General features: G+C 44.8%; 2 protein-coding genes across 3 annotated transcripts; one reads left to right on the top strand and one right to left on the bottom strand.

Annotated features, from left to right (window-relative positions):
- Window positions 1-22,173: 22,173 nt before the first annotated feature.
- LOC146810892 (uncharacterized) lies at window positions 22,174-44,903 on the bottom strand. Of its 2 annotated transcripts, XM_085614459.1 has the most exons (6): window positions 44,770-44,903; window positions 44,012-44,070; window positions 33,171-33,211; window positions 24,755-25,192; window positions 23,584-23,799; window positions 22,174-22,533 (listed from the first exon to the last, which is right to left on the bottom strand). In XM_085614459.1, exons 4-6 carry the CDS (start codon window positions 25,190-25,192, stop codon window positions 22,270-22,272), a joined length of 918 nt encoding a protein of 305 aa, XP_085470585.1. In that variant the 5' UTR covers window positions 33,171-33,211; window positions 44,012-44,070; window positions 44,770-44,903; the 3' UTR covers window positions 22,174-22,269. The 2 variants fall into 2 exon arrangements, with proteins under 2 accessions (XP_085470585.1, XP_085470586.1); XM_085614460.1 differs by lacking the exons at window positions 33,171-33,211; window positions 44,012-44,070; window positions 44,770-44,903 and having other exon boundaries at window positions 24,755-26,352.
- A 21,520-nt stretch (window positions 44,904-66,423) lies between these two features.
- On the top strand, window positions 66,424-287,213 carry LOC146810891 (rho GTPase-activating protein 24-like). The gene is made up of 8 exons (XM_085614458.1): window positions 66,424-66,741; window positions 81,799-81,918; window positions 129,696-129,903; window positions 140,561-140,693; window positions 203,848-203,921; window positions 226,705-226,826; window positions 228,173-229,079; window positions 286,788-287,213. Exons 1-8 carry the CDS (start codon window positions 66,690-66,692, stop codon window positions 287,023-287,025), a joined length of 1,854 nt encoding a protein of 617 aa, XP_085470584.1. The 5' UTR covers window positions 66,424-66,689; the 3' UTR covers window positions 287,026-287,213.
- The last annotated feature ends 1,145 nt before the right edge of the window (window positions 287,214-288,358 follow it).

Genomic DNA, 288,358 nt, shown 5'->3' with positions numbered 1-288,358 from the left:
CATCCGTATGACGTTTTCACGTTCTTGCGTCTCCGATCTGAGAATTCATAAAAACTGAAAAAGGACAATTTTCTCCTTTGTAACCTTTGTCAAACCGTGTGAACATTTTTTTTTATTACATATACTTTATTACTCATTTTAAAATAAATGTATGCCACGGGAGTGAAACACGGTAGCGGATACTTGGCACATGGTGCAATTTTGACATTGCCATGAGTCTATCACAAATAATAACATGAGCTTTAAAAGATTGCTTTTAAATTGTCAGTCTGTCACTGTGCAAATGTCCCATCACTGTTTTAACATTAATAGTAACAGGGTGTCTCTCCTAATCAATAATTACTCTGTTACTCATAACATTTCTCTTTTATTACTCTGGTAGCATTTTTGTTCTTTTTTTTTAGTTCTCTTTTTTCCTCGACGCTTCTTCTATATACCACCCTACTATATTCTTTTTACAATGTATTCTCTTCTTACCTGTGCACTCTTCTTCCATGCTTCTTCTCCCTTTCTCCCTTTCTCCCCGATCTTCTGTATGACTTTTTACATTCTTCTGTCTTTGTTCTATTTTTTTCCTTCCACTTTCACTCTGCACTTTAAATCATACTCTCTAATTCCTTTCAAAACTTGAATGCTGGTTAGGTTTTACAAACGCTTTTCAAGAGTCATTCCCATAAGGTGAGTAGAACGTTTGCCTGAAACACCCTTATCCTTCAGCATGGGAACAGTGCTTAGAGTTCTTTGCGATGTCCGCCTCGGGTGGGAGATACATTTGAGCTCTTGCGCTGACTGCTTTGCTTTGACTGCCTCATGGCCTCTGCTCCTTCTTGCTATATCCTTTATATGATTTATTCTACTCTTACCGGTGCACTGGTCTTACCTACGATTTTTTCGTTCTTCTATCTATGTTTTTTTTCCATTCCGCTTTCATTCTGCACTCTAAATCAGACTCTCCTACTAAATTAATACTCTCATAATACTCTATTAATACTCTTTTTTTAACATTATTTTTACGATGCATTTCTTACCTGCATTGCCGCTATAACGGTATTTGCGTTGTAACGGTATTTGCGTTGTAGAAGCATGCGATGTAAAAGCATGCGTAATAAAGAGATCTGCGAAGTAAAAGATGCGTGATAAAAGTAAGTCGTAGTAATAGACGCGTTGTAATGGTAGTTTACCGATCTGGCTAGAGATGGATATAATGATCCAAATCAGCACAAAGTGATATTTTAAAATATCACAAACACCATCACACCTTACCCATCACATCGACAGAAACAAAAGAACTCTGGCAAAGTGCCCCCCTGCGGGGCCCCTTAGGCATTGCAGCGCCGGCCCAATGAGGAGCTGCCAGATGATGATACATGGCACTCCTTGGGGTGTGTGACGGCCCTTGCTCCGAAGAGAGTAGATCCCCCAATCTGCCTCCTCGACAGCCTTCGACCTTCTCTCTTGATAGTAACTGCATACCCTCTTTTCGTACAGTCTTTGTGAGGCCTGGATGCTGGACCTTTATCTGCCCATGGTCCCTACTCTTTTGGTTTAACCATAACCTGTCTGCAAAGGAATTCATAGACAAAGTTCATGGGAAGGAAGAAAACTTGGAGTACAACTTAATTAATTTGATGACGTGCCAACGTGGCACCGACGAGTATTGGTGTCACCGTCATGGAGAACTGAAATGTATGTTGAGAAATCTAGGTGCACCCATTTGGTTTCTGACACTAAGTTGTGCTGAGTACTCCCGGGATGACCTGCTTGAATTTTTTCCAGAAGCAAACTCAAACATAAAGGACATCAAAGTGAAGACAGCCGGAGAACTTTGCTTCTTGGATCCTGCAAATATTTGCAGATATTTTAACCACAAGTTTCAAACAATGATGTCTTTAATTTGCAAAAAAGTAATCCTCCTCTTTTTGAAGATACTGATTTCTTTTGGTGCAAAGAGTACCAAGCAAGAGGTGCTACTCATATTCACATGCTTTTATGGATAAAAGATGCACCAAAGTTTGGAACAGACAGTGAAGAGTCTGTCTTGTCTTACATACAACAGTACATGACATGCGCCATTCTAAGAGATGGTGGTGAAAAGGGCTTGAGACAACTAGTTTGACAGTTTCAAACTCATAGATGTGGGAAGCACTTGTCGAAAATACAGATGCAAAGGAAAATTTTACACGAGATATCAATTTGGATTCCCATGACCTGTGATTTCACAAGGAAGAGTATACAGCTTTATGTCTGCAGTCAGACATACATTGACATGGAATCACCGAAAAAACACATACAAATTTAAACGAATGAGGCCTCCAAATATATAAATGACTTTAACCCTGTGATTCTGAAGATGTGGAATACAAATATCGATCTACAATTTGGTGCAGAAAACTCCATTGCTGTTGCTCGGTACATCACTTGATACATTTCAAAATCAGAGAAGACATAGATGGAGAATATGTGGGAGGAGAGTTCTGCAGAAAAGAGTCTATCTAAGAAATTGCACAGCTTTAGCTTGAAAATGCTTTTCCATAGAGAGATGGACTCCTATGAGTGCTGTGACTGGCCGAGTTGGCCAGTTTGTTCTCAAAGTCAAGGGGAACTGTTTGGCTAAGTGTAGGCCTTGCAAGTACACAGATTAGAGTGTTAAAGACATCCCCAGAAAGTCAGTATCTAGCAGAGTTTGACCCAGAATGTAAAGATATTATGAAGACAAATATGCTGAATATGTACTATCCAAGAAGGAGTCCACATCTTGAAGACCTGTTCCTTTATGAAGTACTTCAACACTACAGATACAAAAGGAATGTAACAGAAAACAGAGAGGAAGGAAAATATGCTGTAGTTGGATATCACAGTTGTTTGGTGAGACAAGCAAAGAAAATCTAATTAACCACAGAAAACTAAGTTGCCAAACTGCAGACAGAGAGAGTTTTTCCATTTGGCACTTCTGCCACTGTTCAAGCTTTGGCGTTCTGAATCAGAACTACTTGGAGACTATGACAGCTACAAAGATTCTTTCAACATTCAATGTCCAGTCTTTTAAAACTACTTACAAATATTGAAAGATGAGATTGAACAGGAAGAAACCATTGCTTCTAAAGTAGCTAAGGAGAATTCACAAAGCAGCCAAAGTTCTGCACTACTGAGTTAAGATCCACTTGAACAACCAAATATACAAATGCAGCATCTAGAGCCATGCGTGAGGTAGAGACTGCAATGCAACAAACAGGAGAGGAAACTGTGGATTTCGAACACTTACTAGCACAACTGAACGACAAACAGAAATACATTTATATTGAAGCGAACTATGTAATAGAGCGTGGATTTCTGCATTAGAAGAAAGCATGTGAATGTTCTTCATTTAAGCCAATTCTACTATATATCAGTGGTTAAGCTGGACGTGGGAAAAGCATGTTACTTAAAGTTCTCACCGCTTATCTGCAGAGGACTACAGAATCAACTTTATCACTTGTAGTAACTGCAACAACTGGATTAGCTGCACAGAACATTAAAGGAATTACTTTACACCAACTACTTATGCTACCTGTTGAAAATGACAATAAGATTGAATATCAGAAGTTATCTGGTGAAGCTTGTCATGAGGTGTCAAGAGTATTGAAGAAACTGAAGCTTTTGATCATCGATGAGGTGAGCATGGTTTCGAACTTAAAGCTTGCCTTTGTACACTTAAGAATGCCGCAGATTTTTAAAACAGAGGGCCCGATTCACAAAAGTAATCTGAGACAAAATCCTAACTTTATTACTTTCGGTATTCACGAAAGGCATTGTAGCGCGGTGGAGAAGCAAGGAGTAGGAGAGCAGTATATCTTGGTTTACTTCGTTTATTGTAGAGTCATAAACGGGCAAGTGGAACAAATCTCTTCTCACAAATTAAGCATAAATTTAAAGTCTCGGCAAGTCTCTCTCGGGTTCCTTCCCAGGAGGGATCTACGTCAGGCTTCCTTCTTCAGCCTTGTCACACCAAAGGGAAAAGAGGCGTCTTGTAGACTTGGCAGTCCGCCGGTGGTTTCCCAAAAAAAGAAAAGAAAACAAGAGAACTATGTAAAGGCCGTCGTTTAGCGGCGCATTGTTCCTTAGGAAGGGGAAGTGAGGGAACACCAAATACCTAGCCCTGCACCGAGTGTGGGCGAAAGGGTTGGGGTAGGGGTAGTGACGTGCTCGGGGATCCTAGGTTACGGGGTACTAGGGCTCTCCCGTTTGGCTCCCCGCCTCACCCCTTGGCTCCCGCCCCGTACTGGCGTGTTCCAGAGAGCCCCTAGGGTCCCCCGTACCTTGTCAAGCCATGCCCCTCCAGGGACATGGCTCGCGTGCTGGCGGTACCGGATGAGGTCCGGCTCCCTTCTTTCGGCTGGTCCCTCGGTCCCCAGCGGAATCGTCCGGTCGTCGTCGCGGCCCTCCTGAACCTCGGGGTCAGCTTCCTCGTCCCAGGCGCGCGGCGGTATCCACCAGGTCTGGATGGCTTCGGTTGCGGCTCTTCTCTCTGTCGCTCCCCGCGTTGTTCCCCTTTCTCCTTCGTCTTCCGGGTTTTGACGATCCGCCTCTGTGTCACGTGATCGGGTCAGCTGGTGTGCTTCCTCCTGACGTCGTACCCTTGAGTTAAAGGGGAAGAGATCTGACGAGTCCGTTCCCGGCTGTAAAAGGAGACAAGGAGAGAGGTAAGCGGCAAATGGATCCTCCTGCGGTTCGTCTGGGGACGGTCCGTCACACATCCCTTCCCCAGCATGTTCCCGATCGGGGAACAGAGGGACGCGGGAGAGGAAGTCTGCGTTCCCGTTGTCCACCCCCTTCCGATGCCTGACCTCGAAGGAGAAGGGTTGCAGGGAAAGGAACCAGCGCAGGATACGAGGATTTTGCCCCTTGTTGCGGCTCATCCACAGTAAGGGGGCATGGTCCGTATAAAGTATGAAGTGGGAGCCTTCCAAGTAATAACGCAGTTTATCAATAGCCCATTTCAGAGCCAGGCATTCTTTCTCGATGACAGGGTATCGCTGTTCCCTCGGGAACAACTTGCGACTGAGAAATATGACAGGATGCTCCACATTGGTGGCGGACAGTTGGGACAAGACAGCCCCCAACCCATGCTCTGAAGCATCAGTGTGTAGGATGAACGGTTTGGTGAAGTCTGGTGAGTGGAGCACCGGGCTGGAGGTTATGGCTTGTTTCAGGAGGTGGAAGGCGTTCAGGACAGCTGGAGAGGGGTGGTTGAGTGCGGAGGGCGGTGTCCCTTTCTGGAGGAGGTTTGTGAGGGGAGAGGCGATCTCCGAATACTGGGGTATAAACCTCCTGTAATAACCAAGGAGACCTAAAAACGCCCTCACTTCTTTCCGTGTCTGGGGAAAGGGTGTCTGGGGAAAGGGTGTCTCAGTGATGGCCCTGACCTTTTCCACCTGGGGTTCTATAAGGCCTTCTCCCAACAGATATCCCAAATACCTGACCTTCTGGAACCCTACAGTTGATTTTTTTGCGTTGACATGCAACCCTGCGTGCTCTAAGGCCTGTAGGACGCTTTCTAGGTGTAGGAGATGTTCCTCCCAGGAGGGACTGAAGACGACAATGTCGTCTAGGTATGCTGAGCAGTAGTGTTGATGCCCTGCTAGGACCTTATTCATAAGCCGCTGGAAGGTGGCAGGTGCCCCATGCAGACCAAAGGGTAAGACGGTGAACTCGTAGAGGCCCATGGGTGTAGAAAAGGCGGTTTTCTCCCGATCCTCCGGTCTGAGGGGGACCTGCCAATATCCTTTGGTTAGGTCGATGGTGGTGATGTACTGTGCGGTTCCAAGCCTCTCTATCAGTTCGTCTATGCGTGGAAGGGGGTAGGCGTCACACTTGGAGATCGCATTGACCGCCCGGAAGTCCATGCAAAACCTGACCGAGCCGTCCGGTTTAGGGACCAACACAATCGGGGAGGACCAGTCGCTTTGTGAGGGTTGGATGACCTTTAACTCGAGCATGTTCTCTACCTCCTTCCGTATGGCTTCCCGTCTGGCTGCAGGTATGCGATAAGGTTTGAGCCGTACTCGTTTCCCGGGGACAGTGTCTATACGGTGCTCAGCCAGACTAGTTTTCCCAGGACGATCAGAAAAGAGGTGTGAATATTTGTGTAGGACCCTGTGTAGGGAGGTCTTTTGTTCTGTCAAGAGGTCGGGGTTCACCACTAGTTGACATAGGGTGGAGGCATCGCCCGTAAGGGGTTCGATAGAATGGATCTCCTTGGGGAGAGGTCCTAGCCACTTCTTCAGGAGATTAATGTGGTACAACTGGGTACGACGGGGTGTGATTTGTATTCGGTAGGTGGTAAGCCCAACCTTCTCCAGAATCTTAAAAGGGCCTTGCCATTCGGACCGAACCTTAGACAGGGAAGAAGGCAACAGGACCAGGACCCAGTCCCCTTTCTCAAGGACCCTCCATTTTTTCCCTTTATCATAGACAGTTTGTTGTTTTCGCTGAGCCTTTTCAAGGTTGGAGTCAGCAAATTCCCTGAGATTTCCTAGCTTAGAGCGCAGCCTCTGGGTATAGTCAAGAAAGGTCCGGGTCTCCTCTTCCGTCTCGTGCTCCCAGCTTTCCTTGGTTATCTCCAAGAGACTGCGAGGTTCTCTCCCATATAAGAGTTGCAATGGGGAACACCCTAGGCTGTCTTGGGGTTGGCTCCGGATGGCATACAGGGCCAGGGGGAGAAGGAGGTCCCATTCTCTGCCTTCTACTGTCAAGAGTTTTTTTAAGGTCAACTTTAACGTGGCATTGTAGCGCTCGCACAACCCGTCTGTTTGGGGGTGATAGACCGACGTTTTTAAGTGGGCGATGTCTAAGGTCTTGCAGATTTGCTTCATTAGCCTAGACACAAAAGGTGTTCCTTGGTCCGTTAATATTTCCCTGGGGATCCCTACGCGAGAAAACAACTCTATCAGCTTTGTGCTGATATTCTGGGTAGTAGGGGTCCTTAGGGGAAAAGCCTCGGGGTATCTGGTAGCGTAGTCGACCACTACTAAGGCGTACAAGCAACCGTTCTTGGTGCGTGGCAGAGGCCCTATGAGATCCATCGCTACCCTCTCAAAGGGTCGGCCTATGATTGGTAGCGGTTGTAAGGGAACACCCGGGGGCCGGTAAGGGTTTTTCCTTTGACATACCTCGCATTCGCGACTATATTTTGTAACCTGAGAAAATATTCCTGGCCAATAGAAATGTTGCAAAATCATCTGCGTGGTTTTCTGTGCTCCCCTATGTCCGGCTAGTAAGTGAGTGTGAGCGTAAAACAGTACTTGCTCTCGGAAGCTTTGGGGAACTAGTAGCTGCAGCATCCCGCCCTTTTCTCCCTGCCTATACAAGAGGTCCTTTTCTATGATGAACCTGGGGTACACGACAGGAGGGTTGGTTTTTATTTCTTTGGCCTGAGTCCAAGCATTCTGAAGGGTGGGATCATTCAGCTGACAGAACCGAAAACTACCATCCTGAAGCCACGGCCTCTGGGTTAGCAATGATGAGGGAACTGGACTCCGAAGACTAGGGTCTTGTACACGGCACCTTAAGAGAGAAAGAAAGTCCGGGTTGTCTTGGCCTACTATCATCTCCTCAGGGAGGGAAGGGACTATACCCAACTTAGCGTTCAACACCCTCCCACTGGGTAGTCTGACGGGAACTGTAGAGAGGGGATAGACCTTGACATCTCCGTGTACACACCTGATGGGGACAGTGTCCATATGAGAGGGATCTAACGGAGGCAAGATGGAGGTGCGAATGACAGACTGGCGGCAGCCTGAGTCTAACAGCGCTTTTACGGGGGTTTTATTCACAGTCACACTTACATAAAAGGCTGGACCCAGTTCGTCTGTGTACAGGATGGGACGGGGAAGGTAGCTCACATCCATTGGCTCATCTGTTACCTTCCTCCGTGGGCAAAGCCGGGCGATGTGGCCCAACTCTCCACAATCGAAACACTGTGGACCCTTTGATGAGAGAGGTTCGGGACGGTACTGTCGAGGTCTGGGTGGGGGTTCGGGTCCGAGTCGAGGTGTTTTTTTCTCAGGTTTCGGGTGAGGAGTAGGGGCACGAGAGGATTTCTCGATTTCCCAGGGGTAGGAGCGGGGCTGCGCCCGGTAATAGGACGTGGCCATATTAACTGCTTCTTCTGGGGACAATCCTGAATGTTGTTTTAGCCACCTTTGTATGGGATAAGGAAGGGCTTCAAGGAACTGTTCTAAATAGATCTGCTCCATGATCTCCTCTTTACTGTGTAGGTCCGGTCTGAGCCATTTGTCCGCGGCTGACTTTAGCTTGAAGTAAAAAGTTTTGGGATTATCGGCTCCGGACCAACGCTCCTTCCTAAAGCGGACCCGATACGCCTCAGGGTCTAAGCCCAAGTGGTCCAACACGACCCGTTTTATCTCAAGATATGGTGCGTTACTATGGGGGTTGGCCACCTGGTAGGCGGCTTGGGTCTCTCCCGTAAGTAACGGGGCCAAAAAGAAGGGCCACTTAACTTCGGGCCACCCTGACGCGCGTGCGGCCCTCTCGAAATTCAACAAGAAGGAATCAGGATCCTCCCCAGGCTGATACTTCTGTAGGGACACGTGTGGCCCAGTGCCTGCCTTGTTTTGCAATTGCACAACCAACTCTTGTCGGTCGTCAGCCACCTTCTGAAGCCGCTCCACTTGTCCTGCCATACTGTCCTTGAACATGGTCCTATCAGCTTGGGCGGACGTCATCTGTTTTTCAACGGCCCACTCCAGCTTCTCCTGGCCGCGGATCAATTGTTGGATTAAGTTCTCCATGATGGGGCGTTATAAGATCCCACTTCTGACACCACGTGTAGCGCGGTGGAGAAGCAAGGAGTAGGAGAGCAGTATATCTTGGTTTACTTCGTTTATTACCGGATGAGGTCCGGCTCCCTTCTTTCGGCTGGTCCCTCGGTCCCCAGCGGAATCGTCCGGTCGTCGTCGCGGCCCTCCTGAACCTCGGGCTCAGCTTCCTCGTCCCAGGCACGCGGCGGTATCCACCAGGTCTGGATGGCTTCGGTTGCGGCTCTTCTCTCTGTCGCTCCCCGCGTTGTTCCCCTTTCTCCTTCGTCTTCCGGGTTTTGACGATCCGCCTCTGTGTCACGTGATCGGGTCAGCTGGTGTGCTTCCTCCTGACGTCGTACCCTTGAGTTAAAGGGGAAGAGATCTGACGAGTCCGTTCCCGGCTGTAAAAGGAGACAAGGAGAGAGGTAAGCGGGAAATGGATCCTCCTGCGGTTCGTCTGGGGACGGTCCGTCACAGGCATGTAGGAGTAATAAAGGTAGGATTCCTAACTTTACTACTCCTAAACTGAGAAAAATCCTAACTTTGCAACTTTCAGTATTCACAAAAGACATTTAGGAGTAGTAAAGTTAGGATTCCTAACTTTGCTACTCCTAAATGCCTTTTGTGAATACCAAAAGTCGTAAAGTTAGGAGTTTTCTCAGTTTAGGAATTGTAAGGTTAGGAATCCTAAATTTACTACTCCTAAATGCCTTTTGTGAATACCAAAAGTCGTAAAGTTAGGATTTTCTCTCAGATTACTTTTGTGAATCAGGCCCAATGTATGATGTGCTGTTTGGAGCAAAGCATTTAACTGTCTTCAGTGACCTACTGCAACTCACCCCCATCAAAGGACAGCCTGTTTTCAAGACAATTCTCCATAATGAAACAAGGAATTATTTGGGCAGTATTGGCGATGTAACTATTTGGTTAAACTTTGAATACAAGGAACCAGTGAAGAATATGGGTCAAGCATCTGACGTGGAAAACAGAAATATCCTGAAGGACATTAGAGTAGGAGTTCTGACAAAGGAGGGAAAATGTGCTTTAAGTCGACTTACCAAGAAACAATTTTCATCTGAGTACACAGCAGCACAACTAATGTAAAATGTAATTGAAAAAGACATATCCATAGTCTGTTTAATGCCTACACTTCAAGATTGCTCCAACTTTGACAATTAGTGAAGCTGAAGAAATAAGATATTTTGGAAATTACAGCTATCAATAAAATGGAACACCAGGGAGTAACAATATGACTAACTGAGAAACTACAAGCAAAATTCTGTTCTTTGGAGAAGTCTGTGTGGAGAACTGCAGGATCACAAAAGTGTTTATTGGTATGCAAAAAAATCTCGAATCATTTTGAGGCGTAATTTAAAGGTGGCGGAAGGGTTAGTAAACGGTGCTATGGGCAAAGTTATTGATTGCATCAATTTGCCAAATAGGAATGAGTTTGAGTACTTAGCCATAAAATCTGATCTGATTGATGGTGTGAAGCAGATTGGCTGATGTATTGTATGTTTTGTGCTTGTGAAGGACTTACATGTGCGGCAGCAACAGTTTCCAGTGTCTCTAGCATATGTTGTAACTCTCCATAAATCTAAAGGTTTAAGTGTAGACACAGATTTTATTAATATTGTAAGTACAGTATTTAACAAAGGTATGTTGTATGTAGCATTATCCCGAGTTAGAACATTGTCCTGCTTCTTTTGAGTTGATTTGATGATAAGAAAGTTAGTGCTGATGCAAGCTGTGTAAGAGAGTACGATCGTTTAAGAAGTCTATACGCTCCTCATTTAGGTTAGTACCCAGTTTTTGAGAACCGGGTAATCTGTACAGAGTGGAAGCTTACAAAAGAGTTGACTGATGTTCAAGAAAAGAAAGCAAACCTGTACAAGCTAGAAGGTGTTAAGAAGAAAAAACAGGAAAATGAGGGAGATATTGTAGTATACCAATTGGAAACAGTTCAGGTGTTAACTGCTATGCTAATGTTGTTCTCCATGTACTGTTTCATTTACAACATCTTGTAACTCAAATTGAAGAAAAACCAGATAGGAGATTGTGTTCTGCGCTGATTCATTTGCTCTAATGTTTACTCAGTACCAGATCTTTAATACATTCTGCTTCAGGCATTTGAGACCTTTTAGCTGTATGTAGCATATCACTAATATTTACTCTCAACAGTCAACAAGACACACAAGAATGTATAATAGTCATGCTTGGAGTTTTAGATGAAGAAGGAATACATATTAATGACTTTTTTGGACTGAATTACAAATGCAACCATTACTGTGAAGATTGCTCATTTACACCCACCACTCAAATACATTTTGAGCGATTTGTGTACTTAACACCACCAGATTGCAAAACTGTACCTTTTGACAGATTTATTAAAAACACAAACCAAACTATGTACTGCCCAAATTGTGGATAAGATGTTATGTCTACATTGCATCTACAAAGAACTGGGAAATACCATATATTAATGTTACAACTATGCAGATCAGATGGATCTAAACTGGAAACCGAAATAAACTTCAAAGCTAGACAAATATCAATTTCTGAAAAAAATCAGAGGACCCTAGCTGTTATCTTTCATGAAGGAGTTAACATAACTTCTGGACATTACACTGTATATTCAAAGATTGAAAGTGGATGGATGGAATACAATGACAGCAAACTTAAATTCAAACCAAACCTGACATTCAAACTTGTGAAATTCTTATCTCTTGTTTCTTCAACCAAAGTTCTAAGGAGTATTTTTGTTTCTTGTGCGTGGCTTGCCAATGTTTTAGACATCATTCTGCCTATCAGGGGTGATGTCTTCAAAAAGTTCCCCAAAATTCAAAAGTCCTTTTACCTTCCACAAATGAATTAATATAGCATATGGATAATACACTCTCAAATTAAAGGCAGCAATGGAACATAATGACATAATGGAATCACAACAACCTTCAATTGACACCAAAACTACCTTGCAAACTTCAAATTCGTCACCTCTTGTTTCTTCAACCCAACTTTTATGTACTATTTCTGGATAAAATCTAATATATTTTGTATCTACATGGCTGATCGTCATAATAGATATTGTTCGGACTACTAGGGGTGATATTTTGAAAAGGATCTCCAAACTTCAACTTTGGAGTACATTTATTAGTAGCTGTGTAACAGGTATAATAAAGGGAACAATTTTAAGATATATTTGTTTACCTTAGTGATGTGTAAGTAAAACAACAGCTAAACCAATTGTAGTGAGTGCAATGCATAGTGTCACTTATTTACAATGGTGTACTGTGCAGTTATGTTTTTTTTCCCTACAATCCATACAATTGTTTTTTCCCCACTGTTCTAGGTTGAAGCTTCATATAGCACCTAATTAAGCTGTAAGCTGTGAACATTGAAAAGGGAAAATAAAATGTTTTACTATATTGGAATACACTATTACAGCATGAAAATTGTATACTGTTTTGTTTCTTGAAATTTGTAAATCAAATGGTAACTGATATTTGTATTCTTGTTCGTTTACAGCAGGTTTTGGAGTGATAAGTGTTTAGATGTATCAAGCTACATCTAGTGCTGCAGACATATTTCTTTGATATACTCATGCAGAGGGTCTTCATGTATAAAACACAGTTGATATCCCTTCCCACCAGTTTCTTTTACCATACATACTCAGCAAAGCTGTCATTATGTACATCACCAATGAATTGGAGCAAATGCTTCAAATCCCACAGGACGCAGTCAAACCAAACCAGCGCACGTTCAGGTTTTACGTTCCCTACGTCTGCTTGCATCAGGAAGTTAACAAAATACTGTTGGATTTTCTGATGGTATATCCCAGAGTGCATTGTCCAGAGTTTTTTCCAAACTTGTTGGATGTGATGCTCTCCAAAATCAATGTGCATATATTTTTCTAAATAGCCATGCTGATTTGCTGTGAACTAAATTGAATTTTCTCTACATTGAACAATTTTCTAACGTTATAGGATCCGTGGATGGTACACATATTCTTATAATTCCACTCTCAGCAACCAAATTCCTCTAAAGAAACAGAAAGCATCCACACTCCCTTGACGTTCAAGTGGTTTGCAATGCAGATTATATTATAATGGACATTGTTGCCCGCTATCCTGGGAGCACTCATGACTCTTTCATCTTTCGCACTTGTGCACTCTATAGTTGACTAGCCCGAGGGAAATGGATATGTAACCTGTAATAGGGGGTACACACTGTACTTACGATTTACTACTTTTTATTGTTTTGTTACAGGTGACAGTGCTTATGCCATTCCTTCTTGGATCTTGCCTCCTTGCCATTTATCAGTGGATCTTGAGTCCTTATTTGCAGCCGAGGTCCTTCAGGGAAATGCGTTATAATGCTGCGCACAAACAAACCAGGAATGTGATTGAAAGAATCTTTGGGATTTTGAAGGGCAGATTTCAATGCCATCATAGAGATGAGGGTGCTTTAAAGTATACAGCTGAGACTGCATGTAAAACAGTAGCGGTGTATGCAATATTGCATAACATGGCAATGTGGAGAGTATAAACACAAGAAATAATTGATGATGAAGCTGATGGTGATGAGGATTCCCCTCCCAACTAACAAAGAATGATGGACAACAATTTAAGTGCAGATGAAGGAAGAGCCCGGAGTCAAGAAAATACAGATGCTTATGCTTAATTCGAAGTAATATGTCAACAAAAAAGAGATTAATAGAATTGTGTTGCACATTGTATCATAATATTAACGTTTTTCGGTTGCATTACAGATGTGTGTTTATTGCTTTGTTGGTCAATAAGTTCGACAATAAGAAAATCTAATTTTACATTACTATATTCCAACATTCATGTATGTCTCCGTAATATTCTACATTAATTTGTTCTTTGGTCTAGTACCTGTTTGTCGGCTGATTACCTGGAGGTTTTACTTCACCACTTTTATTCATACGACATTTCTGTAACATTGAGTCATGCACAGATATAATGGTGCCACTTGTCACTCTCTGGAGTTGAAATGGCAGACCTTTGATGGAAGTAGGGCTCAGTTTAACCTCCAATACATTACTAATTTTCATAAGTTCTTGTTCATCAAACCATTCTGTCTAGTCATTGGACCTGAAAAATGTAGTGATCTGCAAGTGGTTAATTTTCCATCAGTCTCAGCCAATTTTTAATTGAAATATCAGACGAGCTGCTTATGTCTCTGTTCGTTCCCCTCTTCCAGAAAGGCTTGACATAGTGCTTGTACAACATTTGTCATGTCTGAAATACTCTTGGACAATAATAGAAAACCTATATGAATGTTTTGTTGTAAATCAGTTACCCTATGTGACAAATCACATGTCGCTCTATGCTGTTGTTCTTTTTTTACAATGAACATAGCACTCTCCAGTTTGCGAAAATGTTGTGTTAAGGGCCGTGCATCCCCCCTGCATTTTGTTCATGTCTCTGAGACCTCGACCTATTTGTCACTGAATCTACTTCAGACTGACCCTGTGTGACAGAAACAGTAGCAGAAGTGGTAGTGGATGTGTTTTGAATTATTGTGTCCTCAGAAGTGGTGGGTGGTAAGAAGTCTTCTGGTCCGATATATTCTAGGTTCAGTACTGTTTAGGTCTTGTCACCTGGGGTATTTGTGGGAGTAAGCTGTGGTTCTTAAGCCTGGAAAGTTGCAGCTGCCTCTTCTTGACGTTCCACAGTGATAGTGTTGCTTGTTTCTTTGCATGACAAAAACATTTTTAAAAAACATTCATAATTATTTATATTTTATATTTCTGTTCCATTTGAATACTCTCATATTTGTTATATGTTGAGGACTGTTACTCAACTAAGTATGGTATTTAGTTATAGTTTTATTGCAAAAAATAACATCCCCAACTACAAGTCCTATAATGCTTTGCAATATTACTAAATGTATTTATATAAATAGCTAGATAGTGATATTGATGGTTTGATATTTATATTTTTTAACATTTTTATCATGTACAACGAATTGACTTCCAGACAAAAATGCAGTAGATATTGTACAACATTGCACTTACCACTTCCAGTGACTCCTGTGCTCAAAGTGTCAATTAAAGATACACCACTGATCGCTTCTGGGTGAAATGTTGTTGCAATTAATTCTTCCATCACAGTAGGTAGAGTTCCGGTACTCAGTCTTCCTCCAGCCGCAGTTGTTTCCCTTTGATGCTAACCTCCCCTTCGTTCGTAATCAGAGGTCATACAACCACTTTCTCACTTCTTTTGAGGTATGTTTTTTTTCTCTTACTGCGTTTATACGATGCCTGCTTTTTGCCCAAATACTTTTGTGGGTGTACTCTAGGATCCTGAAGGGGGCATTTCCCCCCAAAAGATTTTCCTTTTCACTAACCCACTCCTCAACTAGTATTTCACGTTTAGCATCACTGAACTTGTGATTCCTTTTTCTGCTGGCATCTTGTGCACCTTCTTGGCATGCCAATATCCACTCAGATTTGACAGTGTTAGTACCTACTTCACAAAGCTCCTTGCTCATCTTCTGCAAACACAGGCACTCTACCTTTTTACTTCCTGGTTTGCTGATGTCATCATGAATGGACATGGTAACATTTGCAATTTTCGACTGCTGTTCACAGTTTGCAACTACTATTCGTAATTTGCATTTCGGTTTTAAAGATTCCTTATTTAGAAATAACGAATCACTATGATTCGTTAACACTGGAGGGTACCTTTTCATAAATTCTAAATAAGAAATCACAAATTACTAATTGGTATAATTTGCATTGTGCGATTTCCTATTTGTGTTTTTCTGTCAAGAGGTAGAGAGTTTATTTTCCACCCAGGAAATATCTGGGAACTAGGCAATAAATAGTGCTTTTAAGTGTACTGTGGGCCAATAACATCTATTAAAAGCTGTTAGAATTCAAAGGTACATATACATGACTGATGCATGAAAACCAGAGGGGTGGGCAGTGCTCACATAAAGGAATTTCTGGAAACATAAGTGCAAATAGTGCATTTTTTAAAGATACCTGGCCCATAACATTGGTTAAAACTTGAGAGAAGAGTTTGGGGAATTTAGTGACAAAAGCCAATTCTAAAGCACATTTGTCCAAATGTGCCACTAACACCACAATGTTGTTTTAAGACATGCCTGTAATGGAGTGTGGCCATACTTTATAGCTATCAGAATAGTAAGAAATGGGGTTCCGTAGAGTCTGATACCTCTGGAGGGCAGTCTGAATATGGCAAAATAAAACACATTTGAGAAAAACCTGACATATGACGCATTCAGCCTTAGATTTACCTGTTTTTCAGATACCTAGCTTTATCACAACATCTCTGTAGTTAAGGAACCTTTCTGTATAGTCGCAGTCAAAAATAAACATAATTAGCATTATAGTTTCATCTCACCATTATGGAACATCATTGTACACATACGTGTTTCACAGCGGTTGTTTCCTGGCTGGAGTCTGGAAATTTGGCACTCTGGGGCATATTTACAAGGGAATGGCGGAGTTTGGTGTTAAGCACAAAATGCTAACACCACTCTTCGCCATTCCGAAAATGGAGGGATGAGCCTTATTTACAAAGATGCAGCCCATCCCTGCTTTTATCCCAGGCGATGGCGCTAAATTATGCCGCCTAGCGCCAACGCAGGCACCCTTGCACCATACTGCAAGGGTGCCTGTATTGAAGAAATTCTTGTTTATGTCAGGAAAGTGTCCCTTACTGCACATAAACATCAAAAATGCCAATTCAAATCTTCTATGTGTGCTGCATTGTGCAGCACACATAGAAGTTGCAAATTGTCATTTATGTGCAGGACATAAACAAAGTTCCTGCACATAAACAATCATTCATGGCGTTTTGCTATTTCTGTGTGTGCTGCACAATGCAGCACACAGAAAGAGCAAAAACGAGGAGAAATAAGGCATTTCTCCTCGTTTCGCCATGTTAAGCCAGGGTTTCCCTCGTCTTTGGCGCTTCCTCCTATTTGCACTAGTCTTGTAAATAGGGGGCAGCTTAAAAATCAATGGGTGTTGTGGCGAAACGCCCACCGCAACACCCATTGCCCACCCCTTCCATGTTAAATATAGCGTGAAAGGGTGCCTTAATGCCGCCTTGTAAATAAGGCAAAGCCCCTATCACCACAGGAACTTTCTTAAAAGTGAAGTTCCTATGGCAATTGTAAATATGCGCCAGTGTTCTTTAGGGACATGTTTATTTTGTAGTGCTAATTTAGATTGCCCTAGGAGAAAGCATAAAAACAGAGCAGGGGAAGTGAAAAAGAGAGTGCAGACTATTGAAGGTACTATGCAACCCCCAGGAGGGACTGTGAAGAGCCTGGAAGCTCTGATGAAAGCAACACAAAGTAAAGATAAGGATTTCAAATTAAGATCATGAAGAACTAAAGTAGATTTTCTGAGGCCAGGGTGAGCGAAGCAAATAGCTAGAAGAACTAGGAGGCTCACGCCTCTGAGGACACTTGAATTTGGTACAAGCTTACAGATCACATGCCCTCATACCGATACCAGGTTTGCTATAGAGGCCTGTTGGTACTTATATACTGCTGGGCAGAAATTCAACTCTATAGCGAGCCAGAGAAAAGGGAGAACTAAGATTCAGAGGTGCACACATTTAAATATACATCAGCTTCACCATCAGAGTGCAATTAGAGAGGACAGTGTGTTTTGCGATGGGAATATCCCCTGCATGGTGTGCATTCATGTTTCCTGCCCTGAGTTCCTGACAGCGAGTATCTGGTATCCTGGTTTTAGACTTTTTGGCCCCTGCCTCATTCTAATCTAGGTTGTACATAGGCCTAGGCTGGTCGTTAGTGAGGTTCTTGACCTGTCTTGTGACCAAGTGGGGTGCACCAAGCATGCCCTCATTTGACAGTAAACTACTGTCCCTATCATGGTTTAGCATCTAAAGCGATGGTGGCAGTGTAAAGTGTTTTGTGAATCAGTAATTGTACCCAGACCTTTTTATAAGCATCACTGGAGTGGAGGTCTTCTGGCCCACTCATATAAAGTTCTGCCTCTATGCACCAAGCCAGGTCCTGCCGTTAACATCCCAGTGAATGTTATATGTTTGACTGCGTGTGTAGCGTTTGTGGTACATGCATTACGTGTAGAATGAACCAGAATAATGTAGGCCTGCTGGACCAATTTTGGAAGCCCCCGGCCTGACCAAGTGCACAAGATGGAGATGAGGTTGCTTTTCCAGAGAGTGGTAGTTAATGCTGATGTTCCTGAAGCTTGGAGGCAGAAGGCCTAGACACTGAAGTGGTAAAAGAGGCGACAGGACCCCCTTTAAAAATTTAATTGGGTCCTTTGGCTGAGATGAGATGCTAATTATTCATCCTGAGCATGGCCAATTAGTAGACGGTGGGGGTGAAAGATTTGACTTTGCTGACAAGAGTGTGATGGATCCTTTAAGTGAGGCCAGCTTTTTGTCCCATTCTAGATCACTTTTCAATGTGGCAGTTGATAGCTGGTGCAGAAAGTGTACACATCTTTGTGCCTCTACCATGGGGGCTCAAAATCTGAGATAACCCTGCTCAAAGGCTATGTCTGGAGAACAGCCAGAAGAGGACACATTAAAGAAGAGCCACTCCAAACCGATTATGAAAGTACTAAAAGAGAATCCACAGCTGCTGACCCACTGGTTGTTCCAGTTCCAAATTCTTTTTGACCATAAAGGGAGTGTTGCGCACAGTACTCTGTGGACCTCTGTGTAACCAGAGCTGGGATCTACCTGGCAATCAACTTTCCCGAGGCAAGGGGACATGACCCGGAAGGAAAAATTATCTCCCTATCCTGAAGCACCTTGAAACTAACTTGCCTTTGTAGAGAGGGAAAGAGTGAGCCAACTCTGCAGGAGGTATAATTGAATAGATGATTGAGCCAGAAGCAAATGATCCTGGAACTGAGTGACCATCTAACCAGAGAGACTCACAAAAGCAATCAAGATGCACCCTCATTTGCGAGCAGTCTCTCCTGTCAAACGACTTGTACTGTGGCACTATCCTGAAGTTGTGCCAGAGCGGACTGTGCCACTTTGAAATTGTAACAGAGCGGGCAGAGCTGCTATGACTGTAGTCCAGAATATTGAGGATGGAATATCAAGTGGTTGTCATATCATGAACAAAATATCGAAATCCAAAGTATGTATATATAAGGAAGTATGGATTTACTATTCTTAATTCCACACCTACGTACCTTGAAGATCTATAAATCATGACGGTAAATATATGTGAAGTTAAGGATAGCAAGTCTACACATACTTAACTGTGAATATTTCAGTCACAATATTGTGGCCACTCAATATTTCATTCTCAATATACCATATGTACACCCCGCTGTGAAATTCTGAAGTGTTTAAGTGGACTGTGCTACTACAACAGCCCGGAAGGTGCCCAAGCAGACTGAGCCGCCCTGACGACTGACTGAACCTGATCGAACTGTTCCACTATCCTAGCACCATCACCTGAGTTGGAGTTGTATCTGAGGCAGTCCTGTGACCTCTGATCCTGCAGCTCACCCCTCAACTTGCCCAAAGCCAAGAAGTAGTCTTGCAATCAGGTAGAAACCTGTGACAATGATGGAGTATGTACGCCTGCTCAGACTCCAGGAAGAAGCCTCCACTGCTGCTCTTAGTGACCTTGATCTGAGTGCCGAAGCGCTCTTGACCAACATGTCTTCTTCTGGAAGAGGGAAGGACAGCCAGATGTGTGCTGCAAGTCCCTGCCATGGATGTTACTTAGACGAAGCTCCACGGTGGTGAAATAAACAAACTATTGAGACTATTAAAATGCACCGAGCACACAAATTTTAGTGTGGGGGATACCACTGCATCTGTGCTTGACAATACATCTGCCCACAGATCAACTCAAACCTGGTAATAGGGTTGAGAGTGAGGGGAGGAGGGAATTAATAATCCCTGGGTACAGTGGCACCACGCCAGTGAAATACCCATATCTGTACTCAGTAGTGTGGAGTATTACATTTTCTGCGTATATTAAAGTACTTTCTTTTTTTTAAAAGGCAAGCACTCAGTTGAATATTCTGATTACTGTGCTGCTGGGGTATTGTTCAGTCTTGAGTTTGAAGAACCACCAAACTACCTCTCTGATAAGCCTGTAACTGTTCGCCTTCACTACCACTGAGAGTGAAGCGCTGAAGCCAAGTTTGCAGAGCCAAAATAGGACAGATCCTGGGATATTAATGGCAAATGACCCCAGCCAATATGACGGAGGCCCAGTTTCTCCTGCTTGCACTGTGGCCACTCGAACAGGGTCTGATAGTGTGCGAGTGAGGGTCAAGAAAATACTTCGGGCCATATGTAGGAAGGCAAATTGCGATCGCAAATGCTGAAATTCGCCGAATTTCGGCATTTGCAATCGCAATTTGGGCAGTGTGCTATGTAGCACACAAAAACCCACACGCAAAATAAGGAATCGCAAAATTTGCGATTCCTTATTTTGCTAATGCATTTAAGGAATCCCAAATTGCGATTCCTTAAATGCAATGTAGGAAGCACCCAAGTTGTGCAATTTTGGCTTAAGGAATCGCATATTACCACCAACCTCAGGTTGGTGGTAATTTGCGATTTCCTTCAAAAATGCACTTTTTTGCATTTTTCAAAGTGCCATGTGGCGCACATACATGCCCTTAGCGCATGTATGTGCGCCACATGTGCACACATGTTAATTTCAGGGGTGCAAAAGGGTGTCCTATTGACACCCTTGCAACCTTGAAATTGCATTCTCAATTTGCGATTCTCTAATTGAGAATCGCAAATTGAGAATGTCTTCCTATTCATTCCTATGGGCCTTCTAGCCCATAGGAATGAATGGCAAGGTATTCCTTATTTGCGAATCTCAATTTGAGATTCGCAAATAAGGAATAGGTGGGAATCACAAAATATTTTGCTAATCCTACCTACATTCCGTTTTGCAATTCTCTAATTGCGAATCCCTAAAAATTGCAATTAGAGAATCGCAAAACACGTTTTACCTACATATGGCCCTTTGTATTTTGTACCACTCAACAAGGCACTCACTGTCTTCATTCCATAAGTGTTGAATTTATTCTTTAGAGCAGAGGTCTTCAAACGTTTTTGCTCTGAGCCCCCCCTAAGCAAAATGTTTTGAGGTCGGGCCCCACTCCAAAACTTTATGGCAAGAATTGGGAGAGCAGGACGGACATGGCTGCGTGCAGGAGGTGGGGCTTATGAGATGATTTCACAAGTACTTTTCTATAGTTCATAAACCACACTAAATATGAGACTTATAAAACAGAAAATGCATCAAACAAAAACATGTATTATCCCAAAAATACTGCTCCCCAGAATTGAGTTTGTTTGTGAGCCCCTCACACCTTTGCACCCAAATGCAACTACTACTACTACTGTACTAATGATAACTGCAGTCCTGAGTAGCAAGCTATCTCCTCTGCCTCTTTCACCTCTTCCCCATCATGCCTTACCATCACTCAAATCTTGAAACAGGCTCTCTGTCACATTCGAAAAAAAGAGCTCCCATGTTGTATCTCTTTTTTCTGCAAGGGTGACCTCGGTCGTAATGCTAGAAAGGAAAATCATCTCCCATGCCCCTTTTTTTAAAGGTAGACAGTCATATTTGTGAAGCAGTGGGCGACTCAAACCCCTGGGCCTCAGCACTGCTGCATCTGCTTCATTAATGATAACCAACAGTGGCCACTTACACACCTGGCAACAGTACCTGCTGCACTGATGAATGGCCCCTTAAAAAACAAGCATTTACAATGCAATGGTCTCGGCATTAGTAAAGTTAGAGCTATTGGCATTGTTTATGACATTGTTTTTGGGTAAGTTTTTGTTGTTAAAACATTTAAACAAAAGGTATTGTTATTTCCAATGTTAATACCTTAATAAGTCTTAAATGCAACATTTATTGCCTTTGTACTTACAGACAGAGTTACCTACACATATATTGAGTTAGCTATTGATACAGTAAATACTAATGTTTTTTTTGTACTGTTTTCTAAAGATAAGCAAACCATAATGTCATTAGCAATTCGAATAGCTGTAACTTTAACAATAGTAGTATTGTTGGGTGACCTACTGTTTAGATAGTGTACTATTACATGAGTAATAGTTGTGAAGAGAAAGAGAAAGGTTTGAATAGGACGTTCTATATTCTAAATGGAGGAGTAATTATCCTTATCCAAGTGCATTAAGTAATATTTAGAAATTATATATATTTTTTTTTTAGTAATACTAGTACCCAATTCTTGCAAAATGTATACATAAGTCATTGTGTAATTATTTATCCGAATGGCGCATATAAATACATGCAAGTACATATCAAACATTATTTCGTAGAAAAAATAAACAGTAAGTCAAATGTGATTTAAGATTTTTATTAACTAAAATATTTATTTTGTATGTATCCATTTTATTCAAAGTTACAAAAGTAGTTATCTTTTTGCATATTGCATAATTTAATCTTCGTCGAGAATTTCGACAATGTGTTCATTTTGAAATATTATATTTAGTGTTTTCGGTAGGTGTGGCATAAGAGCCTCTGAAAAGTCCTCAATATCTGCTGGAATTTGTAGGTGGTCCATTAAAAGCGTATTGCTTATTTGTACCGATTTTAAATGTTCATTATCTTGAATTTGTATGGTAATGGTGCTTTTTTCCTGAGTTGTATTTTCGAGTCCATATATAGTTATCTGCAGTTGTTCTTGGGGTGGCTCAATTTTCTGCAAATAGAAAAAAACATCAGTTATAAAACCCATTTTTTACTGTCTATTTTTTTTTTTCTATATTTTAACGTGCTTTTCAGAGAAATAAAAAATTTCTATAGATGCTGAAGGAATTTCTTCAAGATTTTTCTGTGAATTGCATTTGTTCTGCGCGGTTCAGAGAATGTGAAAAATGTAGTTGAAGGCAAAGACCCAAAGTGCGTACTTATGTGTTCTTACCTATGGAATTTATGAAGGCGGTGTTGTATTTTTTTTGATGCAGAGTGTTTCTAAATGTAATGCAAGATGATGTAAAGGTGTCAGATATTTATAGAAATGTATGTTTATATGGCACATTTTGTGAAAAATTTGCAATAGAATTCGAATATGCACAGGAAAGTAGTGAGAGAGTGCAAATAAACTCTAAGTTAAGTAATAGGTAATGTAAAATCGAAAAGTGCATTTAAGGCAGTTTTTGATTAGTATGTATTCCAAAAAGGTAAATATAGACATAGATAGAGAGTTGGATGTTGCTTTGCTTGAGATGTAGTAATGTATGATTCTGGTGCTATTCTAATAGTAAGTTAGTGCTATATATAAAGTAAGATATTTTATGTTTCCATGTGTTTGTAGGTAAGGTGTAGATATGGACAAAAATAGTTAATATGGCATGGTTATGGACTAGCATTTTAAAATGTGTGCAAAATTATTATAATGAAAGGTGTAGTATGATTTGCAATGTATTGACCTACATGTTTTGAAGTTTGTCGTTAGGTGTTGAGCTGTAGGAAAGGTAAACAGAAAAGTTGTTTGTGATATTTCGAGAGTGTTTTGTATGAATGTATATGCATGTATTTAAAGGCGATATAGTATTTTGGTGTTTCATCTATGTGTATGAGATTTATGTGTAGAATTCCAAATTGTATGCTGAAAAAAGAGCAACTGATGTTACTACGTGTGATATAAAAATGGTGAATTTAATGAGTCTTCTGTTATAGATGTGTAAGTAATTTCTTTGCAAAGAATACATTTTTTGTTTTTCGCATTGTCTTTTTACTTTGTACTTACTTGCAATTGTGTATTCCGAGTAGAATTTAATATTTTTTCGTTGTTAAATTCATGCACTGTCAGATGGGTTATTTTTATGTAGCTCCCAAGTTCGATGGGAAAGTCCGCTGCGTCCCTCCACATTGTTATTTTCACTGAGTCTGTTGCATCGTTTACTGTTATTGATTTTAGTTTTGTTTCTTGTCCTCCAATGAATACAGTTTTGGTTTCTTCCTCCTGTTAAATTTGATAAACAATCATTGTTATTGGTTCTTGCATAGATAGTATACACTTGTGCTGTATCTTTGTTTATTGGAGAGAACATGCGAGTGAAAAGTTTGTTGATTGTTGTGGTGTATTAGTTGTGTAATAGTGTGTGCTACAGTGTGTATGTTAGAGAGTGTGCGTTAGAGACTTTTGTATGGAAGTATATATATGATATAATTTGTAGGAGAGTGCACATAAAAGAGTAGATGATGATATTTTGTATAGCTATCATTTTTACAAGTGTTTGAAATAAATAGTAAAAATACTTTACATGTTTGAAACTTGTGGGACTGTTCCATGTAATCAACACTTTACAGTGCATTTAGTGTCCGATGTGTATTTTTACAGATGTTAATGTTTTTTTTCGTAAATTATATTAGTTAAATATAATTTAGATTGTAAAATGAGCGAGTAGAGTTGCTAGGATATTGTATGTGTTGTGCAGTAAGTATAGTGCTATTAGCAGCAATGTTGTGTATTCTATTTGAGTTTCTACATCGATTAGTCCTAAATATAGCCTTTAGATGTTATTTCTCTATAAAAAATTGTTGTATGCTTGTAGTAGATTGTACTACAGAGTATTGGCAAAGTTTAAGTAGCAATGAATGAGATAGAGAGTGTCCGTTTTTAACTATATGTAACCTTGTGGTGTGTGTAAAAGGAGTAAGCAACAGCTATTACTTGAAATGTTTGTAGATAGTATGTGTGTTGGAGTGAGTGTTGTATATAGTTTATAGTAAAGTGTGCTGCTAATAGTGTGTGTTTTAAAGAGTTGCAGTTACTAAATGGGTTTTGAATGTATGGTATAGTGGTTTGAAGAGTGTGATTACAAAGTGTGTGTGGCAGATAGTGTTGCTGATAGTATGTAAGTTTACAGACTACTACATGCAATAGTTAAGCACCTTAATTTTTTTATGATACGTACCTCTGATATTGTCCCTAATATGCTCATCAATGTCCGTAAATTAGCTTTTCTTATAGTTTTTATTGGAGAAACTGGGGGTGCAGGCGGCTGTAGCAAATATACTGCTTCTTGGGTTATTGTTTCCGGGAGCGTTAATGGTGGCATTCTCGAAATCTTTGTTTGTTTCGTTAAGATGATGACATTGTTCTTGTTTATAAAATTCCGAATTATAATTCCATTCCCTTCTTTTGTTAGCTTGAAAAAATCATCATTGTAGCAAGTTCCTTTAATGGACCCACTTTCATCAGCAAGAGCAATGTGGAATAAAATCTTATTTTCTTGCTTAGCGTTTTTGTAGTGTGTTTTTGCAGAGCATTTGACTATGTTTGCTCGTATTGCTTTTTGATACGGTTTGCTTTCCTCGTGTTTGGTTTCCTTAATTTCTTGTATAGAAATCATCTGCAACGAGACAAATAATGTAAGTAGACCTTCTGAATCTAGCATGTAAAGAAAGGAAATTCCTAAAGCAAAATAACATACCAATTGATAATTTCAGCTTATTAAATAGCTACCCATAATGCTTTGTGATCGCTATAGTAGGACTCTAGTATACCAAAGTGAGTTATCTCTTCATTAACATATATATGGTCTAAGGTTGAATTGTAGTCTGTTGTGTAGTTTTGTATTTTTTGGTGACATTGAAATTGGTTTTGCATGTATTCTAAAAGTAGTGTTGCATTATGTGATACTTGTGCTAAATCTATGTTGAAGTCGCCCATTATTATATATTTGTAGTTTGGGTAAAAGCTCAATACGCTAGTTAACACTTGAAAAAGTTTTTGTAGTTGTACATGTGGTGGTTTGTATATTATCACAAATAAGTAATCACAATTCTTTATAAATAAAGTAAAATGTAAAATTTCAATTTCGTGCTGTGTTTCATAAATTGGCAAAAGGCAAATATTTTTCTTGTAATAAATAGCAATCCCATGCTTGGTATTTTGATTATGGAATTTATCAAATAGCATCAGATGATAGTGGTCAATATATAATGAATGACTGTTCCCTTCCCTAGTTGTGTTTATTTCATTGAGACATATAATATCTGCCTTCATGATATTTGTGTCGGCTTGTATAGCTTTGTGATTTTTTTGTAGTGAACGTATGTTGTGTACAATAACATTAAAGTTTAGCAGATAATTACATAATTGTGGTACTGATATTTCTAATAGCATATCTGTCCTTAAGCGGGCCATTTCTTCATGAACCTTTGGGTGGACAACTATTTTGTCCTGCTGAAAGTTTTTAATATATATGTTTTCTAATGATTTTGCTCTGCTTAAAGCAACATAATGCAAATGATGTATTTTACTATTGTTAAAATGGATGTAAAGTGGTTCAATAGTTTCTCCTTGTGTTCTATGTATAGTACGTGCAGATGATTGGCGTAGTGGGAATTGCTTGCGTATTATTGTTATAAATTTTTGTGTAAATTGAAAATGTCTAGAGATAACATGAATTGGTGTCCAATGAGGTGAAATGTTACTGTGATATATGTGCCTATTTTCCTGTCTTGTTAATTTGCCAACATTTTCTTTATCAAAAAGAATCCATATCACATTTGGAATGCTATTGATAGTTTCTACTAATTCAACTATACCTGTTGCACCATTTGTTAAGCCATCGTTAACATTGATATTGCATGTTAGATCGTATCGTAATTTTAATGCAATATGCAATATAAATGGCAGGCCCATGGTCTTAGTTGCATCTGCAGGTAATTGCATTAGTATTTTTTTTTTTACAATTTCGCTTAGGTCAGATGCAACTGTATCTATTGCGGTTGATGTGTATACAGGGTATTTTGTTATATGTTGTAACAAAACTTCATTATTAATATTATTAACCTCTTTGTTTGTTGTCATTATATAAGGGATGGTTTTGGTAATGTTTTGGGGTGGGTCTTGCTCGCGTGTTTGTATTTGTATAATATCGTCATTAGTTTGTTTTCCTTCTCTTAATCTATTTAGTAATTGAGCAAATGGTAAGTCGTTTAGCTGTCTCATAATTTTTGTTAATTCAAACAACTTAAAGTGTGTTTGCCATAAATTTGTACTTACTGGTCTGTATGAATGCCTAGAATTTTCAAATATGTATGTGTCAAATACTGGTTTTAACTGATAAAAATCTCCAATAGCTAATATGGATATCCCACCAAAAGGGAGTTTGGACATTTTAATTTCTTGTAACCTGTTATGTATAAAATTGAAAAGATTTGCCCCTACCATTGATATTTCATCAATTATTAGCAATTTAAGATGCAATAATTCATTTTGAAGTGCACTCCTGTTCTCATGAGTGAGTGGTTTATGAGATAGCGATTGCGAAACTGGTATTTTGAATGTACTATGTAGCGTTTTACCATGGATGTTATGTGCTGCTTTGCCTGTTGGAGCTGTAAGCAATACATAAATGTTATCAGGATTTTCCCCTGCTTTGGTATTGTAATAGCGTAGTAATGTTTGGTAAAGGGCTGTTATAAGGAAGCTTTTCCCTACTCCTGCACCACCTGTGCAAAACGTATAGCAAGGTGTTTCTTTGGTTTTTATCCAATGCAAGTGATGGTATATAAAGTTAAGTTGCTCATCTGTAAGATTTTGCATCAAACTGTGATATTGGTCATCTGGCATTATATTATTGGTTAAAAGTTCATCATTACTTGTACTTCTAATGCCTAAATCAAATGATAAGTCATATAATAGTGGTTCATTTGTTTGAACTTCAGGACAAATGTTTTCGTCAGTTTCTATATCCATTGGAGGTATAAGTAATGCGTCCAATGTACAGTCTCCATTGGCATTAGGTGTTAAAGGGGTATTATGCCTATTATACTTAGTATGATTAGCGTCAACTATATTTTGAAGTTCTAGGTATTTTTCATAATATGTTTCCTTATTACCAATAATTTGATTTTCTACTCTCCAGGGATAATAAAGCATTAGCAATTCTCTGTAATAATTTTCAGGGTCATTTTTTTTATTAAACCTGCAATACCGAATTATTTTTTGTTTTTGCCGCTTTGTATAATCTGTTTCTGCAGTTTTATTTGGTATATTAATTTCAAGTTCTTCCTCATCCGAGCTATAAAAGTTGTTTTCGGTGAGGAAATTATCATGGTCTGTTGCATTTTTCTGCTTTCTATTTTTATGATTTCCATGATACATAGATGCATAGTCAGCTAATGTACACGTTTCCAAATCTGTAGGACGTTCGCTGTACTTTACTATTACATTATCATATTGTATTTGATTGGATGTATCAGGTAACAAATTTATAGTCTCAATGTCTTTTAATAAGTAGGTACGCTTTTCTGGAGGGCTTGTATTAATGAAAACATACGATCTAGAACTTTTGCGTAAAGGAATTTGAAGTATAAGATAGGCTGCTTCTTGCGCGCTTATTTCTGTACAGTTTAGGAATTTGTTACCTATATGCTTAAGCTGCTCTTTTATGCTTGGATTGTGATAAACTTCTTTTGCTGCTTGTGCAATCAACTTGCTCATTCCACGCTGTGATTTACTAATATATGATATTATATATACGGCACATGCATATGCGTCTAAGATGTATTGTATATCAATGTTTGCTTGCCATGCTTGTAAAATTGTCGTATTGTAGTTATTAATAAAGCATTCAGCTGGTGTTCTTTTTAGGAAAATTGTATTTTTTTCTATAATGCAGCGTATACATCTAACATATTGACTTAGATCTAGTTTCATTGTATCTAAAAACTGTTCAAAGGAATAATGTGAGAACTCTTGCGTGTTCATAGTTAGGTGGATTAGTTCGATTTTCTGTAAGAGCTCTTGATCAGTTTTGTCTAGTGGTAATGGTTCCAGTATAAAAGTTTCTGGCATTGGATATTTTGGGTACTGGTATTTGCATGTTCTTTTATGTTTAATACGACAATTTTTGGTATGTCCATGCTTTTGTAGTGGCAATAAAGGCTCGATATTTGTATCTTGTTGTTTTGCACAGGTTATATATTTATCTATAAAAGCTGTAACAGTAGTAACTTCTGAAGTTTCATACTGTGGAGCTCTTTCAATCCATATTATAGCATGTATATGTGGTGATCCTCTTTGTTGAAATTCTACTCTATAAAAGTAATCTATCACCTTGCCAATTGGGTTACTTTTATGCAGTAATATACAATTAAAGAATTTTCTAACTTGAAAGTCAAAATGTCGGGCACAAGTAATGGGATTTCTCTGTATTAATTTGCATTTTTCCTCCCATGACATTTTTTTGAATTCTTCTTCTGTACATTCTTTTTTTTTCTCAGTGCGTAATAGTATGTTGATTAAATGATACCATTTAGTTTCTGCTGCTGATAATGTTAAAAAAAATGTTGGTATCCCTAATTGTCTTATCATAGCAAATAAGTCTTTTTTGCATTGCTCCCAATATGGTGGTGAGCCACGTATTGTTTTTAGTATTTTATATCCCTCATTAAATTGGAAAATGCTATCTAATTTTTGTTTGATGTCTTTTGCTGTAATAATGTTACCATTGGTAAAATATTTTCTAAGTGAGATGTATATTTTGCTCTGTATTTGCTTAATATGCAACTTTTTCAATTTGAAGAAAACATTTGTCATGGACTTTGCTACTCTTAAATCATAACTTCTTAATTCCCATTGACATATTGTACTGTAATGTATTGGTACATGCCTTTCTTTGTTTGTTGGCCTTCGCTTCCCACAAAAAATAGTGGGGAAAGCTAAATATTCAGAATCTTTGTCTTCATATAGACCCCTTGGTGTGTTATATTCTGCAGGTGCCAAGTTAATAATGTTAATGCTTTCTGTAGTTATAGTTTCATTAGTTAGCATAGTATCTAAATTCCCAGCTGCAATGTTGTCTGATGAATCTGATGTATTGTTTGCATCAGAAGGGTCATTACAAGGTGGCATATTCTCTGGTGTATATTCCCAATCTTTATTAACAGTGACTCCATATTCTTGGAACATACTGCTAGTAGTTGCTAAATATAGAGCTGCACGCTTTACTTTGTTTGGCCTTACATTTTCGAAATGGGTATAGGATTTATAGCTTAATTTGCGTTTTAATTTTATTGGAATCGTCATGTTATCATTAATTTGTCTTGGTAAAACAGTTACAGTTGTCATAACATCGGCAGGAACGTTAACTACTGCACCTGAGAGAGATTTTTGGAAGCCTCGCGGCAGCGTTCTGATTTGTAAAAAAGGTATTCTTGGCGATACTAATCTCTCTTCTAAATTATGCAAGTGTAATTCAGGTGGGATATCAGGAAATGTCATCCCATTATAGAAAGAACATGGTGGTATTTTGTCCTTGGCAATATAGTTGTAACATGTCCGGCATATATCTTCTGTTTGATATTGACTAATGTTACATTCTATGAATTTAGCCCTTTTTTTTAACTTGTGCGTTGTTTGCAAACTTTGTTTATGCCATAACTGATTGCAAATAGTGCAAGCATACTCTGGGCCATATTTAATTTGTGCATGGAAAGTACTAATTGTGGCATTTGTCAAAGATGTTATATTTGTGGCATTAAGTGTATTTTCTGTTTCTTGTTCATGCAATCTTTTTCTGTTACAGTTATTTGGTTGTACTTCTATTGCATTTGGTTCATTGTGAATCCCAGCATTATGTGTAAATGTGTTTGTTATTGGATTGGGATTGTTAATAGCTATGATAGATTCAATATGACTTGTGGTTGTGGAATTCTCTGTATGCATTTGCCTATCGCTGTTGAGTGTTTCTGTAATTGTATTTTCTAGTTGTAACTCTATAGGTGTGATATGTATAGAGGCATGTAGAGTTAACTTAGTAGTATGGATATACAGGTCTCTTATAGGTGTAACTTTTTTCTCTCTATGTTTTCTTTGTGTTGTCTCAAGTGACAATTTGCTAATTTTGCGTACTGTAACTGGAGTGAAGTATAAAGTAAAACTTAACGAATGTGGTACTTTGTTCTGGAGAGCCAACGTTCTGATGTAATCAATAACCTGCTCAGGTGATTTGATTTGTAAAGCAATAGAGGTCCCCTTAGCAGGAGGTATTAATTCCTCATTTTGGCTATTTGAATTAAATACAAAGTATGCATGAATCGTTTTGAATATTGAAATAGTGTATGCATTAAAACAAATCAATATACCACTGTTCAAATGCATTGAAGTAAGGGTTCTCAAAAGCCTTGCATTTTGCATTTCTGTTTGCTTTTCCTCCAACGTTATGCTCTTTTTTTGCTTAATTGCATATATAACGCTATTGTGCTCTATGTAATTGGGTAAATATTGTGGTTGCATACAATTTTCTTTATTAATTGACTGCATTTCAATATATAGTGCATTTCCAAGTCCCATAATAGATTGCAAGTCTTGACTATCCCAACTATGTGCGGGTTTACAGTAGTTATGTAGAATAGCAAATAGACTATTTTGTATAGATTGTGTACACCTTGATGGTAGTGTAAGATTTGTTTGTGTTTGCTGTTTGTCTGTACTATTTACGACATTTATATGTTGTTGTGTTTGTGGCCAAAAAGTTTGTTCTATGTTGTTCTTGATGTTAATATGCATTTTGGACAATATAGTCTTGGGGTTATTTTTTGGGCTAAGTATTTTGTTACCCTGAGTGTTAGGTTTGTTTGTAGGATGGGAGCTTTGTATATATGCGTTATTATGCAAATCACTTGTTGAGCCTGTGATGTTTTGTGTCTGTATGTTTTTTGTATCACAACTCGTGACTCTTGTGTTGTGTCTAAGTGTATTTCTAAGTATATTTGCGTATGTCGGAGTATTATGTGAGTTACTTGCATATTCTGTTGTATCTATGCTAGTGCAGGTAGGTAGCGTCAGTTGTGCAGTTGTTATAGGCACAATGCAATTTTGTGAGGGGGGAATATGCTGATCACTAGCTAATGATGCTGATGGCTGAAGAGTACCTGCCTTTGATCTTTGGAGGCAATCTCTTTCATTTTGTATGCGAGTTCTTAATGTGTGTGTGAATAAATCTGTACATGCTTTAGTAGAATGCACATAAATATGCTTGTGTAATATGGCACTTGCATTTTTTTCTGCTATGAGCATTGCCTTATGTAGTGAATCTTTTTTAATTGGAATTATATCTATTGGAGTTAATTCATATGGTAAGTAATTACTATTGGGTCGCTTTAGACTATATGCCAGATTTGTTATGTACTGTATAAGCCCTTCAAATGATATTTGTATGGTAATACATGTCCCATTTGGGTGAGGCATTCCTGTGGTGTCGCGGCTATGCGAGTCAAATACAAAGTATGAATTTTCACTGTGCATAATAGCTATAACATACATATCCATGCAAAGTAAAACACCGCAATGCAAATTGAGTGCAGCTCTCAATACTGTTTGCATATTTGGCGAAGATGGGTCAAACTGTTTCAGTATATCCCCATAAGAAGGTTGTTTAAGCTTAAGCGAATAGATAGTGTCATTGTGTTGGATATAATTTGGTAAATCATCAGGATGCATAAGCTGTTCTTGATTTATGGAATGCATATCTATATATAAAGCATCCCCTAAGTCCATAATGGCATGTAAATCTTCTACAGTCCATGTATTAGCAGGTTTGTAGCTATTGTGTATGATTGCGAATGTGCTGTTTGGCAAACATTGTTTGCCCCGCGAAGTAGGAGAAAATTTGTTATGCCCTTGATGATAAGCTGCCTGCAGTATTTCCATGATATTAATAGCGACACCAAAATATTGTTCAAATAAACTGCCGGTATTAAACTACCTATTATAGGTTTGTATTGTAGCGTTCTTTGGATGCTGTATTTTAGTGTTGTAAGTTTCTTGTATGGACTATATATCTGTATGCTTCTATACAAGTATAATGCTAATTAGCATATATTAAAATTTATATACACTTTCTAACTTTTCTGAGTAGTTACTATTTATTTGTATAGCTATACAAGGTTCATGCAACTTCCCTTGTGCTGCTAATAACAGTAAGTAATAAATAGATGCTGTTCAGCAAACTAATTTCTGTGAGATAGGTTAGATGTATACTTTATTAAATTTATGCTATATGCATAGGATTCTAAAATGAATAGAAGTGTTTTCTAAGCATGCATTTGTTGTGTGTTTCTATACGCTTGTAGTGTTTCCACGAATGTTGTGCTTTAAGCAAAGGTCAGTGTTTCTTAAATAGTCTGTGAATGATGTTTACGGATTTGTAAGCACTAGACTTTCTCAACAGCCTATAGCTATCGTTAACAGAGGTTATGCATGCTGAAAACAATGAGTATGTTTCAAAAAATATATATATATATTCTAATGATCCCAACTGATTTGTTTTCACCATAGGCTGGTGTATCAACAATAAATTAAGATACTTTCACCTTGATGCCTTGAAAAAGAATGCGCAACTTCTCACAGTTATCTATGGAAGAATAAAAACAAGTATTAATGTTGATTTAGCATAGTAATATACAGTAAGTTGTCAATAGTAACGAAATTAAGTAATTTTTGCATGGCTCATAAAGTTGGTAGATGTAATAGAGGGAAAACACAAGTAGAAATTGTATCCCAAAGAGCAATACAGATGTAATAATATGGAGATGGTTTGTAGTGTAAGGTTTCTGTCGAGTATGGTAGAAAAAGTGTTGTAAAATGTAGCATAGTGTAGACAATGTGTAGCCAAAAAAGTGTACATCGAGAATGTGTAGCAGAATGTGAAGAAAAGAGTAGTAGAGTGTTTTTCTTAGAGTATAATATTTAAATAGTTTCATTAAAAAAGACAAACAGTACGGTACAAAAACAAAGGCAATAAAACTTGTCAGTGCTTCACATAATTCATCCCATGGTAGTCTGCAGCACGGAATTATGCAACATATTGGCGCATGCGCTAAGGTACAGGGGCTAAGGCAGAGGCGCAAAGTAACACGTGTCATGCCACATGTGTGAAGTCACAGAATGTGTGTGCTGTAAAGAGTAGATGGAAGAAATTGTGAATGAGAATGTATGCTAAAGAGTGTGTGGTACAGAATGTGTAATAGAGAATGCATGGTGTAAAAAGCATTGTGGCCAGTGTGTGCTATTACAGTTGAAAACAGGGACAGCAAACTGAAAAACTTTGAGAAAAAGTTGACAGAGCCTCACGTAAGTAACCCCATTGGAGTTTGCAGATTGGTTCTCACCTGCATGCTCACTTTCTCATCATCAGCTATTGTCAACTTAAAGGTTTAAAGTTTGAAAAAAGCTAGGTAAACAAAGAGGAGAGTAAAGAAGAGGCAGTGTGTCATACGTCAAGGAGTAGCGAGAGGAGTAAGAGTAATGTATGTACAGTACAATTTTAAAGGATAGTAGTGAGGATAAAGACAGTAGAGATGTAACCATTAGCTCTGGTGCATGTTGTGAAGATGTACACAAAAATGCGTGCAACAGGTAGTATGGTAAAGATTATGTATAATCATAGTGCATGAGAGTGTGCAACAGAGCGCGTGCAATAGAGCGCATGCAACAGCATGCATGCAACAGAGCGCATGGAAAGGAAAGAGGGCGTGTGGAAAGAGGGCGCGTGGAAAGAGGGCGCGGGGAAAGAGGGCGCGGGGAAAGAGGGCGCGGGGAAAGAGGGCGCAGGGAAAGAGGGTGCGGGGAAAGAGGGCGCGGGGAAAGAGGGCGCGGGGAAAGAGGGCGCGGGGAAAGAGGGCGCGGGGAAAGAGGGTGCATAAAGAAATAGTCTATTAATGGTGCAAACACTGAGCTATCTAAAGGATAAACTTTCTTAAAAATTTGACAGTGCCTTACATAAGTAACATCATTGCATTGTGCAGATTGGTTGTCATGTGCATGCTGACTTTCTCATCATTAGTTATTGCCAACAAATAGGCTGGAAGTGTGAAAAATTTGGCGGAAAATAAAGTGAGAATAAAGAAGAGCCAGTATGTAGTATACATGGAGTAGAAAGAGCAGTAAGAGTAGTGTGTGTAGTGTTTGCTTGATAGTAAAGGCTAGGAGGATAATAAAGGTAGTAGAGTTGTAAGCATTAGCTAGGGTGCATGTAGAGGAGATGTGTATTATAATTTGCACAGTAGCTAGTATGTTAAAGTGCATACCAAAAGACAGCGTGTAGTATTGCATAGAGCGTGTGGCAGAGAGGCTGTGGTAAAGAGCTGGTAGTACAGAGAGTGCCATAGAGGCTGTAAATATAGTGCGTGCTATAGAGTATATGCACCATGTTGTTATATGCGCTAAGTTACACGCGCTAAGTTACCTGCGCTAAGTCACAGTTGCTAAGCCACATGTGTCAAGTTACACAATGAGAGTACTGTAGAGAGTGGCTAAAAGAGTGTGAATGAGAATGTGTGCTAAAGAATGTGTGGTACAGAATGTATAATAGAGAATGCATGGTGTAAAAAGCAGTGTGTGCTATTACAATTAAAAACAGGGATAGAAAACTGAAAAACTTTGAGAAAAAGTTGACAGAGCCTCAGGTAAGTAACCCCATTGGAGTTTGCAGATTGGTGCTCACCTGCATGCTCACTTTCTCATCATCAGCTATTGTCAACTTAAATGTTCAAAGTTTGAAAAAGCCAGGAAAACAAAGAGGAGAGTAAAGAAGAGGCAGTGTGTCATACGTCAAGGAGTAGCAAGAGGAGTAAGAGTAATGTATGTACAGTACAATTTTAAAGGATAGTAGTGAGGATAAAGAGAGTGGAGATGTAAGCATTAGCTGTGGTGCATGTTGAGAAGATGTACCTAAAAATGTGTGCAACAGGTAGTATGCTAAAGATTATGTAAAATCATAGTGCATGAGAGTGTGTGTGGCAGAGAGCATTTAAGAAGTGCATGCAACAGAGTGTGTGCAAAAGAGTGTGTGCAAAAGAGTGTGTGCAAAAGAGTGTGTGCAACAGAGTGTGTGCAACAGAGTGTGTGCAACAGAGCGCGTGCAACAGAGCGCGTGCAACAGAGCGCGTGCAACAGAGCGCGTGCAACAGAGCGCATGCAACAGCATGCATGCAACAGAGTGCATGGCAAAGGAAAGAGGGCGCGTGGAAAGAGTGTGCGTGGAAAGAGGGCGCGTGGAAAGAGGGCGCGTGGAAAGAGGGCGCGTGGAAAGAGGGCGCGTGGAAAGAGGGCGCGTGGAAAGAGGGGGCGGGGAACGAGGGGGCGGGGAAAGAGGGGGCGGGGAAAGAGGGAAAGGGAAAGAGGGGGCGGGGAAAGAGGGCGCGGGGAAAGAGGAGGCGGGGAAGAGGGGGCGGGGAAGAGATTGCGGGAAAGAGGACGCGGGAAAGAGGGCGCGGGAAAAAGGGCGCGAGAAGAGGGCGCGAGAAGAGGGCGCGGGGAAAGAGGGGGCGGGGAAGAGGGGGCGGGGAAGAGGGGGCAGGGAAGAGGGTGCATAAAGAAATAGTCTATTAATGGTGAAAACACTGAGCTACGTAAAGGAAAAACTTTCCCAAAAAGTTGACAGTGCCTTACATAAGTAACATCATTGCATTGTGCAGATTGGTTGTCATGTGCATGCTCACTTTCTCAAAATTAGTTATTGCCAACAAATAGGCTGAAAGTGTCAAAAATGTAGGGGAAAATAAAGTGAGAATAAAGAAGAGACAGTATGTAGTATACATGGAGTAGAAAGAGCAGTAAGAGTAGTGTGTGTAGTGTTTGCCTGATAGTAAAGGATAGGAGGATAATAAAGGTAGTAGAGTTATAAGCATTAGCTAGGGTGCATGTAGAGGAGATGTGTATTACAATTTGCACAATAGGTAGTATGTTAAAGTGTATGCCAAAAGACAGCGTGTAGGAAAGTGGGTTGCATAGAGCGTGTGGCAGAGAGGCTGTGGTGAAGAGCTGGTAGTACAGATAGTGCCATAGAGGCTGTAAATATAGTGCGTGCTACAGAGTATATGCACCATGTTGTCATATGCGCTAAGTTACACGCGCTAAGTTACCTGCGCTAAGTCACAGTTGCTAAGCCACATGTGTCAAGTTACACAATGAGAGTACTGTAGAGAGTGGCTAAAAGAGTGTGAATGAGAATGTGTGCTAAAGAGTGTGTGTTGTGGAGTGTGTTTTGGAGAATGCATGGTGTAAAATGCATGCTGTGGTGTGTGCGCAATTTCTGTTGAAAACAGGGTTAGTAAAAGGAAATAATTGTATAAAAAGTTGACAGAGCATCGCGTAAGTAACACCATTGTAGTTTGCACATTGGTTCTCACCTGCATGCTCACTTTCTCATCATCAGCTATTGTCAACGTTTAGGTTTAAAATATGAAAAAGAAACGAAAACAAAGAGGAGAATAAAGAAGAGGCAGTGTGTCTTTTACGTTAAGGAGTAGCGAGAGGAGTAAGAGTAATGTATGTAGTGTTAAATTGTAAAGGATAGTGTTGAGGATAAAGGTCAGTAGTGATGTAAGCATTAGATGTGGTGTATGTTGAGGAGATGTACTTAAAAAGGTGTGCAACAGGTAGTATGGTAAAGAGTATGTAAAAGCATAGTGAATGATAGAGCGTATGGCAGAGAGCATTTAAGAAATGCATGCAACAGAGTGCGTGCAACAGAGCGCGTGCAATAGAGCGCGTGCAACAGTGTGCGTGCAAAAGAGTGTTTGTAGAGGATTAAAGTATATTATTGCTGGAAAAATTGACATAGGCAAAGTCCAAATCCCCTGGTAGTGTTGAGTGTTTAATGTCAGTAACACTATTGAGGTTTGCCAAATACTTTACTTGTATGTTCACTTCTTCATTGTTAAAATTCGGCAGCATATAGCTTGAAAGTTCCCCAAAAAAAGGATTAAAAAGAGGCGCGTCTAACGACCAACAGTAGTCTAAATGTAGGCATTAAGTATGATATATGTAGAGGAGGTGTCTCTAAAAAAGCGCGCTTTAAATTGTATTCTGTAAAATATAGCATGTTAAAGAGTGCATGTTAAAGATTGTATGGTAAACAGTGCAAACGCAAGACTGTTTGTAGAAAACTAAACTATATTGCTATCTAATAAATTCAACTGCTCTAACGTAAAAGTTGCCAGCGCCTCATGTTATTAACACCATTCGAGTTTTCCGATTGTTTTGCATGTGCATGCTTACTTCCCCATCAACAGCTAATGCCAAATGTGGTTTATATTCACATTTTCACGATGTCACACAGGCATTTACATAAACCTACACATACACACTGCTTCATTCAATCGTGAATTTAAGTACTCCATGCAAACTTCCCATTTTGCTAATTTCTTTAAAAGCAATAATACATTATTTGATTGTGCACAGCCATCTATGTATTGTTTTTTTTGGCCCAACTCTTTTCTCTCCCCTTTCCCATAGCAAGCATTTGTTGAGGAAGTTTCCCTCAGCCTGCCCCACGCTCTTCAGAATCATGAGTGTCTTTTTTTGCAACTTTTCTCTTTTGCCCAGCCGGACCCATATTTGATGGTGGGCATGTTTCTTCTATTTTATCTTTGGCCTTTTCCGGCTTATGTTTATGGCTGTGAGGCAAATTCTTCCTGAAGCAGTATGGCAAGCAATGTGCTATGTTTTTTGGCTGTTTTGTTGTTTGCTTGCTTTTTATCTAACTTTTTGTTTCTCGACCTTAAGCGGTGTGGGTCATTCCGGTGCAGCGGCGTGCAGGGAGTGCTTTCCTCGGTAAGTATGGTGCTGTTTGTGGGACTTAGGTAAGGCATATTGTAAGTAACTCATTTTTTTTTTCTGTTTCGTTACAGGTCTTCAGCAGTGAGGGTCGTTCCAGTGCGGCGGCATGCAGGGAGGCTTTTCCTTTGTAAGTATGGTGTTGTTTGCGGGACTTAGGTAAGGCATATTGTATGTTTTGTAACTAACTGTGTATCTTTGTTTGTTTACAGGGCTTCATCGTTCTGGGGTGCTACGGTGGAGATGCCTACATGGAGCACTTTCCCCAAATGTATGGTGCTGTTTGGGCTATGCATCTATTAAAAAAAGCTAGCATTAGCTACGATGTTTAAGAGGTGTGCTACAAATGGTGTGCAGTAAAGTATGTGTATTGAGAGTACGTGTGGAAGAGGGCGCGGGGAAGAGGGCGCGGGGAGGAGGGCGCGGGAAAGAGGGCGCGGGAAAGAGGGCGCGGGAAAGAGGGCGCGGGAAAGAGGGCGCGGGAAAGAGGGCGCGGGAAAGAGGGCGCGGGAAAGAGGGCGCGGGAAAGAGGGCGCGGGAAAGAGGGCGCGGGAAAGAGGGCACGGGAAAGAGGGCGTGAGAAAGAGGGCGCGGGAAAGAGTGCGCATAAATAAATAAATAGTGTATTAATGGTGAAAACACTGAGCTAGCTAAAGAAAATAGTTGCCCACAAAGTTGACAGTGCGTTACATAAGTAACACCATTGCATTGTGCAGATTGGTTGTCACGTGCATGCTCACTTTCTGTTTATTGGTTTTTTTTGACAAATAGGCTGAAAGTGTCCAAAAAGAAGTGGAAAAAAAGGTGAGAATAAAGAAGAGACAATATGTAGTATACATGAAAAAGTAGTTTTGAGCAGTAAAAGTATTGTGTGTAGTGTTTGACTGATAGTAAAGGATAGGAGGATAATAAAGGTAGTAGTTGGAAGCATTAGCTATGCAGCATGTAGAGGAGATGTGTATTACAATGTGTACAGTAGGTAGTATGTGAAAGCGCCTGCCAAAAGATAGCATGTAGAAAAGTGTGTGGCATACAGTGTGTGGCAGAGAGCCTGTGGTAAAGAGCTGGTAGTACAGAGAGTGCCATAGAGGCTGTAACTAAACTGCGTGCTACAGAGTATATGCACCATGCTGTCATATGCACTAAGTTACATGCGCTAATTTACCTGCGCTAAGTTACCTGCGCTAAGCCACATGTGGTAAGTTACACAATGAGAGTACTGTAGAGAGTGGATAAAAGAGTGTAAATGAGAGTGTGTGCTAAAGAGTGTGTGGTGTGAAGTGTGTTTTTGAGAATGCATGGTGCAAAATGCATGGTGTGGAGTGTGAGCAATTACTGTTGAAAACAGGGATAGGAAAAAGAAAAAATTTCAGAAAAAGTTGACAGAGCCTCACGTAAGTAACACCATTGGAGTTTGCAGATTGGTTCTCACCTGCATGCTCACTTTTTCATCATCAGCTATTGTCAACTTATAGTTTGAAAGTATGAGAAAAGCAAGGGAAACAAAGAGGAGTATAAAGAAGAGGCAGAGTGTAGTATACATAAAGGAGTAGCGACAGGAGCAAGAGTAATGTATGCAGTGCACAAATAATAAAGGATAGTAGTGAAGATAAAGGCATTAGAGATGTATGGTGCTGTTTGGGCTATGCATGTAGTAGAAAAAGCTAGCATTAGCTACGATGTTTAAGAGGTGTGCTAAAAATGGTGTGCAGTAAAGTATGTGTATTGAGACTACGTGTGGAAGAGGGCGCGGGGAAGAGGGCGCGAGGAAGACGGCGCGGGGAGGAGGGCGCGGGAAAGAGGGTGCGGGAAAGAGGGTGCGGGAAAGAGGGCGCGGGAAAGAGGGCGCGGGAAAGTGCGCGGAAAAGAGGGCTTGGGAAAGAGTGCGCATCAAAAAATAGTCTATTAATGGTGAAAACACAGCTAGCTAAAGAAAATAGTTGCCCACAAAGTTGACAGTGCGTGACATAAGTAACACCATTGCATTGTGCAGATTGGTTGTCACGTGCATGCTCACTTTCTGTTTATTATTTTTTTTTGACAAATAGGCTGAAAGTGTCCAAAAAGAAGGGAATAAAAAGTGTGAATAAAGAAGAGACAGTATGTACTATACATGAAGAAGTAGTTTTGAGCAGTAAAAGTAGTGTGTGTAGTGTTTGACTGATAGTAAAGGATAGGAGGATAATAATGGTAGTAGTTGGAAGCATTAGCTATGCTGCATGTAGAGGAGATGTGTATTACAATGTGTACAGTAGGTAGTATGTGAAAGCGCCTGCCAAAAGATAGCATGTAGAAAAGTGTGTGGCATACAGTGTGTGGCAGAGAGCCTGTGGTAAAGAGCTGGTAGTACAGAGAGTGCCATAGAGGCTGTAACTAAACTGCGTGCTACAGAGTATATGCACCATGCTGTCATATGCGCTAAGTTACATGCGCTAAGTTACCTGCGCTAAGCCACATGTGGTAAGTTACACAATGAGAGTACTGTAGAGAGTGGATAAAAGAGTGTAAATGAGAATGTGTGCTAAAGAGTGTGTGGTGTGAAGTGTGTTTTTGAGAATGCATGGTGCAAAATGCATGGTGTGGAGTGTGAGCAATTACTGTTGAAAACAGGGATAGGAAAATGAAAACAATTCAGAAAAAGTTGTCAGAGCCTCACGTAAGTAACACCATTGGAGTTTGCAGATTGGTTCTCACCTGCATGCTCACTTTCTCATCATCAGCTATTGTCAACTTATAGTTTGAAAGTATGAGAAAAGCAAGGGAAACAAAGAGGAGTATAAAGAAGAGGCATAGTGTAGCATACATAAAGGAGTAGCGACAGGAGCAAGAGTAATGTATGCAGTGTACAAATAATAAAGGATAGTAGTGAAGATAAAGGCATTAGAGATGTAAATTTGCTGTGGTGCATGTTGAGGGGATGTATATAAAAATGTGTACAAAAAGTAGTATGCTAAAGAGTATGTGAAATGATAGTGCATGAGAGCGTGTGACACAGTGCGTGCAACAAAGCGCACGCAACAGACCGTGCGCAACAGAGCGCGCGCAACAGAGCGCGCGCAACAGAGCGCGTGCAACAGAGCGCGTGCAACAGAGCGCGTGCAACAGAGCGCGTGCAACAGAGCGTCACACGCGCTAAGTTACACGCGCTAAGTTACACGCGCTAAGTTACACGCGCTAAGTTACCCGCGCTAAGTTACCCGCGCTAAGTTACCTGCGCTAAGTTACACGCACTAAGTTACACGCGCTAAGTTACACGCACTAAGTCACACAATGAGTGTGCTGTAGAGAGTGGATAGAAGAGAGTGAATTTCAATGTGCGCTAAAGAGTGTGTGGTGTAGCGTGTGTTTTGGAGAATGCATGATGTGAAATGCATGGTGGCGAGTGTGCGCTATTACTGCTGAAAATAGGAATAGCAAAAGGTAAAACTTGTACAAAACGTTTGCAGAGCCTCACGTCAGTCACACCATTTGAGTTAGCAGATTGGTTCTCACCTGCATGCTCACTTTCTCATCATTAGCTATTGTCAACTTTTAGTTGTAAATTATGAAAAATCATGGAAAACAAAGAGAAGATTAAAGAAGATAAAGTGTGTAATAAACATAAAGGAGTAGCGAGAGGAGTAATTTATGTAGTATACAAATATTAAAGGTTAGTATTGAAGATAAAGGCAGCAGAGATGTATGCCAAACAGTGCATGACATTTTTAAGCTATGAACCATATGTTCTGAATGAAAAAATGCATTTTTTTCCAACGCGTGATTCCCCAAAAACAATTGCACAGTAGTATCTGCATTACTGCGGGTAATACATACATGAACGCCAATGTTTGTACAGCAAACACTAAAATTAAGTAACCTTCGAGGAGCGATGAAATAATTTAGAAAAGGATACCTCGTCCCGCTAGCGTACTTTGTGAAACCCCTCCCACCCCCTCCAAAAGTCTAACAAACATCACATGACAAAATGTCACTGCTAGTATAAGCTTAACCCCCCTCCCCCCCTTTTCGCCCCCCTCATCACACACTTGTTTCAGTTGGTCCATTAGCATAGAAGCCTTAGAGATTTAAGTAAGGTAAAGACGCGTTTTAGACGGTACCTATACGTAAACAATGCACCTTGAAAGCATATGCAAAGAATTCCAACCGGAAGATGGTAAATGTATTCAAATGTCAAGAAAAACGAATAGAAATAAAGCCAAATCTATAGAATGCGCGCACCATAACTGCAATCATAGGCCAAAAGTCAGATCCAAAAGGAGGCATGCACATGAAAGCATTTCACATAAATGTTTCGCATCACAAAACACATTTTGCCAACAAAAGTAAAACAGTCGTAAGACATGTAAAAAGTATCAAGCGCATTAATATTCCACTGGTGCGAAATTTGTATAATAGCATATAATTGCAGATGACTTGCAACAGTCGCAAATTTGCAATGCAATCGATGTTAAAGTATCTTATGCATAGAGTGTTTCAGTGAGGATGAAATAAGTGGCAAACTAAAGCCAAACGTTACCGTAATAAGGCTAGCATTAGTGCACATGACAAAATGTCACTGCTAGTATAAGGTTAACCCCTTCCCCCCCTTTTCGCCCCCCTCATCACACACTTGTTTCAGTTGGTTACATTAGCATAGAAGCGTTAGAGATTTAAGTAAGGTAAAGACGCGTTTTAGACGGTACCTATACGTAAACAATGTACCTTAAAAGCATATGCAAAGAATCCCAACCGGAACATGGTAAATGTATTCAAATGTCAAGCCAAACGAATAGAAATAAACCCAAATCTATAGAATGCGCGCACCATAACTGCAATCATAGGCCAAAAGTCAGTTCCAAAAGGAGGCATGCATATGAAAACATTTCACATAAATGTTTCGCATCACAAAACACATTTTGCCAACAAAAGTAAAACAGTCGTAAGACATGTAAAAAGTATCAAGCGCATTAATATTCCTCGGGTGCGAAAATTGTATACTAGCATATAATTGCAGATGACTGGCAACAGTCGCAAATTTGCAATGCAATCGATGTTAAAGTATCTTATGCATAGAGTGTTTCAGTGAGGATGAAATAAGTGGCAAACTAAAGCAAAACGTTACCGTAATAAGGCTAGCATTAGTGGTGCAAGCAAAAAGAGCAAGTCAATGTACTGCGTGTGCATTCGTTAAAGTTGGCCTAATATGTTTCGAAAGCTGTTCGGTTTTAAGCTAAAAACAAAATGATGGCATCTAAACGTAACGCTTACAAATCAAAATAAGCAGGATACCCAACGATGGCGAAGCGGTACCGTAATGTATACCGAAATACTGGCGAAAGCCAAAAGCATCCAGGTTATGTGCTGTCTATGTGTGTCCCTTCTAAATTCTGCCCAATCTACGCTCACCAAATATTTTATTGCAAACTTGACAAAAAAGCGCGGGTCGGAAGTTTAAATGCATTCAGATACGAAGCGCACTGTGGTAACTACAAAGCGCCTAACATGTTGCCAAAGGTTGAGATCGCAAAACCACTGCACTTGTCATTAGCCAAACACGACAGAAAACGTTCAGTGAGTTCATTGTGTAAACGGAAATACAATAGAAGCTGCTTACCTTATAGCAATAGAGATCGTTTTGGTCGTACTGGATGACCCACGAAATGTCTTGAATGTCTGCTCTCCCAGTTTAGGTCAAGGAAAAGAGAAATAAAAGGGAGTTAGTTCAAATGTCTTCTGAAATCTAGCCATCTATTCGAAAGGCAAATGCATTGTAAGTTGTATTTTAAGTAATAATTGTACGATTTCGGACAACAGAGCAATTGTGCAATGCAATCCAGGGAAACGTTTGTAATGCAGTGTGCGCCTCACAAAGTATGCAATACACGCGTACCGTAATGTGTATAGTAAGAGTGGCAAACACCCAAAAACTGCAAAATAACGTGGTGTGCGTGCGTGCTCCTTATAAATCGTGTTAAATCTTTCCTAGCAAGTGATTTATTTTCAACGATTGTAATCGCGGCTTCGAAACTTAAAGTCAGCAAGATACCAAACGATGGCGAGCCGGTACCGTAATGTATATATAAATCGCGGCGAAAGGTAAAACATTAATGTAATGTGGTGTGTGTGCGTGTCCCTTGTAAATTCTGCCTAACATATGCTAGTAAATCTTTTCGTTGCAGCTTTTAAATAAAAGTGCGGCTTTGAAAATTTAAAGCCATAAAGACACTCAGCGAACTTTGCTAATAAATAAAGCACATAACATGTTTGCAAAGGTCAACATTGGAAATTTACTGTACTTGTCATTAGCAATCCACGATAGAAAACGTTCGTTGAGTTTATTTTAAAAAGGGCAATACAATTGAATTTGCTTACCTTTTTGCAATAGAGATAGTATACTTCGTACCGGATGACCCACGTAATGTCTAGAATGGCTGCTGTTCCAGTTCAGGTCGAGGAAAAGAGAAATGAAGCGTATTTAATATAAATGATCTCAAAAATGTAACCATCGATTCGAAAGCAAAAGGCATTCTAAGTTGTATTTTAACTAATAAATGTACGATCCCTGACAACAATAGCAAGTCTGAAATGTAAAGCATGGGAAAGTGTATTATGCAGAGAGCGCTTCACTAAGTATGCAATACACGGGAAACGCTAGCAAATCGGTACCGTAATGTATTTATTAATAGCGGCGAACACAAAAAGCATGCAAGGTAATGTGGTGTGTGTGCGTGGTCCTCACAAATTCCGTCAAATATTTATTAGCAAGTGTTTTTCTTTTTAAAATGCAAGTAATCGCGGCATTGACAATTAAAGGGAGCAAGATACCAAACGATGGCGAAGCGGTCCCGTAATGTATATAATAATCCCGGAAAAAGCATAAACATTAAGGTTATATGGGGTGCGTGCCCCTTCTAAATGCTGCCCAATATAAGTTAGTCAATTTTCCCGTTGCCGATAGTAAATAAAAGCGCGGTTTTGAAAATTTAAAGGCATCAAGATACTGAGCGGACTTTGCTAACAATAAAAGCGCCCAACATGTTGGCTAAGGTTAACATAGTAAAACACCAGCACTTTACATTAGCAAAACACGATACAAAACGTTCAATGCGTATATTTACAAAACGGCAATACAAATAAAGTGGCTTACCTTTTCGGAATAGAGATAGTTTAGCTCGTACTGGATGACCTGGAACCAAGCAATGTTTTCGAATGGCTGCTCTTCGAGTTTAAGTACAGTCAAACCGGAGGAAAGGGGAGTTACTTTAAATGAATAACAATAGAGAAGTAACACTTGTTTACGAACAGCACGCGTGTGAAATCTTCTTGTTGTCTAGCCGTATGCTAATGTTTGGGTGGTGGTCTTCCTTGGATGAAAGGAATGTCTGCCTGAGAGTGTGTGCTATCGTTAGCGAGGAGGTGTGAATTCCTGGTGAATTGAATGTGAAAGCATGCATGAGACAGATAGCGATCCAGCAAAAGGAAACGCGGCTCCAACCTGTCTGACCGCGTTCAAAGTTTTTATCAAAGAGAATTCACCGCAAATGCGCTGTAAAGCTAAAACCTCCTTTACGAACACAAAACATTCTAAATACAGGCAAAATACAAAAATAAGTAAACAGACTTACCTTTAGATGCCTTACCTTAGACCCGCCAAAAGATTAATACCTACAGAGTAAAGCTCCTAAAGCACGATGCTGCCCGGGATAGTCAGGCCCGCGGAAGTCCCTGTAAAACCCCCCCAAAAAATGTCTAAGTGAAATACGAATCAGACAAGATGTCTTATGAAAGATCCGCAAACACCAGCATACATACCGGCTGAAGTAATCTTTGCATGACGCTTCCCAAGGACGGATCGGCCCGGTGAATCCCTGTGAAAAAAAAAGTAAAAATACAAGCGTTAGATAAGGGACAGACAAGATGCTTTACTACAGAGGCGGCAAACGCATTATACATACCCATGGAAAGCAGTGCAAGCACGTTGGTTCCCGGGAACGGGCCAGAGAGAGGCATACCTGGAAAACAAACCGAAAGTAATTTATTCCAATAACAACCTGAGGTAATGCCTACAATTGGTGAACAAACTTCAAGTGACCCGTTTATAACTGCGTAGCACCTACCATGCGATCTGCAAAAGACTGTCACTCTCCCCCAATAGCAGATTCTGTTAAAAAACGTGCCCTTATGATAACTCCCAAGCATTACAATCAAAGTAAACGCAATTTTACATTGAACATATTACGTTTCAAATAATTCAATTTAGCTGTCTGTAGCTGCGTCCGCCTACCGTGAGATCTAGAAAAGAGTGCCACTCCCACCACATTAGATCCAACCCAAAAACGTACCCCACCCTCACCGTACGCAAATATTGAATTGCACACAATACACGTGACTGTACTTCCGTTAAAAATCCTGTATTCCAAAGAAATAAACCGCCTAACATACAACCTTAAAAAAGTGAACACATCCCCAAAAATTACAGCATCGATAACTCTCCAACATTCTAATTATCGTCAAAGTAATTTTAGAATGAACCTAAAAAGGAATAAAAGATTCGCACTTACCTGTCTGTAGCTGCGTCACTCCTACCGTCCGATCAGAAAAAGGATGACACTCCAAATACAGCAGATTCATCACAAAAACGTGCCCCACCCTGACGTAATCACATATTGAATCAAACACAATACACGTGACAGTACTTTTGTCACAAAACCTGTATCACAATCAAATAAACGTTCTAACATCCAGCAATAATTAATTCCCAAGAGAACATAACAGGTATAAAAGATTCGCACTTACCTGTCTGTAGCTGCGTCACTCCTACCGTCCGATCTTGAAAAAGATGACACACTCCCAAAACAGCAGATTCATCACAAAAACGTGCCCCACCCTCACGTACTCACATATTGAATAACACACAATACACGTGACAGTACTTCCGTTACAAAACCTGTATCACAAGCAACTAAACAGTGTAACACCGAGCAATAAATAAGATAACCTTTCGTTACAAATACATCATCAATAACTCAAACATTATAATCACATTAAAAATTCTTGCAAATTAAACATAACAAATATAAAAGATTCGCACTTACCTGTCTGTAGCTGCGTCACGCCTACCGTCCGATCTAAAAAAGGATGAGACACTCCCAAAGCAGCAGATTCATCACAAAATCGTGCCCCACCCTGACGTACTCACATATTGAATCAAACACAATACACGTGACAGTACTTTCGTCACAAAACCTGTCTCACAATCAAATAAACGTTCTAACATTCAGCAAGAAATACGAATAAACTTAGAATAAAAATACATCAGCAATAACTCACAAACATTCTAATCACAGTAAAAGTAATTTCCAAAAGAACATAACAGGCATAAAAGATTCGCACTTACCTGTCTGTAGCTGCGTCACGCCTACCGTCCGATCTAGAAAAGGATGAGACACTCCCAAAACAGCAGATTCATCACAAAAACGTGCCCCACCCTGACGTACTCACATATTGAATAACACACAATACACGTGACAGTACTTTCGTCACTAAACCTGTATGACAATTAAATAAACAGTCTAACACCCAGCAATAAATACGACAAAGCTTTGAACCAAAATACATAATCAATCACACAAACACTATAATCACATTATAAATAATTCAAAATAGAACATAACAGGTATAAAAGATTCGCACTTACCTGTCTGTAGCTACGTCACGCCTACCGTCCGATCGGAAAAAGGATGAGACACTCCCAAAACAGCAGATTCGTCACAAAAACGTGCCCCACCCTGACGTACTCACATATTGAATCAAACACAATACACGTGACAGTACTTTCGTCACAAAACCTGTTTCACAATCAACTTTACAGTCTAACACCCAGCAATAAATAAGATAACCTTGTATTACAAATACATCACCAATAACGCAAACATTATAACCACATTAAAAATACTTTCAAATCAAACATAATAGGTATAAAAGATTCGCACTTACCTGTCTGTAGCTGCGTCACTCCTACCGTCCGATCTAAAAAAGGATGAGACACTCCCAAAGCAGCAGATTCATCACCAAAACGTGCCCCACCCTGACGTACTCACATATTGAATAACACACAATACACGTGACAGTACTTCCGTTACAAAACCTGTATCACAAGCAACTAAACAGTGTAACACCGAGCAATAAATAAGATAACCTTGTATTGCAAATACATCATCAATAACTCAAACATTATAATCACATTAAAAATACTTTGAAATAAAACATACCAAATATAAAAGATTCGCACTTACCTGTCTGTAGCAGCGTCACGCCTACCGTCCGATCTAAAAAAGGATGAGACACTCCCAATACAGCAGATTCATCACAAAAACGTGCCCCACCCTGACGTACTCACATATTGAATCAAACACAATACACGTGACAGTACTTTCGTCACAAAACCTGTCTCACAATCAAATAAACGTTCTAACATTCAGCAAGAAATACGAATAAACTTAGAATAAAAATACATCAGCAATAACTCACAAACATTCTAATCACAGTAAAAGTAATTTCCAAAAGAACATAACAGGCATAAAAGATTCGCACTTACCTGTCTGTAGCTGCGTCACTCCTACCGTCCGATCGGAAAAAGGATGACACACTCCCAAAACAGCAGATTCATCACAAAAACGTGCCCCACCCTGACGTACTCACATATTGAATCAAACACAATACACGTGACAGTACTTTCGTCACAAAACCTGTTTCACAATCAACTTTGCAGTCTAACACCCAGCAATAAATAAGATAACCTTGTATTACAAATACATCACCAATACCGCAAACATTATAATTACATTTAAAATACTTTCAAATAAAACATAACCGGTATAAAAGATTCACACTTACCTGTCTGTAGCTGCGTCACGCCTACCGTCCGATCTAAAAAAGGATGAGACACTCCCAAAGCAGCAGATTCATCACAAAAACGTGCCCCACCCTCACGTACTCACATATTGAATAACACACAATACACGTGACAGTACTTTCGTCACAAAACTTGTTTCACAATCAACTTTGCAGTCTAACACCCAGCAATAAATAAGATAACCTTGTATTACAAATACATCACCAATACCGCAAACATTATAATTACATTTAAAATACTTTCAAATAAAACATAACAGGTATAAAAGATTCGCACTTACCTGTCTGTAGCTGCGTCACTCCTACCGTCCGATCTAGAAAAGGATGAGACACTCCCAAAGCAGCAGATTCATTACAAAAACGTGCCCCACCCTCACGTACTCACATATTGAATAACACACAATACACGTGACAGTACTTCCGTTACAAAACCTGTATCACAAGCAACTAAACAGTGTAACACCCAGCAATAAATAAGATAACCTTGTATTACAAATACATCCAATAACGCAAACATTATAATCACATTAAAAATACTTTCAAATCAAACATAATAGGTATAAAAGTTTCGCGCTTACCTGTCTGTAGCTGCGTCACGCCTACCGTCCGATCTAAAAAAGGATGACACACTCCCAAAACAGCAGATTCATCACAAAAACGTGCCCCACCCTGACGTACTCACATATTTTATAACACACAATACACATGACAGTACTGTCGTCACAAAACACCAGTATTACTATAAAATAAACAGACTAAAAATTAATCCTTGCTAATAAGACCTGTAACTTACCTTGATACGAGACTAAAAAACAGTAAACGTATACAAACCATTCACTTACCTGTTTGTAGCTTTCTTCCGCCCAATGTAGCATCTAAAACTCAAATTACAGCCAACAATCGCAGATTCACAAGAAACCGTGTGACGAAAAGAGACATAACAGACAAGTCGAAAACAATCCTCAACATATTATTTTTACCTCCTAATTACTCGCCAAGTTCTACTTTAAACGTATAAAATATATACACTTACCTGTTTGTCGCTTTTTTCCACCTGCCGTCGCGCCGTGAAAACAATGAACAGTCAACATCTGCAGATTCGCAACAAACCCGGGCACAACGTCCCTAAAAATACACAACCCTTTCGACACCCAAAAACCCTATTGCTATACTACAACAATCCATAACAAACAAAACTACTTAAAAACAAATCGTCTAACACTACACCCAAAAGCAATTAAATGAAAAGATGTAAATTTGCGTACTGTTACCTAATAGCCGAAGTGACGCCGCTGCACCGGACCGACCGTACAAAAATGGGCACCTAACAAAGAATTAGATATTACGCATAGACATATTATATTTACCTACAAACAACTCTGAAAGTCCAACTTTAAACGTAGATACAAAATGCACTTACCTGTTTCTAGCTGCCTTCCGCCTTCCGTAGCATCTGAAAAACAATGAACAGTAAACATCAGCAGATTCACAACAAACAGCGGTCCAACCCCACCAAAAAGTTCCCCACACTTCCGACGCCAAAAACCCCTATTGCTATCCTACTAAATCCATAACAAAGAAAACGACATAAAGATAAAACGTCTAACACTACACCAAAAAGTTAATGCAGTGATGTAAAATGGCATACTTTAGCTATTCGTTGAAGTTACGCCGCAGCACCGGCACGACCCTACAAAAACAGACACATAACAAAGAATGAGATATAAATCATACCATATTCTATTTACCTCCCACTAACTCTCAAAGTCTATCTCTAAACGTATATTAAAAATTCACTTACCTGTTTGTAGCTCTGTTCGCCTACCGTTGCATCGTGAAAACAATGAACAGTCAACATCCGCAGATTCAGAACAAACCCTGGCCCAACCCCACGAAAAAGAGCCCACACTTGCGACGCCAAAAACCCCTATTGCTATACTACTAAATCCAAAATAAAGAAAACGACATAAAGACAAATAATCTAACAGTACCCCAAAAACTATTTAAATAAAACGATGTAAAATTGCGTTCCCTTACCTAATAGCCGAAGTTACGCCGCTGCACCGGGAAGACCCTACCAAAACAGACACATAACCAAGAATTAGATATCAGACATAACATAATCTATGTACCTCCCACTAACTCTCAAAGTGCAACTTTAAACGTAAAATACAAATGCACTAACCTGTTTCTAGCTCTCTTCCGCCGACCGTTGCATCGTGAAAACAATGAAAATTCAACATCCGCAGATTCACAACAAACCCTGGGCCAACCCCAGTCAAAATACACAACACTTCCTACGCCCCAAAAACCTCTTGCTATACAACAAATCCATTACAAACAAAACTACCTAAAGTTAAAACGTCTAACAGTACCCCCCAAAAATCGAGAAATGAAATGAAAAAAAAATGGCGTACTCTTACCTAATCGCCGAAGATACACCGCTGCGACGCCACGAGCCAGACCGCTGAAGCCCTGTAAATAAACAGAAAACAAAACAGAATTACTTCAAAAACATACAATATGCCTTACCTAACTCCCGCAACCCCCACCATACTTACCGACTAAAGCGCTCCCTGCAGCCGCTGCACCGGTACGAACCTCCTAAAACAGAGACATAACAAACACTTTAAAAAAATCACAAACATATTTTATTTGCCTCATAATTACTCTCCAACTGCAACTTGTAACGTATAAAATATATACACTTACCTGTTTGTCGCTTCCTTCCACCGGCCGTCGCGCCGTGAAAACAATGAACAGTCAACATCTGCAGATTCGCAACAAAGCCTGCCCCAACCCCACTCAAAACACACACTTTGGAGCACCCAAAAGCCTTTTGTTCTACTACAAACCCCATAACAACCAAAAAAACCTAAAAATAAAAAGTCTAACAGTACAATCAAAAATAATTGAATTAAATGCTGAAAAATGGTGTACTCTTACCTAATAGCCGAAGTGACGCCGCTGCACCGGACCGATCTTTCAAAACTGGACACATAACAAAGAATGAAATATTACGCATAGACATATAAAATTTACCTACCAACAACTCACCAAGTCTAACTTTAAACGTATAAGAAAAATGCACTTACCTGTTTCTAGCTGTCTTCCGCCTACCGTAGCATCGGGAAAACAATGAACAGTAAACATCCGCAGATTCACAACAAACCCTGGCCCAACCCCACGAAAACGACCCCACACTTGCGACGCCAAAAACCCTATTGCTATACTACGAAATCCATAACAAAGAAAACAACAAAAAGATAAAGTGTCTAACACTACACCAATAAGTTAATGAAGTCATGTAAAATGGCATACTTTTACCTATTCGTTGAAGTTACGCCGCAGCACCGGCACGACCCTACAAAAACAGACACATAACAAAGAATGAGATATAAATCATACCATATTCTATTTACCTCCCACTAACTCTCAAAGTCTATCTCTAAACGTATATTAAAAATTCACTTACCTGTTTGTAGCTCTGTTCGCCTACCGTTGCATCGTGAAAACAATGAACAGTCAACATCCGCAGATTCAGAACAAACCCTGGCCCAACCCCACGAAAAAGAGCCCACACTTGCGACGCCAAAAACCCCTATTGCTATAGTACTAAATCCATAACAAAGAAAACGACATAAAGACAAATAATCTAACAGTACCCCAAAAACTATTTAAATAAAACGATGTAAAATTGCGTTCCCTTACCTAATAGCCGAAGTTACGCCGCTGCACCGGGAAGACCCTACCAAAACAGACACATAACCAAGAATTAGATATCAGACATAACATAATCTATGTACCTCCCACTAACTCTCAAAGTGCAACTTTAAACGTAAAATACAAATGCACTAACCTGTTTCTAGCTCTCTTCCGCCGACCGTTGCATCGTGAAAACAATGAAAATTCAACATCCGCAGATTCACAACAAACCCTGGGCCAACCCCAGTCAAAATACACAACACTTCCTACGCCCCAAAAACCTCTTGCTATACAACAAATCCATTACAAACAAAACTACCTAAAGTTAAAACGTCTAACAGGAGCCCCCAAAAATCGAGAAATGAAATGAAAAAAAAATGGCGTACTCTTACCTAATCGCCGAAGATACACCGCTGCGACGCCACGAGCCAGACCGCTGAAGCCCTGTAAATAAACAGAAAACAAAACAGAATTACTTCAAAAACATACAATATGCCTTACCTAACTCCCGCAACCCCCACCATACTTACCGACTAAAGCGCTCCCTGCAGCCGCTGCACCGGTACGAACCTCCTAAAACAGAGACATAACAAACACTTTAAAAAAATCACAAACATATTTTATTTGCCTCATAATTACTCTCCAACTGCAACTTGTAACGTATAAAATATATACACTTACCTGTTTGTCGCTTCCTTCCACCGGCCGTCGCGCCGTGAAAACAATGAACAGTCAACATCTGCAGATTCGCAACAAAGCCTGCCCCAACCCCACTCAAAACACACACTTTCGAGCACCCAAAAGCCTTTTGTTCTACTACAAACCCCATAACAACCAAAAAAAACTAAAAATAAAAAGTCTAACAGTACAATCAAAAATAATTGAATTAAATGCTGAAAAATGGTGTACTCTTACCTAATAGCCGAAGTGACGCCGCTGCACCGGACCGATCTTTCAAAACTGGACACATAACAAAGAATGAAATATTACGCATAGACATATAAAATTTACCTACCAACAACTCACCAAGTCTAACTTTAAACGTATAAGAAAAATGCACTTACCTGTTTCTAGCTGTCTTCCGCCTACCGTAGCATCGGGAAAACAATGAACAGTAAACATCCGCAGATTCACAACAAACCCTGGCCCAACCCCACGAAAACGACCCCACACTTGCGACGCCAAAAACCCTATTGCTATACTACGAAATCCATAACAAAGAAAACAACAAAAAGATAAAGTGTCTAACACTACACCAATAAGTTAATGAAGTCATGTAAAATGGCATACTTTTACCTATTCGTTGAAGTTACGCCGCTGCACCGGAACGACCCTACAAAAACAGACACATAACAAAGATTGAGATATAAATCATAACATTTCCTATTTACCTCCCACTAACTCTCAAAGGCTATCTCTAAACGTATATTAAAACTTTCTCTTACCTGTTTCTAGCTGTCTTCCGCCTACCGTAGCATCGGGAAAACAATGAACAGTCAACATCCGCAGATTCACAACAAACCCTGGGCCAACCCCAGTCAAAATACACAACTCTCCCGACGACAAAAAAAGCCTATTGCTATACAACAAATCCATAACAAACAAAACTACCTAAAGTTAAAACGTCTAACAGTACCCCCCAAAAATCGAGAAATGCAATGAAAAACAATGGCGTACTCTTACCTAATCGCCGAAGATACACCGCTGCGACGCCACGACCCACACCGCTGAAGCCCTGTAAATAAACAGAAAACAAAACAGAATTACTTCAAAAACATACAATATGCCTTACCTAACTCCCACAACCCCCACCATACTTACCGACTAAAGCGCTCCCTGCAGCCGCTGCACCGGTACGAACCTCCTAAAACAGAGACATAACAAACACTTTAAAAAAATCACAAACATATTTTATTCCCCTCCGAATTACTCTCCAAGTGCAACTTTTAACGTATAAACTATATACACTTACCTGTTTGTCGCTTCCTTCCACCGGCCGTCGCGCAGTGAAAACAATGAACAGTCAACATCTGCAGATTCGCAACAAAGCCTGCCCCAACCCCACTCAAAACACACACTTTTGAGCACCCAAAAGCCTTTTGTTCTACTACAAACCCCATAACAACCCAAGCAACCTAAAAATAAAAAGTCTAACAGTACAATCAAAAATAATTGCATTAAATGCTGAAAAATGGTGTACTCTTACCTAATAGCCGAAGTGACGCCGCTGCACCGGACCGACCTTTCAAAACTGGACACATAACAAAGAATGAAATATTACGCATAGACATATAAAATCTACCTACCAACAACTCACCAAGTCTAACTTTAAACGTATAAGAAAAAATGCACTTACCTGTTTCTAGCTGTCTTCCGCCTACCGTAGCATCGGGAAAACAATGAACAGTAAACATCCGCAGATTCACAACAAACCCTGGCCCAACCCCACGAAAACGACCCCACACTTGCGACGCCAAAAACCCTATTGCTATACTACGAAATCCATAACAAAGAAAACAACAAAAAGATAAAGTGTCTAACACTACACCAATAAGTTAATGAAGTCATGTAAAATGGCATACTTTTACCTATTCGTTGAAGTTACGCCGCTGCACCGGAACGACCCTACAAAAACAGACACATAACAAAGATTGAGATATAAATCATAACATTTCCTATTTACCTCCCACTAACTCTCAAAGGCTATCTCTAAACGTATATTAAAACTTTCTCTTACCTGTTTCTAGCTGTCTTCCGCCTACCGTAGCATCGGGAAAACAATGAATAGTCAACATCCGCAGATTCACAACAAACCCTGGCCCAACCCCACGAAAACGACCCCACACTTGCCACGCCAAAAACCCCTATTGCTATACTACTTTATCCATAACAAAGAAAACGACATGAAGATAAATCATCTAACAGTACCCCAAAAACTAATTTAATAAAACGATGTAAAATTGCCTACTCTTACCTAATAGCCGAAGTTACGCCGCTGCACCGGGAAGACTCTACCAAAACAGACACATAACCGAGAATTATATACCAAACATAACATAATCTATGTACCTCCCACTAACTCTCAAAGTCCAACTTTAAACGTAAAATACAAATGCACTTACCTGTTTCTAGCTCTCTTCCGCCGACCGTTGCATCGTGAAAACAATGAACATTCAACATCCGCAGATTCACAACAAACCCTGGGCCAACCCCAGTCAAAATACACAACTCTCCCGACGACAAAAAAAGCCTATTGCTATACAACAAATCCATAACAAACAAAACTACCTAAAGTTAAAACGTCTAACAGTACCCCCCAAAAAGCGAGAAATGCAATGAAAAAAAATGGCGTACTCTTACCTAATCGCCGAAGATACACCGCTGCGACGCCACGACCCACACCGCTGAAGCCCTGTAAATAAACAGAAAACAAAACAGAATTACTTCAAAAACATACAATATGCCTTACCTAACTCCCGCAACCCCCACCATACTTACCGACTAAAGCGCTCCCTGCAGCCGCTGCACCGGTACGAACCTCCTAAAACAGAGACATAACAAACACTTTAAAAAAATCACAAACATATTTTATTCCCCTCCGAATTGCTCTCCAAGTGCAACTTTTAACGTATAAACTATATACACTTACCTGTTTGTCGCTTCCTTCCACCGGCCGTCGCGCAGTGAAAACAATGAACAGTCAACATCTGCAGATTCGCAACAAAGCCTGCCCCAACCCCACTCAAAACACACACTTTTGAGCACCCAAAAGCCTTTTGTTCTACTACAAACCCCATAACAACCCAAGCAACCTAAAAATAAAAAGTCTAACAGTACAATCAAAAATAATTGCATTAAATGCTGAAAAATGGTGTACTCTTACCTAATAGCCGAAGTGACGCCGCTGCACCGGACCGACCTTTCAAAACTGGACACATAACAAAGAATGAAATATTACGCATAGACATAAAATTTACCTACCAACAACTCACCTAGTCTAACTTTAAACGTATAAGAAAAAATGCACTTACCTGTTTCTAGCTGTCTTCCGCCTACCGTAGCATCGGGAAAACAATGAACAGTAAACATCCGCAGATTCACAACAAACCCTGGCCCAACCCCACGAAAACGACCCCAGACTTGCGACGCCAAAAACCCTATTGCTATACTACGAAATCCATAAGAAAGAAAACGACATAAAGATAAAACGTCTAACACTACACCAATAAGTTAATGAAGTGATGTAAAATGGCATACTTTTACCTATTCGTTGAAGTTACGCCGCAGCACCGGCACGACCCTACAAAAACAGACACATAACAAAGAATTAGATATCAAACATAACATAATCTATGTACCTCCCACTAACTCTCAAAGTCCAACTTTAAACGTAAAATACAAATGCACTTACCTGTTTCTAGCTCTCTTCCGCCGACCGTTGCATCGTGAAAACAATGAAAATTCAACATCCGCAGATTCACAACAAACCCTGGGCCAACCCCAGTCAAAATACACAACACTTCCTACGCCCAAAAACCCTCTTGCTAGACAACAAATCCATAACAAACAAAACTACCTAAAGTTAAAACGTCTAACAGTACCCCCCAAAAATCGAGAAATGAAATGAAAAAAAATGGCGTACTCTTACCTAATCGCCGAAGATACACCGCTGCGACGCCACGACCCACACCGCTGAAGCCCTGTAAATAAACAGAAAACAAAACAGAATTACTTCAAAAACTATAATATGCCTTACCTAAGTCCCGCAACCCCCACCATACTTACCAACTAAAGCGCTCCCTGCAGCCGCTGCACCGGTACAACACACACTGCTGAAGACCTGTAAGAAAACAGAAAAAAAAAAAGTTACTTACCACACATACAATATACATCACCTAAGTCCCGCTAACCCCACCATACTTACCGAGGAAAGCGCTCCCTGCAGCCGCTGCACCGGAACGACCCACACATTTACCTCCCACTAATTCTCAAAGTCCAACTTTAAACGTAAAATACAAATTCACTTACCTGTTTCTAGCTGTCTTCCGCCGAGCGTTGCATCGTGAAAACAAGAAAAATTCAACATCCGCAGATTCACAACAAACCCTGGCCCAACCCCAGTAAAAATACACAACACTTCCGACGACAAAAAAGCCTATTGCTATACAACAAATCCATAACAAACAAAGCTAACTAAACTTAAAACGTCTAACAGTACCCCCCAAAAATTTAGAAATAAAATAAATAAATAAAAAATGGCGTACTCTTACCTAATCGCCCAAGATACACCACTGCAACGCCACGACCCACACCGCTGAAGCCCTGTAAATACACACATAAAAAAATTATTACTTAAAATACATACAATATGCCTTAGCTAACTCCCGCAACCCCCACTATACTTACCACTTAAAGCGCTCCCTGCAGCCGCTGCACCGGTACGCCCCACACTGCTGAAGACCTGTAAGGAAACATAAAAAAAAACACAGTTACTTCCTCACATACAATATACATTAACGAAGCCCCGCAAACCCCACCATACTTACCGAGGAAAGCGCTCCCTGCAGCCGCTGCACAGGTACGCCCCACACTGCTGAAGACCTGTAAGGAAACATAAAAAAAAACACAGTTACTTCCTCACATACAATATACATTAACGAAGCCCCGCAAACCCCACCATACTTACCGAGGAAAGCGCTCCCTGCAGCCGCTGCACCGGAACGACCCACACTGCTGAAGACCTGTAAGGAAACATAAAAAAAAAAACAGTTACTTCCTCACATACAATATACATTAACGAAGCCCCGCAAACCCCACCATACTTACCGAGGAAAGCGCTCCCTGCAGCCGCTGCACCGGAACGACCCACACTGCTGAAGACCTGTAAGGAAACATAAAAAAAACACAGTTACTTCATCATATACAATATACATTACCGAAGCCCCGCAAACCCCACCATACTTACCGACTAAAGCGCTCCCTGCAGCCGCTGCACCGGTACGCCCCACACTGCTGAAGACCTGTAAGGAAACATAAAAAATACACAGTTACTAACAAAAGCTACAATATAAATTATCGAAGCCCCGCAAACCCCACCATACTTCCCGAGGAAAGCGCTCCCTGCAGCCGCTGCACCGGTACGCCCCACACTGCTGAAGACCTGTAAGGAAACATAAAAAAAAACACAGTTACTTCCTCACATACAATATACATTAACGAAGCCCCGCAAACCCCACCATACTTACCGAGGAAAGCGCTCCCTGCAGCCGCTGCACCGGAACGACCCACACTGCTGAAGACCTGTAAGGAAACATAAAAAAAAAACCAGTTACTTCCTCACATACAATATACATTAACGAAGCCCCGCAAACCCCACCATACTTACCGAGGAAAGCGCTCCCTGCAGCCGCTGCACCGGAACGACCCACACTGCTGAAGACCTGTAAGGAAACATTAAAAAAAAACAGTTACTTCCTCACATACAATATACATTACCGAAGCCCCGCAAACCCCACCATACTTACCGAGGAAAGCGCTCCCTGCAGCCGCTGCACCGGAACGACCCACACTGCTGAAGACCTGTAAGGAAACATAAAAAATACACAGTTACTAACAAAAGCTACAATATACATTATCGAAGCCCCGCAAACCCCGCCATACTTACCGACTAAAGCGCTCCCTGCAGCCGCTGCACCGGAACGACCCACACTACTGAAGACCTGTAAGGAAACAAAAAAAAAAACCAGTTACTTACAACACATACGCAAACACCACCATACTTACCGAGGAAAGCGCTCCCTGCAGCCGCTGCACCGGAACGACCCACACTGCTGAAGACCTGTAAGGAAACATAAAAAATACACAGTTACTAACAAAAGCTACAATATACATTATCGAAGGCCCGCAAACCCCGCCATACTTACCGACTAAAGCGCTCCCTGCAGCCGCTGCACCGGAACGACCCACACTGCTGAAGACCTGTAAGGAAACATAAAAAATACACAGTTACTAACAAAAGCTACAATATACATTATCGAAGGCCCGCAAACCCCGCCATACTTACCGACTAAAGCGCTCCCTGCAGCCGCTGCACCGGAACGACCCACACTACTGAAGACCTGTAAGGAAACATAAAAAAAAAACAGTTACTTACAACACATACGCAAACACCACCATACTTACCGAGGAAAGCGCTCCCTGCAGCCGCTGCACCGGAACGACCCACACTGCTGGAAACCTGTAACAAAACAAAGGTCAAACAGTTAGTTCCCAAACATAAAGGATGCCTTTACCAACCAACCCACCCAAAAAAAGATCACTTACCACACAGCTCCAGGAATGCTTCGCCTCACAGCAACCAACACAAAATGACCTTCCAAACAGGGAAAACCAAAAAAAAAAAACACGCCCATCAGCTGCAAAAGGGGTGAAAAAGGGGACGGCCGGCACGATTGAGACTTCTCGGTAAAACCACGCCCCCCGATCCGAAAAGGACGGGGCATAATCGGAGTGACTGGACCTCTTCTCCAGTGGCTGGCCAGCATTTAAGAGGCCAGCCAATGGAGAACAGGAGAGAAGAGGGGCGGGTGCAAGCCCCTCTTCTCAAACTCATTAAATCTCGCGAGCGAGACTGCGCAAGCGCAGCCTTCGCTAGCCGAGACCTAAAAAGGAAAGGCCACTTATATTGTCCCCTTCTTTGGGGTATTTCTCCGAAGAAGCTGTCTCTGGCCATTTGTAAACATAAACATTAGTCCCCATACAGTGCTCCCTATTCTGGGCCATCTATTTGACAACATCCATGAATATCGCTCCTTTGCTCTTTCTCCTGGACCATTACTCTGAGGCCCCATCCTCGAGAGGATTAGGGCTCTGCATCTGAATTCAACCCAACTGGCCTTCTACCTTCCTCCCCGTGGATTTAGCTATCACAATAAAAACTGTCCCTTAACAGTTAATGCTGACTTTAAGGTGCCTCTGCAGGAAAGTGAAGGGTGTGGTGGTAGTGCAGAAGGTTAAAGAAGAAAGCAGCCTTCTTACCAGCCTTAACTGATTGAGTCACTTAAAGCCAGTGTCACATGAATTTTAAGTTTCTGCAGCAGCAGTGTTTTCCACATAATTATGAGTTTACCGCATTTGCTACATAATCCATCATCTGCTGCATAATCTGAAGAATTTAGCCCCCAAAAATGTATTCCAGCTCAAATGGAACAAAAGTTACTTAAAACGTGACAAAGTGTTCAACAGCAGTGGAAGGCCTTTTGCAAAGATTGACTGGTAATCTTGTAGCTGCTTATTGCTGTATTTTGGTTTTAAACTGGTACTAATGAGGTGAAATATTGCCCCTAACAGCATAACCATGAGTTAAAATGTCAAAATAATGAAGTAATGCTAACCACAAAATGTGCTTCCTTGTGCGCATAATTTATCTTTTCTTGCTGCATAATTTATTCAACCCTGCCGCAGAATGTGGTCCTCTCCTTCTGAATATTTCCAGTAGTTCTGCTTAAAGCTTCATGGTGGCAAATATTTATTCTGTTTGAGGTGTAATGTTGGGGGGTTATCAGCTGAGTTCTGGAATAATGGAGACATAAAAATGTCTGCATTAGATACAGTCAGTTTACGTTTTACAAACAACTATATTTTGTAAAAACTTGTTTTATCTCAAACACTGCATCAATTTGCAGCAGCCTAGCTTAGACTATGTGAAATACTATTTTAAAATAAGGACTTACATATTTACAGTGCTTTCTGCCACAGGCTGGGACTTCCCAGCACTGTAAACAGGGCCACTGGAATTATGTGGCAGGAGAAGGCCAAATTATGCAGCAGGGTTAACAACATTTTGCAACAAGCAAAGGCAAATCATGCTAAATAATGCTGAACATTTTGTGATAGCATTAATTGATTATTTTGCCATTTTTACACTTTTTAACACTGTCCTGGCATTTTTCCCTTCATAAGTACCAGTTTAATACCCACATAAAGCAATAATGCACTTAACTTACTGTGAATACACAAAACAACGATTTTGTTTTTAGCAACCTCTTTAACCCTGCCAGCACACTCAGTGACCTCTGACCCCAAGGCACTTCAATCACAGTTTTGACTTCAAGGGCACTGAGTACATGAAAACAGCCTGGAAATGCTGCAAATACATGCCACACTTCCAGGCCATCTTCATTTACATGTGTTTGCAGAGGCATTTGCGCCTCCCTGGGAACCCATCCCACCCCCCCCCCCATCCCCGGGGGGGCGCCCCGCAGTTTGAAGACCTCTGCTTCCGAGTAACACAACTTAAAAAAAAGTTGCTCTAGTAACAGATTTCCAAAATGCAATGCACTGGATGTGAAAGTGTCAGGGGACCACATGCACTAACCTGTATTCTGCCCTTGTTGGGCTTGCAGAAGTTATGTGGATCTAGCACTCCCACACTTACTTTCTCAACAACTAATCCAAGAAACGTCAAGGTCCAGGGGACACCAATGAATAGGAGAAAGAGGAATGGTAGAGATAAAGAACATGACTCTTGGTCTGTTTGGTCCACATCCATCACATTGGTAAGTGTCAATCACTAACCAAGTTATCGTATACAGGACATTCTGGCTTTCACTTGGAACATGAGAGAAGATAGCATCCACCTCATGGTGTCTTTGTTCCACCTCTTCACTGTATAATCTTTTGGGATAGAAGATAGGCCAAATGCATGGACCTAGAATCTCACACTAACCACTACACATTCACTCAGATCATTATACAATAAACAGCATTGACACAAATTGCTTAAGTATCTGCACCACAGTGCAGATACACTGTTGTTACTCTTCTTGGCCACATAGTATGTACATAGCATCATCTCTGCATTCATTACTTCATAACTATTTTTCAAGTATCTTTGCTTCTGTCCCCTGGATGTTTTTCTCAATTCTCTTTGGAGGATTAATGTTTGTATTGTGTGTCCTCAGATTACCTTTTATCCTGTTAAATTCCGATTCCAAACTGTGTCTTGACTGCTGTGACCTTCTGTCCAATAAGCTCAAACTAAGGTCTACTTCAAGAATCAAAGCAAACAAAAGGAGATGATGGACGGAGCGCTGAAACTTTTTAGACACTCACCCCCATTCACAGATCTGGATTGAATCCATCACCGTTCTTTAGCTCACTTCGCCACCTCCGTTCGGACCCAGCTATATGCAAATCGGTCTTGACCCTGTGCCTCATGGGAACAGTCCAGCCCAAACTGCCATGCCAGGTCTTTCCTGAACTAGAAACAAGCATCCTGGGACCGGTTTCTGGGCAACACCCCTCATCAGCCAGGCTAGCTTGAATCCAGAGGCAAAGTGAGCAAGGGACCCCCGTCTGGGTATACCCTGCCAACTTAAAGCGAACAAAGCAAACACAAGGAGGTGATGGACGGAGCACTGAAACTTTTCAGACACTCACCCCAGTCACAGATCTGGGTTAAATCCATCATCGTGCTTTAGCTCAGTTCGCCACTCCAGTTCAGACCGAACCATATGCAAATCAGTCTTGACCCTGTTCCTCATGGGAACAGTCCAGCCCGAAACTTTATGATATAAACCTTTATATTTATTGTTGCTGTACAGATACAATTTATCATACTGGTAATAGTGGCAAATGCTGTCCATGTTTTAAACATAACTACAAATATTAAACATTTAGCTCCTTGTATGTTCTCGATAGCTCTGGTCTGTCGTCTTTGTGTCTTAAAGTACCAAGTTGTTGGACCTGGCCCTTTCAGTAGGGTCACCCTAGATTTTTGCCCCCCTCTGCCTTCCTTTGCTGAACTGGTTTTGTTGGGTTTTAGGACTTTGTGTCCTTTTCCCCAGCTAATCAGTGACAAAGTGATTGTGTTCTCTCCCTAAAACATGGTAAAATTGGCCTGATTGGTAGATCTAGTTAAATTGTGGGTCCCTAGTACATGGTAATACATGTACCCAGGCCCTGAAAATTAAATGCTACTAGTGGGAAGCAGCACTCATTGTACCACGCACTAAAGAAGCCTTTTTTAAAACATGTCTCAGGCCTGCCAATACAACCTTTAGTGCAGTTTAAAACTGCCTTTGACCTAGCAGAATAAACATTTTCCCAGGCCAAAACCTCCCTTTATAATACTTAGAAGCTACCCCTAAGGTAGGCCCTAAAGGTTCATAGGACTGGGTCCCTTTCTAGCTTGGCATCGATGGCACGGTGTTAATCCTATGCTTAGAAACCTTGCTAGAAAAACAGACATTTGAGGTGAGCAGATTCAGAGTGTCGCTGGTGTTGTAGGTGCTCTATACAGGAGCTGCTGTCCACCTAAACTTGGGAACTACCCAGAGTTCTCTGCTTCTTTTTTCCATAATGTATGTACCACTCTAGACCTGAAAGGGTATTGTTCTACTCCACATATGTACCTTGACGATACATATATCTGCAAGATACGTAGATGTGGGGTTAAGAAAATTAAATCTATACTTACCTCATTGCACTTACCTTCTTGATATTTTTTCTCTCAATATATTTACCAAGATATTCTGTCCACACTATATTTGTTTCCTTGGTATTCTGTCTGACAGCTGATATTGGAGTGCTTTACATGAGCACCAGTTACATAGGGACGCATTTATTGTTGTTAGGCACGGGGAGATTAAGTGATTTGCCAAGAATCACAGGATATTGAGCAAACGCCGAAACTCGGACCTGGTTCCCAAGCTCCAAAGTCAGCAACTCTGACCATTATGCCACATCCTCTCACTGTTAAATACAGGTTTAACCCCTTCAGCGCGGCGCGGATTACCGCGCCGTGCTGAAGGTTCGTTGCGCGGGCGGGGCCGTGACGGAGCAGTTCCGTCATCCGCACAGCGCGACCGAACCGCTCCGTCATGCGCATCGAAAGGGTTAATAGAGGTTAATTTAGTGACTATTGTGGTTCACCCTGACAAGGATTGTGGTTGTTGCCTGAGTGGGGCTTCCACTCCTCTCAACCAATAACCCAATTTTACACATGATAATTCATAAGATTTCTTATTAATAATCTTCATCTAATCAGGGGCGCATTTTGTCAGTTTTGGAATGTAATGCCAGTAATATAATAGTAACATAAAACTTTTAAGGCAGCTTTTGATGCAAGGCGGTCTAAAAACAGCTCACAGCTCTCTGAGATGGCGTTTGCAGCTTTTGAACACAATTTTGGAATGTCTCAAGTCCCGTAGCGAAGATTTAAATAATGAGTAAATACTAACAAACACTAACCTTGGAAACAATATGTCCATATTGATCTCATTATATAAAGGCTGTGTTCAAATAATACCATCTAAAATGTTGGTCACGTGCCCAATTCCAAGGTAGTCCATCTAACCACATCTACTCTTTTTGAGGCAGGTAGTGTGTCACTTTCGCATCAGTAATGTGTTTTGACTGATACTAATAAAATGTGTGCCACAAGTACTTCTGAAAAGCCCTGCTAGTTTGGCTTGTGCTGTGACAGCCCCCAGAGCATTATCACCACCCTTGGCTTCTTCCTCATTCAAGCCCTTGTGCAGGAGAGAAGTCCTCACCCCATACACAAAGACTGTAACGAGGAAGACGGACACTTGGAGTAATGGAGATCACCGGAAAGTAATCAGGACGTCACCTCAGACACTTGTGGAAATATTTCAGCATCTGCTTCAGTCAAACAAATCTCAGGCCAGGCTGCAGTTGCTATTGACTAATGTCAAATTTATGTATTTCATCAACTCGAATAACATCACGAGGCAGGCTCAGAATAATAAGGATATCTTGGAATGAATTAGGTTGTTTTTGAATTTTCCTTGCCCAGAAGTTGCATTTTAAAATGCGAATTAAATTAACTTGTTTCGCTATAAATTATTGCAGTATGAAGTTTCATTTATGAGAGGGTCTCCCCTTTGTCTACAAGCATCACCACAGGTTGTGCTCTGTATGTTGTGTTAGACATGTGTATAGGGCCCAGGATGTCATCAGCAAAGGCATCAACTTAAAATATAGAAATTCGGCCCCCTTTGAAACCACAGCCAATTAAAAGTAAGCTCAGGAGGCAGGGGTTTGTTTCATTTGAAAAGCGCTCTATTGCCATTTTAGCGCTGATGAATTTAATCAATACCGCGCGAACGCCCCGGCCATTTCTCCACAGCGCGTCCAGCTACCGCCGAGACTGAAAACTGAAAGTCAACATAATTCACAGTAATGGCATTAACCCTTTTTCGCGGCAGAAGTTTGGCTTCCTTTTTGCATTTGCTAATGAAAAAGTCACATTAGGTAAATTGCTTTTAATGAAATATTGGCATGCAGCAGAGACTGCTGCAGAAGAGGGGAAGCCTGTCCTTGGACGCAGACAGAGTCCCTCGTCCTCTCGGCGGTCAGCGCCCACCCAACCCAGAATGTTGACTTGTTGGAAGGCAACAGAGACCGCAGCGAATGAGGTGGTTTGCTAAAGACTGCTGCTCAAATCTGGCAGGCGTTTGAATATGAGTTTCTGTTGCGTCGGGGGCACGGCTGACTTTTTTCAACAAACCTTGGGTGTATCTCCATGAAAGCTCAGATGCTTCCAGATGTGTATTAGAAAAGACCGGAGAGAACCAGGGACATGGAAATAACAGTTTGTCGTCACCACAGTGACTTCTCTTCACGGTCTCCTGAAGTCTCTCCCGATAATGGGGCTCAGCTGCATCAAACCGTGGACCGGAATCACTCAGTCCAAGAAAGGTAAGTTGCTTGCCGTGGTGTACAGTAACAGTAAACCTGGGCATTACTCAAGAATACGTGAAGAACAAACACCTTTCCATGGCGGGGAGAGGTTGTGGACTACATGAAGTAAGACTTCACGTGCACGCAGTGCATTGTGGGGCCTAGTTGTTGAGTGATGTTGCTTTCCCTGGTGGCCGTGGTGATGTCGGGCTTTGCTAGTCTGCTCCAGGTTTTATATGTGTATCAACAGCACCTCTTTAGACCCTACCCAGTGCTACAGCGATTACTGTGGAAATGGAACAAACAACCTATATTTGAAGGAGGCATCATTTTAAAGATGTTAATATCGTAAACATTTATCGCGGACAGCGCTGTCCTGACAGCCTCCACTGACATGGCCCATGTTATCCATGCAAGGTGCCCTCCATTCCATTGTAGAGCGGTTCACGTCACGCGCATTAGCTGATTGGCTGTACAATGAAGAACGCATTTTGAAGCTGGAAATTATTTTACTAGGAACGCAAAGTTGCTTCACTGTTAAAAGTTGGAGCAGCCTGATACACTGAGGTATATTTGCTTGCAACTTGCTTCCGGGTAGATTTATGAACAGTGCCGACATGCACCTTTTTTTTCAAACAGATTTTATTGGGGTTTTTACATATTTGATGCAACACAGTGGTACATTACTGCAGTCAGTTAAGACATTGTTATCTTAATTACCTTTCCTCATTTCTTTCATCATTACAAACACAGTGTCGGCATGCACCCATGCTCATTTGTAAACTATAGGACTTTTTCTCATCTGGACCATGAAATATGTGCAACACACAAAATATTAGTAGGCGTAGTTTTACAGCTGAGGAAATTCAGAGGTGCACTGTAAAAAGCACGTTTAAGCATGCACACGGTTCAACATGTTAGTAACTGCTCAAACCTGGATAAGAGTGAGACCGGATCTACATTTGTGCAAATGCAAGTTAGGTAATTTCGAACCTCTGCAAAAGACCTTTAAAAGGCCCCATTTCTGGTCAATACCTCAGCGTGACGTCTGACAAATATGTAAGAGGTCTCTGTAGGCAAAGCTCTGAGTAACATGGATAAGCCATCCTTTACGTATTGTAATAGTGGGTAAAATTCACAGGCAACAGTTATTCCATGCGCCACATGTGGAATGCCAATGGTGATGGTGTGTTGTAGGTCAACAAATCGGTGTTTTAGGAAACAAAAATTGTAGTCGACATTGAAACTCAGTGATACGTTCTTTGCATCACACATATGTTCACAGAATTTTTTTTGGGATTCATATTAAGATCGACTGCAGTAGCAAAACGAAGACAAGGCGTTGAGGGTGGCAGGGCATAGACTTTATATAACCAACAATGCTGCCATGCTTACCCAGTCTTGGCTCAGTACATTCCCTGCTGGGGATCTTTTGATAAAGGTAGTGTTATGTACACTGCTCAGTGGCAATAGCCCCCGCAGCCCCCGCAGAGCGGAGGTGCCCATAGTTCCAGGGGTCCCCTCCAGCACTGTGATCAGGTGGACCTGAGAGCTCCTGACTCGGTACAGAGCGTGGGGGACCCCTCCATGTACTTTGCAGGGGCCCCCCTCAAGTTTTGTCATGCCACTGACACCGCTTAGAAAAGGCTGAAGTTAAATGTGAGGGGAGAGAGGAATATAATGGGCGCCATATTTCATTTTGACCAGGGCGCCATTTGAGCAAATGACAACCCTGCATCCATATATAGAGCTCAGCAACTGACGTACACCTGAAACCAGCCAGGACTATTGGCTTTGTGAATGACTTTGTTGCACATAATTAATATTAAAAAGTTTTAATTATGAGGCTGTGAATAAAAACATTACTGAGGCCTGTGGGAGGTTTCTTCAGGGTGTCTCAATCACACACATTATATTCACTCAATGTTAGATATCTGCTTCCCTTTATTCCTCAACATTTCCTCCATCCATATGTTACACCTCATGTCTTTCTTCTTCAGCACCCTTAAATTTTCTCTCTTTCCTTAATCTACTTCCACGCATTTCCTAATTCACCACCCCAAACACGCAAAACACTCCCTCACCTGTAACCACTGCATTTTCTTTTACTTTTGCTTGTCAATATTTTGACAGTTGTGTTCCTTCTTCACACACATTTGTAAAAATTGCAACTAGAATACGTGATTATTGAGCAGTCCTATTGCATTGCAAATGCTTTTTTTTTGTAAAATTGCCCCATGCCATTCTTTCACTTTAATGGCAGCTGCGATCCTTTCTTTAGATGTGGCTCATCTTAAGGAAGGGGCATGGCCGCCATTAAAGCAAAAAAGTGGTATGGGGCGCTTTTACAAAAAAAGCATCTATTTGTCAAGTTGACAAACAAATCCTTTTTTTTTGCAAAAGTGCCCCATGCCGCGGTTTCACTTTAATAGCGGCTGCACACCTTTCTTTAGATGCGGCTCGTCTATAGAAAGGTGCGCGGCAGCCATTAACCAGAAAACACAGCATGGGGCGCTAGTAAACAAAAAAAAGTGAAGAAATAGAGAAAACAAAAGTGTGCAGCCGCGTTCGGCGCTGCAAATCTGTATCAGCGGGGAGGGCCGTGCTATGGAGAAAAAAAAAAGCGTAGCAGGAGAGCGTATCCTGCCTGCAACAGCATTGTATATGAACAACAATATCTCAACTGGTATTATTTTCAAGACTAGTAAGTAAGCATGTATAAAACATTGCAAGAAAAGAAGGTAGGGAGACTCATAATTTAGTTAAATGTGCCAAAGGCATCATATATTGAACAATTATAGTAGAGAACATGAACTTAAGGGGGTACGAACAAAAGGGGGAACAGTTATTAAAGCACTGTAAGCAATAAATACATACATAAGTAACCCGGCGAACTATGTGCACACAAGTGCTTGTGACACTCTAGGTGGACGGCGCAGGTGACACGTGAAACAACTGTGGGTGCCACAAGTTGCGCTGGGATGTCGACGACGTTTCGATCCATGCAGATTAAGATCATCGTCAGGACTAGGTTACCGGATAAAGGGTGCCGACCACGGTAGGATGATGTGAAAAAGTGGGGGAGGGCTGAAAGCCAGTGGGTCAGCGAGGCTTAAAACCACCGGGGATGCCGCCAACGGAGCATTATTGACATCATATTCACCCATTCCAACAGACTCATGTGATAAATGATGGCAAGCACCTCAACTCTCCACATAAGAGCAGTAAATGCTATATAAATGATGCAACGCAGTAAATGTGTATCTAAGCTGTTTGTGAACTCCAAAGTACAGTGCAATTCCTTCTGCGTGTAATAGTGCTTGTTCAAGATTTTCAACTTAAAAATATACAAAATATCTTTGTGGATGTAAAAGTTATAGTCCACACAGAAAACAGCGCTATGGAATGGAGCATTAGCATGCCCTCTGGAATGGAAAAATTATACTTTAGATATAAGAATTGCAAATGGTAGAAAGATCACAGCATGAAAGTGTGGGCGTGGGCATGTGCAACAGTTTTTAGGCCGAGCCTAGAGGCATGCTGTAAACCATCTGTGGGGTTTTAACACATCCACCATGCGACTACCACTTTTCATTGGTTGCGTGGTCTGCCTTTACAAATTCCATAATTTTCATTTGTGAATAGAGTACATTTGTCCCACCTTGTGGCTGTTTTATTCCCGCCCTGCGGACTGCCACTGCTACATGGATCCTTTCTACATGGGCCAAATGTTTTGTTTGTGTGGCCATATATAGTGCCTGCGCATTACTTTTTCTTTTGCCTTGGCTTGCTTGGTAACTTTCCTGTTCGTCTTCTGAGCTCTGCTGCTATATCCGAGCACTGTCTGTCTGTGCTGCCTTTGTTCTCGCCCCCTCCCCCCAGTTTGTGTTGCTTTCTTCCCGCACTCCTCCCACCGTACTTTGTGTTGACTTTGCTCACACCCCTCTCCCACAGTCGATTGTGATGCCTTTGTACCACCCCCCTCCTGGTGTAGTTCATGTTGCCTTTTTTCCCGCCCCCCTCCCGTCGTAGTTTTTGTTGCCTTTCTTCCCACCACCTGCCACCGTGGTTAGTGTTGACTTTGCTCCTGCCCACCTCCTGCCGTAGTTTGTGTTGACTTTACTGCCACCTCCCCCTCCCGCCATAGTTTGTGTTGCCTTTGCTCCTGCCCCCGTCCTGCTGTAGTTTGTGTTGCCTTTGTAACCACCCCCTCCTGCCCTAGTTTGTGTTGCCTTCGTTACTGCCCCTATTACGCCGCAGTTTGTGTTGCCTTTGTTCCTGCTGTGAGAAGTTGGCCTGATGTATGATGTCACTAGTTCTAGTGTACACCTTATATCAGTCCAAACAACCCTTATGGTGATTGGTTGCAAAGTCAACCTTATAGACCAGCTATCCTAGTGGTAGCATGGACAAGAGCAGTCTTAGGCTAAACTCTGTATGGCATGTGAAGCCAGCTGTTATACCATTTGTAACCCCTTGAATACCAAATGAAAGGACACCACAACAGATATATATATAAAATAAAGTGTATTTATTCTAGTCAAACCCTCAGCACTCTTTATGAGATTCGAGGTAAGTACAACACAGTCTTATTTAAGCATACATTAAGTCACACAGGTAAGTAATACAGTTAGGCCCTAGGGGCCACGCAAACCATATACTACGTAAGTGGTATAAGGACCAATGTCACGGAAATAGGATAGGGCTAGGCCTAGGGAATCGCTGGGGCTACACTATACTACCCAAGGTTAGGAAGTGGGAGGCCCACGGGATTCAGGTGCAGAGTGGAAACACTAACGCGTAATGCGTATAATCGATAGAAATAGTACAGTTTGGAAATAATAAGATTGAGGACACTACGGAAGTAGCTAGGAAGTTGAGACTTGAAACTTAGACACTAGGATAGTCAATACCCTAATGAGCACTGGAGTACCCAAGTTACCTAGCCCACGGGCTGCGGGTGCATAGGTGTGAACTTGCGTCGGGTTTCGTCGTCGACTCCTATGGATGCCTGATGGAAAGATGCTGACAGGCGGTCAGTGAAGAGTGTCCGGTGGATCCCAAGGCTGGGATCAAGAAGGAAGGATACCTGCAAGCAGAAGGGACAAAGTCTGGGTCACTAGCCAGTGACCACATGGAACCAGGAAGGAACCAGGCGATGTCGTGAAGATGCAGGTGAAGGGGTGAAGCTTGTCGCAGCAGCCACGGGTACAAGGAGACGTCGAGGACAACCAGGACCAGGAGGCGAGCTGTCCCACGAAGGCTCTTGCTGTCGGCGGCATCGAAGTTGAAGTAGGACTCACCAAGCCTTGGCAAGCGGAACCCACGCAGAATGGAGGACTTGCTTCTGGTGCAGACCAGGAAGGTCTGGGGTGCTTCTCTTTTACAGAGGAACAGGGGCCAGTCTGGAGGAGCCAAACCAGCGGTGGAAAGTTAAAAGGTGTGTCGTCACAAAGGTTACTAGCCAACGGGCAAGTAACCGGACAGACGTGGCAAGCAGGAAAATGCAGAAGGGCCCCACGCAGGACTCGTGGAGTGTGGGGGGCTGATCTTCGGTGCAGATGGTGCTTGGGGTTGGGGCTTCTCAATCCCCGGTGCACAACCTCGAGGGTGCCTCAGAAGCTGCGCTGGAAGATACTCACCACTTTTCCCAGGTAGCCGGTCCCACGTCTCTTGTCGCCTCCAAGGATCTCAGCTCGGCTGTGGATGTGGATCAGGGTCGGAGAAGTCTGGAAGTCAAGGCTCTGGTCAGGCTCTGCAGTTGGTCCCTCGTAGAACTTCAGCAAAGCAAAGGGTAAGTCTCTTGATGGTGCCTGTTTGCACAGGGTAGCCACTCCTTGGCCACAAGGGAGATTCTTCAGTCTTCTTCTTTCGTCGAATGTCGAAGGTCCAGAGTTTCTGTTCAAGTTGCAGGTTCAGGATAATCTAATTTAGCAGGGCCCAACTAGCTACTAATATACTGGTCTAGTGGGCTGGGCTACCTGCAAGGTCCCTCCTATGGGTGGGACCAGGAAGGGAAGTGGCTACACCCCCTTTCCTTTGTCCAGTTTCGCGCCAGAGCTGGGGCTGGAGTGCCCCAGCACCGGTTTGAACTGGACTATGCATGGAGCACCTTGTGTGCCCCAGGCATGTGTCATTCCTTTCAGCCCTCCCTGCCCCAATACACTAAAGTCTGTCTGGGGAGGTGCTAGCACCTCCCCAAGCAGGAAACCTATTGTCCAGGCCTCCCTGGCTGGGAGGGCTCCCAGCAGCAGGAGGTCAGACTCGTGTCTGTGGCAGCAGCATCCATTTTGTGATGCTGAGGCTTTGGTGAGAGTTAAACAGCAAAGTAGGATTTTAACATGTCTCTCCCTCTAGAAGGGAGGAATAATATCCTCACTACCAGAAATGGTATGGGGTTATTATTCCAAAGTGTTAGACACCTTACACAACATGTTTTGATAAAGCCAAACCATAGTTACCATAACCGTTTAAGATTATAAGGTACTTTAAGAGTATATGGTAGGCTATATCATAGAACAGCTATAAGGACATGGTTCCGAAAGCTGCAGACAGGCTCAGCTCATGCTAGAGCACCATCTCACATGTTACCAAGCACTCTGCCTCCAGGATTGTTAAGGCCTGCCATAGGAGTGGCTGATAGGTACACATGTGTCTATATTGAGGATAGATATAGGTATACTATATCTAAGCAAGGGGTGATTACATGACCTTGCCCCAGCTGAGTGATCAGCCAGTTGTGTCTGATTGGAAGACCAGACCAGGGGTGGCATAATACATGCTGCAGCCCCTGGGAGGCCTAGGGTACACCTATGCCCTGGGTACCTAGGGTACACTGTACAGGGTCCAATAAGGTGATCCTTACCAATTGGGTATGTACCTAGGGTACATGGAGTCCATTTTAAAGGGAGAGCAGACAGCCTGAGACCCTGAACGGCAGGATCGCAGGCCAACTAAGTCGAAAAACCAGCTAGACACCAGGCGAAAAGTTGGGGGTAAACATAGTCAGATATCCACCTTCCTACACAACCCCCCCCCCCAAACGAAGGGAGATAAGGCTGTCCTTAACCAGGTAAGCCTATATTGCCTAAGTGGCCATATAAGGAAGAACCAGCACTGGCACGGTTACCCCCTGTCTCATGGTCCACTAAGCAATCCCTCACCCTAAAGGTATCATAGGGTCTCCACCATAGGGAATCTCTACCTTTGGTGTGTCTTTGCAAAGTAAAAGGCTGGTGTTGAGATGGAGTACTGAAGTGAGTGTCCTCAAAGTGAGTCCTCAGCTTCCTCCAATCATCCTCCACCATGGATGCCTTTCTTTCTTTAACTGAGTTGCACTGTGCTCTCAGGGTCAGCCTCTGGCTACCTAAAGCTGGAGGCTGGGTCCCTTTTGTGGGCTTACTGGAGGGACAGGTCAGGTTTGGGGCCCCAAGGTCCCATGTTTGCCTGTGCCCAACAGAATTCCTCCGGGGGAGGTCCCTAACTACCTGTAAAGGAGATCCCTCAGGAATGTGTTTAACCATCACCTGGCTAGGGCTGCTAGCCAGGCAATCCTCATTCTTTTGATGGGGGCGTTCTTGTGGACAGGGGCCCTCTTGGGGTCCACTGGCCTCCCTGACCTCTGCAGCCCTGGGCTGTCTGAGGCAGGGTAGAGAGAGGCAGGCTACCTGCACCAGACTGGGTCCCACCTTGGAAGGGTCCACTGACATCAGAGGCTCTGCCAGGCTAGGCCTGGCTACCTCTGGGGCAGTTCTTTCACAAGGGGTGAGGTCAGATCCCTGAGGACGCTGACCTTTTCCTAATGTCTGGGGAGAGGGAGACTTTTCTTCCTCCCCACTACTCTCTGTCTGTGTAGAGTGATCCATAGTTTCAGGCTTCACTACACCTATGTCAGTCTGAGTATGGACTGAGACCATTACAGTCCTGCCAACCTTTTCAGGGAGGCACTCAGTTTGGGATTGAGCTGTGACTGTCACAGCTCTGCCAATCTCTACAGGGAAGTCTGTCTTTGCCTGGGCTGTGGCTACCACTGCCCTTCCAACCTTTTCAGGGAGGAAATCTACTTGGACAGGGGTTGTGGCTGGCACAACCCCACTACCCTTTTGTGAAAGGCCTACCATTTTAGAATGGGTGTCTTGTTCAACTCCAGCCCAAGCTGAGAGTTCTAAGTCATTCCCCAGTAAGCACTCTACAGGCAAGGTTGGGGACACTGCCACCCTCTTAGGGCCAGTGACACCTCCCCAGCTGAGACATACCTCTGCCATGGGATGACTGTTCTGTTTGCCATCAATGTTAGTTACCTGGTATGAGAAACCAGGCAAAAGCTGCTCAGAGGGAACTAGCCTATGGGCCACCATAGTGATGCTAGCTCCAGTGTCTCTGTAGGCCTCAGCTTTTCTACCATTGATGTAGGGCTCCTGTCTGTACCTACCCAAAGTGTTGGGACAGGCAGTGAAGTTGGCAAACCCCATGCCACCATCACAGACAAGAGTAGCTGCTGTAGGGGAATTGGCTAAGCCAGGGTCCCCCTTTGTTCCCCAAGAAAACCCAACCAAATTTTTGGGGGCACTCCCACCACCTGGGGGATTACTGCTGACAGTAATAGGTGGTGTGACAGGAGTAATTGGAGGAACAGTTTTGTTTTTAGCCTTTGGGCAACTGCTGTCAGTTTTCCAAGGCCCAGGAATTTTACATTCATGGCAGTAAGGCTTTTTAACTGTGGTAGAGGAGGGAGCTTGGGACCCACCACCCTGTGTGGAGTTTTGGGGCCCTGAGGAAGATTTCTCTTTTGTTGTATCCCCACCCTTCTCTTGAGGCTTGGTGGTATCTTTCTTTTGGTCACCACCCTGATTTTTAGGCCTAATCCTGGTCCTGACCCATTTATCTGCCCTCTTTCCCAATTCTTGGGGAGAGGTAAAATCTGAGTCTACCAGGTGTTGATGGAGAAGCTGGTTCTGACAATTACTAAGGATCTGCTCCCTCATAATCAAGTTGTACAATCCTTTATAGTCCTGCACCTTGCTGCCAGTTAACCAACCCTCCAAAGCCTTAGTGGCACAATCCACAAAATCAGACCAGTACCGTGTCTGTGTCTTCTGGGTGTCTCTGAACAACAACCTATATTGCTCAGTGGTTAAGCCAAACCCATCTATCAGAGCACTCTTCAGGACTTTCTAATTGTTAGCATCCTCATCACTGACTGTGAGGAGCTTGTCTCTACCTTTGTCAGAAAAGGAGAGCCACAAGATAGCTGCCCACTGACTCTGGGGTACCTGCTGTACTTTGCAGGCCCTCTCCAAAGCAGTCGTCCACTTGTGGATGTCATCCCCATTCTGATATGGGGGGGCTATCTTGCTTAGGTTTATATGGTCATAAGACCTATCCCTATCTCTAGGAATGTTGCTGCCACCAGTGGGTTCTGACCCACACAATTTTTGCTCTCTGGCCAGAGCAAGCTTCTCTTTGGCAAGGGCAATTTCTTCCCTTTCAATCCTCAGTTTAGCTTCCTTCATTCTGGCCTCATGCTCTCTCCTCTGGGGGGAAGTCATCCCCCTGTGGGATGAAGCATTGGAGCTTCTTGAGTGATAGGAGTGGAGAGAGTCCCCTGAGGGAGATCTACCCCTCCTATCTCTCTTTTTAAGATTACTTGGGGGCCTGTAAGGGAAGCTCCCATGCAAGCTCCCATGCAAGCTTAAGTTAGCCTGACTAAGTCTTCTGACTGGGGTCTTGCTACCTCCCTCTTCCTCTGAGGTCTCTTCTAACTCATCTGTATCAGTTAAGTCAGGGGTCTCTTCTGTGGAGGGGAGGCCCTTATCTACAGCTATGGCACCATACTTGGCAGCTCTTTCAGCATCATAGGCTTCCAGAAGCTCCACTAGCTGTCTAAGGGTAGGGTTGGAACCCTGTTTTAATCTCCTGGAGGTACACAGTTGTCTCATCTCCTGGAAAGTGAATGCATCATATCTAGAGGGAATCTGTCTAGGATTCTCCTCTCCAGAGGGAGTATCAGTGTGATCTCCATTCAGGGACATGATTCTAGTGAGGGTGTGGTGTGTGCACCTAACTACACTAGTTGTATCTACTAAACCTCTCTAGTAGTTGTAGTCAGGGTGTGCTAGGCCCTTCAACCTACAACAACTAAGTCCAGTAGGACTTAAGTATTTATAATCTATGTTATATGTACCTAAACAATATCTGTGTGATCTTTCAATTTAGTATCTCAAGATTACAATGGTATTACAACAGCAAGCTCAGATCCCACCGCTGCTCACCAATGTGAGAAGTTGGTCTGATGTATGATGTCACTAGTTCTAGTGTACACCTTATATCAGTCCAAACAACCCTTATGGTGATTGGTTGTAAAGTCAACCTTATAGACCAGCTATCCTAGTGGTAGCCTGGACAAGAGCAGTCTTAGGCTAAACTCTGTATGGCATGTGAAGCCAGCTGTTATACCATTTGTAACCCCTTGAATACCAAATGAAAGGACACCACAACAGATATATATATAAAATAAAGTGTATTTATTCTAGTCAAACCCTCAGCACTCTTTAGGAGATTCGAGGTAAGTACAACACAGTCTTATTTAAGCATACATTAAGTCACACAGGTAAGTAATACAGTTAGGCCCTAGGGGCCACGCAAACCATATACTAAGTAAGTGGTATAAGGACCACTGTCACGGAAATAGGATAGGCCTAGGCCTAGGGAATCGCTGGGGCTACACTATACTACCCAAGGTTAGGAAGTGGGAGGCCCACGGGATTCAGGTGCAGAGTGGAAACACTCACGCGTAATGCGTATAATCGATAGAAATAGTACAGTTTGGAAATAATAAGATTGAGGACACTTCTGAAGTAGCTAGGAAGTTGAGACTTGAAACTTAGACACTAGGATAGTCAATAACCTACTGAGCACCGGAGTACCAAAGTTACCTAGCCCACGGGCTGCGGGTGCTTAGGTGTGAACTTGCGTCGGGTTTCGTCGTCGACTCCTATGGATGCCTGAAGGAAAGATGCTGACAGGCGGTCAGTGAAGAGTGTTCGGTGGATCCCAAGGCTGGGATCAAGAAGGAAGGATACCTGCAAGCAGAAGGGACAAAGTCTGGGTCACTAGCCAGTGACCACGTGGAACCAGGAAGGAACCAGGCGATGTCGTGAAGATGCAGGTGAAGGGGTGAAGCTTGTCGCAGCAGCCACGGGTACAAGGAGACGTCGAGGAGAACCAGGACCAGGAGGCGAGCTGTCCCACGAAGACTCTTGCTGTCGGCGGCGTCGAAGTCGACGTAGGACTCACCAAGCCTTGGCAAGCGGAACCTACGCAGAATGGAGGACTTGCTTCTGGTGCCGACCAGGAAGGTCTGGGGTGCTTCTCTTTTACAGAGGAGCAGGGGCCAGTCTGGAGGAGCCAAACCTGCGGTGGAAAGTTAAAAGGTGTGTCGTCACAAAGGTTACTAGCCAACGGGCAAGTAACCGGACAGACGTGGCAAGCAGGAAAATGCAGAAGGGCCCCACGCAGGACTCGTGGAGTGTGGGGGGCTGATCTTCGGTTCAGATGGGGCTTGGGGTTGGGGCTTCTCAATCCCCGCGGCACAACCTCGAGGGTGCCTCAGAAGCTGCGCAGGAAGATACTCGCCACTTTTCCCAGGTAGCCGGTCCCACGTCTCTCGTCGCCTCCACGGATCTCAGCTCGGCTGTGGATGTGGATCAGGGTCGGAGAAGTCTGGAAGTCAAGGCTCTGGTCAGGCTCTGCAGTCGGTCCCTCGTAGAACTTCAGCAAAGCAAAGGGTAAGTCTCTTGATGGTGCCTGTTTGCACAGGGTAGCCACTCCTTGGCCACAAGGGAGATTCTTCAGTCTTCTTCTTTCGTCGAATGTCGAAGGTCCAGAGTTTCTGTTCAAGTTGCAGGTTCAGGATAATCTAATTTAGCAGGGCCCAACTAGCTACTAATATACTGGTCTAGTGGGCTGGGCTACCTGCAAGGTCCCTCCTATGGGTGGGACCAGGAAGGGGAGTGGCTACACCCCCTTTCCTTTGTCCAGTTTCGCGCCAGAGCTGGGGCTGGAGTGCCCCAGCACCGGTTTGAACTGGACTATGCATGGAGCACCTTGTGTGCCCCAGGCATGTCTCATTCCTTTCAGCCCTCCCTGCCCCAATACACTAAAGTCTGTCTGGGGAGGTGCTAGCACCTCCCCAAGCAGGAAACCTATTGTCCAGGCCTCCCTGGCTGGGAGGGCTCGCAGCAGCAGGAGGTCAGACTCGTGTCTGTGGCAGCAGCATCCATTTTGTGATGCTGAGGCTTTGGTGAGAGTTAAACAACAAAGTAGGATTTTAACATGTCTCTCCCTCTAGAAGGGAGGAATAATATCCTCACTACCATAAATGGTATGGGGTTATTATTCCAAAGTGTTAGACACCTTACACAACATGTTTTGATAAAGCCAAACCATAGTTACCATAACCGTTTAAGATTATAAGGTACTTTAAGAGTACATGGTAGGCTATATCATGGAACAGCTATAAGGACATGGTTCCGAAAGCTGCAGACAGGCTCAGCTCATGCTAGAGCACCATCTCACATGTTACCAAGCACTCTGCCTCCAGGATTGTTAAGGCCTGCCATAGGAGTGGCTGATAGGTACACATGTGTCTATATTAAGGGTAGATATAGGTATACTATATCTAAGCAAGGGGTGATTACACGACATTGCCCCAGCTGAGTGATCAGCCAGTTGTGTCTGATTGGAAGGCCAGACCAGGGGTGGCATAATACATGCTGCAGCCCCTGGGAGGCCTAGGGTACACCTATGCCCTGGGTACCTAGGGTATACTGTACAGGGTCCAATAAGGCGATCCTTACCAATTGGGTATGTACCTAGGGTACATGAAGTCCATTTTAAAGGGAGAGCAGACAGCCTGAGACCATGAATGGCAGGATCTCAGGCCAACTAAGTCGAAAAACCAGCTAGACACCAGGCAAAAAGTTGGGGGTAACCATAGTCAGATATCCACCTTCCTACACCCGCCCTCCTCCCGTCCGTATTTTGTGTTGCCTTTGTTAGCGCCCCCTCCGGCCGTAGCTTGTGTTGCCTTTCTTCCTGCCCCCCCTCCCATTGTCTGTGTTCACTTTGTTCCCGCACCCTCCACCTTAGTTTGTGTTGCCTTTCTTCCCTTCCCACCCTGAGCAACGAGAACCTCTAAAAAGATATTGCAACCACTGCAAAACACCTTAAATCTAGGACACTAACCTACTGATCTGTCACATCCTATATTGTTATGTGCACTCCAGTGCACCTGCTTGCAGTACCAGAGACAGGCCACACTGCTGTCTCGGGTGTAACATTTCCAGACCATATTTGGCTACATGCACCTTACCAGAACTAGACTTATCATTAAATTCAAACCCCTATGTGAAACCTTTCATGCGTATTCCACATTACACCGCTCCAAACAGGCTTCACTCTCTGGCAGTGTTTGACCGTTCTTGACTGGGCACTTTTTTTTGCACTTTTAAATAGTGTGAAGCTGAACCAAAGGTATTGGAGAGCTTTACATGAGCACCAGTTATACTAGACAAGTATGCATTCATTTTTTTATTTTAGGCACAGGGAGATTAAGTGATTTTCCCAGAGTCACAGGATGCTGAGCGTTGACGCAGAGACTCAAGCCTGGTTCTCTAGTTCTAAAGTCGGTAGCTATGACCGCTAGGTATATCCTCACTTACCAACTGGAAAATGCTTAAGGTCGGGTGTAGTGGTCTATAGCAGTACCTTGTTAAATTGCTTGTTTCAGTGCTGATGCACTGAAATTGGTGTCACGCTGATAGGCAGGAGCTGAACCCATTTGTTTACAGATTCATGGGGCTCAGTGCAGTTCATGGTCTGAACTGAGTGTCACCGCCGCAGCCGCCAGTCAAGGACAGCCAAAGGCAGGTCCGAACCTTTAAAGACAGTGACGCAGCGCTCACCTACACATCTGTTCATCTATCACCCCCAACACACATGGCAGTAGGGCAGGTAAAATGTTGCATACTTCCCAAGCCATATGGCACTTGCGATGCATTGCCTGGGCGGGGGGCGGGGGCAAGGCTGCTGAAGTGTTGGGGCAGGAGATAGGCAGAACTTTCAAAACACTGTGGGGTTGCATGTGGACCGGATGAGGTACCACTCTCATTTTGGTAGTCGCGGCAAGGAAAAACAAAAGCTGCCATCTGCCGCCTCAGAGCCAATCAGACGCACTGCTTGCACAGATGGCAGAGGTCACAACAGTTAAAGTATGGACCCCGGGATCAATATCAGAGCGCGGTATTTGTTTGTGCCACAGGCAGTGAAAGACCACCTGGTACGCAGCTCCTTATAGGTACAGAGTTGTCTATGAGCTGTATTTTGAGAGTCAGCACAGCGCACTTACGGACAGCATGCTTGCTGATTAAATGGAAGTCCAGTTAAGCACGCCTTGTGGGGTGGACCTGGGGTGCTATAATGCGTGTCTAACACATTTTAGTGCTGTGCTGTGGACACCACACTAAAATGCGTTAGTCTAACACCCGATGTGTGGTACTTGGCAGGACTGTGTACTAAAGCTTCATTTACAATTCCAGCATTCATCAGATGAGCTAGACATTTTGTTCCGTGTCTACATGATACAATGATAATATAAAGCTGAGGTACTCAAAAAGTGCGTCCCCCCTGAACTTCACATGCAGCCCAGCTTGGTTATGTATAAGGTAAGAAACATACTTCTAACACTTTTTTACTATAACTTTTCACCATCTGCAGCACTTTCAGCCCCTCCCCCCCATGGGCTTCGCAAATCTGCACTTCTGCTGCACCCCCCGCCCCCGGCTTCTTAACACTGGCGTCTTTGAAAGGGGTGCACTGGTGCCGGACCCTCAGTTGTGTGCAGAAGCAAGGCCCTGGGCAGCTGCCCACACTGTCCATGTCTAGCGCCGGCCCTGTTGCAGACTTTGTATTTTAAACACTTTTAGAACCCTGCTCGCACGTTCAATTCAGCAATTTTCTTTTATTGTATTTTTGTGGAGCTGTCTAGAATTAAAGTGACTTCTGTTTATCACACAGGTGGCGATGGCACGCAGGTTTCCCTGAGCCACGACGCTTACCTGTTCATGGCTGGCAGACACAGTGAAGTGGAGAAGTGGATGAAAGCCTTCAGTCACATGACATGGGTGCCATTCACAGGTCAGGCATTGGACCGAAGCATGTGGAGCCACGTTCTTCATATACGTTTATGTAGCGCTGAGAATTACTGTACTACTTCTACCTTTTAGGTTATATTCATGTGTTTTTTAAATATGATGGTATTCGGTAAATAATATGTGCAGTCGACTCAATAAAGGAAAAGCTGCCGCCACATCACAGTAGAGAGCAGAGTGGAGATACAAAGGTATCACCCGGTGGATCAGGTACACCGCTGCACATGAGGATAATGGCTGTTGTATCTGAACACATAGGGGCATATTTACAATAGAAGTGGCGGAGCGTGGCGTTAGCCTTCTTGGCTTAACGCCACACTCTGACGGCTAACGCCTCACTCCGCCACTTCTGAAACGCAGGGCTGCACCATATTTACAAGAATATGGTGCAGCCCCGCGTTTCCTCCTTTGCTGACACTGAATTTAGCTGCCAAGCGCCAATGCAGGCACCCTTGCACGATAGAGCAATGGTGTCTGCGTTGATGGGGAAGATTGTTCATGTGCAGGAAGGTGTCCATAGCTGCACATAAACAATCTTTAAAATGGTGTTTTGTGACTTCTATGTGTGCTGCTTAATGCAGCACAAATAGAAGTTGCAAAACGTTTTTTTTTTTTCAATTATTGTTTATGTGCAGGAAGGGACACCTTCCTGCACATAAACAATCAATGGCATTTTACTGTTTCCATGTGTGCTGCACAACGCAGCACACATAGAAACAGCCAGGGTACCACCAGGTTTTCTCTGATCTTAATTTTGGTGCAGCTTCCTATTCAAGCCACCCTTGTAAATAGGGGGCATCGCCAAAATCAATGGGTGTTGCGGTGGAACGCTTTCATGGTAATTATAGCGTGAAAGGGTGCCTTATTTACAAGGCAGTGTTAAACCACGTTAAGTGGCTTAATGCTGCCTTGTAAATAAGGTGAAGCTCGTATCGCCATCACAACGTAAACAAAAAGTGACTTTCTGGTGGTGGTAGGGGCTTGTAAAGATGCCCCATAATATCATTAAATGGTGATGAGTATATGCATGACTAACTTGTGTAAGTATTATGGACAGGTAGGCCGTGTCAGACTGTGGATGTAAGTGTAGGCTGCTGAAACACTGTTGTGCTCTAAGTCTGAGCCATAAATAGAGACTTAGAACAGCCACGTCATTAGTCCTAACTGAAGCGCCTCTAAGATGTATGTCCAACATATACCACATAATTTGTGCAACTACAACTGAACATCGATATAATCTTGGTCTAGATCGATCGCTACAAACTATAAGGAACACAGGCACATTGTTGTGAGGCCTTTTCTTAGGCTCGGCTTCGTGGTTGCTGCATTCATATGCCAACTCCTTTAATAGATATAATACAGATAAATGGATTCTGGAATGCTCGGCTTTGTGATTGGCTGGATGAGAAATGAATGCATTGTTTTAGGTATGGAGTTTAGCCTAAACAGATTCTAATTAATTGAGATTAGGGTAGAAATGGAAATTGGATAAGAAAGCTTTGCAGTAGGCAAGATGCCACACAACCCATGGGCGTTTGAGTTTAGGGATAGTACAGGGACTGACCTTACAAGAAATCTCTCAATGTTCAGTTGCTCTTATTTGCCCACTAGGCAGCTTTATTGCTTTATCTAGTCTCTGCTGAAATGTTAACATAAAATAGCAAAGGCAAGAAGATACAAATACAAATACAATAGTTGTAAAGAAAGATAAAAACTACATGCAAATGTCAAGCAAATGAACACAGTGCAGTCTGGGAGTTATTGGTTGATTGCTTCATTTGAGCTATTTTAAGTAACATACTTTTTAACAATGTAACGCACAACGAAAGCCCAGGACAAAACACAGGATGGGTAGTATAGATAGAGTGACCTGGTAACCTAACACGTGACAAATGTCAGTTTGACAGAAACAGAGGTACTGAATGGCAGTACTATATACGTAAGAGCTTACCAAAGAGGTGCCTGCTTACCTCGACATAAGAACAGTAACTTAACAAATGGGCTCTTCTTCTGCCAGATTCTTCTTCTTCTTCAAAGCCTGTCAGCATCCAAAGCTATACATTAAAATTGGTCCACCATACTAGGCTAACCTTCTCACCTTTTCAGGCAGTCCGAGCCTATTGAGAAGTAAGACTTCATGGACCTTGAAATTCCTAAATTCATGCTGTCCACCAACAGCAAACAATACTGTCGGGGGTCACCGGCATCAGCATGGAACTCTTTCCCAGGAAACTTGCAGATATACTGATGTCTTTCAGAAAATAACTTAAGGCACATCTTTTGAGGCAGGTCCCGAACCAGTACATACCCAGCACAGATCCTGGTATTCTGTGGTTGTGTCACAGACTTCTATTTAGTGTTGTGAATGTTTTACATTGTTACCATTCCCTATATTGATGTAACCCGTTGTGCACTCTCTTGTTTTGTAAAATATTAATCACAATTTCTATATGACTAGAAGTCTTAATGTTGAACATTTTCATATATGATCATCGGTACATATATAGGCAACACTGCTACAAACGCGAGATACTGTTGGTACAGTTAATGCATGCTAAGAGCCAAGCGCAACTAAGATTGCCAGATCGTTATAGATACACTAACTACGAATTGTCATATCCTAGGTTTTCATTTAACAAATCAGTGCATTCTGGGAGTTGTAGTCTGTTTGCTCCATGAGACCTTCCACACTCCGAGAGAGACGATGGTACTGAATGCCAGTACTGAATATGCATGATTATCCCAAAAAGGTGAAAGATTAAATGGACATGTAGATTATTCTGTGTTGTTACATGTATGTGTTCACTGTCAGAAGGCATGGCTTGAATAAACCTTCGTAATTGAAGACTCATCTCACCATGTAGAAATGGAAGTCTGTAGGATAGACCAAGGATTAAACGGCATTAACATGCCACCCTTTCATCCACCTCAAATATTACTTTCTCTACAGAAGTGCTAAATATGGCCCCAGAATCTGCTCTTCAGCACTAAATGACCCATCCGTCTTTTCATCTCTGTCTGTCCATCCGGCCGGTCTGTCTATACATGTTCATCTTGTTCTGTCTGAATCTGTTTGCTGCGTTTGATTCTATGTCAGCGTATGTGTGTTGTCTGTGTGTGGGCACTTCTGCGTGTTGGTATGTGTACTTGAGTACCTGTATATCTGTTAGTCTGCATGTTGTAGCAATGTTTCTGTTGATCTGGGTGCAGAGGTGCATGCAATCCAAAGCTGGGTTAGTGTCAGTAGACATGTTCTTTGTGTGTGCACATGTCAGTAGATATTTTGCTCTCTCTCTATATGTGCATCTAAGTGTGCTCTATCTTAGTGGGCGCATGAATATTATGTGTGTCTATGTAAATGCACCATAGAAAATCCAGCCCCATTGTCTTTGTCAGTGCGTGTTCATATATAAATTTGCATTATAAAATAAATAAATATGTTTTATTATTTCCACATTGTAGTTCTCTGTTAAGGTAACATCTCAGTCCTGATTACAGAGTGGCATTGAGTTTAATGTAACTTATATTCTGCTCAGTAAACCTACAGCCATATTACATGTCTTGATGCTGAGCATTTTATTATTTGTTCATCAATACTTCCAGTTCTAACTACCATTCCTAATCATCTAGAAACAAGGGGCGGGGTCTTGGGGAAACCATGCTTCCTAAAGCCAACAGTTCCATGACTCCATGGACTTTATGCCCAAGAACACCACAATCCTGGTCACATTTTGTGGTACCCTTCTTGCAGGTGAAACAATGGAGTTACAGGCGTTAGAGTTAGTCCGGGATTGTTAGGTTGCAGGGAGGAACATGGCGGCCGTAAGCTAGCTGTCGCGGCTGATGCTCCCTCGGGACGTGTGCTGATTCTCTCTAGGGGACCCCTGGATGAATTAACCTTAGGTCTAATCCCTTTATGCCCCTCACCTCATCCTTACCTTTGATTTAATCTCTTCCTGCCTCTGCCTTGAGATTAACTTGTTTTCGGTGCGGTGAATGGTTCCTGACTCCAGCGGCGGATCGCCGGCACTCCGAGCCTCACGGTGGGTGGGAGCAGCTCGCGAGTGCCGGTGTAGCAGCGTTGCCTGCTTTTGGATCTGGGACACAGGCGGAAGAGTCAGCACCTGTGAATACGCGAGCCTGAAGTCCGCCGAGAGTGCGAGGCAGAGTTCTGCATTTGGAGAAGGCCTGAAGACCGCCGTGTGGAGAGGGCAGAGCGCGGTAGGGTGCTTGTGCAAGGTAGGGCGCCTGGACCCTGACGTGCCCAATAATCCTGAAGTTGAGGTATTTCTTTTGGAAGAAGGTAAGAGCCTCTATAGCCTTTCTCGAGACTCGCTGGATCTCCTTGATTGTCGTGTGATCCTATGCCGGCAGGGAAAGCAGGGAAAGCCGTCTGAGATTGGTAGAGTGCAAGGAGGGTGTCTCTATTGTATGGAGGTATGTTCTGCCCAAGTTCAGCAAGTCGGTGCTTCATTACCCAATGTGTGTAGGTATACCCTGCGTTCTAGGGCTATCAAGTCTTCTGCTATAATTGAGACCACGGTGTTAACCCGGCCCCCCCCCCCCCTGTTGCTGATGTTCGAGTGTTTGCCAGGCACAGTAAGGGTGTTACTGCCACGGAGACTATAACTGGAGCTAAGGGAAGAGGGAGAGGCAGGGGGAAGACAGTTCCATCTTCCAAAGTGAAAATCACTCCATCATCAAAAACGTTTTATAAGGTTCTGTCTACTCCCACGAATCGGTGCCCCGATAAGGGGAGCTCTTCGGTGTCCAACAGCTTGCGATCAGACTCCCCATTGAGCTCCGCTTCTTCCAAGCTCCCTGGTCTGCCAGACTCATCTCTGACTATCATGCAGTCCCCTGTTCTTCCCGGTCTTATGAGTGATTTAGGGGAGGTGGTGGCTGAGATGTCTGGGGATCCTCTCTCTGCCATCCACCCCATGGTAGGCATCTCCAATAGGTTTTTGGTATTGGAGGTTCAGGACACCCAACCGAGTTCTCACCCTGATCCAGTAACCTCAGCAATCTCTTCAGGGCCCGGTCCCGGGTCACTGGCGGAAATCCTACTGGTACTAAAAGAGGATATGGGGAAAAGATTTACGATTTCGAAGTCAAACCAGGCAGCGATTCAAGCATCTTGTGAGGAGCTAGCTCACAAGTTGGAGGAGGTTTCCCTAAGAACGGACACATTTGAGTTGGAAATACCAAAAATTAAGGAGGCCCTCCATATCTCCACAACGGAAATTACCAAATTAGCAAACCAAAACAGGGAACTGAAAGATGATTTAGAGCGTTTGGAGAACCATTCAAGAAAGAACAACCTTAGACCTATCAACGTTCCCGAAGCTCTTGAAGGAGAAGACATTAAAGGTTTTGTGGTATCCCTGCTAAAAGAAACAGTTTTAAAGGATTCCCCTGAGTTAGACTTGGTTCATGAAATACAACGAGTCCATCATGACCCATTTAAAAGAAACCCGGCTAAACAGAAGCCTAGGAAAATCTTAATAATCTTTCATACGTACACTGTTAAAGAAAAGATTTTATCCGAGGCTCCGAAGGAAGGACTGATAAATTCTAGATCCTTTTCTAACGCTTTTTAATTTTCTATTAGATCGGATATTTCTCATATTACAGCAACAAAACAGTGGGAGCTGGGTAAAAGAATGGAGATTTTGAACAAGCTGGGGGCCAAGGCTCAATTGAGGTTTCCTGCATCTTTGCGTATCATGTGGAGTAACCACATGTACATGTTCCGTTCAGTAGAGTAGGCGTATGGTCTTATTGATAAAATAAGGAATGAGAGTGGGGTTTAGGGGGGCATTGGTGGATGTGAGATGGGGTCCCCTGGAGTGATTTGGGCTATGAGTTGTACCGTTTTTTTTCTTCATTTTTCTAAATAGCCCGAGGCACAGAGGCTAAACAGGCTTAAACCTAATAGTAGGGAGGGTTCCCTGGGGGGGTGGGGTCACGGGGGGACATGGGGGGGTTGGTGGTGGGGTGCACGGGGGGGTTGCAGTGGGAAAAATAAATAAAAAATATCCTCAATCTCTATTTAATATTAGACCGCCTGTTCAGGACCCTATGCCCGGGAGGTATGATCTGACCCAATGAGTAGTGAGGTAAAGTTCATTTCATGGAACATCAATGGGTTGAGATGCCCCCGTAGACAAAGATTGGTCATGAAATAATTAGAGCAATCCCCAGCCCAAGTCTGCCTTATCCAGGAGACGCATTTAAGTCCTTTGGAGTGCCGTGTTTCCTTTTGCTAAATATCCCTTGGTAAAATATTTCTGCTCTTCTGAGCAGACTGTCCATATTAAAGGGGTGGCTATTCTGATAAAACAGGAGGCAGGATGTACTATTAAATCCATCCAAACTGACCAGACAGGAAGATGGATCATGGCGCTGTTGGATTTTGGAGGGTCTGAGTTAATACCTGCCTCCTTCTATGGCCCTAATGTCGATGATCCGACACACATTTTCAAATTACAGTCCAAATTGATGGAAGTAGTATCGCCCATAATCATCGGCGGTGATTTTAACATCCTCTTTGACCCTCTAAGAGATAGATCAAATCAGAGCCGTTATGTAGGAGCACCACAAATTCATCGAGCCTTGGGAAACATGATACATGATTTGGGGCTTGTTGATGTATGGAGAGCAAGGATGGGTGATAAACAGGGCTACACTTTTTATAGCAAGAATCATGGCCACTCGTCTAGAATCGATTATGTTTTATTGGATAGGCCTAGTCTAGAAAATCTGACCTCTATATCTATTCTACCTAGTCACACATGAGATCATTCTCCTATTATGTTTGCATATGTAGGAAAAAGATATAATCTTAGGCACAGATGGACGTTAAAAAGGTCAAGGTTGCTGGATGAAGAAATAGTGAGGGCTCTTAAAACCGCCACCCTTGATTATTTCTCTGTTAATATTGGTTCAACCTCTATGGACTTTGTATGGGATGCTTTTAAAGCCAATATAAGGGGTCTGTTACATAGTTTAATTTGCTCAAAGAATAGGGTGGAGGCACAGGAGCTGCGAAATTTGGAAGGGAAAATTCTTAATTTAGAGGAAGAAAGGACTCGGCTTAATCAAGGGAGTCCAGAAAGGTTGCTACAAGTCCTGAGTGACTTAGAATGCGCCCACATATAAAATGTTTGAAAACTTCAATAAAATTGCATTAAAAAAGTGCAAAAAAATATAGAATGCGCCCGCCAGGACTATAGGGGAAGGCTTGACCAGAAGGTGAAGGCTCAGTGGATGACTCAGAACATGCAGAACTTCGAGTATGGAGAAAAGGCGGGATGGAAAGCTAGAGTAGAACGAGCTAAGAACAACATTAATGAATTAATAATTAATGATAATGGGGAGATATCGAGTAGCGTGGAGATCATGCAAGCCGACCTTCTCTCACTATTTTCAGAGCTGTATAGGGAGGAGATAGTGCCTAACGCTGAAACTGTCCAAAATTGGTTGAGGGATAAAGTTCTACCAGAATTAACAGTAGAGAGTCGAGAAAGTTTAGATGCTCCAATCACTGAGAGTGAGATTAGAGTACAATTAAACAAATGTAAGAAGAATAAAGCAACTGGCACGGATGCGCTCCCTAGTGAGGTTTATAAGCTCCTCCAGGATGAACTGGTGCCGATGTTGAGTTTACTATTTAATTCTGTATATAATCTGGAAGGTCAGGTTCCCAGGTCCTGGAAAAAGGCAACTATCGTGCTCATCCTGAAACCCGGGAAGGATCCCCGCAAAGCGGATTCTTATAGACCTATCTCCATGCTGACTATAAGATCTTTATGAGTATTCTTGCAGGGAGATTGGTAAAGTTAGCCACGCAGTTGATTAACTCGGACCAAACAGGTTCTATTCCAGGGAGATATATCCAGGAGCAGACGCATCAACTCATTGGTAATATAGACATGGCTACAGCTCTGTCGGAACCCTTGGCCGTTGTGGCACTTGATGCGTCCAAGGCTTTCAATAGAGTCTGCTGTTGAATGGTATGTTAACCTCTAGTTTTAGCATTCATAGAGGTACCAGACAGGGCTGGACCATCTCGCCCCTGCTCTTTGATTTGTATATAGCGTCTTTGGCTCAAGCAATAAGACTAGATGAGCAGATTACTCCCTTTAGGTCCCATCTTTATTGTAGTAAGTTGGCTCTCTATTCAGACGACTTGCTGCTGTATACCAATGACCCAGTAGCAGTAATACCAAGAGTCGAAGCCCTATTAGAAGAATTTGGCTCCTATTCAGGGTATCTAGCTAACACCTCCAAAACCTAGGTGATGTGTTGGAACATCGATAACTGGGAAGGCAGAGTAAGTGGGGAGAGGATGTAGCCTTGCGGCTTAAGCAGTCGACCTCGAAGCTGGGGAACCGGGTTTGAGTCTCGGCAACGACGCTCAACATCATGCGATTCTGGGCAAATCACTTAATCTCCCCGTGCCTAACAAAAATGAATGTGTCCTCATGTAACGAAACTGGTGCTCATGTAAAGCGCTCGGATTCCTGATGTCTCGGGTCTAGTTCGCGCTATATAAAACTCTAAAAAAAATTAAAAAAAAGTAAAGAGTTCAAATACCTGGGCATTACCATAGTAAATGACTTGGATAAGATTACTCAGATTAATCTAAAAAAGACCAGGTTTGCTAGATGGAAGAATCTCCCTTTGACGATATATGGCAGGGTTAACCTTGTAAAAATGGTCATTCTTCCTAAGCTAACATACATGTTTAATGCTATCCCCCTTAACTTCCCAAGTAAGGATATAGGTATAATCCAAAGTAAAATTGGAAGTTTTATTTGGGCAAATAAGGGTGCTAGACTATCATGGAAGAAGTTGAGATGCAAGCTCTTAAAAGGGGGGCTTGCCCTTTCGGAAATTGCTTGGTACTGTGTTACCTTCCAATTTAAAAATATACGGATGTTACTAGCAAAAACAGAGGAAACAAATTGGGGTGGGCTATTGGGAGAAATGGTCTTGGTTGAAGGGGGGGAGACGGCTTCCTGTATAAATTTGGGGCTCCAAGGTATCTTAAAAAGGTGCGTTTGAAAGTTCTTAGGGCTGCTCTTAGCCTGTGGTATAGGGCCAGATGTTGGTGGGGGATTGGCTATTATTCTGACTTTGCCCCAATCTGGGATTCCCCTGGGTCCCCGGCATGCTTGTAGGACAACCTCGCGATACCAATAAAGAGGGCAGGTATTACTATATGGTCTGAACTTTTATCTTCTGAAGGTGTCCACCCCTGAGAGGTCTTAAGATCTAAAATTGGTAGCGGCTTTTCCAGATTTAAATACTTACAATTGGCCTCCTGGTTTACATCGGAAAAGGGGTATGTACATGGTGAATGGGAAACTGAGCGTATCTTGCAAGAAACCCATCCTAGGAGAAAGGAAGTTTCGTTATGGTATAAAAAGTTCCTGGAGGCCGAAGATGTAAAATACCCCCCACAGCATGTAGTCTGGAATCAGTCCCCCTGGTGTCTGACATTGAAGACCTGTTTGACTCATCATTGAAATAAGTTTGTCAAGCCCTCAAATTTAAAAAAGAACCACTTTTTAGTTGTTAACAGGCTTTACTATATGCCGGCGAAGATAGCTAAATATGCTCCTGTATCCTCCCCCAAATGTCCAAGATGCAATCTCCTTAAAGCCGATGATATTCATACTTTTTATGATTTTCCTGAATTAAGAGTTTTCTGGAGGCGTGTGGAGCAAGTTTTATGTGGCATTTTTAAAGTCAATTTTAAAGTTAATCTCACTTTAGGAATGTTTGGAGATGATGGTGAGTCCTTTAATGTTTTACAGCCGTTACACAGGTTTTTATAGCTATATTTGGTTATTATTGCCCGAAGGGAAATTTGTAAGTACTGGAAAGATCCACGGCCCCCTCAGTGTGAACTTTGGCTAAAAGCTGTGTTTGCTATGGCACGTTTGGATCAGGGGGGTATAAGTGAGCATGGTACAGACATCTGGCAGGCTCTCATATCCTGGGGAAGAGAGATGAGACTGATCGAACTTTCCCCGGTCCTATGATTACACCAAGCTCCGAACACAGGGGCTGTCTTGGACTGGTCTAAAGCGAATGCAGTAGCCGTGGGGCGCAAAGTTTGGTAGGGCGGCTTCTTTTAAAGAATTGCAGACGCTGAATGGTGAGGTGAGGACTAAAAAAAAAAAAAAAAAAAAAAAAAAAGAAACCATGGAGTCACAAACTCCAGAAGGCCTCTGAACTGCAAATTATATAATTGTCAGCCATTTTGATGAAGGCAAAAGGAAGCATGGCTCACTCGAGCATGGCAGTCATCTTGGAGGGTACAATTTTGTACCATGAAAGAAGAGTAAAAAAAAACAGGAGATCAACCATAAGAATTGCAATAGAAGAGTCCAAAAAAGCAATCTAAGGCAGAGAAGTAATTGTCAGAACATAGAACCCATGTGTCGCCAAAGGGTATAGGAGAGGAATACAATATCAAAGGCAACCAAAGCTTCATTGGTGAGAAGTTGCAGCCTTTAAAAATAATCCGGCATTTGCACTAAGGGGGGAATTAGTGAAAGACTGTTCTTACAATTGTACTTGATGCTTTTAAATATCCTGAATTTGTATTACATGGGGAATTTGTGCAGTACTATTTATACGTGCTATTTGAGCACATTGCAATTAATTGACTCCACTTCCTCTTTCCTGGAAGTCACTGCCGAGCCGCCATTTTCCTGAGGCACGCTCTAGTTGTTTTTTGACACCTCTCAGTATAAAATGCAAAGCATTCTGCTGCTGCACAGTGGACACACGCTGCTAGCATCCCAAAGGTGTGCCACAAGCAAGCTTGTCTGCACCCATCTGTGTCCGGAACACGGCCAGCGCCAGCCACACTGCTAGTAAGCCCTGCCATAGTGGACCCCTGCTTACTTACACGAGGGACAAATTGTTAGCTTTATGATCTTCATCCTGTGTTTTTACTTGTGAGACTACCTCTGTTAACCCAGGAGTGGAAGTTAAAAGCCCTGGGTGCGGGTTCTCTCTTGAAGTTCTCATACCTTGTAGCTCCTTATGTGACATGGTCTTCGAACTATTGCCACATGCGGCATCAGGTGACTCTGCTGTCCACCCTCTGAAGGCTACCTTTTCGGCTGGCCTGATAAACTGCACTTCCATACCTGGACATGCACTTGACATTTTCAATTTGCTATCTGAAAAGTGCTGGGACCTGCTGTTTCTTACTGAAACTTTACAAAAAGACAGTTTGGCCGCAGATACTGCTCTTGCAACTCCCCCGGACTTCTCATTCAAGCTCTGGCCAACAAAAACGGCAGTGGGGTGTCCATTGTTCACCGATCTACCTACACTTGCTCTATTTCCAAACTTACGAACATTTATAGTATTGAAGGCATGACCTTTACCATTAAAGTCTAGCCTCCACTTTCTCAGTATCTGGCGCACTTATCTATCACCCTCCTGATGCCTAAACTGCTTTGCTCCAGCTTCTCATCAATTCAGTAGGCCAACTGTCCCCTCTCCACTCGAATTACCTGGTATTGGGTGACTTTAACCTTCATGTGGACAACCCCAACAACAAATCCGCACAGAAATATTCATCCTAATTGGAAGGTTTTCAGCTAGAACAACTTACTAAGGAGACAGCTCATAAAGCAGGTCACACATTTGGACCTAATTTTAGCAAATACTGCAACAGTAATGGTTAATCCTGTACTGAAGCTTATTTGGTCAGACCATGTGTTGGTCCCTTTCAAGATAGTCCTTCCAACTTCCTGCGGCACCCAAGAAACGACTAAAACTTTCTCTAGAACTTGGCACAAAATCTCTGACTCCCATTTTATGAAGTCGCTTGAGTCCCTTCACTGTGACAGGACAGGGGACTTAGAACGAGGATGTATCACTTTATAACAAATGGTTGATGGATGCTTTCGATACCATTGCCCCTCTGAAATCCCACTTCTCAAAGTGGCTCAAACCCTCCACCCCTTGGTTCTCGGATGCCCTCAAGTCAGAGAAATCTGTATGCAAAAGGTTAGAAAGGCAGTCAAGATCCAAGTATGACAAGGGCCCAAAAGCAATTTACCAGGCCGCTCTGAAAAAATACCATGCAGCTAACCTTTGTTGTATCTTTCATCTCTGATGCAGCAAACAAACCCCAAGAGCTGTTTAAACTTGTCTGCTCTTTTTTCTCTCCCTCTACTACTAACAGTACCCTCTCTCCATCTATGGAGTTATGGGAGGGCCTCTCTGACTTTTTCTTTAAAAAGATTCAAACAATCTATGATCAATTTCCGGCACAGGTTCCCTCTACTCTAGGAGCCTTTTCTTACCCCCATACAGGCCCATCACTATCTCTCTGTCCCCTTAACCTTAGAGGAATCTGTAGCTGAACTCAATCATTGCTTCTAGCTTAGGGACATGCATATACATTGTTCAACATCTATAACCCACACGCAGCCAATGCTTTTAACCCAATATCCCATTATTTGTACTCGTTCTCACTACCCGTGAGCCGAGTTGCCTTCATTTTTAGGGGCAGTATAAGTTTTTTTTTAACAATAAGACCAGCATCTTAAACCAACAGAGAAACAATGATAATCATTATAGGGAATGTAGATTCCCTCCCGTATCCAACCCCCACCCCCTCCCTCCACCCTTGTGGCAGCGACAGATAGGGGGCACAGTACCTCTTAACATAGATAAAAAACTAGCGGTGCAACTCTAACTGTTGTGTGAGTCATATATTCGAGGTGTGAGAGGGCGCCTGCGGCGATGTTACATCGGCGGACATTGTAGTGGGCCCAGTGCTCGGCGAGCTATGTACACTCTCATTCTCACCCTCATTCACTACTGTGGATACTTGTGTCGACATTTGTCCTCATTCCATGGGATCACTTTCCGTATACTCATGGGTCTGTACTGCTTTGAGACGACATTCCTCAGCTACCCCCCCCCCCCATTCCCGCAGGTCATCTCTCCATTTTTTCCACGCGAGTGGTGCTGAGTGTATCCAGTGAATCGCTATCCACAGTTTCGCCAGGACCAGCCACAGTAGCGCAAACTTATAGTGCATCCTAGTCCCTTTCTTGGGCATCTGTAGCACACCCCGAATACAGCGTTTTACGGAGGTGTCGATCCGCACAGCCGTGGCTGTGCTAAGGTGCAGCACCACCTGGTGCCAGTACTGTAGAAGGCGCGGACAATCCCAGACCATGTGTATGAACATGGCGGGGTCTGTGCCACATCGCTGTTAAGCAGAAGATAACCCTGGAGTGAACCGCGTTCGCTGCTGAGGGGTCAGGTATGTGCGGTGTAGATAATAGAACTGGATCAACTTGAACTGAGCATTGCTTGTAGCTTCCGCTACCTGTGCCATTGCTCTCTTCCACTCACCGTCCATCAAAGGGGCGGGTAAGTAATCGTCCCATCTTGCCCTGATCGTGTCTAGGTGCGACACCCGGTCCTCCTTTAATGTCTTATAGATGCAGGAGATAAGCCCACGAATAGAGCCAGGGTCTTGCAATGTTACCAACGTGCAGGACTCTCCAGGTTCATCTGGAAATGTTGTCCAGATCTCTCGTATTGTGCACAATATTTTGGCGTACTGTAGCAATTGCCCTGGTGGCACCTGAAACCAGTCCTGTGCTTCTTGAAAGGTCATGAACGTGCCATTCTGATGTAGATCCCCTGTGGTGCCACAACCTCCCTCGTACCACTTCGAGAGATCCATGATCTCTTGTATATCCTGGAAGCCCTTCAACCACCGCAGCGGCAGTGCGCTAGCATGTGGGACATTCCTGACCACCAATGTCACTGCTTGCTCCCAGACCTCTGTAACCCAGCAGATTATATGTGGGCACATTTTAGGGACCCTAGAGCCCATCATTAGGAACTGTCGCAGTTGCATCCCCTCATTCCAATTCAGTAGTAGGTCTGTATGAACCGTGCCCTCCCTCATGCACCATTGAGCAGCATATTGCAGCAGGCTAGTCATGTAGTATAGCCACAGGTCCGGCAACCCCAGGCCGCCCCTATCCATGTCTAGTTTAAGTAATTCCAATTTGGTTTTGCTGCGCTTTCCAGCCCAGAATAGGGAAGTCAGGAGACTGTTCAGCGTGTCGAACGTTGACTTAGGGATTTTGCAAAAAGAGTTCTGGAGCACATAGAGGCAACAACGCAGTAGTACCATCTTGGATACCGCCACCCTCCCCATAACCATTCCAAAACGATATGGATCCCCGCAGCCCATCAAGAACCCTCCCCATGTTCAGATCATACTGGGACTCCGGCCGATGGGCAATCTGCATTCTCGGTACCGGAAGCAATAGCACTTCCAATTCATGCCAACCATGGGGAGGTCGTGAACTGCCCTCTGCGCCAATGCAGCAAGCGGGAACAATATTGTTTTCTGGCAATTAATGCAGAGGCGAGAAGAAGCCCCAAATGAGTTTAGTATTTCCTGAGCCGCTGGAATTGCCCCGTCCGGCTCACACATATAAAGAAGAGCATCGTCGGCATACATGGAAACCACATAAGTACGACTGTCTACCACTAGACCCCATGGTGCCATATCTCTAAACAAGCGTACCGCCAAAGGCTCCATGGCCAAAGTGAACAGAAGCAACAATAATGGACACCCCTGCTGTGTGCCCTTTCCGACCTCTAAAGTGTCTGACATGTGCCTTCCAGTCCACTCTCTAGCCATCGGTTTGTGGTATAGTAGTTTGACCCAGGCTATGTACTCGCTTCCAAACCCCATTCTCCGCAAGACTTCCCAAAGGTAGTCCCACTGGAGAGTATCGAAGGTTTTTTCAATCTCCAGGGTGACTACTGCCTCCCTGAGGTTTGTGTCTGTGACCGAGTGGAGAACATGTGACAATCTCCGTAGGTTCATGTGTGTTCCTCTCCTTGGTATGAACCCGCACTGGTCCTGATGCACCAATGAGTTCACCACTCTCCGCAGTCTGAGAGCCAGAACTTTGGCCAGCACTTTGGTATCCACTCCCAGCATGGACAAGGGACCATATGCAGCAGGGTCCTCAGGGTCTCTGTCAGGCTTGAGGAGCATGACAATCTGTGCCTCCCGCATAGAGCAGGGTAGGACTCCAGCCTGCTTAGCCTCCCGCAGTGTGTCCAACAGATGTGGGAGAATTACCTCCGCATACACCTAGTAAAATTTAACTGGGAAACCGTTGCGGCCGGGCGCTTTGCCTGGCCATCCCTCGCAAGGCTTCCTGCAGGTCCCCCAGATCCTCCCGCTGGTCATCCGAGAGCCTCGGCAGCGGTACCCCCTGAGGAAGTCGCTCCCACCTGAGCCATCGCCACCCGTGCTCCCACAGTACGTATTCACCAGGTGAGCAAATAAAACTACATTGACACCAACCTGTGTATTTGCTGTGCCTCCCTCAAGACGATGTAGTGTGAGAATCAGCGGGGGTGGACGTTCACGCTTCAACAGCCACACAAGCAATCTACCAGATCTATCCCCTTCCCTATGCAGTAGCTGCCGGTATTCCCTGGGGGTCAAGCAATCCAGCCTATCCCAGGTCTCTCCCACCACGCGTTGTGCCTGTAGGAGGGCATCTGAAGACTGATCCGTAGCGCACCCCTCGTGTTGTAGCCTAGCTACTTTGTCTTCCACCCCACTCATTTCCTGATGCCCCCTACCCTGGACAGGCAGTCCCCCCTAGTGACTAATTTAAAAGTATCCCACTCATTGCTCCTAGTACTGGTAGTGGACCAGTTCTCACTGAAGTAATCTGATATAGTTTTTCCGAGTTCATCTCTGAATACTTGGTCCTTTAACGCTTGGGATTGCAATCTCCATAGTGGGACTCTCTGCCTAACTCTCTCAGGTCCCCATTCCAAAAGCACAAGGGCATGATCCGATAGGAAGCGGCTCAATACCGTAACTCCACCCACGCCATGACACAACTCATGAGGAAGCAGAAACTCATCACGTCTGCTATATAATGCACGGGCTGGGGTATAACATGTATACTGTCGTTCTTCAGGGTGTGTTTCACGCCAAATATCCACACACTGAAGAATGTCCATCACCCCTCTCAGGGCCGCTGACATATTTGACTTAGTGTGATGTTTGAGGGGGTGCCTATCCAGTGCACCATTGAGAACACAATTAAAGTCGCCCACCCACACCATGGGAATCCCAATGAATGGCAATGTCCGTTTTCCAGCTCACTAAAGAAGTCCGCATGATCCAGATTTGGGGCATAGACATTCACCAAACATACCTCTGTACCATCCATATCACCATGTACTATTACATATCTACCCACTACATCGGCTTCATAGCTGCAGAGCTTAAACGGGACCTGTGGGGCTATCCATGTGGCCACCTCCCTAGCATAGGAAGAAAACGTAGATGCAAACAATTGCCCCATCCATTTCTTGTGGAGTTTCTGTACTTCCGTGTCCAGTAGATGAGTCTCCTGTAAGATAGCCACCTGTGCACCCTGTCGCCGTATGTATGTCTGCACTCTATAACGCCTTATAAACCAGTTGAGCCCCCTCACATTCCATGTTATAGTTCTATAGTGCCCCATAACTCATAGCAAACACCAGCCTCAGCCAGTATTTAACCGTCTTGCCTGCCGCGGCTGTCACTGCCAACCACCCTTCTATCTGGAACATCAAAAAACCTCAACCCCTCGGGTAGACACTGTTTAAAACTGACATGCATCCCCAAATGATCCCCAAACATAACACCCCCCACCCCGATTGTACATCTATGTAGCCATAACACAGTTCCCATCGGTACACAAACGAATGTCAACAATAACAAAAGCACATGCACTCTCCAATCAGACACCAAGCCACTGGCCCGACACATCCAACACCCATGAACATTCCTGCTGACTCCACTATTGGGACAAGAGGGTTGTGCCCCGCCCGGACCACCAGGGCGTCCATCAGCTGAGCCCACCCTAGCCCAATCGATAATCTCTCCCATGCGTACCTCAGTCACTCATAACCAAACACCGCAGCACTCACTTCCCCAGTCAGATAAAACCTCCCCTCAATGAGAAAGGAGGTTAGAACGAAAATAAGAGATTTAGAGAGTAGTAGAGATACAGGAGTAGGGAGAGAGAGAATAAAGAAAAGAGGGTACAGAAAGGGGGGGAGAAACAACGCCAGTCCGCACCATATGTTTGGACCGTCCATATACCCCACACTAGCATAAGGAGATTAGAAAGCGGAAGAAAAAAGGGAGGGTGGAAGGGGGAGGAAGAGATACGAACACCCCAGATTTCGAACTCATGCACCCCCCAGAGGTTGAAGGCACAAATTGTGTCCCAACGATACCCATATCTGGGTTACTTTGTGCACCACTATGTTCTCTGCTGGAATATTCATACAGGATCTGTTTGCTGCGGGGTGTCCTCAACAATCATGCTTGTGCCTGAACCCCAGTGGCGTAGCTAGAGCTTGTGGCGCCCGGGGCTATCCCTCAGATTGCCGCCCCCCCCCCCCCCGGGGGGGCATGCACTTCAAAGAGGTCCGAGAGACACGAAGTATCGCCGCTAATAGTTACCTTGATCATGCAAGTTACATGCACATACATGACACGGTCCAAGGCTACACAGTTGAATACACCGGTGACTGGCAGTACAAAAGAGAACACACAGACTGCATGATCTATCTGGGGACTCAGAAAAGCCGCATGTGACATCCATCAGAGAGCTGCGTGAACAATTACCTGGTAATCCCCTCAACACAATGCAAACATGCACATACATGACACTGTTCATGTAACCTTCATCTACAGCTGACATTAAATGACCATACATCATGGTCCCCCCCCATTAAAGCAGTGGGGACCTGCACAAATGTGATGTGCTCTATGGACCCAAAACCAACTTAACAGTGTCGAAGCCTGTGATTCTTTATCTTTCAAAAACAGCAAATTAATTATTCACAGGGAATGACTCACTGTGTGCCCTTAAAACTAAACGCAGCACAAAGGGGTCAGTCAGCTCCACCTTGCCAACACAGACCGGATACAAAGCCCACTCTGGTGGCCCAAAGGCAACAACCAGGGGTCGCTCCCTGTCATTACTTCCAAGCAGCAGCAACCAACTCCCTGGGAATGTAAAGACATGTGCTCTTGGTACCCAAAACCAGGCTGTAATAGTGCATCTCTCCTTCACAGCAGCCTCAGCACACACATGGTGCACAGCCTGCCTGGGGGCCCAAAGCTAAAATACAGGAAGGGGCGACACATTATGATCACAATCCTTAAACACAGTTGTGGGGGCCATGGGAACTTGTTCAACTCTATACAAGACCCGGGACAAACTGTTCCGGCGCTGCGGCACTCCTTGAATATTCAGAAGAAACAAGAAAAATAGGACCAGTAAAACTCACTCTTTTCCAAATCTCTTTCTAAATATTATCACTTTCCATGTAATGTTCCTTTGATGGGAAGAGGAGGTTTCTGAGGTGGGAGTATCAGGCAAGTGATACTACTCAGGCTCCATCTGTTCGAGCTTTCATGGAGGATCCCTCTTCATTACTACCTCCACCTGACCCCGGACTCGGCAACGCTCTCTCTTACAGGCGTGATTATCCACTCCTCTCTCCAGTGCACCTTATCTCACAGCTGACCTTGGGCCCCAGCCCCATATCAGGCACCATCGGGCTCCACTTTGCTTTTTCCCGGTAAAAACATTAGTAAAATCACCTTCAAACTTAAAACATTGAATATAGCAGTAAATATAATTAGCATGCACTTTAAAGTATGTTCCACAGTAGCCCTTATGACCCGACTGCTAATTAAATAATCAAAAACAGAAAGGCCATGACAGGGCCGGCTTTAGCGCTGATGCGAAAGTCTTTTTTGGCGCCACACTAATAACCTCTTTCTCCGTAAATACCTTTACTACCACCTTCCAACAGTGCCCCTCATCCTCCATGGCCCCCCTAGTGACCTCCTCCTCAGATTCCCTCACTGCCTCACGCCACAAGTGCCCCTCATCTCCCCATAGCCCCTCCCCCTCATGACCTCCTCCTTGGACTCCCTCACTGCCACCATCCACCAGTGCCCCTTATCTCTCTGTAGCCTCTCCCCCTCATGACCTTCTCCTCAGACTCCCTCACATCCATCCTCCACCAGTGCTCCTCATCTCACCCTAGCTCCCCCTCCACACCATGACCTCTTCCTCGGATTCCCTCACTGTCACCCAGGGCACAAGTCCTAAAAAAAGAAGTGGGGGGACGCTGATGTCACAACAGCAAGTGATGTCACGAAAGGTGGCTTGCACCATCAGACTCATTGCCTCCCCTCGCTCACCCCTTAGATGCCATTGCATCAGAGAAGCCAGCGCGTGAGCAGCGTTCTGAATGAGCTCCGATCTCACCCCAGAGAGGCCAAAGAGTAAATGTGTAGCTCCATTTGCTCCAGTAATCGAGCTCCCATAAAATAAGTGAGGGGACGCCATCCACCTGCCTGGTACCCCGACTCGAGCCCTGCAGTCACCCTCCACCAGTGCCCCTCATCGCTCCACAGCCCCTCCAACTACCTCCTCCTCAGATTCCATTTGCATTTGTTGTTTAGCGCTACTCATATCAGTGTAGTGTGTCAGCACTTTACACCATGAACACATGATACAGAGACAATGAATCATACAAGTATGTAAATCAGTCTACAGGGAATGTCACATAAGCCAATGAGGATTACAAGGTGTAGGAATCACATGTCATCCATACTGGTGGGCAGTATATTTTGAGAGGGTTTGGTCTGGGGAAACACAACCTTAGGATTTAAAAGAGTATTCCATGGGGGTCAGCTTTACTGATAAAAATTTATCTCTGCCCAAACATACTCATTTTAGCAACATTAGAATGATGAAAGACTGAGGAAGTTCTAACTATATCACAAAACAAATCTATACCATTCATGTTTGTATGCAGCTCTTTGGTGACAGTTCATTGGTCACTGTCCTCTGTTAGGATTGTAACTTCTGAACTGCAAGTAACACAAGGATCTCTGTGGCAAATGCAGCAACCCACTGACCTTCCACACAAAATACAGTTCATCTGCATTTAAAAACTACTAACAGACAAATAATTGCTCTCCAGCGGATCATTAATCACCAGCATTATTGGGGCATCTTTTATTGTCTTATTGTTGTCCTGCATCGGCCATGATAATGATAAAAACTATTTAAATAAAGCGCACACGAAGTACGTGTCCTGCTGGACCTGCGCATTGTTTTTAAAAGAAAAGAAACACATTCTCTTACCTACTACTGCACTAAAACAAATTATTCGGAGTCGGACGCAGCAGAGCAGACTGCCCCAGGCCACAAGGTCCTCACGAGAGTGCATAGTGGTGAAGCGCGTGACTCGTCACCGCTACATTCTCATCGCGAGGGCCGGGCAAAAATGTAGCCCAGGGCCGTCATTGGTAGCGCTGGCGCGCGCTCTCCAAGATTGACGGCCCTGGAGCAGGCTGGATGGGACCAGTATACGCGGGCGGCGCCGCGCGGGCAGATTAACGGTCATCAATCATCATGGTGGCAATTGCAGCAGCAGGCGCTGACGCACTGGCGCACTCAGCACTACAACCAAGTAGGTCATTGCGCGCAGTGCGCTGCATGCACTCAAACTGGGCCGCCCGGCCACACGCGCCGTTGCGGCCGCGGCGGACTTTATAATTTATTTAGTGACACTGTGTCCCTAAATAAATTATAAAGGCCGCCGCAGCCACCCTAAATATAGTGCCGCCTGGGGCGGTCCGCCCCCACCGCTCCCCCCCTAGCTACGCGCCTGCCGAACCCGTGGCTGTCACCACCTCGACCAGTGCTCTGGCAGCATCTTGTTCATCCTGTTGGGGCTCCAAGTCTATCCAGGGATATCTCCTACCCCCGCCTCCTGAATCAGCCCCCTCCCGCTCCATGGACCAATCTTGTTGCACCACCACTCTCTTCGTTGATCTGGAGCTTTTTCTGCATCTTCCAGCGCCACCTCTGCCAGTTCCACCCTGCGGGTGCATCGGGGATCTTGCCACCACTCGACCCCCTCTCAGCACTCTTCCTTCATCATGGACTTCCAGCCAGTCCCACACCTCCTCCGGCATTATAAAAAAGGGTGCGCGGTCAGCATGTAGGACTTTCAACTTTGCTGGATAGAGAAGCATGTACTGAATTTTCATGGCCCACAATTTTGCTCGACTCCGAGGAAGGATGACCTTTGTTGTTGAACCATGCGGGTGTAATCCGGGAAGATGCAAATTTTCTGGTTCTTGAATGTCGGATCTCCCTCTCGTCATGCCACCCTGAGGATACTGTCCTGATCCCTGTAATAGACGATCTGGGTGAAGAGGGTCCTAGACGGAGCCCCCGGCGGTCGAGGCGCAGCAAGCACCCGATGTGCATGCTCTATTATGAACACAGAGGATAGTTCAGCAGTGGGTAGCGCCTCCCTGATCCATTTTTCGAAGAAGAGTTCCAGTTCACTCTCTTCAGCCTTCTCCGGGAAACCAACGAAACGCAGATTATATCTGCTGGACCTTCCTTCCTCATCCTCCGCTCGGTGCTCCAGGGGCATCTTTTTTGTGAGAGCTCAGTGAGAGACACCTTCAGGGCTGAGACCTCCGCCCGCAGTTCACCAACTGTTTGCTCCATGACCAGTGACCGTTCTGCGACAGTGTTAAGATCCGCCCTCAGCAAACCCACATCCTGAGAAACCGCATCTATCTTTGCCTACACTTTTGCGCTGGAGGATCAATAGCAGCCAAGATATGAGATCCCGTGGGTTCAGGCTGCATTGCACCACCCCCATCAACATCCCAGGCACAGCAGCACACCTGGAGCCGTGTACTGGTCCATCTTCGTTTGTTGAACAGCTCTCGGTAGGCGATCCTTACCCATTGCGAGATGTGCAACTCGATATGTCCCAGCTCCGCACCCCTCCACCAAGAGACAGTGCACAGGTTTGCCATGAGACAAACGCGTATGGGAGCACCGACCTGCTATGTAGAACGACCTTACACCTTATGTGGCGGATACCCGCCTGTGTGTTACAGCCAGTGTAGGCCGCCACTCCAACTCTTGAGAAATCAGGTGCTGCGGTGTAGACAATGACCTCCAGCCCTGTTAAGGCCTCATGCACCATCAACATCCACCTCATGCACTCACTTGTGACCCCTGTGGGGCACAGCACTCATGTCCCTCCACGTGCTCCAGCACTGAATGGCAAGTGTGTCCAGTAGTGTTCCCCCCCCCATGTCACCACCTCACCTCTGTGTAGGAACGCAGATCCGACCTCCGATCCTGTAGCGCACCTGGCTGGAGTGACGCCCCAGATCCAAGAGGCTCTCGCGTCCCCAGCACTCCAGGGAACGGTAACGTGGTGCGATGCACGGAACTTGATTTACACACGATCCATGTTCGGGGATTCTGCGCCTCCGACAAGGCACTGTGCGCCCACCTGTAGGGGGATGTGCAAGAAGGAGCAGGCAGTCACCAGATCTGCAGGCGGCGTCCTCGGCCAAATGGGGGGAGGCGTCTCCATGACTCGCAGCGATCAAGGTAGGTGCAAATAGGGGAGAGGTCAGTCTGTTGGCTGCAAGCCCCCGGCAGTTGTCCAACCGGAGGGAGAGAGATAGTGAGGCAATCCCCACAGGTCAGCCGAGAGTGTCCCGATCAAGCCTCAGCCCGTATCCAACCCCCACCCCCTCCCTCCACCCTTGTGGCAGCGACAGATAGGGGGCACAGTACCTCTTAACATAGATAAAAAACTAGCGGTGCAACTCTAACTGTTGTGTGAGTCATATATTCGAGGTGTGAGAGGGCGCCTGCGGCGATGTTACATCGGCGGGCATTGTAGTGGGCCCAGTGCTCGGCGAGCTATGTACACTCTCATTCTCACCCTCATTCACTACTGTGGATACTTGTGTCGACATTTGTCCTCATTCCATGGGATCACTTTCCGTATACTCATGGGTCTGTACTGCTTTGAGACGACATTCCTCAGCTACCCCCCCCCCCATTCCCGCAGGTCATCTCTCCATTTTTTCCACGCGAGTGGTGCTGAGTGTATCCAGTGAATCGCTATCCACAGTTTCGCCAGGACCAGCCACAGTAGCGCAAACTTATAGTGCATCCTAGTCCCTTTCTTGGGCATCTGTAGCACACCCCGAATACAGCGTTTTACGGAGGTGTCGATCCGCACAGCCGTGGCTGTGCTAAGGTGCAGCACCACCTGGTGCCAGTACTGTAGAAGGCGCGGACAATCCCAGACCATGTGTATGAACATGGCGGGGTCTGTGCCACATCGCTGTTAAGCAGAAGATAACCCTGGAGTGAACCGCGTTCGCTGCTGAGGGGTCAGGTATGTGCGGTGTAGATAATAGAACTGGATCAACTTGAACTGAGCATTGCTTGTAGCTTCCGCTACCTGTGCCATTGCTCTCTTCCACTCACCGTCCATCAAAGGGGCGGGTAAGTCATCGTCCCATCTTGCCCTGATCATGTCTAGGTGCGACCCCCGGTCCTCCTTTAATGTCTTATAGATGCAGGAGATAAGCCCACGAATAGAGCCAGGGTCTTGCAATGTTACCAACGTGCAGGACTCTCCAGGTTCATCTGGAAATGTTGTCCAGATCTCTCGTATTGTGCACAATATTTTGGCGTACTGTAGCAATTGCCCTGGTGGCACCTGAAACCAGTCCTGTGCTTCTTGAAAGGTCATGAACGTGCCATTCTGATGTAGATCCCCTGTGGTGCCACAACCTCCCTCGTACCACTTCGAGAGATCCATGATCTCTTGTATATCCTGGAAGCCCTTCAACCACCGCAGCGGCAGTGCGCTAGCATGTGGGACATTCCTGACCACCAATGTCACTGCTTGCTCCCAGACCTCTGTAACCCAGCAGATTATATGTGGGCACATTTTAGGGACCCTAGAGCCCATCATTAGGAACTGTCGCAGTTGCATCCCCTCATTCCAATTCAGTAGTAGGTCTGTATGAACCGTGCCCTCCCTCATGCACCATTGAGCAGCATATTGCAGCAGGCTAGTCATGTAGTATAGCCACAGGTCCGGCAACCCCAGGCCGCCCCTATCCATGTCTAGTTTAAGTAATTCCAATTTGGTTTTGCTGCGCTTTCCAGCCCAGAATAGGGAAGTCAGGAGACTGTTCAGCGTGTCGAACGTTGACTTAGGGATTTTGCAAAAAGAGTTCTGGAGCACATAGAGGCAACAACGCAGTAGTACCATCTTGGATACCGCCACCCTCCCCATAACCATTCCAAAACGATATGGATCCCCGCAGCCCATCAAGAACCCTCCCCATGTTCAGATCATACTGGGACTCCGGCCGATGGGCAATCTGCATTCTCGGTACCGGAAGCAATAGCACTTCCAATTCATGCCAACCATGGGGAGGTCGTGATCTGCCCTCTGCGCCAATGCAGCAAGCGGGAACAATATTGTTTTCTGGCAATTAATGCAGAGGCGAGAAGAAGCCCCAAATGAGTTTAGTATTTCCTGAGCCGCTGGAATTGCCCCGTCCGGCTCACACATATAAAGAAGAGCATCGTCGGCATACATGGAAACCACATAAGTACGACTGTCTACCACTAGACCCCATGGTGCCATATCTCTAAACAAGCGTACCGCCAAAGGCTCCATGGCCAAAGTGAACAGAAGCAACAATATTGGACACCCCTGCTGTGTGCCCTTTCCGACCTCTAAAGTGTCTGACATGTGCCTTCCAGTCCACTCTCTAGCCATCGGTTTGTGGTATAGTAGTTTGACCCAGGCTATGTACTCGCTTCCAAACCCCATTCTCCGCAAGACTTCCCAAAGGTAGTCCCACTGGAGAGTATCGAAGGTTTTTTCAATCTCCAGGGTGACTACTGCCTCCCTGAGGTTTGTGTCTGTGACCGAGTGGAGAACATGTGACAATCTCCGTAGGTTCATGTGTGTTCCTCTCCTTGGTATGAACCCGCACTGGTCCTCATGCACCAATGAGTTCACCACTCTCCGCAGTCTGAGAGCCAGAACTTTGGCCAGCACTTTGGCATCCACTCCCAGCATGGACAAGGGACCATATGCAGCAGGGTCCTCAGGGTCTCTGTCAGGCTTGAGGAGCATGACAATCTGTGCCTCCCGCATAGAGCAGGGTAGGACTCCAGCCTGCTTAGCCTCCCGCAGTGTGTCCAACAGATGTGGGAGAATTACCTCCGCATACACCTAGTAAAATTTAACTGGGAAACCGTTGCGGCCGGGCGCTTTGCCTGGCCATCCCTCGCAAGGCTTCCTGCAGGTCCCCCAGATCCTCCCGCTGGTCATCCGAGAGCCTCGGCAGCGGTACCCCCTGAGGAAGTCGCTCCCACCTGAGCCATCGCCACCCGTGCTCCCACAGTACGTATTCACCAGGTGAGCAAATAAAACTACATTGACACCAACCTGTGTATTTGCTGTGCCTCCCTCAAGACGATGTAGTGTGAGAATCAGCGGGGGTGGACGTTCACGCTTCAACAGCCACACAAGCAATCTACCAGATCTATCCCCTTCCCTATGCGGTAGCTGCCGGTATTCCCTGGGGGTCAAGCAATCCAGCCTATCCCAGGTCTCTCCCACCACGCGTTGTGCCTGTAGGAGGGCATCTGAAGACTGATCCGTAGCGCACCCCTCGTGTTGTAGCCTAGCTACTTTGTCTTCCACCCCACTCATTTCCTGATGCCCCCTACCCTGGACAGGCAGTCCCCCCTAGTGACTAATTTAAAAGTATCCCACTCATTGCTCCTAGTACTGGTAGTGGACCAGTTCTCACTGAAGTAATCTGATATAGTTTTTCCGAGTTCATCTCTGAATACTTGGTCCTTTAACGCTTGGGATTGCAATCTCCATAGTGGGACTCTCTGCCTAACTCTCTCAGGTCCCCATTCCAAAAGCACAAGGGCATGATCCGATAGGAAGCGGCTCAATACCGTAACTCCACCCACGCCATGACACAACTCATGAGGAAGCAGAAACTCATCACGTCTGCTATATAATGCACGGGCTGGGGTATAACATGTATACTGTCGTTCTTCAGGGTGTGTTTCACGCCAAATATCCACACACTGAAGAATGTCCATCACCCCTCTCAGGGCCGCTGACATATTTGACTTAGTGTGATGTTTGAGGGGGTGCCTATCCAGTGCACCATTGAGAACACAATTAAAGTCGCCCACCCACACCATGGGAATCCCAATGAATGGCAATGTCCGTTTTCCAGCTCACTAAAGAAGTCCACATGATCCAGATTTGGGGCATAGACATTCACCAAACATACCTCTGTACCATCCATATCCCCATGTACTATTACATATCTACCCACTACATCGGCTTCATAGCTGCAGAGCTTAAACGGGACCTGTGGGGCTATCCATGTGGCCACCTCCCTAGCATAGGAAGAAAACGTAGATGCAAACAATTGCCCCATCCATTTCTTGTGGAGTTTCTGTACTTCCGTGTCCAGTAGATGAGTCTCCTGTAAGATAGCCACCTGTGCACCCTGTCGCCGTATGTATGTCTGCACTCTATAACGCCTTATAAACCAGTTGAGCCCCCTCACATTCCATGTTATAGTTCTATAGTGCCCCATAACTCATAGCAAACACCAGCCTCAGCCAGTATTTAACCGTCTTGCCTGCCGCGGCTGTCACTGCCAACCACCCTTCTATCTGGAACATCAAAAAACCTCAACCCCTCGGGTAGACACTGTTTAAAACTGACATGCATCCCCAAATGATCCCCAAACATAACACCCCCCACCCCGATTGTACATCTATGTAGCCATAACACAGTTCCCATCGGTACACAAACGAATGTCAACAATAACAAAAGCACATGCACTCTCCAATCAGACACCAAGCCACTGGCCCGACACATCCAACACCCATGAACATTCCTGCTGACTCCACTATTGGGACAAGAGGGTTGTGCCCCGCCCGGACCACCAGGGCGTCCATCAGCTGAGCCCACCCTAGCCCAATCGATAATCTCTCCCATGCGTACCTCAGTCACTCATAACCAAACACCGCAGCACTCACTTCCCCAGTCAGATAAAACCTCCCCTCAATGAGAAAGGAGGTTAGAACGAAAATAAGAGATTTAGAGAGTAGTAGAGATACAGGAGTAGGGAGAGAGAGAATAAAGAAAAGAGGGTACAGAAAGGGGGGGAGAAACAACGCCAGTCCGCACCATATGTTTGGACCGTCCATATACCCCACACTAGCATAAGGAGATTAGAAAGCGGAAGAAAAAAGGGAGGGTGGAAGGGGGAGGAAGAGATACGAACACCCCAGATTTCGAACTCATGCACCCCCCAGAGGTTGAAGGCACAAATTGTGTCCCAACGATACCCATATCTGGGTTACTTTGTGCACCACTATGTTCTCTGCTGGAATATTCATACAGGATCTGTTTGCTGCGGGGTGTCCTCAACAATCATGCTTGTGCCTGAACCCCAGTGGCGTAGCTAGAGCTTGTGGCGCCCGGGGCTATCCCTCAGATTGCCGCCCCCCCCCCCCCGGGGGGGGCATGCACTTCAAAGAGGTCCGAGAGACACGAAGTATCGCCGCTAATAGTTACCTTGATCATGCAAGTTACATGCACATACATGACACGGTCCAAGGCTACACAGTTGAATACACCGGTGACTGGCAGTACAAAAGAGAACACACAGACTGCATGATCTATCTGGGGACTCAGAAAAGCCGCATGTGACATCCATCAGAGAGCTGCGTGAACAATTACCTGGTAATCCCCTCAACACAATGCAAACATGCACATACATGACACTGTTCATGTAACCTTCATCTACAGCTGACATTAAATGACCATACATCATGGTCCCCCCCCATTAAAGCAGTGGGGACCTGCACAAATGTGATGTGCTCTATGGACCCAAAACCAACTTAACAGTGTCGAAGCCTGTGATTCTTTATCTTTCAAAAACAGCAAATTAATTATTCACAGGGAATGACTCACTGTGTGCCCTTAAAACTAAACGCAGCACAAAGGGGTCAGTCAGCTCCACCTTGCCAACACAGACCGGATACAAAGCCCACTCTGGTGGCCCAAAGGCAACAACCAGGGGTCGCTCCCTGTCATTACTTCCAAGCAGCAGCAACCAACTCCCTGGGAATGAAAAGACATGTGCTCTTGGTACCCAAAACCAGGCTGTAATAGTGCATCTCTCCTTCACAGCAGCCTCAGCACACACATGGTGCACAGCCTGCCTGGGGGCCCAAAGCTAAAATACAGGAAGGGGCGACACATTATGATCACAATCCTTAAACACAGTTGTGGGGGCCATGGGAACTTGTTCAACTCTATACAAGACCCGGGACAAACTGTTCCGGCGCTGCGGCACTCCTTGAATATTCAGAAGAAACAAGAAAAATAGGACCAGTAAAACTCACTCTTTTCCAAATCTCTTTCTAAATATTATCACTTTCCATGTAATGTTCCTTTGATGGGAAGAGGAGGTTTCTGAGGTGGGAGTATCAGGCAAGTGATACTACTCAGGCTCCATCTGTTCGAGCTTTCATGGAGGATCCCTCTTCATTACTACCTCCACCTGACCCCGGACTCGGCAACGCTCTCCCTTACAGGCGTGATTATCCACTCCTCTCTCCAGTGCACCTTATCTCACAGCTGACCTTGGGCCCCAGCCCCATATCAGGCACCATCGGGCTCCACTTTGCTTTTTCCCGGTAAAAACATTAGTAAAATCACCTTCAAACTTAAAACATTGAATATAGCAGTAAATATAATTAGCATGCACTTTAAAGTATGTTCCACAGTAGCCCTTATGACCCGACTGCTAATTAAATAATCAAAAACAGAAAGGCCATGACAGGGCCGGCTTTAGCGCTGATGCGAAAGTCTTTTTTGGCGCCACACTAATAACCTCTTTCTCCGTAAATACCTTTACTACCACCTTCCAACAGTGCCCCTCATCCTCCATGGCCCCCCTAGTGACCTCCTCCTCAGATTCCCTCACTGCCTCACGCCACAAGTGCCCCTCATCTCCCCATAGCCCCTCCCCCTCATGACCTCCTCCTTGGACTCCCTCACTGCCACCATCCACCAGTGCCCCTTATCTCTCTGTAGCCTCTCCCCCTCATGACCTTCTCCTCAGACTCCCTCACATCCATCCTCCACCAGTGCTCCTCATCTCACCCTAGCTCCCCCTCCACACCATGACCTCTTCCTCGGATTCCCTCACTGTCACCCAGGGCACAAGTCCTAAAAAAAGAAGTGGGGGGACGCTGATGTCACAACAGCAAGTGATGTCACGAAAGGTGGCTTGCACCATCAGACTCATTGCCTCCCCTCGCTCACCCCTTAGATGCCATTGCATCAGAGAAGCCAGCGCGTGAGCAGCGTTCTGAATGAGCTCCGATCTCACCCCAGAGAGGCCAAAGAGTAAATGTGTGGCTCCATTTGCTCCAGTAATCGAGCTCCCATAAAATAAGTGAGGGGACGCCATCCACCCGCCTGGTACCCCGACTCGAGCCCTGCAGTCACCCTCCACCAGTGCCCCTCATCGCTCCACAGCCCCTCCAACTACCTCCTCCTCAGATTCCCTCACTGCCACCCTCCACCAGTGCCCCTCATCGCTCCGTAGCCCCTCTCTCATTTGCATTTGTTGTTTAGCGCTACTCATATCAGTGTAGTGTGTCAGCACTTTACACCATGAACACATGATACAGAGACAATGAATCATACAAGTATGTAAATCAGTCTACAGGGAATGTCACATAAGCCAATGAGGATTACAAGGTGTATGAATCACATGTCATCCATACTGGTGGGCAGTATATTTTGAGAGGGTTTGGTCTGGGGAAACACAACCTTAGGATTTAAAAGAGTATTCCATGGGGGTCAGCTTTACTGATAAAAATTTATCTCTGCCCAAACATACTCATTTTAGCAACATTAGAATGATGAAAGACTGAGGAAGTTCTAACTATATCACAAAACAAATCTATACCATTCATGTTTGTATGCAGCTCTTTGGTGACAGTTCATTGGTCACTGTCCTCTGTTAGGATTGTAACTTCTGAACTGCAAGTAACACAAGGATCTCTGTGGCAAATGCAGCAACCCACTGACCTTCCACACAAAATACAGTTCATCTGCATTTAAAAACTACTAACAGACAAATAATTGCTCTCCAGCGGATCATTAATCACCAGCATTATTGGGGCATCTTTTATTGTCTTATTGTTGTCCTGCATCGGCCATGATAATGATAAAAACTATTTAAATAAAGCGCACACGAAGTACGTGTCCTGCTGGACCTGCGCATTGTTTTTAAAAGAAAAGAAACACATTCTCTTACCTACTACTGCACTAAAACAAATTATTCGGAGTCGGACGCAGCAGAGCAGACTGCCCCAGGCCACAAGGTCCTCACGAGAGTGCATAGTGGTGAAGCGCGTGACGCGTCACCGCTACATTCTCATCGCGAGGGCCGGGCAAAAATGTAGCCCAGGGCCGTCATTGGTAGAGCTGGCGCGCGCTCTCCAAGATTGACGGCCCTGGAGCAGGCTGGATGGGACCAGTATACGCGGGCGGCGCCGCGCGGGCAGATTAACGGTCATCAATCATCATGGTGGCAATTGCAGCAGCAGGCGCTGACGCACTGGCGCACTCAGCACTACAACCAAGTAGGTCATTGCGCGCAGTGCGCAGCGCGCTGCATGCACTCAAACTGGGCCGCCCGGCCACACGCGCCGTTGCGGCCGCGGCGGACTTTATAATTTATTTAGTGACACTGTGTCCCTAAATAAATTATAAAGGCCGCCGCAGCCACCCTAAATATAGTGCCGCCTGGGGCGGTCCGCCCCCACCGCTCCCCCCCTAGCTACGCGCCTGCCGAACCCGTGGCTGTCACCACCTCGACCAGTGCTCTGGCAGCATCTTGTTCATCCTGTTGGGGCTCCAAGTCTATCCAGGGATATCTCCTACCCCCGCCTCCTGAATCAGCCCCCTCCCGCTCCATGGACCAATCTTGTTGCACCACCACTCTCTTCGTTGATCTGGAGCTTTTTCTGCATCTTCCAGCGCCACCTCTGCCAGTTCCACCCTGCGGGTGCATCGGGGTTCTTGCCACCACTCGACCCCCTCTCAGCACTCTTCCTTCATCATGGACTTCCAGCCAGTCCCACACTTCCTCCGGCATTATAAAAAAGGGTGCGCGGTCAGCATGTAGGACTTTCAACTTTGCTGGATAGAGAAGCATGTACTGAATTTTCATGGCCCACAATTTTGCTCGACTCCGAGGAAGGATGACCTTTGTTGTTGAACCATGCGGGTGTAATCCGGGAAGATGCAAATTTTCTGGTTCTCGAATGTCGGATCTCCCTCTCGTCATGCCACCCTGAGGATACTGTCCTGATCCCTGTAATAGACGATCTGGGTGAAGAGGGTCCTAGACGGAGCCCCCGGCGGTCGAGGCGCAGCAAGCACCCGATGTGCATGCTCTATTATGAACACAGAGGATAGTTCAGCAGTGGGTAGCGCCTCCCTGATCCATTTTTCGAAGAAGAGTTCCAGTTCACTCTCTTCAGCCTTCTCCGGGAAACCAACGAAACGCAGATTATATCTGCTGGACCTTCCTTCCTCATCCTCCGCTCGGTGCTCCAGGGGCATCTTTTTTGTGAGAGCTCAGTGAGAGACACCTTCAGGGCTGAGACCTCCGCCCGCAGTTCACCAACTGTTTGCTCCATGACCAGTGACCGTTCTGCGACAGTGTTAAGATCCGCCCTCAGCAAACCCACATCCTGAGAAACCGCATCTATCTTTGCCTACACTTTTGCGCTGGAGGATCAATAGCAGCCAAGATATGAGATCCCGTGGGTTCAGGCTGCATTGCACCACCCCGTCAACATCCCAGGCACAGCAGCACACCTGGAGCCGTGTACTGGTCCATCTTCGTTTGTTGAACAGCTCTCGGTAGGCGATCCTTACCCATTGCGAGATGTGCAACTCGATATGTCCCAGCTCCACACCCCTCCACCAAGAGACAGTGCACAGGTTTGCCATGAGACAAACGCGTATGGGAGCACCGACCTGCTATGTAGAACGACCTTACACCTTATGTGGCGGATACCCGCCTGTGTGTTACAGCCAGTGTAGGCCGCCACTCCAACTCTTGAGAAATCAGGTGCTGCGGTGTAGACAATGACCTCCAGCCCTGTTAAGGCCTCATGCACCATCAGCATCCACCTCATGCACTCACTTGTGACCCCTGTGGGGCACAGCACTCATGTCCCTCCACGTGCTCCAGCACTGAATGGCAAGTGTGTCCAGTAGTGTTCCCCCCCCATGTCACCACCTCACCTCTGTGTAGGAACGCAGATCCGACCTCCGATCCTGTAGCGCACCTGGCTGGAGTGACGCCCCAGATCCAAGAGGCTCTCGCGTCCCCAGCACTCCAGGGAACGGTAACGTGGTGCGATGCACGGAACTTGATTTTCACACGATCCATGTTCGGGGATTCTGCGCCTCCGACAAGGCACTGTGCGCCCACCTGTAGGGGGATGTGCAAGAAGGAGCAGGCAGTCACCAGATCTGCAGGCGGCGTCCTCGGCCAAATGGGGGGAGGCGTCTCCATGACTCGCAGCGATCAAGGTAGGTGCAAATAGGGGAGAGGTCAGTCTGTTGGCTGCAAGCCCCCGGCAGTTGTCCAACCGGAGGGAGAGAGATAGTGAGGCAATCCCCACAGGTCAGCCGAGAGTGTCCCGATCAAGCCTCAGCCTGTCTCCCGTCGCCGCGCTGCACTCACGGTCTCCAGGGCCGCCAGGGAGAGATTCTTCGACAAGGGAAACTGGAAACTCCTCTGGGGTCAGGACACCATTCAAGTCTGATAAGCGCTGTACCAGGGAAATTCACCACCGCTGCCCCAGCCACGAGGTCAGGCGAGATCACGACCGGGACACAGTCCGCCTGTGGTCCACTCCCAGGCTCACCTCATCAGCCATCGTATGGCGCCGGATTTCTCCCTCAGCCCACCGATGACAAGTTCAAGGATTGCCAAGGTGGGGGGGAGGGGGAAAGAGGATATCACGATCAGTGCTAGGGTTAATACAACCCCCCAGCTCACCAGTCCTCACCGGGGCGACTCCACCTGGGCCAGCCCTCGCTGCATCAGTGCCCTAGCATATACCTCGCACACGTGGCGCCGTCTGAGCCACCACTGATATCTGCCCCCAGGGCAGTCTGAAACGACCAGGACCGCTCGATTACTGTCCATGGCCCCCCCTCCCCACCAATTAGAGGCGTATTGGACATATGGGGCTCTGAACGGGCAGGATCCTGCAGGATATTGTCGCGAGCGGGCGCGTAGCTCCTCTAGGCAGCGCCCGCTCCCATCGCCATCTTGGCCACACCCCCCACCGACCATTCTTAAACTCACTGACCCAGTGGTAAATCCTATCCTGAACAGACTGCTAAATGAATCCTTAGAGCAGGCACAGGTACCTCCCGGCTGAAAAAAAACTCTTCTGCTCCTCCTGCTTAAGAAGCCTTCATCTGACTCTAATGTTCTTAGCAATTTTAGACCTATTTCACTTCTTCCTACTGTTGCTAAGCTACTTGAGAAAAACGTAGATAGGCAGGTATCTCAATTTCTCGAGTCTAATCATCTGCTCCATGGCTCCTAATCAGGTTTTCATGTGGGTTAGAGCATGAAGCTTGAGAACATTTGGATTCAAGCACTCCGGTTTTGGTTATGCTTCTTAACCTCTCCTCAGCATTCGAAATGATCTTTCACTCTATTTTGCTTGAGAGACTGGAAAGGATTGTTATTAGAGACTAAGCCCTGAAATGGTTGAAATCCTTTATTAGTGAACGCTCCAAAGCTGTCCGCTTCCTTCCGTTACCTCTATGGCTAAACCATTAGAATGTGGAGTCCCACAGGGCTCAGCTCTCAGTCCCACTCTCGTAATATGTATCTGGAGCATCTGTCAAAACTTGTTGAATCATGGGGAGTGAGTGTTGTCTTTTACGTAGATGATACCCAACTTCTCCTGGCCTTTCAGGAAAAGGTCCCCACCTACCCTGGATGATTTCAAACTATGTCTTAAACCAGTGGTTGAGTGCATAAATGTTAGCTGCTTAAAGCTAAACTTAGAGAAGGAGAATCTTTTTTTTCGGCACTGAAACCTCCCCCGATTCCAGCTTCTGGTGGCCATCAGAAATGGTCCCCGCCCTCCGACTCCGACCTTACGTTTGAGCCCCAAATCAAGGAAGTATCTGCCGCCTGCCTTTTAAACCTTAAGAAGGGTGTTATATCTGCCACATTTCTTTTTTTTTTTACACAGACAGATCAATTCACCCTTTGAAGAATCAGGGCGCAGGTGCCAGGTTTATCACTCTGGCAATGAAGGGTATGTATGGGAGTACCTGACCCACAACTGAGCACCGATCCCCAGATTACCTTTAATTTATTACATAAAATTTTTATTTTCTGATAGTTAATTGGGTTACATTGTATTATCTTATTTATGCAGCTACAATTTATAAATGTTTAGAAAAGTGCCTCAGTTGAGCTGGTTAGATTCACAAATCTTATTCCAGTGCCACAAACATTGGGTAAAGTGAAAAATGTTTTTAATTAGAAACATAACACATAATTACATTTTTTTCTAATTCAAAATGAATGAATACAACACAAGGTATACTTAAAATACATTTTAAACTAAAAGATGTATAATAATGTAAACAAAAACTACCAACCTAAATGCACAAAATAACCCACATCCCAGAAAAAGATAATTTATATTAACAGATATAAAAGTAAACATATACATGACAATATTAATATAAACCATGTCACAATAGTTTGGTTTACTATATTTTAACATCAATGTTATTGACAAACCGAAAAGAACAATAAACTTAACTCCAATATTATATCCCACAATATTTTTGCTGCCATGATTTTTACCTTGAGATTGGGGTCCGACAATGTTTCCAACTCAATATTTAGGTAGCACACCACGTTCAGTAAATGCAGACTGAGGCCTAATTATTTGTAAGACTTTGTGTAATACTAGTTATTCAAGCCCCCCCCATATCACATTCTAGGGTGGAGAGCGTTTACTGTCTTGGGCCTTTTATGCTGGTTCCTGTAGCTTCCTTATGTTTGGCATTCCAAAAGCTATGTCATGAATGCCTTATGATTCCAGAACTGCTGTATTTATTCGTGGGCAAATGCGGTGCCATCATTGTAAAGTTATTTGGAAAGTGATTTGTGGTAGATTGTTCTGCTTGTTGATGTGGTATGTGCACTGTATCCTGAATAAAGGTACTGATGAAACTAGTTCTTGTGGTCACTGGATACCTTACTTAGCTTTTACATTGTAAAACTATTTTTGGTAGATATATAAGTACATTTGTAGTCTACATACATTTTTAATTTTTAATTCCAGACTCTGATGAATTTGTTATGTTTTGTTATTGAAAATTTTCAGAGTGCACTACCGCCCATAAGGTCTCTTGTGAGTAATAGCCTACTAGGTAAAAAAACACATAGTTGATTAGTTAGCAGAGTTGCTAAGCAAGGAATTTATCAAATAAGAATGTTTTTACTATTTCCTGAAACAAACATGCGTCTGTGATAGATCTAAGAGCAAACAGCAAAGAATTCCATAGAGTAAGTGCCAACACCGAAAAGGCTCGGCCAACCAAACACACTTTCAAGTAAATGCAGGCTTGTATTGACAGCCAATGTAAGGATTTCAAGATAGGGGATGAGGGGCTGTGGAGGGGCATCATTGGACTGCTTGATTTGTACAGACCCTGCCCTGACTCTGCCCTGAATCACTGCTGATTTTATGCCTATATAAAGCACTAATGCACGAGTCCAAACGTGACCCAGTAAGAGACATGAACTGAGTGTGCCTCCCATCTTGGGAGAGATATGGGGGAAGAGACTGAATTCTCCATGTAATAAAAGTACATAAAGTGACTTTGGCATGTTTGCCCCTACCAGACATGTAGATGTCTCACATAATCATGCTGATGTAAATGCTATTCCAACTAGTGTAAAAGACACCAATTCAATAGCTGGCACAAGGGTGAAAGTCTAGGTTGGGGCAAAACTTCCTCTACCTTTATTTATTTATTTATTTGACATTTGTTGAGCGCAACGATTTACCCTTGAGGCGGTCTATTGCCATTGATATACCTCTCACAGGTCAGAGATTAAAATTAGCAGAAATGAGAAAAGCCAAGTTTTGAGGGATTTTATAACATAGAGGTAGGTTAGAGCAGAAAAGTATATGCAGGGTTAGCTGGTTCCAATGTTTAGGGGCTAGAGATGAAAATGATCTGCCCCTATTCATGGCTGTACGTATACACCAAGGGCGTAGTAAAAGTTGTTCACTAGACCAGAGATTGCATGTTGGAATGTAAAGCTGCAGATTATTTCGTAGATACCGGGGGCCACTTCCATTTAGAGTACCAGAAAAGAAATTTAAAGAGGGTGTGATTTTTTATGGGAAGTCAATACAAAGATTTGAGTGTGGGTTCCAAAGGGGATCTGAGTGGTAGGTTACAGACCACATGGACAGCTATGTTCTGTACCACCTGGAGTTTGGCTAAGAGGCACTCATTCATTGCTATCATTAAGGCATTACCACAGTCAAGTTGATTTACAATAAAGTGCCTGGGTGAGTGAAATTCCTGGTCTGCAAAGGTAGCCACTGGAAGGAGTTCCTAAGAAGGCGCATCAATTGTAGATAAATGGCTGACATCCAGTAAGCAATGTTTTTCATACATTTCCGGAATCTTAATTTGGTAGATATTGGGTTGGGCACCACAGAGATGATAAGTTGCATGCCATCAGCATACAATATGGCATCAAAATCGCAGGATTTTATCACTTTAGCCAGGGGAGCCACATAGTACTAAAAAGAGTGTGGCTCAAAGATGAACCCCGCGGTACTCCCCTGACGAGGGCCATAGCTCTAGAATTTAAAAGATTTAGCTGCACCGAGTAGGTCCAATCACTAAAAAAGTTTTTCAGCCAGCCTAGAGCTTTACCCCCAACACCAATCTTCCCTAGACTTTGGATTATAGCTGCATGTGAGATGGTGTTGAAAGCTGCGGACAGGTCTAGTAGCACCAGCATGGCTGGATTTCCCTCATCTAGAGCACGTCTGATTGAATCTAGAACCTCCACTAGTGCTGTTTGCATGCTGCAGAAACCTGGAAACCTGGCTGGGAGGGATCTAACAAGGAGTGGGTTCCCAAAATAGATATGAGTTGTCGATTGACTAGGGTCTCCATAACGTTTCCAAAAAAAAGAAGCAGCGATAGTGGTCTGTAATGTGCCAACTCAAAGGTGATCTGCCATGTTTTTTCTCTCTGCCCAGACAAAGAGTATCCTTATGTAAGGAGGGGTCCCCCACGCAATCCAACCCAAATGTTTTAGTTTGGTTACGTACTTTACTTGATTGGGATGACAGATGCTTCTGTTCCTGAAGTAAAGGTTGGGCGGAGGGGGATGGAAGGGGGATGGGACCATTGTCCCGCTGTTGTTGTTATTTTATGATGTTGTTACGCCAGCATTCCTATGGTACACTACGACAGTCCCATGTACTGTTTGCGACCCGCAGTCACATTTGCTGTCCTACACTCAATCCAGACCCCAGTATTCCCGCTGCCAACCAGGGTCTTGCAGACCTTCGATCCCACTTGCACCCACCATGATGGACACGACCAGTAATGGACCTTCCTTCCGTGGACTATCTTGGAAAGTCAACGGGCTCCTCGATAGGGTCAAACGAACTGCAGTCTTACGCTATGCCCAGCGCCAGGCATCCAACATCCTCCTACTCCAAGAGACCGATCTCATGGAAAACCACTGCCCCTTCCTAGAGAAATACGGTTATGATAGAGTCTGGCACTCAGGATTTACCCGGGGCTCACGGGAATAGCAATCCGCATGCTGCGCAATCTTCCCTTTGTGTTCACACAGGTCACTAGTGACCCCCAGGGAATGTTTGTAGCTCTGAGTGGACTGTTAGGAGCAAACCCTCTCAACCTAATCTCTATATACTCACCTCCATCGATGCTCACAAAGACCCTGGAACACACCCCTGACCTTATTTCGTCCCTACCTCTAGGTGCGACAATAGTCGGGGCGATTTCAACGCAGTTCTAAATCCCCACCTTGACACTGCATGCACACCTTCTGCTGTAAGGGCCACACACGCCAAACAAGTGACCAACGGGCGGACTCCCTCAGCCTGTGTGACGCTTGGAGAATTTGGTATCCACAGACTAGGCAATTCACTCACCCGTCAGCTGCACACCACACCCACGCACGTATAGACATCATATTTGTCCTCTCTACTGACTGCCAAACGATTAGAGATATCACTATCCTTCATAGGGGCATCTCGGACCACTCACCCGTCCTTCTGTGCACTGGGGAACCCCCTAGCTCGAATTGCTCAACTTGGAGGATGAACGCATGGTTCCTCCAGGACGAGGAGTTTAGAGAAGCGATTGGGGCAGAGCTTCAACAGTACTTTCTGACCAACACTGGCTCGATTCCATCCCGGGTACTCTGTGGGAGGCAGGCAAAGCCACCATCAGTGGCTTCGCCAAGGGCCAACTGAAGCTTAAGCGTCAGAATCAGAATAACCAGATCACCCTGTGAGAGGCCCAGGCGCTTGTCCTTGAGAAGCGCCCTACTGAAGACCGTGGCGAGATTCAGGAGAGACAACTTATACACCTGAGAGGCGAAATTAGACAACTCTCCTTGGATGCTGCCAAGCTCTTGTGGAGATCCTCCATAGCGGGGGTGTATGGATTTGGGGATAAGAACGGGAAAATCCTACATAGGCTAGCTACATATCCCATGGCTAACCGTATAATTCTGGAGATTAAGGACCCGGACGGCTTTGCCCACTGTTCCCCCTTAGCAATGACCCAGACCGTTGCCTTATATTATCGTGAGCTATACTCTGCGCAGCATCCTGAAACCTCCCTTCCAGACCTGCTCAAATTGGGTCGCCTTCACCTCCCTCGCCTCAGTGGAGCTGAATCTGCTGATCTAGACCTCCTCATTACCCGTGAGGAAATTAATGATGCCATAACACGCACCTCCCCTGGGGAGGGTCGCCCTGTTTAAAATTATGATCCTCCCTAGATTCCTCTACGTCATTCAAAACATCCCATTTTACTTCCCACGGGCCTGGTTCAGGGAACTGGATAGCCTCACCACTAAATTTCTCTGGGGCGGTCGGAGACCGCGTATAGCCTTGGCCTGCTGCCGAATCCCACCCTTTGACGGGGGCATGGGAATGACTAACTTATACTTATACTACCTGGCGACCCCCCTACTCACCTTGCATGACTGGTATCATGGGGGATGGTCTGACCCGGCATACAGACTCGAGCTGAGCGAATTGGGTCTATCTAACATCCAAACCATGATGTATGGGGGGCCCATACCCAGAACTCTACCTTTGGTGACTCAAGCTGTTCTCCTGGCCTGGCGGTTATCCTTGCGCCACAACCACTGGACAAACAGATTGACCCAATACACACCACTCTGGCAAAGGCACGTGATTTAGGGAGGTTACCGCACTGAAAGGATTCCGGGCTTGGGACCTCATTGGGATCTCCCAGCTCGGGGACGTGTGGACCGGTGAGCACATACACACCTTTCAAGATCCACAAACCAGAAACTCCCTACACCCATTACAATTCAACCGATATTTACAGCTGCGCCATGCCCCCCACTCACACATACCGGATGGCACTACAATACTGGAATACAGTCCTCCGGAGGCGCAAATTATGATGGGGATCCTGGAAAGGGGGGGAATTTCACGTATCTATCGTTCTCTAACCAACAACACCCCAACTACACTAGATCAGCTCAGAAGCCAATGGGAGGGCTGGGTGGGACCACTTGAGGAGGAAGATTGGGGGGACGCGCTGATAGTGCCCAAGACGATCACTGCCTCAGCTAGACTCCGTCTGATCCAACTGTACTATTTGCACACAACATATATAACCCCCGCACGCCTCCATAATGCTGGTTGGAACCCGACTGCATCCTGCACGTGCTGCGGCCACGATCAAGTAGACTTCTTCCACATGGTCAGGACCTGTCCCCTTTTAGAGCAGTATTGGGAATGCATTGAACAAGAGCTCACAGAGATTCCACACAACCCACTACACACGCTCCTGGGGATTACGGACGGCTTGGACGGGTCCAGAAATGATAAACTGTTCTTTAATACGGCCATGAGCATAGCCAAAAGGGATTTAGCTGCCAACTGGAAGCTTCCCAATCCACCTAGTGTGGCGAAGTGGCGCAAGGGAGTGGACTGGTGTGCAACACAAGAAAAACCCCTATACGAAGCCCAGGGTTGTCCGACTAAACATCGTAAGGTTTGGGGCAAATGGTTTGGTCAGATGGACTAGACAAGCTTTCCTCAATTGAAATCACATGGGACCCCTTCGGGTCATGAGCTACCATTGTTTGGTATCGAAGCAAATGTGGTATTTTCTTATCATGACGGAGATGCACTGTATTGCTGGTCTGTTTACCTTTGCCTAAAATCAATAAAAAATGTTATAAAAGAAAAAATCCTTTCGGCCATATATCCAGTTTTAACAGTTTCACCATTTATTTCAAATTCCCTTCCAATAATGTTTTTAGTAGCAACGTTACTTTTGCACCCAAATAAAATAACATTTTGACCAATCTATTATCCGTACCACCTAAAAGGGCCCTTTGTTTGTCTTGTCTTTGATGTGCAATACTACCTCATCACATTTCTGATCAGATTCACACATTACCGCACTCTTACCCTCTTCATGTTTCTCGTGGATCTATAACAGGACGTATGATGACCTTTCCTTCCACAAATCCTACAAGCGGCTTTCCACCCAGGGCATTATTTGAAATTGGCCATATGACCCATATCACCATACCCAAAACCTTTTTCTTGAAATTTCTTTGCACCCTTTTTAGGCCTTGCCTGGCGTAGACTGCGCTGACATGCGCAGTCTCGCTGGCGAGATTTAATAAGTTAGGGTAGATTTCTCTAGTGGGCTTTAAGCCCCTCTTTTCCATTGGCTGGCGTCACCGTTTATGCTAAACGGTGGCCAGCCATTGGCAAAGAGTGTCTAGTGACGTACACTTTTCTCTTTTAGAGCCGTCCCAGTTGGACTGGCTGCCCGGACTTACTGCTGGCGTAAAAGGTTTTTTATCTTTATGGGGCCAAACACATGGCCCCATAAAGATAAGAAACCTTTTACAGGGGAGGCTCGCCCAGCCGTCCAAGTGGGAGATGTTATAAGGGTGGGGGAGATCAGGGGAAGCGAAAGTTGTTGACCGAGATTGAAAGTGGCCCGAGCGGCGGCTGAAGGAGGAGCAGGAAGCCGAGGAGAGGGGCCGAGGCAGGCGGGGCATGCGGGGGCGCAGCACGGCACAACTTTGCGCAGAGAGAAGTGTCCTCACGGCCCTGGGGACTACTGAACGCTTGGTTCCCTGAACACGGCCTCTTCCCCCTCCAGCCCAGAAGTGGTAGAGGGTAGGGAAGCCGGGGAAGCACCGGCAGCCGCGACCACAACAAAGCCCAGCGCCCGCCATGCATGCGGACTGCAGGCTGCTGCCGCTGGGGCGCGCATAGCGGGGATGGCTGTCCAAGCCTGCCCGCTACTGCTGGCCGCCTTGCTGTTGGGCACCGGCCGGGCTCAAAAAGGTGAGTGCCGTCTCCCTCCTCGTACCTTCCTCAAACACTGCTGTCTGAGACTTGAGGGGTGTGTGTGCAGAGCTCTCTTGTTTAATCTCTTGCACAAGCCTAGCCTTTTATATTCTGTCCTCGGGATGCTGAATGGTCTCATGAATAAGGGACTGCCTCGTATATTATCTAGCCGAGAGTGGGCCGTTCCGTCAAAAACGGACAGCAGGCCGAGAAGGCATCTACTTGAAGAGGCTGAGTCATGCTGCCAAATATACAGCTTTATAGCAACAGTTCAAAATAGTCGGAGTCAAAATGGCGGACGGCCCTGGAAGGAGGATCAATGAAGGAGGAGTGTGAGGCATTACACTTTCCAACGCCTCGGGCCTGAGAAAAACTTGTAAGTTCACATGAGCAAAAATCATCACTTTTTCTTTGAGCAAACTGTATTCAAGCACCGTGATCTGTGCACTTAAATCATGTGAATTGTGCAATAATGCCTTTGTAGTGATTACATTTCTGGGATTTAGAGTGGGATTCAACAGTTGGTATTTAAACAGAAGAAAATCAAAGCTGTATTTGTTAAAACGACTGAACATGACAACTCAGCTGGATTTTGAGAATCACAAATATATAAATAATTTACAGTGAAGTGCATTCACTCTTTGTAATTCATTATACGTATTACATTTGGGTGTACTGAAAACCTAACTGATTTTTACTTTTTGGTGGGTCAACAAGTCCAGTCATACACATTCCTAAACAGTGTAAAGAAACTGTTCTGAAGGAGGTTATGAAGCTTAAGCCAGAGGGGTGAGGAAGAGAAACAGAGGCAGACACAGATAGAGAAGAGGTTTCACTCATGAGTTGTTTGGAAAACTGTGGACAGGGAGCGGAGTGTATCCATGGTTGTTTGGCTGCCATCTTGGAAAAGGTTATGCTTCCTGTTAAGTAGTTTCAAACGTGAATGCACTGTGAACATTGTTTTCAAGTGTTACATAATTCAGGATCCCTTACAGTATATCTGAAGTTTGTTTTAACAGCACAAATCCTTAGTACCCAGTTGTGGTAATAATGCTGGACGTCACCGGATGGCTCTGAAGCCCAATAGTGGGTAAATGAGTAGGTGATAACATGGATTACACTACACCAGAAGTAATCAATGTCGGCACAGGAGGTCCAGAAACATGCCACATTTTTAGGATAATCACTCACAATGAAAACAAATTCTATCTAGATGCATTGTGTGCAAATAATTTATCAAATCTACGAGAACATCTTAATTGGCTTGTACAAGTACCATCTCCTTTGTGCTCTAAATACTTTTGACACCCGCGTCTACTCCAGCCACAAAAGAAAAATCCGAAGATATGGCAGTGAAAGTGAAATGGGAAACACACAGTTGGTGTTACATTCTCTCACTGGGGTGAAGTACAAAGTGTGTCCAAAAGCATGGAATAAAGTTATAAAGGGGTGTTTTTACAGGCAGCCATCCTGATTGGTGTCAGAGGTGGCCAATGGTAGTTTGGGAAAGTTGTCCAGGGTATACGGAACTCGCTGCCTCTTCACATTCGCAGTATAGACAGCCTGCTGACCTTTCGCAAAGCTATCAAGACCTTCCTTTTTCCTGTGGTGTAATCCTGTTTTCTCCTGACTTTCTTTTTCTGTTTTTTTATGCTTGAGCCCTCCTTTTTTTTCTGCTCCTTTCTGTTAGCGCCGGGACGCCTTTTTGCTGAGGCAGCTGCGTGCTTTATAAACCTAGCTAACATAACATACCTGAGGATCCTGGTGGTTGCATATTGGAGGAGGCCGAAGAGGAGGCTATGACAATTGTGTAGCCTCTTGGCTGTGGATTTTCTTAGTATGGGGTATTGAGAAGGTGGAACCTGGTTGCTGTGGAGATTGACCCCCTTACTGAATGCTGGAATTCAACTCCACAGTAAAATTCCTCACTGAGGTGTGATTTAGACAGCATTAAAACTCAAAAAAGAAAGTAATATCTGAGATGTTGGTGGAATATATGAAACAAGCATTAAAAATGCAATAGGTCACGCCTTTCATTAAGTTAAAGCCATTTGCTTTGCTATACAATACCATTAGCAAAGCAAATGGCTTTATCTTAATCAAAGGTGAGACCTATTGCATTTTCAATGCTTGTTATTCTTTTCATCCACCTAAAGTAGGCCCTATCCCGGTTTTCACTACATGCACACTTTCATGATCCCGTTTTTCCTCACACCGTATTTTTCTGAATCACTTCTACACATGCTTGCGAGTGCTCACACGATTTTGCCATGGTGATGATTTCACTTAGTGAGGGATTATCTTTTTGACAAATGGCTTCCCAGATTTGTCCAGAGCACAGCCCAATATAAACTGATCCTCATCAGCTGCTGCACCAAAATTGCAGGTGGATGCCAGTTTTCTTATTGCGGTAATATACTCAACAGACTCCCCTACCCATGGTACTCTGCTCCCATTTCATATTCATTTAGACTGTTAGCATCATCTGAGTCAAGATCTGGCAGATGTTCAAAACGTCCTGCCCTTCAGGACTGAGACAATGCATGAGCAGCGACATTTTCCTCTCCACACTAAGCGAAGCACCACATAGCGACGCACCACACATCCTGGCATAATGTTAAAAACCCTTCTTCCACCTCTGCCACGGTATCGCAGGTTCGCCAGGTTAGGAAAGAAAGAGAGGAGGTGCAGTTACATTCTGCATGATGCCTAAGCAAGCGAACTATAAATCTTAAGCCGAAGACACTAGAGCTTTCTTTTGGAGAATACACTCACAAGGGCATACACAAACACCCTTCTGATGTGATCCCCGAATCCTTTTCACTGGCACTCGAATAGATACCCGAGAGCACCTATAGAAGAAAAGTTCAACAACAATACATGTTCAAAATGCTCTTCTGGTATTCATTCAATGGAACTTGCAGATGACACCTTTCCAAAAATGACCTTTTCGCATGTGCAGTTTAGTTAATTACTAAAAAACAGTGTTCCTACTCAAGATCGACTTCAAGGTGTCTCCAAACAAGCAGTGTTGTGATCTATACCCTACTGTTGCTCGTTGGCAAATCACGTTCAAGTTCCTTTAACACTTAGGTTGATGCAGCACAAGACTTAACAGACGCTGTTAGCATGTCGTTAAATTAATGTGACACCCAATTCAAAATGGCCACCAACGCACATCCAAATCTAAATCAGGATTCACAGCCCAATCTAAAATAACAGCTGCCCAGGAGGATTAAATGCAGGTAAGTTTCATCAAGAACTCAGGGCAAACCACACGCTGGCGATACCTGTCGGGGTAACGGTAGGGGGCAAAAGAAATCACCTACCGTACCCGACAAACACAGCTCCAATCCTTCTGTGTATATAGTACTTTTAGGGACCCACAATGAAATCTGAATTCTCCTCCTGTGGGCTAACAATGATCTCTTCCTGTGGTAGCTGGGCATAACTGTCCCACGATGCTGCTGAGCTCCATTACTAGATGTTGAGGTCTCTTAAAGTCTAGGTTCTTACTCCTTAACTCGACACCAATGTGAACATTAGGGTTTTCAAATGTAGATATGTTGTTCAGGTTTATTAAGAACTTACATTAGTAGAAACTCCATTCATCAGCTGCGACTGCCCCATAAGAAACACTGGTCACATCTCCTTTCAGTTCATATGATCACATTCCAATCCCTTGGAGATAGCACAAAAAGAGTCCCAAAACTATATTACATCAGGCGCAATTCAGTCTATTACACCATGCTCAGAATACCACAATCAGCATCTGACTAACATTGAAAATAGACTTCCGCTTATGTTAGCAAGGCACGTTAACTTATGAACCAAAAGATAATGTCGCAGAGCAAGAGAATGACGCTCTGGGTATTCTAAGCTTAGATGCCGAACTCATTAAAGCCCCACTGGTAGCTAAAATCCAACTAGCTTCCATGACCCTCTCATACAGTCTGTGTGCTTGCAATGGGCACTCTATATCGGATAAAGAGAGGTCACAGACGTACTTGAGAGTGACCTAAAGTGGTACAATAAACTATTTCATTCTGGACTTATCACGCTGGCACAAATGAGTTGACTTTAAGATCCTATCAAAAGTGGATAGCCATCACAAATCACTTCAACTTGGGATGACAAAGAAGATGATATGTGGTCTATCTGACCCTAATAAGTCAACTTTTGCAGTTCCAACTATTGGTAATAACAGAAGGTCAGTCAAATGGCACAGATAAAAAACACAGCCAAATACTCTGCCCGAAATTTTTAATACCTTCAACGCTATCATTAACTCCATATATTGACCACCCTAGATTTAAAATTCCAATCATTGAGCTACACTTCTCCTTGTTCAACACTTAAAGGACCTATGCACAAAGGCAGCCCAAGCATTTTTACCTTTAGCAGTTTGGTGGGCTCTGTGGTATAGAAGTGTATGCTGCAATTCAAAATCTGCTCTGATTTCTGCCTTAAATCTTGCAAGCCGTCTGCTCTCAGTGAAGCTAGAGTTCTATATAAACTCGCCCTCGACACCAGTAAGAGAAACTGGGTTATGCAAATTGACCTAACCTCATGGAAGCCTTCACAAGAAGAGATGATGCAGGCTTTTGGCACATTATTGCACATGGCAGCCATAATAGCGCACTGCCAACAAACATCGCATACAATCACAAGTCTGGATAAAACATTTTAAGGACCTATATTCCTCATAATCATCACTCTGATGCTATTTAATCTCCACTGAGTCACAGTCCTGATTACCCATTCTGACCTCTACTACTGAAATTCCTGTCTTTTCATTATCATTAAATGCAATAAAGACTTTGCAAGTAGAGAAAGCTCCCAGCCCAGACAAAGTTCCTGGGAGGCTATATCGCTCTGAGGTGGCTCCCTATTTAAACTTGCTGTCCCATGGAATAATCTACAGAGCAAGCGTTTCTGACTCCTAGTTTAGGGTGGAAATTATTCCTCTCTTCCAAAAGGAAAACATGGGTATCCCCAGGAATTATAGACCTATCAGTCAAATGGGCAATCTGCAAAACGTATTTTCTAGACAGATATTAGACAAACTGGATGGGTGAGACTTAGGTTCTATCCCCCCTTCAAGTTGAATTCGGACCAAAAGTTGGTTCTATTGATCAAGTACTCCAATTTGATCTCATTTCTTGGAAATATCTCAAGATAAACAAGGAGCACTTATAGTTAGCATCTGTTGACTTGCTGGTCGCATTTGACCTTGTCTCCAGGGTCAACCTGTGGGACACCCTCAAGCCACTGAGTATGTCATCGTACATACCAGACACCATAAATAGACTTTACAAGCTTGCTGGGGAAAGCAGGGGGAGCTTATGGACAGCATTCTATTTGCATGAGGTATACACCAAAGTTGTGTTCTAGCTCCAATGCTGTTTTCCCTATATATTAATGATGCTACAAACTCTCTTAATGGCATTGTTCATGACTCCCCCAAACTCGATGGCAAGCCAATCCAGCGCTTTTATTTGCAGACGATCCTCTTTAAATTTAAATATCATGCACACCAGTGGGTTTAAGAATATACTGAATACATTTGCTGACTTTTGTGACTGTTGGGGCATCAGAGGCCTATATTTCCAAAAACAAATATATGATCCTTAGTCCACAGAAGTCATTTGGGGGGACTGAGGATGGAGAGACTTTTGCTGGACAAGGTCGACAAGTTCGACTTCTTGGTTATCAGGGTTGACAATTCAGTCTATGAAATTCTGCAAGCATGTATGGAGCACACATATGGGGAATGGTTAACGTAAAGCATCTGTCCCAGAGGGAGACTAGCTTCCTAAAATCTTTACTTAATTTGCCGCAAAGTGCTCCTTCCCTACCACTCTATTTAGATTCTAGTTTAAATAGAATAGAGGATTTAGCTGCTCTTAAATCTGTTAGGTTTGACCTCTGTAGTAACCATTATTGTAGGAACTTCCTAATGGCTCCTTGTCTATTCCAGGGGTCTTTGGACAGACGCTCGAGAACACGATTCTTTACGAGAGGCGGCACGGGGAGCGAATAGCTCCCATGATAGTGGAACAGTGTGTGAGCTTCATTAGAAGTTGGGGCCTACACGAGGTGGGCCTCTTTCATCAACCTGGTCAAGTCCATTTAGTGAAAGAGCTACAGGAAGCATTTGATTCTGGTGAAAAGTTTATGTTTGACAGGTAAGGCACTGCTTTTGTGTTACAGAGTTTACACGGCATTCAACACACTGTGGTTGGGAATTCCTAGCTTGTGATTTATTTATCAATGTTTAATGCACTCCTAGTTCTAGAAGTTATTCTGATTGCAAAAAAACACCCAGATGTTATTACTTTTCTCATGTCTGTGGGCAGTTTACAGAAGGAGGCCCTCCAACAATGAAGGCAACTCAGATCACAGGAACGTTTGGTAACCCCAGGGTGCCTTGGAGCCTACTGTGGATGTTTCCCGTGCTCTAGAGCCTACAGTGGCTGTTTCCAGTGCTCTGGAGCCTACAGTGGCAGTTCCCCGAGCTCTGGAGCATACTGTCGCTGCTTCCCATGCCCTGGAGTGTACTGTGGCTGTTTCCCGTGCTCTGGAACATTCTATGGCTGTTTCCCGTGCTCTGGAGCCTACTGTGGCTGTTTCCCGTGCTCTGGAGCCTACAGTAGCTGTTTCCTGTGCTCTGGAGCCTAACGTGGATGTTTCCCTTGTTCTGGAGCCTAGTGGAACATAGACAAAGAAGGATCCTTTGCACGACAACAAGAAGAAATCAGAAGGAAAGAGCTGGTGCTACAATTACCTTGACAAATTTTACATCAAAACTAACCCATCCAACACTAAGTTCCCTACTGAAAGTAGCACAGGCTAAAATCCTACCCACAAAAACCTACGGCAGCGAATCAATGTGAGGAAGAGATGCCAGACTATTGGACAGAATTCTAGACAAAGCATGCAGAATTATGTCCAGCCTCCGAAACTACACTTCCGCAGCACAACTAAGGCTGGAGTTTGGCCTAATGAAGCAAACCTTGGCCAGGTATGTCGCATATATCATCTGCTGGAATAAGATCAGATCATCACGCCCAAACACTTTTAAACACGGCCTCCAGCAAAGGGATCCAGCCCCTGCAAGAATCTATCTACAAGAATCTCTGGCACCCACTGGGCTCTCTGCCCTCTGTAACATACAGATTCATCATTTAGTCTTCAAGAAGCTGGTCTGGAAATCTTTATAATAACATTCTTTGGTGGAGGATAAAGCCGCCTTCTCGACCAGATCTCCTGCCTGGATGACTTTGAACAATTATAAAATCTTAGCTCCTCAAAAATACTTTAACTTGGGATACTCAAAACCACGGAAAACCCCGTGCACTCAGAACCTTCCAACATGGCTGCGGGAGTCAACCATAATTTCTTGCAGCTCGTGTAAAAATAGCCAGGGAGATATCGTACACCTACTATGTACCTGCAAGGAGATGTGGCAGGAAAGGAGACAGCTGCTAAAAATCCCCTTCGCTCAAGGAGGCAAGTAGTCCTGGCATGCTTTGACCCAGGAGCTCCACAATTAAATTGCAGACTAGTAAGATTTCTTGCGCTAGCTGTACAAAAAATGCCATCAGCCTGCACGATAGTTACCGTCAGTCCACCACGTGAAACCCTACTATCAATCTACAGCTGGCACATTAGACATCACTTTACGCAGGCCTAGGCTTCAAGAATCGCCAGCAGCTTTACACACTGGAGAACTAAGCATAGCCTATTTAATCAGAGAAGAGAGGCCGCTCCAACTAAGGCAGGGGGGAACAACGTTTACAACGCAACTTTTACAACGCACTACACTTACAACGCATTTTTTACAACGCAACATCCACTACAACGCATTCCATTACATAGCATGACACTACAATGCATTTTTAAAAACTACCTTTACAACGCATTCCATTACATCGCATACTACCTTTACAACGCATACCATTACAATGCATAATATTACACTACACTATCCAACACTTACCCTACTGTTGCACCCCCTGGAGTTAGAATAGTAATTTTTACCCCCATACTATCCAACATTTACCCTACTGTTGCACCCCCTGGAGTTAGAATAGTAATTTTTACCCCTATACTATCCAACACTTACCCTACTGTTGCACCCCCTGGAGTTAGAATAGTAATTTTTACCCCTATACTATCCAACACTTACCCTACTGTTGCACCCCCTGGAGTTAGAATAGTCATTTTTACCCCTATACTATCCAACACTTTCCCTACTGTTGCACCCCCTGGAGTTAGAATAGTAATTTTTACCCCTATACTATCCAACACTTACCCTACTGTTGCACCCCCTGGAGTCAGAATATCAATTTTTACCCCTTTACTATCCAACACTTACCCTACTGTTGCACCCCCTGGAGTTAGAATAGTAATTTTTACCCCTATACTATCCAACACTTACCCTACTGTTGCACCCCCTGGAGTTAGAATAGTAATTTTTACCCCTATACTATCCAATACTTACCTTAAATGCAATTTAATATTATGCGTTGTAATGGTATGCGTTGTAAAGGTAGTATGCGATGTAATGGAATGCGTTGTAAAGGTAGTTTTTAAAAATGCGTTGTAGTGTCATGCTATGTAATGGAATGCGTTGTAGTGGATGTTGCGTTGTAAAAAATGCGTTGTAAGTGCATGCGTTGTAAAAGTGTGCGTTGTAACGACATACATCCAAGGCAGGGCTGGGAAGCCCTCACCTAAGCCAGCATCTCAGAACCTTCGTCAAGTACCTTGCTGCACTGATTGTATTGGCTGCCCCGATAACGAACTCTGCACTGTCTGCCTTGATATTTTTGTACTGCAATGGTTTTTAGTAACTATGCGATTGAAATAAACTTGAAACATGAAACTGAAGCCTACTGTGGCTGTTTCCCATGCTCTGGAAAATGGTTGTTTCATGCGCTGTGGAGGCTACTGTGGCTGTTTCCCATGCCCTAGAGTGTACTGTGGCTGTTCCCCATGCTCCGGAGCCTAGAGTGGCTGTTTCCTGTGCTCTGGGGCTTACTGTGGCTGTTTCCCATGCCCTGGAGTGTACTGTGGCTGTTTCCCATGCTCTGGAGCCTACTATGGCTGTTTCCTGTGCTCTGGGGCTTACTGTGGCTGTTTCCTGTACCCTGGAGTGTACTGGGACTGTTTTTCATGCTCTGGACTTACTGTAGCTGTTTCCAGTGCTTTGGAGCCTACTGTGGGTGTTTTCCGTGCCCTGGAGTGTACCGTAACTGTTTCACATTCTCTGGAGCCTTCAGTGACTGTTTCCCATGCTCTGGAGCAAATCCTACCGTGAATGTTTCCCGTGTTCTGGGCCTTCAGTGACAGTTTTGCATGATCTGGAGTAGATCCGACCGTGGCTGTTTCCTGTGCTCTGGAGCCTACCATGGCTGTTTCCCATGTTCTGGGGCCTTCAGTGACTGTTTCCTGTGCTCCTGAGCGTTCCATGGCTGTTTCTGTGTTCTGGGGCCTTCACTGACTGTTGTCTGTGCTCTGGAGCGTTCCATGGCTGTTTCCCGTGTTCTGGGGCCTTCAGTGACTGTTTCCTGTGCCCTGGAGCGTTCCATGGCTGTTTCTGTGTTCTGGGTCCTTCAGTGACTGTTTCCCATGCTCTGGAGCGTTCCATGGCTGTTTACCATGCTCTGGAGCGTTCCATGACTGTTTGCCGTGTTCTGGGGCCTTCAGTGACTGTTTCCCGTGCTCTGGAGCGTTCCATGGCGGTTTCCCATGTTCTGGGGCCTTCAGTGACTGTTTCTCGTGCTCTGGAGCGTTCCATGGCTGTTTCCCGTGTTCTGGGGCCTTCAGTGACTGTTTCCCATGCTCTGGAGCTTTCCATGGCTGTTTCCCGTGTTCTGGGCCTTCAGTGACTGTTTCCCTTGCTCTGGAGCGTTCCATGGCTGTTTCCCGTGTTCTGGGGTCTTCAGTGACCGTTTCCCGTGCTCTGGAACGTTCCATGGCTGTTTCCCGTGTTCTGGGGCCTTCAGTGACCGTTTCCCGTGCTCTGGAGCGTTCCATGGCTGTTTCCCGTGTTCTGGGGCCTTCAGTGACCGTTTCCCGTGCTCTGGAGCATTCCATGGCTGTTTCTCGTGTTCTGGGGCCTTCAGTGACTGATTCCCATGCTCTGGAGCGTTCCATGGCTGTTTCCCGTGTTCTGGGGCCTTCAGTGACCGTTTCCCGTGCTCTGGAGCGTTCCATGGCTGTTTTCCGTCTTCTGGGGCCTTCAGTGACCCTTTCCCGTGCTCTGGAGCGTTCCATGGCTGTTTCCCGTGTTCTGGGGCCTTCAGTGACCGTTTCCCGTGCTCTGGAGCGTTCCATGGCTGTTTCCCGTGTTCTGCGGCCTTCAGTGACCGTTTCCCGTGCTCTGGAGCGTTCCATGGTTGTTTCCCGTGTTTTGGGGCCTTCAGTGTATGTTTCTCATGCTCTGGAGCGTTCTATGGCTGTTTCCCTTGTTCTGGGGCCTTCATTGTTTGTTTCCCATGCTTTGGAGCGTTCCATGGCTGTTTCCCGTGTACTGGGGCCTTCAGTGACCATTTCCCTTGCTCTGGAGCGTTCCATGGTTGTTTCCCGTGTTCTGGGGCCTTCAGTGTATGTTTCTCATGCTCTGGAGCGTTCTATGGCTGTTTCCCTTGTTCTGGGGCCTTCATTGTTTGTTTCCCATGCTCTGGAGCGTTCCATGGCTGTTTTCCATCTTCTGGGGCCTTCAGTGACCCTTTCCCGTGCTCTGGAGCGTTCCATGGCTGTTTCCCGTGTTCTGGGGCCTTCAGTGACCGTTTCCCGTGCTCTGGAGCGTTCCATGGCTGTTTCCCGTGTTCTGGGGCCTTCAGTGACCCTTTCCCGTGCTCTGGAGCGTTCCATGGTTGTTTCCCGTGTTCTGGGGCCTTCAGTGTATGTTTCTCATGCTCTAGAGCGTTCTATGGCTGTTTCCCTTGTTCTCAGGCCTTCATTGTTTGTTTCCCATGCTCTGGAGCGTTCCATGGCTGTTCCCCGTGTTCTGGGGCCTTCAGTGACCGTTTCCCATGCTCTGGAGCGTTCCATGGCTGTTTCCCGTGTTTTGGGGCCTTCAGTGACCGTTTCCCATGCTCTGGAGCGTTCCATGGTTGTTTCCCGTGTTCTGGGGCCTTCAGTGTATGTTTCTCATGCTCTGGAGCGTTCTATGGCTGTTTCCCTTGTTCTGGGGCCTTCATTGTTTGTTTCCCATGCTCTGGAGCGTTCCATGGCTGTTTACCATGCTCTGGAGCGTTCCATGACTGTTTCCCGTGTTCTGGGGCCTTCAGTGACTGTTTCCCATGCTCTGGAGCTTTCCATGGCTGTTTCCCGTGTTCTGGGGCTTCAGTGACAGTTTTGCATGCTCTGGAGTAGATCTGACCTTGGCTGTTTCCTGTGCTCTGGAGCCTACCATGGCTGTTTCCCATGTTCTGGGGCCTTCAGTGACTGTTTCCCGTGCTCCTGAGCGTTCCATGGCTGTTTCTGTGTTCTGGGGCCTTCACTGACTGTTTTCTGTGCTCTGGAGCATTCCATGGCTGTTTCCCGTGTTCTGGGGCCTTCAGTGACCGTTTCCCGTGCTCTGGAGCATTCCATGGCTGTTTCCTGTGTTCTGGGGCCTTCAGTGACCGTTTCCCGTGCTCTGGAGCGTTCCATGGCTGTTTCCCGTGTTCTGCGGCCTTCAGTGACCGTTTCCCGTGCTCTGGAGCGTTCCATGGTTGTTTCCCGTGTTTTGGGGCCTTCAGTGTATGTTTCTCATGCTCTGGAGCGTTCTATGGCTGTTTCCCTTGTTCTGGGGCCTTCATTGTTTGTTTCCCATGCTTTGGAGCGTTCCATGGCTGTTTCCCGTGTACTGGGGCCTTCAGTGACCATTTCCCTTGCTCTGGAGCGTTCCATGGTTGTTTCCCGTGTTCTGGGGCCTTCAGTGTATGTTTCTCATGCTCTGGAGCGTTCTATGGCTGTTTCCCTTGTTCTGGGGCCTTCATTGTTTGTTTCCCATGCTCTGGAGCGTTCCATGGCTGTTTTCCATCTTCTGGGGCCTTCAGTGACCCTTTCCCGTGCTCTGGAGCGTTCCATGGCTGTTTCCCGTGTTCTGGGGCCTTCAGTGACCGTTTCCCGTGCTCTGGAGCGTTCCATGGCTGTTTCCCGTGTTCTGGGGCCTTCAGTGACCCTTTCCCGTGCTCTGGAGCGTTCCATGGTTGTTTCCCGTGTTCTGGGGCCTTCAGTGTATGTTTCTCATGCTCTAGAGCGTTCTATGGCTGTTTCCCTTGTTCTCAGGCCTTCATTGTTTGTTTCCCATGCTCTGGAGCGTTCCATGGCTGTTCCCCGTGTTCTGGGGCCTTCAGTGACCGTTTCCCATGCTCTGGAGCGTTCCATGGCTGTTTCCCGTGTTTTGGGGCCTTCAGTGACCGTTTCCCATGCTCTGGAGCGTTCCATGGTTGTTTCCCGTGTTCTGGGGCCTTCAGTGTATGTTTCTCATGCTCTGGAGCGTTCTATGGCTGTTTCCCTTGTTCTGGGGCCTTCATTGTTTGTTTCCCATGCTCTGGAGCGTTCCATGGCTGTTTACCATGCTCTGGAGCGTTCCATGACTGTTTCCCGTGTTCTGGGGCCTTCAGTGACTGTTTCCCATGCTCTGGAGCTTTCCATGGCTGTTTCCCGTGTTCTGGGGCTTCAGTGACAGTTTTGCATGCTCTGGAGTAGATCTGACCTTGGCTGTTTCCTGTGCTCTGGAGCCTACCATGGCTGTTTCCCATGTTCTGGGGCCTTCAGTGACTGTTTCCCGTGCTCCTGAGCGTTCCATGGCTGTTTCTGTGTTCTGGGGCCTTCACTGACTGTTTTCTGTGCTCTGGAGCATTCCATGGCTGTTTCCCGTGTTCTGGGGCCTTCAGTGACCGTTTCCCGTGCTCTGGAGCATTCCATGGCTGTTTCCTGTGTTCTGGGGCCTTCAGTGACCGTTTCCCGTGCTCTGGAGCATTCCATGGTTGTTTCCCGTGTTCTGGGGCCTTCCGTGTATGTTTCTCGTGCTCTGGAGCGTTCTATGGCTGTTTCCCTTGTTCTGGGGCCTTCAGTGACCGTTTCCCGTGCTCTGGAACGTTCCATGGCTGTTTCCCGTGTTCTGGGGCCTTCAGTGACCGTTTCCCGTGCTATGGAGCGTTCCATGGCTGTTTCCCGTGTTCTGGGGCCTTGGAGCGTTCCATGGCTGTTTCCCGTGTTCTGGGGCCTTCAGTGACCGTTTCCCATGCTCTGGAGCGTTCTATGGCTGTTTCTCGTGTTCTGCGGCCTTCAGTGACTGCTTCCCGTGCTCTGGAGTGTTCCATGGCTGTTTCCCGTGTTCTGGGGCCTTCAGTGACCGTTTCCCATGCTCTGGAGCGTTCCATGGTTGTTTCCCGTGTTCTGGGGCCTTCAGTGTATGTTTCTCATGCTCTGGAGCGTTCTATGGCTGTTTCCCTTGTTCTGGGGCCTTCATTGTTTGTTTCCCATGCTCTGGAGCGTTCCATGGCTGTTTACCATGCTCTGGAGCGTTCCATGACTGTTTCCCGTGTTCTGGGGCCTTCAGTGACTGTTTCCCGTGCTCTGGAGCGTTCCATGGCGGTTTCCCATGTTCTGGGGCCTTCAGTGACTGTTTCTCGTGCTCTGGAGCGTTCCATGGCTGTTTCCCGTGTTCTGGGGCCTTCAGTGACTGTTTCCCGTGCTCTGGAGCTTTCCATGGCTGTTTCCCGTGTTCTGGGGCTTCAGTGACAGTTTTGCATGCTCTGGAGTAGATCCGACCTTGGCTGTTTCCTGTGCTCTGGAGCCTACCATGGCTGTTTCCCATGTTCTGGGGCCTTCAGTGACTGTTTCCCGTGCTCCTGAGCATTCCATGGCTGTTTCTGTGTTCTGGGGCCTTCACTGACTGTTTTCTGTGCTCTGGAGCGTTCCATGGCTGTTTCCCGTGTTCTGGGGCCTTCAGTGACCGTTTCCCGTGCTCTGGAGCATTCCATGGCTGTTTCCCGTGTTCTGGGGCCTTCAGTGACCGTTTCCCGTGCTCTGGAGCATTCCATGGTTGTTTCCCATGTTCTGGGGCCTTCCGTGTATGTTTCTCGTGCTCTGGAGCGTTCTATGGCTGTTTCCCTTGTTCTGGGGCCTTCAGTGACCCTTTCCCGTGCTCTGGAGCGTTCCATGGCTGTTTCCCGTGTTCTGGGGCCTTCAGTGACCGTTTCCCATGCTCTGGAGCGTTCCATGGCTGTTTCCCGTGTTCTGGGGCCTTCAGTGACCGTTTCCCGTGCTCTGGAGCATTCCATGGCTGTTTCCCGTGTTCTGGGGCCTTCAGTGACCGTTTCCCGTGCTCTGGAGCATTCCATGGTTGTTTCCCATGTTCTGGGGCCTTCCGTGTATGTTTCTCGTGCTCTGGAGCGTTCTATGGCTGTTTCCCTTGTTCTGGGGCCTTCAGTGACCGTTTCCCGTGCTCTGGAGCATTCCATGGCTGTTTCTCGTGTTCTGGGGCCTTCAGTGACCGTTTCCCGTGCTCTGGAGCGTTCCATGGCTGTTTCCCGTGTTCTGGGGCCTTCAGTGACCGTTTCCCATGCTCTGGAGCGTTCCATGGCTGTTTCCAGTGTTCTGGGGCCTTCAGTGACCGTTTCCCATGCTCTGGAGCGTTCTATGGCTGTTTCTCGTGTTCTGCGGCCTTCAGTGACTGCTTCCCGTGCTCTGGAGCATTCCATGGCTGTTTCCCGTGTTCTGGGGCCTTCAGTGACCGTTTCCCGTGCTCTGGAGCATTCCATGGCTGTTTTCCGTCTTCTGGGGCCTTCAGTGACCCTTTCCCGTGCTCTGGAGCGTTCCATGGCTGTTTCCCGTGTTCTGGGGCCTTCAGTGACCGTTTCCCATGCTCTGGAGCGTTCCATGGCTGTTTCCCGTGTTCTGGGGCCTTCAGTGACCGTTTCCCGTGCTCTGGAGCGTTCCATGGTTGTTTCCCGTGTTCTGGGGCCTTCAGTGTATGTTTCTCATGCTCTGGAGCGTTCTATGGCTGTTTCCCTTGTTCTGGGGCCTTCATTGTTTGTTTCCCATGCTCTGGAGCGTTCCATGGCTGTTTCCCGTGTTCTGGGGCCTTCAGTGACCGTTTCCCGTGCTCTGGAGCGTTCCATGGCTGTTTCCCGTGTTCTGGGGCCTTCAGTGACCGTTTCCTGTGCTCTGGAGCGTTCCATGGCTGTTTCCCGTGTTCTGGGGCCTTCAGTGACCGTTTCCCATGCTCTGGAGCGTTCCATGGCTGTTTCCCGTGTTCTGGGGCCTTCAGTGACCGTTTCCCTTGCTCTGGAGCGTTCCATGGTTGTTTCCCGTGTTCTGGGGCCTTCAGTGTATGTTTCTCATGCTCTGGAGCGTTCTATGGCTGTTTCCCTTGTTCTGGGGCCTTCATTGTTTGTTTCCCATGCTCTGGAGCGTTCCATGGCTGTTTCCCGTGTTCTGGGGCCTTCAGTGACCGTTTCCCGTGCTCTGGAGCGTTCCATGGCTGTTTCCCGTGTTCTGGGGCCTTCAGCGACCCTTTCCCGTGTTCTGGAGCATTCCATGGTTGTTTCCCGTGTTCTGGGGCCTTCAGTGTATGTTTCTCATGCTCTGGAGCGTTCTATGGCTGTTTCCCTTGTTCTGGGGCCTTCATTGTTTGTTTCCCATGCTCTGGAGCGTTCCATGGCTGTTCCCCGTGTTCTGGGGCCTTAAGTGACCGTTTCCCGTGCTCTGGAGCGTTCCATGGCTGTTTACCGTGTTCTGGGGCCTTCAGTGACCGTTTCCCGTGCTCTGGAGCGTTCCATGGTTGTTTCCCGTGTTCTGGGGCCTTCAGTGTATGTTTCTCATGCTCTGGAGCGTTCTATGGCTGTTTCCCTTGTTCTGGGGCCTTCATTGTTTGTTTCCCATGCTCTGGAGCGTTCCATGGCTGTTCCCCGTGTTCTGGAGCCTTCAGTGACCGTTTCCCGTGCACTGGAGCGTTCCATGGCTGTTTCCCGTGTTCTGGGGCCTTCAGTGACCGTTTCCCGTGCTCTGGAGCGTTCCAGAGCTGTTTCTCGTGTTCTGGGGCCTTCAGTGACTGCTTCCCGTGCTCTGGAGCGTTCCATGGCTGTTTCCCGTGTTCTGGGGCCTTCAGTGACCGTTTCTCGTGCTCTGGAGCGTTCCATGGCTGTTTTCCGTCTTCTGGGGCCTTCAGTGACCGTTTCCCGTGCTCTGGAGCATTCCATGGCTGTTCCCCGTGTTCTGGGGCCTTCAGTGACCGTTTCCCATGCTCTGGAGCGTTCCATGGCTGTTTCCCGTGTTCTGGGGCCTTCAGTGACCGTTTCCCGTGCTCTGGAGCGGTCCATGGTTGTTTCCCGTGTTCTGGGGCCTTCAGTGTATGTTTCTCGTGCTCTGGAGCGTTCTATGGCTGTTTCCCTTGTTCTGGGGCCTTTATTGTTTGTTTCCCATGCTCTGGAGCGTTCTATGGCTTTTTTGCCGTGTTCTGAAACCTACAGTGGTGAATACCCATACTTTGGAGGCTATCGTGGCAGTTTCCTATGCTCTTAAATTTCCGATCAGTGGAGCTTGTCCCTGTTTTCTGGGTACTGCCTTCTGCTGACGGTGTCCCAGTATCTCATGTAGCTTTAGTGCTTCTAAGAACCTCACTGTGCATGGGACACTGTACAATGCACATAGACACATACTCTCACTCCGCACTAACCCACTTGCACTCATTGCTCACTCAGTAACTTACTCCCTTGCAGCACTGGTGCAAAAATCGTGGCTGCATTTCCGTGCAAGATGGATAGTGAGCAGGATCATTTGCACACTTTTTCGTGACTGAAGTGCTAATCCTCTTTTTCTCGTTTTGTGTTTCAGTCACACGGATGTGCACACCGTCGCTTCTCTTCTACAACTTTACCTAAAGAAGCTTCCCGAACCTGTAGTGCCTTTTTCCAAATACGCAGACTTGCTGGTGTGCGGTGCCCTCCTGCTGGAGGACAAAGAAAAGGTACGTGTTGTGTTCTGTACATGAAGACACTGGTAGCCATGTTGTAAGTTTCTAAGTCTTCTTTATTGGTTCCAGTTCCAAACAGTATCAGTCTTAGTTCAGCCATGTACCAGCTCCTACACCAGCCCCACCAGGAGCAGCCTGCCTGCTGCTCAGCCCATCTCCAACTGTCACCACTCATCCACACAGGCATCCAGGCATTCCACGCATCACAGGCACACCAACATTCCGCTATCATCTCTCACTCTGGCTGAACAGCTAGGAGGACCTAGGCTGATTACAATTAAATGTAATGCTCAGGATATAGCAGTACATTTACTTGTTCTTTTCACGGAAGTGTTCAGCATTTGACCCCCAGTTGAATGCGTCATTGCTATCTGCAAACCCAATACATTGGTCGTTGTAGAAGGTTTTGGGTATAAGCCATAGTCCTAAATTTCCATGCAGCTTTAAGGGTTATGCAGATCACAGGCAATACCTTTGGATTTCTGTTCCACTCAGTCTTGAAAACCTCAATTTTGGAAATAGCAGCAGTGCCGTGGTATCTAGGCACTATACTCAAGCAGCGCAGAGATATATTGCACTCTATGGGAGTTTGTCACCTAACAAGTACAGAGGTCGGCATACCTAGACAGCAGCCCTCATGGCACATGTGACCAGAATTCTGGTTATGCGATGTCATAAAAACCATATAGTGAGGTACGTTGTGAAATAAACATCCATGCTTTACTATTGACTTATGTGCCTATGCACTGTCAGACGGTATTGGAACTGTCCTCCATTTTGGTGCTCGGTACTCACACATTATTTTTGTTGGGGAGCTAGGTCACTCAATGTACACCATGAAGACCGCATTAGTTAGTCTCGACATCGAACTCATCCATTTTAAACCTTAACGTTAGATAATATTCGACATTTGTCAATGCCGTAGTACAATTGTGCCTTCCACAGCCTGACCTCAGAAGGTACTTATTTACAGTTATTTATGCATTTTTTCACATACCCAACGTCACCAACATCCTTAGTTGAACCCTCCCACCAAATCCAACCCCAATCACCCAGAATAACTACCGACATCCTCCTTCTTTCCAACTACGGCACTAGCGAGTGAGACTGCGTCACTGACCCTGCAGCCCTGGTCTAAACTCATCGCGCAATCACCTCAAAATGGTAGTTGCACAGCTAGAGTGTCTCTCACTAATGTAAATGTTTCTTGTTTTATGTTAAGTATGAAATGTTTCTTGGTGATTGTTGGACCTATGTCCTAGGGGTAGCATGACTTCCATTAACAGGCGTTCCTCTCAACATGGCGTTTCGTGCTTGCATCCTCCTCAGTCCGCAATCCAGCGCGACACCACTCAAAAAGGACACCACACTGAATATATTTTAACGTTTACTCAAATCCTTCCAATTTACTTCTTTTACGGAAATTCTCAGTTCCACATGACAGAAATATGCATTACACTTACTTTTAAAATGACAGAATTAATCCAACAATACGTTTCATAAGATAGTCTCAAAAACACCCTTTGAGCTTCAAATCACATTTCAAAAGAGCAATTAGTTCCCTTTAAACATTCGATCCGATGGTTCCCCTCCCAACTATACCACCTGACACTTATACTGCCAATCCTATCCAATCTCTGCCTTTAGGCGCTACCTTGGACATTCACTGTGGCTGGCAACTCATTGGTTCATTCTAGGCGGTCTACAGAACTCTGCCTATTTCCTAACCAACATCTTATAACATTTACATTAACATGGTATTCGAACTCAAGCTGTCACTGGATGGGAGATTGCTTCTCCTCGACACCGTGTGGGAGGACTGTATTCCCCAATGGTCAGTCTCGTGTTAACTCAAGTCTCTTTCCTCGTATTATTTGCTAAGAGCCTGCGTTCCCCAGTAACTGAACCTAATGGATCAGGAGAACAACTGCCTGCTGCGGCGTACTCCCAGGTGCCCCCCCGGGGACTCTCTTTCAACCCCCACACCTTCTGGTGCCCCGCTTACTGTGATCGCGCTGGTTGTCCCCTCAGTAGTAGCGCTGAATCCAGCACTGAAGGGTCCTGTTTCAGGGTGACTGAACTCATGGCACCCGATGGGGAAATCCTGACATAGAGTCAGAGGGCGTCACACTAGGCACCCCCACCGAAGTGCCTCTACAACGCTTACTCTTCGGCGGGTGTCCTCCGTTGTCGCTGGCCTTTCCTTGACGCTTCCCAAAGCTATTGGCCTCACTTCCTGGGGGGGCTTGGCCAGCCGGCCGGGCCCCGGGTCGATCCGGACTCAGTTGAGGGAGGCGCCCGCTGTCTCCAGAAACAGCGTGTCAAACGGGGCGCGGCCTTCCTTAGCTACCGGCAGCAGAGAGGGGCGGCGCTACGGCCCTTCACACGTGATCTGAGGGTGCCGGCCTCCAAGCCTGTCGCGTCCCTCTCTTCTCTCAGGCGAAACTCCTCACCCGCTCCTCACAGGAAGCCTCGCACAAACTCCCTTCAGCAGCGAGCCACCTCCAGAGGACAACAGGAGCCCTCCGATCTCAGGGTGGCGGCGGTGATCGTTACAGGTAGGGTCTCGTGGAGAGGAAGAAAAAGGGGGGGGCCAAATTAAGGGTGCCAGGAATTCTTCTGTGCAGTTAGATTAGGGTCCAGAACCCTCTCATTTCCTGGGGATGGACATCGCCCCTCTTAGTGGGGGATGAGGATAGGGAGTCGGTCACAGACTGCTCCTGGACCTCTTTCAAGGAGTCTGGCCACTGGATCTCCAGATAACGCTGATCTCCGACTGCGTTCAGGGCCCGGTCGCACGGTTAAGGGGGATGTCACCAGGAGTGGAAATCTATGCAGGCCCTTGAACCTGTCCGTTCCTTTTCCAGCACAACCACCTCCTCACACAGGCGCCTTCCTCCTGTTTTCCACACAGTTCACCCTCCTAAAATGGCTGCCCTCCTGCCACCTCTATTTATCACCTTGGGCCTGACTTGCCAGAAGGGCCCAGAAGGTTCTGGAACCTCTCATGGCAAGTCATGGCCCAGGTGTCAGAGTGACAGTTGGAGTCACCATTTTGCGCATCTCACCTTCCTCATCTATTCTCTACAGGGGAGCACCTTGCGTCTTTCCCTCAAGTGAGGAGGAAAAGGCGCCCAGAACCTCTACATCAGCACCAAAAAGTTAGGTAGACAGAAAAAATGAGAAGGGGGAAAAAGGACAAAAATAATAAAATGAGGAGGGAACTGCCAAAGGGCTGACAGGTATAACACGCGTCCCCCCCAGCTGAAAGTGGGGAGAGCTACCCAACCCCTTGGGAGTCCTCTTCACTAAGGCGGAAATACCTGGAGAGACCGTCAGCATTGGCGTGGTCCACTCCTGGGCGATGTTCCACCCTAAAGTCCATCCCCTGTAGGGAAATGGACACCTCAACAGCTTGGGATTTTCGCCCCTCATTTGCATCAGCCACCTGAGGGGCCGGTGGTCGGTCTGAACCAGGAAGTGCGAGCCAAACAGGTATGGCCGCAGCTTCTTCAGAGCCCACACCACCGCAAAAGCTTCCCTCTCAATTGCACTCCACCTCTGCTCCCGGGGGAGTAGTCTCCTAGATAGGAAAACCACCGGTTGGTCTAGACCCTCATCATTAAGTTGCGACAGCACTGCTCCAATACCGTGCTCCGACGCATCTGTCTGGACGATGAACTCCTTAGCGAAGTCAGGGGCCCTGAGAACAGGTGCCGCACACATGGCCTTTTTCAAGGTGTCAAAAGCTTGTTGACATCCCTCGGTCCAGATCACCCGTCGTGGGTGCTTTTTGGAAGTGAGCTCAGTCAAGGGGGCTACGATGGTACCGTATCCCTTGACAAAGCGTCGGTAGTAACCAGTGAGGCCCAAGAAGGCCCGGACCTCCGTCTGAGTCTTGGGGGGCTCCCAGGCCATGATGGTTTCGATCTTGGCCTGGAGGGGTTGCACCTTACCCCGACCCACCAAGTGACCGAGGTACACTACCGACCCCTGCCCGATCTGGCACTTGCTGGCCTTGATCGTCAGACCTGCCTGCTGCAAGGCCTGAAGAACGGCCTGCAGGTGACTCAGATGGTCCTCCCAGCTGCGGCTGAAGACGGCGATGTCATCCAGGTACGCAACTGAAAAGGCTTCCATTCCAGAGAGGACCTGGTTCACCAATCGCTGGAACGTAGCAGGGGCGTTCTTGAGCCCGAAGGGCATCACACAGAACTGGTAGTGACCCTCGGGGGTGGAGAAGGCTGACCTTTCCTTGGCTCCATCCGTTAGGGAAATCTGCCAGTACCCAGATGTGAGGTCGAAGGTACTGAGATATTGGGCAGCTCCCAACCGGTCAATGAGCTCATCCGCTCTCGGGATAGGATGAGCATCTGTCTTTGTCACTGAATTCAGTCCTCTGTAATCCACACAGAACCGGAGTTCTGGGGTAGTGCCCGGTGGGGCAGCTTTGGGTACCAGTACCACCGGACTGGACCAAGGACTTCCTGAAGGCTCAATTACTCCTAGCTCTAGCATCTTGGTAACTTCCTCATGGATGCTAGCCTTCACCTTATCCGACAGTCGGTAGGACTTGGACTTCACAGGTGGGCTGTCCCCTGTGTCCACATCATGGGTACACAGATGAGTCCTTCCCGGAATAAGGGAGAACAAGGAAGCAAACTGCTCCAGTACCTGGCGACAGTCCTTCCGTTGTTCAGGAGTAAGTGACGGTGAAAGGATCACTCCCTCCACCGATCCATCCTTCTCTCGGGACGCAAACAGATCGGGAAGAGGTTCACTGTCCTCTTCCTCTGACCCATCAGTCACCATCATTAACGTGACCTCGGGTCTCTCTTGGTGAGGCTTGAGGCGGTTGACATGGAGCACCCGATGGGGCTGCCTGGGGGTCTTAAGATCTACCACGTAGGTAACCTTGCCCTTTTTCTCAACCACCTCAAAGGGACCTGACCAGCGATCCTGGAGGGCACTAAGCTCTCCAGGTTCCATCACCCACACCTTCTGGCCAGGCTCCAGCTCCACCGGGTGAGCGTTTCGGTCATACCATTCCTTCATGACCGTTTGGCTGGCTTCTAGGTTTTCAGAAGCTTGCTTCCACAACCTAGCCATTTGGCTACGAAAGGCCAGCATGTAGCTCACCACATCCGTGGGAAGTTTTCTGGGAGACTTTTCCCATCCTTCCTTCACCAGGCTGAGGGGTCCACGCACAGGGTGCCCGTACAACAATTCGAAGGGGCTGAAGCCCACTCCCTTCTGTGGTACCTCCCTGTACGAAAACAGCAAACAAGGTAGGAGGATGTCCCATCTCCTCCGCAGGCTCTCGGGCAGACTCCGGATCATGCCCTTCAAGGTTTTGTTAAACCTTTCCACCAGACCATTAGTCTGGGGGTGATAAGGAGTGGAGAACCGGTAGGTAACTCCACACTCTTTCCACATAGCCCGCATGTATGCCGACATGAAGTTGGTACCTCTGTCCGACACCACTTCTTTGGGGAATCCCATCCGGGTAAAAATTCCCATAAGGGCCCGTGCCACCGCAGGTGCAGTAATGGTCCTCAGAGGGATAGCCTCTGGGTACCGTGTGGCATGATCCACCAGGACCAGGATAAACCTGTGACCGGCCGATGTTGGTGGATCCAATGGCCCGACAATGTCGATGCCCACCCTTTCAAAGGGGGTACCAACGACAGGCAGTGGTTCCAGGGGAGCTTTCAGCTTCACCTCTGTCTTCCCACTAGCTTGGCAGGTTACACACGTCCTACAAAAAGTATCGGACGTAATCCTCATCTGAGGCCAGTAAAAATGAGGGACAAGTCGAGCAAAGGTCTTGTCTTGTCCCAAGTGTCCTGCCAAGGGTATTTCGTGAGCCAGTCCTAATAGGAAAGCTCGGTAACGCTGGGGAACTACCAAGGCCCGGGATGAACCATGCACCGGAGCCTTGGGTTCGCTATACAGGAGTCCATCTTCCCAGTATATGTGGAAGTTCCCCGAATCGTTACCCGCTGCCTGGGCTTCGGCCTGCCGCCGTAAACCCTCAAGGGTAGGGCACTCCTTCTGGGCCCGACGAAACTCTTCCCTAGTGGGTCCTCCCTCCACCTGCCAGTCTGCAGGGGTAGGCAAGCCCTCCAGGGACGTTACATCCCCCTCCGTAGACTCCGGGACCACCTTAGTTGCCCCATCCACCTTTGGAGGGTCAGATGCCGGGGCAGGCTTTCCCCGTCCCCGTCTACCCTTTCCGGCAGCTGGTTGGGCCTTTGTCCCAGGCTCCAACCTCTGTGAATCCCCTCTTCGGGTGGTCATGGACCGAGTGTGGGCACACGTCCACTCAGGGGTCCCCAACATTCCCATGTGGGCCCTGAACTCAACCTCCTTCCACGCCGAGTGTTCAAGGTCGTTTCCCAACAGGCAGTCGACCGGCATGGCAGGGCTGATCGCAACTCGTAGAGGACCCGCCACCCCTCCCCACTCAAAGGGAACCTGGGCCACCGGATAGTGACCCTCTCGGTTGTCAGCCATCACAACCGGGTGGACTACATTGGGGACCACCTGCTCTGGGGACACCAGCTGACTCCTTACCATAGTCATGCTGGCTCCTGTGTCCCTCAGAGCCTCCACCCTCTGGGCATTGATGGTGACCCATTGCCTGTACTTAGTAGTATTCGAGGGCATCTGGGTCTTAGGAACCATCTCACAATCCCCTAAGGACACTAGGGTTAGCCCTGCCCACTCACCTCCCTTATCTAGGGGCAACTCCTCCCCGAGCACTACACTTGCCACTCCAGGGGTCTTTCCTCCAATGGGAGGGTGTGGTCTCTTGGGACACTTGGCATCCCCCTTATAGTGCCCAACCTCACCACACTCGTAACATCGGACAACCCTAGGCTGCTGACCACGGTCAGGATAAGGGGGTTTGTGGGGAACAACCTTAGGAGGGAATCCTACTCCCTTCCCTGGTGAACTCTTTTGGGGGCCTTTAGAGAACTCCCTCTTTTTGTCTTCCCCCCCTTTCTTCTGGGGGGCGCCCTGTCCAGCCCCTTGGAAATTCCCTCCAGTCCCTTTTGAGGATACCCGGGTACTCGCCCAGATATCCGCCTCCTCTGCAAGCTTCCTGGGATTAGTGAGCTTGCTGTCTACTAGGTGCTGACGCAGCTCTGGAAAACTTTTCTCGAGGAGATGCTCCTTTAAGATTAAATTGTACAGTCCCTCATAGTCCTTGACTTCACTACCTTGCACCCAGCCCTCTAAGGCTTTCCGGGCATAGTCCAAGAAGTCCACCCAATTCTGAGTGGACAACTTCTGACTACCCCGGAACCTCTGCCTGAATTTTTCAGGGGTCAGTCCGAATTTCCTTACTAGGGCTACCTTCATGACGGGGTACCTGGTCTGGTCTGGCTGTTCTAGCGCTAACAAGGCATCCCTCCCCACCGGAGGCATATACCTATACAGGCCACCCCCCCACTGGGCTTCAGGGACCCCATGGGCTCTTAGAGAAACCTCATAGGCAGCCAGCCATTTCACAATATCATCCCCTATGCCATAGCTAGCAACCTCGTCTTTGGGCAGGTAGGGCCTGGACTCTCTCGAGACTTCTCTCGGTATGCTGCCACCATTAGGACTGCTGGGGGTTCCAAGTTGAAGGACTTTGAGCTCTAACTCTTTTAAGTGAAGCTCGTGGAGGAACCTCCTCTCCTCCCTCTCCTTTTCCAACCGGGCCAGATCCATTCTAAGCTGTCTCTCTTCCCTCCGATCAACTAGGTCAGCAGAGGACAGGCTTCCCCCTGAGGCGCTACTTCCCACTCTTGATGGGGCCCTGGACCCAACGTCCATATTACCGCTCCCAGGGGGTAGAAGGACTTCCGGTTCTTCTAGGAGATCTAGTTCTGGTTCTTCTTCCCGTTTCCCGCTAGGGTGGGCCATAACCCAGGCTCTTAAGCTTGCCTGGAGCTCTGTCTTCTTCACCCCCTGCTTAAAGAATACCCCCCGTTCCTGGCAGAACTCCCTCAATTGGGCCGCTGTGTACTCCTCCAGCCTACCCAATTCGAATTCCATCCTACCAGATGGGACCCCAACACAGGAACTTTACTCAAGAAGGGAATATACACAGGACAATTTAAAAAAAAATCCTCCAATTAGAAAACAATCTGGAGAAAACTCCAGTCAAAACAATCCAGTGTAGGTGGTGATGCGCGCAAAACTGCCACTAAGCGGATGCAAGCACTGAATAAGTGATCCCACCGCTGAGCACCAACTTGTTGGACCTATGTCCTAGGGGTAGCATGACTTCCATTAACAGGTGTTCCTCTCAACATGGCGTTTCGTGCTTGCATCCTCCTCAGTCCGCAATCCAGCGCGACACCACTCAAAAAGGACACCACACTGAATATATTTTAACGTTTACTCAAATCCTTCCAATTTACTTCTTTTACGGAAATTCTCAGTTCCACATGACAGAAATATGCATTACACTTACTTTTAAAATGACAGAATTAATCCAACAATACGTTTCATAAGATAGTCTCAAAAACACCCTTTGAGCTTCAAATCACATTTCAAAAGAGCAATTAGTTCCCTTTAAACATTCGATCCGATGGTTCCCCTCCCAACTATACCACCTGACACTTATACTGCCAATCCTATCCAATCTCTGCCTTTAGGCGCTACCTTGGACATTCACTGTGGCTGGCAACTCATTGGTTCATTCTAGGCGGTCTACAGAACTCTGCCTATTTCCTAACCAACATCTTATAACATTTACATTAACATGGTATTCGAACTCAAGCTGTCACTGGATGGGAGATTGCTTCTCCTCGACACCGTGTGGGAGGACTGTATTCCCCAATGGTCAGTCTCGTGTTAACTCAAGTCTCTTTCCTCGTATTATTTGCTAAGAGCCTGCGTTCCCCAGTAACTGAACCTAATGGATCAGGAGAACAACTGCCTGCTGCGGCGTACTCCCAGGTGCCCCCCCGGGGACTCTCTTTCAACCCCCACACCTTCTGGTGCCGCGCTTACTGTGATCGCGCTGGTTGTCCCCTCAGTAGTAGGGCTGAATCCGGCACTGAAGGGTCCTGTTTCAGGGTGACTGAACTCATGGCACCCGATAGGGAAATCCTGACATAGAGTCAGAGGGCGTCACACTAGGCACCCCCACCGAAGTGCCTCTACAACGCTTACTCTTCGGCGGGTGTCCTCCGTTGTCGCTGGCCTTTCCTTGACGCTTCCCAAAGCTATTGGCCTCACTTCCTGGGGGGGCTTGGCCAGCCGGCCGGGCCCCGGGTCGATCCGGACTCAGTTGAGGGAGGCGCCCGCTGTCTCCAGAAACAGCGTGTCAAACGGGGCGCGGCCTCCTTAGCTACCGGCAGCAGAGAGGGGCGGCGCTACGGCCCTTCACACGTGATCTGAGGGTGCCGGCCTCCAAGCCTGTCGCGTCCCTCTCTTCTCTCAGGCGAAACTCCTCACCCGCTCCTCACAGGAAGCCTCGCACAAACTCCCTTCAGCAGCGAGCCACCTCCAGAGAACAACAGGAGCCCTCCGATCTCAGGGTGGCGGCGGTGATCGTTACAGGTAGGGTCTCGTGGAGAGGAAGAAAAAGGGGGGGGGGCAAATTAAGGGTGCCAGGAATTCTTCTGTGCAGTTAGATTAGGGTCCAGAACCCTCTCATTTCCTGGGGATGGACATCGCCCCTCTTAGTGGGGGATGAGGATAGGGAGTCGGTCACAGACTGCTCCTGGACCTCTTTCAAGGAGTCTGGCCACTGGATCTCCAGATAACGCTGATCTCCGACTGCGTTCAGGGCCCGGTCGCACGGTTAAGGGTGATGTCACCAGGAGTGGAAATCTATGCAGGCCCTTGAACCTGTCCGTTCCTTTTCCAGCACAACCACCTCCTCACACAGGCGCCTTCCTCCTGTTTTCCACGCAGTTCACCCTCCTAAAATGGCTGCCCTCCTGCCACCTCTATTTATCACCTTGGGCCTGACTTGCCAGAAGGGCCCAGAAGGTTCTGGAACCTCTCATGGCAAGTCATGGCCCAGGTGTCAGAGTGACAGTTGGAGCCACCATTTTGCGCATCTCACCTTCCTTGAAGGAAAAAAAAGTGCCAGGGCCCTTGTCAGGAGGCTTGCACGCCTACTGCTCCTGCTAGTGCAACGAATGACAGTACCAACACAACTACTAACCCTCACACCCCATACAAGTGTGACAATTCAGACTATTCCAAGCCCCTAAAGCTATAAGAATGTCTTGGGTAGCAGGTATTAGTGATTTTCATTGTATACTGAATTAATAAATGTGTTCCTCTCTAATTTAGACACACAGCCCCCCCATGTGGCAGACTGTCATAAGGGCTGGTGTTGACAATTTAGTGCTGGTGCCGAGCATTGCAAACCCTGTTTCAAATTAAGCACTAGTCAAAGGAGCACCTATTTATATAAACAGGCAATTTTGTTTGAAGCAGATGGTGTGCGCTAGTAACTAGATGTTATATGTCATATTTGTTTTGTGAGACAATTCAAGTTGTTCACTCCCACTTCCATTTTGCTTGTTGTGCCAGGCATTATGTTTTCATTGGTCCAGGTCCTTCAACATTACTGGCTTCTTCATAGGGGCCCACCAACCTCAGTACTTCTCCCATTTAATTATGCCTTCAGGGGCATCCATCCTTAATGTCCAGGTAAAGGCTAGCGGGTTGGAGTGACTTCCTGTGGTGTCTTTCCGTTTTTGTGCCTGTTGCGGCCTATAAAGTGCCTATGGCCAGAAACCATCTCTTTCTCTCCTCTCATATGCTTACCTGAATCTCTGCTTCTTGATCCTGGGCGACCACCATACATTTACTCATGGTGATTTAACAGGGCCTTAAATAGGTTGCTTTTCTGTTGCTCTTCTGTCTCTTCTGGGCATACTCCATATAACCGTGTACACAAGGTTAGGGGCCCCGGGAGGGAACCCTAGGAGGGAAGAGAGGTCCTCCGTACAGAGGTTTGAAGGGATACATCCTCCCTAACATATAACGAGGGTTCCAGGTTTTATGGTAGTAATTTTTTTTACATTTCCGTCTGTATTTATCCATATTTAGTTTTTGCAATTTTTTTTCTGTATTTATCCATTTTTATTTTGTGTGTTCTGTATAAACGAAGCTGCAATGGGGATTTTTCCACATTTATTTGACTGATAAATGTATACTCACATTTGAATTTCCAAAAGGTTTTAGAAGTATACAGTGCAATATCTTAAAACATTTGCTGTGTAGAATAGCATAAATAACTGTAGGTCTGCACTTATTTGAATAATTTTGAAATGTATTGTCTTTTTTCATTTCCCCTACCTCTCATTCTATACTCCTACAGACCTGGCACTCACGATTGACAGTATAAAAAAATCATCCAAAGAAGACCTATTTTCTGTATTTTTCCGTATTTAAAAATTACTACAGACAGGAAAATAAATAGTTTATGTCTGTATTTATCTGTAAAAATCAGTAAAAACGGAAAACTGTTATACCTACATATAACATATAGTCAAATGTGGGAGCAGAGCCGAAAGTAGGTTCTATGCAGGGATGGGACCTTTGATGTATGACTACAAGGCCTACCTCTCATGCCCCTGTGGGAGCAGGTGCCTCCTTTAAATGTTTGGGTAAATCCCTCATAATGCTGCAGCAAATATATACCTGTCTTTAATTCTATCACATGCAAATTGCATGCACATGTTATTCATGTCTTCGGGGGAAGTGACTTCTTCGCTACCCACCCTGACCAAAGCACAGGACCTCACAAAGGCCGTTAGGAAAGGGCTGAAACATGGTGGTGTTTTAGGGTCATAGGACCATTATATCCTTTAACCCTACATGCTATTTTTAATCTTCCCTCCCACCCCACGAATAAAGGATACTTTTGGAGGGGTGAGGAATGTTATCTTTAAAGATACGCCCCCATACACCCTATCTTCATAAGTGCTTCCTGGAATATGGTTGAGCCCACCCCGACCTATAGGAGTTGGGGTGAACCCAATGATGAAGCATGTCACTACTAGAGTAAGTGAGGGTTATTTAAAGAAAAGGGTATCTTTCCCTTCCCACTCACAATAGTGGGTGTGCTATCACCTGGCGTACTGACCACCCTCCATTTCTTCACCTCTTCCAAAAGAGCCATTCTGGTTCCAGAGGGGATACTTTTGTTTTTGAGCGTACTCTATATAACACATGCAAGTGGTTTGATGTGTCTCCAGTAGTTTGTCCGTCTGTCACTCCTCTGTTGCACCGGGGTAAAATCTATTTGGTTGCATATGGTGTTTTCACAGAGCCTCCAATGGCTTGCTCGCCTGTTGCCCCTGGGAAGTGGACTCTTTAAAATACTCCATAATGGTCTAACAGCGCCTCCAACAGTTTAGTTCCTCTCATGCTACTTTCTGAGCTCCATAGACTTTAATGGGCCCCACTGGGGTGCATCAGCAGTGGTTTCAATGTATTTTACTCCCCACCCCAAATGATGGCAAGTACCTACAGGCACTGTGGCATCTATTCTGACACTATTGGCAACACACAGGCTTATGAGCAGGGACACTCCGCGCACTAAGCATCGATACTGTCAAACCTAACACACCTCACCAACATGTTCCACAAAGTCCAAACCACAAACAGCATCTTTTCAACCAGTGCTCCGTATCCACACCAGGGGTATGAAGCACTATCTAATAATGCAACATGACGACCCAGAAAAGCATATTAGGTCACACAAGGGGTATGGAACGTGTTATATCAATATCATACCATATTTTGGATAACATACAGTGTGTAGTAATGTACAGTCCTATGTGAATAGCAGTGTTCTTTATTTTCTTATCTTTCCCTAAAATCACCATTTCTAATAAATGTGACTTGCTGAAGGGCAAAACAGCAACCATCCCTTTCTTGTCTCTGAGAGAGGACTTGCTACCCTAATCTGTTGCAGGACAGGGCTAGTCAAGTCTACAGCGAAAACCCCTGAGTGAGTATTCTCTTTGCCCGCAATCCCCCGTGCTGGTCTGTTGCTCCGAATATATGGATTCCCATGACCTGGTTAACTCCATCCAATCTGTATATCTCTCCTGCAGGGAGGGCACGGCTGCTCATTCCTGCACTGAAATGCACAAAGGCTGGAAAATAACCTTTCCTTGCTGAAAGGTACCTTCCATTGGGTCAAGCAAGATGCTTCACTTTCCAAAGCACAGAACTCTGATATTCACCCCTAAAGAGGAGGTTAGACACCTATGAAACCAAGACCTACATCCATTGCAGGTGCACCTTAATTTACACCATGCATTTCAAGACAGCATACAGAAAGGTCAGCTATAGGGACTGAGACGGACTCATTAGGTCTGGGAAGAAGTCTGTACACATGCACCAGACACGCACGCTTAAGTGCAGAATCAATGGACAAAATTCAAAACACTACTCAGAACCTCATGCGTGACACCACATTCTCCACTCATTCACCATACTTTCACCACACACGTTTCCAAGACTTATAACTGCTCTGGCCTGCACCAAAACAGAAAAGGTCGAGGGCTAAAAGACCACACAGCTGGCAAAAGAGAGGGACACAAATGTTAAGAGCAATAATAAAACCTCTTTTCAGGTGTGTTAAATCAGAAGAGGCTCTCCATGCTCTCAGTGGCTTCCACTTTCTTCAAAGCCAGCTCTTTGGTGGGCCTTTCCCAGAACACTTGCTTTTTGTGACGTCTAGGTGGGCACCATTACAGAAAGTCATTTTAAGTCTGGATTTGGACAGCACATCTGTCAAACAGACCTATTGCTAACAATATACAGAGTAGGCTTTGGGTTTGCAGCTTCTTCCAACCATTGACTTACTTCGACCAGCCTCCTTCAGCCAATGTCTTTGCACTTTGTCAATCACGTCTTAGCTCAGTCCAGTGGAGTATACATCTCTCACCTAATGGTATTGGCTGTATGAGTGTATCCTTCCACTGCCCCTTGAGTACTTTGATTGAACTGCATTACATAACTATAGAGCTTCTGTCCACTCCTGCTGGCGCCCTCCAGTTCATCTCGCTCTAGTGTGCAAAGGCTACATTCGTTAGCACATTAAACACAGAACTACTGGCTTTGTCAATGTTTGTTTATTCTTCTAAGACGATTTTCTTGCCTCCTCTTCAGAGAGAATCTTTTGCGAACAATCCTTCTGCCATTTTTCTATCAATTTCTATGTCACAATTTTTCCCTGTCTCTTCTATTACCTACCTTCATTAAATTGGGTTCTCACATACAGTGGCACATGCATTTCGGAACACGTATGTACACATACATACACACTTCTCAACATTCTCTGTACAAGGACGTCACATGCTTCCTCAGATGACGCACATACACACATGCACACTACAGGGGCTGAAGATTACCATAAAACAATACTAATCAGATCCCGTCGGCAAACACATGAGAACTCTTATGCATTCCGGCAGCATCCATTTGCTAGCAGGCACTCATGTTCACAAACGCACAGTGGAATGCCTCAGATGTTGCACGCACACGCATGCAAACTCACACACGCACGCACGCATGCACGCACACACACACACACACACACACACACACACACACTAGAGATTACCATAGAACAGTGACTCAGTTCCACCCCGTCTACACACATGGGAACAAGCGCAATCCATTAGCAACAACTGTCCACACAGGTGCTCAGACACTGCCTTGCACTATGTAACCCCTCCAAGCGTCCATCTGAAACCCCAACGTCTGGAAGAGGACATATAACTGCCCCAGCCACTGACATGGAACATGTAAAGCCACACACCAGCCGCTTGTCCTCATGATAGCACCGAACCCTGAACCCACCATTGAAAATCAGCCACCAGCCATCAAAGACTCCGGCGGCATGAAAGCAATAAAAACAACTATAGATGCTGTAAGCCCACACAAAATAAGATAAAAGGTTAAAATGTTATCAAAACTACAAAATAACTGTAACCTGTAGCAAACAAAGGAGGAGGACGACTTGCCAGGGTCACAAAGCCAACAATTGAAAGAGTGTTTTAGCACAGGTTTACATTGTAGGAGAGTAGGATCTGCTTCACATGTTTACCCCCACTTTTTGCTGGTGTTTCACTGTTTTTCGACTTTAGTCTGGTTGGGACCCTGCTATTGAGGGCCCCAGCCTAGCTGCTTCCGCTCTAAACTGATTGCATGTACTTTAGGTACACTCCAGATTGGATTCTGGGATACCCTTGTGAGTCCCTAGTATATGGTATATTATGTACCCAGGGCATAGGTACCCCAGAGGCCTACCAGTGGCTGAAGCATGTATTATGCCACCCCTGGAAAGCCATCAGAAATAACACCACATGTCTGCTACTGCAGCCTGGGTAAGGTGGTGCATGCACCCCTTACTAAGGTATAGGTTCACTATACCTCACCTATCACTGCACATACAAACCTATCAGTCACTCCTATGGCAGGCCTTAACAATCCTGAAGGCAGAGTGCTTGGTTAGATGTGAGGGGTGCCCAGGCATGAGCTGAGCCCCTTTGCAGCCTTCGGAATCTCTTCTCCGGGGTTGTCAGTGGTGCAGCCTGGCCATATACTCTTAAGTGCATTATATCTTAAACGGTTAATGCTAACTTTGGACTGACTGCACGGAAACATGTCGTGTTTGGTGTCAAACACCTTGGAATCATACCCCCACATCAGTTCTTGATATGAGGATATGATCCCACCCTTCTAGAGGGAGAGACATGGCAGTACTGGTATACCCGGTAGAAATCTAATACAGCCCTGGCATCACAAAATGGATGCTGCAGCCACAGACACCGGTCTGGCCTCCTGCTGCTGACCGAAACTCTGGCAGGGGAGGCCTGAACAATAGGTTTCCAGTCACAGGGAGGTGTAACCACCCCCCAGACAGGCTTATGTGTATTGGGGCTAGGTGGGGGCACTCTCTGAGTGCTTTGAAGTCCTGCACTGGGGACACATTTGGTGTCCCTGTGCATAGTCCAACTCAAACCGGTTCAGGGGCTTCCAGCCCCTGCTCTGGCGTGAAACTGGACAAAGGAAATGGGTGTAGCCACCCCTCTTTCCAAACCCTCCCATAGGTGGGTCCCCGGAGCTAGTCCAACCCCTTCCTTAGGTATAAGTAAGGAACCTCTGTAACCAGAACTTTAGATATCCCTGGACGAAACTCTGAAGCTGAATCCTGGAACTTTGATGCTCTACTAACGGCTAGAGGACTGAAGAAATCTCCCTTGGGGTCAAGGAGTGACTCCCCTGCTTGGCAGGCACCAACAAAGCATTTTGCCGGTCTGCATCTCCGAAGCTCCTGCTGGACTCCGAAGTATTTGCAGCCCAGTAAGAGGACTTACAGACATCTCAAAGGCCGACCCGAGTCCCCAGCAAAGCTAAGACCCGCAGCCCTCGTGAGTAGCGTGGAACCGGAACTCCTGGGCACCGTGCACTTTTGCAAGTGCATTAACTTCTCGACGTCTCTTGAAGTCGTGCTTGGGCTTACTTATAGCCATCACCTCGAGCACAGAATCCACCGAAGATTGTTGGCCTAGTCACCCCGAGTGACCTGTGAGCTGCCATTTTGTGTTTCTCCTTGAGGTCCCTTTGCGATCCCTGGTCCATCGACTGGTGGGTCCCTGAGGGGGTAACTTTGATTTTAGTTGGGCTTCCCTGGTTGCTACAGACGTGCCCCAACTCCCTACCAAGTGATGAGTTCCTCAGACCTTGCTGGTCTGCACAGAAGCATCTTTCTCCTTTCAGCGTGGGTTGCTGTTGCCAAGGCTTGTTGTGTCCAATACTGAGAAACTGCGCTCCTGCCTTGCAAGTGCCGTTGAGCGGAGGGCTGGTCGGAGTCACCTCCTGGGCAGGTCATTTCCGGGTCAGCCAGTCAGCGCTCTAGTTCTCACGCTGACTCTCTACTTAAACAGATGCACTTCCGATCGCGCAGCGGACACGCGCCGAAGGCGCGCCAAAGGCAAGCGCACTGGCGGCGCGCCGAAGGCGTGCCAAAGGCAAGGCCGTCTGCGCCCGTCTGTGCCCGTCCGCGACAGGCCGGGACCTGGGGCCATAACCCCTGGCGGTTTTCGTACCCCTACCCGCTATAGCACCCACTTTCTTAAAACCCTAAGGGGCTCCATCCCTGCGCATTGCGCACACTCCATAAATCCTATTAAAGAGTCCTCTGATTGCCCCTCCTGCCACTTCACACTGCTACCCAGCTTCAAGGACCCCCACACACCCGCCCCACCTCTAAAGCTGCTCCTGCTGAACTGTCGCTCTCTCCCCAGACATTCTACGCAACTCCACCTTCTACTAGAAGATGGTCAGCCTGACGTTCTATTCTTAACGGAAACCTGGCTACACAACAACTCTGAGCCAGATATTGTCCAGACCCTACCCCCCGGTTATCTTATACATAGAGCTGACCGTAAGACCTCCAGAGGCGGAGGATTAGCCATAATACATAAAATGTATATCAGCTGCCGTTCATCTTCAGGGGGCCCCCCCAACTGCGAAAGTATGCAGTTCGCTCTGGAAATCTCCCCCACTTGTACCTTCTCTGGTCTTTTAATATATCGACCTCCCGGACCCATAGGCCAATTCCTTAAGTCCCTTCCTTCATTTGTGGCCGAACGAGCTGTAAATCTCGCAAATTTCACGTTGCTCGGTGACCTCAACTTCCACTTAGATGACCCCTCTAACCTTTCCGCTATTGAGCTGTCTACTTGCCTTTCTGCCCTTCAAATTATTCAAAAGGGTTTTTCTCCTACCCACGACAAAGGCCACCTCCTCGATCCCGTTTTCAGTAATGCACAGAAACTATCAGTGGCCGCACCTATCCCACTCCCTTGGACTGATCACTTTTTAGTTCACATGACCTGGGAGGCTACGTCCCCAAATCCCGTTCTGCAGTCTACAATCACCCTGGAGAGAAAATGGGCAAAGCTCTCTGCCAGCACTTGGTCCACTACTCTGGCCATCAACAGACCCTCCCATGACCCTAACCCTGATCTGGCAAATAACAACTTCAATGCATGGATCCGTAACTCGCTGGACTCGCTCCTGCCTAAGGTACCGGCCCACAAGAAATTTAGGGAGAAATCGGCCCCGTGGTACACTCCTAGCCTAAGGAAAATCAAACAATCCTGCAGACAACTAGAAAGAAGATGGAGACTAAACTACGAGGAAGGTAGGAAATCTGAATACAAAGAAACTTTAAGGTCCTACAAAGCTGAGATTAAATCAACCCAAATACACTTCTACGAGGACAAGATCAATGCCGCCGCTTCTGCCCCTAAAGAAATATTTAGAATAGCCAAATCCCTTTCTGCCCTTCCCCAGGAACCTCCCAAAATGGAGGACAACTCTCATCACTGTAACAAGCTAGCCGAATACTTCCATCAGAAAATTCAACTAATATGTCAGTCTTTTTCTCCTTATGTGCCTGATCCCTCCGACTCTAGTTCCAGAACCAGAATGACAAATTCTCTAGAAGAATTACCCCTGCTAGACGAAAAAGATCTGGATATTCTCCTTACTAGGGTTACGTCTGGCTCTCCTACTGACCCTGCCCCTCCTCAACACCTTTCCCAGGTCCAGCACACGGTAGGCCCAGTTATCATTGACATACTCAACTCCTCCATTACTTCTGGTAGAGTTCCCCGGGCCTGGAAATGCGCCCAGGTCAGAGCTCTTTTAAAAAAACCTAATCTGGACCGTTCTAACCTGGCAAACTATCGCCCCATCTCTCTCCTCCCATGGCTGAGCAAATTGATTGAACGTCATATCAATTCTACTCTAGTCAATTACTTTGAAGCCAATAATTTACTCCACGCCTCCCATACAGGTTTCCGTCCCCAGTTAGGCACCGAGACGGCCCTGCTTGCTGTTACGGAAGAAGCCAGAAGACTTCTAGATCTGGGCGGCTCAGCAGCCATTATTCTACTTGACCTCAGTGCGCCTTCGATACTGTCAACCATAACATCCTACTCGAATGGCTGACTAACATGGGGATAGGAAAGATGGCATTCACTTGGATTCAGTCCTTTCTAAAGGATCGCTTCTACCAAGTATTTGAGGGGACATCCATGTCCAAGCAGTGGCCTATTAACCGCGGGGTCCCGCAGGGATCCTCACTGAGCCCCACCCTTTTTGATTCTTACATGGCCCCACTAGCCGAGATAGTGCTTCCCTTCGGCATTAAAATAATCACCTACGCAGACGACACCCAACTGGTGGTGGCACTTAACCACCCTGAGGGTTCATCTGACGTCCTAGGCCTCTGCCTAGAGGCAGTCGCCCAATGGATGCGCCACTCTCACCTCAAATTAAATGGGGAAAAGACCGAACTTATGTTCCTAGGAAAGACCCCCTCGCCCTCCTCTTCTTTCGTCTGGCCACCCTGTCTTGGACCTATGCCCACTCCTAAGCAACAAATTAAAAGTCTCGGCATATGGCTTGACAGCTCCCTCTGTTTTAATCATCAGACTATGAAGCTTTCGGCCACATGTTTTGGACTATTACGAATGCTCAGGAAAATCCTCCCCCTACTCCCTTTCCAAGCCAGGAGAATCATGGTCCAAGCCTTGATTCTGTCCCGTCTGGATTACGGGAATGCACTTTACCTGGGCGCTCCTCAGTCCACCTTAAATAGGCTGCAGGTGATCCAAAACTGCGCTGCGCGTCACCTGGCACAGATTCCCTGAAGACAGTCAGCTAAGCCTGCCTTAATAAACCTACACTGGCTGCCCATCCATGCCAGGATCCAGTTCAAAGCCATGTGCTTAGCGCACAAAGCCATCTGGAAATACGGCTCCCATATTATTCAATCCTTAGTTGTGCCCTATCAGCCTACCAGGACGCTTCGTTCCAGTGCCACTTTCCTTGCCACGCCTCCGAAAGTCCAAAGAGCTAGGTGGGGCGGACGCTCCTTCACTCTGAATGCCTCCAACCTCTGGAACACCCTCCCACTCATGCTCCGTAGTGAACCCAACATCTCACTCTTCCGTAAACACCTCAAGACCCACCTTTTTCTATCAGCATTTCAGTGATACTCCTTCTTTTTGCGCTCTCCGTGTCCACAAGCGCTAGGAGGCCTCCGGGTAGCTACGCGCTATACAAATACAATTTCATTCATTCATTCATTCATCGGGGGGAGACTTTGGCGCTCATTTTACTCGACCTGAGCGCAGCATTTGATACTGTTTCCCATTCCATCCTTTTAAAGTCTCTCCAGTCGGCATGAGTTGAAGGCCCCACTCTTTCGTGGCTGCCCTCTTTTCTCAGTAACCGTACGTTTCAGTTTTTCTCCTCTAACTCTTCATCTACTATTCGATCATCTGCATACGGAGTTCCCCAGGGTCCACTTTCAGCCCTTTGCTCTTCAACATCTACGTGAGAGCCCTGGCGCCCATTGTAGAGGATGCGGGCCTTTCCCTTTCCTCGTACGCCGACGATACTCAAATTATTTTCTCTCTATCTTCCACTAAAGAAGTTTCTGCATCTTCTCTTCAGAGTGGCTTGCGTCGAGTGTCGGAGTGGATGTGCACCAACCTCTTGAAACTAAACGGTGACAAGACCGAGGTTGTCATCTTGGGTAAACATAAACATCTTTGGGGCCCTCATCATTGGCCCCAGGAAATGGGTCCTTTTCCCCAGCTTGTTACCCAGGTTTGCAATCTTGGGTTCATCATTGACAACCATCTTTCAATGCGGCAACAGGTGGTTAGCGTTGGCGCCACCTGTTTTACCATCTTAAGGTGGCTGCGGAAGATCATCTGGATGCTCCCTGACTCCACACAAAAAATGGTGGTCCAGGCACTTGTCACTTCTCGCTTGGACTACGGTAATGTACTTTACCTGGGTGGCAGTCAGGAGCTTTTGAACAAGCTCCAGGTGGTCCAGAACTCTGCAGCTCGCCTTTTATGCCACGTCCCAAGAAAAACTTCCATCTCTCCTTTTCTTCGGAAATTGCACTGGCTCCGCATGGAAAGCCGCATTAAATTCTAGACCTTATGTTATGTTTTTAAAATTAAACAAGGGACCGCCCCTGCTTATTTGCAGGAACTTATCCACCCATATGTCCCTCTCCGGTCCTTACGTTCTTCCTCTCTAGGTAATCTGGTTTTACCCAGATTTAAACTAACTAGAATGGGTGGTCGCTCTTTTGCATGTCTTGGGCCTAAACTTTGGAATTCCCTCCCAAACTCTATGAAACTCGAATCCTCCTATCTCAAGTTTCGTCGAGATCTTAAGACCTGGCTCTTCTCTCAGTGACTAGCTCAGTTTACTTAGTCTGCAGTAGTGGACACGCCTGCGCTGGGAAACCTTGTCAAGGGTAGCTGTGCGCAATATAAATTTTATTTAATAATAATAATAATAATTAACTTCTCGACATCTCTTGAAGTCGTGCTTGGGCTTACTTATAACCATCACCTCGAGCACAGAATCCACCGCAGTTTGTTGGCCTAGTCACCCCGAGTGACCTGTGGGCCGCCATTTTGTGTTTCTCCCCGAGGTCCCTTTGCGATCCCTGGTCCATCGACTGGTGGGTCCCTGAGGGGGTAACTTTGATTTTACTTGGGCTTCCCTGGTTGCTACAGACGTGCCCCAACTCCCTACCAAGTGGTGAGTTCCTCAGACCTTGCTGGTCTGCACTGAAGCATCTTTCTCCTTCCTGCGTGGGTTGCTGTTGCCAAGGCTTGTTGAGTCCAATCCGGGCACCGATGCTGCAGCACTAGACATCCTTTGTGGGACAGCTCGAATCCAGCTCCTGGTTGTCCACTACACCTCCTGGTCCTCGTGGCTGAAGAGTCAAGCTTCACCTTCTTCACCTGAAATCACCCGACATCGGTGGGCATCCGCCTATCGCCTTCCTGGTCACTGGCAAGTGACCCAGACTCTGTCCCCTCTGCTTTCAGGTTCTTCTCATCTTTGGTCCAGGCTTGGATCTCTTCTGACACTTTGCATCTTCCTGGCAGCAGCACTTCTTTGCCAGCTCCCATTGAAATCGACGATGCGACCCAACACCATTTGACCCCAATGCACCCGGCTTCCCTGGGTGAGGTAACTCGAGTACTCCGGTGTTCCCATGAGTGTTGACCCTAGAACTTCCTAAGTCCCAAAGGGTTTGGTCCTAGTTCGTTTCTAAGTGTCCCTAATCTTTAAAAATCTAACCGCGACTTTCCCCATAGAAGCTAACGGGAGCTCACGGCTGTGTTCTCACACTGCACACGTGTCACTACCTTGGGTGGTTCCTTGGGGTCCCAGCGATTCTACAGGCTCTAGGCCTTGTGTCTAGTTAAGTCGTGGTTCTTATACCACTATTTTAGTATATGGTTTGGCTCGCCCCTAGGGCCTGATGTATATTTGTGCTTATTACTGTCATATTTTAAGTGTAACTTATGTGTTTTGACATCTAGTCTCATAAAGAGTCTAGGAGGGTGTGTTTAGAAATAAATACATATATTTTATATATATACCTGGTGTGGTTGTCTTTCATTTAGGCACTCAAGAGATTATAGACTGGTAAAACAATCTGCTTTACATTCCTTCAAGACTTAGCCTGAAGGCTGCTCTCCTAGGCTACCACTAGGATAGCTTTCAATAAAGGTTGTCTCTAACCTATAACCAATAAGGGGTTGTTTGGACTGGTACAGGGTGCCCACTATAACTAGTGGACAGCGTATACCAGGCCAACATCTCACATACATTAAATTGCAGCACTGCAGAAATGATATTTACAAGGGTATGTCAGCCATGAACGGATCGGTCAGCCTTAGGTGTGTCTTTGCTTGCTGCAGGCTCTTTCTCTTCTGTGATGTGAAGCTTTTCAGTACCAGGATACTTGTTTAGTAAAGTCCTCGACTGGTTTCTTAAGTACTGGCCCTGGTAACGAAGTCCTGAATGAGAATGAGGGGTAGGAGGGAGTGGCCCACCAACAGCTCCCAGGAGTCCATCCGTGAACTAGCAATGCATGGAAATGATGGAAAAGAAAACATTCCCAATGGTATCTTTTTTCTGGAATTTCAGGACTGATTCCTCTGAAGCCGGCCCTCTTTGAAAAGTTGCAGAGTACACAACATAGGCGTAGGCACTCTTACCAGTATTTGGGAAAGCTGGCAGTTAGCCAGCTGGTCAGGAGGCTCAGTGGGGGCTGTCCTATAGTGGCATAGGCCCAGGGCAGCTAGCAATGATGACACACGGAGGTCAGTTAACATTAGTGGCCAGCTCCGAACTGAGCCACGGCCAGAGCCCTTGGCTATTTATTGACACCTACCACGTTGTCCCAGCGTGCGCCAGGCCAAACCATTCGAGCACGCACACAGGGGCGGTGGCTTAAGGGGGCCACCCCCCAGCACAGTAGAAGACGTGGAATGTTCCACAGTCTCCACAACATTACAGGGGCCAGGAACGTTTCAACGCCAGACCCCAGATATCGGAAAGCATATAACAAAACAGGTGAGATAGCTGCCCCAAGCAGACCCAGAGGCAAACAACCATGTGGGTTAATTCAAGAGGTTGGCTCGGCACATTACTGGAGTACGTCCAGGGAGACAGACATTCAAACTGGAAAGTTTGGACAACTCTCTAGGTATTTGCTTCAGCAAGTGGGCAGGGATTCCATTAACAAGCAGACTGGGGATTCTCTCTGACCTTCAGTTTGTCTCCGAAGGTCCAATGGGGAACTCTAAAAGGTCAGGACGAACATGCAATTGGTAGTGATGACCAGGCCAGTCCTTGATTTATGAGCGTCTTATGGCAGAAGAAACACCTTAGATTCCATAGTAGGTAAAATCCAATAGGGCAGAACTGTTTCTTAGACCCACAGATCTCCCTGCTGCCTCTCAACTTCCATCTCCAGAGACTCGAGCATTCCTTTGGACTGCGAAGCATTCCTTTGACACCACAAAGAAGCTTAATTAGAAAGGAGAGTCCGTGGGCCAGGAATGGAACCATGAGTTGAAAATACAAGAATATGTGATTTGTTTGCGCCTTCTTTTCAAGCTGTATCCAGCCAAAAAGAACTCTAATTCAATGTATATTGTATCATAATCCATTCAACTGGAAGCTAAGGCTAATTGTCAGCAGGGTTTGCATGAGTTAATTGGTTTCTCACTCCAACCCAAAAGGCATTTGTGTGTCATTTATTAATTTCGGGAAAAACATTTAAAACATGCCCCTACTGATATTTCAAATACTGAAATAGATAACAACCCTGTCTTTAGATGTGAATGTTTCAGGGAAAATAATCAATTGTCCACACATCAACTCAATGGTTACCAACAAGCTATTTCAGCACTGAAATGCCTCTTAACACAGCACAGTGCTATACTCTTTAAACTCAGTATGGGCATTGTTCAACCCCATTGATGCTTTCCTCATCTAAGCAGAAGAACCTGGGAAGTCAATTTGCATTTGCAATGTCAGCAGTAGACTGTGTTCCACAGAAAAGGGCAGTCACTCTAGGGAACTTGGTCTCACCTCAACAACTGTGAATGCTCCCCTCTCATCAGTGTATGCCATGTTAAGGGCTTCTAGTCAGTATAAATGGTGAAGTGAGTTCCAAACAAAATGCTCTGCCTTCATTGATGCCTGAACTACGCAAATGTCTCTCATTCAACTATGACCCAGTGTTCTTCCCTCTGGAAAAAATGCATGTTGATTAATGGCGGAGTTTGGTGCTGCACATTCTTACTGAATTGTGATAAGACTACCCATCTGCCATGATCTGTAGTGTCTGTCTGCCCAATGAATTCTGCACTTCAGTAAAAGGGAAACCAGTACAGGAAATGAGCACAGAGTGTCCTTTAGCGTGACAAAAACTTTCTAAGGTTCAAGTTGCTAGCTTTTTCTTGCTTCTTGGAAGTGAAGTTAAGGCTATCTCTTTGTTCGCTGCTGGATACGGCACTAGAGAGACTGCTAGTTCACAACCGCCTGGATCACTCATCTATCTGTCGTTTCTCAATGTTTATAGGGAAACACGCTATAGAAGTGCTTCCAAAAGGTCACCTTGGTTTCAACTGACTCCAGGAACCACTGAGGTCATAACACAACATTCTTTTAGCTAACATTGTAATATAGTCTTACACCTGCCATTACAGACCCGCTCCAGCGTCGGCTTTAACAAGGGAGCAGGCATTTAATGGCAGGTATAGCCCAGCTAAAGCAGGCTATAAGGCTATTAGAACATTCTGCCACTAGAGGGCAGAATGTTCTAACAAATAAAACAAAGGCCTCAGGGAGCCCAAGGGGATTTAAATCCCCTTGGGCTTCCTGAGGCCTTTGTTCTCAGCAACAGCTGTGAACGACAAACATTGGGATGTTGGAGCTCCCGGTTTTCACCAATCATTAGAAGCCTGGAGCACCCCATTGTCTTCAATGGAGCTCCCAACATGCCAATGTTCTAATACAGATTAAAGCTACAACACGTCTCACTTTCTTAAAGAAATGAAGATTTCAACAAAGCAATGCTGCACTAAGAAAAGTGAATGTGACATACTTTAAATATAAACATTGATTAGGGAATAGGGATAAACACATTTAAAAGATGTAACTGTACAGAAGAACTAAGAAATGCACCCTGGTTCAAAATAATTCTAAGATGCAAATGGTTATGACGCAAAGTCACTCAGTCACTTAGATACTCTATAGAAAGTAAGATCGCATGTGTTGAACCCTCTACTCTTCCACTACTTCCCTTGTGGAGTGTTACTTGAGTGATTGAGCATCTCCTGAAGCCGAACCACAGCTTCCACCCCCTTGTCTGTGCAAGCTCAAAATTTCCACGTCTGTCTTCAACATAAACCCATTGCGTCCAATCTCATCTTCATGTACCTCACTGCAGTCACCCTTCCTTTGATAAAAAGCTACACTCCAAGCATTCCATCTTTGTCCATTCTCCAACTATATCCAAATTTCAATGGGCATTCTTTACTCTGTAAGGTCCCTTACATTTTGATAAACTGGGTGATACTCTCCCAGATCTAATCTTAAAACAATCACCTTTCCGAATCCTATGCGTAGAGCAGCTTTTCACAGATTCAGTATTCTTTCTTTCACCAGTAATCCACTTATGTAGTCAACACAGCATCATATTCGAACCATCTTATCTCATATTGTTAAAAGGAGAAACTCCAGTTTGATCATAAACTGTAGTATGAAATGCTGAAACCATTTCTCTAACGTCTCTTATCCCATACCACCCTTGATGGCCATCTTCAGGGTTCCCTTCACCAGCTGTTGGCACTTTCCACCTGGCCATTGGACTGGGGATTATAAAGTGAAGCTCTAATAGGCTTGATTTCGCATTTACCAAGGAAATCTCTTGTTTGGCCCGAACCGAACTCCATACCGTTGTCTGTGACAATGTATTGCGATACTCCCTCTCGAGTGAAAACATCCTTCCGAACTTTAACGGTATTAGAAGTGGTGATATTATTAATAAAATTAAACTCTAGCCATTTGGAATGAACGTCTGTTATTGCTGCATCAAAACACAGTGTTTCAGGAAAGAATAGAAAAGGACCAACAAAATCCAAACAGATTTTGATCCAAGGTGAATCTGAGTCATCAATATGGTGGGATTGGTCACTTTCATTGACTCCTACTCTTAATCGCTTCTCACCCCCATTGCATACCATACAACTCATGACATGTTTAGTTACCTCCCCACCTCCAGTTCTGGCCACCAAAATCCTTCCTTGACTCTCTTCTTGCCCATAGTTTGACCCAAGAGTCATTGTTATCAGTTTGCTCCTTAAGACAAAAAGGGGCACAAATCACTCACTTCTCATCATTAAATGTTCGTTACATAATGTTAATTCATTTAAAAGTTTGTTGGAAGGTCTCACATTTGCAGGTAAACAACTTTCCCTTCTGGAACCCTCTCTAACCAATTCCTTCTCATTTTTCAAAACATCATCCTTCTCCATGGCTAAGACCCAGTCTTTTAATGAAACAGCATCGTAGATTCCCCCCTTGACATCATTCACACGTGACCCTACTGCTTCCTCACATTCAAGTTCATTTGCAGACTGACTGTTATTAGGCAATTTAGATAGACAATCTGCAATAGTTACGTCCACCTGGAATGCACTCTACAGTTTTGCTGCTAATCTGGCAGCACCCTTATCAGAACCACCTGGCAAAAACATCTTGAGTGGTGATGATCAGTCCTTAAGGTAATTCTTGTTCCCCACGCAAACATTATATAATAATCTACACCATCTGCAGCTGCCAACAATTCCTTATTGAATAAGGAATATTTTTGTTCCGTAGTACTTAATGCACGAAACGCAATAGCAACTGTTGTTATTATTCTTTTTATTAACGGTCAACTCTCTGTTTCCGTGAATTTGCAATGAAACCACACAGATTCCAGAAGCGCCGGCATCTACAGTGATGATGATGTTTTTTTGGCACAGGGAGTAAGTATATAAGCATTGGCAATTGCATTTTAACTGCTTCAAAGGCTTTTGTTGAAGTTCCTGCCAAAAAAGTCACTTCTTTCTCAACAATAGTCTGAAATCTTCAGTCTTTTTAGCAAAATTCTCAACAAATTTGGCATAACACTCATTTACTATTACACTTACCAAGACTTTCTTTCATTTTATCCCTCTGCCAAATTGACAAATCTTAAGTATTCCACCTCCCTCTCAAGGACTCAACACTTCCCTGTACGCAGTGTCATGTCAACAGCCACTTGTTTGGATAATGCTCTTTCTTGTACTTGGTTATGTTCACTGACAGTGTTCACAAATACCAAGATGTAATCTCGAAAGTAAACTACTTTTTGGGTGTCCCTTTAGAATACAGACGTCATGCACCGGAAAACACTAGAAGCAGATGCCAACCTCAAGGGCAGCCTCTTAAACTGGAAAATTCCCTCCACTGTAATCAATGCTGTTAAGGTTTTTGATTTGGGATGTACCTGGTTCTGGTGATAGGCACCTTTTAAAACAAGCTTTGTAATGTACCTTCTCCTTTCAATAACAGTATCATTTCGTTGAGGTTCGGCAAGGTACAAGAATCCAATACTGCATTTTGGTTAAGTGATCGCAAATCTACACAAAACAAAGGCTACCATCAGCCTTCCTTGTTATCACCATAGAGGATAGCCATTCAGACTACTCCAGAACCTCAATCACATCATCCCTGATCATTTGTTCTAACATTGACTTTACTTCATCCCTGAGAAGTAAGGTGTTCTGCTTGGGTTTTCGGATCAGATAGAACCCGCTCATCAGAGCCTCACTAACCCAGCCAGAACGTTACCCCCTCCCTAGGGCCTGTTTACAATAGTGCAACCACATATATCTACCACCTAAGGACAGGGAATTCCTACTATACATACCAAGACCTCTTATAATCGGCGGCCTCGCGATCCCATACGGATCCAGACCTCTCTGCCCATACGACAGTATCACAAGTGGCGGCCTCGCGATCCCATACGAATCCAGACCTCTCTACCCAGACGGCAGTCTCAGCACAATCGGCGGCCTCGCGATCCCATACGAATCCAGACCTCTCTGCCCATACGACAGTATCACAAGTGGCGGCCTCGCGATCCCATACGAATCCAGACCTCTCTGCCCATACGACAGTATCACAAGTGGCGGCCTCGCGATCCCATACGAATCCAGACCTCTCTACCCAGACGGCAGTCTCAGCACAATCGGCGGCCTCGCGATCCCATACGAATCCAGACCTCTCTGCCCATACGACAGTATCACAAGTGGCGGCCTCGCGATCCCATACGAATCCAGACCTCTCTACCCAGACGGCAGTCTCAGCACAATCGGCGGCCTCGCGATCCCGTACGAATCCAGACCTCTCTGCCCATACGACAGTATCACAAGTGGCGGCCTCGCGATCCCATACGAATCCAGACCTCTCTACCCGGACGGCAGTCTCAGCACAAGTGGCGGCCTCGCGATCCCATACGAATCCAGACCTCTCTGCCCATACGACAGTATCACAAGTGGCGGCCTCGCGATCCCATACGAATCCAGACCTCTCTACCCAGACGGCAGTCTCAGCACAATCGGCGGCCTCGCGATCCCATACGAATCCAGACCTCTCTGCCCATACGACAGTATCACAAGTGGCGGCCTCGCGATCCCATACGAATCCAGACCTCTCTACCCAGACGGCAGTCTCAGCACAATCGGCGGCCTCGCGATCCCATACGAATCCAGACCTCTCTGCCCATACGACAGTATCACAAGTGGCGGCCTCGCGATCCCATACGAATCCAGACCTCTCTACCCAGACGGCAGTCTCATACGACAGTTCATCCTATGATTACCATAACATACAAAAAGGGAATCAGTCTCACTATTCATCAGATCACACAAGGACTGCCAGTTCGAGCATAGCCTGTTCTCCGGTTCGAGGGGCTCCTCTTTCCCTTATTCAGTTACCACTTACCTGATCAGGGTTAACATCTGTTCATGTAGCCGCAGCTGACTAGAAGAATAGGCTACCCTCTCATACAAGAACACGCAGCACATGTTGGTTCACTACAAACTGGGTACTTTATTACTCATTACATACGCAATCACATAACATTACAATATAACACATAACCTGCAAAGAAAAGTGAAAGATTAAGTTGTACACTCTAATAAGAAAGGGTCGACATCACCTTAGTAGTGTGTAGCCTGCACTCAGTGGTCATCTAGGTTCCCTTCTCGTCTGTGCCTCGGCTCGCCTGGAAGTCACTCCTCCGCAGTCACGGATACATGTCTGCACCACTATGCGCTGTTCTCTTCACCCTTCTCCGAGTCACTGGGACCTCTTCCTTATCGGCTACTCTCTCCTCTCTGGCTATTCTGCTAGGAGAGTATCTGTCTCTCGGTTCTTCTCCGCCTTCAAGATGGCGTCTGTCTTCCCTGGAATAAGTAGTAGCTTTACTGCTAACGGCTAGATGCCGCCTACGGACTGAACATCTAACTGCCTCAGACTTTCACTAATATAGAGGTGCGTTTCCTCATGGAAAATTCCGGCCCGTAACCTGCCGCCCACCAAATTCTTGTACCTCCCCGTACCAAGGACACGTTCCCAGCCGGCCGGCCTGATGTAGTGTCTTCGGCATGAAGAAAAATACAATCCTTCGATAAGGGCCGGCCTGAACCGGTTCTCTCCAAGCGAATAACACCTCATAACTAAAACATTACATTGGACCTAGAAGCATCCCAAGCTGCCGGAGCAGAAAGAAAGATGGAGTCTCTCCCGTTTGAGGCCTACCAGGCCTGAATTCAGCACGGCTCCATGAAATACCCTCACTACAGGACAGGTTATCCCTAATACTAACGAATCTATCCCCTAGGCTATGTGTGCAAGCCCTGATCTATGGGGAAGAGCACAGGATCATGTCGAAGTGCCTAGTAAATAGGCTCCATTCACTACTCTAACCATTAGACTATGATAAGAGACTGAAGTCACATTCAATCATTCCTCCTCACAAGAAGGCCGGGAAAATCGAGCAGAACATTTCACCCTTGACTTCAGTCTATTATACATTCATTAAACAGAACTAATATCTGTGGAAGAATAATATGAAACAAGACTAACTGATCTATGTCTAGTACCAGGTGTGCAGAATTGAAGTAGTGAAGGAATACACTGAATAAAGCAACAGATAGAAATCAAAATGCAGATAGTAACCAGAATACCTCCTAATATCTGACGTAACATATGCAAATCAGGTAACCAATTAAAGAGCCAGTCAAACCAGCCCTGGTCAATGTGTTTTCTAACTTCTTCTGTCAAGTCATGTAGTTTGTCAATGTGAGCTTGAATGGATTTTGTATGATCAGACAAGTTAAAACAACAAAGACCCTCAAAGTCAGAACAATCGTGTCCATGTTTAAGCAAAAGATAATCAATGGCCGCTCGATTTTGCAAGATAGCTCTACGTTCACCCTGGGCGTCTAATAGCATGTCAGACAGGACTGTAGAAGTATGATTAATGGATTTTACCATCCAGCAGGCCATTTTCCCAATAGATTTGGCATTATAAACTGCCAAAGCAGGAACACCAATAATTGAAATAGCCAGGCTAAGGTATTCAGACTTGGAATATAAATGTAAAGATGAGTCACAATCCTCCTGTAACCTCACTGTATCTCGAATCACACGAGAGTTGGCATTCGGATGTGATGAAAACATCAACAAGCTCAGTCTAGTAATGGCACAAGGGCCTCCAGAAATATTTGCGGGGATATATGGCCAGGAAGTATTACCACATGAGAAAAGCCATCCGGCAGGTAGTAACATCGTGCGATAATGACTGGGGGTAACTACCAAACTCTTGCAAGTCATGTTATTCTGAACAGAAGTACATGTTTTCGGTGTCCTTCGAAGGCACAAAGTTCGTTCATGAGCGGTGAATGAAGTGGCACCTTTCGATCTTAAACGCATACATTCAGAAATCGCACTAGGATCACAAGTAAGGAAAAAACACAAATCACCCTGTGTGATATTATAGGTAACTATTTGGGACTGGATGGGGGGTATCGGGTCTGACAGTACAGTACACAAGGGGCAATACTCATGGGTAGCAAAATCGCCCAGAAGAACATTGGGGCGAGCATTCGATATATTAAAAATATGAGTCAAAGTCTCCAATGAAGCAGGGACAGCAACTAAACAAGTCGCTAGAATGTCAGTCACCGATCTCATCGGTGTCAAGCAGAAATGAGGGGCTTTAGTTACTCGTTTGGCTAACGTAATCCAAAAGTTCGACGACGAATCCCACGCAGCGAAGGAACGCGACACTCGGGTTCTCAACTCAGCCCGGGTTGATGGGATCCCTCCTCTCTCGTCGTACCAGCCCAAAAGGAGTCCAACGCCGACACATCCTGCAGCAACAGTCCAAAGAATGATCTGAAAGAGAATCAAATACAGGCATTATTCATTCTCGCAAGTAACATTTGTCAGCCGGGACTGCTTCCCAGCTATCTTTCCCTGGTCTCATAACTAAAATGGTGTTGTCTTGACCGGTTGCAATGACTTCTGCTTGTTCAGGGGGATTCTTAGGCGACTGCACCCAAACTCTGGCCCCAGGATTATCTGTGGAGCCAAAACCTTTCTGGCCTCGTACAGTTAGCAACGTTGGGGCAGTGCCTTTTGTGATCTCACCACTGAAAACAGGCATTATTAGCAATTGAGCCACTCGGTCAGTTTGATGTATCAGTAAGTCAACCTCACTGCTATTCAGCAGGAGCACCTTAATCTCTCCCTGATAATCACTATCAATGATTCCTCCAAGCACCTGAATGCCTTTTACAGCCAGCCCCGATCTAGGGGCGATTAATCCGAAATTTCCAGTTGGTATATGAACACCAACACCAGTTTCAATGATGACTCGATCCTTACTTTTTATAACGGTGTTATCCAAGGCATGCAAGTCTAAACCTGCCGACCCTGGGGTCGCTCTACATGGAGCCAAAGCTCCGGGAGTAATTTCCCAGTACATCACAGTCTCTCTGATTTCATTGGGCTTAGCATCAACATTCGGAGGAAACAAACGCATAAGTGGGGATTCAGCATTTAGAAAAGGACGGTTATTCAAAATCAATAGCGCTTGAGGCAAAAAGTCTCGCCAATTTTTATACTTGTCATCTGTTAATTTACGTAACTGATCTTTCAGCAGTCCATTCAACCTCTCCACAAGACCCGAGGCCTGTGGATAATATGGTATATGAAACACCCATTCAATATTGTTTTCCACACAGAATTCCTGTACCAATCTTCCACGAAAATGGGATGCATTATCAGATTGAATTTGGAATGGCACACCATAATACATCATAATCAATTCCAATGTTTTAATAGTATTCAATTGGGTAGCTTGCTTACAGGGAAGGGCCACCAACAGGCCACTGTATGTATCAACAATAGTGCAAACATATTGACAATTCCTACTCATAGGAAGTGGACCAATGTAATCAATCTGCCAAATTTGAGCGGGTAATTTCCCGCGATGTAAATGACCTTTAACAGTTTGGGGCACTTTGCGCTGCCTGATATGCTGACAAATGGGACAATGTAGAATAACATTTTTGATTAAATCTAGGGGAATATAAATTCCTCGATCAGCAGCCCACCTGCTAGTGGCTTTCTCTCCAAAGTGTCCTGCTTTCTGGTGGGCCCATTTCGCCAATCCCGCAATATCAGAATCTTGCCTGTCCACCACTGCCTCAGCAATTTTAGATTTCTCATCTGCAATATTATGAAAGAATTTGTCAAGAGAGTCTATCGGGGTATGAGCATCCACATGGAAGATTGTAACAGTACTCTGTGGGAGCATTTCCCAAATCTCCTGCCATAATTCTTTTCCCCACAGTTCTTTTGAATGGATTTTCCAACTATGGGAATGCCAAGTCGGTAACCAGACTGCCAGTCCATTGGCAGTAGACCAAGAATCGGTGAAAATATGACATGTGCCAGGTAACTCTTGTTTCAGAACTTGATAAACAGCATAGAGTTCAGCAAATTGACTGCTCTTACCCTCACCAGTTGTACTCAGCAATTTTTGTGTGATCGGATTATAGGACACCGCCTTCCAATGCCGTTTCGTCCCTATGAACCTTGCTGAACCATCCGTAAACCAGACATGGTTTCTGTCCTCCGCCGACAAATCATCAAAAGGTCTACCCCACTTAACAGGAGACTCCTGTACTAAAGGTACGGAACATTCACTCTCAGTCTCAGTCGATGGCGCCCGTGCCACCTGCTCATGCAAAGATGCAACTCCTTTTTGTCCCACACGTGCCCTGTCTTGTATATACCATTTCCATTTAATCACACTCGCCTCTTGAGCGTGTCCAATTCGGTGAGTTTTCGGGGAACTCATAACCCACTGCATGATAGGAATTTCAGGTCGCAAAACTATATCATGTCCCAAAGTCAATTGCTCGGTATCCACCAGAGCCCAATAACATGCAAGTAACTGTTTCTCAAAAGGTGTATAACGCTCACCAGCATCAGGTAACTTTTTGGTCCAGAAACCTAACGGTACTCTACTCTTGCCTTGTTTCTGCCACAAACTCCAATTCGCATAAAGGCCTTGTACAGACACATTCAAATCCACATCACCATCACATACAGGCCATAAATCCAGAGCATGCTGAATTGCTTCTTTTGCCAGACTGAACGCATCTTGCTGTGGTTTATCCCATTCAAATGCATTCTTTTTACGAGTGACATGGTACAAAGGGGCCAATATTTGACTCAAATCAGGAATATGCTGACGCCAAAAACCAAACAAACCAATGAAGCTTTGGGCTTCTTTCCTATTCCTCGGAACTGCAAAATCAAGAATTTTCTGTTTAACCTGAGGGATCACTTCTCGGTGCCCCTCATGCCAATTAATACCCAAAAATTTCACAGCCTGGGACGGACCTTGTAATTTGTCCGGGTTGATTTCCCAACCTTTCTCACGCAGGCACTCAATGACTCTGTCCAATTGGGTCTGAACTTCTTCTTGTGTTTCGCCTTGGATCAAAATATCATCAATATAGTGACATATCTGAATTTGCGGATGAACCGGTACCTCAGCCAAATGCTCTGCCACCAGCCGGTGACATATCGTAGGACTATGCACATAGCCCTGGGGAAGACTCCTAAACGTCATCTGACGCCCGTTCCACGTAAAACTGAATTGTTCCTGACACTCAGGGGCAATCGGAATCGAAAAGAAAGCATTAGCAATATCAATGGACGCATACCATGTACCTGGATGTTTTTGGATTCTTTCAATTAGGGTAATAACATCCGGTACTGCAACAGTCAAAGAGGGTGTGTGTCTATTCAATTCTCGATAATCAACAGTCATGCGCCAAGAATTATCACTCTTACGTACAGGCCAAACAGGATTATTCCAAGCAGAAGTAACTGGGGTTATAACTCCTGCATCCACCAACTCCTGAATAGTGGTACTAATCTCTTCATGACCACCTGGAATACGATACTGCTTCTGACGAACCACTTTTGTCGCCTGGGGAACTTTTATGGGGGGCATTCTTAAACGACCAACCCGTACAGGCCTGGACGATATATAATGTTTAGTTCCAAATTGGTAACATCCATCATCTAAGTGCAAAGTCATTCCTTTCAAAATATCAATTCCAATTATGAATTCTAAGAGTGGTACCACTAATACAGAGTATTCTTTTCTAGGAATTCTACCTATTCTCATTTCAAGTAAAGTTTGAACTGCGGGAGTTTCCTTTCCACCTAATCCGGTAATTGTAAAAGGCTGACCTTTAAACTTCTTTGATTTTCCATGAATAAGAGTGGCCTCCGCTCCTGTATCTACCAATGCTCGGGCCCTTTGGATATTACGATGTCTCCAATAAATATCAATATCTACATAGGGTCTATTATCTCTGTGAGCCCATCTGTGTACTGGAGCTTGACCTATTTCCTAGTCATTTTTACTGCGTTCTGTGTACCAGGATATATCAGGATAAAGACTCTCACGTTTCCCAGGTATCGATACCTCCTGTTCATATCCATCTCCATTACGAAATGGATTCCTGTCCTTTGCATTGTACTGCGGGTTTCGATCGGCCAATCTGTGTCGATCCTCTCTCCTTCTCAACTCAGGGGATTGATCCCTATCATCTCTACGTCTGCTGTTAACATAATCATCTCTCCCCCTCTCTCTTTCCCCCTCTCTCTCCCTGTCTCTCTCACGACGGGGGGACAAATCACGTACATAACGTCGATCATCACGACGATCAGAGCGCCCACGGCGGTCGTCATCACCACTACCGTCAGAAAAACCACGCTCACACTCAGTCGTCCGAACACGCCGGGCACCCTCCTTTCGATCCAAGCCACGTTTGCGAAACATTTCCCACAAACGAGAAGTAGTCTCACCGTCAATGTCCTCCTTCCGCACACCATCGGTCATAAGACCCAAAAACATATCACGTCTAGTAAGTTTATTGTCACCAGGAGTACGAGTGTCAGGCCGGGATTGCCGTTCAGGTTTAAACCACTCACCCAACTCACCGAGTTGGCGTACCGATTCCAGCACCATAGACAATATGTTACCAGTCTGGTTAATCAATAAGGTCATCATGACCTGCTTATAAGCAACAGGGGAAGAACGAATAATACGATTCCGCACAGAAGATGTCAACAAACAATCAAGCAACCTGTCAGCGGTATTCAGAAAAATTGCCGTTTTCATCACCTCCTCTTTGAGACGTTGTGCAGCATTGCGCAAAGTATACCACGGTTTGTCATTCACAGGCCAGTCAGACTCAGTAGGATATTTTTGATTACAACCCTCAGTCGCCAATTGAAGCAAAGAAATTTGACCACCAACATTAAAGTTACGAAAATGATCCTGTACAGTAGAATCCGAACTCAAGGAACAAAACTTCAAACAATCGCCAGCATCCAACATAATGCCAGCAGCGCCCAGTTCATAAAGGCGCACCATCCATGTGAGTAAGGTCTCACCAGCTCGCTGCCGAAATCGCTGCAAAATATCACTAATTTCTTGTTGAGTAAAATCCTCCAAAGAGTCTAAAGCAATACCATTCGGAGCACCGGGAGCCTGCTGCAACTTCCGCCGAAAAACTGGATGCACCGAGACCGCGGGACGAGCATCACAAGGAGCTCGACCAGTACACGTAGAGGAACAATCAGTGTAAGAAGCATCGACCCCGCTCGGAGGACGAGCGCAATCACGGGGTGCACCATCAGAGGCGCAAGAAGCAGACTTACAATCACGGCCGGAGCGAGAGGACTCGCGCTTGGCAGACTCCTCACCCGAGGAAGGAGAATCACTCGAGTTCCAGATATTACCATCCCATTCATCAGGATTCCAATCCAGTCCGGCTTTCGCCACGACCAGACGCACCTTTCGCGTCGAAACCCGACCACGCCGATTCTTGTATTTATAACGAGCAATTCGCACAGCCGCCCTCTCGGCAATAGTTTGGTACGTATCAAGTTTGTCAGCAAGCAACTTATTTTGACACCGCAACAAAGTATGAGCATTCTGAATCTCAACAAAGTTCGCTTCCACATCCTTATGCACATTCTGTAACTTCAACAACCTCTCATGCAGGATCCTGTACGCAGACAGAACAATCCAACCTCTGCGCCCCAAAACGGGAAGTTCATCACCCTTAGATACCGGCGCCTTCTGTAAACAAGTAATCACATTAGCCGGCTCCGCCTGCTCCAAAAAAGAATTCCAATTCTCACTCAAACCAGTAGAATCAGCCCACTCACGGGCTAAGGCTTCATAAGGCGTTGAATCCCAACCGGGAATATCAACGGGCAACTTAAAAGTAGATTTCGACTTTCTAGAAAACATCTCGGAAAAGAAAGAAAAAGAGAAAAAGAGAAAGAAGAAAGAAGAAAGAGAAAAAAAACTACACTCACAATTATATAGAAATAATATACAAACGAAACCACGCACGCGCCGAAAGCAAACACGATACAACCACAACGCACACAGGTTTCGTAAACGGTTCGTGACGCCAAATGTTCTGCTTGGGTTTTCGGATCAGATAGAACCCGCTCATCAGAGCCTCACTAACCCAGCCAGAACGTTACCCCCTCCCTAGGGCCTGTTTACAATAGTGCAACCACATATATCTACCACCTAAGGACAGGGAATTCCTACTATACATACCAAGACCTCTTATAATCGGCGGCCTCGCGATCCCATACGGATCCAGACCTCTCTGCCCATACGACAGTATCACAAGTGGCGGCCTCGCGATCCCATACGAATCCAGACCTCTCTACCCAGACGGCAGTCTCAGCACAATCGGCGGCCTCGCGATCCCATACGAATCCAGACCTCTCTGCCCATACGACAGTATCACAAGTGGCGGCCTCGCGATCCCATACGAATCCAGACCTCTCTGCCCATACGACAGTATCACAAGTGGCGGCCTCGCGATCCCATACGAATCCAGCCCTCTCTACCCAGACGGCAGTCTCAGCACAATCGGCGGCCTCGCGATCCCATACGAATCCAGACCTCTCTGCCCATACGACAGTATCACAAGTGGCGGCCTCGCGATCCCATACGAATCCAGACCTCTCTACCCAGACGGCAGTCTCAGCACAATCGGCGGCCTCGCGATCCCATACGAATCCAGACCTCTCTGCCCATACGACAGTATCACAAGTGGCGGCCTCGCGATCCCATACGAATCCAGACCTCTCTACCCGAACGGCAGTCTCAGCACAAGTGGCGGCCTCGCGATCCCATACGAATCCAGACCTCTCTGCCCATACGACAGTATCACAAGTGGCGGCCTCGCGATCCCATACGAATCCAGACCTCTCTACCCAGACGGCAGTCTCAGCACAATCGGCGGCCTCGCGATCCCATACGAATCCAGACCTCTCTGCCCATACGACAGTATCACAAGTGGCGGCCTCGCGATCCCATACGAATCCAGACCTCTCTACCCAGACGGCAGTCTCAGCACAATCAGCGGCCTCGCGATCCCATACGAATCCAGACCTCTCTGCCCATACGACAGTATCACAAGTGGCGGCCTCGCGATCCCATACGAATCCAGACCTCTCTACCCAGACGGCAGTCTCATACGACAGTTCATCCTATGATTACCATAACATACAAAAAGGGAATCAGTCTCACTATTCATCAGATCACACAAGGACTGCCAGTTCGAGCATAGCCTGTTCTCCGGTTCGAGGGGCTCCTCTTTCCCTTATTCAGTTACCACTTACCTGATCAGGGTTAACATCTGTTCATGTAGCCGCAGCTGACTAGAAGAATAGGCTACCCTCTCATACAAGAACACGCAGCACATGTTGGTTCACTACAAACTGGGTACTTTATTACTCATTACATACGCAATCACATAACATTACAATATAACACATAACCTGCAAAGAAAAGTGAAAGATTAAGTTGTACACTCTAATAAGAAAGGGTCGACATCACCTTAGTAGTGTGTAGCCTGCACTCAGTGGTCATCTAGGTTCCCTTCTCGTCTGTGCCTCGGCTCGCCTGGAAGTCACTCCTCCGCAGTCACGGATACATGTCTGCACCACTATGCGCTGTTCTCTTCACCCTTCTCCGAGTCACTGGGACCTCTTCCTTATCGGCTACTCTCTCCTCTCTGGCTATTCTGCTAGGAGAGTATCTGTCTCTCGGTTCTTCTCCGCCTTCAAGATGGCGTCTGTCTTCCCTGGAATAAGTAGTAGCTTTACTGCTAACGGCTAGATGCCGCCTACGGACTGAACATCTAACTGCCTCAGACTTTCACTAATATAGAGGTGCGTTTCCTCATGGAAAATTCCGGCCCGTAACCTGCCGCCCACCAAATTCTTGTACCTCCCCGTACCAAGGACACGTTCCCAGCCGGCCGGCCTGATGTAGTGTCTTCGGCATGAAGAAAAATACAATCCTTCGATAAGGGCCGGCCTGAACCGGTTCTCTCCAAGCGAATAACACCTCATAACTAAAACATTACATTGGACCTAGAAGCATCCCAAGCTGCCGGAGCAGAAAGAAAGATGGAGTCTCTCCCGTTTGAGGCCTACCAGGCCTGAATTCAGCACGGCTCCATGAAATACCCTCACTACAGGACAGGTTATCCCTAATACTAACGAATCTATCCCCTAGGCTATGTGTGCAAGCCCTGATCTATGGGGAAGAGCACAGGATCATGTCGAAGTGCCTAGTAAATAGGCTCCATTCACTACTCTAACCCTTAGACTATGATAAGAGACTGAAGTCACATTCAATCATTCCTCCTCACAAGAAGGCCGGGAAAATCGAGCAGAACATAAGGGTAAATCTGTGTCATTTAGGCACCGCTCCTTCTTTTAAAACAATTTTGTATATGTAATTCTTTGTGGTGCCTAATTTGGTCTGAAAGACAGACTGAAAGTTGAGAATTTTATCTAGACGAGAATCTGTAATCACCATGACCTGATCAGGTGCCCTTGGGTCCATTATTATAGTCAAATCGTATTCGTGGACCCAGCCTAGAATTTGTGGCCGTGACACAGCCACATACTCCTTTCTTTCAGCTTTGCTGCCCTGACATTGTATATCCATGCACATATACCCTATGACGTTGATGGAACTTTCTTGGTAATCACGCAGGTTTATTTCTTTTGGAAGGAGTTCAATACCAAGCCTGTATTCATAAGCATGTCTTTAGGAGGATGGTATAGAGAGAACCAGAATCAAACATCAAGTCACCCTCTTTCCCTTTCACTGTGAACTTTGCTTTAGGCCTGCTCATTCGACAGGAGCTCCCTTCTGGTGTTTCCACACTTAGTACTCTTATAGTGTGATCATCTTGTATAACATTTATGGTGAAAACTCTGCCCTTGCCACCAAGACATACCCAGGCAAAGTGGCCTCTTGTCACATTTCACACATTTTGATTCTTGACTGTGATAGAGGCTGCAGCATCTGAGAGACTTTCATTGCAGACACCTTCCACCTGCACTCTGTTGTGAGCTCCACCCTTTGTTTTCAGTAAAGCTTGTCCGTGTCCTTGGCAGTTGCTTCTTCCCAACTACCTTTACTTCAGAACTCTTTTCTTGGCAAGAGTCTTCTGCCAAACTAAAATCCTGTATCTTCACTGTACCTAAACATTGCATCTCTTTCCTGCAGATTTCTGATTCTTCAACAATGTTATCAATTGTTATTGCTTCTTTCATAGTTGTATTTTTTAGCCAGCTATAGTCATTCTTGAATTTTCCTATTGGCACAATGTATTATCAGTTGATCTCTGATCAATTCTTCAGTCATCTGACCAAATTGCCATTGGGTTGCCAATTCATAAAGTCTTGCCACAAACACCTTGATACTTTCTTCCACATTATGTGGGGAAGTGTAGAATGTTTTCCTTGTCATGTTCATATTTGTAGTTTTAGCAAACCTATTTTCCAATCACATTTTTGCCTCTTTGAACACATCTTCTATTACCCTCTGTTGGTCTTGGCCCTTTCTACAGCGTCATCCCCAGACTTTTTGCCTTCACCCTCCTCTTTCCTGAACCTGTTTTTGTTGTCCTTGAGGATTCTGCGCACTTTACCATTCTAACCAGTGCTACAGTGCCTGTGCTCTCTCCTTTAAACATGTTAAAATTGGCTTACATCCAATTGGAACATTTAATTTACTTGTAAGTCCCTGGTAAGGTGGTACTGCATGTGCCCAGGGTCTCTAAATTAGATGCTGCTAGTGGGCCTGCAGCAGTGTTTGTGCCTCCCACTTATGTATCCCTTTAAACATGTCTCAGGCCTGCCATTGCAGCCTGAGTGTGCAGTTTTAAACTGCCATTACATCTTGGCAAAATAAACCATTTGCCAGGCTCAAACCCTCCTTTTTAATACATGTAAGCCACCCCTAGGGCAGGCCCTGAACAGCCAGAGTGCAGGCTCCAGTGTGTGTAAAATGTTGGACATGCACGTTTAATTTATACATTTCCTGGGAGTAAAAAACTCTTAAATTAGTTTTTCACTACTGCAAGGCATACCTCTCCCTTAGGATAACATTGGGTTACCTTATAACATATAAGTGGTAAGTTTCAACTGGGAGCAGGTACACAGTTCGGGTTTAGTGTCAAAAGAATTGGAATTGAAAGCCCTCTTTACTGGTAAAGTTGGATTTTAAGTTACAATTCTGAAAATGCCACTTTTAGAAAGCTGGCATTTTCTTGTCCCTACCATTTGGTGTCTGCAACCAGTCAAATGACGAGGTGTAGCTTGCAGTAGGTCTTTGTGTATTGCTCCCAGACAGTGAGCCAAAGGGAATCTAGGTGTTGGCAGTATGGGCCACTCTGAGTTAATGAGGGGGATGAGCTGTCACCTACCACACTTCATATTACAAAGGCTCTGTCTGAGCACTCTCACAAAGGGTTTGTTACTAGTCTTTTGTGCACCGAGACAAGCTGGGCCAGGTCAGGGAGGATGCCTAACACCTTAGGGGGGGGGGTGGACGCCTCTATAAACCTCTGCTATTTCAAAGTGGGCCCCAAGTATAAATATTGGACCTCAGATGCCAACTCTTAAGTACACATCTGGACCTGTGGAAGACTCGGAAGAAGGACTACTGTGCTGCTTTGCTGGAAGAAGGACTGCCACTCTGCTCCCCTTCTGTACTGCCCTGCTGCCATCGTGCTTGAGTGAGAAGGACTGGACCTGCATCTTGAAGCCAGGAGCATCAGAGTGACTCCAAGGGCTAGTTGGCTGGCCTTCTGATTAAAAGCCTCCGGGGCAGAACAGGATTCCTCCATCTTGAACCCAGCACCTGGACTCTACCAGCTGGGACTCCTGTTCTCCCAGGTGGTGCTGCCACAGTTTTGGACCCTGGTAAGTGGGCCTGAAGGTGCTCTGCTAGCTTAACTGTGGTGCCAACAAAACTGATGCATAGTGATGCATCACCTCCCAGAAACTCTGTATTGGACACACTGCACATCGCATTGCCTTACCAAACTCTGCATCAGGACCACTGCATGCCACATCCCTCTCTCAAGACTTAACATCACTGGCCATAGGCTCCCAGGAACCGCCGCTGCGAGGCGCATCCTCGACAGAGGCCTTCGCATCGTAAGTCCCTCGTCGACAGCATCCTTGACAGTGACACAGGATTTTAGGTCACAAGTCTCGCAGCTTCTTCGGAACCAGCCAGTATGTGATGCATCTTTGACACATGGCTTCGCATCTCAAGCCCCTAGTTGATGGCATCCTCAACGACGATGCATGACCTCGCATCACAGCTTCGCATACATGTTGTCTTCTTTGCCTAAGGCACTTAACAGTAAGGATTTTTTCCAACCTGATGTACATTCCAAACCATCCAATGCTTCTAAATAACTGTAGAATATATCAATCCACTCTTCTCATTCTATGTTGAGCGTCCCTAGATGTATGATTATTCCTTGGGATTAAGCCATGGGTTTGGGTTTTGAGATTGTAAAAAGATATTAGTGGATTCTCTTATTTACTTGCAGGACAAAAGCAGCTAGTACTTCCTGTGTTAATAGGTTATTTTATATCCATACGATTTCCTTTAGCAGTATGCTAAGAAAGTAGTATAAATTATATTGGGACATTGCAATGTTGTCAAAATACCAGTAGGTGGTACTGTTCGTGTATAAATAGAATGATCTGTGCCTTCCTGCCGGCACCTGGAAGAATAAATGAGCGATGGCAGTCGTGGGCACAGGCGCTGGAAATAGTGTTGTGAGGGGGCGGCAGCACCCCCAAAATAACCATGCTGTAGTTATGAAGGTGAATTTGCAAAAAAAGATGCCTTTAAATTCGGTTTTTTATATGTTTTCAAAGACAGATGTCAAATGTCTAGCAATGTTTTTTGGCAAATGACTGCTTATTCTTATATCATGGAAGTTGGTGTTTTCTTATCCTGACTGCAAAGTGAGAGAATTTTGTAAAGTGAACTGTGTATCAATCTAACACACAATTAGATTTAAGTACCTGTAAATCAACTGCACAGATGTTTCAGATTATAAGAGCAGTTTGGAAAGCACAAATGAAGCGCATCTTTTTAAATTCTTAAGTGTGATTGAAACCAGGGGGCTTGTTTAGGAAAGCCCTGCGTCTCTTTTGCACCACAAAAAGTGGTACATTCTTGACGCAGGGCTTTCATAAAGATTTATGAAGTCATGCAAAGTCACCCTGCGTGGCTTTGAGTGGCCTCAGAAATCATGAGTAAGGCAACTCAGTGTAAATCGCTGTGTTGCCTTACTCTGTGCCCGGCAGGCGTTCCATGGGTGTTGCAGTGGGTTTTCATATGCAACACCCAAGAAATGTGACGCTGCTCCAGATTTACAAATCTGGGGGAAGCGTCAAATCCATATGCCTCCCGAGGCGAATATGTTTATTTCTCCTCGTTTTTTCCTCTTTCCATTTGTGATGCATTCTGCAGCACACATAGAAAGAGGAAAAGGCCTGGTGGGATTGCTTTTGTGCGGGAAGGTGACCCTACCTGCACAAAAACAATCCTGTGTGCAACAGAGGCACCCATGCACCATGGTGGAAGGGTGCTTAAGTCGGTGCTAGGCAGCCAAAACGTTGCTAGCGCAGGCAGAAAGGACAGGAATGCACTGTATTGCTTAAATACCGTGCATTCCTGCACTTTCACTCTGGCGTAGGGCAACGCATTAAGGTGCCATGCTGCGCTGCCCATATGCCAAAATGCAAAATGAGGCCCAGAGATGTTTAATAGGATCAAAACAAATGAAGATTCTTTACTTATTTCCTGAAAACCAATTCCCACACATATTCGTTTGTGTGCTTTTTATTAGTAGAAGTGTGTTTAATCAAATTTAGTGGCCATTTCAATGGAAAATGTGCTGTCTGTAAATGACACTGTGCTTCTACACCATGCTTTTGAATATATTTGTGACAGCGCTTTCCAAAAAACCCCATCAGCTACTCACCACACCCTTGCAACTGTCCGGCTGAATTTATTTGCTACACTTGTTCCTTGTGAAACACTTGGATTTTTCACAATTCCTATGACGTCAGAGGTGAAACACTAATGGCAGCCCTGCATACCCGAAAACGGTGTCAGCATCACTGGTTGTGGGAGGCGCGAGCACCGCAGGTGAGCTTAGGAGAACAGGCTTCCGGCTCTGTTGCCTCCGATGTCAGGGATACTATGTGATAATAGTTGGAGCACGCGCTGAGCACGCGCTGAGCCTCCCGCCTGCAGTGACATGACGCTGACTTTGTTGACACTGGAAATGCTTCCATTAATGTGGGTAGCTGGATGGAGATAACTGATGGCATCGCAATGACAAAATAAAGGGTGCTGTGTCACAGACACTCAGAGTTAGAGATGTAGTCCATAGATACGTATTTTGAAGATACGCATATAAGGTTCTGCTGAAGTGGGCTATGATAGCTCTGCCCAAGCCTGCTCCCAGTCCTCTGGCCTTGTAATTCGTCGCCAATTTTGTTGTAAAAAATATGCTCATCCATCTATAGTTTTTGCCAATTTATTTGGGAACAGGTTTTAGACGTGCTTTCCAAAGGCATGCTGGGTTTTAACTGACTCCAGGAACCACTGAGGTCAAAACACACATTCTTTCAGCTGACACTCAGCATAAAGCTATGACACACCCCCTCATTTTCACTCCCATATAGGGGTAATAAATATGCCATTCTAGAGTGTGGTATCTCTCTGTTGTGTTTATAATGTTCCCTGTTGCCTGGTTCTTAGCTGCTCAGCCAGTGTGAGTCTTCTGTTTGGAATGTTGGTGTGATGGACACGAGTGGAATGCCTGGGTGCCTGGCGTGAGTGTGGACAGTTGAAGATGGGCCGAGCAGCAGGGAGGCTGCTCCTGGTGGGGCTGCTACCACTGATGTTATGGACTCAATAAATAACTTACAAAGACACTACCCGGCTACATCTACTTCATCACCTCTACGCATGGAACTTCATTACCACATAGAGAAGGGCATGGATCTGGCTAACACCAAGGCACCCTGCCAGTGGGATGTTATGAGCCAAATAATGCCAGAAGTATGTGTAATAATGAGGCAACTCTACCCTCCTTGTGTCCCCAGGCCTTATCTACGGGGTGCTCTTCAGAGTATCCCTGGTACTTGGTCTCGGCCATGACAGGAAACTGTGTCGATAACTCCCTTTCAAATGCTTCTGAATAACTGTTTATCTTTCTTTAAAACCAACCAAGCCAATCCCAGGACACACGCTCTGAGGTCACCACTAGGAGTTGGGCTGTTTCACCTGGAGTTAATAACCACTAGTTGGAATTCTTAAAAGTGGATGAGGGCACAATTATCAAGTCTGAAAACTCTGGACCCGCTAATTCTGGGCCTGGAGACATTGGCCATGTCAAAGTTGCAGAGGGGGCTACGGGCAGCAGCATTGCCCAGCTCCCACTCACTCCCTGCAGCATTCCCGGAAAGCAGTGACACAAGTGGGCCCTGCGGCGCTGCTCCCCCACTCAACCCTCTTTCCCCATCAACCCACCCGCTGACACTTTATGCCTACTCAGAGCATGCTTTAGTTCAAAGTTTGATAATGAAAAGTAAGTCCTAGTCCCCAGAAATGAGTGCTGGCACCGCCATGTGCAATCTCTGGCAAACATTAAGCACTGGAGATCACGTGGTACTGATCCACGTTCTCCCCTTTTGCAACTACCAGGTAAACCGCAGCTGTGTGTGGTTATTTTTTACCATTTGGGATTACTTCGGCTCTTGGAATGAGGACCAAGGTGATTCCTGCACCTTATGCCACTCAACTACACGCAGACCAAGCACCCTACTAGCAACAACTTATTTTTTCTTCTATAAGAAATAAACAGTTTAGCACACTGGCTCCGCTCAGGATGTATTGATGTATTCTACAAATAAATAAAAATTACTCTTGTTTAAAATCCAAAAAAGCCTATACCATTCAGCAAATCTGAACAATTGGACCACCTATCTTCTCCCACTGGGGTTATTTCCCTGCTCCATGTAATTCCAAGTAGAAATGTATCTTATTTCATATATAAATCAGCACTTCCCCATCCAGGTATGACTCAAGTCATTTGAATGTAAATGTAAATGGGATTGTGTTTTTAATTTAAATAGTTTGTGATAATATAACAGTCTTGGATTACAGACAGAGATTAGACTACAAAACATCTACCACAGTGCTTCCCAAATTCTTTAGAGCCACAACCTAATTTTTAGAACGACACACTATTGAGACCCACCTACTGTTATTGGACATGAGGTGGGCATTTTTTTAATGTAACTAAAGTATCGTGTTGAAGCGCAATGTCATTTACAAACAGCACATTTTCCATTGAAATGGCCACTAAATTTGCACAGCCGTACAGTTTTATTGATATATGACACACAAATGATAACGTGTGGTTGGGATTCAGTGATTATTTATCCTTTGTACATCACCAAGGGCCTCATGTAGGTAAATAAATTTTACCGGTTCTTAAATACCGAGCCGTACCGAATCGGTAAATTAGAATCGGTAAGTTATATGTAGGTAAAAATTCGGTAACAGTTACCGATTCGGTAACATTCGGTAATCACGATTCGGAATTCACCGAATCGGTAAATACCGAGGTGGTATTTACCGATTCGGTAAATACCGAGGTGTTATTCACCGAATCGGTAAATACCGAGGTGGTATTTACCGAATCGGAAAATACCGATTCGGTATGTACGGATTCGGTAAATCAAATCACATGACTTGACGAAACAGCTAATCCAGTGCAACGACAGCCCACCCAACCAGGAAGTGCCCACACCCCGGCAGGTGTACATAATTAGCCGAAGTGGCCACACCCAGGCAGGTGTACATAATTAGCCGACCCTGGAGAAGCTTGGAGTGCAGAGGAGAGGCAGGGAGCCGTTGCATGTGCGAGTGGGTAAACGAACAGCATGTCCAGCCAGAGAACACAGAAAGACGGAGGGGAAAGGAGGAGGAAGCTGAAATTTAGCCCCAAGGAACTCCAGGTGCTGGTGGAGGAGGTGGTGAAGCAGCACCAGAAGCTGTTTGGAAGGCAATCCCTGCAAGTGCCTGAGGCTGAAAAGCGCAACATATGGCTGGCCATCCAGGCGCAGGTCAATGCTGTGGGAGTGACCCACAGGAACATTGAGGTCCTCAAAAAGCGCTGGTATGACCTCCGGATTGTAACCAAGAGGAAGATGGGCGACATCCAGAAGGAGGCCAGCCAGACCGGAGGTGGAACCAACAGGGCACCTGCCCTCACCGAACTGGAGGAGCTGGTGGCGGCCACAATCGAGCAAGAGAGCGTCGTGGGTCTTGGGGACGCCGACAGCTCTGCCAGAGCCGCCACACAACAAGGTAAGACGAAAGCACAGCAATGTAGCCCCCCCTACCCCTATCCCACATCCCCCATTGTGAAACGAGAATCACACTGCAGTCCACACGTGTCAGTGCAGACAGGCAATGCATTCCGGGAGATGTAGTCAGGGCAACACTAACCATGACGTAAATGTTACAGGGCAACAAGGCATGTCACGCACTCGAGGCACAAGGAGACAGGGGACATATTGGAATGTGAAATGATTTATTGTGACGCTTGCAATGCAGCCCTTCGGGGACACTGAGCCAATGTTGTATTTCTGTCCACAGATGTGACATCATGCAGGACAGGGCATGCTGCATGAGAGACGGCACACCGGCCACATAAATCACCTCTAGCCAGCACCAGTTCAGACCAGGGAGCAGGCCCACTGGCAGCCGCACCACCAACACAGCCAGCCTCGCCGCACACAGAGCCAGCATCACCTCACCGAGAGCCAGCATCACCACCACCAGAGCCAGCATCGCCACTCATGTTCGATTCACCGGCCACATCTCCGCTTGCAGGTGTGAGAATGAGGAGGCGTCCAGCAGCCAGGCTACGAGCCTTAGACACCTCGTCAGACGACAGCATGGGCCCAGAAGACCGCACCGGGCCCCAGGAAGGGAGCCATGCCACTGTGCCCCACACCTCACAGGCAGCACAGACGGAAGCAAGAGGGCGCCGCAGGTCGCGTGTCCAGAGTCCACCAGCACCCACTGACGGCCATGGTGTCTTCTTGGGGCTCGAGGGCCAAATGTTGAAGCAACAGCGCCTGCAATCAAAGGCAGTCATGTCAGTCCAGAGGCACATGCGGGTGATGACGACAACATTAGTCAACATGGACACCAACATTAGCGGCATGGCTGCGGGCATTCGGGACATGTCCCAGTCAATCCAGCAGTTGTGCAGCAAATTAGATGCTGACATCGAAGCACGGCGCCGGGAACGCCAGAGAAGGGACACTACCAGCGGGGCACTCAACCGTCTGGCAACTGCGACTTCTCTACTGTGCCGGCGCTCTGTGACGATGCAGGAGGGCCTAACACAGTGCTGCAGCGACCTGTCTCGGGGGATGGTGCAGGTGACAAGTGCACTAGGGGTGCTATTGACTAGTCAGGCGTCGACAACTGCTGCAGGGGATGCTGCGGAGAGCATCGACACCAGCAGCAGCCTCACACCCCCCGTCCCAGAAGCACGCAGGAGCAGCAGGCGGCTTGGGGTTGGCTCTAGTGAGGATGCACAGGCCGTGCAATCCACCACTGCAGCGCGTATGCGCAAACATTGATGTAGCCCTGCTTAGCCACTTCCCATTGGGTGACGTAACCCTGGACATACTCCTTGTATAGATGGTATATTGCCAGATTGGCCTGTTCATGTGTTCATGGCGTGGTGCCACATTAAAACTACGTCAGGACTTCTCACAACTCGCTGTGTCCCCTTACTTACTCAGAAATAGTTGCATGTGATATCTGCCCGTCTCTCTCTCCCATCGGTTGCAGTTGGCACTCTAGCTGCGTTGCCCTCTGGCTGGCCTGACTCATCCTCGTTGTCCTCAAAATATGTCAGTTCCACATCTGTACCTTTTTTCGTGGCAAGGTTGTGCAGCATTGCACAAGTGGCAATAATCTTGCAGCAGGTGATGGGTTTGTACTGGCGTGCGCCTCCGCTCTTGTGCAGGCAGCGGAACCTGCTCTTCAGTAGTCCAAACGTGCGCTCCACCACATTGCGTGTTGTTTTATGTGCCACGTTGTATCGTCTCTCACTCTGGGTTGCTGGGTGTAGGTAGGGAGTGAGGATGAATGACCGGCATGCATATGCACTGTCGCCTGGATGAGTAAAAGGGAACCATCAGTAACATGCCTCTATACACTATGATTTGCAGGTTTCAAGGGGCGTCACTGTTACTTACCTAGCAGGTATCCCTCTCCGAATTCTCCGGCACTCAGTCGTGTGTAGATCCCACTATTCTGGAAGATGTAAGAGTCGTGGGTGCTCCCAGGAAACTTTGCAACAATATCTGTGATGATGTTCCCTGCATCACAGATCACCTGCACATTGATGGAGTGGGTGGACTTCCTGTTCCTGTAGATGTGCTCTGTATCAGCTGGTGGACAGATTGGGATGTGTGTACCATCAATACAGCCGATGACATGGGGGAACTGTGCCATGTGATAAAAGTCTGTTTTTGTTTTCTGCAGTGCAGCCTGTGTGTTTGGGAAGCTTATGTAGTGGTGCATTCTCTGCATCATGGCATCCAGGAACTTCCTGAAGAAACGGGACAGGCAACTCTGGGATACCCCACCCACCGCAGCTATCACCACCTGATAACTGCCGGATGCCAGCAGATGTAGGCTGCAGAGCACCTGCACATGTGGGGGTATGGCGTGCGCCCTTCTTATTGGATGGTCCAGGAGTGGCTGTAGGTCCCTGATTAAGTCCATGATGGTTTCGGGGTCTAGCCTGTACCTCTCATGTATCTCTGCATCAGTCAGCTGGAATAGTGTGATGCGCTGTCTGTAGATTTGTTCCTCCCGTCGCCACGCCCTCAGTCCTGCTGCCTGTAGACGTAGGCGCCTTGCAATGACGTACATAGCGGCCATGTTGTCCACGCTATAGCATTTTGGGATTGCTAATATGCATTGTTGATGGTTACCACCTGCTTTCACTCCGTGTTAATTACCGACTCTAATTTACCGATTTTCTTGGATTTCTTAATTACCGAGTGCTCCTACATGTCATTTTCATTTTTACCACTTCATATTTACCACTTCATATTTACCGATTCGTTAATTATGTATTCGGTAACTCTGATTCGGTATTTTGGAATTCGGTAAATATGAATCGGTATTTACCGCCTCATATTTACCGAAAATTGGTTTTTGGACTCCTACATCTCACTTGTCTGACTACCGGTCGGTAACGGCATATTTACCGAAAATCGGCCGTTACCGACCGGTATTTGGCTACCTACATGAGGCCCCAAGTGCCTTGATTGTTTTCATCCTCTTAAAATCTGCGTTTCCATCACACTTCAGAATTACAAAAAAATATGCTTCATTTTTGCTTTCCTAACTGCTGAATGTGCAGAGTTAATTTACAGGTGTTTACATTTTGTTGTGTGTTACATAAAATTACATCGTACAGTCTTTCTTTTAACACTTCCTGTTCCCCAGCAACATTGTTGCATAATTCACTTTACTTTTATTTCTCTGGCTGCAAACTGGGAGGAGATTAGCAAAAGCCAATCCCCATGTCAAAAGAATAAGCAGCAGTTTGTCAGAAAACATAGCCTTACACCTGTCTTTGAAGCGCAGCAAAGTGACATGAAAAAGACAGAAATTAAAAGCATCTTTATTTATTAGTTGGACTTTTGTGACCCACCAAAAATCAGTTCTCCACCCAAAATGTGGGAAACGCTGATCTAGCACTTTTCTATCAGATCTCAAGGTAAATCAAATTAAGGTTCGTGGGATTCAGATTTCTTTCTCTACCTAAACACATAAGTTAGACACACTGTATCAGAAACAATCACTTGAGGGTAGTTTCTGACAGGTCTCCCCTAGACCAAAGGAAGACAAGGAGGATGCTTACCCGAGGCCACACCACTGACTTCAAAGAACTGAAAAAGCTGAAAGATGACTGCAGACAGCGGTGCCAGAAATCCCAGGAAAACTCAAGCACCTGGGGGGCACTGGGGAAATGGGGGAAAATAAAACGTACACAATTACTTTATCAAGCAAAAGCAAACCTGAGTTCAAAGAGGAAAGATGAAAAATGTATAGCAGGTGCAGAAAACAAGGAAGCACACGCAGAACGACCAGAATTAACTTAATACTCATGTGTTGTGAAGAGCAAAAGTGCCAAGTTTAAATACTTGCCTGGCCATTGGTCTAGCAAGCTCTTGGACTTTTACAATGGAAGTGTTAAGCGGCTGTCCCGGATTGAGAAAGCCGTATAGGAAGGGTCAGCTCTTCCTCCATCTTAGAATGTAGCAATGTATACTACAGGAAAAAGATGGCCGACAGGCCAGATCACTGCAAGCTGCACTGGAGCTGATTCTCCTGGAATGCAAAGTGCTGACACATGCTTCAAGAGGGTGCAGTGGGTAAGGAGAGGCAGAAAAGAATCATGGATCATTCTCTCTTTGAACTGCTATTCTGAGGTGGACATTGTGTGTTGATGTTAGTATTTCACAGGTGTACTTCTCTAACCTAAGATTGAGGTATGGACTGTCAAGACATGTGTGTAGGGTTAGCAATTACCAACTATGAATAACATGTTTGAAATTGTGGAGTTAAGAGTTTAAGCCTTTGACATTCAAAATTCAAAATCTACACATTTTTTTATTTGACAGATGTTTATCTAAAGGGTATATGGACACACACAATATAATTGTAGGAAGCATTGTTAAAACAGTCAATTATGTGGGATAAAGGGACAATGCAAATAAATGTGGTGAATAGGGAGGGGAAAGTGAGGGTTATGAAGGAAAATAATAGTGGGAGGAACTGAGAATTGGAATATGAACCACTAAGAGTGTGTAACACATTTAGTTCTTAACTAGCACATTATGTAACAAGTCGGATTTCTGTGCTCAGTGGTCCTTTTTCAGTTTTTGATTTATTGATAAATGGGCACTTCTTCAAGTCTGGTCACACACATATTGCAGTTTCACTGTCCTTTTGGTGGATCATAATTGTGCTCTCCATACATGAATGGGGCTAGGATCTCTTTAGATGCTAACAGACGATTTGTTGCACAAGCGCCAAGATTTACTCATGACATGAGATTCCCTCACTCTATCTTATTCATTTTTATGGCTTGAAAGAAATTGCGTCAAACGTGATTCTAATTCATAAGTGTTTGATAATCAGCCAGATTTCCCTTTTTCTAATGGACTTTTTTGCTGAGCAAGTAAAACGATTATATCAAAGTGTCAAAATTGATTTAATTTATTTCAAAAGATTATGGGCCCGATTCACAGAACTAACTTTAGACAAAATCCTAAACTTACAACTTTTGGTATTCACAGAAGTTAGGATTTTGTCTTAAGTTTGTCTTAAGACAAACTTAAGACAGACTTAAGACAGACTTAAGACAAACTTAAGACAGACTTAAGACAGACTTAAGTTAGGAGTTTGTCTTAAGTCTGTCTTAAATCTGTCTTAAGTTTGTCTTAAGTTTGTCTTAAATCTGTCTTAAGTCTGTCTTAAGTCTGTCTTACGTTTGCCTAGCGCCAATGCAGGCAAACTTGAATCATGGTGCAAGGGTGCCTGAGTTGCAGGCAGGATTGTTATTGTGCAGGAATGAACGCTTTCCTGCACACAAATAATCCTGAGAGGCATTTGCCTCCTCCTATGTGTGCTTAAGAATGCAGCACACAAAGAAAGAGGAAAAAATGCGGAGGAATAAGGATTTTTCTCCTTGTTATGCCTCACCTGTGGAGGCGTAGCATTTTAACGCATTCCCAGGTCTACCACTAATGGTAAATCTGGGAATGCTCCAAAATCCATGGGTGGATGCGTGGGAACACTCACGCTCCACCGATAGAACGCCTCCCTGCCACAGAGCAACGCAAGGCAGCAATTTGCGCTTCCTTGCGTTACTCTAGATTTTATCAAGCTATGCGGGCCCCACAAGGTGGCCTTGTGATAAATCTCACTTAGGTTTTGAGTTGCTGTTGTGCACCCTATGGCGTGGCGCAAGGGCGACGCAAAACCTTGATAAATCTGGCCCCTAATGTTATTGTCAATGTAAATGGAATTGTTTTCCAAAATCTAGACTTCTGTCTAGCATTTATGTATAGGGAGGAGGTCAAAAATTCTAGCTCTTCTTTTAATGCCCAATTTGTAGATAAATGAAGTCTGTCATTGCTTGGTATTGCTCCCCTTGGAAGGACCTAAATAACCAGATAGTGGAATCATATGAAGCATAGAATCAAGATTGCATCTCAGTTATTGGAAACAATATCGAATCATTATTGGAGCATAATACTCATAAAGCACTTTTGTTTTTAACGCCAATTGTAAACCATCACAGAAATTAATTACATTAGGAGCCGTTTTTTAATTTTTGTTCCTCAGAGACGCGAGAAACAGGGCAAAAATAAAGGGGCACATTTACAAGGAACTGACGCATCTGCATAGATGTGTAACTTTCCTTGCGCCAGTGCCAAATGTCCTTGCGCCACCATGGATTCGCTGGATTTGCAATACAGTGCTCCATAGCGCAATGATTAACAGATGCGTCAGAAATACTGACGCATATGTTGGCACAAAAGTGACGCATTGCTGGAGTTGCTCATGAAAGTGACGCAACTCCAGCAATGTGCCACAACAGATAGGTGAGTCCCATACAAAAAGCCATGCGTCATTCCTTACGCCTGGTCTGAGTAGACGTCGGGATTTTGACGCAGTGAAGGCATAGAGTGGCACAGTCAAATGCTGTAAATTTCACTACATCAGTTCTACTTGGCTTTTTGCGTGGGAGCGCCTAGCCTGCATACATTATACCTGGCGCAGGTATAATGTGACGCAGGGCTTTACAACGTGACACATCTCCCTATATGTGTCCCGTTGTAAATTGGCCGCCTTGTTTGTGCCGCCGTTGCTTCAAAAAAGTGACGCAATGGCGGCGCAAGGAGGTGCAAGGGGCTTGTAAATCTGCCCCAAAATGTTTTTGTTTATATGTTATACATTTATGCCTCTAAATTAATAGGCAATTGAAAATTAATGGAAACGTATGATGTAATCTATTTCCCAGTTTTCTATGTATGGTGCGCTGGAAGCACAAGGGGGAACATGTTTTCATACCAGTATTGTGTAATGTAAAAAAGTAACTTTTATTCTCATGAAAATTGAAGCATAGTTTACGGGTAACATTAGTATAACCTCTCATAGTTAGTAGGGAACATTCACTTGGAGACACTGGAGCAAAACAATACGTCAGACCACTCTGCTGCGCGAGCCATGGTTCAAAGCACATTACCTAGGGCCATATGTAGGTAGCTAAATACCGGTCGGTAACGGCCGAAATTTGGTAAATTTCCCGTTACCGACCGGTATTTAGGCAATTGAGATGTAGGAGGCCAAAAAGAAGGATTCGGTAATTATGAATCGGTAAATACCGATTCATCATTACCGAATTCAAAATGACCGATGCGGAATTACCGATTCCTTATTTACCGAATCGGTAAATAAGAAACGGTAAAAACGAGAAAAGAGATGTAGGTAAATTCGGTAATACCGAATTTCATGAAATTCGGTATTTAAGAGTCGGTAATTAACACTGACTGAAAGCAGGTGGTAATCAGCTACAGTGTATATAAGCAATCCCAAAATGCAACAGTGTGATCACTAACGCGGCTTTCTATGTGATTAAAAGGCGGCTACGTCTACAGGCAGCAGGAGTGAGGATCTGGAGACGGGAGGAGCGCATTTACAGACAGCCCATCAACCTCTTCCAACAGACTGAGGCTGAGATAAATTGATAGAGATCAGGGTATCTAAAATATGCCCACTACCACGGATAGAGTAATCACACAGTTGCACGCACATACATTCATCATACGCTAGGGCCCATTTCACTAACATACGCTCAAATACTCTACCAGCAATAAACTTGTGGAAAGAAAACACCTAAACACCCTGCATCAATATCAGGTCGATCAGATCTGGTTTAGTGACTGTCCATAATCTACACAACATATACAATAATGATCAATAATATAAACCCAATAATTGACAAGAAAGAAAGTTCAACACCATGTTTAAAATTATATTGCTTTATCTAAAATTAGTCAAAGTAAATCAATCAGAATAAATCATTTCTCATAGTTACCTATTCTAATTAAGTGTCAGAACGGGTCAGGACAAGTCTCTCGGTAAAGTCTTTCAAGACGAAGTCCTCAGCATCAATCCTCAGCAACGCAGCTTCACGCAGCAAAGGTAAAATGGCAAGTGGCAAAAGGGTGGCAAGAACCCTCTCTAAGCTAACAGTTTTTATAGTAAGAATTACAATGGAAACACTCATCAAGTTTGCAAAATACACTGAATCACTGAGCAGAGCGAGAAGAAAAGGATGCAACATTGCAACATTTATGAACCTCCGCTCAGGAAAAATACACATAGCGAAGACTACGGAACAGGAACCAAGAAAATAAAACATGTATCACATTTAATCCGGCTTCTCCTCGGCCATCGAGCCACAGTTCAGAGTTTCCCTCTAAGGCTCCTTTGTCTTTCGAGATTGCCAAGGACACTTTTACTTCTCTTGGAGAACTCCCAAAAACTGCTGCTGTCCTCATGGAAAGTTTTATAGAAGGACCATGGTCAGTCAACTTCAAGACCATTTCCAGCAGGGGTCTCCCTCGTCACGTCTTTCACATATTCACTCGAGGCCAGGCTTCAAAATTCAGCCATCTTAATACAGGCCTCCATAGGCCACAATAGCCCATCTTTAATTAAAGAGACAAAATAAACGTTACTACAGCATAACGATTAAACAGTGTTAACCCCACTAATACCCTTATGTGTATGCATTTATCTAGCTTTCGCGACATGAAAAAGCATTAATTCAGACAGCGTTTTGTGCTCAAAATAAACAGCGCACAGCAACGTTTAAACATGAAAACTTGCACGTTATTTTTTAGGAAACAGAAACAGCACACACATGCTAACCCTCGTGTAACTTTCTCTTATGTTAAGACAAACGAATTGATTAATAAAAACATACTTGCACAAGACAAATAATTAATTTGTTATTCATTAGTAATTAATAAAACGCATAGACATACTAGAGCTTCAAAAGCCCCTGAATTTTCTAAATGAAAACTCTGCTCCAGCACCATGAAAGGTACAGGCTACACCCCCACACCATCCTGGACTTGATAAGGGGCCTGCACCCACTCCTGGAGCACCCAACACCAAGGGCGCACGCCATACCACCACATGTGCAGGTGCTCTGTAGCCTACATCTACTCGCATCTGGCAGTTGCCAGGGGGTGATAGCTGCGGTAGGCGGGGTGTCTCAGAGTTGCCTGTCCCGTTTCTTCGAAAAGTTCCTGGATGCGATGATGCAGAGAATGCATCACTACATTAGCTTCCCAAACACACAGGCGGAACTGCTGAAAACCAAGACAGACTTTTACCAGATGGCACAGTTCCTGCATGTCATAGGCTGTATTGATAGCACACACATTCCAATCTGCCCACCAGCAGCCACTGAGTATATCTACAGGAACAGAAAGTCCACCCACTCCAAAAATGTGCAGGTATCTGCGATGCTACCAACATAATCACTGACATCGTGGCCAAATTTCCTGGGAGTACCCACGATTCATACATCTTCCAGAACAGTGGGATCTACACACTGCTGGCTGCGGGAGAATTTGGAGAAGGATACCTGCTAGGTAAATCACTGTGACACTCCCTTATACTTGCTGCAGATGAATGTGTATTGGTGTATGTGATTAATGGCACTCTCTTTCTCACCTAGGCGATAGTGCATATGCCGTGCGGTCATTTATCCTCACTCCCTACCTAAACCCATCAACCCTGAGTGAGAGATGATACAATATGGCACACAAATCAACATGCAACGTTGTGGAGTGCACGTTTGGACTATTGAAAAGTAGGTTCTGCTGCCTCCACAAAAGCGGAGGCGCTCGTCAGTACACACCCATCATCTGCTGCAAAATCATTGCAACTTGTGCAATGCTGTACAACCTTGCCACAAAGAAAGGTACAGAAGTGGAATTAACTGATTTTGAGGACAATGATGATGAATTTGCACAGCCAGAGCCCACGCAGCAGGAGTGCCACCAGCAACAGATGGGAGACAGAGACGGGCAGAGATCACATGCAACTATTTTTAAGTAAGTAAGGAGGCACAGCCAGTTGTTGGATGTAATGACATAGTTTTAATTCCTGGGCACTACGCCACAACACAAGCGGCCAAACTTGGCATTCCAATTTGTGACATCCATAGTAGGAAGTCATGGGTTACTTCACCCAATTCTGTCCTGAAAGTGTGGGCTGCATCAGCGTCTGCGGCCACGCACAACAGTGCTGGATGCCATTAACCGACTGTCCTCACTGGCTGTGGAACCAGTGGCAGCACCACGCCGTCTGCTGCTCCTCCGGGTGTCTGTTACAGGGGGGGGGGGGGGTAATGCTGCTTCGACTGGTCGTGTCCTCGCTGTCCCCAACTTCCACAGCACCAGTAGTGGCAGACTGGCTCGTAAGCAGCACTTCAAGAGCAGTGGTCACCTTTACCAGCCCCCTAGAGACATCAGTGCTGCAGTGCGCCAGCCCCTCCTGCATGGTCACGGAGCACCTGCAGAGCAGAGAAATGGCAGTTGCTAGGCGGTTCACTGCCCTCGTATGGTGCTCCATTTTCTGCCTCTCACTGCGCCGTGTTACTCTGTCCTCATCCATTTTGCTGCACAGCAGCATCACAGACTGGGACATGTCCCGCATGCCCGCAGCCATCTTCTTCATGCCCTCAGCCATTGATCTAATGCCCTTGTCAATGTTGGTCATGTTGTCCTTGAGGCGCCTCATTTGTTGCTGGACTGACTGAATTGCCTTGCCTTGTAGGCGGTGCACCTTCACCATGGTTGCCTCCAGCCCTCCGAAGACACCATGGCTCTCACCCTGTGGAGGTGGACTGCTCACACGAGCCCTGCGGCGGCGTCTGGCACCTGTGTGTGCTCCCTCAGAAGTGGACAGCAAACCAGCATTGCTGCCATCCAGTGGCACAGTAGATGTTTCCCCCCCCCCCCTTGAGTCTTCTGAGGAGGACTCAAACTCCTGCAGTCTGGCAACAGCATGCCTCCTAGGTCTAACTACTGCAGGTGGTGTTGATGTGGCGAGGCTGGCTGTGGTGGTGAGGCTGGCTGTGGTGGCGAGGCTGGCTGTGGTGGTGAGGCTGGCTGTGGTGGTGAGGCTGGCTGTGGTGGTGTTGTGTGCCCTGCACTCGTACTGGCTTTCTCTGTGATGTCCTTCCCGGGTGCCCTCTCTCCCTTGTCCTGAGCAGTCCTGCGCGATGTCTCGTCTGTGGACAGAAATTGTACATTAGCTCAGTGTACCTGCAGCCCTGCATTGCAAAAATTAAAATACATTTCTGCCACGCTATCTCATTGTCCTCTGCCTGCTTATCGCTGATGTGTGTCACATACCTTGCTGTTCAGTGCGATTCCTGTCATGATAGGGGTTTCACTGACTACATCTCCCATAATGCATTGCAGGTCTGAACAAAAACCTGTACTGGAGTGGGATTCACATAGCCCAATTGGGGATTTGGGATAGGGGAAGGGGGGGCACAATGCTGTGCATGCTTCTTACCTTGTTTGGAAGCAGCTCTGGCAGAGCTGTCTGCATCCCCGATTCCACAGACACTTTCTGGCTCTATCGTGGACTCCATGGGCCGCTCAAGTTCAGTCAGGGCAGGTGCCCTGTTCCTTTCTCCTCCTGTCTGGCTGGCTTGTTTTTTAAGATCAGCCATCTTCCTCTTGGTGATGATCCTGATATCATACCACTGCTTCTTGAGCACATCAATGTCCCGGGGGTCACTCCAATGGCATTCACCTGAGGCTGGATTCCAAGCCAGATTTTTCTTTTTTCTGAATCTGCAACTTGCAGGGACTGCTTTCCAAACATCTTTGTGTGTTGCTTCACTACCTCCTCCACAAGGACCTGCAGTTCCTTCTGACTGAATTTCAGTTTCCTCTTCCTTTCCCCTCCTTCTCTTTCTGTGTCCTGGCTGGCCATTGTGCAAGATTTGCAGAAAAAGTTCAGGCAGTGGCTCTGTTGCTCTCCTCTGCACTCCCAGCCTCTCCAGAAAGTTCTGATTGTGTGCACCTGTCTGGATGTGGCCACTTCCTGGTTGGGACGGGGGTGGTTGCACAGGATTGGCTGATTCCTCAATTGCAGTTTTTTAGAATTTCCGATTTGGTATTTACCGATTCGATATTTACTGATTCGGTATTTACTGAATCGGAAAAACCGATCGGTATTGTGGAATCGGTAAATATTTACAGATTTTTACCGATTCGGTAATATTTACCGAATTATTACGTACATCGGAAATACCGATTTCTAAATACTGATTCGGTAAAATTCGGTAATTAGGAATCGGTATTTCCAAATTACCTACATATGGCCCCTAGTCCTGTAGTTTTTATTGAATGACTGACGCTGTGGTCCATTAAGTGTCAGTCCAGGTCAGAACAGGCATGTATAAAGTGCAGTGTTCTCTATGCAGTTTTGCAGTACTTGTGGTGAATGCATCTCTGCTTCATGCGGACCCTGTTAGATCAATAGTCGGCTGGCATCTTGACCCCATGTTCTGGTGCCCCTTCCTGATCAGGAGCCAGACCATGCTCTCATCCGTTGAACATTTCTCTTCTAATTTTCTCAGCCAAGCTGGGGCCAACACCATACCTATGGCCAAACAGCATCAGCTCTCTGACACCGTCTGCCTGCGAAGGTCTGCCAATGCACCTGCCTTGACAGCTCCCCGTATGAAAGATCTTCCACAAACTCTCGGCATGCCCTCAAGGCTTGTCGGCTCTCTGGCGCCCCCACAAAATGAAGAAATTTGCTTCAAAAGCACAAAGTGCCAATGATAGCATAGGGGAGTGGTAGACTGGGACCTAGGCGCAATTTGAGGCCAACATCTATGAAGTTCTGGTCAGTTACAAGTGGGTTGGTCCCAGTGAAAAGTATGAAAGTCAAAACATTCAAAAACATTAGTAAGTCCCACCGCAGAAAGGGACTTTGTCACCTTTTTTAAAGAAAATTTTGCATTTTTTCAAAGTTTCAATGTAAAAGGGACTTTGGACTCAATTTAATTTCAAACGGACAGAGTAATCTTCCTTGGCCCTGGCGAAGGACTTTATGTCCACCAGGCTGAGTCTACTCGACCCACCAGATTTATAAGTGACTGCCTACCTAGCGGTCATTGGTAAAGGCATTGGCAGGAGCCGTTGTCACAGCGATTCCTGTCAAGGCATTTTACTGTTCTCTACAGGGTTGTGACGGAGGGATGCAGCCCTGTAACAAACACTATTCTTTTCTTCCTTTCAAAAAGAAAATCACAAAACGGGATTTTCTTTTTGAAATGTAAAAAAGTAACGCTCCCCTTGCCCAGGGAGGCTTCTCCCATGGAGCATTATAATGTTTTTACTAGTCCTTACTTCCAGGTTTTACCTGGCAGTAAGGAACAGTAAAAAATGACTACATGTCCACCCATCTAAATTGCACAGGTGGATATGTAGCCATGGCCGTCGGAAGGTATTAATCACAGAGGAGACAGAGTATTTGCCGCCGTGATTAATCCTAAGGTCCACCAAATGTAAATATGGGAAGAAAAACACTATATTCATGGGAGGGAACTTCATCGCTGTTGCGATAGAGTACCCTCCCACCAAATATATAAATCAGGCCCTTTGTAGCTTATTAGAGAAGGCCGCTGCAGAAATCTTTAGCCTCTGCCGTGGAACTGAAGGCCAGATACTTGAAGCAGGTTGGCTCTACTGGAGCTCTGGAGATTTGTAGATTTCTCCCTAAAAATGTTCAAAGTCCCAACACAGAACTGGACTCCGTAGGTTTTGCCTGAGGTGCTGGGAGCCTTGACTAGGATGAAGCTGGCAATTAATCTGATAATCAGAGGCTGCAGAAACTTTTCGCTGTAGGTGCCTTAAAGCTCTGGAGCAAAAGTTTTCAAAAGTTTCCAAACTTTCTTCTGGTGCACCACCAATCACAGGAGTACATGTTTAAGTCTCCTAGGACCTCAGTGGAAGACATTTAGAGACTCTCAGGATGTCAAGCAGAGGCCAACATCAATGTCCAGCCCAAGTCCAGTTGCCAACTCATTGTGTGGCTATATCCACAAAGGAGTTTGTCCCACTGACCCCTGGAGTCAAATTCTTTGTCCTGGGTACAAGGGGGAGCAGGCCCAGTCCTTCAGGGCTCCTTTCAGGTCACAGACAGCAGGTCCAGTCCTCCTATATTCTTGCCCTACTGCAAACAATCCAGCAGTGACCCTCACTCTCAAAATCCAAGATGAGGAAACCCTTGTACAGAGCTTTTGTGCCCAACCAGATGAGTGGTGAGGGAAATTCAGCAGTCTCCTTCTCTTTTGCTAATCAAACCAGTTCTGGGGATAGCTTCCATCCCACAGGGTTTGGTGATAGCCTCACTCTGTGGAGAAAGGTTGGGTCTTTCCAGGTGTCACCAAACATTCGTTTGTGACAGTGCAGGGCCCTTTGCAGTACATTAAGTTGCTGTGCCTACCCAAGCTAGTCTTCCTTCTAGTGGAAGAACACATTTCCCCACTTGCAGGCCATTGTCTCTGCTCAGAGGGCAGTTTTCACACCTCTTTCACACCTAATTCAGGCCTAGTACAGGCTGGCCAGTTGCTGGTGGGCTAATGTATATTTGCCGCCAGCCGCTTCAAGAAGAGTAGAGATAACTTTCTAAACTTCACATTTCCCATATATCTAATAAAAAATCAACTTTACCATTTGATTGTGTTTTTTAAATATAAAAATAAGTCTTTGATTGGAGTACATAGCTGGTACAGGTCAAAGGTTATAGAATAAAGTGAATAAACTATACTTTGGCTTTTCCTGTGTGCCAACTACAGCCTGACCAGTGTCAATGTCGTTTTGGGCCTAGTCAGTGTAGGAACATGAGATTTCTATCATCACACATGCCCCACTCCTAAATAATATGCATCATACCTTGTGTGCAGCAAGATGCACTTATGAGTGACTTATTTAATAGGTAAAATCTGGTTTTCCTATTTGTCAAAATGGTGATTGAGACACGTCTGGCCAGCAGGATTCAATCTACTGATATCATGCTACCCAGGGAAGACCTGAAGCCATGTTCCCACTGAGGCTGATGGCACAAAAGGTGCTACAGGCCAAAGGTAGCATTTAACTTTCCATGCCAGTTGTGTATCTCCACACCATATACCATGGCCTTATAGGAAAGTTAATTGAGCCGATCAGGTTTAAGCCAATTTTGACATGTTTAAAGGGTGAGTACAGGAACCTTACTCCTGTTTAGCAGGGGTAAAGTGCACAGAGTTCTAAATACAGCAAAATGAAGTCCAGCGAAAAACCTGAGATAACCACAAGAAAAGGCAGATTTCCTACACCTATAGGTTTAAAAAGGCAGACTGATGCACAAATCAATTCAAGTATACTTTCATTTGTCTGGTGTTTTGGTATGAATGTAAATTCCAGTCAACTTTTGGATGTTAAATAAGGTCCTGTTTTGCAGGGGTTACAGGAGCTGAAGAGGCAGCTGGCTGATCTTCCGTCAATCAATTTAAACCTTTTACTCTACATATGCAGGTGAGAAATGACGCCTCCATACTATTTATACTGTCCAATCCAAATACAAAAGAAACATAAAAACAAGTAATTTATTTTGAAAGAGAAAAGCATGCATCATTAAATATCTGAATAAAATAAAACCGCCAGATAAAGTGCAAAGTAATCCATCCACCCATAAAATGCTTCAGCCCCCCTCCAGACTAGACTAGTTATTTATTCTCTCCTTCTAGATACCTTCAGATTACCTGTGTGTTAGGAGTGCAGACAGACAAGAGGAGTGACACTAACACTAAGTTCTTAGTTCTTGTGAGGCACAAAAGGATAGATGTTCTACTTGTCAATGTTCACTGTTGTAAAAATTATTGGATATGCCTCACCAGCAGATGACACTCACTTTTATTGCTTCCACAGTTGCCAGTCAATTTTTGATGAGATTAATGCTCAAAATTACACTCCCACTGTTTTTAAAAATATTAACCTTCTGTCATAATATGCCTATGTTCCTCTTATATCCAGGGCTCAATATTAGTTGCGTCTTCTTAGAAAATAAATGAAGTTGCAACTGATTTATTCCATGTTAATTTCAATGTAGAATATGCGTTCACACTTGGATGCTTGTTAATATTATAAGTAGCCATAATACAGTAACATACACATATGATAAGATTAGCATTCTAGTACAAATGTTTGCATCCATAGGCATTGAAGAAGAGCTCACTCCTTTGTTTAAATCACAGGCTGTTAATCTTCACAAATTCCTGCTCCTTTACAGACCTCCACCTAGCAAGGCAACATTCCCAGATGCACTTCTAGACACAGTTTCAAACCTGATAACACTACACTTCAACCTATGCGTTCTGGGTGACCTCAACACTTGGTTTTATAAACCAAATATGCTCCATCTGAAAACAATCATCGCTGGCCTAGAAGCGCTGAACCTGTATCAGATCGTCCACGAACCCACACACATCACTGGACACATCCTAGATGTCATTTTTGCAAATATAGAACTAGTTACCTTTCAAGCAATGACTCCAGTCCCATGGTCAGACCACCATTTACTTGCCGTCCAACATGAAACAACACTAAGCAACGCACCTAAAACCATCTTACATGCATCCACCTATTGTTCTTGGAACAAACTCAATTTGGAACTCTTAGAAACACAACTAACATCCAGTAGAGATCTAGAAACAATAAATTCTGTTCAACAACTATATGAGTGGCTACAGGAAGCTTTTGATATCCTGATACCACTAAAAATCACACAATGGAGCAAAAGAAAACAAGCACCTTGGAGAAATACAGAGACAATAGAGATAAAACAAAAAAGTAGAAAGCTGCACCGTGCCAGGCTCAAAACAACCGCCAACCAAGACAAACTTCGCCTACAGAAAATTAACAGATTGTACGAGTCAGCTATTTGGAAAGCGAAGAAAAAATACTATTCAGACAGAATTCAATATGCTAAATGTGCAAATAAAGAATTCTATAAAAATTCTCAATGAATTTCGTAAACCAAATTGCCTAGAAGTAGCTCATCACGTTACTCAAGAGTTCACAGACAAACTAGCAAATCATTACGCAGACAAAGCAGACATGATGGACTTAAAACAGAGACAAAGCATCAGCACTAACCCTTTTCCAAAGCCACAATCCAGGAATACTCTAACCGAGCCTCTCTGTTCCTTCTAACACATTTCACACAATGAATTTATGGATCTGGTCAAAGCAAGCAGGCCTGCCAGCAGTCCTTCTGACCTGTGTCTACCGCAAACCTTCAAGACAATTCTTCTAACAACCTCTGCTGCCACTCCAGTACGGAGAATCATCAACGACTCCTTAACTACTGGAATATTTCCAGAAGAACTCAAAAAGTCATACATACCCTTATTACTGAAGAAAACAAACTTGGACCAGCTGAACCCTGACAACTACAGAGCGATTTAAAATGGACCTTTCCTGGGTGAACTGATAGAAAGAGCAGCTTTTGGGCAGATGTCACATTTCATTGAAGAGAATGCCATACTTTCAGACTTCCAAACAGGATTCCGTCCAGGAAGAGGCACAGAATCTGCCCTCCTTGCCATCTGGGATGACCTGAAGAACACCGTTGATGGCAACAGGGTTGCTACGCTACTTCTCTTGGACCTCTCGGCTGCCTTTGACACAGTTGACATGACACTCTGATACAAAGACTCCACGAAGCCGGCATAGAGGGGATTGCTCTAGACTGGATCACTTCCTACCTTTGCAACAGAACTAATGTCATCCATACCCCACTTTTCTCGTCCAAACCATACTTCACAAAAGCAGGGGTCCCTCAAGGCTCTATTATCTCACCCATGCTTTTCAAATTCTACATGAAGTCATTACCGGCACTGATCAATCAATTTCACCTCACGTGCTATAACTATGCAGATGACATGCAAATACTCCTTCAACTGCAATGCTCCAAAGATATTGGAAACTCAACAATTTTCAGCTGTCTTAGAACTGTGGATCAATGGATGACGTGAAGCCATCTCAAATTGAATGTTTCCAAAACGGAAATTCTATTGTGTGGCAATTGGAAACATTATGACCCACTCGCCTTGTGGCCTGATGATCTGGCAACACCGCCTAAAATATAGAAGGAAGTAAGAAACCTTGGAATGACCATGGACTCCAAGCTATTGATGAATGCCCAAGTGGACAAACCAGCAACATCAAGCTTTGTTACTATAAAAACTCTTCGACCCCCAGCAAGAGCAAGCTTTCTCACTATAAAAACACTGCGGCCCCCATCCCACATTTGGGATTTTCCCTCATTTTCCCCCATTTGGGATTTTCACACAAGGTCCAGGCTACCATTTTCCTTGCTTTGTCCAAACTCGATTACGCCAGTAGCCTCTACCATGGATCACCTTTAACAACCATGAAAAGACTACAACGGATTCAGAACTCGGCTGCCAGATTACTCTTACAAATAAAACTGTGAGACCACATCTCCCCTGCCTTGAAAACCCTGCATTAGTTACTGATTGCCAGAAGATCCATGTTCATGCTGCTTTGTATCACTCACAAAGTGATACATGGAACAGGACCACTCTCCATCAGGAATAAAATCACCAAACACATTCAACAAAGGAATCTCCACACTAGAGTGGAACCTCGCCTCAAAATCCCAAGATACAAGAAAAAATGCGTGGGTGGCACATCCTTCTCTGTTCAAGCAGCCAAACTATGTAACTCTTTACCCCCCCAACATAAGATCCACAGATAACCACCTTATCTTCAGAAAACTACTCAAGAATTGGCTCTTCCCCACATAACCACCATACACAAACAGATAAATATACTGCATCTCTCTGTATATAAGCATGTCTTTGTACTATAGATATGTACCTATATTTGGGTATTGCTTTGTATAAACGTGAAGAATACTTATGTTTAAAAATGTTTTTTATTATATATAGATATTCATTAGTTCTGCTTAACAAATGTATATATTACTGATAGTTACATTATTCTATGTTATTAACATGCATAGAAGTGACTGCATAAATACCTAAATCTTTTTATCATAACTATTTATCTACAATTGCTTCACTATTGATTTACAAAACAAATATATATGTATATAAAAATAAATAAAATTAATTTGAAGTACAACAACATTTGAAAGCCAGAGTTTATTTAATGCATCTTTGATTTACATATACTACCTTCTTTTATGTATCTATATACCTTCCATGTACTTATGGATCGATATCATTATTACTTTTGGATCTATATATGTATTACTTTTACTTATTTATTACTTTTCTTCTAACTCAGCATATCCAATGCCCTACCCTATATCGCTCTCAATATATCCTCTAGCTCAACTCTCTGACTCATCTCAAACCTCTTTCTACTACTCTTTCCAATGCACTAGCCTATTTCTCACCCTATACCTCTATCAATATATGCATTACCTCCACTCTCTCATTCATCCCAAACCCAATACCACTACTATGGTCCCCAAAATAACCCTTCCGAGACTGTTCCTTAATCCACCCCTCCTTGCATCATCTAATACTTCTTTCTTACTATTCCGATCCCCCAAAACAAGCCTTTCTAAACCCCCCCTCTGACTCTTCCCCCTCCACCTCCCTTTTACTCATCCCCTTCCACCTCCCTTTTACTCATCCCAAGCCTCCTCCTATTGCTATGAGCTCCCAAAAAATCGAAATCCTTCCCTTTTATCCCTTCTATCCCTCCATTATCATTTTCTATCCAAATAACAGACTAACATATCCACCACTCAAATGAATTTCATATTTCACTATACTAATTCACCACTAATCCTTTATGGGTTCAGGAGAAGCGTGCTACTCGCCAAAAAAGCACTTCAACACCTCATCAGGGGTAGAAAGGGCTATACAACTGCAAACCTTTTTACCTCTTCTACCCTTTCCCTATCCTTCTCAATCTAAATAACTAACATATCCACCACTCAAATTACTTTCATATTTCAATATACTAATTTACCACTAACACTGTATAGGTTCTAGAGTAGCCTGCTACTCGCCGAAAAAAAGCATGTCAACCCCCCATCAGGGGCAGCAAGCACTATATACATCCAAACTCTTTACCTTCTCTATCCCTCCACTGTCCTTCGCAACCCAAATAACTGACTAACTTATCCACCACTCAAATTACTTCCCTATTTTCGCTATACTAATTCACCACTAATCCTTTCTGGGTCCTGAAGTAGCATGCTACTCCCCAAAAAAGCGCTTCAACACCACATCAAGGGTAGCAAGCGCTATATAAATGCAAACCTTTTTGTTATATTAAAGCATGAAACACGAGACACGAGGTGAGAAGTGACTCTGTTTATTCTGATCATCCGCTCTCCTAAGTGACACAACAACTCATTGCCAACATTCTAAGGTGAGCTCTCTGTCCAGCCGTACCAAACAGGGCAGGCAGGGAGGGGGGCACGGACTGTACCATCATGGGAGAATATTAACATACGGGATTACAACACTTTTTTCCCTCTTCTATCCCTCCACTATCCTTCTCAATCCAAATAACTGACTAACATATCCACCACTCAAATTACTTTCATATTTTCACTATACCAATTCACCACTAATCCTTTCATGGATCCCGGAGTGGCATGCTACTCGGCGAAAAAGCACTTCAATGCCTCGTCAGGGGTAGTACGCGCTATATAAATGCAATTACAGCACAATACAATACATATATTGACCTGACAGCATAGAGAGTTACTCAAAAGAATAACTACTTTCTGGACTTTTAAAAAATAAATATCGAGAGAAAACCACTTTGATTTCCACTTGTATTTATGTGTAAAAATCAGTAAAAACTGGTTTTTACACATATAATAAAATATTTGTCCTATTGTAGTGTACCATATTGATAGCGTTGCTGAGACAGCTGAAGTCTCTTTTTATTGCAGTCTCGCTGCAAATGGCTTCAGCTACCTGTGTTCAGTGCTACATAGAGTGGGCTTTGGGTCAGCCCTTGCTCATGACTGGATGGCTTTTCTTCCTTCTGATTTGATGGCTTTCCTCCATAGTCATGTTTGTCCAGCCCTAGGAACATGTCTGCTATACCCTGGTTTTTGATTGGATGAGCTGTAAACTTTCACTGCTGACATTGGGAAACTATTTTTTTTGCAACTTACAATTTATGATTTGGTACTACATTAGAGTGAATATCCTGCTTCTTCCCCTCTCTCTTTCTTGAGCTTTTGTGCTTTTTTCTATCACCCTTGCTATCTTGTAACCACCCCAGTTATGTACTTTCTCTCTTCCCCTCTAACACCGAGTGCTGCTGCAGCTCATTAAAGTGTTCTCTCTGTTCCTCTGCTGCCAATCTCTTCCCTCTACCACCTCTTTCCCACAGCCCCTCTCCGCTGCTAACTACTTTGCCAATGTCAGCTGCTTTTAAATTTGAGATGGCATTGGTAAAGAAAATAGTTGAGTCTAACAATCTTGGAATTGTATTTTCTTCTTTGGCCTTCATGTTGTATCTATGCGCAAAGCGGTAATCATGTTGAAAGTACACAAAACAACATTTGGCCATCAAGGAATGTAATTTTTTTATACTTCCAAAATGGCCACCATGTTACATCATGCTACATTGCATCACGCAATACGTAAGCCATCACAGAAGTATAAAACAAAAAGCTTACCAAGAGGGACGAACATTACTTTCTATACTTTCAAGATGACCACCACATTGCCTCCACACCAACTGTGACTGCCATTACAATGTAAAGATGGCCCCGCACTGCTATTGGCTATGCCAATGTGGGTGCAATTTTTAAATCATAGGCAAAGCCAAAATTGGCGAGCCAACAGCATTGACAAATCTAGTCAAATTGCTGTTGCCAGAACTTGTTAAATGCTTGATTTGAAGCATACAATGAATTCTATGTCTTCATGCAATTGTATAAAGAAAGGGAGTACAGAGTAAATAATCATTCTTTTTGTGAAACTGACTGCATGTGTTAATGAATGATAAAAATAGGACTACAATTGCAATTCTGAAGATGCTTTGTACATTGATAGGTAATTTGAAATTCCCTTGAAGACATTTTGATACTGCATTTAAGAGGATGAGGTTACACATTGGGAAGCAAGCATAGTTATCGTTTGATGACCGGGACAGAAAAATGTGTAGCTGGATCCAAAACCAGAAAGTCTGCCACCATAAAACAGGCTTTATTTTCTATAGCAGGCTGAGTCCCGGGCTTCCCTACAGAAATGATGGGAGAGGGTAATTAATCAAGATAATTCAAATCAATGAGAAATATGTTAGATTTATCGGCCTTTGGGTGGTCTTTCCCCATACTTTTTGCCTACTTATATCCATTTAATGTGCTGAAACTCGGTTTTGTTGGCCTTAGGACTTTGTGCACTTTACCACTGATAAGCAGTGGTTAAGTGTTTTTGTTCTCTCCTCTAACAAAGGTTTCATTGGCTTATACCCAATTGGCATATTTAATTTATTTAAAAGTCTATTGTAGAGTGGTATACCAAATACCCAGGGTCTGTAAATTAAATGCTCCTAGTGGGCCTGGAAAAACAACAGTTGATGGACAGAATGCTCAACAATGTCATGCATTCACCCCAGTACAGAGATCTGGGCCTAAATCCATTGTTATTTTGCTCACCACGCCATATGCAAATCAGTCTTGACCCTGTGCCTTATGGAAACAGTCCAGCCCGAACTGCCAAGCCATGTCTTCCCTGGACCGGAATCAAGCATCCTAGGACCCGTTTCGGGGTTTCACCCCTCTTCAGCCAGGATAGCTTGATTTCAGTGGCATGGAGAGCACGGGACTCACGTCTGAGCATACCTGTCCCACTCGGGGTGACAAATGCAAAAACAACAGTTGTTGGACAGAATGCAGAACAATGTCATACATTCACCCCAGTACAGAGATCTGGGCCTAAATCCATTGTTATTTTGCTCACCACGCCACCCCAGTTCAGACATGGCCATATGCAAATCAGTCTTGACCCTGTGCCTCATGGGAACAGTCCAGCCCGAACTGCCAAGCCATGTCTTCCCTGGACCGGAATCAAGCATCCTAGGACTGGTTTCGGGGTTTCACCCCTCTTCAGCCAGGATAGCTTGATTCCAGTGGCATGGAGAGCACAGGACTCACGTCTGAGCATACCCGTCCCACTCGGGGTCACAAATGCAAAAACAACAGTTGATGGACAGAATGCAGAACAATGTCATACATTCACCCCAGTACAGAGATCTGGGCCTAAATCCATCGTTATTGTGCTCACCACGCCACCCCAGTTCAGACATGGCCATATGCAAATCAGTCTTGACCCTGTGCCTCATGAGAACAGTCCAGCCCGAACTGCCAAGCCATGTCTTCCCTGGACCGGAATCAAGCATCCTAGGACCGGTTTCGGGGTTTCACCCCTCTTCAGCCAGGATAGCTTGATTCCAGTGGCATAGAGAGCACGGGACTTACGTCTGAGCATACCCGTCCCACTCGGGGTGACAAATGCAAAAACAACAGTTGATGGACAGAATGCAGAACAATGTCATACATTCACCCCAGTACAGAGATCTGGGCCTAAATCCATCGTTATTTTGCTCACCACGCCACCCCAGTTCAGACATGGCCATATGCAAATCAGTCTTGACCCTGTGCCTCATGGGAACAGTCCAGCCTGAACTGCCAAGCCATGTCTTCCCTGGACCGAAATCAAGCATCCTAGAACCGGTTTCGGGGTTTCACCCCTCTTCAGCCAGGATAGCTTAATGCCAGTGGCATGGAGAGCACGGGACTCACGTCTGAGCATACCCGTCCCACTCGGGGTGACAAATGCAAAAACAACAGTTGATGGACAGAATGCAGAGCAATGTCATACATTCACCCCAGTACAGAGATCTGGGCCTGGTGCATTTACTGTGGTAGCTATGTCATATTTGACATCTATGGAATTGTAATGATGAATCCTCTTTAATGGCAAAGTCAGATTTTTCCCTACAATTTTGAAAATGCCACTTTTAGAAAGTTGGCTTTTTCCTGCCTGTAGTTTTTTGTGCCTGCAGCCTGACTTGGGTCACATGACTGAATGTAGCTGACAGTTAGACATTGTGAGTTCCTCCCAGATAGTGACACAATAGAAGGATTATCTGTGCCTCAATGGGCAATCTGCTGGTAGGATGGGGGCGGAGCTGAGCACAGCCCCACTTGCAACTGACCAGGGTGTGCTCGACCTTCACACACAGGGTCTAACAACCCCACATAGTCACTGCAGCCAGCTTGGAGACAGGGCAGGGGAGGAAGGAAATTCCATGCACTTCAAGGAAACTTTCTGGAAGCTTCTCCCACCTTCCAGAAGAATGGCCCAGGGTATAAAAATAGGACCTTCGGACTTACTCTTCAGCTCCCTACTGGACCTGCTGAAGGGCTCTAAATGGACTGCATTCTGCTGTGACCTGCAGGGCACTCTGCAAGACTGCTGCTGTATATAGATGGACTGCTCTGCTTTGCTGTCTAATGCCTTCCTTGAACTCTAAGAGACTAGCCCTGCTTTTGATCCCTGCATCTTCACCAGCACCCAGCACTATCAGAGTGACTCCAAGGGCTAGTTTGATGGCCTCCTGTGAAAGGGGCACAAAATGCTCCTACTATCCTGAAACAACACCTAGATCCAGCCTGAGTGAGTTTTGAACACCCAAGAGGTGTCCCACCTGGCTTGGACCTTTGGTTGTCGTGCTAAGGGTGCCCAGTTGGCCAAATCTCAAAACTGAGGTCTTAGAAACATTTTGCCCCAAAACTGCTCTCAGACCCAGGTGGAGACCGGCACCAACCTGCTCGCTTATTTGCCTGAGGTGCATCACTGGTTGGATTTACTTTGCGGCTTCTCCTGCTACATTATTTTCCACAGCAGCAAATCTTTTTCAGTGGTCCTTTGCCAAAGTGGTATCCGATCTTGTGGAACTGTCTTTGGTTACAGCCCTCTGCCTCGTCCTGCTGAGGCTTTTAGACTTCCATTTTGGCGAGTAAGTTAGACCATAGAAATCTTCACCGCTGGTTTGACCCAAGGCCATTCAACGATGATGTTCCCTTCTTGCACACCTCCTGCAGCGCTAAACTTTACTTTCTCAGACACATTTTGAAGAATTTCTTCTAAATCCGAAGGGAAGAGCAGACCGGGCCCAATCCACTTTTCGTCACGGTTGGCTATATTTTTCGACTTTGACCCGCTCTCGCACAAATTGATGTCTATGGTTGGCGCTTTGATCTTTTAGGAAGGTAGCTTTTAGTAAAAACTTTTAAAATTCATAGCTTCGGTTCTACTTATTGGATGTTTGTTATTTTGGTGAAAAATAACGTGTTAAAAGTTACTCTATTTATCTAAATTTGTCTGGGATTTTTCTAGTGATGTGCTTTCACTTTATTACTGTTTGTGTGTTGCATAAATACTTTACACTTTTCCTCAAAGTTAAGCCTTACTGCTTTTTGTGCCAAATTACCTAGGGTTAAGCAAAGTTTAATTTGGTGACTTTTTCTGGTTCACCCTGCAAGGGATTGTGCTTGTTGCTTGAGCAGGGCTCACACCCCAGTCCGCCAACAACCCAATTTCTCACAAAATAAAATAATGATGATACAAATTCATTAATTAGAAAGAAATAATGCATTAAGGCAATGCAATAAAAAGTAAGAATATTTAATCTACTGATAACCTTTATTAGCAAACTGGGAGAAGAGACCAAGAAAAGAAGAAAGGGTGCCTATGGGGATGCTGAACATGCAAAAACATTTTAAGTGGTAAGGTCACTTTTATTGCAAGATAAAATGTTGACTCAGATCGAAAGGTGAAATCTAGTGAAAGGAATACATTCTTATTGAAGTACTACTATCAAAGAACGGAAGGCAGTATTTTGGCATATGTGCTACAGAGATCCGAACAGAATGAGCTCCTGTCTGTGATAACTGACCCTGTATTAGGCAGCCTGAAAATCCTTACTACTCCTTGTGTTGTCTTTAGCGAGGCGTATTGTGGATTACCACGAATACAGAGGGGCTTGGAGCTTGCCCATTTCTTACAATTGGTTGGCGTTCCTTGTCACTCTTATTTGCATACTTCTTTTTAGTGCCCCAGCTTCTCAATCTTGTGTTTGTCCCTCCCATGGAGCATTGCCTCTTTACCATTACTTTATTTGGCTGGCATCATTGCTTCTGTTGCTTGCTTTTCAAGCACTACTTTTTAGGTCTCGCCTGACTCAGCGCATGCGCTGGTCTGGCGAGACTTATTGAGAGGGCTCCAAAAAGTGCTACCAGGCCAGCCTAGAGCTACAGTGCTTTTACCGCGATTACTTTCACTTTCGCCGCCGCTTGGCATAGCCAATAGGTCTCGCTTTTGGAACCTTATAAGTGTTTAGTTATGCAACTGTTGCATGGCTAAACACTTATAAGGTCCCAAAGGCGAGACCTATTGGCTATGCCAATGCTTGTTTTCTTTTGTGTTGAGCACCCCATGGGAGTGCATGTATTTTTGAGGTGTCCCTCACGTAGTTCTCTCCCCCTGCGCTGCTCTCTGTCTCCTACCTCCTTCCATGTTGCGTTCACCGGTGTGCTTCTCCACCTTGCCTCCCCCATCCTGCGCCCTCCACCTGGTTGCTAAACCCCATGTTGCTTTCGTATCCGTGCCCCTTCTCCCCCCATGTTGCTTTCATGTTGGTCATCCTAACAGCCCCTGTGTTGCTTCGGCATTCCTCTGTGCTGCTTTGAATCCTCCATTGCTTCCGTTCACCCCCTTGTTGCTTCCGTTCCCCCACCTCACTTTAATCACTTTAAAAAATGCTTTTGCAAGTTTTATTTTGTTTTTAGTTGCTGATTAAACACGGATAGGTAACTAAAAAGAAAATAAAGCACCTGCTACAAAATTACAGTGGATGTTCGCATGAAAGGCTTTTTTTAATTTTTCTTTTAACTTTAGCCACACCGCACAGCAATGAGGATGCAGTTCACTGTGGCTAAAACCCATTGGCAAAGTAAATAGGTCCCAATGTCGTGACCCATTTGCTTTGCCCATGCTTGTTCAGTGTGCTGCTACTCAGTATGCTGGGGGAGGGCACTTACTGGTTCCACCCCCACTTTATGAATTAAGGTGAGAGGATGAAAGGGCTTTCACAAAGTTGGATCTGAGTAGAAGAATGGATTATGAAAGATGTATGTCTGACTGCAAATATTGGTAACTGTGTTGATCGACTAGATAGTAGCTATTGCCTTCATGTGTTGTTGTACGTTTTATTTATGTAGGTGGTGTAGAAGTAAGGAAAAAAGGCCCTCTGGCTAGGTCATGGCAGTGAATAAAGATGGCTGCTGGTGCCAACGATGATTACTTCCTCTTCTGTCTGAATGGCTGCTAAGAACCAGCTTCCTAGTCTGGATTCTGCCAATGTGCATCTGTCTCCACCTCCCATCCATGCTCTTTTTCCAACATTGGCCAACATTTTCTAGTTTTGATGCACCAGTTCCTGATAGTCACCAGAGGATGCAAAGTTTGTGTGGAAAGACTTTGTTGTCCACCTCATTGCTGGGCACTCTTCCATGATTGTGTGATTGTATTTGGTAGAGTAGGCTCAGGTGGCTTAGGGCAAGACCAAACCCATACCAACTCATTGGTTCATGGGAGTCGGCGATGCCAGGTCAGGGATCTTCCATTTGTGGGTGGGGGAAGGGAGTGGGAGCCTACATTCATGATATAATTAGCATGGAAGAGCAGGAAGTACTGAGACTGTTGTTCCTAGAGCATAAAGGTGGTGGATCAAAAGAAGGTCTGCTTGGGCCCTAGTGCTTGTCTGTGTTCAGTGGCGTAAAAGGGTGCCATGTGCAAGCAAGGAAACTGGACATCTCTGCACCTTGGTTGGGCAGTAAAAGACAACCATTAGTGGGATGATGTATGTCCCTCATGAACGTGGGTCCTGGTACCACTGCACCTGCTTCATTAACAACAGCTGCTCCCCTGCATGTGTCCGCACCCTGTTAGCTTAGGGAATTTGTGCTCTGCAAATTGTCTCTGGTAACCTGGTTTCCAAATCTGGCACTTGCGAATGCAGATTCATAGCTGGAGGTGTGCATTCACTTGAGGACACCCATCTCTACATTTGCAGCTGGCTGAAAGGATTGGCCTAAAGAAACCTGTCTCTTGAATATTGTTGAGCCCGCTAATTCTTGCTACCACCCTCTTCGCACTGTCCTAGATTTATACATCTGGCACAATGCAAAGAATTGTGTTGGTCACATTGCTGTTCAAACCAATGCCGCAGAATTTTATGAAAGCAAATCAGCTACCCATAAATAATATACACAACGCTCTTTGAAAATTAAGGAAGTAAAGCTGTCTGCCCATTTTGGCTGAGGAATCTGAAGGTTGAACCTGCTAAGGCACGTAAAGGAGCTGATTTTGCCAGTCATATTACAAGCAGCCGCATTGGGTGGACCAGTGGCGTAGGAAGGGGGGTGCAGTGGCTGCGGGCCGCCCCGGGTGTCATCACTGAGGGGGTGACAAAATGGCAAAACTATGTGTTTTAAACACATATTTTTGCCATTTTGTCAAGCCGGGGGTGACAAGAAAGTAACCACACCGGGTACCCCCTGACCTTGCTACGCCACTGGGGTGGGTCCCTAGGTAGACAATTTTTGTTTTCATCCCTGCTTTGCAAGCTTATTCTTGGCAGTGATGAAAAGCAGTTCATGTGTGGTTAATAGAAAGTGCCGAACTCTGGTAGGTGTAGTGGAAACAATACCCCAGTGAGCACCACTTTTGGTGACTTATCCCCGCCACCTGTAGTTGTTACAAGTGTGCCCGCTAGGGTGACCACCCGTCTGTAAATTTCACAGACCGTCCATTATTTGGGTGTTGGGTGCATTTTCCGTGATGATCCCTTTTTCGCAGTGCCGTTCCTAGGATGTTTGGGGACCTGGGCAAAACGAAAGATACGAGCCCCCCCCCCTAATCTGCACGTGATGTGTCATCACAGGAAGTAACATCATAGGAAGTGATACAATAGGACAATTCATATTTTTTTTGCATTGTTGAAGTGACTTGAAAAACGCAATTTCTCTGGATAGAAATCAGCAGCATGGATAAAACTCAAATACCGCAAGTAAATCAAGTTCATATATTTTAAAGTTCTGTTAGTGGATTACAGTAGTCAAACTGGATTTGGAAACGCTTGGCGCAGCTCTCACGATATTATCGCCGCTTTTGCATCCGTTTTCGGGCGAAAAGCAGCGATAATATTATTGCTTCTTTTACATGGACACACTAACGCGTGTTTCCTTGTTTTAGCGCCCGTTGTCAGCACGCCTCGCATCGCATCGTTAATGAGATGCAAAGGAGGAGTGCCTGGTAATACTCCATGGGAAGATATTGCTAAACCAGCATCGTGATATTTACAAGGACCCCAAATCCGGCGTAGCGATAATCTTAATGGCGCTAACGCGCCCTTAGCTCTGGATTTAAACGTCTGTTAAAATTCAGACTAGGGTATATTTTACATGGGATGTGGATTATGTGGTTACGACCACATGCTCGTATCAGCAATGTTTTCGCTGTTTTTGGGTGAACATCGCTGGTTTTCCAGCGATGTTTGCCCATTTTTTCGCAAACGCTGGAATATTTATCATCTAGGTTATACACGTTGTAAATCAGAGAAAATCAGAGAAAGATGCACGGATCAAAACTTTGGCCACTGAGTAGATATCGACCTGCACGTGGGATGTCAAAGAACCAGTGGGATCAACCACTCATCCCACAGAAGCACTCTTCCTTTTCTGTATTATGAGGATGGTCCAGAAGATATGGAGAATGTCTGGAGGCGTCTGGAGGCATCTGGAGGAACTGCAGTAAGAATGGATGATCTGAGAGTCTTGGAGTCCCTGTGCTTCACCAATGGTGGTGTCCTCAAGGAAAAATAGTGAAAATACCCAGTAACCATCATCGTCCTCAAGGACCCGGACATGCTAGTTGTGTCAGCAGGATTCATCTACAGACAGACATAAAAGTCTACCAAAGGAGTATGCTTCCCAGGAATACAGAGAGAAGGCACCGAAGTCACTGCATGATGATAATGGTCAACTTGGATATGAAAAAAAACTGTACCTGGTCTGAAGATGGTTATGCTAGCGCCCTCTAGTGGGAATGTTGATAAACAATTCTGTAGGTGAGTGTGTTGCATTTCAAGGAAGACATAGACTTAGCGTAAGAATGCAGCAGAAATTCACGATATTCAGCCATGCTCCCTGCCGGCATGGAGTTTGTAACTTGCTTAAGAAATGAAAGACATTGATAAGTAGCGTCATCATCACAGACCACTTAACCTGGTAAACACTGGGTAATCTTTGCAAAGATAAGAGGAGTTCCACTGCCATAAAAAGTCTCATGGAACGATTTTTGCCTACTGTGGCTGACCAGCACAACTGCACGAAGATTGGGGCAGGGAGTGCGAAAGCAAATTGATTAAGGAAATACCTGACCTGATATGTGTGAAGAGAACCAGAACTACCCTCATGCACAGGCTTAAGCGCAGGCGGAAATCTTCAACAGAACTGGCTTAGTCATGCTGGGCACATTTAAGGGATGTCAAAAACTTGTATGGAGCCAGTGTGGGACCACCCTACTGCATACTTGCAACTGCATGAGAAGTGATATCACTGGGTTTTTTATACACTACCTTATAATTGCGAGGAAACATACTCGTGAATATTTGCGTTGGCTTCATTTGGAATGCTGGTGGTCTTCGAACATATGTGTAATGTGCTAAAAATATATAATCTTCTGACAGTAGTTTGTCCACTATGTAGAGCTGTCTTTCTCTTATTCCTTGAAAATAAAATGTAGTGCATTGAACTGCAGAGCAATATGTTTTCTACAGGTTGGGCTAAATTGGTGGTTTAGGGAAGGGTGATAGTAAGAGGGAGAGGAAATGGAGTGGTTCCTAACATATTTAAGGCCCTTTACCTCGTTGTGTATGAGATACAGATCCTGTAAGCCAGTGCCACAGCCAGACTTGTGATCCTCATCATTAGTGCGGCCCCAGCAGCCAAGCTCATCGCATGCAATGCCAGCAGGATGTGCCCAGCATATTACACTCCTAAGAGGGGGGTAATATGCCCGTGTCCATCACTTCAGAGAGGGAAGGACCTCTCCCATCTAGCACGAATCCTACTTACAGCGGTGGCTCCTCAGTTATGGCGGAGGAGCATTGCCCCACCCGCTGCCAGCGCACACACATTCATAAAGTGGTAAAAAAATAAAATGTTATCATGTGTGGCAGGCTTGCGCTGCTACAGTGTGAGGGCAGGGGTGGGCCTGATTAGTGCAATTGCACTATTACATTAGCCGCCTGCCAGTGCCCATGATAGAATGGCCTGCTGTCTACAGCCCACCAATCTGATCTGCGCACTTCAGAGCCTGCAATCCCAAGGCTGAGGAACAGCCGAGGAATTCCAGCCGCAGGCCCCCAGCCTCAAAATGAGTGCTGGGTTAGCCTGCACCAACCAATCACTCCAGGATTGGTTGGATTCATGTGGCAAAAGGGAGTAAATCACTCCCTTTCGGCCAGACCCTGTGGCCAGCAACATATTTCTGGTGAGTTTTTTTAGGCATTGCGCCCCACCAGATGTTAATGTTACAGATCGGTACTGCCTACTTATATGTATGGAGGGCGGAGGCAACTAGCACCAAGCTTATCCGACATACTACTGTGTCCATGACCATCAGGGCAGACCATGGTGAAGTGACAGTTCCAGCACTTGCTTGTTCCCACAATATGTGGCTTATTAAGGGGCTGTATTTCTGGGCTCCAAGACAGGTTGAGCCTCATTACAGTCAAATCCTCTAAGCACCAACACCAAGCCAGGGCACCAGGTGATTGCCCCCTGTCAGCTCTAGTCAAGGAATGCAGTAATGGCGGATATATCCTAAATATTAATTGGGGCTCTGAAGCACAGGCCACACTTGGGATGCAAACCTGAAGGCACCAGGGACCTCCTTTGTGGAGGTGGGATAGCACAGCCTGATAGGGCAGGCTGCGGGAGGTCAGTTTACCTGCTTCAATATTAGTTTGCCAAAGTCTTTGTAATGGTAATGAAGAGAAGAGTGGTGCCAGGGCACCACATGTTTCTATAGTCTGGTGAAATCACAAGGACAGACCAGAGAGGGGGTTGTGCTCTCAGAGGTAAACAACATACTAATTATTTTGAGCTTTTCTTACCACTCAGTGATTGGCTGGGTCGATCTTACAGACACTCTGTTGAGTGATAGGTGCATTCTCCTCAAAGGGCTGTGGAGAGTTCTGAGGAGAGAGAAGTGAGTTCTTGGAGAGAAAAGAACCCGTCGCTGTGATTTTTCTCCAGTCGTCTGGGTCCCTCTTGGCCTACTGCTGATGGCACCTGGAAAGAGGCATTTTTCTTAGTGCGCAGTGAGGTTTCTGCAACTTTGCACCCTGCCCACTGGAAGGCCAATGGCTTGTGTGCCTCCAGTTTTGGGATGTATGTCCAGTGTTTTCTTTTTCAAGGATCATCCTACTGGCCAATATTTGTAGTTTAGACCAAATGTAATCTCAATCAAATATTTTTCCTTTCTCATTTGAGAGATCCTGAGAGCAGGAGTGCCATGGAGATTAGTCATATGTCCTTCTGGGGATGTAGCTAAAGCTTCTGGATGCAGATTGAACTGTTTTAGGTATTATCTCGTGCTATCTCTGATGAGGTTGCCATCTGGGGTCAAACTTGGTTTATGTGAATTGAAATGTTGGAGGTTAAATACTATTTTCCAGTGGTTTTGAAAGGGCAGTGACCTACTGCTGTGGCAATGAGCCCCATGGTTAGACTTTAAGGCATCTTATCTGCCACAAAATCGTTTTTAATGTGACAGGTTGCTGGGATTGCACTCAGCCTGCCGCAACCACTGCTTCATCATTGTTGAGAAGGGTTGAGTTCATTACTCTCAAACTCCTCCTTTCTCACTGCAGGCGTTTTCCATCAGCACGGAGGACAACCTAGGCTGCTTGTAGATCTGGCGAAATATCCATCCCACTGCCTGGTCTCATGACATGCCACCAGCACCATCTTCACTTTTTTGCTGCTGCATGCATTGCCACCCTTTAACTTCAGCAAGTCAATGAGTACTGCACCACTATACGACAGTATCACACCCTACGTGGCTTCATCTTCCTGCATTACTCTTGGAGCACTATGTGGATGGTCTTTTTTGACCATACTGTGATCTTTGGCATAGGTTCCTTGATGTTTAGCAGTTAATGCCAACACCATTATGTTCATATATTGTTCTTCATTTTTCCCAACGCAGATTATAAATGGCTTCTTTCTAATTTTAACGGCTAAGAGTGTTCATTCGCATGTGTTGTGTGTATTACTTTACTTGGCGTAACATTTGCAATTATTCCACCAGGTACCCGGGGCCAGGTGTTGTTTAATGACCTGCTTATCCCTGTTTCGCACATATCCCATCTCTCACAGTGTTTGTAGCCACTTGGTGGACACCCCTAAACACTGAGTGACATGTGATGGCTGGGTTGCCCATTCACACAACTCACTCACTGCAGCAGGCCTTTAATAGCCGGTATAGCCCGCTACGGCGGGCTATAAGGCTATATTAGAACATTGGAATGTTGGGAGCTCCATTGAAAACAATGGAGTGCTCCGGGCTTATAATGGCTGGTATAAGCCCGGAGCTCCAACATTCCAATGTGTCTTTGTTCACAGCTCTGGCTGTGAACAAAGACTTCAGGGAGCCTGAGGGGATATGAATCCCCTCGCGCTCCCTGAAGGCTTTGTTTTGTTAGAACATTCTGCCCTCTAGTGGCAGAATGTTCTAATAGCCTTATAGCCCTTCGTAGCAGGGCTATGCCGGCTTTTAAAGTCCTTCTGCTTTGTTAAAGTCCCTCGCCTTCGGCTCGGGCCTTTAACGCTGCAGCGGGCCTTTAACAGCCGGTATAGCCCGCTACGGCGGGCTATAAGGCTATATTATATATTAGGACTACAAATATATATCGTTAGAAACCAATCATAAAAGGACCTACCTCAAGTTTCAAGGATACGTTTATTGAAAAAAGGATAAATAAATAACAGGACCTACCTATTTGTGAGTGGTTTGAAAAGAATTGCTTTAGTAAGCTGCTGAAAGAAGGAAAGGGCTATTAGGATATTGATTGTAATACTATAGCCTTATAGCCCGTCGTAGCGGGCTATACCAGCTATTAAAGTGCCGCTGCAGCGTTAAAGGCCCGAGCCGAAGGCGAGGGACTTTAACAAAGCAGTGGGACTTTAATTGCGGTATAGCCCTGCTACGAAGGGCTATAAGGCTATTAGAACATTCTGCCACTAGAGGGCAGAATGTTCTAACAAATAAAACAAAGCCTTCAGGGAGCGTGAGGGGATTGAAATCCCCTCGGGCTCCCTGAAGCCTTTGTTCACAGCCAGAGCTGTGAACAAAGAAGCATTGGAATGTTGGAGCTCCGGGCTTATACCAGCCATTATAAGCCCGGAGCACTCCATTGTTTTCAATGGAGCTACCAACATTCCAATGTTCTAATAAACACTTCCGGAGCATTGCTAACACTCAGAAGCTGAGAGAACAATCAAGGGGCGTTCTCTGGACAATCACAAGGAAATGCACTTGAATGAAAATGTAAAAATATCTTATCTTAAGTATTTTTTTTATAACTTTTGGTGGGACATATTGATTCTTCCCAAAGCACTGATGAGATAATCTGAGGAACTAAAACATGAATGCAAAGATCTGATTCATTGCCTTTACTGAAATATGTCATATTTAACCGAGCAGATTAAAACCCATAACAGTTTGTGCTTGGAAACTGAAAGATGAGAAAGTTTGAGATTGATCAAGAAGATTAAATACCGGAGAGAGGCGCCATTGACTACTGTGAAACATCTCATGTTTTGAAGAACTGGCGTACCCCCTAGTGCGTGTCAATGTGATTAAGAAGCAACTCTTTATGTTAACACTGTCTACTGATGGACCGTTTCCAGAACCCGAGGGAGTTATCCATGGAGTGTGACATGTTGAAAGGCATCAGGACGTAAACATGAGTTGTGGTCCAAGATTGTTGGAGGCGCCGTTTTTGATATGTGGATATTTTGGTTGCTGAGCATCTGCTTCTTGTTTTTGATGGCATCACCTTAACATAAATGTATTGTATTCAGGCCCTGTGAAATTCTATGATTACTCCATTCGGGCATTAAAAAGATGCGCATCTTACCCAAATGGTGTTAATATCCCCATTGGATGGATGGTGGGAAAGCTCTTTCGTCTACAGTGTGAGACAGAAAGCCTGCATTCCTAAATATATTTTAAATAGGATAGAAACAATATTATTCTTTCTCATCAAAAGGTTTTGCTTCACAGCCTGTACCTGCTTATAATGCTGAAATAGCGTTTATGCCAAGAAAATACCCAATCTTAGAGCATCTCGTTTTTAACAAATATGTAATGTAAAATAACTCTGTACAGAGTTGTTTCTTATTTAAAATGGGTGCTTCCTGGGCTCCACACGTTGAACAAAGATTTAACCAGACACTAAGCTCCAACAGAGATTTTTTTTAAACACAGCTGATTGAAATAGGCTCCACATTTAGTACTAGAAATGTGTACATGTCTATGTACTTTTCCAGTTTATTAAAGACAACATTGCATATTTTACATAAACCGTTTTACCTTTACATCACAAAAGACAGCATTAGAACTTGTGCATTTCTGTACGTTCCTGCACAATAAAACATTCAGTGTTTGTGAACAGACACTTGGCAAACGATGACAGTCAAATTGTTCCTTCTGCTTAGACTTTTCCCTGGACTGCACATGTGGTGCGGAAGTGGAGAATTCACAACAATTCTGCAGGAGAATGGCCAAGTCACTCCTCATGCGGCCTCAGTATCTACATTTACATCACTCAGACAGCAGTGGGAGCTCCTCCGCTAAGGCGGAGGAGCGTCGCCCCACTGCTTTGTTGCAGTGAAACAAAGGGAAAATAAAATGATACTTGCCTTATTATCATTTTACTTAGGCAGCACCCTCCTAAGTGCGCAATGACTAAAGTTACAGGTTGTTGTAAGAAACTTTATTAGAACATTGGAATGTTGGGAGCTCAATTGAAAACAATGGAGTGCTCCGGGCTTATAATGGCTGGTATAAGCCCGGAGCTCCAACATTCCAATGTGTCTTTGTTCACAGCTCTGAACAAAGACTTCAGGGAGCCTGAGGGGATATGAATCCCCTCGCGCTCCCTGAAGGCTTTGTTTTGTTAGAACATTCTGCCCTCTAGTGGCAGAATGTTCTAATAGCCTTATAGCCCTTCATAGCAGGGCTATGCCGGCTTTTAAAGTCCCTCTGCTTTGTTAAAGTCCCTCGCCTTCGGCTCGGGCCTTTAACGCTGCAGCGGGCCTTTAACAGCCGGTATAGCCCGCTACGGCGGGCTATAAGGCTATATTAAAGTTTCTTACAACAACCTGTAACTTTATGAAGACAATGTTTTGACTCCAGTTGCTGAATAGGTAGTGTCTCCCCCAGGTCTTGAAACCTTAGAAACCCCGTCCAATCCACCACTGTGGCAATATTAGCAGAGGCCTCGACTGTTGTATTGTAATTGTATTTTATGCCTGAAGGGGCGCTGGAGTGCTTGTACTCATATAAGGGCTCAAGACAGAAAATGAATCAACAGTGTTTACCAGTGTGGCATTTTCACACAGATCAAGATGGGCAGGATACCTTTAAATATCATAATAACTTGAAGAACTAAGTCAATAAGAAATCAGACAATCATCAGGAGTTTCTCTACATAGAACTTCTGAATAAAGCCGGATCAATAATTCCAAAAATGAAATTGTTAAAGGGCTGTGCATTCCAGGACTCCTAAACTATATATGCTAATCGATTGAAAATTGTGTTTACTAAATGTTCACATTATAAATTAATAAAGTACCCGCAGTCAACAAAATTGTGTTCACTGGGCTAACACAAGTGAGAAATATATATTCCCAAAAGGAACATACGTGTAATAAGTCAGCTTTACCAATTGGAGGCAGACGCAAATAAACGCTAAAATCTCAAAGAATAAAGGAAGATGATGACAAGCCCCAAATACTTAAAATGTATTTTTAAGGTCCAGGCTGATTAGATCTCAAACTCCTCAACGAAATATGTCAACAGATTCCGAGCTTAAAGTGGTGTTAAGTATTTTACAGCCGACATACAGTGGAAAGAATGAACACCCATGTCGTCGGAGAACTGCCTATATAAATGGTGGCTGGATTGGCAAAGTGCCCTAAAAACAGTTTGCTCCAGGCCAAGAGTGCCCAAAATTAGATTAAAACAGACTCAGGGTCTAAATAAAATGTTTATAAGTGCTCTCAAACATATGGCAGGGATAGTACAACCAAATTAAGTGAAAAAGTAACTCTCTGGGAGACAGGCTCAGGATTGACTTAAGGACTTGGTTGACATAGGGCCAAATAAATTCATTGTTAGAGTGTCAAGGAGCATGGTATGAAAATGTTTACACATTCAAATTCATTTACAAACAGTGTTGCTGATTATGCACATAATCCAACAAAATCATCAGTAAGGCAGATGCATCAACAACAGAAGGTCATTCAGTTTTAAAATACTGTCTGTATAATGTATACTATGTGTTTGAATCTTCAATGAGCTGTGTTACACACTGTACACAATTAATGACTGCCCAGTCAAAGGTGTTGGGGAGCAACGCTGAATATGTGGATATTGAACTTCAAGTAAAGGTTTGTTTCTTAGGGAATTAACTGGATTGAAGAAACATGCTCTTGTAAGGATAGGCAATAGAAGAAGGCACCTCTCCACATTTAAACAGGCAAAAAACATAAACCAAAGTAGGGGAAGTGAAACAATGGGAGTCAAGAGAAGGACCGCAAAGGCGAAGGAAGTTACTCTGGATTACCTTGAAAGCTCTTTCGGAAAGATGTGGATGGCCATCAAGATTTCTTCAGGTGGGTGATCTCAGAGGAAGCTCAAGGGCATAAATAGAATGTTTGGATGTCACAATGCAAAAAGTAATGGAACTCAACATAAGAGATGAAAGAGGCCACACGGCTGGTTCTAATCGAACCCCGCAGGAAGCGATCACCAGATTCCCATGTGAATGGAATGGCACATTCATCATAACAATCATCCATGTTAATACACATATTATCTCAATGTAGATTTTCTCTTATAAATCTGTTATTATTTTTTAGATTCCTGGATGAGGTTCAGTCTCATTCAACTGTAAACAAGATGGATGTGCAGAATTTAGCTTCAGTGTTTGGCCCTAATCTACTGCGCCCCAAACTAGAAGAGCCTGATGAAACCGAAAGAGGTAAGGGCAGAGAAAAACCACACTGGCATCAGCAATGCCATTTGATCTATACAACTTTATAATTAAGAGATTTGATATAATGTGCATACATATAGCAATGAAATTATGATGTCAAAATATCCAAATTTAAAAAGGTGCAGAATTTGAATCTGTCGGGCAAAATAGACCCATTGAGGGTTTCAGGTGACATGATAAGTAACCACAACGCGGAAGGTTGCGTGATTTGTACATATCACCAGAAACCCAAAATGGCATTATTGAATCATAATGCAGGTTTAACTGTTAGTTTCTGGGGATACCTTACATGAATTGCCTAGTCTATGTCACAGTTAGCATTTGTTTCAAAACCTATATTTCAAGAAACTTATGATACCCTAGTGAATTATGGTGCATGATTGAAGGACATTAAAAATGTTCATTAAACACCACATGTAATGCTCACACCAAAATTAGGTGATCATTTTCATAACCCAGCAGTAATTTTGTTCAAAAATCAGGAACTAAATCCCTGCATAGGCATCTAACGAAAGTTGAGTAAACATGTCTGAAAACGGAGATAGAGACTCATTCCGGTGCGTTGTAAGTTGATTTGTCATTTTGAAAGGCAGTCACCAATATGCTGAAATGTCACAGGATGGCCAAATTCCACACCTCCACGGATTTTCTGTGTGCCTACTTCAATAACTTAAACTTAGGACAGCACACACAAATGTTAATCACTGCTAGATTCTCAGAACAAGTCATGGATCTGCCCCTGTAGGTTTAGCACCAGGCAAGGATGTAGATTTATGCAGTTTTCTAATTCTCAAAACGTTTGCAAGTGATGCCTGGAAAGTTATAGCTTTCCATGTGTAATCCTGTAAAAGTTATGATAATTATTTTTTTTCAAGCAGAAATGTACTTGTGCATATCTTCGGAAGTGGAAAAAAGTCTCTGATTTAGATCTTGGCGGACGGGTCACTCCATCACAACCGTGACTGATATCCCAGCTGCCGAAATATAAATCCCATTATATCCTATATAATATAAATCCCATTATATCGTATTCCTGAGGTAGAGCTAGAGTGCAGTAGAATTCATCAAAAGCAAATTGACTGTGAATATTTTCATTTTGACTCATGCTCGGTTATGTTTCTGGATTTCTCTCTGTGTTTCTGGATCTGTGTTCTGGAGTAATGTTACAGCGTTTAATGTTCTTGTGTACGTCTTTCTATACACTAATGAAAAAAATGTATTTAAACAACAGTCGCACGGAAAGCCATGGCACTATATTCTCCTTTAATGAACTGCGAAGCAGACAAATACCATACTAACTCGCATTGAACGGTGTTATCTTGTTTCCTCAGGACCCGCCCTGGTGCAGCAGCTGATGTCTGTCATGATAAGCGAGCACGACAAGCTGTTTCCCACTGAGGACATTTCTCACGCTGCCCCGGCTGCCCAGATTAGGCCTCGACCGAATTTAGCCTGTTCCTTCCCCAGACTGTGCCACGAGGCTCATCAAAGGGAAGCTCGGGCCAAATCCCTCTCCCTGCCTCTGACTGCTGGGCATGGCCTACCCAGGGCCGTTTCAGAGAAGAATGCAGCAAACAATTCATGGCTCGCCTTGCACGAGCAGACGGAGAGCTGTCAATCAAACAGCACAGACATTAATCACGCCGACAGTAGGCTTCTGCCCTCCAATGACCTGAGTGCGCATGCGCACGGCAACCACTGCAGAGGCTTGGCGCCCAACCCGCAGACCCCGACTCATTTAATTGCTGAGGAACATGTGGATGAAACAAGAGCTGATCCTCAAGATAATGGAACATTTCCAAGTATTCCAAACGTTCCGGACAGCTGTAGGGCCGAACCCAAGTTTAACATTCCCCAGAAAAACACAACAACATTCTCGTGCGAGGTCAAACTACCCATATACGACAACATTTATTTTGCTCCTCTCTTGAGCGCCGTAGAAGTTGACGGCGCTGACCGCGACTCGTGGTGTAGTTCTTCTTGTGAGAACATGCTGGAGGGAAAGTCAAGCTCCCGCCATTCCTCCAGGACCAGCTGCGCCCTGGAACTGAACGTCTCTACGCCGACACGCGCCAGCTCCGTCTTTGGCACTGTGAGCAGCAGCAACAGCTACAACAGCGAAGTCTTCCTCCCTACAAGCGACAGCTCGGCCAGCCAGAACCCTCTGCAGTGCCTTGTGGTTGGCCTGAAGCATCAACTATCCAACCAGAAAGCCAACTATGAAGCAAAAATTGAAAGGTACTTTAAACTAAATTGTAACTTTTAGAATCCTTGTTTCATCCATGTTATGTGGTTTAAGGACCACACCTGACAGAAATCTAAATAATCATGGCACCAAGATTTCAGTTGCTAATGAGTGACATGTCCATGCCTTTATGGTACATATGTGTGGAATTTTAAACTTTTACGTGTGACACTTTGGGTGACACTTTGCACCAAGTAGGAATGAGATAAATATTAGACATTATCCCTTCTGTGGACGGTAATAGTCTAGAAAGTGCTTTAAGACAGCTACAACACTGCAGAAGTGCATATGCAGGTTATTAACCTATCCCTTTCTAAACTTGACACAGGGCACCTGGCAGCTGTGGTATCGCAGTGCTTTTCGCTGTGTGCCTCTGGGCCCTGTGTTGGTAGGTTTTGGAACAGGACCATAAGTGTTGTATCCTATCGAATATAACCAAGCATATCCGCAAACTTTTGCAGATATGCACCAACTCCCAAAGACTTCCAGTCCTTGTGTCTCTCTGTTGCGAGTACCATAAGTTCCACACACATCCACAGGACAGCCTGGCAAGTTAAGGGGCCTTGCTTCTGGCTGTGGGCTGGCCTACGACCTCATTTTGAGCTGAGTACAGCAACAAAATTCTGGAGAAAGCACCAAACCAAAAACAAACTACCTATGGCACCCATCTGCACTATACTACCCCTAAGGTGAAGGGAATTTTGAACAGTAGCGCCCCCTTCCCCTAAATCAGCACCTGCACCAAGAGACAGAAGATTCCCCTCCATCATCTACCTCTAAACCAGGCCCAGGCTGTTGGCGTCCAAGGGAACTCAGCTAGTGCTTAGAGGTGACCACGGTGGCACCACATCCATAAACAAAATTCTGTAAAATCAGCCATATATAAAACTAAAAAATGCATTAACAAAAGTGTGCTTGTGAAGCCCTAGATATCCTTCCCTTGTGGTTATAGACCAGGAAACTTGACACCCTCCTCCGCTCCTTTGCCTTTTTTGCTATAGACTCATCTTTCTCGTTTTTGTCATCTCTCTCCTCCCCACTTTTCTTTCCCATCTTCCTTTTCCACTCTGCCTCTTCCATCTTTCGTTCTCTCCATCTCTCCATCTCTCCTCTCACTTCATCTTTTTCTCACCGCCTTCTTCCTTTGCCATGCTTTCCTTTTCTTCCAATTTTGGTTTTCCTTCCTCTCTTCATCTGTCCATGTTTCTCTAGCTCCGTTTTCCTCATCCTCATCATCTCTTCTCTACCTCCTACTGTCTACCCCTCTACCCCACCTCACCCTCAGATTTTTGTCTCTTTTCTCATCTTCTGCCTCACCCTTTTCTGCCATCCCATTGACCCCCCTCTAGCCTTTTATATTTCTTTCTTCTCCCCTGATCCATATCCCACCACACTTTACCTTTCTCCCCTCCCTCCTCCACTTTTCTCTTCAAACTGTAGTCACCTTATTCTCATCACTTTCTTTCTCCCTGTCCATTGTTTGTTCCTTTCTCCTCGAACCTGTCTTCTCTTTTTTCTCTTTCATCTCAACTCGTCTCACTTCCCACTTCTTATATTTTTACAGCTCTCTCATCTATTTGCCCCTCACTGTTCCTCCATTTCTACCTTGTCATTGTTTTCTCCTTCTTTTCTTCTCTTCCCTCTCTCATTACTCTCCTTCTCTCCTTTATGTGTGCCTGTATCTGATCTCTCTCCTTCGTCACTGTTGACATTACATAACAAAAATAAATAATTTTTTTCTACTGAGTTACTTGGTTGGACTAAATAAATATTGATTCATTTAGTAAAGAAAAAATAACTGGTTTTGCCCTATAATTAATTTGGGAAAAGAAACAGATCGCCAGGATTAGTATTCTTCATCTCATTAGTTATTGAACTTTATTTAAAAAAGCACGGTGATGACAAATAATCTTGGTTGTTAAGCATATACATTTGTCCAAATCTGCATTTGTACTTGGGTACAAGATGTCCGTGCCAGTCACTGATGCTTCTCAAGTCACAGCAGTTTCAGAAAATATAGCACTGAGTTGTGGGACAAAATGGCCCACTGAGTTTCTTACTTTTATCCCTGTGAGGGGGGCAGTCAGAAGAACGGTGGGGGCAGGCAATCTCGGTATGCATGCAATCTCCACACACCACCCTGCACATATAGGCACTGCTCACCCTCATGACACTTTAAACAGTTTCTGACCAGGCCAGGCCCTAGCCAAGATTTCAAGATGCTGGTGTATTTGTTCTCGCCTCTGCTTCCACCCATCCTCTGACTTGGCACGTAGCAGCAGTAGACTGGCACTCAGTGCAGGCAATAAATACACAATGTTAGGCTGAGCACCTTGAGCAATAGTAATGCAGATACAAAACCTCTATCAGCATGACTAATGCATTTCAATACGGGTATGCGGATACAAGCACTGAAATGTGTTAGTTTAACTAACCCCTGATGCGTGGTACTTGACATGGCTGAATAATTGTGATTGGTAGAGCCAGTAGTAATAGTCAACCTTCAAAGCGGCAAATGTACGCCTTTTTAAACTCTTAGCTGCGGAGGCTTTTCCACCCCCAGTGCGGAGTCCTTATTTTATGTTTGGTGCTATTTAAGCTTAGGCCTTCATAACTTTTTTTTGCACAAAATATCTCTTAGACCAAATATGCATCCTTTTTCCCAACATTGTGGGTATTCTAAAGATACCCAGAGTTTGTGGTTTTCCATGGATGAAACCGAGAAAAGATCCAAAAAATGTAGCAACAACTTGTTTTTTGTTGGAAAAAGTGCTGTGCAAGAAATTGTGTGTTTTTTTCTCTACAAATAGCATTCAGAAACGGTTTTACTGTGCTGAGATCTTCATTTCCCCAGCTTTTAGTAAAGCAGAGTTGTATAAGAAACCCCTGTTTTTTAACCAACAATTTTTGCATTTTTCTGACTGGTAGTCCATTTTAACTTTTTTTTAATGGTTTAAGCCTACTTTCAGTTTGAGGTGAAAACAGGTGTGAAACCAATAAGTGTACTCAAAAAGCAAAATATTACTGAAAACTAGATAGAATTCCAAATTCAGCAAGGGGTAATTTGTGTATATTGCTCATAGTTTACCAAAAGTAACTAATTGTTAAAATACATAACAATAATGAAAATAAGTAGGCAAAATAGCAACATTTTAATCTGTAATATTTTGCCCAATGGCTTATTTACGAAAACAACATACTGTTAGTCTGTCAAACTCTTTTAGTTGTAGTGATATAATGTTTGTTGGTTGTCCAAAAACATGCAATACCCTGGCCAGGACCAACAACTGAGCTGCAGGTTATGATTTTTGATTGTGTACCGACAATGCAGCAATTCATATAGTAAAATCTAAAGAATGAAAATTGGGGATGAAGGCAACATATATTTTTTAAATGTGCAAAAGAAATTGAGTTTAGGAATAGTGGGTATTTGTGCACCTCCGAATTTGTAGTTACCCATACTATCATATAATTCAGAGGAAAATCTGCAAAATGTGATCTTTCTTGCATACTGGCTCAAATTTGGAGATAATAAAGAGACATTCAATTAATAATAACAAGCATTAAACTAAGCTGTGTTTCTGTACTTCTGATAAAAATGCCACCACACTTGTACGACTAGGCCTACCACCCTCAACACAAAGGGCTCCAACATGCAACATCAAGACATCATCATTTCCTGTCAAAATAATTACCTGTTTTGGCGATAGGGGTAGATGCAGTATTTGGGCCAGGACTTGGAATTTGAGGGCCCACAAACTTCCTACCACCCAACATTACATAAATAAATACACTACCTCACTTGTGTGGTTCAGCCTAGTGCCCGCAACACAAGGGTCCTAAAATGCAACGTTGAGACATCAACATTTCCGGTCCAAATAATTACCTTTTTTGGCAATTGGGTAGCTGTGGTATTTGGGCCTGGGCTTGGCTGTTACCCAAGGAATCCTGCCAAACCCATACATTTTTTGTAAGTCTTGTATGGAACTGCTCAAGGCAGGGACCATATGAGTCTTGCACGGTCCTTGGTCTGCTCTGTTCCCGTCATGTGTGCTGTGGGTGCAGAAAGACTGTTGGGCCTGTTCTGGGCTGGGGGCACAGCCTGATGCCTGGGTGGGCTACCCCTAACTCTACTTTTTTATTAGCATTTTTCCATCGTGTGTAGTAGGCTTTTTACATCCTGGTGGAGAGTAAATACACCCTATCCCACACCAGCATAGAATAAAGACAGTTGTGTCTGTGGGCAAGAGGGAACACAGACCCGTGCTCAGGGGGGCACGCCTCCCCCAGACAAACGTAAAGTAAAAACATTCCCTGGTGGTCTAGTAGGCTTTATTCCCCCCACCAGGGGATGATTGGGGTATAAACATCCCTTATCTGCACCCAAAGGGGCTAAACATTTCTTGTGCTCGGGGGTGGAGGGAGCCCAGGCACATGCCCAGTGGGTCCTCTCCACACCAAAAACAATAAATAAGCCCTTTACTGGTGTTCTAGTGGGCATTCTGCCACCCTAGGGGGCATTTCAGGGGTAAACACCCCCCTGTCTGTACTCCAGGGGAAGGTAGAAAGACAAACTCTTGTGCCCAGAAGGGGGAATAGGCCACTGCTAATGCAGTTGCTCCCCACCAAACAGTAAATAAAAACTTCTGTGGTAGTTTTGTGAGATTGGGGGTAAACAACTCCTATGCACCCACCCGAGGGGGTGAAGAAAGTCTCTTGTGACAAAGGGTGGATGTGGTGGGGTAGTACATGGCCATATCCAGCCCCCCCCCCCCAAAGAAACAGTAAATCAAAAATATTCCCAGTCTGTCAGCCCCATTGGGGAGCAGATTGGGGATAATCACCCCCTATCAATCCCCCTAGGGGCAGAAAGACTATTGAGCCCAACTGGAAGCATAGGCCCCTGTCCAGGTGGGTGCTCCCTCCAAAGAGTAAATCAAAAATATTCCTTGGTGATCTAGGGAGCTTTTTGTTTCCTGTTGTGGGTGGGAGCGGTAGGACATAGGCCGATGCACAAGGGGGGCGAAATAGTAGCCCTGGTGTCCACTGGAGTGAATCCCTGCTTGGATATCATGTGCCTGGTGCGATCGCCAAGCAAGGATCCACTAGGGGGAGACAGTGCTTGAAGGAGACATTGTCTCATGCTGATCAGTAATCAGGAGGCAGAGTTACGCCCCCTTGATACTTATCAAAAGTGAAAGCAGTCTATGCCATTAGCTCGGCCTGCTTTCACTTTTGTTTTAAGGTGATGTCAGCGCACTGTGCGCGCTGAATGTCATAGCAAATTAAAAAAACTCCAAATTGGAACACGAAGATGAAGGCAACTCTTCCCTCACATCCTGACTTCGATTTCAGAAAATACATTTTCCAGTACAGTGGATGACTCGTTGAAGTCAAGCACACCGTGAAGATACTGCATACTGCAGTGGACATCAACAGGTTACCCATGCACTGAAGCAGTTATTAAGTTAGTGTTGGGACACAAACCTCCTCTGCTTGGCAACAGACGTGCACTCATGCCCTGAGTGCCCCAGCTGCATCTCTATCTGGGTCCCTGGTAATGATTTTTGGTCCTGGTCGAACACAGTTCATGCATTTGTGCTATGACCTAGGCCTGTCTCCTTGTAATGCAGTCTTCTCGTAATGCAGTCTGCTTAGAACTGCGGACCAAGCACTGCCTTCGTAAAGGTAGAGAGCTACTGCCCTTACCTTAGGCGTGATGATAGCAGTATACTTGTGTTTGTGTTCAGTAGAGTCAGTAATGTGAACAGGCCTTTTTTACCTGTGTCACTGGAGTTGGGCCTATTGGCTCATTTGTGTAACGTTCTGTGGCTGTGTATTTAGCTCACCCTTGGCCTGCATGAATTGTGCATAGTGCCGGACAGCATATGATACTTTCGTAAGCATGCTGGGTTGTATGTGTGTTCCTGTGGATGCTACATAACATGAAGGTCTGAGGGCTCCATTTTGGAAGAACAGGGTCTGGAGAGGTAAGTACTGCAAGCCACAGACAGGAGATGTGTATTGCTGACATTCCGGAAAGCTTGCTGGGACACACACACTGAAGGGATAGGAGCAGATTATCCTCTGTACACATTAAAGGCCTCTTTGATTTCAGGAACAGTTACTGGTCAGTGGGGCCTGGGCTCATTGTCAAGAAGATGGTGGGACTAATAAGGTTGGCACTACCAGGGAATCTTGACAGAGAGGAAGTCTTAATAATAAGATCCTTAATGGGGCATATTTCAGTGGAGGCGGACAGTCAGGTGTGATCCCTGGTTACTCACTAAGCCTGTGTTGTGGCTCACTCAGAAATGGAGCCATTCCTGCTGTGGCAGACTGTCCCTTTAACAAGGGGTAGTGCAGAGGAAAGAGCATTTAAAGGAGTTGACACTCCCAACACAAATTTAAAAGACCGGACGCTAAATCACATATGTATCAGGATTTTGACCATACAGGTGGGAGCATGAGCACCATATTTGGTTGAACAACACTGTATCGTCAGAAAAGGGAAGATTGCTACAACTTCTTGCTGCTGGAACCAAGACTGGGGACCAAGGTCTGCCAGTCTCCCATTTGAATGATGGGCCATCACGCAGGAGCCAAGAACACTTGCCCAATATGGCGGATCTCATTGAGGCCATCTCCCGTGCCTCCATTATGCCAAAAGGGGACCATTGGGACTGCTGGGGCTGTCGCCCATTGCCATTGGGACTGCTGAAGCCATCACCTGGTGCAATTGTGAATGAGGCCCAACGCCTGTGTCTGTGCATCCAAGTACCATGACAGGGCCAATGAGACTATTGTGGAAGTTGCCTGTGTTAGAGGGGGTCCTGCAACAAGCAGAGGAACTCGGGAACAAGTTGAGAAGCTGCCTGCAGGAGCACACTGCTTCACCGACTTACTGGCAGAAACCATGAAGACGAAGGATCCACTGCATCCGATAGATGTCGCCGCCTGCGGGTGCCTCAGCACACCAACCATGGGAAAGACATGTTGCGAGCTGTTCATTGTGGAGCACGGGGAGAGAAACATTCCAGTTGCTGGGCTATTCTGAAGCCGCAGTTGGAGTAAGGTGAAAGCAGAGCTGTAGACCAATGTGAGACTTGTTCAAGCTCAGCGGCTGTCTGCCTGGAGAACTATACAACTTTCAATGCCAAATTCTGACTTTGATGCTCTGGAGCGGGCAGCACCTGGGGTCACTTCAGAAAATCCACCACATACATGGAGTATATCATGGGGGAGGAGAAGGAGGAATGAGAGGACCCACAGTAGGGAGTACTGCCCTGACAAGCGCTAGAAATACTGCTATCATCATGCCTAAGGTAAGGGTAGTAGCTCTCTACCTTTACGAAGGCAGTGCTTGGTGCGCTGTTCTAAGCAGACTGCATTACTACGAGACAGGCCTAGGTTATTGCGCAAATGCATGAAATGTGTTCGGCCAGGACCAAAAATCAGTACCAGGGACCCAGATAGCGATGCAGCTGGGGCACTCAGGGCTGTGGTGCACGTCTGTTGCCAAGCAGAGGAGTTTTGTGTCCCAACACCAACTTAATAACTGCTTCAGTGCTTGGGTAACTCGTTGATGTCCACTGCAGTATGCAGTATCCTCACGGTGTGATGAACTTCAACAAGTCATCCACTGTACTGGAAAATCCATTTTCTTTTCTGAAATCGAAGTCGGGATGTGAGGGAAGAGTTACCTTCGTGTTCCAATTTGAAGTTTTTTTTGATTTGCTATGACATGCAGCGCGCACAGTGTTAGTCTTGAGAGACTACTCGCGTGGATTATTTAGTGGGTTGTGTTTAATGTGTATAAAATAAATAATGATTTTTACACTAAAGATCGATATTGGACTGGACAGTCATCTTAGTGGGGTCACTGTGGATATTTTGAGTTATGAGCCCTCACATATATTGCACCTACCACCCCAAGAAGCGCATTTGACTGCTTGGCCTGCACTAACACTGGGAGTCAAGTGCTGACGGGGTAGTATTTTGTCTAGTTAATCAGGACCCTTAGTAGGAAAGGCCCTTGGACATCAGTAGCAAAAGACCACATCCCCCACAGTTGGGTCGATTAGGTCCTGCTTGCCTAGTGGCCCTCTGAAAGTGATTCTGACAATTGGGATGGGTGGATGGATGGATGGATGGATGGATGGATGGATGGATGGATGGATGGATGGATGACTGAATGGATGGATGGATGAATGGGTAGATAGATGAAAAACAAAGTTTAATTGAAGTTATTGTTAGCTTTGCTTACAACACCATAAAATATGTTTAAACAAAACTCAGAAATTTATTTAATGAACCACAGTTAAAGTGCAGTTACAGTTAAGAATTAAAATGAAATAAACACAAAAATTTGCAAGTTTTGGTTGGGACCACAATGTGTAACTCACACAACAGCCATGCAAACCAAAACTTGCACACTAAAGGCAATGTTCTTGACCTTACCCTTGAGTTGACAAATGTCATAACTAAACATACAGATGAAATTACATATCACATTCTTAGTATTATGAGACAGACAATTATGAAGATAGTATTATTTATTGGTTTCAGTATGTGTTGTTGTTAAATTATGTTGGGCTTTAAACGTTATTTATTGGTATAAATATTGTGAGGTTATAAGCATTGCATTAAGTGCCCCAATGGAGACTGTCCTCTTTAAAAAATATATTTTTGAGTTCAAATACCGCATGACAGAGTTTGTGAACCCATACAGACTCATGGACATTTGTAGAACCTCCTGTGGGGTTTGCAGCCGCGGTACAGAGTTTGCGAACATTGAAAAAGGGTCCTCAAATCACGCGGAAGGCCCAATAAGGTCTAAGAGCCCTTACCACATGTCCAGGTTCACATAACCAGTGTTTGTAAATCTCAGGGCCACACTGGGGTCTGCAAAACCCACTGCGAGACTGGTAGATTTTGTTTATTTTAAACCTGGCGAAGTGGGCTTCTATTTTTTCCCCTTTATAGATTCTCTTGGTTTTATTTTCAGGGTGCCGGGTTCAAGCTTGTGTCCAGTAAGGGTGGCCGTTACAAATGTTTCTCTCTTATGGTCTGTCAATCTGAAGCTTCGGCTTTCCGGACCCAGCTTTAGGTTTATAGATCTGAATTGGATGACCTGAAAACAATCTACTCATCCCATGACATTACATGTGAAAATATCCCCTTCACTCATCCAATCACATTACAAGTGAAAATATGTCCTTATCGCCTTAATTCCGCCAGTTTTTTCTCCTTTTCTAGGTCGAGCGTAGACAGCGCTTGCGCTACCGCTTAGCGACTGACCTGTTGTGTATACTTTAGCAGTTGAACTCCTCCCATTGCTGCTAGATGGTGTTTTATTTGGTTCTGTTACTGTCCTTCAAAAAACTTGTTTGCCAATGTGTAATCCTCCCTTTATGTCCCTCCTTTTCGTTTCCATTTTGGCCGGATGTAGCACTGCCTAAGTACTCTATTGTTACACAATATGTGTTTATGTCTTCGTTTGGAGACTTCTTTTTTTATGTAGGCAGCGCACATGCCTGGGCAAGAATAATGGTGGTCACGCCTTTCTTTTATTATTTACGGCGCAGAACGCTGCCCCATGCCTTTCTTTTAATTTTAACTATCTCAGCAATAACAATGTAGGCTGAGCCATGCTTCTGTTCGTTGCGATCGCATGCCAGCAGGCAGAAGACGCTCCTCCACAATGCTTTTTTAATTTTAAACAGCTCAGCTCCAACAATGGCGGCGTGCCTGCTTCTGTTTATTGCTATCCCATGCCTCTTCCTTCCCGTTTTTTCACTTCGGCCACTAAAAAAGTCACCCAGGCACTTAAGCGGTTTGCTGTATGGTACACCCACATCATCGCTGTAAAAAGCGGAGAAAGAAAACGAACTAACGCCCAGTAGTATGATGCGGAATGGCATTTGATGCCTTACGTCACTTCTGACCAGGATTTGGCGCAGTGTTATCGATTCAGGTTACGCTGTGCCTGCCTCCCTGCGATCAGTGGATGCAGTGGTATCGGCAAGCTGACTGATTCGCCTCAAATCCACCTGCAAAAGACGTGTCCTCACTCACGTCTTTTAGGTAAGCAGTAAATAGTCTGCGATCGGCAAAGAGAATGACTCCTCATCCCAAATATTTAATCCCGTCTAACCCCCTTCCCTTATATCAAGCTCAGCAGCACCAGCCTTTTCCACTGCAAACTTCCAAGCTGGCTAGTCTACACACCCACAGTCTTGGTTATTAATGGTGGGGTTGTTTTTCTCCCTAAAGTAAAACTTTTCACGGCTGTGACGGGTTCCTTAATTTACCCAACCCCAAAGCATTTGTTTTTACGTCATGATAATTAACCTTTTGACGAAGTGGTGCATTTGTTTTTGACACGCCTCGCTGGATCAACGTGTATGTTCATACGTTCTCAACACTAGGAGCGCTTTAATAATCACAGTGACTGGTGTGCAGTTTTTAAACACAATCCAAAAAATTGCAGTCGCACTTAAACTCTGGACATGGTGTGAGATGAATCATATATGGGGCAAAGGTGATAATTTATATACTTGCATTAAGCAGCACGTTTACAACAGACTCTTGAAGCTGGCATCTAAAAGCCTCATTCCAATAGACTTCTAATCACCCCGGCCAAACTACATCATATAGACCCTACTGTTTCCTCAACTTGTTGGTCATGTCCTGCCCCTCATGCAGATCTTCATCACATGCTCTTCACCTGTCCATCTGTTCATACTTTTTGGATCAAAGTCTGGCAACAAATTAATAAGATTTTTCACGCACATATCCCCTTCTCTCCTGTTCATATTTTTCTAGGTAGTATCTCAGAGGTATGGTCTTTTCTCAGCTCTTCCACTTCTATTGTAGACCTATTATTGGCCGTTGCATTTCAGCAAATTACAAAATCTTGGAAAAATGCCTCTAACATTTCATTTCAATGATGGTGGTACGGCGTCTGCTACAACCATAGATTAGATTGAGTTTATGTTTACCCAATTGCATTGGCTATTAAACGGGATCTGTTGTGGTTACCAGTCACTAATTTCCTAAATATTTCTGCTCGTGCTATACCCTTGCATACCCCTTGTAGTGAAGAAGTACCCAAGCCTCCATGAAATTAAATAGAAAAAGTTCTAGTCTATTTAATGTTAATGCTTTATTATACAATGTATGTTTTTATTTATGCTATTTCTATTGCTCATCGAAAGGTTTATATGCTGTAATTTAGCTAGGATACCAGTGTTTATCATATGATCCTCTCCTTTTTCCCTTCCCTCCCTTCCTTTCTTTCTTTCCCATCTTTTCTTTTTCACTTTTCTTGTTTTATAATCAATCTTGATTTTATATTACATTATATGATGTGTTTTGAATTGATATATTTCCTTTTTATATTCAATAAACTTCTCTTTAAACTTAAAAAAAAAGCCTCATTCCGTCTAGAGCACTGCCAGTTCTGGGTCCTGACATATGGCACTTGTTTTTAATACTGTTCCACCTTACTTAAACTCCAACCCGTTAAAGTAGCCACCATTTCCCCCCGCCCAATATTCTAAACTTCATGCCCATATTCTTCCCTCTTGCCATGCGTTTTCCCTCAACCCACTTCCGAAGCCAGGTCTTTAAGTAACTCTTCCATTTTCCCTCATCTTGCTCTCCCTTCCTTTTGCATTAGTAAATCTTCAACCCGAACGAATCCATCCTAGTCAGAACGAGTTTCACTGCATTTTGATCCAAACAGTCTCGCCCCCAACTCCCCTCCGGCCAGGCTGGCCAAACCACCTGTAAACACTGGTTTATTTTGGTTGCCCGGTTTCCCTCCATCCCTCAACAACAGTATGGGCTACTACCCCCATCCATTTTAAAGCCGTCATCCCTTAGCAGTCAAGTTCGCCCGTTCTACAGAGCGTCTAAGTGCCATGGAGTGTCTGCTATATGACACTAGCAAATAATGCAACATTCTACTTTTATAGGTCAGAAAGAAACATTGAAAAAGAAATTAGCAATGTTTATGGTTTATTTAGCCTGCCAAATACCCTCAACACGCTCTGTGTTGCTCTCTCCCTCGTTTTGCAAGCTCTCTCTTGTGTGCCACTTCTGCGTCAAACTATCTCCCCCTGTCCGCCGTGTTCCTATGTCACTTGTGTTCTCCCCCATGTTACTCTACATCGTGTGCTTCTTTACTCCTTTATTGTCCACTACCCAATTATACCTCCACCCGCTCCTCCGTTACCCCCAACTCTCAATCTTTTAAAACATCATTGTAATCTTTCTTTGAGGTGGTGGGGTCGCCGGAGGGGGGGTAAGGGGGGGGGGAGCCAAACAGCAAATATTCCTGCGGCCCCTCTATCTTAAAATAAAGTGCTTTTTGCATTACTTCTATTTCATTCTTAAAAATGTACAGCTCCATCTTGGATCAGTACATAAATAAAACAAGCATTTGCAATGCAATAGGTCTCGCATTTGCGAGAGTTTGAGCTATTGGCATTGTAAATGACTGCCTTTCATTTATGTGTTTTGAAAACCTGCAAGCAGTGCGTAAACATGCACTTTGTACTTATAGTCCTTGCTTACGAGAAGCAAGGCTGGCAATAAAAGAGGCACAGTTACTGCCAGCCTTGCTTCTTGTAAGACACAACTTGCAGATTTTCAAAACACATATATAAAAGGCATTGTCATTTGCAATGCCAAAAACTCACGCTTGCAAATGCGAGACCTATTGCATTTCCAATGCTTGTCCTCTCTTGCGATGGTATATTTCTACAGGCTCGAACTTTTGAATTTACCCGGCGGAAGATTGCTTGGGATGAGGTATTTATGACAATACTCGTAGTATCGATCCCTGTGCAAAATCCTATGTTGGCATGAGCCAGAATTCAGCCCTGTCCTCTACTCAGAATCAGGGCTGTTTTCCATATCCCATCCGCAGAGCCACTGTAGTATACTGCTCAGCCAGGATGTGTTTATATTAGAATGTTGAAGGTTAGAAGGTTGGGATGATTTAGTCAGTTGCTGAATGGGCTGAGCAGATACAGACCGCTCCTGGTGGGGCTCATCTATTATACAACTTGATACCTAATAAACCTACATGAAAACTACCAAGACTGGACTACTTCTTGTAACATTACATTTGGCGACGATTTGGAAAGACCCTGCGCGTCAACTTCCAAGAAACCTCAAGATAAAGCTACCTCAAGTTACAAAAACCGAGAAGCAGCAGCTCAACTTATCTGGCACTACGAGCCCCACCAGTGACCCCCCACCGGTCGCCCTCAACTCCAAAGTGCCACTTTCTACCTACAAATCCTGCTGCCTTCCAGTTCCTTTCCATAGCTCCCGCCCGCATGCTAGTTCCTGCCTGCATGCCAGCTCCTGCGACACCTCTCGCCCTCAACACCAGCGCACCAGTCCCTGCCTGGCTTTCCTCTCTACTGCCTGCAACTACGAGATCCGAGGGTTGTTCCTGTCGCGCTACATACACAGAGCTTCCCCAGTTACCAGTCTACTCAAGAGCAGTGTAAGCCCGCTACTGTGGAGAAAGAACCGTGTACAACCATGTCTACTTTGCCTGTTTCGTCTCGCGGTGCTGGCAACTGAAGTCTGCGCCTACACCTTCATTAACAGGGCATTCTTGCAAATTTTTGCGGTGACTGACTCTAGCTGACTTCGGAACACAAATTGTGAGTACTTTGTGTGTTTTTCATATTGCCCTCCGTGTGCTCCCATAATGGCGGTTAAACTGCTTCTGTTAATTTTTAAATTGGCACGAGCCGCCTACTGAGAAGATCTACACAGCGCGTGCAGCCTTACCTGTGTCCGGCGCACTTGCGAGGTCTCCTCATCATCTTCTATGACGTGTGCCTGCCACTCTTCCTACCACTTAGTGACGTTTGGAAGCACGGTGATGCCTGGAGCCACCCGGCATTCCTCACGTCGGCGTACCACCATTTTATGATTGGCACCTTCCATTAGTTCATGTGCAGCTTCCAACACACTTCTCTTTTTGCAACCACGTGTTTTTGCCATCCAAGCCTCCCACGGAACCTCCGTCGTGCCTTCTTCCTAAGCATCGATTTGATTCAAGGACATCGGAGCGCCTTTACGGATTTTCAGCAGGTACTGTCTCATTTTATTTTTAAACCTGCTGCCTGTGCACATTTGTTTTGAGACAAGCCGTCTTCTTTGGGAACATTCTACACCGCTTCGATCTGCTGTCTTCTTTCTCGAAGAACTGTAGTTTAAGTTTTACAACAGCGCCATCTAGTGGTTATTTTCACCACCGCATCTCCTCAAAGGAAACAAGATTCCAGCTGATTCAATGCATATGTTCGAGCATATGTTCCTTCTGTTATTTTAAATTAAAGTTATTCCATCAGGTTCAACTTTGCCTGGATTTACCTGCAAGGCTCATATCATTACCATATAGCATTACTATTTTAAGGACTTTGACATCATTTTTCATGTACTTGCCTTAACGTGTCATTAGCACTGTTACTGTAAATTGCATTTTTACTGTGTAGCATGTTTAAAAAAAAAAAGGGGAAGGGGTAGTTTTACATTTACGTTCTTCACATTATATGTTTTTACTGTGTGGCAGTTTTATCCACACCAACTCGTTAAGCCTCTTCATATTACCTGTTATTGTGCGTTTGAGTGAAATATTAATGCTTTATGTGGTCTTCCTCCACATCTATATCACTTTTCATGTAGCACATCGTGCCGTGTGCCGTGCCGCACACCTTTCACTCCAATTTTTGTGGGGATTTTCATTTAGCAAGGTAACTGTACTTTAGTGCTTATTTACATAATTACTTTTACCTACTTTACAGTGCCTTCTTTCTAAAACCCCTGTGGTAGAATTTCCCTAAGGCATGTGTCACGATAGCTTACACGCTATTTATTTTCCACTTACAGATCCCCTTTCATGGGATCTAAGACAGTTTGTATTTTCATTACATGGTACCTGTATGTGATTTTACATTTTCCTACTGTCTAGTGGATTTATTTTCAAAAATCCACCTAGGTGTATCTCACACACCTCCCTTACGCCTTTAAAGTGCTCTTCCTTTCTTTCTTCTGCACTTACTGTTCTTTTCCATTTTCTTTCTGCTCGCCACCTTCACAATGGTCTGGCCAACCAGTGTGCCCTGGTGGTGATTTGTATGTCAACTTCTTATTCTTGTTTTTGCACCTCCATTGCCGCGCAAACTTCTTCCTTCATTTCCTTGCTTGTGTTTCCTTACAGTACTCTTCCCTTACAACTTCGTCTTATTTACATCTGTTGTCTCCGTTAAAGGGGGAAGAAGGGTTCTATACATGCTTTGCTTTCATTGTTCATACTTCTGTGCTTTTCTCACTGCTTTTCTTTTAAAAGGTTCAAAATGTATTACACATTCATTAGGCATTTTAAAACTTATCATTATTTCATTACGTGTTTTAAAATGTATTAGTTGTCACATCACTTCAAGATTTATTCACCTTATCCTTTGATCGTAACCTTTTGTTGTTCCTCTTTGAAGTCTCCTTTCTCATTGCAAAGAAGGGAGAAGATGTAGTATACTGCTCAGCCAGGAGGTGTTTATATTAGAATGTTGAAGGTTAGAAGGTTGGGATGATTTAGTCAGTTGCTGAATGGGCTGAGCAGATACAGACCGCTCCTGGTGGGGCTCATCTATTATACAACTTGATACCTAATAAACCTACATGAAAACTACTAAGACTGGACTACTTATTGTAACATTACAGCCACCTACTGTTTATCCAGGCTCCTCATCAGCTCGATCGCTTTCACTTTACAAATATATGGAGTTCTTACAAAATATCTACAAGAGATATTATTAGAAAACTGGTTACCGGCAGTGCCTTCTCTGTATTATTTTACAAAATATTAACACGTGTGTAGGAAGGTGGATATCTGACTATGGTTACCCCCAACTTTTTGCCTAGTGTCTAGCTGGTTTTTCGACTTAGTTGGCCTGAGATCCTGCCATTCAGGGTCTCAGACTGTCTGCTCTCTCTTTAAAATGGACTCTATGTACCCTAGGTACATACACAATTGGTAAGGATCACCTTTTTGGATCCTGTACAGTGTACCCTAGGTACCCAGGGCATAGGTGTACCCTAGGCCTCCCAGGGGCTGCAGCATGTAGTATGCCACCCCTGGTCTGGCCTTCCAATCAGACACAACTGGCTGATCACTCAGGGGACCGTTTGTTTCGCCTGGGACCAGAGAACTGTCCTTGCTGCTGTCTTGGACCACCAGAACTGGGATTTTACTGCTTCCAACGCTGCTCCTCGCCGGACCCGCTGCGCGGGTCCCGCTTCGTTCTTCCCTCTCGCGGTGACTCTGCGTGTTGTAAGGACCTCTGGGGCATTATTGCTGTTGTTGGTGTGTGTGTGGGGTTTACCAGGGCTGCGAGCTGACCCGCAGGGACTCAAAGTACCAGGAGTCTCTGCGTGAGGTCGAGACCCGCAACACCTGGGTCGCTCTCCCTGCCTGCCCCGCCCCTTCCTCACCACCTACTTTATTACTGGTCTCTGTTCCCGCTGCGCGGGAGCGCCTGGGGCGAAGCCCGGGCAAAGGGCGGGCCGTCTGAGGCCGTCAGAGGCTGAGGGAGGCTGGGCTGGGCCGCGTCTCTTTCGCCTGAGCAGGATTGTTTGTTGGTGGTCATTACAGCTGTCAGGGAGTATCATGGCTTCAAGTCCCACTGTTGGTATATCACTGTTAGCAGGGGGACTGAACCAAGGGACCCTAGATGGTTATTTTACTAGGACTTTACTAGAAGCTGATAGGGAGCAAACACTGGTTGAGCGACGAATCGAGCGTCGTCGCTCGATTGAATCCATGAAGGGTAGATGCCCATCTTTAGACCCCCCACAATTGACTGTTTCACCTCCTCTGAGTATCTTTAGCTTATCCGAAGGCACCGATGCGTCTCAATTAGACAGCACTCCCATACTCTTCCGCGAAAAATCTCCTGTACCTGACATAACTGCTCCTTTGTCTCTTATTCCTGTACTCCCTGCTAGAGGCTCAACTACAGTGGTGGAGATTCATCATGAGCCATGTCCTATAGTTGTAGGGACTGCACATGTGAATAGAGCTAGGAAAAAAGCGACTTCTAAGGCGCTGGGGCCCCCTCTTAGTAAAAGGAGAAAGAGGGGGGGTGAGCAACCGAAAGCCAAAATTAGTCACTCAGACTTTGGTAAACCGTCTAAATCTCTTGTATTGTCCTTAGATAAGCCAGCAACCACATCCCTACAGGCACAACCTACGGGGAATGAGGTAGTATCTCCTGCTCTCCTAGGTGGCATAGAACAGTTAATCAAATCCCTCATGTTCCCTATCAAACAAACACTAGACAGGTTGGAACAAAGGTTGGGGACCCTAGAGCAAACCATTGCTGCTAACACTGGGTTGTTAAAAACTTTTGAGAAATCGGTATTGCCCTCTCCAGCTCCCGCAGCACTTGCTGCTATTAGTACTACTCGCAGCGAAGAGGCAAATAAAACCACTAAATCCACCATTAGTGTTAAGCAGAAGGCTCCGCCTAAAACTATTGAGCAGCCTGCACAGAATGACGATAGAGTAGCTGTGGGGGGGCACAGTATTCTCCACCCAAAACCTGATAGCAATAGAGGGGTATGTAATGCGCAAGCAGTGACCACAGAGTATAATGGGCGTACAGTTGAGCTACCCCCTGAATCAGTACCATATGTGGTAGTCCTTACTGGAGTTCCCGCGTTAGCAGAAGGTTCAAGAGAGGGTTTCTTCCAGCTAAAGCACAAAGTTATGCATTGGTTGGCCCTGAATAGACCTCTCCCCTGTAATATCGATGGAGAGATCTTGCATGTTCGGCGCCTCCCGTGGCTAGGTCGCAGGGTTAAGGACCTACAGGGGGATATTATCATCGTCAACTTCAGAGAGCAGGGAGTTGTTAGGCATATATTAAACTGGTTCCCGGGGAGTGGAAGTAATCTTACCACTCCCTACGACCTAACGTATTTCTATCCAAGACCCCTGGTAGTTCCCCCAGTAAATCCTGGGATCTTAGCTTGTGATAGACCTAGTCATCATCCCGCACCCCGAAGCAACTGGCCTGTGCCCCATGTATTGTACCCCTTGGCTCCTAACAGATCTGTTGGGTGGCACAATATTCCACAGAGTCATTGTGGTCCTAGATGGAGAGGTATAACAGGCCCACTGACTCCACTGACCCCCCTGGATGTGTCAAATAGATTTAATGCCCTCTCGGGTATGAGCGATTGTGATTGACAATCAGGGCCCTTAGGGTATTCTATACCTGCCTCCATGGAAGTGGAGGGATTGGCTGACCGTGGTAACATCCCTAAGACGCTGATACCCGACCAGGGATTGTACTCTCCAGTGGCCATCCATTCTCCTAATCGATCCACACTAAGCAATCCAATAGTGGTAGCGGAGGTTGTGAATTCAGACGACACTAGTGCTTCTTGTATAAAGAATACTGCACACGTACAGGGAGGGTTCGATGGCAATGGACCGATGATGGGGGTTATGTGTTGGAATATAGCGGGCATTTGTAGGAATTTGGACCTCCCCGAATGGCACTCACAGGTAGAACAGCACTGTATCTGCATCTTCCAGGAAACTTGGAGCCTTGAACCTGTATACAAAGTTGTATATTCCACATATTACCTGCCTGCCCTTCAGTCACCATCTGGGAGGGGCCGGCCTTCGGGGGGACTCCTCATCTGGGTGGATATCTCTTTGGGGTGTAGTATTACTCAGAAGTATAGTGGCTCAATGGACATCCTTAGAATCTCACTGAAAGGCCCAGGATTTAGGGGGCACCTAGAGATTCTGAATGTGTATGCCAGAGGTACTAGAGGTAGCTCTCTTTCCCCCACTATAGTATTACTGGAGAAAGTCTTAGATGAGTGTGGTGAGGATGCCCAAGTTATGATTGCAGGAGACTTAAATTGCACGTTCGAGCCACTCGCCGCAGAAGATATTCTGGGCGTGGTAGAGGATGATGTGAGGAGGGGTATCCCAGCATTATCTGTTGAGCCGATAAAGAGATGGACAGAGAGGGCGATCCAGTTAAATTCTATGACCCTGGAGCACGGTCTGCGAGCCGTTAATGGAAGAACCACCTCTGACCCATTGGGCAGTCATACATACAACAGGGCTAACCATTCTTCCCGGATCGACTACATCTTGCTTGATTTTGACCTTTGGCAGTCTGTTGTGGATATGGCTGTAGTACCTACCATAGATAGCGATCATAATTTTCTTTCGCTTTCCCTAAGGCACCTATGGTTAAATCATAGTACCCCAACCTTATCACCAGCCAAAAGGTCAACATCGGATGTTATCCTGTCTAATTGCGGTAGGCGTCTCAAATGGCGGAAAGTAGCCTCTGACCCACCAAAATTACAGGCCATAGATCAATTTTTGGAAGCTACACTAAATGAGATGGCAACAACCTCCTTAGATCATTCTGCTATACCCAGGATCACGCTGATGTTCCAGGAGACCATCAATTCAATTGGTAATTTTTTTCAAGGCGCAAGTACGTGTAGGCAGGCCGGATGGCCACCCCAGGTTAAAAGATAAGCAGGGGTGGTATACGTCAAAATGCAGAGAATTGAAGGCGTGCCTTATTCAAGCTGTTAGGACAAAATCGCAGCCCCTTGTGCTGCAGGCTAGAGCAGAATACAAATGAGTGATTGGGACTGCAAAAAAGGAATGGGAAGACGAATACTGGCAAACTCTAAGAGAAGCAAGCACTGGGCGGGATGCAGCCTGTTTTTGGAATACTATTAGGGAAAGGAACAGACCTGATAGTAACTTTATAACGTGCAACATAACTGGTCAGGTCTGGTTCGAACATTTTACTAACTTGTATTCGAATCCTCAAGAGGCATTTGCCCCCCCCGCATCCTACGGACCCCTAGTACCCACGAGAAATGAAATGGTTTCCCCATTTACAATTAAAGAAGTAGAACACGCAATTAGGTGTATTGTGCCACAGAAAGCAGCGGGACCCGACGGAGTTCCGGGGCATCTGCTGCGTTCAAATCTGCAGAGGTGGGGGAAGCTTATTCACCTTCTGATTAGTGCAATCGACAAAGGAGCAGCCATTCTCGACTCTTGGAAGGGGGCAGAGGTTGTCCCTATTTTTAAGAAAGGCCGGAGGGACGACCCTGCCAACTACCGACCAATAAGTCTATTGGATTCAACCCAGAAGGTTGTGGGAAAGGTGCTCCTAGAAAGAATCCTCCAATGGATTAAGGATGAAGAGATTCTGTCGGACTATCAGGCTGGTTTCAGGGCTGGAACGGGCACGATAGAGCAGGCCTTCAGGCTCTTACTACTATATTGGAAGGTGGTAGTGATAGGCGGAGGCAGTCTTTATTTGGCATTCATCGACCTGAAGACTGCCTTCGACCTTGTGCCCAGAGAACAGTTATGGGGCGTGTTAGCTGAAATGGGGATTCCACTAAACATCCTCTCCATTTTAGTGCGCCTGCATGATGGCAATTATGCGCAGGTACGCTGGGGTACCGATGGCCAGAAAACTAGCAGGATCCCAGTGGCAAAAGGGGTGCGTCAGGGCTGTGTCCTGGCTCCAACCCTTTTTTCACTTTATGTGAATGGGGTTGTGGACCATCTACACAAACAACCTTCTGACGCACCATCATTGGCAGGGGAGAGAATTCCCACCCTTCTCTTTGACGATCATACGCTTTTAATCTCAAAAAGCTCTGCGGGTCTACAGAAACTTTTAAACAACTTTCAGACCTTCTGTGACCAACGGGGCCTAGTAATAAATACAAATAAAAACTAAGTACCTGGTATTAAACCCCCCCAAAAAATTAGGCCGACCCCCTGTTCTTAGTGAAACCCCTCTGGAAAGGGTCACTGTTTTTGACTATCTAGGGATTCGTATTACAGATTCCATGCAGTGGACCCCTCATTTATTAAAAATGTCACTTAATCATAAAAGGGTTATAGGGGCACTTGTTAGAGAGCAGAGATCTTCTTCAACCAAGCCCATTGCCCCTGTTCTGGATATCTACAGGGCAAAGGGAGTTAGTTCCGCTTTGTATGGCGCTGAACTTTGGGGTACCTCTAACATCAGCGTCCTAACTAGGTCTGAGAATAAGTTTTTAAAATGTATTATGTCTCTCCCGCAGAGTACACCCACGCTACCCCTCTTTTTGGACCTTGGTTGCCAGCAAATTAGTGACGTAGCAAAACTGCGTCCACTGCTCTTATGGGCTAGGCTATGGCGCGTCCCCGAACTCGCCAAGTATGCTAAAGGCCTAACAGAGGTGATGTCGATGGTAGGCTGGTGTAGGATCAGATGGCTTACTGATGTCAAGTCTATGCTTGGCAAACTAGGCCTTAGTGAAGCTTGGGAAAACAGGTCTTCCCCTCCGAAAGCAGCCTTGAAAACCTTATATTGGAATTGGGTTAGAAGCAGAATTTCCACGGATCCTTCTCATGGTAGGCTCACAGAAGAATTTTTAGTGCATAAGGACTCACCCTGTTTGGAGCTCTACCTGGATTTGGTCTGGAAGCCATATGACCGGGCCCTTTATTTTAGATTTAGAGTAGGGTCCCTCCCTGTGCGTGCCCTAACATCTTGCTGGAAACCGCCCTACCAGACAGTTGCATCTTGTCCCTCCTGTAGCACTCCCAAAGAGACAATTGAACATTTTCTTTTTGCGTGCCCGACCTATGTTCGCCCAAGGCAAACGTGGCTTAAGCCCGTGTGTAGGGCCTTGGGCACTAGGCATTCATCTGTGGCACTTCGAATTTTAATATCAGATACCCGGCCCTTGTATGTTTTTAGTCTTTCGAAATTTCTGTCACGGGCTTGGTCAATCAGGGCAAAACGGCTGTTAATTACTGTTTAATTGATGACTTTTAATTGTTTATTTGTTTGATAACTCGCTTTTCCTTTTTTGCATAAAAACCTGTATTTGTTTTTCTTGTTTTTAGATACAAAATTTTAAACGATTGTGCTCTTTTTATCTGTTGCTTTTATGATGTAACAATCGAAATAAAGCTGTTGACTGACTGACTTTGGAATAATACCCCCATACCATTTCTGGTGATGAGGATATTGTTCCTCCCATCTAGAGGGAGAGACATGTTAAAATCCTACTTTGCTGTTTAACTCTAACCAAAGCCTCAGCATCACAAAATGGGTGCTGCTGCCACAGACACGAGTCTGACCTCCTGCTGCTGGGAGTGATCCCGGCAAGGGAGGCTTGGACAATAGGTTTCCTGCTTGGGGAGGTGCTAGCACCTCCCCAGACAGACTTTAGTGTATTGGGGCAGGGAGGGCTGAAAGGAATGAGACATGCCTGGGGCACACAAGGTGTCCCATGCATAGTCCAGTTAAAACTGGTGCTGGGGCCAATCCAGCCCCAGTCCTGGCGCGAAACTGGACAAAGGGAAGGGGGTGTAACCACCCCCCTCCCTGGTCCCACCCATAAGGCGTGACCTAGCAGGTAACCCAGCCCCCCAGATTAGTATAAGTGTGGTAGCTGGGCCCCAGGAAATTAGATTATCCTGAACCTGCAACTTGAACAGAAACTCTGGACCTTCGACATTCGACGAAAGAAGAAGACTGAAGAATCTCCCTTGTGGCCAAGGAGTGGCTACCCTGTGCAAACAGGCACCATCAAGAGACTTACCCTTTGCTTTGCTGAAGTTCTACGAAGGACCGACTGCAGAGCCCGACCAGAGCCTTGACTTCCAGACTTCTCCGACCCTGATCCACATCCACAGCCGAGCTGAGATCCGTGGAGGCGACGAGAGACGTGGGACCGGCTACCTGGGAAAAGTGGCGAGTATCTTCCAGCGCAGCTTCTGAGGTACCCTCGAAGTTGTGCACCGGGGATTGAGAAGCCCCAACCCCAAGCACCATCTGCACCGAAGATCAGCCCCCCACACTCCACGAGTCCTGCGTGGGGCCCTTCTGCATTTTCCTGCTTGCCGCGTCTGTCCGGTTGCTTGCCCGTTGGCTAGCAGCCTTTGCGACGACACACCTTTGAATCTTCACTGCTGGTTTGGCTCCTCCAGACTGGCTCCCGCTCCTCTGCAAAAGAGAAGCACCCCAGACCTTCCTGGTCTGCACCAGAAGCAATCCCTCCATTCTTCATGGGTTCCGCTTGCCAAGGCTTGGTGAGTCCTAATCCAACTTCGACGCCGTCGACAGCAAAAGCCTTCGTGGGACAGCTCGACTCCTGGTCCTGGTCGTCCTCGACGTCTCCTGGTACCCGTGGCTGCTGCGACAAGCTTCACCTCTTCACCTGCAATCTTCACGACATCGCCTGGTTCCTTCCTGGTTCCACGTGGTCACTGGCTAGTGACCTTGACTCTGTCCCTTCTGCTTGCAGGTACCCTTCCTTCTTGATCCCGGCTTTGGGATCCACCGGACACTCTGCACTGACTGCCTGTCAGCAACTTTCCTTCAGGCATCCATAGAAGTCCACGACGAAACCCGACGCAAGTTCACACCTATGCACCCGCAGCCCGTGGGCTAGGTAACTTGGGTACTTCGGTGCTCACAAGGGTATTGACTATCCTAGGGTCTAGTTTCCAAGTCTCGACTTTCTAGCTACTCCAGAAGTGTCCTAAATCTGCTTATTTCAGAACTGTACTATTTCTATCGATTATACGCATTACGCGTGAGTGTTTCCACTCTGCACCTGAATCCCGTGGGCCTCCCACTTCCTAACTGTTGGTAGTGTAGTGTAGCCCCAGCGATTCCCTAGGCCTAGGCCTATTCTATTTCCGTGACAGTGGTCCTTATACCACTTCTTTAGTATATGGTTTGCGTGGCCCCTAGGGCCTAACTGTATTACTTACCTGTGTGACTTAATGTATGCTTGAATAAGACTGTGTTGTACTTACCTCGAATCTCATAAAGAGTGCTGAGGGTTTGACTAGAATAAATACACTTTATTTTATATATATATCTGTTGTGGTGTCCTTTCATTTGGTATTCAAGGGATTATATATGGTATCACAGCTGGCTTCACATGCCATTCAGAGTTTAGCCTAAGACTGCTCTTGTCCATGCTACCACTAGGATAGCTGGTCTATAAGGTTGACTTTACAACCAATCACCATAAGGGTTGTTTGGACTGATATAAGGTGTACACTAGAACTAGTGACATCATACATCAGGCCAACTTCTCACAACGTGCTTACATTAATGTTTGGAATCCCCATTTGCGATAGAGGCTGCAGCTCTTACTAATCCCAAGTGCTCTGTGCCTAGTAGGTAAAGGACCCATTTGTGAAATGGCAAGAAAATATGTGTTCAGTTCAACGTATGATCTTTTTGCAGGGAAATTTGAATTTTCCAGAATATCGGTAATTCGACATACATTCTCAGCAAATACATTTATTTGGAAAGGGAACGTGTGCTATGTACTAACAACTGCAGTATATATGGGAAAGGCTCACACCGTCTGAGGAGTTGCAGCTTTTCAGTGGTATATGGTAATCCTGGTCTGCAGAAAGCCATTTTACCAATAGACGGTTTGTCATCTTGCAGAATTATAGGTCGGTTATTAACCTACATCAATAGTAACATAGACTTTCAGGGTCTTTCTCCTACTGCAGTAATTGTGGTGTTCCCAGCCAGCGAATATAAAAGGGGCATCCCTTTGCAAAAACTGTGACAAGGCAGTCTGTGATCCAATTGGAGTTAACGGTGCTCAGCAATAATAGATACTATCTAGTTAAACTGCAAACAGTGGATACAGTCCCAAGTTAACGCAGGTTAACTAGTTATTTCCATTATGAAAACACAAAATGAACAGAAAATGTCCTAACATTATGAAACAAATGTAGCTCTGGGCTGTCTCTGGGCCCTCAGAAGATTGCTGAAGGAGGTTCGTTGAAAAACAACCAGCACAGGTGTTACAATTTGAGAACCACATCTCCGCTGCATATGGAGTGGGACCAGCCAAGGTGATCTCCGTTTTAGGTTGCCCAGCAGTGCACATTTAGTCACGCCCACATCTCCACAGTTATGCATAGTTAGATTATCCCATTTCATTCCTTGCAATTATGACTGGGATGGAGGAAGTCACTGCTGCACAGATGCAGCAAATATTTACAAAAATATGTGAGACAGAGGGGCAGATTTACAAGCCCCTTGCAACACTTTTGCGCTGCTGTTGCATTATTTTTTGTGATCCAGCGGTGGCGTAAACAATGCGCCACATTGTGGCCCATTTACAACATGACGCATCTAGGGTGATGCGTCACTTTGTAAAGCCCTGCCCCACATTATACCTGCGTCTGGTATAATGTATGCAGGGTGGGCGTTCCCACGCAGGAAAGGCTCGTAGAAGTGACGCAGTAAAATCTACAAGATTTCACTGCACCACTTCTAAGACGCTACTTCGTCAAAACCTTATGCCTGCTTGAAGCAGGCATAAGGAGTGACGCAGTGTATTAGGAATAGACCACTCCATACATTGCTGGAGTTGCATCGTGCTTGCGACACCACTCCAGCAATGCGTGACTTTCGCGCTGACAGATGCATCAAAAATTCTGACTCATCTGTCAATCCTTGCACCATTGTGCGCCGTATTGTAAATACGGCTCATCCATGGTGGCGCAAGGGTTTTGCACACAGGCGCAGGGAAACTGACGCATCTGGGTGATGGACTGGCCGTGGGTTCTACACTACTTGGTGCTGGTCTGCAGGATTTGTATTTTTATCTAACCGACCGTCTGCCTAATTCTCCTACCCCCCTCTACTCTATGTATCGTTTATTTGGTGTATGCCCATTTCTCCTTTGCAACTCCTTATTTATTGTACATTGATGTCTTTTCTTACTCGTTTGTATGTTGTGCAACTTCCTCGCTCTCATCTCTGTAAAGCGCTCTGATATCTCCGGGTCTAGCCAGAGCAATATAAAACTCCAAAAATAAATAAATAAATCTTACTTGTAAATAAGCCCCAGAGTGAGTAATAAGAGGAAACACATGAACACCCAGGTGTCCTTCAGCGTCGGAGGCTCGCAAGGCACCCTCTGAAGTTTCTGTTTGGGTTTTTGGACCTCTAGCCACTTAAGAAGGTTATGGTCAATTTGGCTAGCAGCTTCGTGCATCAACCATCTGGTCGCAGTCCCTGCAGTCCAGAAAAATTTGCTAATACCCATCTGAGTGGAAGCAAGGCCATGCTCCCCAGCAGGAGCTTCTAGCTGAGGAAAACATTGTGCTACTCCATCCTTACAGTCTTGGACCAACTGGCTCATGACTGACCCTCCTCCCTCGTCTAAGGGATCCATGTGGACAACGGAAATGTGTGCAGGAAATCTGCAAAACAGCGGCCGAAGAAAGGACTAGCTGCAAGTCTTTCAGAGAAGCATTGCAAGCTTTGGTCCAGATGACGCCTTTCTGTTTGTCCATTTTCAGCAGACTTACCAAGGGCTATGTCAGATGTCTGACATTTTGGAAAACCTTGCAATGGTCGCCAGTTATTGTTAGAAATGCCTGCATGCAGTATGGCTAAAGGACCAGGGACATAGTCACCTATTGTGTACTCGGGTATGTCTCCACACCACAAATGTGAGGTATTCCACCGCCATCCGTGTGAACTAGAGTTTCTGTCTACACAGAAAAGCGGTTTTGCTGCACCTGATAAAAGTGTTACAGTTGAAAGGACGAGTAAAAACTGAAGAGTACTAAGTAACAGAATTGATTGCCTGAGCCTCTGCTTTTCCGTCCTTCTTTAGGTGCTGGGCAGGTTCTTGGCTATTCTTCATGGCTGTGCACTAAAAAGGCCATTCATGCAGGCAGCAGGTACAGGCTCACTGATCTCTTCTGTGTCCTTCGGTGCAGCGGCGTCTGCAGGTAGAGTATGATCAGGTCTATGGTAGATATGCAGATGGGCTACCCCAGCACAAAAAGCAGATCAGCATTTCTAGATAATAACTAAATATTTCTTTTAAATACCAGCGTCCAAATTCAGGAGAAAAGTAAGCAATTTGCTCCCATAGTTTTTAGGTCTCGCCTACGCAGCACGCATGCGCTGCATAGGAAAAAGACCTTTTGAAATCGATTCACTTTTCGCCCTAAAAACGTGCACGCGTTGCATTGCTTTCATTGGCAAAGCGTGCACGTTTGGCGCTTCCCTTGCGGGAGCGAGCTTTGACACCATATGTTTGTAATTAACTTGCAAACACATGGTGCCCTTGGCTCGCTCCCGCAAGGGAAACGCAGAAACACCCCAACCTCTCAATGCACGAGCGTAAGACTATCACAGCATCCAGTGCAGAAGGAATTTTCTTCCAGTCCAAGCTTCCTCCCCTCTTGCCGTCACACCTCAATGACACCCACCCCCACATCAAACACATTTTCCTTCTGCCCAGGGCACTGTCCCGGTCAATTCGATTAGGGCCGGTCCTGTGAGTCACATGGCAAGCTGGAGGCTACAAACCACAGACTCACCTTCCTCACACCTCCGGCAGTCACACACAATGGCCGCGCCCCCACAACAAACACACCAAATTGCATTATAACACATCAAATTGCATTTTCCGGCAAGGGCGCTGTCCCGGTCAATCCGATTTAGGGCTGGCTACCAACCAGGACCCCTTCATGCCAGAACGACCCCACGCCCCCTTGAAATTATATACTATGAAGGTAGATGGTAGAGCTGCACCGGTCTAATGAGAGAAAGAAAGAGCAACAATTCTCAACAGGTATTATTACGCTAGACAATTAAAATTGTATGTCCAAGACATCAGACCGGAAGGAAAAAGGAAGACTCTTTGAAGAATTTTAAAGAATGTATTTAAGTCAAAACATCATTTAAGCGTCATTCGTGGAAACACGAGAAAGTAATTTTACAGTTGTATCAGCACTGTAGAAATGCATATTTGAAAAAACACAATAACAACCCAAATTGCACTTGGTGCTGGATGTGAAGGTGAAAGTGGCGACACAAGTGACAATTGTGAAAAACAGCGACGGCGGCGCAAGAGAAGTGACAAATAATGTACAGTGAGAACAATTTATATAAAATATACTGTGGTCGAGGAAATAAATTGACTATTTTTGGTAGTTCAAGACAATCGTTTGAAAGGAGAAAACCACAGGAGAAATGTTGCGCGATTAATGGCGCTGAACGGTCGACGGCGTTTCGATCCTCTAGGTTAGGATCATCTTCAGGACCGGGTTGTTTGATTTACAAACGGTGCTGAGGGGGCGTCGGACAATAACGTAGGAGGGTCCGCATCAGAAGGAGAGCGTTGTGTGCTGGTGGTGGTCGTCAAGTTAATCTAGAGACGCGGGGCGCGTCTGTGGATGAACGTCGCCGGGCGGTCAAAGGATCTTCGGGGTTTAGCCAGGTCCCGTCAGGGGTACTCTGGGAATGCGGAATGAATCCGGAGCATATCGGGGGTGCAGCTTGTCTTCGTGTGGCAATCAAGACAAGCTGCACCCCCGATATGCTCCGGATTCATTCCGCATTCCCAGAGTACCCCTGACGGGACCTGGCTAAACCCCGAAGATCCTTTGACCGCCCGGCGACGTTCATCCACAGACGCGCCCCGCGTCTCTAGATTAACTTGACGACCACCACCAGCACACAACGCTCTCCTTCTGATGCGGACCCTCCTACGTTATTGTCCGACGCCCCCTCAGCACCGTTTGTAAATCAAACAACCCGGTCCTGAAGATGATCCTAACCTAGAGGATCGAAACGCCGTCGACCGTTCAGCGCCATTAATCGCGCAACATTTCTCCTGTGGTTTTCTCCTTTCAAACGATTGTCTTGAACTACCAAAAATAGTCAATTTATTTCCTCGACCACAGTATATTTTATATAAATTGTTTTCACTGTACATTATTTGTCACTTCTCTTGCGCCGCCGTCGCTGTTTTTCACAATTGTCACTTGTGTCGCCACTTTCACCTTCACATCCAGCACCAAGTGCAATTTGGGTTGTTATTGTGTTTTTTCAAATATGCATTTCTACAGTGCTGATACAACTGTAAAATTACTTTCTCGTGTTTCCACGAATGACGCTTAAATGATGTTTTGACTTAAATACATTCTTTAAAATTCTTCAAAGAGTCTTCCTTTTTCCTTCCGGTCTGATGTCTTGGACATACAATTTTAATTGTCTAGCGTAATAATACCTGTTGAGAATTGTTACTCTTTCTTACATACCTACCCACCTCTCAACGTGGTATATGGGTTATACTCCTGTTGTTATATACCGGTCTAATGAGGGCATGTGTTTTTGCCGTCCGCTTCGCCATGAAAAAGCACAGCAGCGAGACTTAAAACAAGATTCGGTCCCCATCTCCTAGTCCCACCAGACTGAAGACTCAGCCATCGGATCAATTTAACATAGAAATAATTGCCATTGTTCAAACTGCAAACATACCGCCCCCTGCTAGCGAGGACCTCGCTTACCTGATATGACGATTCCGTTAGCGATTTAATTAGGTCTCAGCAGGGACTCCGAATTTGCGGGTCCTGCGATTGGCAAGTTTTCCTCAGCTGTCCGTGATTGGCTGCTGTCCGCCAATAACTTGTCCTTCATTGGCCTATGAGGGGGCTGTGAATCTTTGTTTCTCCAATGGCGGGAGGTTCCTGGGACAATCAAGCTGCTCCCCCTGCAGCCAAGTGCGAGTGAACAGAACAGAATTTCTGTGCATTTATATGGAGGGCGGTGGTGAGGCACAGTATTGGTTTCTGTTTGTAAAATAAGAAAAACAAACATTGGCATAGCCAATAGGTCTCGCTTTTGGGACCTTATAAGTATTTAGTTATGCATCAACTGTTGCATGGCTAAACACTTGGTAAGTCCCAAAGGCGAGACCTATTGGCTATGCCAATGCTTGTTTTCTGTGGTTGGAGTTATTTTAATACTTTTTTGAGATTCCACAAGTATGTGTGGGGAGTTATGACAGTTATAGGTCCCCAAGAAGGTTCCTGTGCGACATTTGTACATTCCAATTTATGGCTATGCTATGGAAGTTCTCCATTTGTAAATATGTACACATTTAAAAACGTATTCCATTAGCGTCATTTATTCTGGTTTTCTTCTAATGGGGAAATTAAAAACTCTTCCCCTAAGCCCCAATGATTTTGCACGACTTTTCTGAATTTAACACGAGTAAATATTCATGCATTTCCAAGTATGGGAATTCCCAGTTAACAATTATATTCAAGGGCATTCTTACCCAGCAGAGATCACTTCCCGACCTAAGGATAGGATTTATTTTATTTACACAAATGTATGCATGACTTTGTGTTTCTCTGCATACAAGCCCTTGTTTTGTGAATTCTTAAAAAAAGCAGGTAAGTTCAACCGCAAATGTCCTGCATTGCAACAGCATCTGGCCCTCTGACAGCATCGAGCACAATTCCATGACCATTCTTGGAGGGTTGTTGCAAAGGGATTTAAAGGCTCTCAGAACCTACTCCATGACTTGTATCTTAAAAGAGGGAAGAAGCACCTGGGATTTGGACTTGCAACTTTCTGCAAGTGACATTTATTGTGTAAGTGGGAAGCCTGCAAAAATAGCATTGGTCTAATCCTAGCTGTCACGCAAACACTGAACAGAGGGCAATTGTATTATGTAAGCAGAAGGGGACATTTTGCTACTTGCCTGATATTCTCACTCAGATCTACCTTTGAGTCATTGCAAAAGTTATATGAAAATGTATAACTTGCACTGCTGTAGATTTCTGACATCATCAATGAAGTAATGTGAGGTGCATGATAGCGGTGCAAGTTATACTTAAAAAGAGCAGTTTGAGACCTCTTCCAGGTTTCCTTTTTCTCCAAAAAGGATATGAAGTATCATTTCCTTTTGAGTCTGAGAAGATCTACCGGGTGTGCTTTCTCTTACACAGTGGGGATAATGACGGCTCTTTCCAACAGCTAGTGAAGTAGCTGCTGACCAGTTTCCCTCATGAACTGTTTCTAACAAATATTTAGGCAATAAGGCTGCATCAGATGATCAGGTCTTTTATATAAACGTATCATTTCCTATGTTTGTTGGTCATTACCTAGAATATTGAATTTTGACACCCAGTTGTTGGCATTTTGGCCAATGTGTATTAAACTAGTGTTAGAATACTAAATCTTACTTTACCCAATGTTTTTAGGACTGGAGCTAGAGTAGTAAATCTGACCCCACCCAATGTAGTCACTTTTCAGAAGTCTATATGTAGGGCACGTATATCACCCGGGAGCGTATCCTGGTGCCTGTGAAGGGGGAGTTTTGGCCTGTCTGGGGGCAACTGAAAGAGCCGGGTTTTCAGTTTCTTATGCAATGTGAGGATGGAGCCGGTGCTCTGGTGCAGTAGGGGAGTTCATTTCAGGTTTTAGAGGTGATGTATGATGGGGCACACCTTCTGTCTCTGGCCCCTTGAATGAGGGAGATGTGGACAAGGAGTAGGTTAGCTGAGTGGAGGAGTCCAGCCAGGGTGTGATACAGGATCAGGGTGTTGAGGAAGGTTGAGCCTTGTTTGTGTACAGCTTTGAAGGTGTGTATGAGGAGTTTGACAAAAGACTGCTTGTGCATTGCGAGCCAATGAATGTCCTTAAGTGGAGTAGGTTCGGGATGAATCTTATTTATTTTATTTTATTTATAAAGTTTTATATAGCGCGAACAAGATCCCAAGGGATATCAGAGCGCTTTACAATCAAACTAGAACTGGAAGGCTAATAATGTAACAACAAGTTAAAAACACAAATGATCATAAGGTGCACGAAAATTCAAATGGAAGTTATGTTAAACAAAGTACAGTGTAACGACAGAGGGACACAGTATGTCAAAATTTCTTTTTTTTTAAATGTGTGGTAGTAAATTTTGAAACAATGGTAGTAGGAACAATGACAGCGGGCCAAGGGGCTAGTCCAATTACTGAAGGAGTTTATTCATCAGGAATCTTTTGACTTCCAGTTTGAACACCGTTGTTCTGGAGATTCTGCGTATTTCTGGAGGAAGAGAGTTCCATATCTTTGGAGCCGCGCCAGAGAAGGCTCTGTGACAGGTTCTCTTTTTGTTAAGGATAGGTGGTTTCAAGAGTAAGGTAGCGGCGCTTCTAGAGGCTCTTACACCACAAGATAGTTCAAGTTTTTGTGCCAGGTACCTGGGCGTCTTGAAGTGGATAGCTTTGTGCGTCATAGTGGGAATTTATAGCTGGATTCGTGCTTCATAGGGGAGTCAATTTAGAGTTTTTAGGACTGGCGATATGCGCTCATTGCGTTTGGTGCCTGTAACCAGTCTAGCCGCAGCATTCAGTGAAGCCCTTAGCGGAGCCAGGGTGTATTTGGGCAGGCCACAGAGGGTAGCACTACCGTAATCTAGCCTCGGTAGGACAAGCGCTTGAACCACCTGCTTGAAATCCTTAAGTGGAAGGAAAGGTTTGATTATCTTGCAGCTGTATTACTTGGAGTCTTTTGGTGAGTTAGGCTGAGATGCCAGCATCGAGGATGTTGCCATAGCTGAGCCTGCTGGTGACAAGTGATTGCGTAACAGATCTGTGTGTGTCCAGAGAGAGCCTTTCCTGAGCAGTTTGAGAGTGTGAAAGCGACCGTGTTGACTTGATTGGACATGGAGATTTGGCTGTCGATCATCATTCCCAGGTTCTGACAGCATTTGATAGATGGGGAGTCAGTCCTAGCTCGGTAGGCCACCAACCCAGCGGCTAGAGGGAGGTGTGTTTGCCAAAAAGGACCTTTTCAATATTGTCACTGTTGAGTTTGAGGCAGTTCCTTCTCATCCGGCCTACTCCTGCGGTCATGCAACTGACAAAGTTTGCTTGGGTTGTGGACATATCTTATGAAAGGGAGAGGGTGCGCTGTGTGTTGTCTGTGTAACAGATCATTTTGAAACTGTGGGAGCGAGTGAAACTGGTGAGGCGGGTCATGTAGATGTTGAACAGGGTGGGGCTCAGGGTGGAGCCTTGCTGGATACTGAAGATCATGTTGGTGGCTTCGTAGAAGTGGGGAGTTAGGCTGATAATTGGGTGCATCCGGAGAGGCAGGAGCTGATTAACCGTAAGGCCGGACCATGCAATCTGGCCTCGTAGAGAAGTTGGATGAGGATAGGATGGGAGATAATGTTGAATGCTACTGAGAGGTCTAGTAAAATTAGTAATGTTGTGTTCCCTTTGTCTGTGATGAGTCAGATGTCATTGGTGGCAGTGATGAAGGCTGTCTCTGTGCGTTGATTGGATCAGAAGCTGGATTTGTACGGATCCAGGAGGTGGTTTGCCTTGAGGTAGTTGGCCAGGCAATGAGCCTGGCCAACTGAGCTTTTTAAGGAGCTTCTCGAGGACTTTGATTTGGGAGGGGAGGAGGGGGTAGGGCCTGTAGTCTGCCATATTCAGAACGTCTGCTGAAGGTTGCTTGAGAAGCGGTAGGATGCTGGTGTGTTTTCAGGAGTCCAGGAATGTGGCAGTGGAAAGAGATTAGTTAAGTATGGGTGTAAGGGCTGTTCAGATGGAGTCAAGACCTTTCGCGAAGATGTAGTGTGAGCATGGATCTGAAGGGGCTCCGAGTGGATAGAGCACATGCTGGTAGTAGTTTCCATTGTGCTGACTGGCCAGCAAGTCAGTTCGGCTTCAGGGGTGTTGCTGTTTTTGGAGTGGAGGACTGGGGGGGACAAAGTTGTAGATGTTACTGATTGTTTTACATGAAGTTATGGGAAAGTTGTGTGCAGAGTTCTTGGGAGGGGGTGATTGTCCTTGAGGTGGCAAAGAAGGCCATGGATTCCATCATGATGGAGAAGATTTTGTTGGTGAAGTTGAAGCTGTTGAGGATCCGCTCCTTAAGGGCTAAGCGCTTGGTGGTTTTGAGGTGCTGGTGGTAGTTTCATAGGGCTTATATATAGGAGTCTCTATGTCGTCACTGGAAGAGTCACCATTGTTCCAGATGCTTGCATTGATGTTTCATGAGCCAGAGATCCTTGGTGTACCAGCAGGCTTGTCGCTTGCAGAGGTGGGTGGGGTGGCTCCTAAAGGAGCCATTGAGTTTGCACAGGAGGTGATCCATGTGTTTATGTTCGTGATGGAGAATGCTAGGTCATCATAGTGTGGGGTGCATTGAGACCAGAGCTCAGAGAACCATATGTCCTTGGGGATTGTGTTCCAGTGACGTCGGGTGGTCTGCGTGTAGGTGATTCTGGGCCATGTTGAGCATGTGCATGGAGTAGTTCATCCAGCTTATTGGGTGGGTTTGTCTACTGTGATGTTGGAGAAACTTATGAAGATGGGGTTGAGGAGGTGCCCGGCCATGTGGGTGGGTCGTTCATCTGCTTGGAGAACCCTAAAATGCTTGGGTCTTCCAGGAGGGTGGTGGAGTTGGGGGTCAGTCTAGTCCCTCTAGGTGGAAGTTGAGTTCGCAGAGCAAAATTAAGGAGTGAGATGAGAGGACCCTGGGGCGATGAGGACTGAAAGAGTGGATCTGGAATTGGATCTGGAACACAGGGGGAGGGCGGGAGTAGAGTAGGGCTCCCCAGGGAATGTGGTGTTCAAGGTGCTGATTTTGAAGGGCACATGTTCTACCCAGCTGCTAGTGTGGGCCAAGGTGATGAAATAGTTGATTTCCTCATGGTAGATGATGGTGAGTGTGCCTCTTGGTGGGTTATTTCGATCTTGTCTCATGATTTGGTACCTGGGGGAGCAGGCTACAGCTATGTCTGGCATGGATGTTGGTTAAGCCAGATTTCTGTTAGAAGAAAGGGGTCCAGAGAGAGATAGTGCAAGAGGTCCAGACTTCCATGATGTGCTTGGTGAACAAACAAGTGTTTCAGAGCAGGCAGTTAAGGGTGGGGTGTGCTGTGGTGCGCTGTGGTCTTAGTGCGGTTGTATATGCGATGTGTTCTGGTAGGAGGACGTGGTGAGTAAGGGTTAGAGGTGGGCAAGAGAAGCGGGAGGTGGGGCTGAAGAACATACCTTCAGTCATTGTGGGGGAGTCCCGAGAGTAGTGCAGAAGAGCCTCCAGAATTGAGAGTGCAGTGGGCTTAGATCAAGTACCAGCTCAGGCTGCGTTGGGTGGCTTGCAGGCCAGGGATCTTGGGGCTGGGTGCAGTTGAGCTGCCGATGGGTGAGGGCGGGCTTGCCTTTGGGGTAGCAGTGGCACATCCACACTGTGGCCGCCATTAAGAAGGCATCATGGAAAGGGAGGGGAGGACCGTGGGGGCTCGCAGGGCTCGTGGGGAGGGGACAGGAAGAGAACGGGTGGGAGAGTGAAGCAGGGCACTCAAGGGAAGATTAGTCAGAAAAGAGAGAAAAAAGAGCAAAATGAGATACAGAGGCACAAAAAGAGAGACAGTAAGGGGCGTCATAAGAGAGGCAGAAAGATGCACACAGAGAGTGAGTAAGCAGCAAACAGCGGCACAAAACAAAGGACAGTACAGGAGGAGAGGCACAATAGAGACAATGAGGAGGCAATATGAGACCAAAGAGGGACAGAAAGAGGCAACAAACTAAGGGACAGTATATAAAAAGAGGGTCAACAGAGACAGCAAGTGCCAAAGCAAAGCAGAACGGACAGACAGCTGGGGGGGGGGCAGAAAACATTGCAGGTTAGCAAGGGCCAGGAGGTCTAGGTTAGAGGACCGAGGGGCAGGTTTCATTTGAGCACCCCCCTAGTAGAAGGCTCAGGCAGGCTGGCAGGGACCATGCATCCTCCTTCAATCTATTTGTTGGACTGGAGTTCATTATTAGTTCTGCCCCTCACCTTTCCCCCAATGTTTGTTGGACTGAAGTTAGGACAGTAAATTTGGCCATTCCTCAAATACACACGTTTCTCAACGTTTGTTGGACTTGAGTTTTAATATTAAACATGACCTGCCCAATGTATGCATATGCTCCGGTGTTTGTTAGACTGGAATTAAATTAATAAATTTAACACCGATTGATACATGATACATTTTCCCCATTGTTTGTTGCACTGGAGTTAGACTAGCAAATCAGAACACACCAATGTATGCAATTTCCACAATGCTCGTTTCACTTGAACTAAAATAGTAAATCTGATCTCCCAGCCCCCCAAATATTCATCTCTGTTTGTTGGATTGGAGTTAGAATAGTAAACCCACACCCTCCTCTCAATTTATGTACTTTCCACAAAGTTTGTTAGATTGTGGTTAGAGTTACAACGCTGGGCTCTCACAATGTATGCACTTTCATTAATGTTTGTTGGGCTGAAGTTAGGATAGTAAATCTGAAACTAATGTATGCACTTTCCCCATAGCTTATTTGAGTGGAGTTACAAAACAAAATCTAACTCTCCCCACCCCAGTGTTTGCGGGACTTGAGATACCGTATTAAATCCTACCCCCCTCAAACCTCCCCCTCAAACCTCCCCCCCAAACAAAATACATTCATTTTCTCCAGTGTTTGTTGGGCTGGAATTAGAATAAGCAAATATACACTCTCCAATGTATACACTTCCCACAATGCTTGTTAGACTGTAGTTAGAAAAGTAAATCTGCCCCCCCCCCCCCAATTAGGCACTTTTCCCAATATGTGTTAGTCTGGAATGAAATAGTATAGCTGAGAAACATTTGTGTTGTGTTTTAAGCATTTTTAAATATTCATTGTGTTACATATTTTAAAATCAAATTAGAATGGTTAAGGAACTATGAATATGTTTAACATTTTTCATTTGGGAAATTAGTAATTATGTTTATACTGTTTATTTTTCATGCAAATTAATGATATAGCATGCACGCCAACAGCTCTGATTCAGGCGGGAGACTTCTGATTTTAAAATCCAAAAATGGCTTCATCTTAGCGGTCTCCCATTTCGGATCACAATAGTTATGTGGTCAATATTTTTGTACTTTACATTATATGAATATCAAGTCGGTACTTTTGTTGTTGATATTGTGACATAAATCCACCAATCAGCAGTACACTGAAATCTAAAGCAACAGCCACTATCTGGTAGTAAGAATAGAGTCGAAGGAAAGATAAGTGAGAGCAGAGAGAGAATGTATGAAAGCAGGACGATTTAAATAGAGAACGAATGTGTTGTAGTTAGAACGCTGGGTATTTATACAAGAGTCTGAAGTAATTCAGGTGGCATGTAAGTTCTTTATTCCATGTTAGGCCCTTGGGTTAAGGCAACAGTAAGTAGGTTTCTTAGGGCTCAGTCTTCCCTCTAACTGTCCCTATCTCTTACCTTCCACTGCAGACAACAAAACCAACTTTCTAAGAAATCATTCCCTCTCGGAATTCTTTCTCTGCAATCCAGACACCAACTGAGACATACTGGGAATTAGAATACACACAAAACCACACAAGGGCTGCGTACCATGGAAGTAGAAAGAAAGATCTACATAACATATTCATCTTCAGCATTTATACAGAGTACACTCACACCGAGTGGCATGTCAGGTCTCAGTTGTTAGGTTCACAGCCAAATTGCGACGACTGTAAGCAAGAGGTCGAACAAAACAAAGAGAACATACAGCCTTCATAGACGAGAGATACATAGCACCACTTTCCCACGTCGCCTGTCCTTGGCATCTGGCCACTGTTCAATTCTTTGGTCATCGGGTCATAATCATGGTTCACTAGGCATGCGCGACTCGTTCATCATCCAGATGCCATTTTCTTATTGTCATGATCGTATCAGGCCCAAACGCACACTATTGATAAAAGAATAAAAAAACGTTGTTATTTCCTTAAATATATGATCCTCACTGTTCACCGCCCACTTCTACGCTATCCCATTTTATTGTTATTTTTATTAACGTTCTTATTCTTCTGCAAACCCTTCCCCATTAGCTCATTCAAAACTTTAATTCTTATACATGTATTGTTACAATATTTATTAACATCTTAATACAGTCTTCATAGACGAGAGATACATAGCACTACTTTCCCACGTCGCCTGTCCTTGGCATCTGGCCGCTGTTCAATTCTTCGGTCATCGGGTCACAATCATGGTTCACTAGGCATGCGCGACTCGTTCATCATCCAGACGCCATTTTCTTATTGTCATGATCGTATCAGGCCCAAACGCACACTATTGATAAAAGAATCAAAAACCGTTGTTATTTTCTTAAACATATGATCCTCACTGTTCACCACCCACTTCTACTCTATCCCACGTTATTGTTATTTTTCTGAGCAAAAGCATTAACAATAGCAGCCTTCTTTAAATTCAAGCAAGCCGATGCTGGGCATGTGGTTCCTCAAGACCACGTGTTAGTTCTTCTTGCGCATACATGAGACTTTTCCCCTCTAAAAGCGAGTTAGTCACGTTATTACTACGCAATTCTGGTTTTCATATATGCGCAAATCGTTTCCACACATTAAAGTGAGTTTTAGTCGTGTTGCAATTTTATTCCACATTAATTTAAGCATGCGTAAAGCTTTTCTCCCCATATTGGTGTCTGGTGCATATTAATTTCATTCCATTCACAGTCTCAATAGTTAGTAAATGTTAACGAGAATTGCTCCGAGCAAGTTTCATTTTTCTTGAATCCTTACTCCATCAATCCCCTCTCTGATGGCATTTTTGAGCCATCATAAAATACCCATCATTACCAAGTGCCAACTTTATTCATCTAATTTCAGTATTTTCTTCCCCTTTCTTAAATTCTTTATTTTCATCTTTTATGTGAAATTCTTTCATTTTGTCATACAGCCTTCCTTTTATTTCCTCTGACTCAATCACTTCCCTTTTTCTCTTTCTTCCCATTCTTTTATTTTTTATTTCAGTAATCGTTCTTGTTCTAGTTTTACCCTTGCAACATCTATACGTCATCATTATCATCAAGATTATCAGTGCTACTGAGGTTATGGCTATTATTATTTTCCCTAATAGACTACTTCCAAAAGTAGAAACTACCTATCGTCAAAATGCTTTTAGTTAACCTTTCCCAAACACCTTCAACCTCCAGTTGGGTCAAATCTTCATGAATTTAAAAAATATTTTTAATATATCCCTCAATACAATTAATTTTGTCTGGGATATATGTACAGCAGTGTTGAGTTTTCAAAATGCCACAGACTCCACCCTCTTTTGCTCATAATATATCAAGGGCAGGTCGATTTTGCAAAACTATAGATCTAATTGCAACCATTTTGGTATTGATGATCAGAATTCCTCCAGCAGTATCCGTTGATAAACGATCAGCTACTGTTGACAATTTGTGTATTTTATGTGAATTCAATGCGACTCCAACTGACGGTATTAGTGCTCCAAATATGTCCCCTACTATTTCTGAAAAACTTGCTCTTTTACTCCGTGTTAGTCCTTGACTTATTTCATTGATTCCATTGTTCTTGTCTATGTGATAAACTTTCGGATATACTATTCTAAAGTAAAAATTACCATACCATTGTGCAGGTAACCTATAATAAGCATTTTTACTGTCAAAGTAGCTTTATTTCGATATCCAATATCTTAAAAGCATTTCCATGTTTGCATCCGTCAATTTTTATAGACCATAAACATTTTTTGCAAATTAATTTTTTAAAACATCAGTTTAAAAATATAAAATACAATCAGACATTAAACACATCAAATTCTAATTGCCCGCAATATTAAGTAGTATAATTATTTGCAGATATTTTAAGATTAACTAGCCAGCTGATTCTTTTATTTACATCTAGGGCCATAATTTCTATAAATGTAGCTGTGTAGTTGGCTAGTTCAGGGGTCCGACATAGGCGGGCCCAAAATAACAGGGGTCGTAATCTCGCTAAATCTTTAAAAGAGTGCCTACCCGTATCTTTTAACAGCGGTTTCAATGGCATGCTTCTGGGTAACATCACTAGATCTCTTAAAAACTTGTGTTCGGGCCTGCAAATACTTTCAGTATTCTCAAAGCTCCACGATTTGGCTCCATAAAGGGCTGAGCTGACTGCTTTAGCTGCATAGATTGTAAGGGCAGGAGCAACAGGTCTACTCAACGATAGACTATGTTCTTTAATTAATATGCCCGTGGCACACTTATGATTTAGGTGCATTTTGTCAATGTGATGCCGCCATCGCATTTTGTCATCTAGTCTTATTCCCAAGTAGTCGAACATTGGGACTTTATCCAAGCGTGTTCCATCTAAACTAAAGTTGGCTAGGTAAGGCTTATAAGGGTTGAGCGCCATGAGCTTAGTCTTAGAGGTGTTCACAATCAAGCCCCTAGATTCACAAAAAGTATAAAATCTGTCTAGGAGCTTTTGAAGCCCTGCTGGCGTTTTGGAGATAAGCAGTGTGTCGTCTGCAAAAAGTAAAGTGGGAACCCTATCTCCTGCCAGTGCTGGTGCATCAGATGGAAACTCCTGCAAATAGCTCACCACTCCGTTCATATAGAGAGAGAACAGGGTGGGTGCCAGAACACAGCCCTGGCGGACTCCTCTATTTACTGGGATTCTATTTGTTTTTTGTCCCTGGGACCCCCACCTCACTTGGGCATAATTGCCTTCGTGTAGGCGAATCAAGATGTTCAATAGTAACAAAGGCATCCCCATTTCTTCCAGTAGGTGCCAGAGCCGGTCACGGGGAACTAGGGCAAAGGCCGTCTTTAAATCAATAAATGCCAGATAAAGGCTGCCCTTGCCAATCAAGACTACCTTCCAATATATTAAAAACAATCTAAAAGCTTGGTCCACCATTCCTGCACATGCCCTAAATCCAGCTTGGTATTGGGAGAGTATATTTTCTTCCTCCACCCATTGGTGGATTCGCTGTAATAGCACCCTACCAACTAATTTCTGCATGGCGTCTATCAAGCTAATTGGGCAGTAATTGGCGGGATCGTCCCTTGCTCCTTTTTAAAAAATTGGTACCACCTCTGCCCCTTTCCATGATTCTGGTATTAGACTCCCTCTTACAATTGAATTAATTAAAAGCATGGTATAGTTTGCCCAGTTACGAGAGTCGGCAAGAAAAAGGTCTCCTGGAAGACCATCGGGTCCTGGAGCTTTTGCTGGGACTATTTTCTTTATGGCCTTCTCGACTTCTTCTAGTGTAAAAAGGTCAGTGGAGTTTGGGATAAAATAGAGATTTGTTTGTTTGTATATCCCTCCACTGTCAGTAGAATCTAATTCAGAATAAAGGCTCTCAAAATGATTGTACCAATCCCCGCCTGTGATATGATTAAGAATCGCATCAGGGTCTTCGTTACCGACCCTTCTGGCCTTGTTCCAGAAAAGCTTGGGGTCTCTGGCTATGCTTGTGTCTTTTAGGTCTTGCCAGTGTGACTCATCCCAGTCTAATTTCGCTTGGTAAATTGCAATTTTTTAGGCCTTTCTGGCTTCTCTAATTAAAAAACAGTTTTTACTTTTTATTACCAAGATCAAGTCCTTTTTTTTTGTCTGCAGTCCCCGTTAAACCAAGTATGGCACTTTTTAGCTCTTCTAGTTGCCTTACCTGGATTACCTGCTATAAAATATGCTCCTATCTGAACTGTCATACCGTCGTACAAATCTGGTATTTTCATTAATCCCCCTGGTTCCTCAATGGCCTCTAGAAGTAAACGGGTGTTTTCGCTCAAGGCTTGGCTTATGCCAGCTATCAATGATTCTTGGGCAAGAACTTTGGGCCATTTGAGGGTCCTTCTAGAGTTAGAAGGCACTAGATCTTTTGTAATCATAAGGCGATCTAGGGGCTGGTTACTGGAAAACTATAGATCTAATTGCAACCATTTTGGTACTGATCATCAGAAATCCCCCAGCAGTATCCGTTGATAAATGATCAGCTACTGTTGACAATTTGTGTATTTTATGTGAATTCAATGCGACTCCAACTGACGGTATTAGTGCTCCAAATATGTCACCTACTATTTCCGAAAAACTTGCTCTTTTACTCCGTGTTAGTCCTTGACTTATTTCATTGATTCCATTGTTCTTGTCTATGTGATAAACTTTTGGAAATACTATTCCAAAGTAACAATTACCATACCATTGTGCAGGTAACCTATAATAAGCATTTTTACTGCACACATAATTCATCCCTGGAAATACAGGATCAGTTCCACCTTTTAGTCCCCAACCTCCCATAATTAAGAAGGTATGTTCACTTTCACTGGAACCAATGAAAATATGGTTATAATCTGGTTTTAGTCTATGTAGACAAAATTTCCCCATTCTTGACAAATCCAGGGACACTGCAGCATGAGTCTCGCCTTTCTTATAGTCCCCTTCTATATTAGCCCATGGCGGTACATGTGACTTCTGCTCAACAGCTTTCTTTTGGAAATCTTGCCTTCTTTCCTCTACTAAATTTAAGAAATCTTTCTCTTCATCACGTAAAATACACAATAGATTGTTCTTATTTTCCTCTACTAAATTTAAGAAATCTTTCTCTTCATCACGTAAAATACACAATAGATTGCTCTTATGAGCATATGTTATATCGATTGGACTTGTTGTTAAGAAGACCTGGGTTCATGTTTCTTCGAATAGGGATTTCAGAAAAGACCACATCCATGTGTGAATAATAATACTGCAGTTTGCCTGTTACATAGAATAAACTTGACACAACACTACAAGATAGACTATATGTTAAAGGAAGGTGGGGATATGTCACCCCTTCTGAGACAGACGAAGGTAATTTCATGCACACATAACAATCACTCACATCCATGGTATCAACATATTCATAAAGGAGTTTAGTAAATACATTTAATGACGAATCACTATTTGATTTGTCATGATGGTACATGCTCTCACCCATTAGTTTTAATTTATCAGTAGTAGTTTCTTTAGTAACTGTATTCACTCATTCACTAGTATTTGTGTTATTTCGAATATTAGTTACCATTAGGACAAGTATCACCACAGTTAACAATAACCACATCAATATTAGTATGAAAATACTACACAAACAATATTTAAAACATCTTTGCTTTAAACTAGATTTCGGCTGTTCAGTCACTTCTGTTTCAGCCATTTTAGTACTAAAAAAACATTCTGATGAATACCCAAGTTATCTCTTCTAAAAATTATTTCTATAAAAATAGAATCTAAAATTTCTTATCTAAAGAAATGTTTGTTTGTGAGATCCCACACTTCAAAAACCTTTTGCCTTTGCCCTTTTCTTTATTTTTCTTCTCTTCTATGGTCTCTTTTATTTTCTTCTCTATTTGTTTAACAATTTTTCACCCTTTATCGAAGTCTTTTCCCTTTAAGGGGGTCTCAGTTTGCTTTCATCGACTCTCTGTATTTTCACTTTCCTGTTCTTTATTCAAATAAAGATTCTCAAAGTCCTCAAGTATAATATAAGTGCATTCAGGAGCTTTATATTTTCTGTTTAGAACTCTCAGTCTTTTTGATCTCTGTGTTTGTTTCCTTCTTGATTGTTCTTGTTCAGTTTGACTTGACACCACATTTACTTGCTCTAGTTCTTTCCCTGTTTTTCTTCTTAGGAAATATTTCAGTCTTTTCACTCTTCTCGGACAGCAGTCACCTTTTCTGACCCTCTTGATCTGTACTGCTCTTTCACCTTCCTCGTCTACTTCAAGAGTCCTTTTATTTTCCCTTTCCTTTAACTGTACTTGTTCTGGACTTTCTGATCTCCTTTCTGTTGACTGAATTTGTTCTGGATCTTTAAGTATTTCGTCTTCTCCTTCTGACTGAACTTGTTCTGGATTTTCTGGGTTATTTTCTTTTTCTCTTTGTTCGATCTTTTCTGGTCTCCCAGTTTCTTGCTCTTCTTCTGTGTCAACAGCAGTTTCATAAGACCCAGTAACTGGTGTCCACCCTACTTGACTGCTACTTGGTTGTTCGTCGTCAATGCGTTCTTCAGTCTGATTCTCTGACTTCCTCGACCTCACAACTCTCAGCTTCTGGTTCTTCTCTGGGTTCTACCAGTTGCTGCTCTCGTCGTTCAGGTGGATTTGGGACTTTTTGTGTATGACTGGCATGGATCCAATTTAGTAAGCCAACACACTTCACTGCTGTCGTTGTTACCAGTATAACCTGATGAGGTCCTTTCCATCTGGGTTCCAAACACGGCTTCCTCGCCTGTTTCTTTACTATGACCCAATCCCCTGGACACAAATCATGAGCTTGATTCAGCTGTGTTGTGGTTGCGTCTTCTTCAACCTGATGAGACACAGAACGCACCAGATCAGCTAGTCCTTTACAATAGCCCAACACTAAATCATCAGTTATATTCATCAGTTTGTTTCCAGGCACAAATGCTTGTCTCATTGCTCTTCCCATGAGAATCTCATGTGGACTTAGTCCTGTTCTTCTGTCTGGAATGCTTCTAAGACTCATTAATACAAGGGGCAAAGCATCAGGCCATTTTAGTGTTGTGGATGCACACACCTTTCCTAGCCTAGATTTTATTGTGCCATTTAGCTGCTCAACCACTCCAGAGGCTTCTGGTCGATAGGCACAGTGTAATTTCTATTCAACCTTGAAAGCTGTACAAATCAATCGAATTATCTCATTGTTAAAATGAGGTCCTCTATCTGATTCCAAAGTGACTGGAAATCCGAACCTAGGGATAAGTTCTCTCAACAGTAGTTTAGCAACTGTAAGTCTGTCATTCTTTCTTGTGGGATAGGCTTCTACCCATCAAGAAAATAGACATACAATGACAAGGACATACTTCAAGCCATTGCACAGTGGCAATTCTATGAAGTCAATTTGCAGTCGGGTGAATAGTCCTTCTGCCTCTCCAATTTTTCCCCAACTGACAACTGTTTTTCTACCTGGATTTTGCTGTTGGCATGTCAAGCATCTTTGGCAAAGATTCTCTGCAATTACCCTGAATTTGGGATTGTACCATGTCTGCCTGAAGTGTCTAATTATAGCATCCCTTCCAATGTGTGTAGCTCCATGATATACCCTTGCCATTATTGATAACAGAATATCTGGCATTATTGGTCTACCATCTGGACACACCCATATTTTGTCATGTGCTTTTCTTGTACAACCTGATTTAATCCAGAGTTCTTTTTCATGTCTATCTGCCTCATCCTGCAACTGTCTGACCTCATCCCATGTTTCAAAAGCAGAAAAGAACATTAGATGGCAATTGGTAACTTCTTTTTCCAACCCTCTATTCAAAGACATTGTGTTTTGGGCACAAAATTGTTCAACTTAGTCAGCATATCTATTGCCCTGTGTCACATAATCATTTCCTGACTTATGTGCAACACATTTGACCACTGCAATTTCTTTTGGCAAATGTAATGCTTCCAATAGTTCTTTGACATTTTTTACTATTCCTGATAGGGGAACCTGAAGAAGTCAGAAATCTTCTTTGTATCCATAATTGGCAGAAGTCATGCACAACCCCCAAACCATATTGACTATCCGTAAATATGGTTACTCTCAATCTCCTCCCTATTTTGCATGCTTTTGTCAAAGTGAATAATTCAGCAATTTGGGCAGACTTGACTCCTCTTAAACAGGATGCTTCCAGGATAGCGGACACTGTACATACAGCATAGGCAGAACTCAATTGTCCATTCTCCTTTTTTTATTTTATTTTACAGAGTTTTATATAGCGCGAACTTGACGCGAAGGTATCGGGTATCAAAGCGCTTCACATAGCACCTGTTGCGTTACATGAGGACACATTAGTTCCCCAGATTCGAGGTCGACCGCCCTAGCCGTTAGGCAAAATCCTCTGATCCATCTGCAAACATTACATAATCTGATTCTTCTAATTGTACGTCAAGGATGTCAGGTCTGAGTTTTGTAAACATTTCTGTCACATCCAAACAATCATGATCAGCTTCCTCTTTCACTTCTTCACAATATGGATCAGGCATCAATGTTGCCGGATTTACTGTAGTGCATCTCATCACACTTACATTCTCAGCACCCAAAATTATCCTTTCATACTTGGTCAAACGACTAGGGGTCAAATGCTGAGTACGAGTCCTTGTTAAAAGGATCTCGACTGAATGTGGCACATATACTTTTAAAGAATGTCCCATCACAATTGATTCACTCTGTTCTAGACTCACACAAGTAGCAGCTACTGGTTTTAAGCAGCCAGGCAATGCTGCAGCCACTGGATCTAAAGTGGCAGAAAAGTACGCCACTGGACGTCGTGACAATCCATGCCTCTGAGTTAACACTGAAAGTGCACATCCTTCCCTTTCACAACAGAACAAAGTATATTCTTTCGTATAGTCTGGCATTCCCAATGCTGGTGCTTGACACAAACATTTTCTCAATTTCACAAATGCTTCTGCACTTTCATCATCCCATTCAATCAGATCTCTCATTTCCTTTCGGGTCAATCTTATCAAAGGCTTCCCAAGGAATGAAAATCCACTGATCCACTGACGACAATATCCAATCGCTCCCAAAAACATTCGCATTTCTTTCTTAGTTTCAGGCAAATTCATTTGTCGAATCACTTTTATTCTTTCTGGTGTTACTTTTCTGACTCCTCTTCCTATCTTATGACCCAGATATTAAACTGCTTGTTGGCAAAATTGTAATTTTTCTGGCGACACCTTATGTACTCCTTCTGCCAGATGGTTCAGTAAAGCAATTGTGTCAGTGACACAGGCTTCTCGTGTCTTTGATGCCACCAATAGGTTATCAATGTACTGAACCAAAACCGAGTTTCCTGGCATGACTAATGTCTCCAAACACTTTTTCAAAATCTGATTAAAAATCGAAAGGCTCTCTGTGTACCCTTGAGGAAGTCGGCACCATGCCAAAACACAGTCTCCAAACCGAAATGTAAAAAGATATTGACTATCCGGATGTAAAGGAATCGAAAAGAATGCTTGGCACAAATCAATCATTGTGTACCAATGTGCATCCCAAGGTATCTGATACAAGATCACTGCTGGATTTGGTACTATTGGACAACATGGTACTACTATCTTGTTAATCTTCCTCAAATCTTGCACTATTCTATACTTGCTACTAGGCTTCTTAATCCCCATGATTGGCGAGTTACATGGACTGCTCATTATTTCTTTTAAAATGCCTTGTTCAGTCATTTGATCAATCACTGGAGCAACTAGGGACTCATTTTGTATTGGGGGTGTGTTCGAATAAATCGCACCCTCCTTCACCATGATTTTAATTGGGTCTACATTCACTATTAAACCAATTTCTTTTCATGTAAAATCCCATACATCTGATTTCACTGTGTCTTTCAGCTCCTCAGGCAAAGTGTTTTCGGTAAGCAATGAAAACATCTCATCTACTTCTGTCCCTTGCTTTGCTAGCATCATTTTGAAAGCAACAGCCTCATCAGGCGTTTGAAAGGCAATACCATCAGGCGAACAGTAAATGGTGCAATTCATTTTGCTTTGCACAGCAAATCCCTCCCCAGCAGATTTACCGGACTTGAATCACATACCACAAAGTTATGCATGTTTCTGAAATTCCCGATATTCACTTCTATTGGTTTTGTGACTGGAGTTCTTATGTGCCTTTTTGAGACTCCTACAACTTGGATAGTTTCTCCCGAGAGGGGTAAGTTTGGAACTTCTCCTGCTCTCACAGTAGAACGGGTAGCACCAGTATCCACTAGGAAAGTGATGTCATTACCTTCCACTTTTCCATCAACAAATGGACCTGACTGATCTACCGCCAAGGATGCGCCAAGCACCCACTCCATCTCCCCCCTCAGGCACCGTCATTGAGACGTGTATGAATCACTCTCATTACTTTGCATCCAATATTACCGAACTGTTTCTGTATTCCTACCTTTTTCTCCTTGAAATCCGGTGATTGCACTGTGTCTCTGCACCTGGGCGTTCACATGGTTTGGCAAAGGGGCTTGTGGCACCTGAAATTGAGGAGTAACTACCTGCTGCTGTTGCTGCTGGTTCACAACCACCTCAGTCTGCATCTGTGGATTTAAGATTTGATTTACTCCATTATTCTGTTGAACATTTCTACACTCATTCTTCCAATATCCAAGCTTTCCGCACGTGTGACAGGGATATTTCTTTCTCGCTTCTTCTCTATCCATTCGTCCTTTTCCCTTATTTTCATTCGATTGTTGATTACCCTGATTTTGACCATTTGTCTGTTTTTCATTTTGAGAACCAGGATTTACCTCTTGTTGCTCTGCCAATTTCACTTGTGCCCAAGTCATTTTCTCTTTCAGCTTTCTATGTTTTGCATCAATATCATCACTACAATACTTCGCATACTTTAGGATATCGTCTTTGGGCTTGCTCTGCCAACAAAGCATATGCTGCTGAATCATCTGACTAATTTCTGATCTTAATCCATACACAAACCTATACACAAAATGTCCCATATCCTTATCACCAATATTTTCAAATCCACTATACTGCTTAAACACCTGTAATATCCTTTCGTAATACGCATACACTGACTCTTTTGGCTCTTGAGGTGTTCAATCTATCTTAACCCAATCTGTCTCTTTCGGAGGAATTTTACTTTTTAAGAAAGTAGTCACCTGGTGATACTTTTTCATCACCTCTTCTGAAGGTGCACCTGTCCTTGCATCCCTTGGATACTCTTCAGCTGGCCAATCAACAGTAATCTTACATTCGGTCCACAAATCAGTTGGCACCACTACGTCAAACAGGCCATCCAAGTCTTTAACAAAACCTTTGAGACTTTTACAAACCTTTCTACTTGCTTATACTATTCAACCGGTTTTCCTCTTAATATGGGAAAATCATTCGTAAAAGACAAAATATCCTGTCTAGTCCAAGGAACATGAACATATCCATCACCAGGAACTTCTCTCATTGGACACATTCTTTTGGCCTGATCTGTTTCTTTTAATGTAAATGCAGATCTTTCCTTTGTAGCTGCTTCATCTCTTTTTCTTGTCCATCTACCTCTCCATCGATCTACATCTCCCCATTTCTTCAGGATATATATTCATTCTTTTATCTGTAATCTCCTTCCTGATGCATTCAAACTTTCCAGATCCTTTTCAGTAAATTCTGATCGATATGGTTTCAGAAATATTTTTGACTTTTCTACATCTATTCAGTATTCTGCAGCCACCTCGACTATCTTCTCATGTAGATTTTACGCTCTCCATGCTATACTTTTGCACAAAAACAGCAATTCATCATCTCCATATGAACCTAGTCTATCTGACCTTATAGTCCCAATAATCATCTTTTCCAAATTCACTTTCAACTTGCTTACATCTACATTTTGTGGTTCTGTGTTTCTCTTTTCTAATCCTTTTGCCCACTCCTCTAGGTCTTCGGGTGAAAACCCATTAGAATTTCCTACAACTGGAGTGATAATTGGTGTTTTCCTTCTTGTATCTACGGGTATAATTCACTTTGGGGTTTCAGTCACTGTCTCAAAATTTGGGAGATCTAACAATGAAACATTCAAATCACTCTTACTAGCTTGATCATCTAACGTCACTACCTCTTTTCAGGCATTATTCCGTTGGACTGCCACTGTCTGAAGTTTTGGGGTATCTCGTTTATCACCATACAATGGAATAACAGGACCAATTGTTATTGGTACTGTTAATGCTTCAGCATTCAAGCCTAACTGATTTATTTTCTTAATTATTTCTTCTTTTGTCTTGTCCAATACATTCCTTTCCTTCTCTTGTAATTTTCTGGTAACTGTTGGATCATATAAAACCTGTGGAACTAATGGAGTTCCCAACATTGGCACACTTGGAGTGATATCTCTAGCATTTTCTTAATAAGGCGGAGGCCTTTTAACTAAAATATCCTCTAGTAAATCATCATCAGATTCCTCACACCCCATTCCTGTCGCACCTATGTGTTTTGTTTTTTCTTTACATTTACTCCCTACTTGATCTTCAGCCATCAAAACTGGATATAAGCCTTCAGTTACCACAGCTCTTCTCCATCTTTTCATCTGATCTCCTCTAGTATTAAATGGGTATCTAGGCAAGAATCCTCTTCCCACTCCTCTAAAGCTTCATACTGTGTTAATCTAAGATTTGGTTCTAATGAATTCATCTGATTTCTCAAATTCTGTAGAATCCTTACATTGAACGTACCCTTTTCTGGAAACGCTAAAACACCATCACCTTTCGTGTACTCTACCCAATTTTCCAACCATACACAAGTATGATATCCTCGTTCCATCATCATAAAAGAAGCAGGCGTATTAAGAGGTGGCATAAGAATTCCCTCCCTAGTTACTGTATGTTATGTTATGTTATATGGTATTTATAAAGCGCGCAGCTACTCCCAAGAGTGTCCCCACGCTAGAAGAAAAAGACAACATAACAGCAAACAGAACATCACCCTACAGCAGAAATCGGTCAGGTCCTAATGTTGGAAAAGCCATGTTTTGAGTTTCCTCCTGAAAGTAAGGAGGTCCGGTGCCTTTCTAAGAGAGAGAGGTAGGCTATTCCATAGCCGAGAGGCCACCACTTGAAAGGATCTTCCCCCTACCCGGGAGAGCAGGACCTTCAGAGTAGAGGTCAGGAGCTGAGCAGAGGACCTCAAGGTACGTTGAGGTATATAGGGTTGAAATCTTTCTCTAAGGTAGGGGGCTCCAATATTATGAAAACCTTTGAAGACCAAGACTAACGCTTTGAAATGGATTCTTTTCCGCACCAGAAGCCAATGTAGGGAAGACAGAAGATGTGAGTCCTGGGTCCTGTCAAAAAGATGTCCCAGGTCACCACATTCTGGATCACCTGCAATCGGCCAAGTAGGTAACCGGGGAGGCCCAAGTACAGGGAGTTTACATAGTCCAGTCTCGAAACCACCAGGGCCTGGACCACTGTTTTCCTGTAAGAGACTGGGAGCAGGGGGAGAAAGTTCCTCAGCATTCTCATCACCCAAAAACAGGCCCCTGCCACCGATTGGACTTGAGCCTTCATAGAGAGAGCAGCATCCAATTTGACCATCTGATTTTTCACGGTGGTAACTGAAGACGAGGGGGGAGACATGTCCTGCGGCCACCAAGTATGCCATGCTTCACCCAGACGTGAGTCAAAGAAAATAATCTCTGACTTTTCAGAGTTACACTTCAGTTGGTTTTGCCTAAGCCAAGAGAATACCTCGGAGAGGCAAGTGTTGATCACATTGCCTTTAAACTCGGCACCCTTCTCGTACGTGAACAACAATTCAGTGTCGTCCGCATACAACACTATTTTGGCACGTGTTTCTCGGCGAGAAAAGCAAGAGGGGCCATATACAAGTTGAACAATGTTGGACTCAAAATTGAGCCCTGTGGAACACCAACATTCATGGGAGGGATTGGGGCGGTGAAAGGCAGAGACCAGATCGTTTGTGAATGGTTATTTAAAAAGGAGGTGGACCATCTCAATACCGTGCCTCCGATACCGCCCTCCTTAAGTATATGCAGTAATCTATTGTGGGGCACGGTATCAAAGGCCGCGGAAAGGTCCAACAACACCAAAACCGCTTTGCCTCCTCTATCCAGCGTGGCTTTTATTGTTTATTGTTTTTAGCAACTTCTAGCAGGTCCGTTTCCATGCTGAAATTAGCTCTGAAGCCCGACTGGCTCGGGTGCAGAAGATGGTTGGCCTCCATGTAATTTGTGGTGACTGCATTGACATATTTCTCCAAGAACTTGGAGAAGAAAAGCAGGAGGGATATAGGCCTGTAGTTACTGGCGACCTCAGGGTCTGCCGTGGGTTTCTTTAGGAGCGGGACAATTTTGGCGTGTTTCCAGGTTTGCGGCATGTGCCCCTGCCTAAGGGCGGTGTTCAAAATCAAGTTTACTACAGGGTTAATCACCTCTGCAATAGAAGACAGTACTTTTGCTGGACATGGATCAGATGGTGAGCCGAACATGAGAGATTGTATGAGTGCCAGGGATTGCTTCAAAGTAATAGCAGGAAACTTCATGAGGGAGAAATCAGTATTACAACAAGCTTCAGGGGGCGGACCAATTGCTGCCTCAAGCACTGGCGGCTGAACTTCGAAAGAGTCCTAGATGTTTTTAATTTTATCATAGAAGAAACAGGCCATATGACTGGCCCAGTCGCTCGTGGGAACAAACGGGCAACCAATTGCCGTGGGAGGGGAGAAACTTTTTACAATATTAAAAAGTTCTCTGCTTTTATTGCCCACCTGATCGATTTTTGTGGAGAAGAAGAGTTTCTTTCCCTCGCGGACTTTCCTATAATGGTCTTTCAATGCCTGTTTATAAATGGATTTGTCAGTGGGTCTGTAATTCCTCCACCACACTCTTTCAAGGTGTTTGCATGCAGTTTTACTTTTCCTTAGGGCTTCCGTAAACCAAGGGGCAGAAACTCTGTTTAATTTAGCTGCCCTCGAGGTGGAGGGGGCAAGTTCAAGGGCCCGGAGTTGTAGCCAATGCTCTAGGGAGTGCACATCCTTCTCGAGAATGCCACTGAGGGGAATAGGGAAGCGACTCAGAGCGCACTACATCGCCTCTGGCGAGATCAAATGGAAGGGACTAAAACTACTGCTAGCGCAGGTTTTACCCTGTGGTTGGGGCTTGTCTGGCTCCCTACATACTTTAAAACCTATCAAACAGTGGTCCAACCAGGTTAAAGCGAGGGGGGCATCTATTTCAATCCGATTCGATGAGAAGATCTGGTCCAGCTTGTGTACTTTTTCATGGGTGGGAAGACAGACATACGGGGTTAAATTAAGTATGTCGAGGGATTCACGCAACCTCATAGGCTCAGGTTCCAAGGGGTTATCCATATGGATATTCAAATCACCAAGGACCAGGCAGTGACTGTATTTGGCAGCTATGGGAGAAATAGCGTGGCTAATAGACTCCAAAACGTCCCCGCCGGCCCTTGAGGGCGGAAGATTACTACCTCCGCGATTGACTGATGGGCCGAAACGTTCAGAAGGAAGCCCAAGCTCTCTGCCCCCTCTATCCCCATGATCTGTAAAGAAACACAGCTGAGGGAGCTCCTAAAGATTAAGGCCACACCACCTCCTCTCCCCGTGGGACAATCCTTCCTTAGGATCTGATAGCCCGGGGAAATTGCACTAGCAATGGTGGGGTTGGAGGCATCAGTTAGCCATGTTTCAGTTAGAAACAGCAAATCGGGGGTAGAGTCAGCTAACAGTTCATAGAGTTGAAGCTCATGTTTTTTTACTGAGCGTGTATTCAGTAGGAAAGCCTTCAGGTAGTTACCTGCACCACCCTGCTGAATTCTATGTGTACCGGTGTTTGGTTTTACATAGCATTCTCCAGGATTGGGGGAAGTTACCCAGTTGCAGTATTTACACACAAGAGGAGCATTACTCAACTGCATATGGAGGTGTGGCTTGCAGTTCATACATCTAACGATGTCAAGATGGCAATCTCTACCATACCTGATCAAGTTAGGCTGCTCTGGAGGTAAACCGGCAGCATTTCCGGCCCCCTCCGGGTCGCTGACGGGCGCAGACGGGCTTGCCTTAGGTTTGCCTTTGGCGTGCCAGCGGCGCGCTCGCTGCGCACATGCCCGCGTCCCGTTTTAAAGTGCCCAGCGTGCAACAACTAGACCGCACCGTCTTGAAAAAAAATGGGTTTGTCCGTCCAAAAGCCACCCAGAATCAGGATTCGATTCCCCCTCCCTCTCCAATCAATTCCCAGTTTCAACACACTTCAAATTCAAACAACAAAGCTGATTAGAAAATGGGTAAAATTGTTAAAAAGTTTCAGGTCATGTGCAAAATACGCAAAGTTAGCAGCGAGTTCAGCGTGGACATGAAATGTTTACTCAATTACGGGGTCTGGCGCGCTCGCTCAGCGTCCCGTTTTAAAGTGCCCAGCATGCAACAACTAGACCGCACCATATTGAAAAAATATGGTGGTGCCGGTCCAAAAGCCACCCAGAATCAGGGTATGCTTATCCTTTATAAAGACATTTTTAATTTTATTAATCAACTTAATTTTTCCCACCTCCTGTGACTATTTAATTCAACAGGCAAAATTCAGAAACTTTTCCGTATTCTCGCGTATTCTATTTGCTAAAAGCTGTCCTATACCAGCGCGACTCACACCAACAATCCAATTAGAGCTCACTACGCATCTTCCCTCACAACCTATTCTAGTGTGACTCTTGTCTACTGTCCAATCAGAGCTTAGCACATACCCAGCACATACCCACTGGTCTCACCAATGCCAGCGCAGCAGTTTGTGATGTCAGTGTTTACTCTTACTACTGACCCTCCCTTTACAATCTGCTCTTGTTACATGCCCACTGTTTTAACCAATACCAGTGCGGCTCTTTGTGACGTCAGTATGACTCCTGCTACTGACCCTCTCTTTACAAGGTAATACGACAATATTTCTTAACTTTTCTTTATCAAATTTCTTTTAGTAACAACGTAAAACAGCGCTACTCTGTGTGCTCTGCTAAACCAAAGATAGTTTCTTCACTCGCTTCAACAGGAAAAATACTTCCCTACGCTACAAGTAAAAACCACTGTTTACCCTTCACTTAAGCTCGGGGAGGACCTTTTACTCCTCTAGGGATACTCCTCCTTCGTGTAAGGCCAGAGTTTTTCAGGTGGACCCTTCGCTATCATTCACTCTCTACTTTTATACAATATATTCCCTAATATAACACCTACAGCCCTCTGTAGCTTTGAGGTATTATGACAACAGACGAGTAACCTTCTGCAGTATGATTTCCTTACCACACTCTTCTAAATTCCATTTCCGGGATTCCCAGTTAGCTCTGTACCTGTACTTCCCGACAACGTAGAACGCGACACTAACTCTTCAAGTTAAACATATAGATAATAATCAGTAATCAATAATGAAAAAGCAATAATCACCAATCTAATCAATAATAACCATAACTCTGCTACCAGAAAAACTGATCCAGCGGAAATCCCAAGGATGAACACTTTACAGACAACTATTCAACGGGCCCATATACATTTAACCCAAATATTTCATCCACATTCCCTGGCAGATCCACTGGGGTTTGTTTTTGTCACGTTTTATAATTCACTCAGTTCTGATTAGTTAGCTTTCTGTAATCTCAAACAATTTATAACCACATTTTGTAACTAACAAATCTTTCACTGATCAACATTCTTTCCTCTGGTCGATGGACCATTAGTTGAGTTAGTTGATGGTGATATTAACAGCTATCTAACTAGTCATAGATCTTAGTGAAATAACCACAGACTCTGGGTAAGGTTCATAAGTTTTATCTAAATTTTCAGTCATAAATTGAACGCTCACAGATACAAGTTCACAGTGCAAACTCCTTAATTCTTTGCATAGGAGAGAAAATTTCATTTTGCAAACAATCATTAACACAAACCCATTCGGCAAAAAATGCAAAGAGTGGATAGTTGTAGATACAGCAGGTTCAAGATAAATTAAATTTGCAAAGAAATATGCAAATTCAAGACAAACTAATGGTTACCTAATTATGAAATCTGGAAAACCAACCCTCTGGCCAAAGGACTGTTGGAGGTCCCCTGAGTAAGAATCAGGAGACAAAGACTATAGGACAGGAACAGGACAGGACAGGACAAATGCTTACTAAACTTCTTTCTAGAACCCGACGCACCGGGGCGCTTCCCTCTCTTACATTCTCTCCCTCCTCGATGTTCTTCTGGAATCTTATAATCTAATCAGGCTGTCATTTGGATCTGAATCCTCCCAGTCTGCTCTCTCTCTTCTTCTTCTTCTAGCAGCTCTCGCCTCTCTCTGCATCAACTCCTTCTGCACCTCAATTGTTCCGCATCATCATATTCATCATCACTGTTGTTCTGTATCTATCAAGCTTTATCCTAAGTTACTCTATTTATAGTCTTTAATTCAACATGTCCCACCCTCTAAAGTTGCAAATTTCAGTGAAATGCTGCATATACATTGGTCAAGGCAAAGGAAGTTTCATCATACCATGCTGACATATTCATTTTTATCAACTTTCTTATTGTTTTGCAAACCCTTTCCCCTGTAGCTCATTCAAAACTTTAATTCTTATACATGTATTGTTACAATATTTATTAACATCTTAATACAGTCTTCATAGTCGAGAGATACATAGCACCACTTTCCCACGTCGCCTGTCCTTGGCATCTGGCCGCTGTTCAATTCTTCGGTCATCGTGTCACAATCATGGTTCACTAGGCATGGCCGACTCGTTCATCATCCAGATGCCATTTTCTTATTGACATGATTGTATCAGGCCCAAATGCACACTATTGATAAAAGAATCAAAAACAGTTGTTATTTTCTTGAACATATGATCCTCACTGTTCACCACCCACTTCTACTCTATCCCATGTTATTGTTATTTTTCTGAGCAAAAGCATTAACAATAGCAGCCTTCTTTTAAATTCAAGAAAGCAGATGCCAGGCATGTGGTTCCTCAAGACCATGTGTTAGTCCTTCTTGCGCATGCATGAGAGTTTTTCCCTCTCAAAGCGAGTTAGTCACTTTATTACTACGCATTTCTAGTTCGCACATGCGCAATGCATTCCCACACATTAAAGCAAGTTTTAGTCGCGTTGAGATTTTATTTCACAATAATTTAAGCATGCGTAAAGCTATTCTCCCCATATTGGTGTCTAGTGCATATTAATTTCATTCCATTCACAGTCTCAACAGTTAGTAAATGTTAACGAGGATTGCTCCGAGCAAGTTTAGTTTTTCTTGAATCCTTGCTCCATCAAAAGTGTACATCATACATGTTCGTTCAGCGTAAGTGAAATATAATTTTGATATTTAGACACACAGCTTGTCGTGGATGACGCAAACTCATAGGAAATATGCTCACATCGTGGGAGGGGGCTTGGAGGTCCCCTTAACCGGGGGAGTGGAATTAATTGTGAATTCAGTATGAACCTTGAAACTCCCTTGATCAATGCGCAATTACTGGGGAAATTGGTAATTCCAAGTCAAATTTCCTGGCAATTCATCATTCTCCCCTGAAGTTTCACAAATCTTTGGGGAAACATTGGGAGATCCGTGATAACTCCACAGACCTCGTCCTTTCCAATTAGGCTGATACCAGCCACATCTGGAATTATGGGCCTCTGAGAATGACAGCGAATATTGTCTGGTCAATTGGCAAAAAGCACCCCACTGCTATTTTTCTATTCTAAAGTAGGGTAACCTGCAGCTGCACATCCAAATTCATTTGCAAAGGCCATTATTATGCACTCATAACGGTTGCTCTTCTAATGCTTCGCAATAGGCTGTGAATCTGCATATAAACATTGAGCAGGTTACATTATTGACACTAATCCTTTTTATTTTAATTTTAAAATATACACTTGTAAGTATAGCAACACCTTAAATTAGCATCCTTCAGTCAATGCTAAAAATATTTTCTAACTAAATCTAGAATGCAACATACATGCAAACAAATTTGTGCGACCCACAAGAAGTACAAAAAACGAAACTTGTACTGTGCTAGCCCAAACTGAATCAGCGTACACATAATTAATTAGCAGTGTTTTATCTTAATTTTGTGGCTTTAGCAGAGAACTTGTGTATGAAAAAGAAATGCAATATCTAGTTAGATAAAAACATTACTATATACAATGCAGTTCAGTAAGAGAACACAGATGAATTATACTTTTCTTAAATTATATATGAACATTCTTAACGTAAGCATTCCAGAACATTCCCCACATTTCACATCATAGTAAACAACCGCTCTCCATTAATGTGCAACGCACAAGTTCTCTGATCAAGAATTAATTCTCAAAGCCACAGCTATGTACTTGTAAACATAAAAAGTAATGTTTCTACAATTTTAGAAAGAGTTAAATTACCAGTGCCAAAGATAAGCCCTACTTACCATGCATGCCTTTGCATTTCCCAACAGCCTAGAGCAGCAGAACACCAAGCTGGAGTCAGAAATCAAAGAGCTGCACTCTCATCTGGACCTGCAAAGGAAGTGTTATGATATCGGAGAAATTAAAATGAGGAACGCGGAGAGGGCGCGAAGAGACGCTGAGAGGAGGAACGAGATGCTGCAGCGAGAGATGGAGCAGTTCTTTGACACCTTTGGAGATCTGACCAGTGAAGTGAAGAAGACTGCCCGCATTGTCAACAATTTTTGATTGAATGCTTTGTTCTTTAAAGTTATAAGAAATGAGCATGGTCGCAGGCAACAGAATCAAGCTGAAATGTAAAAAAAAATATTTTTTGTATGCTGTAGGAATATTTGATTTGTGAATCAGAAGTGTGAATTTAATATGCTGCAATTCAGAACTTGAATAAAGAAATAAAAAAGTGATTATAAACAATACCTACTGTAGTCGATGTTTCAATAAGTATATATTACGGATACAATAGTCATTACAAATTAGAAATATTTGTGTTAGTAGAGGCAGGCCTTCATCAACAGCAGCAGTCTCGAATAAGCATTTAGCAGTTCTTTAACTTCGGCAACTTCTCAGTATTTTTTTTTTGTGCAATCTTTTTATATAGGGCGAGCTTGACCAGATAAATGTATTGGAGCTGCTCTACATGAGCAACAGTAACATTACACAAGGACACATTCGTTTTTGGTAGGCCTGGGGAGATTACTTGATTTTCCCAGAATCACAGGATGTTGAGCTGACGCCGAGACTCGAACCTGGTTCCCCAGCACCAAAGTCGGCAGCTCTTGCCATTACGCCTCATGGAAACAACCTTTGTGAGCATTCGCCTTTCACAGGCGGAAGTACTTTATTAGTAGCAGCTGCTCCACCACACTGCAGTATCCTCTCACCGTTAGCACCAGTCCATTATCGGCGACCCCTCCTGTTCTGCAGCTGCCTCTCTCACCAGCTGCAAACCACGTCAGTCATTTGTGAGCAGTACTCCTGGGACTAGCTCTAGAATTTAATGGGGCCTCTTAACATAAAAGTAGGAATTCTGCTCTTGGACATTTACATTTACATCCGAGCGTAGACTTCCTACTTTTTGGAATTCACAAACTCCTCAAGGAGTCCACATGGAAAGCTGCGCCAAGCACAGAAGTCCATGTGGAGTCCTTGTGAAATCATGAGATGTTCTTATTGGGAATACATTCCCTCTTTACGGAACTCTATGTGGCAGAAAACTCCGCAAGGGGGAAATGGAAACTCCCCGTGCAAATGCACATCATTTTTGTTTCTTTTTAGGTCAAGCCTAGACAGCGCTTGCGTTGTCTGCAAGACATGTTGTATTGTATTCTATGTGTATTAAAACATTAACTGCATTCTATTGGCTGTTGGCTGTGCGAATCAAAATAGTAGCCTTTATATTGGTGTTGGGTTGTAAAAGTCCCTCCCCTCTCTCCTTCTCGCAATTTTTCTTAGTATTTAGTTTGGCCATCACACTGTGTAGTGTGTGATGGCCCCTGTTTACAGAGACGTGCATCTGTTAGCAATTATCCTTATTGTAACTGTAGTCTGACTTCCATTCTGA

This window comes from Triturus cristatus, chromosome 7 (assembly GCF_964204655.1).
Source record: "Triturus cristatus chromosome 7, aTriCri1.1, whole genome shotgun sequence".
Lineage (NCBI taxonomy): Eukaryota > Metazoa > Chordata > Amphibia > Caudata > Salamandridae > Triturus > Triturus cristatus.
This window is presented reverse-complemented; position numbering and strand designations above follow the sequence as displayed.

What these genes read in the sequence shown, in the direction of transcription:
- LOC146810891 (XM_085614458.1), top strand. Translation starts at nt 66,690, where the DNA reads ATGGGGCTCAGCTGCATCAAACCGTGGACCGGAATCACTCAGTCCAAG. An exon ending in TGCTGGAGGACAAAGAAAAG is followed by an intron (nt 140,694 to 203,847) that starts GTACGTGTTGTG and finishes CCTGTTTTGCAG; the next exon opens with GGGTTACAGGAGCTGAAGAG. An exon ending in CTTTTACTCTACATATGCAG is followed by an intron (nt 203,922 to 226,704) that starts GTGAGAAATGAC and finishes ATTATTTTTTAG; the next exon opens with ATTCCTGGATGAGGTTCAGT.
- LOC146810892 (XM_085614460.1), bottom strand. Translation starts at nt 25,237, where the DNA reads ATGCTAGATTCAGAAGGTCTACTTACATTATTTGTCTCGTTGCAGATG. An exon ending in TATTAGGGACAATATCAGAG is followed by an intron (nt 23,800 to 24,754) that starts GTACGTATCATA and finishes CAAATTTAACAG; the next exon opens with GAGGAAGAAACCAAAACTGT. An exon ending in CTCGGAATACACAATTGCAA is followed by an intron (nt 22,534 to 23,583) that starts GTAAGTACAAAG and finishes TTCTATTTGCAG; the next exon opens with AAAATTGAGCCACCCCAAGA.